This window comes from Archocentrus centrarchus, chromosome 11, assembly GCF_007364275.1.
Source record: "Archocentrus centrarchus isolate MPI-CPG fArcCen1 chromosome 11, fArcCen1, whole genome shotgun sequence".
NCBI classification, from domain to species: Eukaryota; Metazoa; Chordata; class Actinopteri; order Cichliformes; family Cichlidae; genus Archocentrus; species Archocentrus centrarchus.
This window is the reverse complement of record NC_044356.1, coordinates 24786622-25012676: the sequence shown is the minus strand read 5'-3', so window position 1 is coordinate 25012676 and position 226055 is coordinate 24786622. Positions and strand designations below refer to the sequence as shown.

At 40.8% G+C, this 226055-nt stretch overlaps 16 protein-coding genes and 2 pseudogenes across 21 annotated transcripts; 13 read left to right on the top strand and 5 right to left on the bottom strand.

The window, feature by feature from the left end:
• The first annotated feature begins 8378 nt into the window (after positions 1–8378).
• sync (syncoilin, intermediate filament protein) lies at positions 8379–12315 on the top strand. 2 transcript variants are annotated; one of them, XM_030741584.1, is made up of 6 exons: positions 8379–8558; positions 9535–11108; positions 11230–11444; positions 11587–11794; positions 11882–12006; positions 12078–12315. In XM_030741584.1, the coding sequence occupies exons 2-6, from the start codon at positions 9591–9593 to the stop codon at positions 12124–12126; spliced, it is 2115 nt and encodes a 704-aa protein (XP_030597444.1). In that variant the 5' UTR covers positions 8379–8558; positions 9535–9590; the 3' UTR covers positions 12127–12315. The 2 variants fall into 2 exon arrangements, with proteins under 2 accessions (XP_030597444.1, XP_030597446.1); XM_030741586.1 differs by having other exon boundaries at positions 9479–11108.
• A 1332-nt stretch (positions 12316–13647) lies between these two features.
• Positions 13648–19773, bottom strand: rbbp4 (retinoblastoma binding protein 4). Its single transcript, XM_030740873.1, has 12 exons — positions 19527–19773; positions 18762–18912; positions 18504–18649; positions 18234–18407; positions 17852–17967; positions 16832–16992; positions 16584–16710; positions 16314–16391; positions 14793–14869; positions 14542–14599; positions 14353–14463; positions 13648–14047 (listed from the first exon to the last, which is right to left on the bottom strand). The coding sequence occupies exons 1-12, from the start codon at positions 19540–19542 to the stop codon at positions 13985–13987; spliced, it is 1278 nt and encodes a 425-aa protein (XP_030596733.1). The 5' UTR covers positions 19543–19773; the 3' UTR covers positions 13648–13984.
• Positions 19774–20408: 635 nt separating this feature from the next.
• Positions 20409–38148, top strand: tert (telomerase reverse transcriptase). Of its 2 annotated transcripts, none has more exons than XM_030741267.1 (17): positions 20409–20458; positions 21849–23127; positions 23211–23400; positions 23531–23684; positions 23772–23939; positions 24102–24263; positions 26992–27093; positions 27189–27274; positions 27401–27517; positions 27626–27697; positions 28113–28301; positions 28553–28679; positions 29980–30041; positions 30378–30502; positions 35757–35894; positions 36989–37121; positions 37820–38148. In XM_030741267.1, exons 2-16 carry the CDS (start codon positions 22047–22049, stop codon positions 37090–37092), a joined length of 2877 nt encoding a protein of 958 aa, XP_030597127.1. In that variant the 5' UTR covers positions 20409–20458; positions 21849–22046; the 3' UTR covers positions 37093–37121; positions 37820–38148. The 2 variants fall into 2 exon arrangements, with proteins under 2 accessions (XP_030597127.1, XP_030597126.1); XM_030741266.1 differs by having other exon boundaries at positions 20418–20676.
• On the bottom strand, positions 37794–43885 carry slc6a18 (solute carrier family 6 member 18). The gene is made up of 12 exons (XM_030741269.1): positions 43552–43885; positions 42679–42819; positions 42181–42318; positions 41687–41868; positions 41396–41506; positions 41207–41319; positions 40996–41124; positions 40748–40904; positions 40452–40656; positions 40209–40368; positions 39956–40118; positions 37794–38059 (listed from the first exon to the last, which is right to left on the bottom strand). The coding sequence occupies exons 1-12, from the start codon at positions 43691–43693 to the stop codon at positions 37841–37843; spliced, it is 1860 nt and encodes a 619-aa protein (XP_030597129.1). The 5' UTR covers positions 43694–43885; the 3' UTR covers positions 37794–37840.
• A 3172-nt stretch (positions 43886–47057) lies between these two features.
• LOC115788059 (sodium-dependent neutral amino acid transporter B(0)AT1-like) lies at positions 47058–53492 on the bottom strand. Its single transcript, XM_030740942.1, has 12 exons — positions 53297–53492; positions 51733–51873; positions 51462–51599; positions 51193–51374; positions 50991–51101; positions 50794–50906; positions 50572–50700; positions 49915–50071; positions 49635–49839; positions 49374–49533; positions 48671–48833; positions 47058–47240 (listed from the first exon to the last, which is right to left on the bottom strand). The coding sequence occupies exons 1-12, from the start codon at positions 53490–53492 to the stop codon at positions 47058–47060; spliced, it is 1878 nt and encodes a 625-aa protein (XP_030596802.1).
• Positions 53493–67342: 13850 nt separating this feature from the next.
• Positions 67343–74934, bottom strand: LOC115787702 (sodium-dependent neutral amino acid transporter B(0)AT1-like; annotated as a pseudogene).
• Positions 74935–79511: 4577 nt separating this feature from the next.
• On the bottom strand, positions 79512–85193 carry LOC115787979 (sodium-dependent neutral amino acid transporter B(0)AT1-like). Its single transcript, XM_030740807.1, has 12 exons — positions 84856–85193; positions 83920–84060; positions 83302–83439; positions 83022–83203; positions 82821–82931; positions 81968–82080; positions 81758–81886; positions 81490–81646; positions 81170–81374; positions 80926–81085; positions 80139–80301; positions 79512–80010 (listed from the first exon to the last, which is right to left on the bottom strand). The coding sequence occupies exons 1-12, from the start codon at positions 85052–85054 to the stop codon at positions 79801–79803; spliced, it is 1908 nt and encodes a 635-aa protein (XP_030596667.1). The 5' UTR covers positions 85055–85193; the 3' UTR covers positions 79512–79800.
• A 12093-nt stretch (positions 85194–97286) lies between these two features.
• Positions 97287–154378, top strand: fhod3a (formin homology 2 domain containing 3a). 4 transcript variants are annotated; one of them, XM_030740466.1, is made up of 29 exons: positions 97287–97779; positions 103666–103775; positions 109351–109418; positions 129946–130013; positions 130754–130859; positions 132283–132377; positions 133841–133952; positions 134113–134207; positions 134515–134658; positions 134955–135190; positions 136572–136682; positions 136882–137307; positions 138309–138365; positions 138815–138949; positions 140084–140134; positions 142233–142453; positions 143666–143980; positions 144112–144806; positions 146830–146970; positions 147813–147971; positions 148083–148265; positions 149245–149364; positions 149451–149612; positions 150208–150398; positions 150603–150807; positions 151645–151668; positions 151896–152103; positions 152188–152352; positions 152616–154378. In XM_030740466.1, the coding sequence occupies exons 1-29, from the start codon at positions 97615–97617 to the stop codon at positions 152696–152698; spliced, it is 4851 nt and encodes a 1616-aa protein (XP_030596326.1). In that variant the 5' UTR covers positions 97287–97614; the 3' UTR covers positions 152699–154378. The 4 variants fall into 4 exon arrangements, with proteins under 4 accessions (XP_030596326.1, XP_030596329.1, XP_030596328.1 ...); XM_030740469.1 differs by lacking the exon at positions 136572–136682; XM_030740468.1 differs by lacking the exon at positions 151645–151668.
• A 217-nt stretch (positions 154379–154595) lies between these two features.
• Positions 154596–156464, top strand: LOC115787696 (glutathione S-transferase A-like). The gene is made up of 6 exons (XM_030740471.1): positions 154596–154769; positions 155452–155517; positions 155615–155720; positions 155826–155944; positions 156082–156167; positions 156246–156464. The coding sequence occupies exons 1-6, from the start codon at positions 154602–154604 to the stop codon at positions 156376–156378; spliced, it is 678 nt and encodes a 225-aa protein (XP_030596331.1). The 5' UTR covers positions 154596–154601; the 3' UTR covers positions 156379–156464.
• Positions 156465–158690: 2226 nt separating this feature from the next.
• LOC115788143 (glutathione S-transferase A-like) lies at positions 158691–162368 on the top strand. Its single transcript, XM_030741082.1, has 6 exons — positions 158691–158949; positions 160304–160369; positions 160459–160564; positions 161508–161626; positions 161715–161803; positions 161902–162368. Exons 1-6 carry the CDS (start codon positions 158782–158784, stop codon positions 162032–162034), a joined length of 681 nt encoding a protein of 226 aa, XP_030596942.1. The 5' UTR covers positions 158691–158781; the 3' UTR covers positions 162035–162368.
• A 1330-nt stretch (positions 162369–163698) lies between these two features.
• Positions 163699–167403, top strand: LOC115787791 (glutathione S-transferase A-like). Its single transcript, XM_030740507.1, has 6 exons — positions 163699–163977; positions 165335–165400; positions 165490–165595; positions 166543–166661; positions 166750–166838; positions 166937–167403. Exons 1-6 carry the CDS (start codon positions 163810–163812, stop codon positions 167067–167069), a joined length of 681 nt encoding a protein of 226 aa, XP_030596367.1. The 5' UTR covers positions 163699–163809; the 3' UTR covers positions 167070–167403.
• A 1942-nt stretch (positions 167404–169345) lies between these two features.
• On the top strand, positions 169346–172198 carry LOC115787792 (glutathione S-transferase A-like). The gene is made up of 6 exons (XM_030740508.1): positions 169346–169592; positions 170134–170199; positions 170296–170401; positions 171339–171457; positions 171545–171633; positions 171732–172198. Exons 1-6 carry the CDS (start codon positions 169425–169427, stop codon positions 171862–171864), a joined length of 681 nt encoding a protein of 226 aa, XP_030596368.1. The 5' UTR covers positions 169346–169424; the 3' UTR covers positions 171865–172198.
• Positions 172199–173538: 1340 nt separating this feature from the next.
• Positions 173539–176840, top strand: LOC115787866 (glutathione S-transferase A-like). The gene is made up of 6 exons (XM_030740624.1): positions 173539–173814; positions 174775–174840; positions 174930–175035; positions 175981–176099; positions 176187–176275; positions 176374–176840. Exons 1-6 carry the CDS (start codon positions 173647–173649, stop codon positions 176504–176506), a joined length of 681 nt encoding a protein of 226 aa, XP_030596484.1. The 5' UTR covers positions 173539–173646; the 3' UTR covers positions 176507–176840.
• Positions 176841–178772: 1932 nt separating this feature from the next.
• Positions 178773–182106, top strand: LOC115787963 (glutathione S-transferase A-like). Its single transcript, XM_030740780.1, has 6 exons — positions 178773–179029; positions 179571–179636; positions 179733–179838; positions 180943–181061; positions 181152–181240; positions 181363–182106. The coding sequence occupies exons 1-6, from the start codon at positions 178862–178864 to the stop codon at positions 181493–181495; spliced, it is 681 nt and encodes a 226-aa protein (XP_030596640.1). The 5' UTR covers positions 178773–178861; the 3' UTR covers positions 181496–182106.
• A 3953-nt stretch (positions 182107–186059) lies between these two features.
• Positions 186060–188042, top strand: LOC115787845 (glutathione S-transferase A-like). Its single transcript, XM_030740593.1, has 6 exons — positions 186060–186305; positions 186452–186517; positions 186648–186753; positions 187175–187299; positions 187565–187650; positions 187756–188042. The coding sequence occupies exons 1-6, from the start codon at positions 186138–186140 to the stop codon at positions 187883–187885; spliced, it is 681 nt and encodes a 226-aa protein (XP_030596453.1). The 5' UTR covers positions 186060–186137; the 3' UTR covers positions 187886–188042.
• Positions 188043–198068: 10026 nt separating this feature from the next.
• Positions 198069–200376, top strand: LOC115787846 (glutathione S-transferase A-like). Its single transcript, XM_030740594.1, has 6 exons — positions 198069–198332; positions 198480–198545; positions 198740–198845; positions 199378–199496; positions 199888–199973; positions 200079–200376. The coding sequence occupies exons 1-6, from the start codon at positions 198165–198167 to the stop codon at positions 200206–200208; spliced, it is 675 nt and encodes a 224-aa protein (XP_030596454.1). The 5' UTR covers positions 198069–198164; the 3' UTR covers positions 200209–200376.
• A 5904-nt stretch (positions 200377–206280) lies between these two features.
• Positions 206281–210928, top strand: LOC115788241 (coagulation factor XI-like). Its single transcript, XM_030741196.1, has 9 exons — positions 206281–206526; positions 206696–206852; positions 207347–207456; positions 207565–207727; positions 208583–208701; positions 208780–208912; positions 209089–209195; positions 210050–210209; positions 210402–210928. The coding sequence occupies exons 1-9, from the start codon at positions 206466–206468 to the stop codon at positions 210502–210504; spliced, it is 1113 nt and encodes a 370-aa protein (XP_030597056.1). The 5' UTR covers positions 206281–206465; the 3' UTR covers positions 210505–210928.
• Positions 210929–219174: 8246 nt separating this feature from the next.
• On the top strand, positions 219175–222769 carry LOC115788242 (plasma kallikrein-like; annotated as a pseudogene).
• The last annotated feature ends 3286 nt before the right edge of the window (positions 222770–226055 follow it).

The window sequence follows — 226055 nt, the reverse complement described above, 5'->3', positions numbered from 1 at the left end:
CACTAGCTGTTACTACCCCCCTCTTATGTAGGCAAGAAAAAGCCTAGGTTACATGGTTGTAGAAGCTGGAGGAAGCTGTCCATTTTATTGCCTTTAAATGAAAAAGGAAAGTACCAGAAATATCACTGTGTCATGTATGAGGGCTAAGATGAAGGGAACTGAAAAAAAAGGGTTGAACCTACTGAAAAAGGAAGCTGTGAGAGTTTATTGTGTCTCTGAGGAACATTTTTTTAGAGTTGCTTGATGGAGACAATCAGGTCAAAGAAGGGTCATTTCCAAAGCAGTGTAAATTTGGTTATACCCTGAAAGAAAGCAGTTTGTCAGTTCTACAGCACGGATATCTGTATTTTCACCTGTGGGTGACTGATCAAAGATCAGTGTTTAAAGGACTTGCTTCTGTCTGATGCCTTGTAGAAGGAGGTGAGAAGCTGGCTTGTTTAAGCTGACATCACTGTTCTTGAATACACATACATAGCCATGGGTTAAATGAATTCTAAATGAAATAAATGGTACAAATAATAAAACACGGCCTGTGCAAACATACAAAGCTCTGTCTGTCCTACATCAGGAATAATGCTGTTTTCACAGTGGACACTAAAGTATTTCTCAGAATCTGGGAGCAGTCGGAGCCAAAACACTGGCTGTGTGGAGCAATCTGGCCTGCAATTCATACATTACACACATACAGAAAAACAGACTTAAATGCAGAATTTACTCGAATAATAAGACCCAATTTTCTGCTTTTTGTTCTATTTTTGTTTCAGCTATCCTGCCCCCATGAGCATGCCACATTAACTGAGTAAATTAGAAAGCAATGCCCATGCATATTAACTTTATCATTCTCTTTATTTTCTTGTATAAATTATTTGTTGAAATATTTTACTGTTATTTTTGTCCTTTTTATTTTTTCTTGTGTTATACTGTTATATATTATTCAACAAATCCAAAACCACTTTATTGCATTTTGCATGTAGTATATAGTTCTATTAACCTCAGCACGAAGGCTTTTTAATTAAGAAATTTGTCAGGCTAATTGGTAAGAGTGAACTACTCCTTTAAAAAAAAACATTCCATGAAATATTTTTGCAGCAGGAATTCCTGAGAGGGTGTGGTCACTGCTGGGTTGTTTGGGGCTGGACAAAAACAGGCCACAGCTTTCCATCCACCTCGTTCTTTCGTCCTTTGACTCTCTCTCTCTCTTTCTTTCTTTCCTCAGTTGTCTTTCTTTCCCTATCTGCCATTTTGGAGTATCTCCTGGGGGTCGTTCAGATGAGGCGCCGACGTCACAAACAGGAAAACTGAGGTGACCTCGCTCAGTTCTCTATTAAAATAACAGGACTGCCTCTTGCACAACGAGAGCTGAAAACAGCAATCTCTCTCTCGCGCGCGCACGCTAGTAAAACCATTTCTGAAAATGGATAAATGATTTGTGCACTCCAACATTTTATTAACCTTTGAACTGTCATTTGCATCAACAATGCACCATTAAATACCTTAAAAAAGAAATAAAAACACACTATATCACACGGATGCATTGGACTGTATCAGCACGGCGCCAACTGTGACTTCAAATACAAGCTTTATATGTCTGGATACAGCCCATGGCTCAGTACCTTGTAGAACCACTTTTAGCAGCAATAACGTAAAGTTTTGACTTTATCAGTTTCTTTATCAGGAATTTTGGCCCACGCTTCTTTGCAGCATAGCTTCAGTTCTTTAAGGGTTAGAGTCTGAGATGGAGCTTTTGGGTTTGTTGCAGTTTCTCTGAGCACTGCATGGCCTAACCTCGGGGTGAATTTGCTGGTCCCGGCAACTGTCACTGCAGAATGATGAACTTCAGACAGTTTGGAAATGGCCTTCTAACCCTTCCCACATCAATGGGCAGAAAAAAATTCCTTCTCTAAGAGCAATGCCGATGTCTGTCCTCCTTGGCATTGTGCCAATAAACACCTGAATGCTCCAGACCAGCAAACTGCCATAACCTCTGTTTTTACAGAGGTGCTCACACTTGCTGATGCTCATTTAATCAAGTCCATTTGATTAGCAGCACCTGGCTGCTACCTACCCTCTTAATGCCAATGGAGGCAGTAAGGGTGCACTTCGTCTTTTCAAAATAAATAACATGGTGTAATATGTCATGCTTCATTTTTATTATGTCCTGATATGTAAAACCTTAGAATTTAAAGAGGTGGTACTTTCTTTTTACAGTGACTGTGGTTGTGAAAAAACATGGCACCACTAAGGCCAGTGGAGCCTCTTCTGAAGAGACAAGGTGACTAATATGCTGAGTAGTAGTTTGGTTGAGTTAGCACTAAAATCCAACTGCGGTCATGACACTTCATTCAAAGCTGAGGATGCTCTCCCCTAGATAACATCCTCACAAGTCGTTTGTGACATACGCTGATGTTGTCAGCTTCAGATGATTCACAGCTCCAACTGCAGGTCTTGCGATACCAACTCTATAGTCAGTGCATCCTTCCCCCACTGCCGATACAAATCAATTCAAAGAAACGGCTTCTTATCAGATGAATTCCTTTGCTGAGAGGAATCTCATGTACCTGACATGCAAGCTCATGCACACAAACAACTTCATGAACATGTAAAGTCTATTCAAAGTCTTTCTTTAAATCTTAAAACCACAGATCAGCACTCAGCATATCCTATCATTTTTTTTATTCATTCTGTGAAAAAGGTTTGTCACCTGTGACTGAACACCACAGCGTGATCCTGAGTGTACACAGCTCTTGTAGCTCATCTCATCGCTCCATATCAGCTGTATTCATCTGCAGTGTTTCTTCATGGGAACTGGTTGTGCCTGTGCAACAGCCTGCAAGGAATACACTGAACAGGACAGTCACAACAAGTTGATATTATACTGAAAAATATTTGCTTTTATTTTAAAGGGAAAGGGCTGTCTTTGAAGGGAGGTTGGGGTGAAATAAGTAAGGGAGTCAAACAAGCCGTAGCTGCTCTGTGTCTTTTTAAAGGTTGGCATGTTCATTGTCTTTAAACAGAGGAAACATGCTTAATCCAGAACAGTGGAAAAACACACTGAAAAAGGGCACGAGGCTGCCTACATCATATTAAGTGATCCTTTAAGACCATAAAAAGGCAACTGGTACAAACACTGGGTGACTGATGAAGGTAAAGAGATGGCAGATGACTATAAAGTAGCAGAAGCACTCTGTTCAGAGTAAACACAACATAAGGTTGTTGTCATTAAAACACTCAGCTGCAGTGAGACATGGCTGTACAACATGACAGATGGGCAGGAACAACAAAGCCTAACCTGAGGGAACAGGACTTGGAATATGAAAAAGTTTGCTTGTTAACAGATAGTCTTCACTTTGAATCTCCAGAACGGCTGTGAAAATGTGCCTGAAAGAGCAAATTTACACTGTAGTGCACAAAATGACAAATTATGCAACTTGATCTGGACAATAAGGGTAAGGCAAATTAGCAACTAGTGACTCATCATGTCATTATTGGCAGTTCCTCATAAACAGCTTCTGTACAAAAGTGTTAACCACATAATGCTCATAAATAAGTTCAGATTACCTCTTCCTAATTACGTGAACCTTTACCCTAACCCCTAACCCTTAGTTTGGGATTATTGTCCGAAAGTCTTGAGTCAAACCTCATTTCTTCATATTTTGCTAGAAAATAGGTGCAGTGATTTATTGAAACATACATGGAAAAACAGTATATAAGGCAGAAAACCCCCCAAAAAACTACTATAGTGCTTAAAGGTTAATATTTAGAAAGACCACCTTTGTTCTTCAACACAGCCTGAACTCTCTGAGGAAGCTTTCTTGTAATTTCTTTAAGTAGTCTTCAGGAATAGTTCTCCACATTTCTTGAAGGACATTCAAAGCTCTTCTTTGGATGTTTCTGCCTTTTGTTCTGTTCTCTGTCAAGATGATCCCACACTGCTTCAATGATGTTGAGGTTCTGGTTCTGGGGAGGCCAATCCATGACTGATAGTGTTCCACTGTATGTTTTTCTACACAGGTATGCTTTTACTGCACTGGCACTGTGTTTGGGATCATTATCATGCTGAAAAATGCCAGTCATGCTTTTTAGATGGTATTGCATGGTGGATAAAAATCTGATGGTACTTTTCTACATTCATAATTCCATTAATTTTGAGAAGATCTCCAGCATCACTGACTGAAATGCAGCCACAAACCATCACAGAGTCTCCCCCATGTTTTACAGATGGCTGTAGACGCTCAACGTTGCACCTCTCTGCTTACCTCCTCTGTAAATACTGATGATGATTTGAACTGAAAATTTTAAATTTGGATTAAACTTTCCATAAAACCTGTTGCCACTTATTTTCAGTCCAGTTCTTGTGTAATTTGGAATACCTCAGCCTTTTTTCCATGTTTCCCTTCCTTAAGAATGGCTTCTTGACAGCCGCCCTTCCACTGAGACTATTCCAGATGAGGCTTCAGTGAACAGTAGCTGGATCAGCTAAAGGGCCAGAATCATCATTCAGTTCCTGTGTCAGGTCTTTGCTGGATTTTTTCCCTGTTTTTAAGGTCATGGCTTTCAGATACTGTTTATCTGCTGTATATAGGTTTTTAGGCCTGCAACAAAAGTTTTCAGCTACTAGCTCTTTGGGAATCACCCTGTTGGTGCAAAAATATTTTATTCCTGTCAAACTGCATTATCTTTGACATTTTTCATAGATTCAACTAAAGAAATGGGAACAAATGATGTGCTTGTGCAACAGGCTGCCAGTAACAAGTGCCTTTTTTATGCTTGAATGATTCAAAGTTCGGTGATAAGTGGCTTAACCAAAAAAAAAAAAAAACTCAAGATATTGCTCAAGATAACTTTAAAAATAAAATTCCAAGAACATCTGGTTCCTTGGAAACAAAATAATAAGAAATAAGGGGAGGTTCAAGACTTTTGCACAGTAGTGTAGATTTATGTTATTTGAATGATCTACTGTTTATCATTGCTTATATGTAGCGCCAATTTCTCAATCTTAACTTTATTTCAACATAAACAAAGAACCCATAAGCGACACTGATATCTCTCTCTCTCTCTCTCTCTCTCTCTCTCTATATATATATATATATATATATATATATATAGGTTTTTCTTTTGTTTTTTTTTTAATTGTCAGACAACAGACAATGCCAACATTTTATTTATTTAGGTCTATTACAAAAAAGCGGTTGATATGTTCACCTGTGAGCACAGGAGTAAGAAAATCTAAATCTCGACTGTGTTTACGCTGCACAGGTGGCCCTCCGGGTCTTATTGCAAGCCAAAAGCTGAACCGCTGACTCCAAATGGCATCAGGGTTCAGAAAATTAAACAGCATGTACTTCAGAAACCCTGGAACCCTGTAATAAAGTTTCCTTTATAACAGAGATGTTTAAGAGGCTAGTTCAGCTTTCCGTTGCTAGAGACGCCTTGCTGCTGTTTGTGAGAAAAATTAAAGAGTGAAAGGAGAGGAGAAACAGAAGAAAGAGGAGGGCACACTGAGAGAATATTCTGGTGAGTTTGGACAGAACTGCAGTTTGGAGCAGACAAGTCCAGCATATGGCCTCTCTCAGTGGGACAGTGGGCTTCCAACCACCACACCCCCTTGAATATTTGGATTCCCCCTTTCCCTACTCTACACCCACGCACACACACACACACTCTCCATCTATACTTGAAGCATTTCTCAGGCAAGCAAAGCGAGGAAGCGACGGAGAGTCACTAAGCCTGTCTCCCGGTGGCTGCGTGGGTGTGCATCATCACAGTGTTAAACAATGTGTTGAAACAGATCAGCCTTGGACATAACGTCATGTAAATTACCACCTCTTTCCTTAAGCTGAGACTTGCCAAAACACTGAAGTTAGATAAACATTACATCTTGCCTTGAGCACAGGGGATGCAACTTTGCAATGGAAACGCTGAATCATGATCTCCAAGGAACGACTGTCACTGTTTTACAGGGTGTTAACGGCACATGAAGTATATTTAGTGGACAGGGTCGAGTAAATACACACCACAGTGGGATGTGCAGTTAATTCATCTTCAACAGTTTGAGTCTAGCTTTTTCTTCTGGCACTCTCTACCGAGTTCAGACACCACTCTATAATGCAGTGCTGGCTGCGACTGAATTTCTGCTGCTAAAGAAGCAAACCTAAAGAACTGCTGGGAGGCTGAAACTGTTTTTTAACCTTAAACATTTTCTATTATGCTCCCCATAGCATTGCAGGAATTAAAATTAAACTGTGACGCCATCTAGTGGTGTCTGGCTGTTATATGTATGCACTCTTTTATAAGTAGCGTGTAATAAAAGGTGTAAAATCTTAAGAAGGCCATAAAATGAATTTTAAATAAATTGTGAAGATGCTAATACAGGAAAGAAAGTCTCTCAAAATGAGTTTAAATAATAGTTTTTGGGGTAAAGACCATAAAACATCTTTGCTGCTTAGGTTACAGTGAAACCTGCTTTTTACTGTCTTTCTCTGCATTGCATCATCTCATTTCTTCTACATCTGCCTCATTTCTTCAGATCATCTGCACCCGCCTCATTCCCTCTCGGTCTGCAACTGCAAAGGAGGAGCAGCACCTGCCCACCAGTCGATTGTTGGGGGTCAGGAGTTTAGATGGAAACCAATCCTCCCCTGGGAAGCAGCCAGAAAAGTGCAGGCAGCTATTTAAAGACTTTTCGATAATGAGATGGCACGGGTGGAATCCTGGAGCCGTGTTCTTTCATCATAAACACATACCCACGCCTCTCAGCAGCCATAATGGAAGCCTCAAGTCTCCCTGATATTAAAGATGTAAAGACTGAGCTTCCTGAGTTTGATGCCCTTGTTTTTACTATACAGCAAAAGAAAATGAGAGCGAATATGACAAAATTATATTGAATAATTCAAGAAAATAAACAAAAATTAAAAGAAAAAACACCTCCAACTTTTAACAAGTGTAAAATGAGACCAAATGTAACTACTCTAGGTTTAGTGTCATTCTTAAAGAGCCACCTTGGCAAGCCCTTTAAGTCTTGTATGAGGTTCTGTTAGTGCCAAAATCATGTTCATATGTGCAGCTGTCCCACTGAGTATGTCTTTTTTTACTCTGAACAGTACTTTAGTTGACAAATAGACCATCTACTGTATGTTGATTACTCACATGATATGACAAAACCTTTGACAGTATAATGGTGGAACCATTGGGCCTGAAAAAAGAAGCCAGTGTGGAAGTGTTTTAAAGTTTCTCCATTATTTTTAAAGGTCACCAGGAGGTCATTTTTCATAGACATGGAAGTCTATGGAAAAATGACCTCTAATGTGAAACAAAGTGTAAACACTTTGCTGGTGAGTTTATGGTCTCAGTGGCTCATTTCAGGTGATACTAAATAAAACATTAGGTGCATTTTGTAAACTTCAGAAAGGAGGACTATCCAGGATATTAGCTACAGAGTGGCAGTTACCAGGGGTGAGGGCTGGGAGATAACACAGGCAGAAAACACTGCCTGTGTTGGGACACCTACCTATAATGTTTTTATGTACAAGGCTGTAAACATGTCTTTTAATGCTGTAAAAGCTGGGCACATTAAAAGTCCTATCATATTGGGAGAGTTAAGCGCTGTATATATCACATCATCCAATATCAGCAGATATAGGATGATGTGGCAGTATTGTCTGAAGGGTGACACCTATGGCCTGGCTCTGTAACACCAAGCATAAATGGATGTGGCATTGCTGGTGGCATGCAAAGTCACCAATGCGGCGTGTATACTGGCACCTTTAGATTGAACCGAACTCTGTACTACGTCGTTTTTTTGTGGCCACTCATGGTCTTTACATGTACTATACAGAGCCGTTCCCTGTCATTCTGCAATGCTATTGCTCACTCAAACATTCATTACACTGTGCCACAGTCAAACTTCAACTGCAGCATGCACGAGCGCTCCCGAGCCAGCACACTTGTGCTGCACTTTGCTCTATGCAGAGGGAAACTGTTATTGTGTGGGGAAAGCCACAGAAAAGAATGGGTTTCAGAGAGCAGCACAGCACATGCTGCTAGGTGAAAGGCCCTTACTGTAAGTCTCTGGCAGTTTTCTGCACTTCAGTGTTGATTTCATTTTACAGACAATTGTTTTGTCAGGTGTGTTTGTTAAAAGAGTTGTGTAACATCTGAAATACAGTCCAGAGTTCAAAGACAAAAGTTTTGTCACATTTTCAGTTGGCATAAAAAGTGCACATGTGAATTTTGCCACAAATGGAACCTCATACTCTTGGGTTGAAACAGCCAGCCTGCTGTGCCTCCTCTTTCTCCCTGCCCAGTGTTTATTAATAAACCTAAACAGACCCAAGGTAGTCATGGTCACGCATAGCAGCACAGTGACTGAGTGAGAGGAGGCTGGGTCAACTGTCTTACCCCCCCGCCTCTCTCAGTTCGTCTGCACTCACTGCTCCCACTCATTCTTTGACACTCGCTTTTCTCGTTTGAACCACAACTCATCGATTTTATTCTCGCTCAGTAGATTCATCATCAGGAAACAGCAGGAAGACAGAGAAAAAGGAATCATATGCTGAGAGGTAAGCTCAGTTATTGGTGATGTTGACATATGATGGTTTATGTTAATTATACATTCATGAACTTTCTGCTGTTGTTTATAATGCAGTTTTGTTTGTGTTTTTTACTCTTGCCGTTGTTTAACTGACAGGAAAAGTTTTGGTGTAAAATGGACATCAAATGCAGGCCAGTGTCTCCGGGTGTTGTGCCTTATGCCAACACCTGTCCTGCAAAAAGACAGCTGCCATATCTTCCGCAGAGCTTTGTTCTGTAAGCAGTCAAAGACGTCAATGAAAGAACAACATTTCTAGCTCCTGAATGTAAATCCACTCAGCATTTCAATTAACTGACCCAGTTCAATATAAACACAAGATTTGCATCTTGAATTTTACTTTTAGATGGTTCTAGCCAAGAAACTGCAACTATCACATGAACCTTGTCTTCGACGCCCTTTCTGGATTGTAACTCTCTGCCTGATGATACGATTGGGTCAATCTGATCAATTTACTCTTGGGGAGTATCTGGATAGTCTTGGCAAACACCTCAAAGGGTAAAATTACAGCTGCATTATTCGGCAGGGGGAGAGTCCAAATGCCTATCCATCGACAGGCACAATGACATGTTATGATAATCTGCTTGCTAATGTAATCTGTGTAATGCCATTTGCTGGAACTTCAGATGAAAGCTGTCTGTGTGTGTTTATATTAATACTGGTTTGGTGTTCATCGAATGCATGCTTGTCTGAGGTGTGTTTTGACCATGGCCAAGCACTGAATTGGTGCCCGTGGCACCTGGCCTAAGGGAACAGCTGTCGGTAGCATACCCTGCTAAACCATGCCTCCACATGCCCACATGTGCTAATGACATCAACATAGCTTACAAGTCTGGCCAAAACATTAACCCGGCCCCTATTGTATCTTGACATGTCATCATTTTAAGCCAGGCCTCATCTACAGCTATAAGCCAGAGATTGCCTAATGTATTCATCTGGCTTAACAGGCCTTTCTGAAGGAGACTTCTTCATCAAAACGGGCAACGAGAATTAAGCCGAACAGATGGATGACCTAGATGATAAGATTTCATCCTCTGGGTTCGAGCCACTCTTCATTAAGGAAGAGGAGGGGGAACCAGAGAGAGCCCTCATGGAACAAGGAGAGTGCAACACAGACCTACATGGCGTCACCTTCACAGGAACGCAGCTAAAGCAATCATCTTTAATAAAGCCATACCTACAGGAGATGGATGACTTACTGAAGAGCTGCGAGGAGCTCACCGGTATTTCCTTTGGTTCTCAATACACTGAAGCAAATCTGACCGAATCCAGTCATGGTCAGGGCAAAGAGGAAGTTACAGTGGAAAAGTACGGAGAAACATGGAAATGCCCCCAAGCTTATCTCTCAACTAGCTACATTGACACACACATAGATGGGACTGGTACAGAAGAAAAGCCTGTGCAAGGCCAGTTGCAAAACATGGGCACTCTATTCAACAGGTGTGGAGTGACATCAGAACGTTCTCACCAGACAGAAATGCCTCTGACCTCAGCAGGTAACAAACTGAGCAAGACCATGGTGGAATATGAAGGCCAGCTGTTAGGGATGCTAGCCATGCTGGAGAGCTGCATGGAAGAAGCTGGCATGGACTTTGAACCCCAAGACTGGGTTACAGATGAAAGCCAAGAATATGTACACATTAACAAGAACCCTCAGCTTTACAGAGGTACAACACTGGTGCCCATTCAGCAAGAGAGGCCATTAAAGATGGAGATCCAGCCAATGCAATTAGATTCCTGGGAAGAAGGTCAGGTTTCCAAGGACAACGGGAACAGAATGACAGCAGGTTCAACAACAAATCGCAGCCAGCAGAAAGATTTGTCTGGCTGTGTTATGATGGGTGGGTTCTCTGTGGAAAGATTAGAAAGGCCAGGTCATCTAAAAACAGATAAGGGGTTCGGATTTTCAGGAACACCAGCAGAAAAGGACCCAGTGTACTGTGAGGGGACAAAGCCTGGACATGTATTTGAAGAACGCATGGAAACAATGGAAGATGCAAGTGAGACTGATGTAAATGTCAGTGAACTACCATCTGAGGAGAGACGTGAACTCAAGACAGACACCTTAGATCTGGGATCTGGCATGAAAGAATTAGGGGCCTTGCAGACTCAGATGGAGGACTGCATAGAAGGGGTACAGCAATTACAGAAGAGGAGGATTGAGCTGCTGGTAGAGGTACTGCAACTGAGAGGGGAAAAGGGCCAAGAGGAGGCAAAAATGGCAAGTGAGGAGGAGGAGACAGAGGAGTGGATTGATAGCAAAGTGGCAGACCTGATGGATGTGCTCAAGAAAGAAGAAGAAGGAAGAAGGGAGGAGAGAAAGAGGGAGATAAAGAGCCTTAGGGAGGAGAGGGCAGAGGAGGAAAGAAGAATGTGGAAGGTGAACCTGGAGCGACAGGGGCTACAAGACGAGCTCAGAAAGCTGAAGAGGAGGCTCTTCGCAATGGCGAGGGACTGCGCCCACAGCCAGGCAGCTCTGAACAACCAGCGCCGTGAGGTGGAGCTGCTAAAGAGAGAAGAGGTAAGAACAAGATTCAAATATCCATCACATTTCTAATCCATCCATCCATCCATCCATCCATCCATCCATCCATCCATCCATCCATCCATCCATCTTCTTACTTTAAATTAATTTCTTCCAGGAGAAGCTGAACTCCCTGATGCTCCAGCTGACAGAAGAGGGCTACCAGCTCAGGTTGGCCCAACAACAACAGCTCTCAGACCTGATTGCAAAGCTTCAGGACCAGAGCTCCAGTCAGACTCCCAACACTGCAGAGGAGCTGACTGAATGTAGGAGGCATTCATGTGGGGACATACAGCAGTATCTGCAGGGTGGACTGAGAGCACTAGAGGACAGGTACAATGACTGTAACTGCTAAAACATGTGTTTATTCCTTCCTTTTGACACTTGAAGACCTTTGATAGTGCCATATTTTTAGCCATAAAAACCCAGTGATTGGCTATAAAATATTTAATATTTCTGTGGTTTGCTTTTCCAGGTATGAGCCAATTTTGCTTGCACTGCTGAAAAGAAGAGAAGCAACAGCTGGTGCACTGGTTAAAGCCAAAGAGCAAGCCCAGGAGCTGAGGGCCCAGCTGAGACCTCTGAGGGAGGAGATAGAAAAACTGAAGCTGCAGAGGGCGTGTTTGGAGGAGAAACTCAAACTAATCCACATGCAAAGAAGAGAAAATGTGGGACAGTACAAGGTAAGCAAGATGACTGAGAGAAGCAAAATAGGGGGAAAAAAGTAGGGTCGGATGACACTAAACACTGATGTTATCCCTGCCTTTCAGGAGACAGTGCACTTCCTGGAGGAGAGCAGCAGAGAGCTGAAGACTGAGTTAAAGATTCAGAAGAGAAAAACTAAAGAGATCAAGGAGTTGAGAGATAGCCTTGCTGAGCAGCTCCTGCTTTGCAGGTAATCCATTCATCAAGTCTGCACCATACTTTCAAACCGTTAAGCCTGTAACTAGGTTTTTTTCTTCACAGAGATGCTATTGAGGACCATAACAAGGGTGATGATGAGGAGAAAACATGACTGTTCTTCATTTAAAAAAAGAGCTTGTGTGGTTTATTAAGCAAACATAGTAAACTCCAAAGGTTTGACAAATGCACTTTATACAAACATGCTGTTACACGACAAAACTGAGATTGACCTTTGTTTTTTAATAGAAGAGTTTGTAAAGATAGACTGCAGCCTGTAGAATGGGTTTTGTTATGAATAAAGGCCTTCTGTTCTTTGTAATCTAAGTGCCACTGATAAGTTCATGTCTGCTGCTAAAGAGCAGAGTGGGTTTCTTGTACTTATAAGGCCAACACGTCTGAAGAACTAAACAGTGGGACACAGACAAGTAGGATGAGTAAGCTCCAGAGACAGGAAAGTACCAAACTGTCACAACACAAAAAGGTCTGAGCAAAGTGTGATGAAGTGTTACCGACTCTTTCACTAAACTGTGTTAAAACGCATGTGCACTTGGCAAGATGATGATCCTTGTGCATGGAAACACGGTTTGCACAGACTTATGGATCCAATGACTGGTTAAAGATGTTTTATTAAATTGAGAACGCTCTCTCTGTACAACTGCAAAACATTAAACACACACATGCTTGAAACTGGAGGTGGGACCACATAATTTAACTAAATACAGACTTACCAAATTTTTTTAGTTTAAAAGGAGGGTGTACTTTCCAGGCCTGAAAAGTAAAACCACCCTTTTTAACGGCCAGCACGGAGTGACACCTCTGATTCTAAAACTTCTGGCTGTATGTGTATGCAATGGCCCTCAACTATGGATACAGAAGCTCGTTTCCACAAGAGGAAAAAAAATGCCATCTGTAACTCAAAACTTTAAGTATCACAAGTTTTTGAGTCAATTAGTCAAAATTTAAAGCTAGCTCTACCAATCAGAACGATCTGTGAAGGTACGTCATTTCCTCGTTACCTGGAAGCAGCAGACGGAAGACATCAGCTGTCCAACAGTTCAACATGAACACATTGATTACCTTTTATGCAGTTAGTCACTAGAAGAGATTCAAAAGTCAAAATCCTGACAATTTGTTCATATTTGCTGTATGCTGGTAGCTCAGATACTACCGCCACCCTGATTTTGAGTGCGCATGTGTTTGCGTCTTCTGCTTCCAGGTAACTAGAAAATGACCTCCTTCACGGGGCTTACTGATTGGCCGAGCCAACTTGAAATTTTGAGTTATGGATAGCAAACAAACAACTACTACTTCTTTCAGGTCATACTGATTCAAAACATCAAGCTCATTATTGTCATTATAAGAGTAAGAAACGAGGAGTGCCCAGGGAATCTTCAGACTAACACCTGTCAATCACAGGCATGCTTCACCCCTGCTCATCACGCTCAGTTTAAATACTTAAGCCTTTCTTACATTATCTGTGGTCCAGAAGAATTAGGTAGACTGAAGCAATAAGATTTTAGTTACATGTTAGTCTTCAAAACAACCTCTGCAACAAAGTCACATTTCTGTGCACTGTGTTCAATGCTGGCTAGCATTTTACTTAAATAACATTGTTACCATGACTATAACCACCTTAGATTGTATAATAACACTTTATTGGGGGAAAAAAAAGCATTGTTTAAAATACAGCAATGTACACGGAAGAGACAGTCGGATTACAAAAATATAGATTATATATAAGTGCACTGGGAAAAAAAAAAAAAACCAAATAGGGTGAAATTCTTCAGGCAGCAAGTTACTAAAACGAGTCACTTTCAGTGTTCCAAAACAAAGCAGCTACACTCAAATACTCTCTTTCTAGTATTTAGTCATCTGCAGCACACAGTGTCCCCTCTGGAGGCAGAGCAGGATGGCAGAAGCAGCTGCATTTTGATGAGGCTGTACGTGAATGCACACAGCAGGGGGAGGTGTTACACGGTGGCTTCACTTTCCGTTGTATTCTCAGGTTCTTCATCATTGTAGATGTTCTCAGCCTAGAAGGAGAAATCAGTATCAGTCATTCAGCATCAGGCCATACTCTGTGACTTAAGACATATTTAAAAATCAGAAGCAACTCTTTAATATAACCAGAAAAAAACTGAACTGTGGGGCTAGCAGAGCCAACTGCTAGCTTTCCTGACACTTATTACAGTACAGTCTTACAGGAAGCGCACTACTAGCAGATGGAACACACACACACACCTCTAAAGGGAACAGTACCTGAAACCAGTCATTTCCCAAGGGGAAAAATTCCTTGTAGAACAATATGGTACAAGGTAGAGCTCCGCAGCTGCCTTACCATTTGCCACACTTGCATGATGTTGTCCTCAGACACAGAACAGATGACCCAAGGTTCATTGGGGTTCCAGGAGAAGTCAGAAATCTTGGCTGTATGTCCTCCATGGATAAACTAGTGGAGAGATGAGAAGCCACATTTTGGTAAACATCAATGAAAGATGGTGACATTTCCGCAGCATTCGAGTCTCACCAGTAGCTCAGGCGGGCCGTCCTCTGCATCTTCTGGAGACTGCTCCTCTCCAATTTTACTGCACAAGGAGACATGACAGTTAAACTTTGTACCAATGCTACAGTACACTGTGCCACATGTTTCAATGGTCAACCGAGCCTTCCAAGTCATCTGTTTTTAAGAAGGCATATTTCAAATTACTGTACTGACTGCACTATGGGTGTAATGGTACATTATTGCTACAGCGGGGGGGTGGGATGGGGTGGGTGTACCTGAGATCCCAGACGTTGAGGCGGCGGTCAGTTCCACTGGATGCTAATATGGTTTCATTATGAGGTGACCACTGAACCTTAAACAAAGAGAATTTAAAGCAGTTGAAGGTGAAAAGGAACGCACACATTCAACAGTAAAAGGCTGGTCATTAAGAATTTGTCATGAATGTGAATCTCTTGAGTTGCCGTTTCACTTCTTTGGAATTATGACAACTCTGACAAATCAGCAATATCGCCTGGCAATTTAAGCTGTCACAACTTCCTGTTGTCTTTAAATCCAAGCTGAATTTGTTCTAAAAACAGCTGCTGACACTTCTCGATGGCTGCAAAGCATTGGACACCGACTGAAGAGGCCGCCTGCCGCTACTATGACTAAAAGGGATGTACAGTAGGATTTTTTTAAGTACCTAATGGGTTGCATCTGTTTTTTGTTTTTTTTTTAAAACAGAATTTGCAATAATTATTACAACAGATTAAATGCCATTAGTGTGACTAACTTCTCATTTAATTGCCGTTACTGTAATTACACTCTGATTTACCATTTTGATTTAGGTGGAAGAAAACTGCCAACATCTGAATGATCACCCAGCAGATTAATAATAAGCAAAAAGGGAGAATTTTATTTCAAATGCCTCCTGAGGAACGCCCATTCGTAGAGTCCAAGGATGTTCACTTCAGGGCTGCAGTGATTCATCATGTAATTCAAATAACTAGATTACAAAAAAAATCCTTGATGCAAATTCTTTTGCTTCAATGCTTCGATTAATCCTCTGCTCTGCAGCGCTCAGTTAACACCATGTAAGCGCCAGTGTTTGACCCATATTTGTGACTAAAATTGCAATAGAAACATATTTTTAATTCACAGATTTGCTCCTAAAAGTTTTACAAGATTAAGGCCAAGCAGCCCCTGCTTTTCTCAACAAGACGACTGATAACACAGCAGCAAAGATGATGCTGTCATAGTTTAATGTGGACACAGTCAACAGCAAAGAAGTCGAGCCCTTACCAAGACGCTGCGCTAACGTTTTCTAGCATCCACAACAGCAGTGTTTCTTACTGTAATCAAGATTAAAACCTTTACAGCCAGCAGGAGTCCTTAATCAAACCACCTGTTTGTCCAACAAGCTCAAAGGTGAAGAAAAGCATCTTTTCAGTGGCTCCCGCCCACCACTGTTTATTTCGCAGAGCAAAAAAAAAACAAAAAAAAAAAAACTAAAATAAAGCTACAGAAGCTCAAATAAAGGATATGTATGCAGATAAACTGCTAACTTAGTTTGTTATTTAATTTTGGTAGCCAGCTGCAGGGTAAAGGCAGCAGTCCCATTTTCCCTTGCAGTGATACCTGCAGCCTGCAAGGGTGAGTCTAAAGAGAGCCATGAGGTGTACTACATTAGGTTTATTTCTTTAATATCATAATTTTGCAGATTCAGATTAATATAAAATAAACAAAATGAGACCACTGCACCACCGGCTACTTTCCTTATTTCAGTAAAATTTGATTCATGAAAATAAATGTCTTACCTGGAAGATCTCATCCTTGTGTGACTCGAAGGAATGCAGCTTTAGCTTCAGGTTTCTCAGGTCCCAGAGAGCCACAGTCTGTGGGCGGAAGACGTATTACAACATGCCTGCTAAATTTTCCTGATCTCTGTGATAACGCCACAGTAACAAAACTGTAACGATATCATCAGAATTATTCAGTCAACAGTTACAAAATGCACAGTTTCAGAGTTCAAAGCCCTGCTGTTAATTAAACAGTAACAGTTAAGACGCGGTGGAGTATTGTATCACCTTGTCTGCTGAGCCGGTGGCAAGGATGAATTCACTGTAAGGGTTAAATGACAAACAGTTGACCTCTGCTGTGTGGGCATCTACTGCATGGCTGGCTTTGGAGGTATTGTTTGAACGAGTGTCCCAGCTAAAGAGAAAAGAGGCAGGTTGATGGTCATCCTTTTGCACCATTTGAAAAACAACACATGGTGACGGTGTGTCTATTCTTCTTCTGGCCCTTGTATTTGACCAAGCACTCAGAGTCTTACATCATAAGCATCTGATCATCTGCTACAGAACCAAAGAGTGACTCGTGAAGCAGGTGCCAGGAGACGTCTTCCACCACAGCAGTATGACCAGTGAAGATTGTCTTTGCATCTACTATCTTGCCCTCTTTTGGCACGGCACTGATGTCCCAGAGACATATGGTCTAAGATACAGAAAACATGGGAGATACAAAAACCACGTTAACACACTGGACTTTGCTTCTCTCATTAGCTGGCAGCAGAAATGCTAGTTTGATAAACTAACTGTTGGGGCTGGGCTGAGTGACAGAGTGACAGTGCATCAATGAGAGAATCAGAATCAGAATACTTTATTGATCCCAAAGGGAAATTACTATTGTTACAGCTGCAACCGTTTCATTTAAACGAGTAAACCTAAAACACAATAACATACACTAAAGGCATAAAAGTATAAAGACTAAAGAGAGGTGGATGATGTGATGCATTTTTCATGCCTACCATACAAGCCTATGAGGGCATCTTTATATCTGGGGTTGCTTGTACAGGCTGAGGTTCAGCAATGTTATGTGCCCCAAAAATGATGTCAGCTGAGTATAGCGAGTATAAGCATTAATGTTCCAATAAGGCTCAAATTGTGAAAGAGTGGTTCAGGGGCCACGAGACATAATTTTCACACACAGATTGGCCACCGCAGAGCCCACTGACGTGTGCCGGAGAAGAGTTTACTCAGCGGTCTGACTCTCCCATCATTAATACAAGATCTTGATGAAAAATGTATTCAACTCTGGATGGAAATGTTGTGAGACTACATACACTTATCAAATGGATGCAACAGTGAATGCACGCCATCATCAAAGCTAAAGGTGGTCTGACAAAATATTATATTTTTTATTAGAGTATTGGAAATCATACTGTCAGGGTACCCTATTATCTCATAACATTCCACTAGAAATATTTGCCACTAAAAACGACTGATGTACTTTAACTCCCAAAAATACTGAAAAATATTTGTCATTTCCTAATGAAACAAGAACTTTCTCTTACATGATCATCTGACGCACTAAGGAGGCAGCCTGACAGGTTTGCATTCCAGGACAGACCGTAGCCTTCTTTCTGGTGGCCTCTGAGACGCAGATCAGGGCGACACTCTCCTGAAGCATCTGTGGACAGCATGATAAACTGACTGTCAATTCACAGACACCATAAGAGAGAAAGTTAGTTTTTCTTTTGACTAGTGATGCTTCAATATAATTGCCCAAATGAGTGAGCAGAGGTGTTATGGCCGCCAGGTGGTGGCACTTGCTCAATTTTGATCAGTTTTAATACCTGCCGGCATTTGAAAAAGCTACTAACCATAATCTATTTTTTCCCAATGTACTCAAAAACATGCTATCTTTAGCAGTGTATTGTACTTTGACTGATGTACCTGGCTTTGAGGGATGCTTGGTGTAATCAAACACAAGCACATCTGAGGTGGGGGTCTTAGTGGCAATGATGCACGGATTCTGGGGCATATAGCGGGCACGGTTCACTTCTCCTTCATGATTGATCTTGATCTCAATCTCGATCTTGCCGCTGACTGAGCCAAAGCCTCCAAACTCTTCAGGGAAATACAAAGAAATATGTTTGTATGCTACAGATATATACATTATTAAGTTAATGCATCATTATGCATTTTTTTTCAGTATTTCCCCACCTCCTTTTTCACTGTCATATTGTGAGGCGTCAAACTGGGCATCATCATTGGGCAGCTGCACACTAGCAATAACCAGGTGATTCTGCTCATCAGAAGTGTGAGTGCCCAAAACAAGGCGGTGAACACTGTAGTCCTTCCCCTCTGGCCTGGAAGGGGAAAAAAAAACAAAAAACGGTTTAATCATTAATGCCACTTTCCTGCATGTTCCCAAGAAGCAAAATGAGAAATACTACTGGCCAAATGTGTAAATCACTCCACCTTGAGACATCGGGTAGCCACTGAGCAGTGAGGCTGGGCCACTCTAAGGCATGGGTCATAACCAGGTCATATAAAAAGGGGGTGTTTTTCTTCCAGATCTTATACTCTTCATTGATGACCCTCTCCTCCACTGCATCGTCAAAAGCACCAGCTAGACGACAAAGTGGTGACAGAACCAGGGGTTATAATTGGACACACAGCAATACTGCACTTTTTATTTAGTTAAAAACACCCGTCAGGTACGTCTACAGCTTTCACCAGCTAAGGTTGTCAGGTTAATATTAGGGAAGCTACCAGTTTGGCGTCCATCCATCCACATCAACAACTTTTAAATGTTAGGGTTTGCAGACGACAAATTTCGCATTTATATTATTTGATTATTAACCTGACAGCCCTCAGTGTGTAGCGGGATGGATCAGTGTTTTGAGAATCTTCTCATTGTTCGTGCCCCTTGGTACAGCGTTAGCATAACCATAAAACAACCGAATTTCGGCGGAAGTCTCTTCTTCACCTCTGCCCTCGCTTGCTATTCGTACACAAAACAGAACCCCAGTGGGTGAGAAACAGTGCTTAAACAAGATCCGACCTTTGAATCCGGTGTATTACCCTTCACACACTTATATTTTACCCGCTTCTACTGACTGTTACAGAGTAACACAAGAGCCACAGGCAGCTTGCGTTAAGCTAACCAGGCAACAAGCTGAGACGCGTCAAATAGCTTCGTTTCTTATTGCGTACTGAGTAGATCTTAATAAAATACTCTACCTTCTTTGTCTGCCATTGTGTGGTTCTCACGTTGCTGACAGAATACTCAAACCTACGGTTTCTTCAAGCTGTAGAACCCAATGAGCCCCGTAGAAACTAGCCCTCCGGTGTGCCTGCAGAACCCACTACAGGCACAACGATAGGCTAACAACTAGCTAACTAGCAGCCGACTCTCACAGATATGGGTGCATTCGCGCGCTCAGTACGAGCGAGACGGGCGTCTTTTCACCAATCACAGCGCAGCACCTGTGCGCGTGGTGAGCGCAGACTGCGATGGTGACCAGCAGGGGGCAGCTGTAGCTAACGTGATCGCTCCCAACAGCGCCACAAATGTGCTATATCAATAACGGTCGGCTTATCTTTCACGTCCCAAACCATACACAATGGATAGGAATACTGAGAGAAAAAAAATTGTTTTCAGCGTTAGTGTAGCACATTGTTACAATTTGGAGGTTATGAAGGTAAAAAACACAGGTGCTTATTTTATCTCTTGGTGCATTTTGATTGTCAGAAGCACATCACTCCTTATTATGCTATATCAAGCTATAGGGAAAAATCTTAAAATCTGACCAATATTTGCTGTGTTTTATCGCTGCAAATGTTTAATTAAACTGTAATTAAAAGTAAAGTCTCAAAAATATGTAGTTCCAGCCCCTGTGGTCCCCATATACTGCCAATAATAAAATGAACGATCTCTGGTGATCACTTTAATTATATTTCTTTTTTGTTCAGGTAGCACATGAAACCGTCGTGTTCCACTACACTCACGCAAAAAGACAACAGTACATTCCATGTTTGTCATTGGTCAAGTGCGAACTTCCCTCTTTAGTATGAGACGGTTTGATTGGTCACCTGTAATAAACAGCTCTCCCATAGGGTAAGGATGACGCGGGCCCTTAAAATGTCATAGTGGCTAACCTCCGTTCAAGTCGGTATGTCTATGGCTGATATGTCCGGTGTGCTGGATACCCTCCGGTTACTTTACCGGCATACAAATACACTGGAGGAGTTTGCGGACAGCATCGTGTTCAGAGAGGGACAAAAAGCGGCCCTCACTGAGCAATTAGATACAAACCGTTTTAAATCGTTCGTTAGGAGTGTTTTTGTGTGCTTTGATAAGGAGCTACAGCAAGTACCGAGCTGCAAACAGGTAACATTTCGCTGGCTTAAAAAGCTCTGGGGACTCATGCTGTTATAATGTTAAAGCTAGGAAACCACGTTAGAGTGCTCTGCTTGCACATAAGATGTTGACTGCAATCTGCAATCTACTTGCATCTAGTGGTGAAAAATTTCACACTGTAACTTTAAAATAATCTTGTTTTCCTGTCATAACAAATTGTGGATTACTTCGTTAGGCTCTGCCTGACTCTAAGGGGTGCAGTATAAAGTGAAATTATTGACTTAGCTGGCTACATCGCGCAGAATTTTTTTGTATTAGGAAAACTTTTTTTTTTTGGTAACTTATGCTGAATGCATAACCCAGTCAGGACCAGGTTATGTTCAGTTTTGGTTTTCGCTGATTCTTTGATTTATTGCATGTTTTAAATGCAGTATAGATGCTTTGCTGGGCGAATCTGTTTAATATGTGCAAGTTGTTGCTAACATCATGAAAGAAGCCCAGCTGTAAAGTTACAGTGATGCAAACTGTGCATTGCATTGTCACTGGAATTTGCACATATTCAGTAATGATGCAGAAACTGTATAAATGTTGTATATGTGATTTTAACCTGCTGCTGTCTCTTTTACGCTGCTGGAATTGCAGCTACTAGAGCACAGAACAAACACCAAGAATACTTACTTTTATCTTGCAACAAGTGATGCCCACAACTCCTTTATTAGTGTTTAATGTTTAAATGTATCCAGTGATAGTGGCAAATAGCTAACATTGGCTGATATATTGGTCAGATTCTACACTGGGACATAAAAAGTGTAGTTTTTAAAAATAACATTTTAAAAAGCTAAGCCAAGTTATGCTTAGAAGATTTCATTTCTGGATCTTTTGAGTGTCATGACTCTTTAGTTTATTGGCTCTGCTTTTAGTCAGTGAAGGTAGCGTGAAGGAATGACTGAACTCATTTCAAATTAGATCAGTTTTAGTGTAAAATAAAATATAAAGAAAGACAAAAAACTCAATCAGGGCATTGTTTGTAACTGTCTCTGTGATAATTTAGCATAAAGTTCCAATTTTCTATAAATGAGACTCATCATATAGATGCACAAACAACTAAGCTGACTGGTTTATAAGAGTTTGTGGTTTTGTCTTTGTCAGGATTTCACGGGAGATTTCCTCTTCTCATTCAGATCTATTCATACTTTCCACAGATCTGCAGTCTGCCGGAACTTCTAGCTTTTGTTCTCAACACTCTAAAAAGAAAAAGAAAAAGAAATGTATTGGCACATGGCTATAATTTTCAGTCCCTGGCACAGGAGGATCGGGATGCAGACCTCTTCAAATTCCAAGGCGATGTAACACAAAGTGCTGCCTACATCCATGGTAGTGACCTATGGAAAAAAGTCACGATGCGCCTTGGGACAGACATCACGCGGTATCTTCTGGAGAGCTGCTCTGTGTTTGTGGCAGTTCCTCCTTCTTGTGTCTTCCAAGTGTGCGGTCCTCCAGTCTATGACAGGGTGTCCATGACCACTGGCTCTAGTGGGTTTTGTCTGCAGCCTCAAATCAGGAAACAAAATCATACTAAGTTTGGATGTCAAGGGTCAGTCAATTTGAAAAGGAGACACACAGTTGAGAATCCTGCTGTAAGCAAGAAGATGAAGAGAAGGGATAAAGGAGCGACAAAGGGGAAAAGAAAGAGGGAAGCTTGTCAAAGGGATGAGGAGGAGCTGGCAGTTTGTTCAAGAAAGAGGAGACGAGTAGTACCTGAAGAACATCAACAGGAGATCCAACAAGTTGGCTTTGAAAACGAAGGTCAGGCCATGCCTGTGGAATCAACACCATCTACAGGTTTCAAACAGCCTGCTGAGATGCTAACAACTGTACTTCCCTTGGAGGGTGGTCCCAGCTGGAGATCGGGGATCTTCCCCCCTCTACCACCCTCACAATGTTTTATTCGCACCCTGGGATTCCTGTATGGGGGCAGGGGCATGCGTGGGTTTCTTCTTAACAGGAGGAAGAAGACAGCTGATGGATGCAGACGGCTACAAGGACAAGATTTGGTAAGAATAGTCTTCTTTGAGGGACTAGCATATTTGAATGGAGTAGAGAGGAAGCCTAAAAAACTCCCCCGGCGGTTCTTTGGCATGGTCCCTCTGTTTAGGCAGCTGTTACAACAACACAGGAGATGTTCCTATAGCAGAATACTACAGAGGCTGTGCCCATGGGTGGAGGAGAGCAATACAGGACAGGGAGAACTAAACTCCCTCTTACCTCAGCACTGTGCACCTCACAGGGTCTACCTGTTTGTCCGAGAATGCCTCTCTGTGATCCCACAAGAGCTGTGGGGCTCGGATCAAAACCGCCTTCATTTCTTTGCCAGGGTCAGGAGCTTCTTGCAAAGTGGCAAGTTTGAGAGGCTCTCGCTGGCTGAACTGATGTGGAAGATGAAGGTGAATGATTGTGATTGGTTGAAGATCAGGAAGACAGGTGAGATTATCACTGATGGCCTTTTTTTCTTTTTGGTTGCTTCATGTTTCGTGGCTGACCTAACCAGCGTAACTCATTTGCAGGCCGTTTTCCACCCAGCGAGCTTGCATATCGGACACAGATCCTGGGTCAGTTCTTGGCTTGGCTTCTGGATGGATATGTTGCAGGTCTTGTGAGAGCCTGTTTCTATGCTACAGAGAGTGTTGGGCAGAAGAATGCCATCAGGTTCTACAGGCAGGAAGTCTGGGCCAAACTGCAAGACTTGGCCTTCAGGTACACACACACACACACACACACACACACACACACACACACACACACACCACTACTAAAGTGGCCACATTCATACAGATATGGGTCATAAAGTCCAAAAAAAGGTCAACAAAATATGTTTTTCATGTAGAGGTCACCTTTCCAAAGGCCAGATGGAGGAGCTGACTCCAGCTCAGGTGGCTTCCCTGCCCAAAGGCACTGTCATCTCCCGCCTTCGCTTCATTCCCAAGACCGATGGCATGAGGCCCATCACACGAGTCATAGGAGCAGATACAAAAACAAGGGTACTCACTGACAGTTACCACAGAGTTGTCTATTATTAAATCCTGTGTGCATGAGCAGGATTTTCAAAGCTTTTCTCCCTCCTACAGCTCTACCAAGGGCGTGTGAGGGACTTGCTGGATATGCTGCGGGCCTGTGTGCGTGCCACTCCATCCCTCCTGGGCTCCACAGTGTGGGGGATGACGGATATCCACAAGGTTTTGTGCTCTTTGGCGCCAGCCCAGAAGGACAAACCACAACTCCTCTACTTTGTTAAGGTGAATCGTCAGAGTTAATTGTTTTAGCAGAGAATTTTGCATACTGCGATCTTTTTATCTCATATTAATATTTAATGATAATACAGCAGTAAGTTTCAACACATTAATTTGGACATACAGTACCAGTAATGTCGATTATTCTGCTTTTTCTCTTTGTTTAAGGTGGATGTGAGTGGCGCATATGAGAGCTTACCACATGACAAACTCATAGAGGTGATTGGCCAGGCACTGTCACCTGTCCATGATGAACTCTTTACTCTTCGCCGCTATGCCAAGATCTGGACAGATTCCCACGAAGGCCTGAAAAAGGCTTTTGTCAGACAGGTACCAGTTTACCCACAAACATGGTATTAATGAGTCCACCCAACTTCATAATATAGTAGTAAAAATCATAGTTCTCTGTGTTTAATGTATTGTTGAAAGTCTAAAACATCTCTACATATTAATAAGTTATGGCACAAGGTGAAAAGTGCAACAATAATTTACAAGATGATCTGTCTCACATGTCACTTATGTTAATCACTTGTTTTTGGAACAGGTGGATGGTGCTTTGTTTTGAGTTGTGGGATGGCATTATCTCCTTTCTTTTAATAAACCAGTCAAGTACCTTTCTAAGCATTTAGAGAATTAGAGTAGCTCCTGTTGTGGCTGCCACACAGATACTTCTCGACCTTTTAGGGACCTTTCTAACAAAAAATGACATTTTTGGACTTTTTGCTAAAACAATGCTTGTCAAAAATGGCTTCTTCTTTTTTTTTTTTAAATCAGCATTTCAGCAAATGACAAGGAACAAATAAATAATATTTAAAGTAATATTAGTTAATATGCAGGTGACTGCAACAGTGTGTATTACTTAAACTAGTACTTTTATACCCATTTTGGTTCAAACTAAGTCACTCCAGCTTTACTAGACAGAGTTTTAATTCATTTGCAAGCCTGACTCTTAGTCTCGTCCACCCTAATTGGAAAACTCAAAAACCGGTTTTACTTGTTGGTATCGCTCCTCCACCTGACCCTTACTCAGAGTTTCTGTCTGATTTCTCAGACTTTTTAAAATCTGATTTAGTGCTCAGTTCAGATAAAACAATTATGGTGGGTGATTTTTAACATCCAAGCAGACGCTCAAAATGACAGCACTGCATTTAATTTATTATTAGACTCAGTTGGCTTCTGTCAAAATGTAAATGAGCCCACCCACCACTTTAATCACACTCTGGGTCTTGTTCTGACATATGGCATAGAAACTGAACATTTAATAGTATTCCCTGAAAAAACTCTCCTTTCTGATAATAACTTTTAAATTTACAATAATGGATTACATAGCAGTGGGGAATAAATTTAATTATAGTAGATGTCTTTCTGAAAGTGCTGTAACTAGGTTTAAAGACGTGATTCCTCCACTGTTATCTTCTTTAATACCATGTGCCAACACAATGCAGAGCAGCTACTAGGACCTTCCTCAGAGGTCGATTATTACATCGATTATTACATCCTCACTGCGTACAACTCTGGATACTGTGGCTCCTCTAAAAAAGAGAGCTTCAAATCAGAGGTGCTTGACTTCCTGATATAACTCACAAATGCCCAGCTTAAAGCAGATAATGTGTAAGAGGAAATGGTGTTTCCCTTTATTTAGACTCTTTCTTTGCTATGTAGATGATAACCAGCATTATCTATCAATAAAGCCAGATGACACACACCAATTAGTTAAACTGCAGGAATGTCTTAAAGACATAAAGGCTTGGATGACCTTTAATTTCCTGCTTCTAAATTCAGATAAAACTGAAGTTCTTGTACTCAGCCGCACAAAACTTAGAAACATGTCTCTAAGCAGATACTTGGCATTACTTTGGCCTCCAGTAACACTGTGACAAATCTTGGAGTCATTTTTGACCAGGATATGTCCTTCAATGCACATATTAAACAAACATGTAGGACTGCTTTCTTGCATTTGTTCAATATTTCTAAAATTAGAAACATCCTGTTTCAGAGTGATGCTGAAAAAATAGTTCACGCATTTATTATTTCTAGGCTGGACTGTTGTGATTCATTATTATCAGGCTATGCTAAAAACTCCCTGAAAAAGCCTTCAGCTGATCCAAAATGCTGCAGCTAGAGTACTGACAGGGCCTAGAAAGAGAGAGCAGATTTCTCCCATATTGGCTTCTCTTCATTGGCTCCCTGTTAAATCTAGAATTGGATTTAAAATCCTTCTTCTCACATACAAGGTCTTTAATAATCAGGCCCCATCTTATCTCAAAGACCTCATAGTACCGTATCACCCAAATAGAGCACTTCGCTCTTAGACTGCTGGCTTACTTGTGGTTTCTTGGATACTTAAGAGTAGAATGGGAGGCAGAGCCTTCAGCTTTCAGGCCCCTCTTCTGTGGAACCAGCTCCCAGTTTAGTATAAAGTTAAACTAAGTTTAAAAACATCTAAATAGCATAACAGATAAATACTACACGTGTTGCACTATAAGAAATGAGCTTGAGATGACACAATGAACTGCAAAATTCTGGCTTGAGCATGTGCTGAAAAGTGGTCTTTCCAACAACTGGACTCAGGTGAGAAGGCTGCTAATATTACATCAGGCAAAACACAAATGTTTTAGCAATTTATAAATGAATGTCAGCTTGTTAATAGCAGAAATTATCTGTGAAATCTTTCAGTTGAGTTACTATTGTTTAAAATGTTTAATATTTTCATTATGTTTCAGATTTTAATCATGTGTGGGGCATTTATTAAATGCGGGATGTATTAAGTTTAAAGTGGGCATTACAGTATGACATGAAGGCTAATGACTCAAAGTTATGACATCCCAGTCTCACTAAATATATCCACTGCTTTAGTGGATATATCATACTGAAAAAGACAAAGACTAAAGACACTTGCTGTATATTTCATGCGTCTGCTTTCCCTCACCTAGTTTTAGGTTTTAGTTCACTGGGCATTGGTGGGCCAAGTTTCGTAACCTTCCAAGACCACTATATACAAGCATAATTTGACCTTGTGAGTGTTTAGATACACGGTATTCTCATTTTGTTAACTCAGGCAGATTTCCTGGAGGGTAGCATGGGATCGACCAACATGAAGGGCTTTTTGACGTCACTGCAGAAAAAAGGCAAAGTTCATCACGCCATCCTGGTCGAGCAGGTGACTCTGGCTTCATGTGGTTTCTTGTAGCTGAGGGAAATGTCTACTTAAGTCCTGAATGCACATGAACAATTCTTTACTTTTCTTTGCTGCAGCACTTTTGCTCAGATCTTCATGGCAGAGATGCATTGCAGTTCTTTACTCAAATGCTAACTGGCAGCGTTGTTCAGTATGGGAAAAAGTAAGCTCTGCATTATATTACATTATTAAAATCTGTTTGAGCAGCTTATTGCACCCCATTCCTTTTTTTTTTTTTTTTTTAAATAACCAAGACAGTTATGTTGATTTTTGTCGCTCTGTGTTTCAGGAAATATCGTCAATACCGGGGAATTCCTCAGGGATCAGTTGTGTCCAGTCTTCTCTGCTGCCTTTGCTACGGTCACATGGAGAATCTCCTGTTCAAAGATATTACTGGAAACAAAGGGTACGTCAGACCTCGGTGTATATACTCATCAGGAGCAGAAGAGGGCACTCTTTCTGTACTGGAGCTCTTGATTTGGTTTATGTGTGTGTTATTTTGCTCTCACTTTAGGTGTTTGATGAGACTGGTGGATGACTTTCTTCTGATCACACCAGACCAACATGAAGCACAAGCTTTTCTCAAGTATGACACACACACACCAGGTTGTCAGAAATATTTCTGTCCATGAGACACCGTGGCCCTTAAAAAAATATTTATTCTTTACTTTCAGTTTTAAAACATTCTGTGTTACTGAAAACACACAGGATATTTAGAAGTAGAGCACTGGTATGTGATTTGGAGTTTTCTGCAGAACCCAAAATAAATGTATTCACATTTATATTTATACATATTTACTGTACATACCCTGAGGTCTGCATCTGTACAAGTAAATCTCTGTGAGTCAAATGCTCAGGCTTCAGACACCATTTGGTTACATGGTGCACCCAGTCAGAAGAAATTTTGCTTAAATGGTGCTCAAACAGTTTGTTTCAGATACGATTCATGGAAAACTACTTATTATAGTGTATTTATAATGGCTCTTGCACTTTGTGTGAAGGATCTTGCTGGCTGGAGTCCCACAGTATGGTCTGGTGGTCAACCCGCAGAAGGTGGTGGTCAACTTTCAGGTGTCGGGAAGTGTGGGCTCCTCTCCCGATATTCGTGTGCTGCCCCCTCGCTGCCTCTTCCCATGGTGTGGGCTGCTGCTGGACACCCACTCACTGGACATCTATAAAGACTATTCCAGGTGAAAGGCCCCACAAGCTGTAATTATACTGCAGAGTTATTTATTTATATTGTAGTGTGCTTCTTGAATGAGTCTTTGGGCCTGTTGTGAGGCTTTATGGTTTATGGCTGTACTTTGTACCTACTCATAAACATGAAGCATGTTGAATTGATCTTCTGGCATAAAGCACAGTAAACTCTGTGTAGAGACTTTATTTATACTAAATTCTCTTTTCAGTTCTGAATATTTCTTTTTTCTTGTTCCTTTCACAGCTATGCTGGGCTGTCTCTGCGCTACAGCCTTACTTTGGGTGTATCCCACTCAGCTGGACAGCAGATGAAAAGGAAACTGCTATCAATCCTCAGGCTCAAGTGCCATGCCCTGTTCTTCGACTTGAAGGTCGGGAACAAAAAGATTTTTAAGACATTTCAGAACGTTCTGTTAAACATTGACACTTTTTTTTTTTCCTCTTTTTTTTTTTTTTTTGCTCTGATGATAGCAGCTACAGGAAGGTACAAGTAGCAAAAAAAGCTCAGAAAACATGCTGCTAGAAGAAACTTGAAAGTATGTGGAGTGTCTGTCAGAAGTTAAAGTACAACTTACAAAGACAGCAATCAAAGTAAATGAGTCCTTGAATAAAATATGCAAGGTTACCTGCCTTGGTCACTGGAAATTTCCCTCAAACTGTAACAAAGTAGTAAGCACCAGTTGTAATCTTGTCAAGTTTGAGTTCCAGGATAATGAGTCATGATTTTGGCACATAATGGAGAAAAAAAAAAAAGACTGGCTGCGTATAACAAGTAGCCAGAATTTCTACACTTTTTTCTCATAAAATCTGTGAGAATTTATTCACAAACACAAGCTGCTTATTGTGTTTATCACAGTATAGTAATGTCAGTCAAATGGCTAAAATTTTCATGTCCTTGTTAGACACACTGGACAGGCTGGAATGGGTATGTGAGCCTCTCTGCTAATGCTGTTCTAAGGTGTTCAAATTAACAAGATGAGATTCAGAGTTTGGGTTGTAGAGCTGCATTTAACCATAAATAAAAACCTGGTTAGTCACAAAGCCTCACAAAGAAAGACTGTTAGTGAGAACTGTCCTTGATCTGGCAACTTTGATAGGATATTAGAAGAAGGTTTACAGACGCATGAAAGGGGTATAAAAGTTTTTTTTTTTTTTTTCAAGGCCTGGATGTTTAATAGGTCATATTAAGAAAAGATGTATATAAATGAAGGAAACTGCATATTAAACAGTGTCATTATTTATTCAACACAAGCTAAGTCAAAATACAGAAGTATGGAAAATATACATCATGGTTTAAGAGGTTGTAGAACCTCCTTTATCAGCAATAAATTAAAGTACTTGTAAGTGCAGGTTTTTCACATTTATCTCTGAAAATAACAAAAGGAGGATGAAGAAAAATAATAATGATTTATAATAATAACATAATGCTGATCAACATTGCTGGGCACTGTGTGGTTCTGAGAACTGAGACATGGGTGGAGCATAGGATTTATCCACAGAGTTGCTTTATCACAGCCTATTCCTCCATATAAATCTGAAATCTTTATATTTTGCTCAGAGGAAAATCAGACTTGAATAATCATTAAAGAAAAGTTAAACTACGTTTTTTTTTTTTTTTAATTTTCATTTTTATGCTTAACATTAAAGCAATCTATTCATTTTTCTTCTCAGACCAATTCTCTTGAGGCGGTCTACAAGAACATCTACAAGCTGGTGCTGCTGCATGCATGCAGGTGATGAGTGAATGATTTCTGCACAACTTCTTAATCGGCATTCTCACGTTTGTCCGTGTTGTCACTGTCAGATTGAATATTTTAGAGAGCGATTAGTGAATAATTTGTTGCAATTACCTACCTGTAGCATTAAAAATACACTGGCACAAAACAGGAACATGCCACGTGATTCGCTTCCAGTGTTTAATATCAACAGACGTTTTTATCAATCAGTACCTGCACCGAGCTGAAAAATCATTGTCCTGTCGTTTATCTCTGAAAGTAAATATCTAACTGTAACTTGTTCTCTGTTTTTTCTTTTTTTTTCCTTCTGTTTTTTTTTTTTTTTTTTTTCAGATTTCATGTGTGTGCCCAGCGTTTGCCCTTTGGTCAGATGGTTTCCAAGAATCCCGTCTTCTTCCTGCAGTTGATATGGGACATGGCGCAGTACTCCAGCAAACTCATCAGGAGTAGCAATAAAGGCAACATTTGCAATTCACAGCAGCACTTTATGTCACTGCTTGGTAATGACATGGTAATAGTGAACAGCAGTTTAATAGTAACGAGTTCAAATCAAGTAATACCATCTGGATTCTCTGTTAGTCGTGGTATTATGCTATTATTACTTTATTATTATCACAGCAATCACACTAGCTTGATTTTAGATGCACCTGGATCATCTAGTGTGAGTACACACTTGGCCCTAATGCACTGCTATGCAGTTTTTGCTTAACACACTTGAAGTGTGTTTGAACCAGAAATCAAAAAGAGACTGCATCCGGCTCCTGGCCAGCAGAGGGTGCCCTTTTAGAGTGATGTCACTTGCCAAGGCTCAATCTGCCTGTTTCCTAATACCCTGAGGTATCAGTGTTTACAGTTCAATGAGCAGATGTAAACAGAAGAGGAAACAAAAAAGTATTTCATGTTTCAATTAAACTCTGTCCTTCTCCAAATTCGATGTTGCCATAACGGTAGGGTTAAGTTAATGTGCTCGTCCTAGTTAATGTGTCTCGCAGGCAGACGCTGTCAGGGTTACATTTTGTCCTTTTTTAATTTTTTTAATTTCTACATATGGTTAACAGGGTTTAATGATCAGATCAGGCAGTGGTAATTCCAGTAACTGAATGGGCTGTCCTTAAATTACCTAAGTTAAAACTCCATTCCAATATTTTATATTAGGCTGATTAGAATTCAAATTGTGCAAAAGTCTTGAGCCACCTCTGCTCTATCTTTGTTTTTGGTAGTGTTTACATGTCATTCTGTTTGCAAACGTGATAGCTCAAACATTTGAATAAATTGAGATAAAAACCTTGTAGGGGTGTAGAGTGGGGGCATGTTTAACAATCCATTAAAATCCAGCTGACATCCACCAAGGTCTTCAAGGTCAACTTAATGATTTATTGGTCGAAAAATTGACAAAAAGCCTTATAACTTAGAAACTATGATTCTTACAAATGTGTTGTGTATTTTAAACATATAGAAAGTACTGTATAAAGATTTAAAATATCATGCCTTAAAATATCTCTGACCTCTTCTTTGAGGTCAGTACAGTGACCCCTCACATATTGCAGGGGTTACGTTCCAGAAACCCTCGCAATAGGTGAAAATCTGCGAAGCAGCTGCGTTATATTTATTTTATTATTTATATATATTTTAAAGCTTTATAAACCCTTCCCACTCTCTTACTACAACTTGAATGATGAAGATGATGAATTATGAAACTGTACAGTACTGATGGCGATGAAGGTGATGATGATGAGATGAATGTACAGTACTGCACAGCCAAGAAGAGCCTTGCAGCTCTTCTGAAGGCACCACTTCATCAGGCGGTGCAGTATCTTCGCTGTCAGCTGTAACTTCGATTTCCGCTAAAGGCGTAACTGATCTGTTTGTCCGAGTGATGAAAATAGTTATGCGGAGTTGTATAAATACCTATATACCACAGAATCCCACGATATAGCGGAATAATACTTTTTGACATTCAATAATCTTTTTTTTTTTTTTTTTTAAAAACCTGCGATACAGTGAATCCGAAATGCGTGAACCGTGATATAGCGCGGGATGACTGTAGCTTGATCTGAAAGTCGTAGTGATAAAAATGCTATTTAAAAAGGTTATTTGAAATTGTTTCTTACTGTCATTATTTGTATTGACAACATACAGGCATATAGGGAATCATATATGGGGATTCTAAATATGACTATGGACCTGTGACCTTTTCTTCAAGGTCAAATAAGGTCAGACTTTCATAAAATGTCTCATCTTTAAAACTGTACTTTAAAAAAAATCAGCTGCCTTTGTTTGTATTTGCAACATATAGGAAATGATACTGTTATATGTTGATTCTAAATATCACATTATAGTTTGCATCTAAATATCATTTGACCTCTGACATCACTTTTACATTTCACATCTGCCTTTTGTTTCAAATTGACCAAAAATGCGTTATATCTTCAAAGAAAGGATTGTCAAGAGAAAGAGAGTGCGCTGCCTTGCTAGTTAGACATATAATCTAGTAATATGTTATTTTATAGGCTCAAGTTATTCATCTTCAGTTATGTGCAAATCAATACTTGTTATCCATTACCTACTCTGACATAATGTTTGCGTAATTAAAGTTAACAGTAAATCTGTCCATCCATCCATTTTCTTCTGCTTATCCAATTACTGCACTACAAACTTCTTACAGTATGTTTAAAAAGAATTTTGTATTCAGCTCTCAATATTTTATCCACAGATTTTCAGTCCAGTTCTTGTGTAATTTGTCATTTGAGTTAGGTGCCCTTTTTATGCTTGAATTATTCAGAGGTCAGTGTTAAGTGGCTTAACAAACAAAAAACATTGCTATGAAAATGGTCAGGTACAAGGACTGAACTGAAAATGAGTGAAAAAGCAGCCAATGTCCAAAGAAAGCCTGAGAACTATTGATCAAGACCACTTCCAACAAAGTCTGGCTATGGGAGGTGGCCCAAGACTTTTGCACAGTACTGTATTTTGAGGTTTAGGACAGAAAAATCATAGAGTAATGTTTTAGTGTACTAGGAGGTAATTACTGTAAGTTAATATGGCATTTGTTCTGGATGTATGGTAATAATTTGTGTTTCTGTTTATAGCTCATTCTGTGTGTTTTATAGTATGATCAGGACAATTAGGCATTTATACTATCATTCAGCCTGGAAAATTAAACACTGGATTAAACTACATAATAAAGTCCTAGTGTACAGTGGTGTTGTGCATGGTAAATAACCCTAAATTCATGAAATATTACCATTAGATAAAATATAAACATAATTTACAGCACATAAATTATAGTTACTGATTTTGATCATTTTGAGTTTCAGTGAAAATAAACATTGTTATCAGGCTTTATTACCCCATATATATTCCTGTTTTTAATTAAAATATTGCATTGATGAAATCATTTTCTTTTTTTTTATTAGCAGGTTGCTATAGTGTTACCGGTGAATCCATTGTCCTACTCGGAGACTGTAACGCTCACATGGGTGATAACAGGGAGACCTGGAGGGGCGTGATTAGGAGGAACAGCCTCCCTGATCTGAATCCAAGTGATGTGTTATTGGACTTCAGTTCAAACCACAGTTTGTCCATGTTTGAACATAAGGATGTTCATGAGTGCATGTGGCACCAGGACACTGTAGGTCACAGGTTGATGATCAATTTTGTAATTGTATCATCAGATCTGTGTCCGTATGCTCTGGACACTCGGGTGAAGAGAGGATCTGAACTGTTAACTGATCACCAACTGACCGTGAGTTGGATCAGGTGGCAGGAGGAGGAAGCTCGACAGACCAGGTGAACCTAAACTAATAGTGAGGGTGTGCTGGAATGCCTGCAGAGGCCCCAGTCTGCCAGATCTTCAACTGCCACCTCTGACAGAACTTCAGGACCGTTCCGTGGGAGGCCACAACTCTATTGTTGAGGCCATCGCATGGAGCTGCAGCTGCAAGGTGGTTGGTGGCTCCCGTGGTGGTAATTCCCAAACTAGATTATGGACGCTAGCGCTGAGGGGAGCCATCAAGCTGAAGGAGTCCTGTCAGACTTGGTTAACGTATGGGACTTTAGAGCCAGCTAATGTGTACCAGCAGGACAAGCAGAACATAGCTTGGGCGGTGGCTGAAGCAAAAACTCTGATGTGGGAAGGGTTCATTGAGGCTGTGGAAAAAGACTTTCAGACTGCCTCGAAGCAATTCTGGCAAACCATCAAGCAACTCTGGAGGGGAAAGTGGTGCTCTACTCACACTGGGGATATAATCAGGTGGTGGAAGGAATACTTCAAGGACCTCCTAAATCTCACTGACACGTAGAGGAAGAAGAGTCTGGGGATGAGGTGGATGACTTGCCCATTACTGGGGGGTGAAGTAGTTAAACAACTCGTTGGTTCTGAAAGTTGTAGGGCTGTCTCGTTAGATGGGCGGCACCTCTGGATTAGCAGACTGGGGTGGTGTTTCCCATCTTCAAGAAGGGGGACAAGAGGGTGTGTTTCATCTACAGGGGATCACACTCCTCATCCTCCCCAGGAAGGTCTATGTCAGGGTGCTGGAAAGGAGAGTTCATCTGTTAATCAAATCCTGGTCGTGGAATGCTGCACCAGCTCTCTAGGATATTTGAGTGTCCATGGGAGTTTTCGCATCCAGTTTACATCTGTTTTGTGGACTTGGAGAAGGCATTTGACTACGTCCCTCGGGGTATCCTGTGGGGGGTGCTGCTGGAGTGTGGGGTCTCTGGCCCATTGTTATGGGCCATTCAGTCCCTGTACAACTTCACTGAGAGCTTGTTCCACATTGTCACCAAGAAGTTGGACTTGTTCCCATGGGTATTGGACTCTGTCATGGCTGCCCTTTGTGACCAATTCCGTTCATAGCTTTTATGGAAAAATTTTTTAAGCGTAGCCAAGTGGTGAAAGTCTTTTACCGTGATGGCCTCAGAATCTCATCTCTACTTTATGTGGATGATGTGGTCCTGTTGGCTTCATCAGGTGGTTACCTCCAGCTCACACTGAAGTGGTTTGCAGCCGAGTGTAAAGCAGCAGGTATGACAATTAGCAGCTCCAAGTCTGAGGCCATGGTTCTCAGCTAGAAAAGGGTGGCATGCCCACTCTGGGTCAGGGACGAGTTGGTGCCCCAAGTGGAGGAGTTTGTCTCTTGAGGTCTTATTCATTAGTGAGGGAAGAAGGGGCTGAGATGGATTGGGGCAGCGGCTGCAGTGATGCAGATGCTCCACTGGTCCGTTGTGGTGAAGAGAGACCTGAGTGTGAAAGCAAAGCTGTCGATTTACCGTTTGATCTATGGTCACAAACTTTGGGTAGTGACTGAAAGAACAACATCATAGACACAAGTGGTGGAGAAGTACTTTCTCTGAAGGTTGGCTGGCCTCTCTCTCAGAGGGTGAAGAATGCAGTCATCTGAAAGCAGCCAGTTGAAGTAGTGGATAAACACAACAAGATGGATGGATGGATAGTTTTAGTTCTTTGCTGTCTTTAATCATTGATTGCTACTTTGTTTTTGGCCCCTCATTACTTTGCCACATAATTTCAGTTTAATTTTACCAAGGTATACCCCTTGCTAATACCAGCCTGTTACCTGGACACTACTATACCCCACAATTACTGTGTTATTACTGGCTGAGATATAAAGTTAAACTCATTTCCTACAATAACCTGGATAAATGATCAAAAGCCTTAATTATTTTATTTCTTCTCTCTTTCTCTCTCTCTAGGACTGATTTTAGGTGATAAGGCCCAGACAGGCATTCTGCAATATGAAGCAGTGGAGCTGATTTTCTGTCTTTCCTTCTTGCTTGTGTTGTCACAACAGCGTCTTCTCTATAAAGATCTGCTCCCACACCTGCACAGACGTACGTACTCTCAAAAGTTATGTTGATGTGGCAGGTTGTTCAAAAAATTCCATTACAATAATTTGTACAGTACCGTGCAAAAATCTGAGCCCCTCCACTTTATATTTTATTAGGAAAATGGGTGCAGCAAGTTATTTAAATGTGCAACTATACATGGAAACACGGTATATAAGGCAAAAAATGTGCTAATGGCTGCGCCCACTTGTGACATTCTGATAACTAACAGTTGAAATTCTCAGCCCTGCATAACAGTACCTCAGCACCAGGTGATCAACCACTAACTAGAACCCTGCAACAGTGAAGAGTAGACAGGAAAGCAGGAGAAAGAGCAGGGAAACACGTGCAGGAAATGGCACGGGTTGGACTCAAATCCAGGCCGCTGACTTTTAGCCCTAAGGCATATGGCCACTTTGGTCTTCTTGTGGTGTCATCTTGTTGGGACGCCCACATTGAGGCTTGTCTCTAGCATCCCCTGTTAGATAGAACTTTGCCTTCAGTTTGGAGATAGTACTAGGGCTCGCTCCAAATAATGCTGCAACTTGGTTTTACAGAACACCAGCTTGAAGTTGCGCTATGGCACAGGTCCTATCCAGATCAGTCAAACGTAGCATGCTTGGAACAGACGCTGTAGCAGGGTCCATGCTCACAGGTGCTGCTAATCAGGGGCCAATCAAGGACCTGATTGTCAGCACCTGGGATACCAGGAGGTCAAAACAAGAGTGAAAAGCTGAATAAGCTGTTTGACACTGGGAGAGAAGATTTGGCAAATCTTTCATGGGCACAACCCACAGTTGCTGCTCAACCTACAATTGCATTTTCCTTACAAATGTGGCATCATTTAAGGGAAAATGCACAGGCTTTCCAACGGTTTAAGATTTATTGCCAAGAAGCATTGTTACAACAAAGAAATAATGGACCAAACACAAATTTCTTTACTTTTTTGCTTTTTATATGTGCTTTTTTTACCTTTTATATACATATATAATTTTACATGTATAATCTACAGTTTATTGACATGTATCATTTGATTTTAAAGTTTGTCACCAATCACGGATATTAGTGGGTCCCATCTTTGGTTTTCATTCGGTTTACAGGGAAGCGCAGTCTGGAGCGGCGTCTGGGGGACCTGAGGCTGGCCAGGGTGCGGCAGGCCTGTAACCCCAGGACTCCGGTTGACTTCTTGGCCATTCAGATGTGAACTACTACTCTCAAATACAGTTTCCAAAAGTATGTTAACATTGGTAATTTACATGTATCTGATCACTCAGTGTGACAAAGAAATTATATGACAATTATATGACAGACATGTTTCCCATCAGGAAACATGTCTGGGGCAAAAAACAGTCCTTTGCCATGTGTTATAAAACACTTAAGTGATAAACCTCAGTCGTAAACACACCCAATCAAACAACGACAACCAGTAAAGATGCGTAACTGAAAGTCTTGCAGCTTCTGTAGCAGAACAAGTCTCAACCCATAGCTGGGTGTCTTTGTGGACTTTGATTTATATTTTCTAGTAGTTTTCCACAAAGAAGACGTGACAGCATATGTCACAGAAGTCTTGTGAGCCATTACTGTATTTGTCAAAAGATTTTGTGTGCTACATTATGCATGTCCAGTTCTTTAGATAACAGTGATGATTTTTTTTACAAGTCGTTCAGAAATTAACAAACCTTAAGAGCTCTTTCAGTGATGTTTTGTAACATTTAAGTGTTAAAATGTTTTGTGGAATTGATCTGTGATATTGAATGTATTTACACAGTGTAAAAAAAACAGTAAATACGAATTTCACTGTTAAATAAATCATGTTTTTGTTTAGTTTTTTCATATGTCATGTAAACATGAGAATCAATTTGAAATTCTAGTGAATTTTGATGAAAAGCAGTAATAACATCAGGATTTTTTTTTTTTTTCTTTTTCACCAGCATTGTTACTCTTCACAATCCTTAAGACCTGCAAGTCGTCCTTTCCCGTGTTTCGATCTCGAAGGCGTCGTTGCTGTAGGGATTTAATTCCACCCTAGCAGAGGACCGTCTGGTTCTCCCACAAATCAGCTGGTAGAGAGCCACCAGAGGAATGGAAATCACCGGCACCACACACAGGAGGATGATTATGGCAAACACCCAGTTTGGATAAGGTTTAACTTCATTTTCAGGAAATTTTTCCTAGAAAGAAAGATAGATGTCTGTGATGTGGAAAAAATGAAGGATATTTTTAAATGAAGTTAATAAATATGTTTTTGAAATGCGGAAAATATTTTAATTTTTTTTAACCAGCTGGCAAGCAGACAATTAAATTAGCTTAACTTAATATTTTTTGAAAAATTTTTTACTCTTCTGTCTGTATTTATCAATCAGAGGAGATACAACATGTTTGTTAAAGATTAGGTTTTGGTGACATTTTTAAAGACCTTTCGAGCCCTGTTCCTACTGCAAGCTTAATGTTTAACAGACATTACAGATATTCACTTCTCAGGTCAGAGCGTGGGTGCTGGATTCATTTCAGAAGTGAGTGTGCTAAGAAAGCAAAATTAAAATAAATAAGGCACATGCTTAGGTTGAGACCTCAATTTCAATATTTTCCATAAAAAAAAATAGCACCAACAGATGTACTTTTTTCCCCCCAGTGTTATTAATGTAATGTCACCCCTTCACACAGGGGACAAAGAGCTGAAAATGCATTGAATTAACATGGGAGATATCCTTATGTAGGGTGCAGTGGTTTCAAATTCATGCTTTTGTAGTGGAGAATACCACAGTAATGCACTCAACAGCTAATAATGCAAAAATCTAAAATTACGGCAGCACGACAGCTGTCCTCATAAAGAATGTGAAGAAGGCTGAAAATGATGCACAAATTTTCAATTTGAATATTCTTACAGTTTCATGTTTGACGGCTTTCACTGTCTTTCAACTAGGTTAGTTACTTTAAAGGAAAAGGGAATTATTGAAATGGGATACAGTGATCTGTGACTTCGACAGAATGTGGGACCATCTCTTATACTGTCCATCTGTGGGGCAGAGGTGTAAAATGTGGGGGTGGCAGTGCTTGCACTTTGCTAACATGAGACATACTCATTGACCATTTCTTTAGTTACACCTGCTCAACTGCTCATTAACACAAATATCTAATCAGCCAATCACATGGCAACAACTCAGTGCATTTAGGCAGGTCAAGATGGCCTGCTGAAGTTCAAACTGAGCATCAGAATGGGTGAGAAAGGTGATTTAAGTGACTTTAAATGCGGCACGGTTGTTGGTGCCAGACCGGCTAGTCTGACTAGTTCCGAAATTTCTGATCTACTGGGATTTCTCCACACAACCATCTCTAGGGTTTAAAGAAAGTGGTCCCAAAAAAAAAAAAAAAAAAAGAATATCCAGTGAGCAGCAGTTCTCCCCTCCCTTGTTGATGCCAGAGGTCAGGGGGGAATGGCAAGACTGCTTTGAGCTGATAGGAAGGCAACATTAACTCAAATAAGCACTTGTAACAACCAAGGTATGCAGAAGAGCATCTCTGAATGCACAACATATCAAACCTTGAAGCAGATGGGCTACAGCACCAGAAGTCTGAGTGCCACCGTCAGCTAAGAACAAGAAACTGAGGCTGCAATTTGCACGAGCTTACCAAAATCGGACATCAGAAGATTGGAATAAATGTTGTAGTTTCTGTTTTCACATTCAGATGGTAGGGTCAGAATCTGATGAAAACAACATGAAAGCATCCATCCTGCTGGTGGTGTAATGGTGTGGGGATAATTGCTCGGCACTCTTTGGGAACCTTTGTACCAACTGAATATTGTTTAAACACCACAGCCTGCATGAGTATGTCCTTTTATGACCACAGTGTACCCATTCTCTGATGGGTGCTTCCAGCAGGATAACACACCATGCCATAAAGCTCAAATCATCTCAAACTGGTTTCTTGAACATAACAATGAGCTCACTGTCAGTGTATAAATGTATTCATCCTCAGTTTACTTTTAGTGCCTACAGTACTGTAATGTTATTTCATAGACTCATGACCAGATTCAGTGTTTTCCAAATACTTAAATGCTTGCTTACGTAATCTGGGTTCCACGCTGGATAGGTGGGGTGGGTCTGTGCCTGGACAACCACATAGGCAATGAACACCACCAGGAGCATTAAAGGACTGATCACCATCCAGCATGCCTTCCAAAAGATGTTGGGCTTCCTCCCAGTCATAAAATAGATGTCTTCACTGAAACTGGCAGAGAAGATGTGAAACGAGTTAGGAATTAGGATTTTTAATGAAGTCTACAGAGTTATGTTTAGGAAGAAGAAGCAAAAAAGATACGTTTTCATTCCACGGATGTAAATGACTCCAATAATCTCAAACAATGCAATGATGAGCAGAGGTACAGAGCCCACGTAACTGTTAAACACCTCCACCCAGTAGTTCCCTGAGTTCAGGGTGAAGATGAGTGCCACCAAGAAGGCTATCAAACAGACGATTGCTACAGAAGTGAAGAAAAAAAATAAGGGGCAATTCAAAGGAAATTGTTTTTATCTTAGTAAACATAAGCTAATGTGTAGGCACCTGTCAAGAGTTCCTTGGGCATCCACTTGGGCACCACTTTGAGGTCGTTGAGGGGTGAGAGGACACCCTCTATGTTGCCAAACATGGAGGAGAGACCCAAACTGAAAAGCATGACAAAGAACAATACGGCCCATACCTGCGAGCCTGGCATCGCTATCACTGCCTCGGTGAACACGATAAAAGCCAGGCCAGTACCTGAAACGCTCTGAAGGGAAAGGTTAAAAATTAAAGAAAGTAATGAGGGATGAAAATGAGTCTCACTATAAGATGGATTGGGTTTTTCAGAGTGACAATACCTGCTTAAGTAATTTTTGTAGATCACAAGTCTCCAGAGGCACACTGGAAAAGTCTTCTGGAAATGTCCGATTTAAATAGTTATACCAGTAATCGTAGTTCTCCAGTGTTATGTTCTGGTCTGAAAACTCAAAGTAGTTGGTCATAGCCAGGACGTTTCTGCAGATGAGATTTAAAGAGCAAGTTTTCAGGATCTTAAAGGCAAAGATCTAGTTGCAAAACCCCACCTAAAATAGACATGCTTACGTACTTCTCTTTACAAGCGTTTAAGGCGGTGTTGGCTTTAAATCCCAGGATGGAGAAAACTGGAATGGAGGCGTAGAGAGACGTGGCACTGTTTATTACTCCCACAAGAACGGCGTCCCTCTCACAGTTGTTTCTAACACACACAGAATGAGAAAAAGAGCTTACTAATCCCCCCCGTGTTCACCAGCGGGAGGTTAAGACGTGTCACTCCTTACCTTTCTTCATTATAACTAGAGAAAGATATGAGACCTCCAAACGCCACAGAAAGCGAGAAGAAGATCTGGGTGGCAGCATCCAACCACACCCGTGGGTTCTTCAGTGTTTCCCACTGTAACAAGCATAACATCTCATTAGAACATCAGCGGTTTATGGTACTGGAGATTAAAAACTTAACTTCAACTCACGTCAGGAGTGAAGAGGTACTCCAGTCCGTCAGTAGCTCCAGGCAGAGTGAGGGCACGGATCAGGAAAATGGTCAGCACCAGGTAAGGGAAGGTAGATGTCACATACACAGCCTGAAAAGATTAAAAAAAAAAAACATCAGTGACATCATGGTAGGATACAGTGTTACAGCCAAAACTCTAACCACACTCTGTGGTTTGGGGAAAACATAGAAACAAAGACTTGAGAGTATAGTTTTGGAAGACAAAAATCATATATGGTGATAGCATATGGTTACTGAGACCTGACCAAACCTTTCCCATGGAGTCGAGGCCTTTGATGAAGCAGATGTAGACTATACACCAGGCGCTCGCTAGACAGATCACCATCCCCCACTCTAGGGAGCCGCTGATCTCAATGTCAGGTGTGATGTTCAGGGTTTCACGATACCAGAAGTAGTTTACTGGAGTGCTTTTCGTACACTCCACGTCATAGCCTACAGGTACACACATGAGCAACAAACTATGATTTACAAAACTGCGTAATATACATAGCAAATACATTATGATTGCATTGCATTGATGTTACTGAAAACACATGATCCAGTCCATTCTCTTTACCTTCCACATGTCTCAGTGACACCTGCCTTTAAACAAGCACGCTCTTTCTTTCTTTTATGTTGTGGTGCAGTGTTCACTTTGTGTTATTAACTACTCAAACAATAGAGCAGCAGCAGAATCACGGCGCACGGCCATAAATGTATCAAGAAGCGTAGCGAGAATAACAGTGAGGCGAGCTTTTGTCTCACCTGTGCGGTTTTCACTTAGTGGACAGGTGCTCCACGGCAGGGGTTCTTGAAAAGAGTGAAAGAAGTACCACAGCACCCAGGCCAGAATGGTGTTGTAGAAAACACCCACCAGAAATGATACCAGCAAAGAGGCGATGCCTACATATGAGAAATATCAGGTTTAAGTAGATATTCAATACAAAAAGAACTTAAGAATTAGGAATCTTTGACCAGTGTCACATAAATGACTCTAAATCACTTTGAACAAAAGTTTGTTTTGTTTTTTTGGGGTTTTTTTTGTGATTCTACAATACTAAAAATTGAAACTAGTTAACTGAAAAAATAGTCTGTATAAAACACTGAAAACCAAGTGAAACAGTATCATGCACTAACAAATTAATATTCAACTAAAATTAAAACTAACAATGGTGATATCACTTTAAAATAAAGCCACACTGAACTTTTAGGATAATTTTAGGATATATCAAAACATTTCTTAATAATTTTTCGGTTACACACCTACTCCACCTATTAGTGGTGAGATGCTGTTCCAGACACCGACGCTGCCCATCCGGAGCCTCTGTCCTATAGCCAGCTCAAGGTAGAGCAGGGGGAGACCTTCAAACACCAGCGCTATCAGGTAAGGGATGAGGAATGCACCTGAAGACACGCAGTAAATATTTAGCTCATGGTTAGGCATTGTTAGGATTACAATGGAAGCTCTACTAATGGAAATGTTTTGGGTAGCTGGGAATCAGGCAGATTTTTTTTTTTTTTTTAAAGAAAAAGTCAAATGGATCTAAATCAGATTATTTAAATATATTTTAAAAAATTATTAACTTCTGTTATCACATATCTGCTTCACTGTATGTGTACAAAATAACACAAAGGGCAGAATAACAAAAGAAAATGTAGCTAAATTTAACAGACTGAGTCAAAGTCAAGCAGAGGCTCAGCAGATTCGAAACAGCCTTTTGGGAAGTGAATATGTGAAGTTGATAGAGCACATGCACGTTTTCAGGATAGGCTATTTATACAACCTAACCGTGAGCCAGGTCCTATAGAACTGTGTGGCTTGAGGACTCAGCATATCTGTCTGGGAAGTATGAGGAAGTAAGCATAGATTGGATGTCCAGTATTGTTCACAAACAGTATGTAATACTTTAAATGGTTTGTCAGGTATAGATTTGGTTAACCATTTCCAGACAGGTTCAGGAACTGTCCTGGTTTGTTCGTTAATAACTAATTAAACTGAAACAAAAACAAAATGTAAATGGATTAAAGCATCTCCAGACTGGATAGATTTACAGGGAGCTGTACGGATACTTGTACAGTAAGAGCAATGGCGTAAGGTGAGAAAAGAGAAAATATAATGTAAAGGTAGCATTTCACCTCCTCCGTAGATTTGGCACAAGTAGGGGAATCGCCATACATTTCCAATTCCCACAGCAAAGCCAATACATGTCAGCAGGTACTGAGCCTTGTTGTCCCATTTGGGTCTCTCCTCCACCCCAGAGTCTTTTCTTTCTCCCATCTTTAGCTGGAAAAAAGGTTCAGTGGAATCCCAGTTGCGTTATGAGGATACAACTCTTGCAATTTTAACATGCACGGTGATCAAACTGTGTATTTTGTATTCAGTCCAGAATTCCCGTCCTGATCTGCATGCCAGAATAATTACACTCTTCAGTGGTTTGGCTGCTGTGATGTTCAGCTCTCCGCTTTCATCCTCTGTGTGACTCTCCTGTCTTTGGCTCAGAGGTGCAGATTTTCTTTTTATGAGGACATCCAACCAGCAGAAAGGTGGTGAAAACACCAGCTGGAGTGATTTAGTGGTTTTACCTCCCTCCTTTAAAATGGGAGTGTGCTAAGACTTGAATTAATGGATAACCTAGTGATGCTTTTTCTGTGCTACACAGCAATCAGGTACAGGCTGTAATAGACAGTTGTGCCAACCATTTAATCAAATATTATTCTTACAGACAGGCTTGCAAATTTATGGAGATGCAAAATGAGTGAAAAAGTTATCGGCACTTTTCTTTGCTCTAGTTTTTAATACAACATTTGCAGATATGTAAAAACGTCAGTCATGAGGGGATTAAAATCAATTTAATTATGTTTTTGATAGATTGTACCTTTAATAACATTTTTTTTTTTTTTTTTGCACAAATCAGCATCAGTAATAATTCATGTCCACATTTCTTGACCATGACTGTGAACTCAGGTTGGTCTTTACATAAAATTTAAGTCCTCCTGCTTCAAATATGATTTTATGAAATGATTCTGTGTAAAGTTGCACACCAACATTCATTTCTTTTTTCTGGCCAGTGATCATTCCTGTCTTCATATTATGAATGCTCGTGTTGCTGATTTGTATTTGTGTCAGTGCTCTTAAATACAGACTGTCTCTAGTTCATACCTGCCATTTTTAACACTAATTTCTAATCTAGCACACCAAGGCTATCCCATTTCCTATATTACGGTCATATTAAGCAGCAGTGCCCACTTAAGCACTGAAAAAAAACCAACTCTACCAGCCATCCGTGTCTCAGGTATTCTATGTAAAGTTTCCTTTACTGCCTGAGTCTGCGCTGGTTTTCCTTCAGGTGTTCTAGTCAAAAGAAAAACAGGTATTACTAAACTGTCCCTTATCAGTGGTCTATGTATTCATGTGTCAGCCCTATTGTAGAAGCAGAATAGAGGATTCTGATACAACTTAACCTATTCCCAAGGTGCAAGGAGGACAGAATAAAGTCTGAAGAAGCAGCTGTAGCAGTGCTATAATAAACACACAGAAGAACTTTACTGCATGACAGGCATATTTCATCATGAGGCCTTCATCAGGGGTCATCATAAAAATATATTGCAGAGAACATTTTCAATAGGCTAGGCACAGAGTGGGAAAGTTAAGCAATCGATGCAAAGACAGAATAATGTGCTGGTGATGTGGCTTTGTCCGATACATAATATGTAGCACCATATTTAGACCATGAGCTGGAGGTGCATTTATGATGCAGGGGTTAAATTTTTAAGTACCTATTAAAAAGTTAAAAAAAAAAAATTATAATAATGTGCTTGATAACAGGCAGGTCATGCAGCTAAATTACCTGAATTATTATATATCCACCAATTTAACTGATGTTTAGGAACCATTGTAAAAACACTTTAAAGTCCTCACTTGTGGCTCTAAAATGAAAAATCCAAACTGCTTCTCTTTTTCCTGTGAGAACTGTCATCACGACCGCTTCTCTCCACATACTACAAGTGTTACGACTATGACTTCTTCAGCTCAGCTTCTGTCAGCCTGTGAATCTTGAATCTTTTTCAAGTGTTTGGGTACCGTTTTTTATTTCCTTGTCTTTGAATTGATACAGTTCCATGCAGCTGGTTTCTGCCACCTGCTGGTATGAATATGCTTGTACAGTACAATGCACTGGACATCCATCCATCCATCCATCCATCCATCCATCTATCCATCCATCCATCCATCCATCTATCCATCCATCCATCCATCCATCCATCCATCCATCCATCCATCCAAATGGGGTCATGGAAGGGCCATTTGGTCAAATAAAAACATACAGTTTTATTTGAGTTGTTTCTTATCCTGGCTCTGTATAATATCCTCCTAGGAACACATTATACTGTTTCTGGTTTGTTTAATCCACACACATCCCTGTATTACTTGTTGTGCACCATGTCTGCTTAGTGAGGTGCTTTTCTTTTTTAATTCTGGTGTACCTGACCAATCACTTTGTCAGATCCCCCACTTTTGCTGCTGTCCATCACCTACCTGTCTGAACAACTCGACTGGACAGTTAAAATCCAGGCACCTATTCCTCCAATAACACAACAATAATCAAATGGCAAAACTTACATAAATTTGCATTCATATACCAAGATAGGTTATTTTTTTTAGGGCAACCACAAAAACTGCACAAAACATGAGCAGAAATGTGAGTACCGTATTTTCCGGAGTATAAGTCGCACTTTTTTTCATAGTTTGGCTGGGGGTGCGACCTATACTCCGGAGCGACGTATATGTGACATTTATAACACATGAACCAAAATACTCCAGCCACTTGACATCTCCGTGAACTGCAGCTTTAAGGCAGTCTTGCGTAACCTGTGGGCGCAGTGGATGATGGACGGGGAGCACAGCTTAACGGCAACTGGGAGAATGCGCCACCCAACTTTCCTGGAAGTCATTGGATGGATCAAGAAAACATGGGCTTCAGTGACAAACCATCCTGTTGGGATTCAGAAAGGCTGGAATAATTGGAACTGCAGCTGACGACGAGTCTGACTAACGCGACACAGAAGAGGAAGCGGCGCTTCGTCTACGGAGTGTACGGAATTGTTTAGAAGTGACACCGAGGATGAAGAATTCAATGGATTGATGGTTTGGTTAACTTGTTAGTATGTTCTTTATGCTATGGTTATCTGAATAACTTAATGTTACGTTAACATACCGAACACGTGTTCGTTGTGCGTCATGTAGCTGAATGTGCTACGTTAGCATAACGTAGGCGTAACCGTGTTCGTCCTGTTCTTTAATCCATTATTATTTTAAATTGCCGTTCAAGATGGAATTTCTGCTCTGGGTCTCGGATTCTATCAACCCCCCCCCCCCCCAAAAAAAAGTGCGACTTATAGTCCAGTGCGACCTATATATGTTTTTTTCTTCTTTATTATGCATTTTTTGGCTGGTGCGACCTATACTCCGGAGCGACGTATAGTCCGAAAAATACGGTATTTTATCAAAGTGCATCTACAAGAGTGAAATGTTTTTTTCTGAAAAAGCTGTATATGAATATGAAAAGGCAAAACACTAGAATTTCAATAACTTTCTTACATTAAACAGATTAAATATATTTGCATTTTTCTGTATTCTCACTTGTTTAGGCAAATGCATTGATTTGATTAATGTCTTTCTTGGACTTTATCTTTTTCTTGCAGCACACAAAAACCAGCCTGCACAAGGCATAGACAGGCACTGTCAGACTGGGAATTCCTGCCAAAAGAAAGATGACCACGTTGATCCATGAAGGGTAAGGTACTGACGCCAGAGTTGGAAACTCCTCCTGTAAACCACAAAGCAGCACAATGAGCAAGCAGGCAGCACGTTTCCATTACAGTTTTAATGTTTACCATCAGATCAATGATGCGTCTGCTGTAAATGTATGAGTATAGATTGTATTTGGGTTATTACATGGTAAGTCAATGCATACCCCCATCTGGACCCTCAGAATCCCTTAGAATCAGCTGATTTTTTTTTTTTTAAAAAAGGGGTTAGGCCCTTGAGGTATATGAAATTTGGTGTCTTTTTTAATCACTTCTTTTTTTTTTGAGCTCTCATAACTTGTTAATTGCATGAATTAGCTACATTAAATGTTTAGGGCTGAAAAAGATTTTTTTTTCTATAAAAACTCTGAAACCAACTCAATTTTGCACCAATTCCAAGTGTTACGATCGAAAGCCAAATTCTTGTTTTCATTCTGAATAATTTTTCTATAACCAACTTTGAGCATCACTTTCGTGGGAAATATAATTTCCATGGCAAAATTTCACCAATATAATGTCTATGACGTGGGACGGGGGTGTCAAACATTCTGGGGCCAGAACAGGACCGCCAAAAGATCCAGGATCCACTGCATGGATGACTCTGTTAGTGCCAGCTGTCATAGGGCAAGAGGTGGGGTACACCCCGGGCAGGTTGGCAGTCTGTCACAAAGCCAACACAAAGAGACAAACAGCCATTCATTCTCACATTCACACCTACAATTAATTTAGAATCACCATTTATCCTAACATGCATGTCTTTGGACTGTGGGAGGAAGCTGGAGTATCAGGGAAGCCATGAAGGCGCAGGCAGAACATGCAAACTCCACCCTGAAAGGTCCCTGTGGATGGTGGTGATGACGGTGCTAACTGCTGCACCAGTGTGCTGCCTTGATAATCATGATATCGTGAAAAGAGGGTTTTCCCAACTGGTCATCTTGAGCATGTGAAGCTCAGCTGGTGCCATAATGTAGTCTAGATGGGAATATAATGTGCCAGAGTCAACACACAACCCAACACACCATGGATCAGGATACCTACAATTTGTGTTTTCACAAAGGATATGTGCCACAGAAATCAGCTAAATTTCGCTTAAGCTTATGTGATGGAACTGGATGAATGATTAAACAAGTTGCAGCCAGAGCCAGTTTGCAACAAACCAACACATCCTGACCCAATGGCAACTCTTTGAATGGTCTAGCTCACACATCTGTGGTATCACTCAGCTAGTGATGATGATGATGCCAACAGGGGGAAGCTGACAGAACATTTTGAACTCAGCAAGACAGTCGAAGGAACCCGCAACCATTATTCTATCAGACCAACTTGTAAATAGGCCTGTTGGACTATTTTGCAATATTACTGCAACAACACCAGTAGTGCTACAAGTTGAGACTGATCAGTATGTGGGGAAAAAAGATTGGGGGAGTCATTAGTGGGTTTGTGAGCTTACATAGTTGGGGTCCCAGACTAAATAGGTGAGTTCTCGTTGGGCTTGAGTCACCAGGTAGAAAACTAAAATGACCAGGAGGATGAGAGGGCTGGTGAATCTCCATGAAACCTGCCAGAAGATGCAAGGCTTCTTTCCAATCATGAACTCTATGTCTTCACTGAACCTGTGACACAAGAGGGTTTCAATTAAATTATGATGTATAACATTATTTTTAAAAAACCCCAAGTACCTTGCTGAGATTATTTGCTACACAGGAGTTTTCTGTCCAAAATGGTAGCAACACAAAGAAGACAGACCCGAAAGACTCACATTAAAGTAAAAACATAACGACATAAAGATCAATGAACAATCAAGTTGCAACCTGTAAAGCAAAGCTCATTTCAGACTGTGAGGGGTTGCAACACAGATGAATATAAGATAAGTAAGGATTGTATTTAACTGTGAATCATACAAAGCCACTCTATTAGAGTTCAAGCATAAAAAGGTGGAGCTGGAAATGAGCAGAACAGAGCCTCTTAAATATTTAGTTGTTGCTCAGTTGTGCTACATACATAAAGACTGATGACAGCCTGATGAAACACAGTCACAGGACTTTCTGTTCAAGAGTTCATAGATGTGTGGCTGCTTTATATGGTACTTTTGTAAAAGGCTGTACAGTATTCATACAATACTGTATAAAAATACATAAACTTTGCGCACTAACCTGTCGATGCCATAGATATAAACAACAGCTATCATCTCAGCCAGTCCAATGGTCAGCAGTGGGATGGATCCAGCAAAGTTATCAAAGAGAGTTACCCAATAAAATCCTGAATGCTGCGCAAACAGGAGGCAGATGATGAAGGCTACAAGACATGTTACTCCTGAAACACACATGCACAAAAACAAAGGCTCTAGAGAATCCATCCATTTATCTAGGGTTGCAGGCTGATGTGTTGATTGCTCTGTCTCCAAAACAGAATACCTGTCAGTGCTTCTTGGGGCCATTTTTTAGGAAAGACATTCAAATCTTTCAAGGGGACCACAACTCCTTCAATGTTGCCAATAAGGGTTGAGATACCCAGACAGAGAAGCATGACAAAAAACAGGACAGACCAGACTGGGGAACCCGGCATCTTGGTAATGGCCTCTGTGAAGACAATAAAGGCCAGACCTGTTCCCTCCACTCCCTGAACAAACACAAAGCAGAGTAGAATAAAAAATAATAACACAAGAATGTGAGAGATCTTCATTAAAATAGGCACCTCACTGAGAAGTTTCTGCATGTCACAGGTTTTAATGTTGAGTCCAAAAACAGTATCAGGATAGGAGCTATTCAGATGATGAAGGATTGCGTTGTAGTTGCTTGAAGTGATGGTGTCTTCAGGAAGTTCAAATGCATTCAGTAATGTCCTGATGTTTCTAGGAAGACATTATTTATGGATGAGATTAGTAATTATAGGAATCAGCTTTAGTTATCCAATTACCATTTTTACAGTTTGAGCTAAGGATGAAAAAGCATTTGCAGAAATGCAATTTAGGAATCTTGAATATTACTAATACTGACAAATCTTCTTGTTTAGCTAGTTGTTTAGCTTCTGTTTCAGAAAAATGAAGCCAGTGTGGAAATGCCTTAAAGCTGCATTCAATCTGAAGGCCACCAGATGGCGATAGCTGTGGCTGCAAAAAGACTTCCAGTCCTATACAAGTCTATGGGAAAATTACATAATAATAATAGAATTACTATCACTCATTGACTAATGGCTTGTCAATTACAAGTCTTTGGCTGATGAGCGAATGGTTTCATAGTCAGACCCGCCCTTCTTTGGCATATCTATTATTACTCCAATTGGCTGAGCAGAAAAGAATGGATAGATGGATAGAATACTGTCTAGGAAAACCAGTCTTTTGTGGCTACTCACTCACTGATACAGGTGTTGTATTTCTCAGTGGCTCTAAAGCCAATGACAGTGTAGGTGACTGTGGCAGCATAGATTGAGGTGAGGCCAGTCACAATAGTCAGGATCACAGCATCTTGCATGCAATTGTTGCTTGGAGAAAGAAAGGAAAAATTAAAGCGAGTCAAATCTTAGCATAACTGTCGTGTAGTTGTAAAAGGCATAAACCTTCAATGTGTGCCTTACTGGACAGGGTTGTAGCTTGAAAAGGAGATCAGGCCTCCCCATGCTAAACTAAAGGCGTAAAAGACCTGGGCACCTGCATCCAACCAAGTTGTTGGATTCATCAGCTCGTCCACCTGCAAAGGGGAGACATATAGTGTGATGTGACTTTGAATTAAATCACTATGCAATGTTTTTTATGATTGAAATGTGAAACACACATCTGGTGTGAAGAGATATTTTACTCCATTCATGGCTCCTTCAAGAGTGAGTCCTCGGATCAGGAAGATGGCCAACACTACATAAGGCAGGAGGGCTGTGACGTACACTGCCTGAAGTCATGAAAGAATATAAAAAATTATTAAATAGTCAGAGATGAAACTGATCAAGTAATGGTTGTCTTTGACTACAGGTTCAGTAAACCTTTCCTGAAGTACTGATCCCCCGTATGTAACAGATACAGATGACTGTCCAGGCAGTTAACAGACAGATCACTATGGGCCACTGGAGTCCTCCAGAGTCTGATATTGAGGTGGAAGTATTCAGAGTCACTCTGTAAAAGTAATAGTCCACGGTGGAGCTCTGTTGACACTCTGATACAAATTCTGAAAAAGAATAAAGTCAACACTTACGAGAGTTTGGATAACTAACATGATTTGAGCGTGTCTGTTTGTGTGTGTCTTTTCAACTACCTGTCCTATTTTCATTGAGAGGACACTGGGTCCAAGGCAGTGGGTCTTGAAAGGAATTAAAGAGATACCACATGATCCAGGCTATTAATGTGTTGTAGTACAATCCAATCAATAAAGACACCAGCATGGAGGCAATACCTGTAGGAAAGGATCGTGAACGAAAGTCACACTTTCACAGAACCAAGTTTCCATTAACAGCGTTGTATTCCTGCAGTATCAATAGTTCCTTTGCCCCTTCCATGGGCAAGTGGTTGCAGAGTCTGTTACTTACCAACACCAGTCAGATAGGGGTTGATGGCCCGCCACACTCCCACGCTGCCTTTCCTGAGACGCTGGCCAATGCCAAACTCCAGCAGCAGGAGGGGCAGTCCTTCTAGCACCAGCAGGATGATGTAGGGAATCAAAAAGGCACCTGGAACATGTGGATCAGCAACACAATTATAGAGTCCTTTTCAATATTATAAATCTGTAAATGCTTCAGTAGTGTAATAAAGTTTGGATGTTGAATGTAATTTAAAACAGTCCCTTCTGTGTGTGAATAGTTTGTAGGCAGAATTGGATGGGTTTGTTATGTTTACACCTACATTTATAATCTGTGTGCTCTCCCTTCCTGCACCCATCTTTGTCAAATTTCAAGATACCTGGTATCCTGCCTCCATTGTCTATTTGCCTTGCTGTTATTATGTTATTATTACAGCATCCATTGTGCACTAATCAGTTTTGAAGTTCCATTAAAATTTCTGTGCATGATTGATTTGTTTATACAGTTTTTTTCTCTGCGAATTGCCACCTTACTGTGATGTAGAGGTTTGCATGTCCCAGTGATCCCAGGGGCTATATTGTTGGGGGGATTTTGCACTCTGGCTGGGTCTCCCAAGGCAAATTTGTCCTGGGTGAAAGGCCAGACGAAGAGTGATTTAGACGACTCATACGAGAGGCAATTCAAGGGAATAGTTTACTCTGCCTGGGATGGGGTTACTGGGGCCCTACCCTGGAGCCAGGCCTGGGGAGGGTGCTCAAGGGAGAGTGCTTGGTAGCCGGACCTTCCCCCATGGGGCCTGGCTGAGCACAGCCCAAAGAGGAGACATGGGCCTGCCCTCCTGTAGGCCCACCACCCACAGGAGGTGCTAGGTCCAGTGTGTGTCGGGCTGCAATCGAGGGCAGAGGCCTTGGTGGATCGAGCCCTGGCTATCGAGGCTGGTGACTGGGACATGGAATGTCACATTTCTGGTGAGGAAGGATCTTGAGCTTCTTGTTACTTAATGTTGAAACAGCAACAGTATTATCACAGATAAAACTCTTGACTCCTGAGATGGCAATACCATTGCAAATACATGACACTGACAGCTCCACTAATAAATCTGTGCTTTTACTTGTGGGTTTTCAAGCCAAGACTGATGGACGTGGTGTGCGAAGCTGACATTTATTTCTGTTTTCCATGAGCAGGTTTTTTATTTATTTATTATTACTATTATTTATTTGAAAGAAATATGCACTCCTTAAAACAAAGCTCCTTTAAAAAAATGGCATGCAACTTTTTTGTATTGTATTTGGTACCATTTTAGTTTGAGGTACAAAAGTAGCTTTCATTTACCAAACAGTACGTTCGCCTTGTGTAGCTTTGCTGTGTTTCAGAATCTTCCACGTGTCAAATAATTGGTAGTTTGCAAAACGTCCATTCACAGCCTTTTTGTAATTTTTTAAAATCATGGCTAATTCTGCTCCTTCCAGGAAAACATTAAAATACCCAGGAACCTCCACCATGCTGTAATAAAAAATAATAATAACTGGAAATAGAGATAATGTGATGCTTTGCCATTTTCATCTGGGCTTACCTCCTCCATGGCTTTGACACAAGTAAGGGAATCGCCATACATTTCCAATCCCAACACAGAAGCCCACACACGTTAAGATGTACTGAACTTTGTTGTCCCACTTGGGCCTGTCTTCATCTTCCTTCTCCATCTTTTCCAGATCCGCATAGCTAGGGATCCTGAGATCCAGTCCTGGGTTAGAAAAAACCAGTCTCATGGTAACCCACTGAAACGGAGATGTTACTATCGTTCTGGAAAGTTGAAGTGAGGTCTAACTATAAGCACTTAGCTACGCTGAAACAAGTTTATGATCTTTTACTTTATCTGGTTCAATTCACTGATAAGCAAGTGTGCACTCTGTCAGTACTTTATAAGTCACAAAATGTAATCAAACATTAGACAGTGGCATGGTAGCTCTCAGTGTTTTAATCTGCTGACACTGGGTGTCCCTCCTAATCCCATTTTGCAACCCAGTCACTTATGGAGAAGTCTTATTGTTTCCTGGGGCTGATAAGGGGGTAAATGAACTTTGCAGGATACTTTGATGTGCAGTCTTGGATGGTGACAATGGCAAGTGAGGGCTCACAGTTGTTGCTCCAAGAATTCAAAAGGAGTCATGTGAGAGGTAGGAAGGTAGGAAGGTCCAGATTTTCAAGGAGGCAGTTCTTGATGTGTTGCATGACCAGTGGCTCAAAATATTTCATTACTATTGGTGTGAGAGCTACAGGGTGGTAGTCTTTTGGGACAGGAATGATCATGGTGGCTCTGTCATTACTATCATCCATCCATCCATCCATCCATCCATTAACCACTTTCACATGTTCAAAACTTCACCCTCAACTTCATATTTTATTATCTGTTTTCAACAACTTTGTAGTTAATATGAAATAGACGTGAGCACCCACCAGTGTTTTAAAACTGAGTTACAGCCCACATAGAGCATTGTGCTGGACTCACTCACTACATTTAGGGCCATGATCCTCAAATCCAGACCTCCTGGCCCGGTGAATCAAATGGCTGAATTACCTCCTCAGTATGCAGTCAAGTTCTCCAGAGTCCTGCTAATGACTTCTATATTTGACTCAGGTGTGTTGAAGCAGAGACACATCTAAAACAGGACACTGGGCCACAAGGCCTGGATTTGAGAACCACTGATTTAAGGTAATGTTAAAAATACATAAAATGGAACTTTTTCATTTGTAAAAGGTGAATTCACAAATGTTAATTATACTGTATGTTGCCCAACAGACAGGAATGTGATATTTTTCAAGTAAATGTATGAGTTTATCCTTTATTGTCCTTGATATGACAACATAAAAGAGCATAAATGTTTGTCCTTGCAAAACTTTTTATTGGATTGGCCATGATTGGATATGTGCGATCCTTTGTTACAGCATTCACATCTGTTTAAACTACAGGAAGTACGTCTTCTTTTCTTGGCTGCAATGCTTGCAGTTTTTCTTAGATTAAAATGGTTGGGTTTATATAAAAGAGGACCACATCAGGGCTCTATGACTCACTGATTTCTTTAAGTTACCAAACAAAGAGTACCGATGATTGGCCAGGTACTTCCCATGTACCTGAATACTCAACATTACACAGTTTATTATTCAAAGACAGCTGATGATAAATGGTTATCTGTTATTTTATGCATAGAAATCTTTGTTCAAACTGGAAATAGTATTATAAGTATAATGTTTCCCAAAAAGACAATGATTAATTTATTGTATTTTTAAAATGTTGTACAATGGTGCTGTTTTTAAAGTAGACCAAAGAGTTTTCTGCTTTCCTAAACCCTTAATCGTCCATTTATAGCAAAGTCTTTATTTAGATGTAGTGGTGTGCTCATACTACAGAGTGACCTTCTAATGACAGTTTGGGTTCAGTAATTATATAAGACAATCAGGTAAGTCAGATAGGGACAGTTAAGTCATGCGGAAATGTATCTTGCTTTTATCATTATTATTGTAAATCATTAAAGGACAGAGTTTGGCAATTACGAACCTAAAGCGCAAGAGACAAAGTTCAGTATGCAACATACTTCACATTATTCTAATATTTCTTGTTAGGTGGTTAGTTTTTGTTTCTTATGCTTTAGGAAATTCTCTTTTCATGCCAGCTATCGATAAATAAAACATGTACATAAACACTAGCTCAAACACAGACAAACACTAGTTTCTTGCATTTCCTCGCAAATCTTAAAATTAAACTGAACTTTAATCATACAAAAATTACACACATCTTCAGTATGTTTGATCTGAATATGATGAAAACGCATGTTGAGATTCATGTTGTCTCTGCTTTACTTTTAAGGAAATAATTGTAAAGATAATGAAGGACTACTGAATAACTGCTGACACTGATGCTTCACTTTTATGGGACACAGAAACAGTAGATAACAATAAAGTAATCCTGAAGCAATAATGAACGAGTGAATAACTACTAAGTATGACGTAGATGTTCTTGCTGTTCACACTCATATTCACTCTCTTGACACATCCATTCAAAGACATAGAGAGAGAGAGAGAAAATGGCAGAAAATGACACACACTGCAGTGCATGATTAAAGCCACAGTCATTAACTAGTGAGTGGGCAAAATACTGTGTGCAAAGAAAGGCCCCAACCACCCAGGAAGCTTGAACTCATACTGTTGTCAGTGGTGTAAAACGACTGTGCTAACCAGTGCTAACCAACACACCGCCCCAGTCATAGAGCAAATTCTACATCTTCTTGTTTCTTATTACTTTCTTCTTCTTCTGTCAGCTGCTCCCTTTAGGGGTCACCGCAGTGGATCATCTGTCTGCATCTCACCCTGTCCCTTCTGTCACACCAACCTTCTACATGTCCTCTTTCACTACATCCATGAATCTTCTCTGTGGTCTTCCTCTCTTCCTCCTGCAGCTCCATGTTTAGCATCCTTTGTCCAATAAGCCACTATCCCTCCACTGCACATATTCAAACCATCTGACTTTGTTTAAAACCTACTCAGCCTGAGCTGTCCCTCTGACATACTCATTTCTTATGACATGGGTGGGTAACCACACTAAAACTTTCTGATAAAACATTGCCTCCCTAGTGGACAGAATAAAAAAAAATCTTATTGATTGCAATAAGTACCTTTAAAGGTAAAACTGGAGCTAGATTATAACTCATGAAAGAACACTGTGACAACATTACTGCAGAAATATTCTGGTCACTTATGGAACTAAGGATGGACTCTACAAACAGTTACAGCTTTCTTCACAGCCTGAACTCTCTGAGACAGCTTTCTTGTCATTTCTTTAAACAGACTTCAGGAATAGTTCTCAAGGCTTCTTGAAGGACATTCAAAGTTCTTCTTTGGATGTTGGCTGACGTTTGATCTGTTCTCTGTCAAGATGATCCCACACTGCTTCAATAATGTTGAGGTCCATCTATCGGAGAGACAGCAAAAACCTTTAGGAAAGTCAAACTAGCAATCAGGTGCATTCTTAAAAACAGAAAAAGCAATGGCCATCTCAGCAACACCAAAAGGTCTGAAAGCCCACAGAAGACAACTAAAAGTGCATGATGACAGAATTATTTCCATGGTGAAGACGACATCTAACCAAATCAAGAATACTCTCGAGGAGGCAGGAGTATCACTGTCTGAGTCTACAATCAAGACATACATTGTTCTACAACAAGGTGTAAAACACTGGTTACGTTCAAGAACAAGAAAGCCAGGAAATATCTAAATGAGCCTAAATGGATAAATGAGAGCAAGATCAACTGCTACCAGAATGAGGGGAAGAGAAAAGTATAGAGAGAAAGAGAATCAGCTCCGAAGCATACTACATCATCTTTCAAGCATGGTGGAGGCAATGTATGGCTGCCATTTGAACCGATTCACTAACGTTCATTAATGATGTGACTGCTGATAGAAGTAGCAGGATGAATTGTGAAGTGTGATGGGCTATACTCTCTGCTCAAAGTCAACTAAATGCTACAAAAATCAAAACAGTCAAATTATGGACCAAACTGTATGGAGTACAAAAAGAACCCCGCGTACCAGCATGAACACATAATTCAAAAAGTAAAGTCAGTAGCTGACCAGAAGCAGTTCTTTTAAGAAGAACATCGTGTTTGCCTAATTCACAAGTAACTGAAACACTTGTTTGAAGTCCACAAAGATGTGATTGATTATAATTGTTTATGCTTAGCCAAAACACAAGACTGTGTTTGTCTATATGTGGATGATCACATCACATTTGATCTGTACTTGATTTTACAACCACTGTGTTCTCTCATTATGAGGTCTCCCTCTGCTGGACAATTTCATGCACTGCATCTTCTAATTAATATTTTTACTTTAGAGAAAGGCTAGCTTTTAAAACTGATAAATCTGTTAAAGGACTCTCGTGACATTAATGTAATCAGTCAGTTTCATTTTTTTTTCTCTGTTTAGCTTTTTTTCCTTGCAAGACACAGACCAGTCCACATAATGCATACATGGGCACTACCAGACAGGGAACTCCTGTTAAAAGACAACTGCATTGATCTGGGTATAGTTCTGATGTTATAGCTGGGAACACCTCCTATAAAACTTTATACTTATCAAACTTTGATGAACTAGGATTAAAAATGGCTGAGTCACCAGGTAGAAAACTAAAATGACCAGGAGGTTAGAGGACTGAAATCTGCGAGAAGATGGACAGCTCATACCCAATTATGAACTTTATGTACTCATTACCTAGAATACTTTAGTATACAGAGGAGTCCATGGTTAAAAGAATGACTGCAAGATGTCCAGGTTCTGTAGCTGCAAAACAAGCCAAAATCATCACTCCTCCACCATCATGCTTGTCACCTGGTACGAGGTGTTTGTGCTGATATCCTGTGTTTGGTTTTCTCCAAACCTGGTGCTGTTCATTATGTCCAAACATCTCCACTTTGGCCTCATCTGTCCAAAGGACATTCTTCCAGAAGTCCTTTGGTTTGTTAAGGCGCAACTCTGCAAACCTAAACTGTACAGCGATGTTCTCTTAGAGCAGTGGTTCTCAAATCCAGGCCTCGTGGTCCAGTGTCCTGCAGGTTTTAGATGTGTCCCTGATCCAACACAACTAAATCAAATGGCTGAATTACCAGTATGCACCTCAGTATGCAGTCAAGTTCTCCAGAGTCCTGCTAATGACTTCGATATTTGACTCAGGTGTGTTGAAGCAGAGACACATCTAAAACCTGCAGGACACCGGACCTCGAGGCCTGGATTTGAGAACCACTGTCTTAGAGAGAAGAGGCTTTCTCCTGGCAACTCTTCTAAAAAAACCATACTTTTTCAGTCTTTTTCTAATTGTATTGTCATGAACTTTAACATTTAACACACTGTGGGCTGTAGAGTCTGACATGCAGCTCTTGGGCGCTTTGCAATTTTTTCTGAGCATTGCATGGTCTGACCTTGGGGTGTATTTGCTGCAATGTCCACTCATGAAGATTGTGGCATTGTGTTAAAACACACCTGGACGCTCCAGACCTGCAAACTGCCAAAATGTCTGCTTTTATAGAGGTAGTCACAGTTGCTGCTGACCAGCTATTCAAGTGCATTTGATGAGCAGCATCTGGCTGCTATTTACAAGCTTAATTCCTATGGAAGCAGTGAGGGTGCATGTACACTGTGATGTAGCTTTGATCTGTGACATTTAACTTTTCCCATCAAGATCTGGAACATATATCTGGTGGGAAGAGGAACTTTTATCTGCTCACGGCACCTGTGAGACTCATTCCTCAGATCAGGATTATAGTCAGGCTACATCATACAGGTGGGGTGTGATGTAGACTGTCTGAGATGATGACAAACAAACAAATAAATGCTGGTGGAATAATTGGTAAGGGTAGTGATAGTGGAAGTGTTTAAAATTTGTAATCCATTCTTTAATGATGCCGTATGATGATAAGTTGTCCATCTATATGAGTAACAACATCTTGTTAGAATGAAAGGGCAGTAACCTTTATGGTCAAAACACCCCTTCTTACTATCAATAAAACAAACCAATTAGCTTTATGCAGAAATATAATAATATGTTTTCCTTATCTCCGTGAATAATAAACTTGTAAGGAAGGTGACTTTGCACCTTTGAGATACAGCTTTAATCTTTATAAGCAAAATATTGTATAATATTATGTATGATATGCATTAAATGTATATTTTGAGGACCATTAGAGATCAGATCAGATGAAACCCTTTTAAATAAATCAAGACAGTGTAGGAGTCGGTGGAAGGAGACACGAGCAGGTATGTAGTCTCAGCTTTATTCGTAAAACACACAACAACTAGAACTCCAAATATAACTCCTCAAAAGGAGGAGTCAAGCCCTTTTATCCCAGGCCCCTCTCTCCCGCCTTTTCCCGATCTATTCCGGTCTCTCTCTCCGCAATAAGAGCTTGGGGCATTCTGGTGTGAAATGTGCATATATGTGGCCACCACACAGGCCCCCCCTGAACACACAGAATGGCAAACAATACAATAATAAAAACAGCAACCATTTTCAAGTCAACATAGCAAAAATAAAATACCACATCAAGAGTATCTCCTAGGGGGTTTAACAAGGCGGCCGCCACGGCTGTGCTTGGCGACCACAGGTGGTGAAAACGAGGGAGGGGCATAGCCCCGACTACGGCGAGACTGCCCCCTCGCAGGGGAAAAAAACAGCAGCTGGGGGCAGGTCCTCCGAGTGAGGCATAGAAACGGGAGGACGACCGCGGCGCGGAGGTTGGGCCAACTCAATAGGACCATCCGGAAACATGTGAGCAGGCTTAAGGCGATCCACCGAAACCCGCTCCTGACGACCTCCCAGCTCAACCAAAAAATCCTTAGGTCCCACCTCTAGCACACGGAATGGACCATCATAAGGAGGTCGAAGTGGAGAACGGTGCGCGTCATGGCGGATAAAAATGTACTTGGCAGACATCAGGTCCTTTGGCACATATGACTGTGGAAGGCAGTGATGCGCCGCTACTGGGGCCAAAAACCTATCATTCCCCGGGAAAACCGGCCCGCTCCTTTTGTCGGCCCCCGAAGCAGATGCACCAGGAAGGAATTCCCCTGGAACCCTCAAAGGCTGGCCCAGGACCAGCTCGGCTGAAGAAGACTGCAGGTCCTCCTTAGGTGTCGCACGCAGGCCCAGCAGGACCCAAGGAAGGCGGTCAACCCAGCTGCTGTCCACCAGCGCAGCCCGTAAGGCAGCCTTCATGGTACGGTGGAACCTCTTGCAAAGGCCATTGGCCTGCGGGTGGTACGCGGTAGTGCGATGGAGTCTGACGCCAAGGTTCTCCGCCACAGCAGTCCACAGCTCAGACGTGAACTGAGGACCCCTGTCAGATGTCAAGTCAAGCGGTACGCCAAACCGAGATACCCAGGAGGAGACGAACGCACGCGCAACATCTGCTGAGGTGGTTGACGCCAAAGGAACTGCTTCAGGCCACCGAGTCGTCCTGTCCACCATTGTCAGGAGATGGGTGAAACCCCGGGAAGGGGGAAATGGACCTACCAGGTCTACATGGACATGTTCGAACCTTCTCTGGGGTATGGGAAAGTGCTCCAGAGGGGATTTGGTGTGTCGTTGCACTTTGGCGCGCTGACAAGCAACACATGAGGAAGCCCACGCCCTGACCTCTTTCCGGAGGCCGGGCCACACAAACTTGGCCCCTACCAACTTAACTGAGGCTTTAACTCCTGGGTGCGAAAGAGAATGAACTGCCTCAAAAACCCGCCGACGCCAGCAAGCAGGAACCAAGGGGCGAGGCCTGCCCAATGAGACGTCGCAAAGTAGGGTTACGCCACTATCCTGAAATGAGACATCTTCCAAACGCAAACTGGACTCGGCCGCCTTAAAAGCCTGAATCTCCGTATCCGTAAGTTGGTCGGCAGCCATGGCAGAGTAGTCCACTCCCAAATGCACAGAACTAACCTGCGCCCTGGACAGACAGTCAGCCACCCGATTACACTTGCCGGCGACGTGCTGAATGTCAGTGGTAAACTCTGAAATAGCAGAAAGCTGCCGTTGCTGCCGTGCAGTCCATGGTTCTGAAACCTTTGCCATGGCAAATGTGAGAGGTTTGTGGTCTACAAAAGCGGTAAAGTCACGGCCCTCAAGCAGGAACCGGAAATGACGCGTCGCGAGAAAAAGGGCAAGGAGCTCCCTGTCAAACGTACTGTACTTTCTCTCCGCATCCCGAAGCTTCCTGCTAAAAAAGGCGAGGGGCTGCCAAGCACCACCCACCCATTGTTCGCACACGGCCCCGACTGCAAAATCGGAGGCATCGGTAGTAAGGGCAACAGGCGCCTCGGGAGACGGGTGGGCCAGCAGGGCAGCGTTGGCAAGAGCAGCTTTGGCACTGTCAAATGCCTGCACCCGCTCAGGTGTCCACTCTATCTCTTGGTTGCCTTTCTTGCCCTTAAGTGCATTGTACAGAGGGTGCATGAGGTGAGCAGCCCGGGGGATGAAACGGTTATAAAAGTTCACCATCCCCAAAAACTCCTGCAGGGGCTTCACTGAGGAAGGGCGCGGAAAAGCAGAAACCGCCTCCACCTTAGCGGGCAGGGGAAACGCCCCTTGGGGCGAAACGAGGTGTCCCAAAAACTCTATGGCCGGCAGACCGAACTGGCATTTAGCTGGATTCACAATCAAACCGTGCTCACTGAGACGCTCAAACAACTGGCGGAGGTGCACTGAATGCTCCGCGGCGGAAGGGCTGGCAACCAGTATGTCATCCAGATAGACGAACAAAAATGGCATACCACGCAAAACGGAGTCCATGAGGCGCTGAAACGTCTGTGCCGCGCCCTTCAGACCGAAGGGCATTCGCAAAAACTCGAAAAGGCCAAAAGGAGTGATAACCGCGGTCTTGGGCACATCACGCGGATGGACAGGAACCTGATGGTATCCCCTCACCAAATCCACCTTTGAAAAAATAGTTGCCCCCGCAAGATGAACCGAAAAATCTTGAATGTGGGGAACCGGGTACCTGTCATTAGTCGTCGCATTATTAAGGCGCCAAAAATCCCCACAAGGGCGCCACCCACCGTCAGCTTTAGGGACCATGTGCAACGGGGACGCCCACGGGCTGTTTGAGCGGCGCACAATACCAAGGCGCTCCATGTTTGCAAACTCCTCCCTGGCTATCGCTAACTTCGCGGCATCGAGACGGCGTGCACGCGCAAAAACCGGCGGACCCACAGTGGTAATGTAATGCTCCACACCATGTTTAGCTACGGCTGCAGAGAAGGTGGGAACCGTGAGGGTGGGAAACTCGGCAAGCAAACGCTGGTACTCATCACCTGTGGCAAGCATGTTAGCGAGGGGCAGGGGGCCAGGACTACCAAGTGTACAGGGGTAGGTATCAAAAGACACAGCATCTATCAAGCACCTATTAGCTACATCGACCAACAACCTGAAAGCACACAAGAAATCAGCGCCGAGTATAGGTACTGACACAGACGCTATCACAAAGTCCCAGTTAAACTGACGTCCCTTGAAACACACAGTCACCAACCTCATTCCATATGTGCGAATGGGGGTACCGTTCGCCGCGTCCAGCAGGGGTCCGTGACATTGTCCCAAGGCGTCCGCAGCTGAAGCCGGCATGATGCTACGCTGAGCACCCGAGTCCACAAGCAGACGGCGTCCCGAAGCAGTGTCCTCAATGAAGAGCAGCTTGTCCGAGCTGCCAGCGCACACAGCTGCTAGTGAGCACCGGCCCTCTCGTTTCCCTGGTGCTGGAAGGTACACGGCGGAATGCAGCGCTTCGCCTTCACTCCGAACCGGCGATGATAGAAGCAGAGCACGCTCTCCTTCCTCCGGCGCTCTGCGACGGCGGCCACAGCACCAGCTTCTCTCGTCTCCGCCCCTTGTAGAGCCGCACTCGGTAAAAGTGCATGCACACCGGAATGCCTGGATGCCAGCAAAATCTTGTCTGCCTCTTCAGCTAGCCCGCGGTAATCCTTGGCCCGTATCAGAGCGGAGCGGGCTAGCGCGGTGCGCACGGGAGGGGGGAGCTGGCGCAGGAACAGATGCATAAAGAGAAACGAAGCGTCGCCCGGGCCGAGCAGAGCCAGCATGTGCTCCATCAGCTCGGAGGGTTTACCATCTCCCAAGCCATTCAGGGACAACAGGCGATCAGCCCGCTCTTCGTCTGAAAGCTGATAAATCCGCAGCAGGTTCTCCTTCAGCGCTCCATACTTGTTAGCAGGCGGCGGGTCCCGGAGCAGTCCCATCAGCCGGCGGGTAGAAGCAGAGTCCAGCGCCGCGACGACATGGTAATACTTGGTGTCGTCTGAGGTGATCCCGCGGAGGTGAAACTGGGCCTCCACATGCTGGAACCAAGGCTCTGGATCGTGCTGCCAGAACTCCGGGAGCTTGACCGTGGCCGCAAAAATAGCGGGAGAAACGGCGGCGGCTGGTGAGGAAACGGCGGCGGCTGGTGAGGAAACAGCGGCCGCGGCCGTTGAGCTGTTGTCAGCAGACATGTTCTTTAGTCGGGGTCACCAATGTAGGAGTCAGTGGAAGGAGACACGAGCAGGTATGTAGTCTCAGCTTTATTCGTAAAACACACAACAACTAGAACTCCAAATATAACTCCTCAAAAGGAGGAGTCAAGCCCTTTTATCCCAGGCCTCTCTCTCCCGCCTTTTCCCGATCTATTCCGGTCTCTCTCTCCGCAATAAGAGCTTGGGGCATTCTGGTGTGAAATGTGCATATATGTGGCCACCACAACAGTGCAATTAGAAAACTACTGAATGAGTATGGCTTGTTTGGAAGAGTTACCAGGAGAAAACCTTTCACTGAACTCTATGCAGTCCTGTGAAAACGTTCTTTTTCACATAACAGTATACTTATATACAGATGGGAAAGAGCCCAAAGGGAAAAAAACAAGCTGTCTTAGTGTTGGACCTTCAGAACAGCTTCAGTGCATGCTGGCATCACTTCTATAAATCTCTTGAACTCTACAAGGAGAATTCAACACCATTCCTCAAGAAGATATTTCTGTCATGTACCGTTGTGTGGCAGACAGGATGAGGACCCCAACGCAGGATACAGAGCACAGATGTAAACTCATAAAAACAGCTTTATTGCTGGAAATCAGGACGGAGCTGGATGGGGCCAGCAGAACAAAACTAGGAAACTTCTTTCACAGGAATGCAGACTGACAGAGGGACACACAGCAGGCAGGAAAACTATGATGAGGACGCAAGTGAGAACTGAGGGCAACGCAGATGATAAATACACAGGGAATGACAATGGACAACAGGAAACAGCTGGAGAGAACAGGTGGACAGAATCATACTAATGAAAACACAGGAAGTGAAACTCAACACAACACAGGGAACAGGAGGCTAGGAAAATGAAACAGGATGTGCAACCTAAACATGGCCAAAATACAGAGGACTTGACAAGAGGGAGGCACACACACTGAGGGAGAAATAAACAGGCACTGGAGCACAGGGATGCAGGGAACAAGGAGAGCAAAGGAAGCAGGAATACTAACAATAACTAAGAACAGGACTCAAAGCAATGAACTGTAACGCAAAAGCCATAGGGAACTCAGGATCAGTGATTACAAAACCTAAGAATCAAAACACAAAACACTGGGCAAAGCCCAGGACCATGACAATTTCATCATTTGGTGTTTTGATGATGATGGTGGAGAGCACTGTCTAATTAGCCAGTTTATCACACTACATGTTCTACTTGTCAAATATTTGGACTGTAAAGTGCAACAGGCACCAAACAAACCTGTCAGTTCTCACTAAATAAACTTAAGAGCCATGTGCAAAACATGTATGAGTGCAATGCAAAGATATGACTAAAGTTCATAATTAAGACAAAAGAATCCATGCGTACATGTAAAGACACAACATGAGGTAAAAATAATTATCTTTAATCAATAAATATCCAGTTAATTTACCCTTAGTTAACAGTTAATTACAAATTTGTGAATAATTGGTTTGTAAACCATCTATGAAACAGTCTGTAAAGTTGGAATACTTGTTTCTTACTGTAAATCATCCGTTTTGTGGCTGTGGCATAAATCAAAACATGGTAAACCTGCAGACTGCAGTTTGTGTTCGGTTTTATTCACAGTGTAGTTTGTTTTCACTTGTTTCCCTGACACAAACTAGCCAAATGCCTATTGTCTTGGTATAGTAGTTGTTTAATTTAATTTGGTTTTAGATTAAAATGTGACAAGTGAGTACAGTCACAACTATTGTCACAACATGTGCATCATAAGCATGGATGGATTATCATGATCCCAGGCCCTGGACACAAACTAGCCACTGGACTAGCTACCTACTCAAACAAACAGTGCAATGTGTACACTCTATGTGTTCTTTCTAAGCATACAGACTTTTGTCAGACTGTAATGCAAGGCAGCTTAAAACTACACCATTTCTTTGAACCTATATTTTTTATTTTAACATTTTATTTTTTAAGTTTTTCACATACCATGTGCAGAATAATTTAAACACTAAGGCAATGGTTCCCAAAGTGTGGGCCGCGAAGGTACTACATTGTGTTTTTTAAACGTTTATTTTACCAGGTAAAATGTTTGAGAACCAGTTCTCATTTGCAAACATGAAATTACTCACAAGTATGCATAGTTACATATTTACATAAATGTATTTATTTATATGAAAAGTGAATTAAAATGGGTAATAGGAGGTGTTTCCCAGTGGCAAGTGGGTCACAAATTGGCATTAACACTTTACATATGACTGGGCAGTATTAGCAATTTATAGCCAACAACTTGTGTCGTTTATGTTTTTTTAAATCAAATTTTCAAGAAAATACATCACTTGCTCTTGTATTTTGATGAGATTGAAGACGGGCTTCTAGCTAGGAGAATTTCACAGGCCAGCGCTAACGGACGATGGGTGGTGGTGGGGTCGGTGTAAAGGATTTTTAAGGGGGCCACAGCACTCTTGATTTTGGGAACCACTGCCCTAAGGAATCAAAATCTTGTTAAAACCTCAGTAAAAAAATGTCCTACCTAAAATGCCGGCTTACTTCTGACATTCTTTGGAGAAAAGTCCTTTGTTCAAAAGTCCAGTTCTCATGCGGTTCTGATTTAATGGCCACAAGTGACAGGGTGTTCAGGTGTCTGTGTGTTATCATTAGTTCATTTCTAATTTTGAACATTTACAAAAAGGACAAATTTCCTTGCAAAGTGTCATCAGGAGGCATTAAATTGCCTTAGGTCTCAGTCACACAGGCCTACAGACTGGATAGTAACCATCTGTCAATCACTGGTAGTGAGGGAAAAATGTGTATACCTCAACCGATTCCAACTAGTTTCCAGTAGTTGCTGGTAGTTTCTGTGAAATCGATTGCTGAAGCCCCAGTCAAACAGACACAGAGACCCTGGCAACTGCTGGTTGCAAGCGCTAGTGTGAAATCGGCTGCAAAGAGGTATACAGTACTACACCAAAAACCTCCTTGCGACTGATTTGTCCACTAGCCGGTTTCCACTGCTGACACTAGTTTGGTTGGAAGATGCCGACTTGTCTGTAAACACTTGTAAACTACTCGCTAAGCAGTAGTGAAAGTGTAAAAAGTGTGACACAAACCAGAAATAGAGACAGTTCACCTTCAAAGGTGGTTTGTGTTGCACTTTTTGAAGTTTTCATTAGCAGAAAGTATAAAGAGAGTAAAATGGTGAGTGTTTGCAGACGCTCAGGTTGTTAACCAGAATGAAGTAGAATGGCCTTGCAGCACCTGCAGTTAATGAGTAGCTAAATCTGACCGGCAGTTTAATACATAATAATAATAATCAAGTTTATTTTTCGTGTGCTCCAGCCTGATGTTGCTTCCAGGTGATGCCATGGAGATACTTGCTCAACAAATTAGAAAGCAATGTCACCCCATGGTACAGCTTACACCCTCCACACATCCTTTTCATTGTTTGTTTACAGCAAAACATATATTTACTAAACTTTAATTCACTATATCTATATTTGTTAGCCATTATTATTGCTAATAAAAATGGACCAAACACTTATTACACTAAATAATAGGACAACTTGTTAAATAATCTCACATTCGACTTTGTTATCAAATATGGGACTTTAAAACAGTTTGTGCAGCGCATTTATTCTCTGGATGACATTTTTTTCTTGCAGCAAAGACCAGCCGACATAATGCATACACAGGGACAACCAGACTGGGGACTCCTGCTAAAAGGAAGATGACCGCATAGATCCACGAAGGGTACGGCACTGATGCCAGAGCAGGAAATGCTTCCTATAAACCATAAAATATTAATATTAGTGAAATTTGTATGCAATGACTTTTCAAAGTTTTATAAAATATGTGAGTACTGCCAAGTTGCTAATTATATTCTGCCCCACAAATACATATTTTTCATCACAGCTGAATACTTTTCTTCTGGCATGCCATATAATTCTATATTGTAATCAGGTAACAGAGTAAAAAGCTAAATAAATAGGGGGCGATTAGTGTTAATGGCGAGCTTACGGAATTTAGGTCCCAGACTAGATAGGTGAGCTGCTTTTGGGCTTGAGTCACCAGGTAGAAAACCAAAATAACCAGAACAATTAGAGGACTGACGAACCGCCACGTAATCTGCCAGAAAATGGAGGGCTTACGCCTGACCATGAATTTTATGTCCTCGTTGAATCTGCCAAGAAAAGACAATTTCAATTAGTTTCACATCATGTTACACAAAAACTGCCATTTTGTTGTTAGTGCTATAAAAAAATACACAAAGACTTATTGTTTCAGTTGAGGTATTTCCCTTAGCATACTTTTATCTGTGTACTACACACTAAACTATGTAATTCTGACAAGGTAGTTTTGGTTCAGCTCAAACAACACCACTTGTGCACTTAATGGAAATGATGATTACAGTTTTTTACTGCTGTGCTAGTTTCTGTATTTTGCATTTCAACATTTTAGTCAATTTAACCCCTGATCATACATCATACAGTATCTTCCACATTGAAGATGCTGAGTCAAAATGCACAACAACACATACATCCCCACCGGTACTGACAGTATATTGTGCATAAACACAGCAAAGATCCAAGAATAATATTTACTGTACTTAAGAAGTAAGTTGACTTACTTCACTTGAGAGGTCCAAATGTGTTGATGAAATAACTGGATTGATCACTAACCTGTCAATGCCATAGATGTAAACTACAGCTATCATCTCAAACAATCCAATGGTCAGCAGTGGGACAGATCCAGCAAAGTTATCAAAGAGAGTTACCCAATAGATTCCTGAGTGCTGTGCAAACAGGAGGCAGATGATGAAGGCTACAAGACATGTCACTCCTGAAACACAATGAAAAAAAAAAGCAAGGACCTTAAAAATGAATCCAGAGACAAACTCTATGGGGAACCCACAGAAGGTAGATTTTAACAAGAGAACAAATTACCAGTCAGCATTTCATGGGGCCAGTTTTTTGGAAATGCATTCAAATCTTTCAAGGGGACCACAACTCCCTCAATGTTGCCGAAGAGGGTTGAGAGACCCAGGCAGAGAAGCATGACAAAAAACAGGACAGACCAGACTGGGGAACCCGGCATCTTGGTAATGGCAGACCTGTTCCCTCCACTCCCTGAACAAACACAAAGCAGATTAGAATAAAAAAATAATAACACAAGAATGTGAGAGATCTTCATTAAAATGGGCACCTCACTGAGAAGTTTCTGCATGTCACAGGTTTTAATGTCAAGTCCAAAAACAGTATCAGGATAGGAGCTATTCAGATGATGAAGGGTTGTGTTGTAGTTGCTTGAAGTGATGCTGTCCTCAGGAAGTTCAAATGCATTCAGTAATGTCCTGATGTTTCTAATGAGAAAATATGTCAATTCGTAATTCTGGATGAATATTATCTAGAAGGATATGTTTAGATTTTGTGAGTTAACTCTTCATAATGGCAGTCCTCAAATGCAGATGGTCATCAGTCATCATGTTTACTATGTATACTATTCAGTTCAGCATATTAGTATTTGCGAGTCACATTAAATACAAATTCTATCCTAGTTTGATGTGAATGTAAGAGTTCAGTCCTGACCAAAGTGGTGCTCTGACTAACAAACCAGCCAGTCGCTGTCATGTCTACAGGCACCCTGCCTGGAACGATGAAGATCTCATAAGACAGACATGAAAACATTCATACCTATAACTGAACCCTGTGACGCCTAATGAGTCATCCCTAATGATGATGAGAATTAACTCTATTTTTGGAAATAGTTTTTGATGTGTTGAAACTAGAATGTTTTCTTTTATTATTGTTGTTGTTGTTTTGTTTATTTATTTATTTTTACAAGACTTGGGAGACTAATTTTTCAAAAGCCCAAAATCACATATAACATGGCGTTAGGGGTAGATTTGGGTTAGGGGTACTTAAACGTCACAGTCCTGCTCAGTCAGTTTAGTGCCATATACCAAAAGTGAGGTACTAACCTTTATCAAAGCCTTAAAACAAACAGTACTCACTCACTGATACAGGTGTCATATTTCTCAGTGGCCCTGAAGCCAATGATGGAGTAGGTCACTGTGGCTGCATAGACTGAGGTGAGGCCAGTTATGACAGACAGGATCACAGAATCTTGCATGCAGTTGTTGCTTTGGGAAACGAAATGTGCAAAATAGAATAAGGAAACAACCTGACTTTGGCTCTTAGAACATTTTTCCTTACTATTTTTTTTTTAAAGAAATTAAAGTGAACAAAATGGTAGCAAAAATTACAGTTTCTTACTGAACAGGGTTATAGCTTGAGAAGGAAATTAGCCCTCCCCATGCTAAACCAAAGGCATAAAAGACCTGGGCACCTGCATCCAACCAAGTGGTTGGATTTATCAGCTCATCCACCTGCAAGAGGGAGACATGCACTCAGACATAGCTCTCAACTTTGAGATGTGACTATTTTTTAAATCAAGATTTGAAACATACATCTGGTGTGAAGAGGAATTTTAGTCCGCTCAGCGCGCCCTTAAGAGTCAGTCCTCGGATCAGGAATATGGCCAGTACCACATAAGGCAGGATGGCTGTGACGTAGACTGCCTGAGGACATTAAATAACAATGGAATAATTGGTAATGGATGTGGGATGCAAATGTACTTGTAAGTATCAGTGTACACAGCAAAACAATATCAGTACTTTTTCTTTTTTCCATGGAAACCTGTGCAGGTACCAGTACAGATGCTGACTTTTCACCTTACAGATACAGCTTCAGCCAGGTTTTAAGCATAATGTTACGAATGCAGAACATTAAATGTATTTTTACATTTCCTTATTTACAGAAGTCTTTTTTTTTTTTACAGCCACTGACCTTTTGGCTTCTTTCTGAAAGAGAGCTGCTCTCCTGCTCGCTCTCTGCTCTGGGTGTTTCCTGCCTGACTGCCACAGCTGAACAGTGTTGTGATCGTTTGAGAGACTGCACATATGGCTCCAGCAGCAAGCCCTCTCTGCCCTTTGGCTCATATGTGTGTGGTTGCTGGGTCAGGGCTGTTCTTGCATAAAGTTTTGAAGTGATTAGAAGTGGCAAAAATGTGTAGGTTTTGTTGGTTCTGCTGGGTTTTGATAAAGTTCATCTTATTAGTGGAGTCCTGATAGGGGTTTTCTGACATTTTTGCTTGTGCACCCTTTTCTCCCTTCACCATTTTTACACAAATCTCTGTACTTCCTACTCCTTACATTTTCAAAACAGACTCATTACTTTAGGTTCAGCACATCTGAGAGAAGTTTTTATTGCCGGTCACTGCGCCGTCAAGCATCAAATGATCTGAGCCTAAATGGAGGAACAATAGCACAAAAGCCAATCCTACTGAAGTAGCCTCCATCTCCGGGGCTTATCGCATGTATGAGATGATAAAAACATACAATTTATGCATAATTTATAACACTGTGCTCAGGGGTTACAGAGTACAGATGTCCGTAAGTTGTGGTCACAGTACTTCAGCATCTAGCTAGTGCTACTGAAGAGGTCATATTTAAAGGTAAAGATTGCTTAGTGACATCTGATAAACTAGAAATTTAAAGCCAATGTCCTCATTTTTTTTTTTTTTTTTTAATCTGATCTTGGATCATACAGTAAAGCTGTGTTGGTGCACAGCAGCTGTTTTATTACATCAAGTGTAGCAGAGATTATTTTAAATTGAAGCTGATTACGCTTAGTGTCAGTGTAGGGGATGGAAATCAGTCACTTGTGAAATACTGGGTTAAATCTTGTTGAATCCACTTCATCCACCTAGAGCAGTAAACCAGAGCAGCAGCAGCACAGGTCAGCTGTGTATGCAAAGAAAATCTATTGGAGCTCTCATTAGAAATTATTGTGATTCTTTTCCCCAGGCAGAGCCACTACAACCAATCTTAGATTCCCCCCACCTGCTGAATCCCACTGTAACTCCTGACTGTACTGATATTTGTTTTTATGTGTGTAGGCAGAGTCACCTTCTACAGTGTAGGTAACAGATTCAAGCTGAGTCCATTCATTAGAATTTAGTTTGGAATAATGTTTGTATTATTGTATGTAATACCATTTTATTATATTAATATAGGAGGTTCAGTTTGCTTTACACAAAATAAAGCTGGTAGAAATGCCCTTCAAAGAGCTACTTTTACTTTCTTACTTTGAGTACATTTCAGAGCCTGTAATTTTTCACTTTTACTTGAGTAAAGTTGATTTAGTACTTCAACTTTTTTTTTTTTTTTAACACAAGTATCTGTACTTCTAAGTACACAATGTCTGTACTTTTGCCACCTCTGCAGGTACAGTAGGGAGCTGTAAGACTTTTTTTTTTTTTTAGGTCAGAACATGTATTTCCAACCAGCCAATCAAGTTAATGAGTTAAACAGGAACCTTGACATGTAAAATTGGAAAGGTCAATGAATTTAAGGTTCCACAAACCTTGCCTGAAGTGCTGATACCTCGTATGCAGCAGATACACACGACTGTCCAGGCAGTGAACAGACAGACCACTATGGGCCACTGGAGCCCTCCAGAGTCTGATATTGAGGTGGAAGTATTCAGAGTGACTCTGTAAAAGTAATAGTCCATAGTGGAGCTCCATTGACATTCTGGTATAAAACCTAAAGTGGGAACAAATAGACATAAACAATGATTCAGTGTGTGTGTGTGTGTGTGTGTGTGTGTGTGTGTGTGTGTGTGTGTGTGTGTGTGTGTGTGTGTGTCTGTGTGTGTGTGTGTGTGTGTAGACTGAAATTGTGTATAAATACCTGTCCTGTTTTCACTGAGAGGACACTGGGTCCATGGCAGCGGGTCTTGAAAGGAATTGAAGAGATACCACAAGATCCAAGCTATTAAGGTGTTGTAGTACAGTGCAACCAAAAAGGACACCAGCATGGAGGCAATACCTGACGGACAGTATCATTATCTGTGTAATCACACTCACTAAAGTCTGTACACTTACTTTTTATTGACAGTGACTTACCAACACCTGTCAGATAAGGGCTGATGGTCCGCCACACTCCCACACTGCCTTTTCTAAGTCGTTGGCCAATGGCGAACTCGAGCAGCAAGAGAGGCATTCCTTCTAGCACCAGCAAAATTAGGTAGGGAATCAAAAAGGCACCTGCAAATGTGAGTAAGCAGGTGAGAGAGTTTTTTTTAATTAGTCACTACAGATGGGTGGTCTGCCATGTTGCACTGTTGTCTAAGTGTTAATAGATAATGAGAAGTAACCCTAAACCCAAAGCTAACACAGCATCATAGTAAATGTTCTTTGGACTGATGAGACCAAGTTGGAGATGTTTGGTCCTAGTACTCAGCACCGTGTTTGGGAAAAAACAAAAATAGCATGTCAGAAAAACATCTCATACCAGCTGTCAGCACGGTGGTAGAGGGCTAATGATTTGGGCTTATTTTGCAGCCACAGGACCTGGACACCTTGCAGTTATTGATTTCACCTTGACCTCTGTCCGACAGCTAAAGCTTCACCCAAAGTGGGTACCAATGATCCCAAGCACAGAAGTAAATTTACAACAGACTGGCTGAAAAAAAAAGAATCAAGGTGTTGTAATGGCCCAGTCAAAGTCCAGGGATTAACCCAATTGAAATGCTGTGTCAGGACCTTGAGAGAGCTGTGCACAAACAAAAGCCTGCAAATCTCAATGAACTGAGGCAACAACATAAAGAGTGGCCTAAATGTGACAGACTGATAAAGTTATAAAGAAAACAATTACTTCAAGGTAATGGTGGTTGCGCAAGCTATTCCTTCTATCCATCCATCCATCCATCCATCCATCCATCAATCGTTCTTTCCCTCCTTCGATCCATCCATCCATCCATCCATCCATCCATCCATCCATTTTCTGTAAAATAATTTATTTTTTAATTTTTTTTTTTTTGTCTTCTTTTTGACAAGACTTGGGAAAATAATTTTCCAGAGCCAAAAATCTCCCATTCTGTTCAGACCTCCCAGGAATAAGATAGTTAAGTTGTCCCGTTTGCTTTGGCATTGTGGAAATTCCAGTTGCTGGGTTGTTCAGCTCCCCACTTTGCTGCAAACTGAAGTTTGCTCAACAGTTCGTGGATAGAATGTCTTCAGTTTTGTGCAAACAGTCATTTGAAGATTAAATTTGTCCTGCAAAATGAATGATTTTCTGCACGTGACCATGTGGTTCAGATCAGAATGTGCAAGTGTATTATTCATTTATTTTTTAAGAGGCATTGAGTCTGTTAAATTAAGTACTTTCTGTAACAGTCTAGAGTTTAATGGTCACCATGCAGTCTGTAGGAACTCATGTTCAAAATTTGATGTTTATGATGGTTTAAAAAAAGAATCTGTTCTGATAAAAGTTATTAATAGCAGTTTGGCATTAACAGCAATGTGGCCATAAAAGTTAGATTTGTTCTCACATCTGAGTAACATTTATGATCACGGTTAGTCATAAATATCTTTGATATATTTAACATCTTTTTTTAAAATAATAAAAATAAGATACAATTTCATATCAGAGCAGGCTGAAATGTAACACTGCTGTATAGAACTGTTCCTCTTACACAGAAAGGACACATATTGCTGCAGCTGATCATACTGTACTCTCGTTAACAGATAAGAAAAAATTAATAAATTACACTTTCACAATACACGCACATTTTAAAATGTTCCATTTTCTGTAGCTCAGTGTGCAACGATCTAAGAGGATCTAAGATTCCTTTAGTTTAAGCAGCTAGACTCAGGGGAAGTTGGTCTGTAGAATCATTAAAATGGCATAACTCTCTTGTATTCATAATTGGGTGCCTGTTGAACTCCTTTTAGCTGTCGGTACAAAAGACCAGTGTTTTATTTTTGCAGGTAAATGTTTCATTCCTTAGAGAAAAACATATATCAAAAACACTTTGAGATGCCATAAAATTAACAATAATTCCTGTGTACCACAACAACACATATATTTTTAATCAATAAATCAGGTGACATATGTTTTCTTGCCCTTTCTGTCTTGGCTTACCTCCTCCATGGCTCTGACACAAGTAAGGGAATCGCCACACATTGCCAAGACCAATACAAAACCCCACGCAGGTAAGTATGTATTGGGCTTTGTTGTCCCATTTGAGTCTGTCTGCATCCTGCTCTTTTTCCAACCTTTCCAGATCTTCATGCTTGGGGATCCGGAGGTCCAGTCCTGGGTTAGGAACTACCAGTCTCATGGTGTCCACTAGCGTACTGAAACACAGAAGCTGTGTCTTCTACTGGTGAAAGATAGTGGGGCATGAATGTGTCTGTGTATGTATCCGTAGGCTCATTTGGCAATCATGGAACACGTTTATGATTTTTACTTTATCTGCATTGTGCCACAGATTAACCAGGGAACACTCATTACTTTTGTCTTTCTCTCATAGTCATTCAGTTTCTCAGTCTACAAAAACTTTTAAAAGAACAACAATAGGAGCAAGAAGCAGCTGCACTTGTTAATATGGTAGAAACTTTGTGTTTTATTTTAAGCATCAGGAATATTTAATTATATTTTTCATTATTTTTGTAGCACATATTTCTTTAGAGTGTAACCACTAAGCATTTGGTCCTAATACTGAACTGAACTGAAGATTATCAACAGAGCATAACGGTTGTTGTGTTGTAATTTACAGTTGAATGGAAAAAACATTTGAACTACTGGAACTTTTGCAATGATACCTTAAAAAATGCGGTGTGGTCTTTATCTAAGTCGTAATTATGTGCAAACACAGTCTAATTAAATAATAAGACACACATAGCTGTACTTTTCATATTTGCGCTGAACAGGGAGTTAATCACGTGCAGTCCAGGCTGCAAAAACTGTTGATTTCAGTAACTTCCAGAATCTTCTGTATCAGATGTTTTATTTTGCTGCTTTTGAGACTTGCATAACAAAGTGAATGTGAACCTGTGTGCTAACAAAGGCTCCAAAACCTCTTTGGAATAAGATGTTCTCCTCAGGAAAGACTGGTGTCAGCAATGCCTTGATTGCAACAACTGTTGCAAGATCTCAGAAGAAGCACAGAGAAGGTTGAAGCATTTCTGAAGACCTCTGTGTTCATCACGCCACATTATTAAATGGGAGGGCACCTGGTAAAACTCACACCAAAAGTATAACATGCAATCCTGTGAGATTTGGAGAAATCTATAGAAACCCTGAAATCCCACATGGTGATTTTTTTTTTTTTTTTTAAATCTAGCGTGCACAACTTACTATTTAGTAGGATGAAGATAATTATCTAGTGTCCAGGACATAATTATCATTTGGGAACAAGCTATTATGCTGTGTCCCCAAGATGATTAAATTGGGAAAACAGTTAATTATCTAGAGCATACAGAACTCCATGTGAAAATATGGTTTTCTAATGATAAAGAAATACAGAGCCTTCTCATAATATGCATAACTATGCTAATTAAGTTTTATTTTCACTTTAAGTTATATACTATAACTTCTATGGGTGTGTCCAAATTCAGGGACTGCATGCTTCGAAGGCAGATCACAAATTCAAATTCACAAATTCAGAGTCCTACAAGTGTGTCCTTCTTTTGACCAGATTTGAAAGACATGTTGGGTGGATCCTTGGATGATGACCAAGATTCAGTCATTTCATTGCTTCTTTTACAAATTGTGGTAGAGGCAGAAGCGGAGAGGAATACACTTTTAAATGTAAGTATATCTATAAATCTAGCAGTGCAAAAGTTAAAAGCTTAAAGTGCTTTTATGGTTTGGCTTTTGGCATTTGCAGAGAAATATGTTAAAATATATATTTTTTAATATTTTTTATATTTTTAGGTAGCTCGTATGTTGGATCCCGGTTTCTTAAAAAGTTCACGTTTATTGCTGCGTGCAAATGAACCTGATTGTCAGGAACAAGACAGAGACTGCAGAGAGAAGCTGAAGAGAGGAGAGCAAGAAGACGATGGACAGATTATTCTCCATACTAGAAGGATTAGTTCCAAAATAAGATGTGTTCTACAGATGCATTGATTTAAATTTAGTTTAAAAAGTTACGTTAGGTATGTTATTTATTTTTACATCTATAAACAAAAAACTAATTTAAAACAGTTTAAATTGCTGATTAATGAATGAGAGTAAAATGAAAAGATAACAAGAAAACAAGAACATTTATAACAAAACAAGAATAATTATAAGAAATCAAAAATATTTACAGAGATTCAAAGAGTGGGTTAAAGAGTAGGTACTGGTCTACTCTTTGACTCCCACCACCCACTGGAACACAAACTTGGGGTGATCAGGACCCTGCAACACCGGGCAGAAATCGCTCCCTCTAAGGCAGAAGGGAAACAAAAGGAACAGACACACATAAAGGAAGCTCTTAAAACATGGTTATCCCAACTGGGCTTTCATCAAATTAGGAAAAATGCAGAAGAAAGAACATCAGACACAAACTAGGGAGAAAGAGAGTGACTAATGAAAGAACATTGTCTTCCCTTACGTGGCAGGTTTGTCAGAGAAACTCAGGAGAATTTTCTCCAATCATGACGTCCTAGTATACTTCAGACCCACCCACACTCCAAGACAAAAACTGGTTCATCCCAATGGATACAACTCCCAAACACAAGATAAGGAACACAGTGTATGCTGTGCAGTGCGGTGAGGAGTGCTTGGACCTCTACACTGGAGAAACCAAACAGCCTCTTCACAGAGGAGTAAAAGAAGCCATCTATGTCCACTGTGAACGACCAACACTGAACAGAGGAGGTGGCTCACAACATCAGCTGTCAGCCACCTCTAATGCAGTCTTTCCAGGTGCCTCAACCCTCACATCTTATTTCAGGTGCCCTAAATAGGTCACATGATAGGGTGGGGCAAGGTCTCACAGTGGTTTTACTCAAAACTCCTGGTGGAAATCACCCACTTTTTTCACACCTTGGCTCATGTAATGACACACATGTGAGTAGTTCAATAACCCCCCCCCCCCCTCCCACTAGGGTTTAAATACCTGGAACTCCCCACCTTTTGGTTTTAGAACTAAAGAAGCTTCTTGGATAAGAGGTGAAATGTGAAATGTGAAAGCTCTTGAGACAATCCTGACCTGGATGACTCAGAATCTACAGACACTGCCCTACACCACCCTGTAGGATGCTCCAGTCGCCAACCAGAAAAGTGATCAAAGCATTATTAAGATTGTTACACTTAAGTAAAACACTGTGAAAGCAGTCCAGTGTTGTATACTATGTAAATCAGGTTTTTGTGAACTCAAACAAAAAAAGAGCCTGTTTTCAGCTTTGTGACATTTTTCCAGCCAATCTATGCACACAGACCAGATCAAATGAATATTAGGAAATATTCTACTTCATTCTAAATTTGAAAGTTATCTTGTTTATATAACTATAATAAATCTGTCCATATTACATAATGTGTACATATAATTGCCAGTATTCAGTCGCTGAAATTATCCATAAAGTAACTAGTTAATCTTAGCATGTAATCCCTAAAAGCTTACAGATTAATCAAAATTATTTGACCTGAATGTGATTATCTCTCTGCCTCCATAGTAATGGGACTGCTAATCAAATGCACTTAATTAATTGATAAACACAAAAACATGTGAGGTACGATGGAGGTTGCTTCTTGGTTTGGGATTGCTTTGGCCTGGATACAGTAAGTCATCCATTACTGATGCAGTCATCAGTAATGGATTTGTGACCTGAAGCTAATGTTGGGTGCTATAATAAGACAATAGAACACAGCGAAAAAGAAGAGAACTCGTGTTTTGTTGTGATTTTAATAGAACCAATAAACTGTGGCATGACATGAAGAGGGTTGTTCAAAACGTCCCAGAATTACTGGTGAACTGAAACACACTGAATAAAATTCCTCCTTCTCATTGTACAAATCTCATGAGCAGCTCCTGAAAACATCTCATGGACACTTTTCCCATTGAAGAGTTACTTAATTCAGTAGATCACTTAATTATTATTATTTTCTTTTTGCAGTCTTGCCAGTGAGTGATCAGTGTGTTCAAAGAATGACATACAAACTCAGTTGTTTGTACGAGTTCAGTCAGATTGTTTCTCGATATTTGTGACTCATGTAAAGACCAGTGCAGAAATCCTGATCATTCCAAAGGTTTCGCAAACCTTGTCTTGGAACAGTACATCAAAAGTAAGAAGTTTACAACAGTCTGCCATTAAGGACCAAAAACACAAAAGAGGGCTAAAAAACCCAGAGGCCCATACTCTTTTTTTAGCTTAAAAAAAAACAAGATATTGTTACAGTGTGTAAAAAGCTTACTTAAGCCAAGGATTATTTACAAAATATTAAATTAAAACCTTATTTATATAGAGACACTTGGCAAGTTAAAGGAAAATGCAACATAAAGTATCTTAGTAATATGTTGGGTTGCTCTGTGGCACCAAAACGACTTTGGTGCGCCTTTGCATTGATTGTAAGTTTTTGAAACTCCACTGAAGGAATGAAAACCATTCTTCTTAAAGATTTACTGACTGCAAAACAAAGCTGTCACTCCAGGGATCAATGGTCAGGAATTTTCCCTTAATTAGTCCATCGTCTGTATTAGACATGTACGTGCAGTAGCCTTACAATATCGAAAGAATAGTTAGATATTCAGAAACAGGCTCATCTTTTTCTTATAAAGAACAAAAGGAATGATATATATATATATATAATATATCATTATAATAATATATAATATATATACTTTCATATCTCTGAGCTATATGAAGCTACAACCACTGCTCAACATTACTACTACTGCGGAAAAAGTGTCAGACAGGCTCGGCCATGTTTTGTTTCTTTGTGCACTCCAGACAAAGGAAATCTGAGAACATGTTAATTATTGAGCTTTAGACACGTGTAAGCATATTTTATGAACATTTCCCTCTGCCAAGCTGTCCGGTGTACTGTGGCCCTATAATGAATAATCTCCTAAAGTGCACACAGACAGAAACTAACAACTTATAAATTTAACTCTGTTTTTCAAAGATAATAGTCAGCAGTCACAAAGTTGTGCATAGTACAGAGTAATAAAAGATAGTACTTATCAGTCACATTACACAATCAAGGCAAGATCTATCTAAAACATTGCTTTGCCATTCATTTTTATTTTGGCAGAGATAGAGTCCACTGAGTCTTCTTTGTAGCTCTTCCGTTTGCAGCATTTCCTCTGGAAAAATTTGTAGATGGCAAAAATGGGGATGGACAAACTGGGAATTCCAGCTAGGATAAAGATGATGACGTAGATCCAGGAGGGATACTGACGCGGGTCGAGGACGGGAAAGTTCGGCTGTAATCAGAGTCAGTGAAAATGTTGCAATTGTCTTAAACACGGAACATCATATTACATCTTTGTAACCTGCAGTTACTGTATGCAAAAATGTGTTTCTTGAAAACTACTGTGAAGACCACACTTACCGCCTCCTGGTCCCATGCCAGAAAGGTGAACTTCTTGGTGACTTGGGTAACAAAGTAGAAAATTAGGATGAAGACCATAATGAGTGGGCTAATCACTCTCCACGTTGCCTGCCAGAAAATGTTGGGCTTGTGGCCAATCATAAACTCGATATCCTTGTTGAACCTGTTCAGAAGTAATAAGAGGGAGACATAATGTAACTGAGCACGTGTAAGGAAAAAAAAAACATCAATAAAAGGCGACCTTGTGCATTTTATTAGTTAGAGTAAATAAAGCATCGTGTCGCTGTTTGCCTGGCAGGCTGATACCAAAGCAGACTCTAGTCTGTTACTGTTCTCTAAGCTAACTTTGTGTCCAAATTTAAAACATTAAAAATATATAATACCACCTTTTTCACATTTTCTATATTTTATAAATTAGAATTATAAATTACTTCTACTCATTTCATAATTGTTATAAATAATTAGACTTTTTAGTACATTTTCCACATTCCTCACCATAGGGTTGCTGCATTACAAGACACTTCTTATCTCTCCTGTTATGAATGTGTTACATTATCTCTGCTCCAAGGTCACTTTGGTTGAACTCTAGCAAGAATTATTGTTTGCCTCATTGAATATCTGATACCAACACTGAGTGGTTCTGATTAATATGACAATAACAGGAAAGTAAATGTCACTATAATTACAAACATGAACATGTTTAGCTGGTCTGATGTTTGCTAAAGTTGCTAGAAAGCCATTACTTTGAAAACTGACTCAATGATCAGCTCATGATGGACAGACTTACCGATCAACTCCATAGATGTATATAACAGCAAACATTTCACAGAATCCGATGACTAGGAGAGGGATTGAGCCTGCAAAGTTGTCAAAAAGAGCTACCCAGTAGTTCCCAGAGCGCAGGGCGAATATGAGCCCAAGAAGGAGGGATATTAAGCAAGTCAGACCTGAAGAAGAACACAAGCAGGTGGTTACAATCAGAATCAGTTTCTCAGGTGAGTGTAAAAATGTTCTCCATATGAGAAACTTACCACAGAAAACTTCTTTGGGCCAAGATTGGGGAAGAACTTTAAGGTCTTGCAGAGGAGCCACCACTCCCTCAATGTTCCCAAACATAGTCGAAAGGCCGAGACAGAAGAGCATGGCGAAGAAAAGCACTGACCAGAGAGGCGAAACGGGCATCTTGATGATGGCCTCTGTGAACACAATGAAGGCCAAACCTGTTCCCTCTACACCCTGAAGACGTAGAGACCATATAAGTCAAGTTCTGAACCCATGTTGAATTATTTTTGTGACACTTAAACTAGAAAAAATTATCATCAAAGTAACAGGTTATTGCACTTCTACTCACCTGACTGAGGAGACTCTGCATGTCACAGGTCACTAAACTCAATTCTTGGATGATGTCTGGATTTGTCTGATTGAGGTGGGTCAGGACTTCATCATAGTTGCTTGTTGTGATGGAGTTTTCAGGGTAGTCAAAGGCATTTATGAGCGTCAGGATGTTACTGCAAAAATTAACAACAACAAAAAAAACTCATATAAGTCCACTCCGATGCAAATAAATCTCAATCTATTTGTTTCATTGTAGAATCTTATTTGGGAAAAATGGGACTCACTTTCCCTGGCATTCATCAAATTTCTGTGTTGCCCTGAAACCGATGATGGAGTAGATAACCGTTGCAGAATACACTGAAGTGCAGCCATTGATGATGGAGATGAGAACGGCATCTTGCTCACAGTTGTTGCTACAAGGATATTTTGAAGGAATGTGGTGTGAGGAGGACAATGCGTTCCTTTATGACTGTGCAATCAAAACATTCACTCACTGAACAGAGTTGTAACTGGAGAAAGAGATGAGGCCTCCAAAAGCCAGGGAGAAGGAGTAGAAAACCTGAGCTCCAGCATCCAACCAAGTCTGTGGTTTTATTAACTCATTCACCTACGGAGAATCCAAAGATACATATCCTTAATGAGATTTAAAACTGACACTTGCCTCAGTGACTATTGTTATTACACACCAGGGCACACAATGCAACAAGGTCGAGGGGTGTTCTAAAGTACCTATCTGCATCCCTTATATATCAGAATTTGCTTTACTGACTACGCTGTGTTTCAACTTTCAGTATCAGCTTTTATCAGTCCTGTGATAAAGCTTTATTGTACTCATGTTTCTGGGCTGGGTGACTTAAAACAGCAAATGTAATGGCTTAAAGAAATAGCTTTGTGGTTGTGGAAATACACTTTCTAAGAGTTATATAGCCAAATATTACTTGTGCAGTAAATATCAGGTTGCAGCCATCTCGCTCATTGTTGCCTAATCAGCGACATTGTCGCTAGATTTAACAATTTTTTTCCTCACTTTTTGTCTCTCCAAAGATGTTATTCCTCTCTCTTACAGCATCTATTACAACTACATGCAAATGACCAATCATGCAAATTGGGTAATGATGTAATATAGCGACTTCTAGCGACTTTTAGGACAGCCAATAGCTACTTTCCTTACTGAGGAGTTGGCAACAGTGATCTAGCTAAGTGAAGCGTAAAGAGTGGAACCATGAAGAACCAGCAGGTTCTTTCTCTGAAGTTAAAGAACAATTTTCACCAGAAGATTTAAAACTATGTTCATGCGATAATCTTATCCCTTCTCATTCTTCAACATGTGAATCACTGAATTCTTACATCTGGAATAAAGAGGAACTTGATTCCCTCTGTAGAGCCTTTGAGAGTCAGTCCTCTGACGAGGAAGATTGTGAGGACAAAATATGGGAGAGTGGAAGTGATGTAGACAGCCTGAAAAATGAAGGAATGAGACAAGTATATTTTAGCAAACCTACATGTGAAGGTCACTCCCTTTTCTTAGACACAATGTAACTTTCAGACCTTGCCAGTAGTCTCGATGCCCCGAATGCAGCACACATACACCAGAGTCCAGGCAGCTACCAGGGCTAGCACGATCCACCACTGCAAGCCTCCAGCATCATCGATAGATTCTGAAGTGTTCAGAGTCTCCCTGTACCAGAAGTAGTCAACAGTGGTGCTCCGTGCACACTCCTCCACTAAACCTGCAATCAACAGGTAAACAAAACAACTCGATGGCAGCAGTCCCACACGCAATGCACTGCATAATGATCCTTAGTACTCTTGCTAAATGAAGGCACACCTGTCCTGTTAGCATTGAGGGGGCATTGGCTCCAAGGCAGAGGATCTTGAAAGGAGTTGAACAGATACCACATGATCCAGGCCATGATGGTGTTGTAATACAAACCCACCAAAAATGAGACAAGTAACGATGCAATACCTGTAAAAGAGTGGGGGGAAAAAAAAGTAGAAACACAATGACAACAACCATCCTCTCCAAATGTTTGCCATGTTCACTATTTTAGTTTATTATGACAGCATGGTAAAAATTAGCCATCGTAGTGCCAAACACAAAGTGTGGCTGAAACACATGTCGTACATGTTGGCAGGTTTCCAGCGTAAATTTATGTGATCCCCAAAGTGACTGCATTTGTTTCTAAATGAGTGAGAATGATTCTATATTTTGCACTAAAGTCTATAGCACTCGATTCGGTAACTGTTGCTGCAAAAGTGAACCCCACGGAGGATCACCAGAACCATCCGGTTTCATCCCCAAATGTCAGCAAATAATTTCATGTTAATATATCACATATTCAGCCATTATCAGAGTGCCAACTTATTTGCTGTCTGTGGAGCCATTTTGCTAACATAGACAAACACGTGCACACACACACACACGTGCATGCTTTTTTGTACACACCAACTCCGGTCAGGTAAGGATTGATTGCTCTCCACACTCCCACGCTGCCTTTTCTCAGACGCTGACCGATGGCAAACTCTAAGTGCAGCAGCGGGATTCCCTCCAGAACCAGCAGGATAAGAAACGGGATCATAAACGCACCTAAAAAGACACCATTCATATTTATAATAATCTAGCAATGTGGTGTGATTCACTTTTTCAGACACTTTTTGACAACGGAAACTAAACATTGAGGGTTTGACATAATTCACACAAGTGTTGTCATAAAGACACTCATGTCACCTGTGAAAAGCTGTTTTATTACCTACACTAGCACCTATATAAACACACATTTGCTTTTCCATAATCTGAACAATGAATATCAAAGATTTTTAGTTTCACCAAATAGAAATGTGCCTGGTTATTAACACTGGGCAAAGGTCTAGGCAGTATGTACATATCCAACAATAAATTAAGTCTCAGGTTAAATAAAATGGCCATTTCCATAAATCATAAACTACCAATAAATTGCTACTGTCGGTCTCTCTGTGTTGACACAAAGTGCAGTGCTTAAGAAATGTATTAGACCACCAACCAGTGTAAGGTTTATGCCACAACTGCCCTAAATTAACAGCACTAGTAATTGTTATGCATAAATTTTCAAATTTAGCAGAAAAAAATAATAAAGATGATGATAACCTTTTGATTAAGATGCCAGACCACAGTTGTCTAATAAATTTGTCAAGCATTGTATCTGCACACTTCTTATAATCTCATGGTTGTACCTTTCCCCAGAAGCATTCCCTAAACAGGGATAATTTATGTGTATCCACTAAAATCCAGAGTGTTAGTATTTTGTTAGTAGAAACTAAGTAGATACACTGATCTTTCCTTTTGCGACACCTAGTCTATAGTCCCATATCTTTCACATCTACAGCCCCAGACGTCCCTGCATACCTCCTCCGTGGCTTTGACACAGGTACGGAAACCTCCAGACATTACCAAGCCCCACACAGAAGCCCACGCAGGTGAGGAGATACTGGGCTTTGTTGTCCCATTTGGGCCTGTCCCCAGCCTCCTCAGTTTCTATTCTTTCCAAATCTTCATGGGATGGGATTCGGTCATCCAGTCCTGGGTTTGGTAACTTCAGCTTCATGGCTGCTTGTTGTAAACTTCCCTGGTCTAAAAAAAATTGGAAATTGTAGCTTCTGAGTCGATCTTTGATAAGACGTTTTTACTTCAGCTACTTTTGTAAACCTTTAAGCAGCGGAGGGCTTTCAGAAATTAACCTCCTCTGTGCAGTTAGTTCCTGAGTCTCTGTGGACTGTCTCTCTCCCTCCCTCTTTCTCTGAGTCCTTGAGCCCTACTGTGTGTCCAGGTGAGGGATACTGAGGTATTTACTGTGACCTGTTGCACCTAACCCGTGGTTATCAGTTGCTCATCTCAGCCCGTGTCGTATTATGTGATATCAGCAACTATAAGTGGAAAAAGGTGCAACCTTGTTCTTAGTGGTTAATCCATTACATGAGATGTTGCCACCAAACAGGCTGAGTTTTTGTATTAATCAGTTTGTGAATTCTTATCAAGGAAATAATGAAATACAAATAGTATATCTCTACTATCTTCTACTGCTTTTTTATGGTCCTTGACAGATCCTTTGGCTTATTTTTTTTCTACTATTATTTGTTCGAGAAAGGCACATTTGCTCCATGTTTTTAAATTGATCATCATTAAAGTATTTATAAAAATGTCACAGAGTTGAGGAAGTGATTTTTTTTTTAAAGTTTATGGTATGTTTCCCTCACAGTGTTCCTGTCAGGTCATTGAGAGTTCCTTTAAACCTTATCAGTGTTCCTTTCTAATGCAATAATTAACCAATTAAAGACTTGCATCAACCTTTACAGAGTGGCGCATTTCTAGTATGAATCTCTGGCAGTCATGGCCATGAGGGCAGTGACTCTAACCAGTATAAAGCCAGTAGAAAGGTGAGGTTTGGAAAGTGTAACTGAAGAACATTATCAGCTTAAATTCATTACTTCTTCTTGTGACTTATTTGGAAGCATTAACTTTAATTTCAGGTGTCAACAGGATATGAAAACTGGATGTACAAAATATCCCGTCAAATCTGATTAAAAAGATTTAAAAGTCTGATGACTCTTCCCACAAATAAGGTTTTAAAGCTTTTCCCCCTGGAAGTTATACTTCTGTCATAATTTTTGCTGCTGCAAAATTCTCCCATAAATCTCAACTCAGATTTTTTTCAGTGGCTTGTGTCAACCCTAATAATGACCATGCACACCACAGTCCATCACTGTAAACTGTACAACAATACAATGGTCCCAGATTAGCCTGCACTTGTGTCCATTAACTAACTTTTGAATAACATGAAATTATTATCATGTAATTTATTTTAAAAGACATTCCACAGTATGAAATAACCAGATAACTTAAGCAACACATCTTGTACAGATCCACTGTCTGATTAATAAAATATAGCATGGGTTAAGGTATTACATGCAAGTGCTGAATGTCCACTTTATAAAATGTCACTTGCTCAGCAGTTCTTACCTTAGAACAAAACCTCTTGACTTCTCTGTCTTACGTCTTTCTCCATCTCTGAGAGTGAATTTATCACACTTTTTTTTCTACTTGGAAACTGCAACTACAGCAACTGTGGCTAGCCTAGTTTGTGTGCCAGACTGTAAGGCAACAGTGTGTGTCTTGCTAACATTTGCTGACCTGTTTGAAATGCCTCACTTGAAATTACCTGCCACTTCCAAAAAGTTACTCCTTTTATGCTCACTCCCCTTCTGTAGCAGTAGCTACGAAATTCATTTAATGTTATTTTATAATCAAACTGCCTATCAGATTGAATAATCCAAGCTTATTATCTAAAAGTACATGTGAAATCAACATGTTACCCTTACTAGTGTAAAATGCTTTTACTGTTCGTACTGGGTATCCTTGTGGAGGTACAATAAGTTTATATTTGGAAGAAGTCACACTTGGATAAGTGTAATAGGAGCTTATCCTGATTCTTCCACCCTTTGCATCTTGGGGACCTTTTTAATAATATTATATTTTACTAAAATCGCAATTTTTCTTCCTGAATAGATACCTCCTTCCAGGGTTCAGTGCCTTTTCAGTGCTCAATTTCAAAATTAAGGACTTATATATACTTTTTAAGGTTTGCGGTTATATGACCACATATGACATAAGCGGTGGCTGTGGCTTAGGCGGTAGAGCAAGTCATCATGAGCCAGGTTGTCATGAACCAGTTCATAAAGTTTGAAACACATGACGTTGCTCAACATGTTCAATGTACAATTTTCAAATAGTTAGAAAATGTCGGTCAGAACTGCCGCCTGACCGCCAATGCCTGAGGCATCCTCTCTACACCACTGCACTATTGTGGTCTGCCACCGGTCTGGCAGATTAATTCAAAGGCCTCATTGAATTCTCTAAAATAGGCCATCATTGATTCACAGAAATACTCTACTGACAATATTAGACAGGAACAAGCTGCGAGTGCGGCGCAGCAGCTGTGGAAAGCAACCAAAGCTGCCGGACACATGCACATTAATCCTATATGTTCCTGGTGTATTTTCGTCTATGCTGGCCTGCACATTTGTGCGTAATCTGGTGATTGGTGGCCGGTCTTGTGCCAAAAAGTGATTGTCGGCTGATTTTATTTGCCCAAAAAAATTATTGTTGGTATTTATATTGTTGTAAATGACTTTTTGACCTATAATCTGTCAAGCATATGTCAAACATTATCTCTAATGAATTATATTAATTCATTTTGAGTCATAAAGAACATTCCTGTCACTGCAATCAGTTTTTGGCAACTCCGGCGGCCAGTGTTGCCAACTTAGTGACTTTGTCGCTAGGCCTTTTCAGACCCACCAGTGGCTTTTTTTCCAAAAAGCATCTAGCAACAAATCTAGCAACTTTTTCCAGTGACATCAGCGACTTTTCCCGCTATTCAGATGACAAATCGCTCCACTACAGTGTGTACAGTGTGGCAGCATGTGCATTTTGCATACATGCAGTGCATTACACATTTACATTCAAATTCAAATCACTTTATTGCACCCTATAAATTCTAACATATAGGTATATATTAGAAATATTAGTGTTTATTACAGGGTGTACTCTGCCTCTTGTCCAATGACAGCTGGGATAGGCTCCAGGATAAGCGGAAGAGGATGGATGGATTTTTATTAGTGCAATAATACAATGTTTTAATAGATAGGAAAGAGTGTATTTGATACTAAGATTTCCAGAATTTTTCAACAACAGGATGTATTTTTAATTCTTCCTATTACATTAAAATACCAAAGAACCAGGTGAAATTAAATGTCATGAAAAAAAGAAACATTTTCTTTGTACACTTTTGGGGAAGGGGGAGTGGGTTCTGAAAAAGAGTACTCTTTGTACACTTTGGAAAATGTTGATAATTGTGAATGACCCCTTACATGAAAATCATTAACATTAAAAGTAATCAAGAAGACACTTCATGAAAATTATTTGATTTCTTAATGTTTTTAAAATCTATTTTGTAGAGTGACAAAAACTCTAATGTTTAATTCATTGTTGAGGTTATTTCTAAAAATAAATAAATAAATAAAGATGTGAAAATTTACCATCCAGCCATCCATTTTCTGCCACTTACCCTTTTCAGGGTCGCGGGGGCGGCTGGAACCTATCCCAGCTATCATAGGGTGAGGGGCGGGGTACACCCTGTACAGGTCGCCAGTGTGTTGTATGGCCAACACAGAGAAACAGACAACCATTCACACTCACATTTACACCTATGGGCAATTTAGAATCACCAATTAATCTAACCCCAGTAACTGTATGTCTTTGGACTGTGGGAGGAAACCGGAGTACCCGGAGAAAACCCACTCAAACACGGGGAGAACATGCAAACTCCACCCAGATAGGCCCAGGCCAAGGTGGATTTGACCCCAGACCTTCTCGCTGTGATGCCACCATGCCACCATGCTGCCATATGAAAAATAATTATACACATATTTCTAATATATGTACTTTTTAAATGTGGAGCAGAGAAGACAGGAAGAAAAGTTCAGATTTGGATCGGCATGTGGGAGAAAAAGGAACAAGCAGCAGGGCTACTTTCTTCATCTTGTCACAAAAGACACAATAATAGGATTTGGAGAACCAGAAGACAAATGAATGGATGGAATATTAGTATTAATATTCCTCAAAAGAGTTTGGCAATTATCCTTTAAAAATTCTCTTTGAGGAAAACTGCACATTTTTCAAGTAGGAACAGGATGCTCTGCAGTGTTCTTGTTCATGTGGATTTTTGGCACAAACAGTGTTGAGCTCACTGCAGCATATTTGGAATAGTTTCAATAAGACAAAATACTTAGCGGTGTCTCATTGGAGCTACAGTGAATTGCCCGCTTATCTAACCCTTCAGGACACTCAGGTAATCATCTTACAGAAAGCAATAAGTGATAGCGCCTATGGTGCTGTCTGACAATGCTAACCAATGAGCACCAGATAGCAGGCCAAAGATAAGCAGGATCAAAGATGACAGGCATTGATCTTCTAAACACCTAAACAAACCCACATCTCCAACACAGAAACAATGTACACACTGGCACATTGTCACATATATCTATAAGACAGTATAAGTAACTCTTCTTATGGAAATGAAGGGATCTGGGGTCTTACAGACACTTCCAAACATCAATAAGAGTCCAGGATAAAACTTTATGGCCTCTGTTCCCTCCACACTCTATAAAACAATAACTTGCAGTACTTCACCAACCTATTTACAGGACAAGCTCTAAAAGAATAAATAAATAAAATAATAACAGCACTAAAAATGATGTTATGCCCACAGTTTTTAAACAATAGAAATATATTTTCAAGAAAATGTTATTTTTTTAAGGCTATTTACAGAGTTCAAAGCAATCTATATATATCTTATACTTGGGTTAAGTCTGGTTCCTCCACTGTCTGGGACACGTTGTTTTAGCTCCTCTCTGCTTGAGCCAGCTTTGTTTGAACAGCAGGTGGGTGGGGCGTTTGTGGTCACAGCTAGACCTGGGCACCTTGGATGCCCATATTAATATTATCCCCTCTCAGTGACATCATACAGACCCAAAAGTTGACAAAAAAAAAAAAATAACTGTCTGAAAAGGAGTGCTTAGAGCAGTTTCAGCTTTTGGCTCACAGGGATGACTTGTACATATGCTGACCTCATATTTGTAAACTGTAAAGAATCGGCAGCAACAGAGCCCGTCAAAGTTGATCTGATGAGAAAGATAATGGTCACCAAGTAGAGCAGAGTGGAGCTGATGTGCACAAATTGAAGAGGAAAGTGAGACTGTATTATTATTTTTGCCTGTACATAACTGTACGTTACATGAATCCACATATAAATGAAGCTGGAACCGTTTCCCCAGCAGACATTTAGAGACAGCACAGCAACATTAATCATCACCACATCTGACACTTCCAGGGCCTTTTACTGTTGAGCTCAGTGAAACTGAAGCTGCGCTCTTTTAGTAATGAAAAGCATAATGCTTGCTGTAAAAATGGGGATATTACTTCCAACAAATGCAAATATGTTAGGTGTTATAAACAAACAGCATAAAAAACCCATACAACTGTAGAGAATGAAATACACACTGTAGAGGACCAGCTTTAAAAGCTGTTATATTTAAAAGCTATTAAAGCTGTTATGTTTAGACAGAGTAGTCACATGGCACTGAGAATCTGCGCTGCATTGGTCTTGTTTGTTGTCCCAGTCCATCTAATGCATCAAACATACTTCACACAGTCCTATCACTGTCCATCACAAGAGACCTCGAGCCTTGTCAGTAGTGTCTGATAAAGGGAGTCAAAGAAGCTCCCTGATATCAAAATCCCAGGAAAGGTCCACAGTAAGAAAAGGGTAAACTTAGGTAACTTAAAGGATACAAGAGTTGTTTACATTGGCTTAGACAAACGCCTTCTTTAGTGTAACCACTGAAATATTAGATGTTTTCACACCATGCTGCAAACTGAAAAAATCTGTAATTTCTAAATTACAGAATGTTGTATACGACCTTCATTACTGCCTCTATAATTCCTTCATGTCAAGTAATTTAATGTCCCAACAATTCATTCTGTGTGATTTTCAATTATATACTTTCAAAACTTGTCATGTAAGACTTCCAGAAACAATTATGCACGCAAAGTGAGAAAATGGCGCAATCAGAGTTTTTATTGTTTTCATTATCAAGCGTGACGATGCAGGCTGAGTGGGGTCAGGGCTGAAAGGTCGCTTCTTTGTCAAACCTTTTTTCAGATAGCAGCGATTTCTGTCAGCTGATATGGAAAAGCGGTATGACACAACAGATTTTGATCCTTCATTCCTGACATGTTTTGGCCTCTAGAGAAAGGTGGCTTCTGGTTGTTAGTTATGTCTGCTCTGATAGTAATCATTTTATACTGTATGCACCAATCAGCTACAACACTCCTGCCCTGTACTGTATGGGTCTCAAAACAGCTCTGACCCATCGACGGTGGTCTCCCGTGGTGTCAACCACTGGGGTGATCTTTTGGGAATTGTGTGTTGAGGGGTGGCAATCAGGCTTGCTCAGAAAACTTACTCTCTGTTAATTAGCATTTGCTAACACACTAAACCAGACGTGAGCATGTTAGTACAGTTTACAGGCTTCCTGCTCCTCTCGATGATTTCTGCCAACTGACAAAAAGACCATTTTTACATGTTTACATGTGCTGATGCCATCCTGTCACCGCACAGTGTGACTAAAACCACTGTCCTTGTAGCAAAACAAAATAAACTCCAAGGTTTTATGTACAGTGCATTAATGCATCAGTAGGTCCATGCTTTTAAATGGATGGCTCAACTTTATGAAGCTTTTTCCATCCACTTCTAAGTTAATGTTTAACATAAATCACTTTAAGCCTGGATATTAACCTCACAATGACGCTTCAGACTTTTATTATGTTTCTAGCATTTTAGATTATGCACGCTCAATTTTTTATCTCCAGGATTTATATTCTCTCATCAGATTTTCTTACTTATTGAAATATAATTACAACTGTCCAGTAAGGTTGAGATAAATCATTGACGGTGATTCCAGAACAGTAGCTTGCACTTCCCTGCATTTTGCATAAAATATACAAGTGAAATATAATCAATTCTTAAGTCATGCAAACCCTTATACTGCATGAAATCACCTGATAAAATCTGAGTCGATGCGTTTTATTTTATGCCGACATACCTGAGTATGTATAATTTGACATAGGGATGGATCAGTGCCACTTTTAATATCTGATATCTCAAACTTTTTGGATCTTGCCACATGATTCCAATCTGAGACCACACATTGCTATTTATGGTATGCTGCTCAAGGTTCAGTTTGCTTTTATGTGATAATTTAGGGTAAAAGATTATATTGGATTTAGCTTATTTTGAAAAGTCGAATTCAGTATATTTCACAATCATTTTTCATTCAAAGACATCCAACAATTAATCAATGAGCAACTTTATTTCCTTTTTATATTTTTATTTTTGTTTCCATTCTTTAGGCTACACAATAGCCCCGGAGAGTGAAACCTAGAGCTCAGGGTCACAGGGAGGCTGAAGCTTATGTCAGTTGTCACTGGGAGCGAGGAGGGGTACACTCTGGGTGGGTAAACAACCAATCATGCACACCTTCAATGTACAGTCACCAATCTAACAACTAACAAGCATGTCTTTAGACTTCAGGTGGAAGCTGGAGTACCCGGAGAGAACCCATGAAGGCACACAGAAAGGCCCTGGTGAATTCAAACCTAGGACATTCTTGCTGTGAGGCAACCACTGGTCCACTGTGCCACTGTTCTTCTTCTTTATAGGCAACTGCAAAAGTCCCAGCACTGCTAGACTGGCAGTCAGTGAGCACAAGCTTGTTTGTGTAGTTTGCACACACTCCATCTCATACACCATCTCCAAGGGACAGGAAAAAAAAGTTACCATTTCAGGTAATACACCTCTGTTCTTCAGAGCTTCAGAGCTCAGAGCTCGGTGAGTAACCGCATATGTGTGCCTGCAGACAGCAGATCAGAAGTAAACCAGTTTTCACCCTCAATCATTTTTATTTTTATGGAAAACTAAAATGTCCCTGAGTAGTAGGTGATTCCTGAGCTTTGTCCCTCAGTCTACTGCAGCTGTACAGAATCAAACGTGATCATGTAATGAAAGTGCTTACACACCCAAACTGTCAAATTGTCACATCTATTTATGTAACAATCCTGACATGTGGGGACACTTCAAAGAAACAAATGCAGCCACAGAGCAACGTGCACTGCCAGAAAGACATGATCATTTTCAGAGAAAGATTCAATGGACCTGAAAAAATTCCACAATGCCTACTCAAGTGATGCATCCAAAGGTCACTAAATCTGTTAGGCAGCACAAATCTGTAAATCCTGAGCAGATTTTTTACAGCTGGGTGAAGATAGTGATTGTCAGTTACTGAGCTGTCTTAAATTTGGCATGGGTCATTTCATTTATTGTGTTTCCTGAGCTGAAAAAAAAAATCCACTCTGTACATGACATCATTTTCTGTTTGTTCATCCTGTTGATGTATTTGATATACCGGTATCCAGTGTGCATGTACATATGCCTATACAGATGTATATACAGTACTCATGTGCAGGCCCATAGGCAACTGTTTGCATACTGTATATGAATAGCTAGAACCTTCAGCTGGGTTGTACTCTAAATGAAATTATAAATATCCATCCATCCATCCATCCATCCATGTTCACATTTATGGGCAATTTAGAATCACCAATTAACCTAACCCCACAAACTGCATATATATATATATATATATATATATATATATATATATATCAGTGACGTGCAGTCAGGGGAGGCAGGTGAGGCACGGCCTCACCTGTCATCGTGGAAATATAAAATTAAAAAATAAATTAAATGGTTATATTCATTCAGTGATTTGTATTTTAAAGTTCTTTTCCATTTAACTACACCATTTTTAGATTAGTTTTTTCAAAATCGCTGAATTTTCGCATTTGCCGGTCAAATACTAAGAGACGAACGGTGAGGCACCAGCCCGGCGAGCCGCACCACGGATTGCGCAATCCGTGGTGCGGCTCAGTATAGTCATTGCCAATGACTACTAACTGTGCTGGCATGCTATGCAGTGAGACCGGATTACTTTCCCTTTGCATGTGGCTATTAAAATGTTCTAACACTTTTACTATATGAACTAAATTTCTATATTTTAGCTGGTGTATATAATGCACAGTTTTTTTTTTTGTTTTTTTCATTAACAACTGTATGTGTGTGTAATGCATTCTTGTGTTGAGCGATCATGAAACTGCTGCGAAGAGACACTAGGTGAGGCACGCAGTTCTCGTGCCTCATGGTAGGGGGCGCTGGTGATCCCAGGGACTCTACGACTCCTCGGCGGCAAGCTACCATAAACAGTTAGCAAGGCCAGTTAGTTTTTCCTGTTGCTTGGCCTTATGTTCAACATGGAAGATTACATAACTCAACTGAAAGAATTTTCTAAACTGGACTTTCAATCGAAGCAGAAGATAATAATTAAAGGAAGACCAACACCGGAGCTAAAAGGTTTGCTTCAGACTATGTTAATGTTAAACAAAACAACTGTTGCCAATCAAATGGTGAATAAGCTATATGTTTGTAAATCTGATGTGATGACGTCAGTGCCTCACCAGTCACGACCCTCACCGCACGTCACTGATATATATATATATATATATATATATATATATATATATATATATATATATATATATATATATATATATATATATATATCCAGTGTCTAAGGTGCAACAAATGATCTTAGTCATAGTGTAAAGGTGATGTTTCCTAATGCTGATGTAGCAAGAATATAGATAAGATAATAGGCATAAATTTATGGTTCTCAGGGTGTGTGGGAACCTCTTTAAGCCTTTTATGCTTTATTTACAACCAGTAATCAACATGAGATGCATGCTGTGTAGATTCTTGTCTCCATTGAGGAAACTCTCTTTCTGAGTGCCATTTGTTTATTTGGTAAAGAGGTGGAGCACAGGCAGAGAAAAACCTAGTAAAGTTTAGTGTAAGTCCTTCGAGCGCTGTAGCGCCATCAGTGTGTGGCAGTTGGATGTGTGTATTTGCTTGTAACTTTTAAATCATATGCCTGATTGCTACAATTGGGTTTTTAGTTAGATTCCATCTATTTTCTTCCACTTATCATTTTCAGGGTTTTTGAAAAGGACTTTTGAAAACTTTTGAAAAACTTTTGTTTTTCAAAAGTTTGTCTGCCAAAAACAGTCAAATTCAGTGACAGACTGGAGATCACAGCTCTGTATGGTCCAGTACATGGAGGCAGTGAGAGCAGTCCTCTACTGTGATTGGTGGTTAAGTTTAGCTTAGCTTGGGTCAGAGAGTAGAGCAGTTCCAATCTATGACCAACTTTGATCATGGCCTGTGGACCCTATTTTGAGGAAGCACAAGTGACATGGCTTTATTTGACCACTTGGGGTCGCTGCCATAACGTAATAGTGTGTTTTGCAAAATTGTTCTTTGAGGTTATTTCCTTTATGTCTACTTAGTGGTGTTTTGGCTGCGAGTAGTCCTGCATATTACAGAATAGTGGAACTGGATTTGGGCCTCTGCTCTCTGAATGTCCTTCTACTTTTTCACTGTTTCATTTGTAGTTTAAAAAAAAAAAAAAGATTGGCCATTATATAATTTCATAATGTGCCTTGATGTGACATCAGGGCAGTCTGAAACCTCAGCTTTTGGCTCACATGGATTACTTACACAGACATCAGTATTTGAAAGCTTTGAAAATCTGAAACTAATACATGGGGAAAAAAAGGAAAACATTGGTAGGTCATCTTTAAAGCCCCAGTCACACCAGAAGAAAAATAGGTTGGCAACATCTGTGAGACCACAAAACAAACAAACACAAAAAAATACAGTGGTTGGTGATTGACTGCACTGAATTTTTTGCTCTCTGAGACCAATTGCAAGTAGTTGCAGTGACCAACTGGTCACCCAGAGGTTGAACTTGCAGCACCTTCAGCCTCTGGGCAACCAATTTTCATTGCAAGGCTCACATGGTGGTAGTAATTTTAGTTTGTCTCCAGCCACTGTTTTCCCTAGTGTGACTGTAGCCTAAAGCACTTGCCTGATCATCTAGGCAAGAGTGCTCCATTGTCCTGCCTACACTTAGAGATGAGAACAAAACCAGCTGGGGATCAAACTGGAAACCCTGTAAATAGCAGATGAATTTCTCTGCCAGGATTTAGCCTATCACAAAAAAGCATTTACTGTAAATGCACTTGTGTGTTTCATTTTTCAGACATTATCCACACATACAGAAGTATGTGGAGTCCTGAAGTATGCTTACTTTTGTTCTGACTTATCTACCCTATCTTCAGCTCAACAGAAATGTTTCTTGAGAGGCTGATTACTATTTAAAGGGATCACGTACCCTAGAAAGTCTACATAGGAGTAAATAATGCAGCTATGCTATCAAATTGTTAATACAATGAAAAAAGCAGAGTTGCTGGGGTTTTATAGATATATGGAAACTGTCAGGAATTCCATCCATTCATCCATTTTCTTAACCGCTTATTCAGTTTAGGGTCATGAGGTGCTAGTGCTAGTGCCGGCCCTGCGACAGATTGGCAACCTGTCCAGGGTGTACTCTGCCTCTCACCCTGTGACAGCTGGGATATGCTCCAGCCCACCCCTGGAAAAAAATGACTGGATGGATGTGCTGGAACCTATTCCACCATGGAAACGCGGAAAGGTCTGTTGCAGGTGTCAGGACTTCATTTGCAATTCTGTGTTTGGACACTTTGGCCACAAGAGGTCATAATTGGTCTAGATTTCCTTCTACCCTCCAACCCATCAAATACTCATTCCATTACACTCCTGTATAGAGTTAAGATTTATATCAAGCCATCTGCTATATTATTCTATAAGAATATTTAATACCGGTCATAATATTCAAATAAAGTAATATCCTCGCATTAAGGCAGTATTGGGAATTTACTTTTCCACTTTCATTTCTTTATACATGTATCTCACTATATTCAGCTGCTTGTTTTCCTATTTTGGAATTTTACTAAGTCCATGGGTCATGGTTTATATTTATTAAATATTTGTATTCGTCTACATAAATGTATCAGGGGATTAGTGCCGTTCCTTTTCAGATAGAAAGCCACAGCTAAGTCGGAGACAGTGATCTGAACGGAGGGGGAGGAGGGCGAGATGAGGCTGAGGGGAAAATAGATACGGGGGGGGGGGGGGGTGTGTTGGATTTACTGAGACTCAGACAGACAGCAGACCGGCTGTCCCAAGCTGCGCTGATCCTTTACTCTCCGCACCAAGTCCTTCTGCAGCCTCCCCTTTATCACTGGCCACCTGCCTCTCCGAGAGTAACAGCGGCATCAGGAAAATAGCTCAGAGAGCAAAACCAAAGCAAGGAGACGAGAGAAAACCCTGAGCGGTGTGTTGTGCCATCCACTCCGTCACCTCTCCTGCTGGAGGACAGGCTACAGCGCGTTTGGAGACCGCGGTTTGTTGTCGTTACCAGGAGAGGAGCGCTCAGCGAGCACAGCGAAAGCTGCTCCACTTCTCATTAAGCCGGGCTGCCCGCTCAGAGGAGCCACTTGCATGGATGCACCATGGCCACGTTTGTCTGCAGGGTTCAGTTTTTAGATGATACCGATCCTTTCAACAGCACCAACTTTCCAGAGCCGACTAGACCCCCGCTGTACTCCTTCAGAGAGGATATCCCCCTCATCAACCAGCTCGCGGGCGTCCACCGGCTGCTCAAAGCTCCGCACAAGGTAGGATTAACAGTGTAGTAAACAACTCATACTGTACACAGAGGGTACAGATTCACTGGCAAGCTGTAAGATCACTTGGAACTTAAGGTCAACTAACAATACTATTAAAAAAATATTAGATTATTAATGAGATATTTATTAATGGTTTGACTCAAACGCACCCTCTAATAGATTCATACAAGTGTGATTAGAACATGAGGTTTAAGCCCGCTGTTTTTCACTTCAAGCCTCCTGTAAGTAAACTTCCAGAACCACCATCCATCACAGGATATTTAAAGAACACATGGAAGCACAGCTCTCTGGTTTTCCAGCCTGGGGAATGTAATAAGGTATTCGTCTTGAAACCCAGAGCAGCATGAAGCAGGGACTTCGCTTGTTTAATGTTAAGTGATTGGCAGGGGCGTTTCCACGATTTTTTATAATTGGGGTGGCAATTGTACCAAGAACAACAGGAAAACATTGGGCACTTTTGGTAAAATAAATAAATAAATAAATATTTGTACTGTTTACTTAAGTAAAGTCACAAAATTACTTAATAGTAAAAAAAAAAAAAAAAAAATACATTCATCTAAGTGTATATCCCTTTAAGGCTGCATTAATGCTGATTATATTAATTATATATTGCTGAATAGATACAAGTACATTAAAACTTGTATATTTATTGGGTTTTTTGCACTCCTTTGTGTTTATCATTTCCTCCCTATCCCCTTGCTACCCGTGTTCCCCCACCTAGCCTCACATTTGCCACTGTTAATTATTTTCTGTTTTACTTTGAAGGTTAGTTTTCTGTGGATTTTTACTTCCTGCCTTTTATTTCTCTCCCTCATTTATGGATTGTCTGCCTTGCATAACTGTTCCTACCTGTGTCTCGTTTCCCAGTCAGCCCTCTGGGCATATCTAGTCTTCACTCTTCTGTGTTTCCTGCCTGTATTGAGCAGCATCTTTAGTGCAGTTGTAAGTTTCAGGGAGTGTACTTTTCCAAGTTATCCCTGCCTTCGTTCTGTTGGGTTCCTCTTTTTTTGAAACTGCAAAATCTGAGAAAAACTGTGCTTCAGCAAAGTACAAGAGTAAATGTACTAAGTTACATTCCATCACTGGGCCTATTATGGCATACCACCTCATGCTGTAAAAGTCTCTGATGACTAGGAAATCTGGGCACTTTGACACTGAAATGCCACAGGGGAAGATGTTGGATCTCCACCAGCTTAACTTCTCTACTGAGAAGCCTACATACAAATGGTCCCCTGAAGTGCTATACACACTGAATAAACTCTTCCTGCTGTATTTCTGCTCTCTGCTTTGCGCGCTGCAGTGACAGGTGGCCGCAGAGGCATTAGCACAGCTAGATTTATCCTGAGGTGCCTCATTCACCTACATGTGATGAGACATGGTGGGTGTGATGGAGAAGAAGAGATACCATTTTCAGTCAATTTCAGTGTTTTCAGTGTTTAAGCATCCCAGAAAGGGGGGGGGGGGGGGGGGGGGGGGGGGATAGCAACACATTCCTTACTGACAAGGTTGTCTCAGACACACAAACGCACCCACAGAGGCTATACAAGTAGAGCAGATGTGACCTTATTTTTTTATTTTTTTTTTATGATTTATGTGGATGCTACACAGTTAAAGCTGAAAGTGTAGATTAAACAGAGTTGAAAATATCAAAACAAAAACCTGACAGTCTGGAAAAAAAAAGGAGGGGGGGGGGTGACTGCTGGCACACAGGTCTGAAAGCAAACCAGCGTTCAACAGCAGGAGCGGTTTTCCGAACCAGCCGATCTTTAGCTGCCACATCTTTAAAAACCACAAAACAAATGAAAAATGGCCCACAGCACAGAAAAGCTTATGATTACAACCTATGCACGGACAGATGGCACAGGCTGCATTTGTGTTTGCAATTTTGCTCCCATCATGAGGAAGACTTTGCGCAATGGCAAATGGATATTGCACTTAGATTATAGGGATGAATTTGAGTGGTTGCAAATTTGCCCGCCAGGCTGTCCAGATCTAAAATTTGGTGCTTATAATGCTCAAGTGTTATTATATAATTGGAAAATGTCAGAAGTGCTCAGTTTTTTTGACAATTCTTTTAGCTTTCTGAGTTCATCTTTCTTTGTTTAAACAGCCTTTCCCTGATTTTGTTTTAACCTCCTGTGCTCTGTGCAGAGAAAAAGCCTGCTGTATTATTATGCCTTGATGATGGTAGAGCTCTGTGTATGGCTGGCCGGGCTGCATGTAAAGTATAGGTCACTTGTCCCAGAATTCCTGTGGTCGGGGCCTGGATCCCTGTGACACTTTGTTCTCCTCACTTTGGGTGCCGCGGTTTTCCTGACCTCTTCCTCCATCTCTTCCTCCACCTCTCCGACCGTGCACCAGTTAGTACTCTCAAACACAAGAAGGCATAAACACACACACGGGGTTAGGATGGCTTGCCAAGGCTAAATCAGTGTGTTGCTGGTTTGTGTGCATGGGATGTGTCATTTTGTCCCAGCTGCTAAACAAAGAAGTTTCCTTTGGATTCTCGCAGCAGAGATCATCACTGTCCTCTTCTTGCTTTAAAGAAATAAAGTTAGGTGGATCGGCAAAGTTAATCTAGGCTAAACTGCGGAGATCCACTACTTAATTTAGGCAATAAGATAAAAATAATATATCAGATGTTCAGTTCGCTATCAGTCAGACAGCTACAACTTTTGCCATGAAAAGCTCCCATTCCTTTGACAGAAACACCGCCCACACTTCACAGCTCAACTTTTATTTCATTACCAAAAGGTTCCCATTAAAGCAACATCGGGAGATTTAATGGCCGCACTGAACACGCCCTCCCTCCCCTCATGCTCTTCAAAGAGCCACTGCGGCTCTCATTTTGGTGCAAGGAAAAAGTTTTTAGAAATTTGTCTTCTAAGTTATGTAAGACTATCGTTAAATGTGATCACCAGCAGGCTCGGTGTTGTTTTAACATGGAAGTAATTACACCCTCCCCACCCTCCGTCCCCCTCCTCCATCTACTCCCCTCTTTTTTCTTTGCTTTACTCTTCAGGGAGAATTTGATTAAATGAGCGCAAAGTATATACAAGCCAGTAAGTGTTCCTCTAGTGCGTCCCGGAGCCTTAAGTTGTGAAGAACTTGCGGTTGCTCTATGGAGCCACTGCTGCCCCAGCCTCATGCAGCATGATGTGTTGTGTTATTACTCCTAATACCCAAACCACGTGTTTCAGAAAAAGAGACATCCGTTGGAGGCCGAACTGCTGTAACATATGATGTTGCAAAATGGTTCACTTCTTGCTCTTTAAGCACTATTAGTATGTTTGTGCGTAGATAAAGGAGAGCAGTGGGGAGGTGGTGGTGATGACACTGTCTTGGGGGTATGTGTTGGACAGAATGGGTGGACTTTAGAGGTGTAAGTTAAATTGGAATATTAGTGAAAACAAATGCTGAATAATGCCAGCAGATTAGACCCAAGAAATGTTTTTGTTTTATTCCTTCCATGAAAAACCAGGGCACTGGGACAGAGCGTGATTACCCCCCTCGCCCCACTGTCTCCACCCCCTCTGTTTCACTGCGAGATTTATCAAATCTCACACGCATGAGAAGTGTGAACAACAATAGCATTGCACTTGGCTTTAACAGATGGTGAAACTATTTATGGAGCGCAAAGATTACTTTCAAAGTGTTTGCACTAGGATGCTCGTGTCATTTCCTTTTCAGACGGTTAACATTTTAAGCCACGATGGCAGCCTCACAGGTTTTAGGGATTGCAGTGTGGTCTGGTGTGTTTGCTTCAAAGACAATGACTCCCTTTGAGTCTTCTGATCCTCTGACTTTTCTTCTAGCGCCATTGTGAGGATGACATCTGTGGTTTTCAGTGAAATGTCTTAACAGCTTCAGGATGAATTGCAATAAAATAGGGTATGCGAAAATTATGCCCATCTTGGGATGAACTGAAATGACTTTGTTGATCCTCTGACTTTTCGCCATCATCAGGTCACATCTTCAGTACTATGGTTAAACCCTGTGAAAGTCATGCTGTCTGCATCTTAATTGTTTGCTAATTAGCGACTGTCACCATGCCCACATGTTAATAGATTGTCAGTAGACTGTGCTAGAGTTGTCATTTTTTTAACTTTTGCAATGCTGCTATCTTGTTTTTCATGTCCACGCTAAAATAGTTATAACAACATTGTAACTAACTGAAACAACTTGAATTGCAATCAGAGATATATTTGCTCTTTACTGGATTGGCTCATTGGCACCAAATACTTTATCTAAAAGATTGCTGTAGCCACCATGACATCATTCACAGGTTTTGGACTCTGCATTTTGAAACAACGTTTGTGCTGGTTTCTGCCATGTTGTCTTTTAAAAACCAGAAGCTCTGGAACCATCACTGTGGCCGTGCCCCTAACTCAGTTATCCAAAAAAATTCACCTCCTCAAAGGTGTAATGGGGGGTGGGGGTGGGGGAGTCTATCCATAGAAGCTAAAGGTGTGTTTTGTACCAGTGCCTATAAACATAGGAGTCTACTTGCTTTTGGAGGCAGCCTCAAATGGTCATTAGAGGAACTGCAACTATTGGAACGTCCACATAGGCTTCATCCTTCAGCCCTGAAAGTTATCACCTTTTTGGCACAGACGGATTTCTTTTGTCCTTATTAATTGTTATGCTTCTGGGATTACCTAAATAATGCTTCACTGTTAACACGGAGCTTCTTAGATTCCCCTTTCTAATACTTCAGCTTGGGCAGTGCTCCCTGCCCCTGTGGACACACCCACCCTTGAGCTCCAGTGTGCATGCTGCCTCAGAGGAGAGTAAATATAGCAAGGTTATATTTATGCTGTGAGTCCATGCGACAGTCCGTCTCTCTGTTTGCGACTGAAAGGGAGGAATGGACAGGGAGCAACAGCAGGTCTTGTGATCTGTGGTCAGAAATTGTCATCACACAGCCTGAATGGATTGCCGGTGGTGTGTGTGTGTGTGTGTGTGTGTGGTGGTGGTGGGTGGGTGGGTGGGTGGGGGGGCATTTGGTAGCACACCAATCTAAGTTAAACCCACCGATGCCACTGGGCTGCTACATGCCAGTGGATGACTCTGATCTCATTCACCTTCATACGTCAGCTGCAGCTTCAAAAAGTAGTTGCAAAACTCAGAGCTGATTGTTGCAACCTAATGATGTAAGCTACTTTTTAAGAGTTGTCTCTGGGATGGATGCTTGCACCTGCTATCAACTCATGGCTGTACTCATAAACATCAATGCCAGTGGTGGATAGATATATTACTGTGCACCTGGTCTCAAACTCAGCTAGATTTCCCCTTACACAGCATAGTGGGCCAATTCTGACACAGGCCGCTCTGCAGCGTTACCTTAAATCATGCAAATGCATGAAGGAAAGATTAATGAGAAGTGAGAAACAGAAAGACAGCAATCTGTGGTGTGAATACTTGGACACGTGTAAAGCTATGCGAGAAAGATTGTGCTCTCTCAACAAACATATCAAGCCTATTTGAGTGGTATATTTTTCACAGCTAGTATTTAAAGCAATAAAATCTGCCGTTCTCGCTCCGTGTTCCACTCTGGTTTTGGTTTCATGTTGTTTATTACAAGTTAACTCCCTTAACAGCTTTGTAATGCAGAAAGCAGAGCCACACTGCAAATGGTTCTCACCCCTTTACAGACCACTGAATGCACTTGTGTTCAAACCCCTGCCCCATAAACTAGCTTTATTTTACATGCTCAAATTATTTAAAAAAAAAGGGTGTGAATCATAGATCCACAGGGTAAAGGGACATTAGACAAAAGGGAACCCATGGGGTCATCCCAATGCACAAGTGACGCTTTTGCTTTATTATTTCCTTAATTCTTTAACTTTATATTTTGTTTCTCCCATGCCGTAGCTTGATGACTGTGCACTTCAGCTCTCCCACAATGGAACCTATCTGGATCTGGAGTCCTCGCTGGCTGAGCAAAGGGACGAGCTGGAGGGCTTTCAACAGGATGACACAGGGTGAGACTGACTCACATACCCTTTATACCAAACAGACGTATACACACTCACTCTTCACCAATCAAAATACCTAAAGCAGTGAGCCCCCCTGCACCCCCTCTCCCTCATACACGTACACATATTTTCTGAGTTTCTTCATTCGTATAAAATGGGGAGAATCACAAGCTGTTGGATATGGATTTCTTGGAAGCGCAAGTTCATGGAAAGTATGAAGCACTCTGGAAAGCAGGACACATGTGCCCTCCCTTCCACAGCAACAGCTATTCTCCCATTGTATGATAAATATTCAAGTCTTCTTTGTGACAGTATTTCAGTTTACAGCATAATCACTTTGTAAAAGGACTGAGAAACCTCTCTCAAATCTCCTGGCCGTGTTGATGTCTCTCTTGAGGACAACAGTAAATCTCCTACCAAGGATTAGGATTACCCTAAAAAAAAAAATTTAATATTTAATATGTTAATCACCCTAGATCTTGTCCTTTGGCCATTGTTCAAAACTCATGAACATTTATGTGGCTCATAATTGCTGACAGGCATATGATTTCCATTAAATTTGAATGTTACTTTAGCCTCTGCTGATATATAGCTGTTGTCCAACCTGATTTTTTTTTTTTATTCCTTAAACTCAGCGTGTCACTTAGGCTACAGCAAACTTATCCTAGATCTGCTGTAAATCCCATAACATGCAATTTTCCTGGCAACACTAGCACCTCTCCGACTTTCCTCTGAATGGTTTTAGGTCATGTAAGTGTGCTAATTTTTATATTGCAAATGGAAACAGTTTTCTTCTCTGATAGGTGGCCAATAGCTGCAATTAAAGACTGTGAGAAAACCTCAGCCCGAGGCTAGCATATTAGCACCAGCAACCAAGATTCAATGTGGGATGAATTTGTGTAAGATTCAAGTTACAACCAAAGCTAAAATTGATTCCAAGATTATTGTAAGTGTAGCATACAGTAACTATACAATAATTCTCTCATTGTGGCTGCTACACCAGTTCCAGCTACACTCACTGGCCACTTTGTAAGGTTCAGTCGCTTGTTGACACAAATATCAATTCAGACAATCACAGTAGACAGTAGACATGGTCAAGCTGACCTGCTGAAGTTCAAACAGGGCATCAGAATGGGGGGAGAAAGGTGATTCAAGTGACTTTGATCGTGGCAAGGATGTTGGTGCAAGCTGGGCTGGTCTGAGTGTTTCAAAAACTGCTGAGCTACTGGAATTTTCCCACAGAGCCATCTCTAGGGTTTACAGAGAATGATCCAAAAAGAGAAAATATCCAGTGAGTGGCAGTTCTCTGGGTGAAAATGTCTTTTTATTTTTTATGGCAGAGGTCAGAGGAGAATGACCAGAGTGCTTTCAAATCATAGCAAGGCAACAGTAACTCAAATCACCACTCATTACAACCAAGCTATGCAGACGAGCCTGTCTGAATGTATATTACATTCAACCTTGAAGCAGATGGCCTACAGCAGCAGAAGACAGCATCGACCGTCACTCCTGTTGTACAGTTCACACAGGCTCACCAAAATTGGACAGCAGAGGATTGGGAAAATGTTGCCTGGTCTGATGAGTCTCGATTTCTGCTGCATTTGAATGGTAGGATCAGAATTTGAAAGAGTGGATCCATACTGCCGTGTATCACCAGTTGAGGATGGTTGTGGTGGTAGAACAGGAGATTCATATCATGGATTTGCAGTCGGCAAATCTGCAGCAACAGCGTGATGCTATCGTGTCACTGTGGACCAAAATCTCTGAGGAATGTTTCAAGCACCTTCTTGAATCTATGCCACAAAGAATTAAGGCAGTTCTGAAAGCAGTGCTACCAAGGTCTACCTGTATAGTTAGCTTAGTTAGCCATAACAGCTTTTTTTGTCTTTCCAGTAATATTAAATAACAAAGCTGTATAAATTGGGAAATTAAAATTAGTAATGTTATCTAACAAATGGCTTTACTATATCCATATTTGCTGGAGGTGTTTCCAGGTGTCTGTTGTGTTCAGATTTCCTTACTCTCTCACTTATGGAAGTGATTACGTGGAAGTTTTTAACGTCAATCTGTTGCCAGTTAAGCTCTAAATTGGTTTAGAAAGGGCTAGCAAAGAGAACACAATGTTTCAAGAACTGATACATATGTACTTGCTCTTCTAGCTGTTGAGTTTGGTAGGACAAAGTTATCTGTGGCATGCAAAAAGGTGCAGAACAAGACAAAATGGGACCACCACTGATGAAGTTCCTGTTACATCAGTGTTGGGGATTCATCAGGACATATTAGCATTTGTGCTACACAGGATATGTGGTCAAAGGCTCACCAGACCACCTCGGGAAGTGGTTTGAGTGATCAAAATGTGTCTTGGTGGTCGTTTATACTTGCCTTTAGCGCTGTCCATTTGGGATCTGATTGCCCAAGATGCATTTTAAAGTCGAGTATAAACAGTTACTTAGTTGATCAGGTCTTGTAACTTTAGCTAATTAGCTGTAAAACAAACGGGCAAACATTGGCTCCAAGCCGTTTATACACAAAGCAGAGCTCTGACCGCTACACAGAGAAGGCAGTTGTTAAGCAGCAGCACATGTGTGTGACAGTGTATGTTTGTGTAGGTATGTCAGTCTGTTTAGGATTGGGGGCAGCTGCCTGATAAGTGATGGCAGACCCACAGAGCCTTGTTGGTCTCAGTGTTTATTATATGTGGTTGTTTCCATGTGCACATCTATTTGTTTGTTTCCAAGTGTGTGTGTGTCTTTCTTGTGCGCTCGGTAAGCCATATGACAGATGACAGGCAGGTGAAGAAAGGCCAGTGTGTGTTTCTGAACTTGCCGTGTTGTTGAGGAACTGGTTGGATTGGATGCTCCTGTCAGTCATTATATCAAACTGTGGCTTTAACCAAGGTCATAATGAACTGACAGGAGGAGATGAATCATCCGTTTTTGGTTTGGGTTTGACTTCATCTTGGCAAAATGCCACAAAGGGTGAGGGTGAATTCTTTCTTTCTAAATTTCAATTGATTAAAACTGTTTATATGGCGTTATAAAAGACTTAATGAATCCCAGCTCAATATCTCAACCTCACAGCACACCTTTATTTTGGGCTTTAAGTTCAGGCAGCTGTTTGTAGCTGCCATAACATCTTAAATAGGACCTATCGTGCTTTACCTCATTTTTCTGTAATGTACAGTAGATTCCCGAGTTTGAAATAATGAGGTCAGCGCATGCGCGATTGATCTCTGTCAGCAAAAAAGCTCAGGCTTCAGACAGCTCTAAGCAATTGGTTTTGTGAGGGGCAGCCAATCAGAAGAAAGCTGGCTTAAAAGAAAGCGGAAGGGCCCATTTCAGAACTCAAGAATAAAAATATAGAATTGTAAGCATAATGTGATTATAATAGGTCGCCTTTAACAGCATCTGGGAAATAAAAGCATTAAGTAGTGACTAGCTGTATCCGTTCATCAGCTGCCGCAGTATTGCACTCTATTTATATAGTTGTTAACCACATATTCACCTCTATAATCCCACAATTACAGTTTTACTTTATAAATAACCATTAAATCTGCTGGTCACATATGGTATAGGCATATATTTTTATAGATTAAAGAGAAAAGTTGTTTTGTTTTTTTTTTCTACTTTTTACTGAAAATCTGATCCAGAAAGCTGGAGCTTCCCTATCACTAAAAATATCCACAGGTTTATAAAGAGCACATTGGTGTTAACTGAATTTATGCTTCCACACATCAAAGATGCGTTGTGATTGCAGCTGTGACAGGATCGTGCTCACCACAGCTGACAGTAAACAAAGCCTTTGGGTGATAATAATAGCTCTGCTTCTACTGGGAGAAAGTGAAAAGAAAACAGGAAGAAAATGGCTGTTGATGAGATGCAGAGCAATCTCCTTTTGAACCCTTTACACCTGCTCGCAATGTTTCATATTTAAGTTATGTATGGGCACAGACTGTGTCTTAAAAAAACGGATGTACAATAAGGTCCAAAATTTTTTGGACAAAGACACAATTTTTGTAGTTGTTCCTCTGACCTACTGAACAGTGAAGTCCCTTAAATCCACATTCTTTCTTACAGCCAGAAAGGAGCGGCTTCTCTGGCTGCAAACATAGACAGTATAAAAAGTTCACACAGCTATCATGACATCACCCATTAGTCTGTGGAGTCTCTTTCCGAAGCCTCAACTTGAACGTATGACCTGAAATGAACTCATCAGGAAAGTGTTTACAGAGGTTAAGTCCAAGCACCATTATCACCAACTGATGGCCATTAAGAAGGATGCAGGTTTAAGGCACAAATGGCAGATGCCCTAAAGTGGCTCATGGTGCTGTGATGTCCCTAAAAACTTACAGAAGGGTGTTTTACTGTAACAAAATCTAAAAAATGGAACTCTATCTATCGTCTCGACCCCCTATGATGAAAATAGTATGATGTGTTAAACAGTTATAAAATTAAAGTATGATGATCATAATCTATGAATTGTTTGTGTTTCTCACCTCGTTATGTGTTCTTAATTTATTAGGCGATTTGATCTTTGTTTTGATGAAATATAGTTATAAAATGTTGCCATTTAAATTTAGATGTGCAATATCTAAATCTAAATGACACTTTTTTAACTCAATTCCTTACTGTCGGTTATAAAAAAAAAGGAGCTCCATTCAGTCCGGACTGTCTCACAACTGGAAGTCCAGAAAGTGGAAGTTCCCGATTTAAGGAAAAGTTCTTTGCCTCAGCTCCCTGGATCTGTGACTTCAAGAAACTGAATTTACAGTCTTGGTTGTGAGTTTCAAGTCTTGTTGATGGCAACTTGATGTTGAAGATGAATAAATGTAATAAATCACGGTGCTCATTAGAGTCCAAGAAGGGGATAAAGATGGGAATGCTTTAGTGTGGGCCTACCTCTATCACTACTAGTAATACTAGTAATTAATACTAGTTCCAGCCATATTTTCCAACCACAGTCGAGTTGCTTTGACTTCTTACACAGTCGAAGTTTGTTTGTTTGCATCTCAATAGATTGTGTTAACATTTTGCTCTATTTCCCGGCAAAGCTGATAACGGCGTAATGGAAGGATAAGAGGCCAGGTGCTTTCTTGTTTGAGTGTGTTTTCCTTAGAGTATATTATGCATAATTCCAGCAGTGAATGCTATCAGAGCCAAACTTTCCCTGAGTGGGCTCGATCGTATCAGTATGTTAGTGATTGAAGTCGCTGATTAGTTCCTAGAGATTGGAGGCAAACAGGTAAGGCTATAACTGATAGCTTAAAATGATATCCTACTTTATCTTAACATTTGTGTGCTTTCCCACTGGAAACGTGGTTTGTATGAATGTTTGCTCATGGGAACGATGCCATGTGGAGGGGTGTACATGTGTGTTATGTCTTCTGCAGTTCTGCTGTCTGTCCTCAAGGATCAGATGTGTATCAGTATGGGGGTATAAACTTAATGCAGGCCCATGTTTGTGTGCATCAGTCTCATCATATGAACGGTTTTGCACTCTTAAAGAAGAGACAAAACACCTCAACAACTTAGTTTTGACTCAAAAATAATTCCCTCTTTTTTCTCACTCCACCGTCTCTTAGGTTCAGAGGGAAGAAGCACAGTGTTATTTTACGGACCCAGCTGACAGTCCGTGTCCACGCCTGCATTGGTGAGTGCTGTGTGACATGTTTATGTAGCATGTTTCTCCCTGGAAACACACACGCACATGCTGTCAGACACACCAGCAAGCCTAAGAACACATTGCACCGCACTTTCAAATGGCTGCTTAGGGTTTTACACGTGGTATGCTTGAAACCAGAGACCTCCCACTTAGAATCAGGATTGCTTGCTGTGTGTGAAGCTTCTCTAAATTTAACATAGTAATTTCATATTTTTTTCACATCTTTGACACGCTGAGAAAAAAAAAAAAAAAATTTGCTATGAAGGGATTTAAGTATGTGAGTGTTTTCACAGAGAAGCTTCTGATTTCTGGTTAAGGTCATCACAGTGTGATGCCCCTGAATCATCTCTATAGAGGGGGGGAAAAAAACATGAGGGTGAGAGGGGTGAGTTTCACTTAATGTGAGAGGGTGGCAAAAAAAGATAACAGCAGAAAAATCCAAAACATTTAGTGATAAGAGTGAAGAGAAAATACTGAATGTGAGATTACAAGCGAAGGAGGGCATGAGAGGTGATGAAGCTGAGGGGCAACTTGGTGGCAGAGCCAACTGAGATGGGTGTAAAAATAAAACAAAGAGTTTTAGATGATGGCACTGCACTCCAGTAGCGTTGGACTGCTGTGTGCCGCCTCAGACAAACCTTATCTGGTCCAGTGAGCTTGTTGTGCTTTCCCTTTGCAATCAGACCTGTGTTGCTGACAAAGAATGTACACATCATTTATTTTAGATCTCGAGAGATCCTAATCCCTTCGTATACAATACAGTGTTGCATAGATTACATTTTATTTGATTTTTACTGCTAATTTAACCTCTTGACACTCAACCATTCATGTCCATAGGAAACCTGTCTACTAGAGATGGCAGTGTCTGTCTGTCAGTCGGACAGCTTTATTTACTTATTTATTTATTTTTAGAGATATTTTAGTCTCAATGCGATGAATCTGATTCTTTGTGTTGTCTGCTACTGTCACCGGGTTATTATTTAAATCTCTTGAGAACTATTGGATGGATTTCAGCATAATTTGCTTTAAACTTTAAGGGTCTCAAACAGAAGGACGCAGCTCTTTGACAGTATAACAGCATTTCACTTTCTGCTTAGTCAAGCATGTGTAGACAGGTATGGGTGTAGCCACTCGCCTGCTAACTAAGCTACTATAGAGTTACACCTGAAAGAATTGTCCAGGTCATTTTTCTGGCCTATGTTTTTTTTCTGCAGGTTTTTTACACCCTCCCAGGGATTTGCGTCTCCTCCCGGTCTCAAACCACGGCTCTTTTGCACGTTACGCGAATGTGTTAACCACTGGTCTATATAGCACTCACATGCATCTGCATAATTCTTGGCTGTTTGACTGTTTCTGGAAGGGATTTTCTCCCTGGTTTGTTTTCGCAGTACAGAGGTGTCCTCTCTGGGGGCAAAACACATTACAGAAGCCTTCACAAACTCCTGCACATGATTCATATCTGACAAGTGTGAAATGTGGGCTACTTTCTTTTGGTGGATACATATCATCACCCTCTTAAAATAATGGCCTTTTTCAGGTTTTTCAGAAAAGACAAAAAAACTGAACCAAAAAAATGAAATTATGATGATGATTTAGGCAAAAATAAACCTTCCAATAAAAAATGCCTTAGGCCATTATTTTAAGAGGGTGACGATATTGAAAGGCTGTTGGCTGGTAAATTTTGAGATCAGCACTTCTTGAGTTGCATTCAGGCTTGAATTTATTTGATTCAGGTTTGCTATAGACTTGTCTTTGTCTCTCAATTCAACATAATACATGATGATGATTATTATTGTTATTATATAATGGAATGTATTCAAATGAAAATGACACAAAATGACAGCTTATTGTTATTTTTGGCCAGTAAAAAATGATGGCCACTGGATTTCTCAATTAATTAGTCCCGTTGGCTAGTGAAGCAAAAGGTTACCTTGGACACTGGCTTGACCAGCAGACTTTTTATACTTTTTCCAAAGCCATATTTGTATTCTTGGACTCTACTAGAGTAGCTTTGCAAAATGACACAGTGCAAAATAATCCTTATTTATCTTATACCGAGCCTTGCTGCAGCTGTTCAGTTCACCCACTGTCTTTTTTTGTGCCTTTCCTCCTCCCATTAATTCCACTTTGTTCTGATTGGCTGCCCCTCACAAGCAAAAAAAGTGGGCGGCATGGAGGTGGTGCTTCTATGCTCACAGGCAGAGCTGTGTGCCTAAAATATCTATAATAAGGATATCCACTCTGATGGACATCATACAGAGTGAAGAAGCTGAGTGTTTAGAGCTTTCGGGCTCATAGGCATTACTTTTACACACACTGATTTCACTGCTTGAAACTTTAATATGAGCATCCACTTAATATATATGAGAGAACATAAGGAAAATTATAATAGGTCTCCTTTAGGCTATAAGCAATCCATAAGGCAACAAGACTGTAAAGAGATGAATAACATGCACTTTCCTAGTCAGTAGTTAGTACCCTATCAGTATCCTCTCTGTCCACAGCAGTAGTGAATTCTCAGGATTTTTTTTTTCCATTCATTTGGCCTAGGCACTACACTGAAAAACTTTGGCGCTGTGGTTAAGTTTTGCTAGGGAAAACCCTACATTAAAATCATCCCACTCTTTCGTACTTTCTTTCCCCGGGTGTGTGCTTCTCACTCATTTCCTCCGTGACTTTTCTACTTGGTCAACATTCTTCATGCCAGTGATAGCAGAGCTAATTTTGGATCCTAGAATCATAACCGGCTGAGATGTTAATGAGGTGAAAGGCCAGTCTAAGTGGTGGACGTATGAAAAAAATGATTACAATTAAAAAGTGTTATAACCATTTAGAGTAAATCAATAATTAGATTAAGTTTATTTTTGGAAAATGCAGTTTTCATTCTCATCTCCTTGCACCAGGTTCCCTGACACTGCTTCCTATTCCCTACTTTTTAGAAGATTATGCTGGGTTTATTGCTACTGTCCTCTCAGGAATCACAGTTCTGGGCTCGAGGGGTGTTTGAAACACAGAGGCTTACTCTGAACAGGAATGAGGACTGACCCGGATCTGCAGCCATCTGCTGCAAACATATAAACTGTTTGCTTACACATGTAAACCTGCTACAGTTTTGTCTTCATGCTCTGATGGGCCTAAATCTTTCTCTCACACCCATGACCATGTAATACACACACCCACACATTCAGTCATTATGAGAGATCTTCCCATGGTTTGAAGAAAACCAGCCCTGGGATATATTTGTTTTTCCCCTTTATGCATAAAATGAAAAACAGCTTCTTATTAGAAAAGAGAGGGGAAAAAGTCGCATCATTATCATCATCATCATCATCATCATCATCATCACAGATACATTTTCTTTTGAAGGGCATCAGTGACTTTTGTCCAGTGCCAACGCGTGATGATAGCTTGTTTACTATATTGACCGCAATCCAGATTTCAGTTAGCACGGCACAGATGCAGGGCAACTACTAAATCTGGATGGGACTTGATATTTTGAAGTGGCAGTGTGTAATTCCGCCGCATTAAACAGACATACAAGCAGATAGCTTAAGCGTGTCAGAGCAGTCAATTCACTTTAAAGATCTGCTGTCCATCCCCCTCTCAGTGTCGCTTCAGCTGTCCACTCATCCACCCGTTTAACGTTCTCTAATCTTTCTAGGCCTTGACCTTCAAATCCTCTGAGTAGTGGACAGCACACTGTCCGCTAAATGAAAAGTGCACTGCATTCAAGGATGCACACTGCTTCCAAAATGAAATGTTTGTGACTACCAAGTTGTGTGTTGCATTTTTGATATAAGTGTATTGATTGATGGTCCTTTTTTTGTTACGATTACAATGCAGGCAAGTATCAATTCATTGCAGATTTCCCTAATCTCACCGGCCTCATAAGCTTCCAGGTTCGATCAGCAAAGATCCGGACTTCATTGTATTGAGGCCAAATGTTAGATATATCTCCTTCAGTCATCCACTGATCTTCTTTGAAGGCCGGAAGGATGAGAAAGGTTTGCATGACTAAGAGAAACGCAACATTCTTGGGCATTTCTTGGCTTTTTTGCAGAAAGATTGAGTTACATGCAGGCGTGGCACGTGGGATTAAAGCAGCTCCATGGTGGGAGCTTGTGTGGTCAGAGTGTGATCATGTTTGTGAGTTAATGAATTTTTTCACTTGTACATGAACAGGAAGACACACTGACATAGTCAGCAAGGCCGTGACTCTGACTGCTGGTGTAAGCACTGTGTCTGCACTCGAGAGGCCCTTGTGGGATTTTAATGATCCAGGACTTCTAAACATTCCCAGCATGAACCCCACTGGGAAATCAGGGTGTTTGATTTATATTTTATGTTTTGTGGGTGTCCTGATTGTCCTCAGCTTCAAGTTAAGAAGGTGTGGACCTAACCTCATTATTTATACTTTTAACTGCTTCTCTGTCTCAGTTGTTCTTTTAACTTTCAACGTCTGCTTGTGAGGACTTCCACCTATACTCAGCCCTTTTCACGGTCGATCACGTGGCCTGCCCAGAACCCCTTGTTTAAGGGTTAATTTTAGCTGCCTCTGTTGCAGAGTCGTTGTGGATCACGGTTGATGAGTGCAGAGAGGCGGTTCTGGGGTGGGGGTGAAGTTAAGGTGTTATCTTTAGAAAGTGTTGACAGCACAGAAACATGTGAGGAAGGCAGCACAGTGGAGCCTCTTTGCACTAAATGTGAGTTAAAGGAAGCAAGGGGACGTAAAGGGTTTGATTGGCAGAGATCAGGGAGACCTGGTGGAATATAAAAGTTTAGAGGTGGAAAGGGAGAGGATGATGTGGAGTTTACATCTAGTTGTACTGCAGATGGAATTTTCTTACTACAGGAAGCAGGAGTTTTACATATGGAGTTAGTGGCACCCAAAGGTGGCATTGCTCATTACATCCCATAGTATCAAAGTGCCAAAATAATTATTATAATTGTCTGATGTGAATTTGTTCCTGTTATTATGTGGCCATGTTATATGTGCTTGGGTACAATAGTGAGAGGAACAGTGGAGCAAAGTTACAAAATTGCTCTGTACAGTTGTTATGAAGGAGGAAATTAGCTATAGAGAGATTTTAAAAAATGTACCAGGCTGTAAACCTGTTTATTTCTGCTGTAAAGTTGTGCATTTTAACATTGGACTGTATGGAGATTTACTTGCTTTCTGAACTAGCCATTACAGCCATTCAAGGAACTGCAGCTTTTGGCACTTTCCCATTTACTGTGCAGAACCATAGACAGTAAGACGGATGTAGCTATCGTGATGTAACCCATCGGTTTGTCATGTTCTGTCAAGAAGCCTCGTGATGAGCACTTTCACCATTGTCATTTTCCCTTTTTACAAACAGATATGATGAATGAAGAATGGATCTGATTGTGAAACCACATGACCATTGGCTACAGACTTGTTGATCACAAGCTAGTGAGCATACCTTGGATAATACCCCCTTTTATACTCTTAGAATGACTGAAATTCAAAAAATGTATTTAATGTTCTACTCTGTATGACATGAAACAAGTGATGGAGTCATGCAAGTGTTGACTGAATGCAGGCTTAAGGTAGTTCTACATTGGTGGCTTCACCAGACCTGGAAGCCACAGCCATCTTTTATAGTCTATGAGCAGAACCCTCCAACACCCAGGGCTCTGGACCTGAGCTTGAGGACCTGAATGGTTTTAGATTCCCAAAGCTTTTGTTTCCCATGCGGCCTCATTTCCCAGCCTCTCCTGAAGTCAAAGGATATGCAGTAATTTGAGTGATCAAATACAGCAAGGGTATGCTCTCTGACAGGTAAAGCTCCCTGTAATGAGTGGTACAGCAGGTGAAACAAAAGAGTCGGAGTGCAGAACAAAAGACCTTGCATGTGTTTTGGAGCCTGTTCAATCCCTTAGCACTGAGCTCTGGAATTTAGCCGTTTTTTTAAAAAAAAAAAGAAAAAAAAAAGAGTTCGGCTTGGATTTCTGCGCACCAATTATCTGTCTCTAATCACCCCCCGTAGTATTGTTAAGGAGAGGTGGAGGCCAGAGGTTAGGATGGAGGTCAGTTTACCGTCTCTGGTTCTACTGTTACATAACAAATTAGCAACTTGTTGAAAACCGTGAAGATCACATTTGTTTATGTCTTGTCTTTGGTTCACTACAAGATTCACAGTTTGCACCTCTTATCGGAATACTGATTTCAGTTTCAGTTTTATAATTTCATCCTGCTTTTGCTGGATAAAAAAAAAAATACATAAAAGGGCTCTATGCAAAAACAAGGATTAACTGTAGACATTTAAACTGTAGAGTTACAGAAATGAAAATCTTTTTGAGCTTACCAACAGGGTGGTCTTGAGTGATAAATGAGTAGTCGCTACTCAGGGTAGATTTACTGACCCAGCCACTCTGGCTTTAAGATGCTACAAAAAGAGAGGACTACAGCTGGTTCTGACATGCAGCAAATCTGACGTGATTTACTGCATTGGTGTCCCCCTGCTGTGCGAGATAAGGCCTGGTAATGGCGTGGTGTGGCAGGGATATAATGTTTGGTAGTGGGTAAGCTGGGAGGGGGGCATTGCTGTAGGACATCTGTGACTGAGCAGTCAGGTTGTTGGCTTTGTGCCCTCTAATAACTGTGCTACCCTACTTTTTAATCCAACATCCATTTGTGCCCGTTAATGTTTCCCAGCATGTTTTAAATTGTATTATTCAAACAGCCCCCACTGCAGTTGTTTAACCCCAACATTTCTTCCTTTTCCTGCCCTGCATCCTCCCTGCATAATCTTCGTACTTCATTGTTCTGATAGACACCTGTGGCTTTGGCTCAAGAGCTTGTGCATGATCCTCCCGTTAACTTCTGAGTCAACAAAGATACTTTGCTATGCTTATGAACTGTGTGCATAGTGTTAGACAAGTTTAGTCCTGCCACTCTCTCAAGTCTGCATAGCCAGGGTGCCTTCTGTGAAAATCTATATTTATGTGTCCATGTTTTATTTTTATTGCACCACCACCACCTAAAACCAGCACTTCTACATCCCAAATACAAAACACTGTGCTCCTATTTAATGTGTGTTTCACAGAGAGAAGGAAGGAATGAAAAAAAAAATCACTCATATAGTTTCCCCTCTACCCTCACCAGTAGCTGAGACCCTGAGGAGAGCCCACATGAGTCATGCCTTAGTTAGCGCTGTTAGAGATGGAGAGATCTGCCGATGGGGTATTAGTGACGGAGGTGCCGCGGTGAAAAACTTTCCAGCAGTTGCTGCTGTAGAAAAGCCACCAGCGTTTATCTGTTCTGTAGCCCATCTCTTCCCTGCTGCACTAATGCTGTTTGACTTTATTTACACTTCAGTAGTAGATTGCGTCGCATCTATTTCTAAAATTGGAGCCTTTAGAAAAGCACATGTGCAGACAATGAAGGAGAATCCAGTTTGAGGGGATTAAACGTTTATAGATGCATCAGGGCCAGATTTTGCAGTTGCAGTGCACTAATTGAAATGTTTGAATTTGTGATAATGAAAAAAACCATGCTAGCTCCCCTGCTTTTCAGTCTACAGAAAGAGAAGGTGCAAGTTTAAGGACAAATAGACTGACATTGATTGTTCTTGTGGTTAATGTTGGCTCCTGGAAAAGATTACAGAGCCCTATCTTGAAGATTTTTCAAACTTTCAAGAGATTTTGTCTAGCCTACACAGTCCTAGAGACCAGTCGGCGACCATCTGGCAGCGACAGGTCACTGGGGGAAACTTTGCATTCCCCAACAGAGTCAGCAAGTGGCTGGGAATAGAGTGGTTGGGGATGAGTGGTTGGGGATGGGTCTCTAGGCCAGTCAAGCAGGCTTAGAGACTGGGTGGTTGCAGGAAGTTGCTGATAGACTCCAGGTGAAACTGGTTGTGAAGAGCTGTGATAGCAGGTTGCTGCTTAGTAAGTAGTGGGGAGTGTTTGCAGGCAGGTCCATGTTTTCTATGCAAACTACGGGTGACCGCTGCTGCAATTTGCTAGCAACCAAAGCAGCAACAAGGAGATTTTTAGTGTTGCACCCTCTTTATGACTGCTTTGACAAGGCATCAACTTCCAACAAAAACTCTCCAACTGGTCAGGGAACACATATTTTTCCCTAGTGACTGGATAGGTCACCAATAGGTCTCTAGGCCTGTTTGACAACAGTTATAATGCTGTTTTTTTTTTTTAATTAGAAGATGGCTGTGGCTCGAGCAGGTTGTTTTCCAATCAGAAGACCAGTCCGAAGGTCAAACTTTTGACTGGTACTGTAAGTACCAGTCCATTTACCATTTATTAGGCAACGTTTGGATACAGTTTCATTTGATCTTACTGTTCAGTTTGAACTGACACCAGAGGGTACTCTCAGTTTCAGTGTGCATTTCCATTACAGTTTGGTCTTAAATTTATTTTGCAGAGGCACTGAAAAGTTCTTAAAGTGTTAGGTTTTACTTGCTTATTGCTTCTCTGTAGCTTTAAGCCATTCGCTGAACATACAGAAAAGCTAAGTATGGCTTTTATGGTTTTTCTGTGTAATCTGGTCTTACTTTCCAGCTGTGTGTCTCTTTATTGATCCGCTGCTGTGGTGTGGTGTGTGTGTTATAGCACTGTGTTTTCAGTGGATGTGGCAGGGTTTTCCCTGCGCTCTAGTCATGCTGATAAACATGAGAAGCCCAACTGCTGTGCTGTGGCACAACATACTGCTGTTTGGGGTTAGCTCTCCAAAACCTCTGTGGGCTTACTGGAAGAAAGTAAGAAATATATATCTACATATCTGTGTATGTGGCTGTACGCTCCTTTGAGTGTTATGTCTGGGCTTGTTCGTATATGCACCCAAGTGTGCCTGCAAAAAAGCTCTCGCTGGTCTGTTTTAATAATTTGAAGCTATTACATAATGCAATAAAACATTACAATTACCCCGAGCTAAACATCCAGAATCAGGAGAATCTGTGGGGTTGGGATCTCATCCAGCCGTAGGGTTACAGAGATGATGGGTTTAGGGGATGTGTGGAAAGAGACGGGGAGAGGGATGATTTCCAGAGAAACGGTAAAGCACTTAGGGAAAGAAACACAAGGGAAAAACAAAGCAAGGAGGAAATGCACCTGCCAGACAGAGCTAAAGCAGCAGGCCAGGAGCTCTGAACGTCACAGCTTGCTGGTTCGCTGACTTACAGGTGAAGAAAAGTAATGCCAATATGGCACAGTTCTACTGTTTTCTAGATTTAGTATATCACGTTTATGTTCAATAATGTACACCTATTTTGGAGTTCACAAAAGCCTGGGATTTTTTGGCAACTTGGTACTATGCAACTTTATTTTCGATGTATTAGAACTTTTTATTCCCAATGTCTGAACAGATTGTAATGTAAATTTAAAAATTAACCTTCCCCAACTGACTTGGTTGCTTGACAGCCTGTAAAATGATTTCTAAGTGTCTAAGTGAAATCCAAATGCTGCTTGCTTCCAAGTGCCTCTCCTGAAAACCTCTCTTCTGTTCCCAGGATTAACCATAGACAGTATAAAAGATGGACGTTGCCCATTGGTCCCAAGTCCAATTTTGAAGCCTCCAGATGAGTGTTCACACTTGCTGTCTTGGTGTCTTGAAACTGCATGTCAAAATAAGGGGCAGGACTGAATGTGCATCTTCCTTTTTAGAGCACAGTATAATCAATATTTACAAAATAGACTTCATTTTTTATTCAATTTCACTATAAAAGAGTGACTGAGCCTATAAACTCAGCATGAACGTGTTCAGAGGTCAAGTCAGTTTTCCCATGCTTTTTGTAACCACACACATCACCCCCAAAGCTGCTTTTCCTTGGGGTTGCCACAGCAAATATCTCTGCATGTTTGATTTGGCAGATTTTGTTATAACAGATACTTTTCCGGATATAACCCTAAAGGGATTTGTGTCCTCCTGTGATCAAACCAGGGATCCTTTGCTTGTTAGGCAAATATATAAGCCCACTGTACTGTGGAGCCACACATTATTAAAAAGAATGCAGGTTTAAGGCACTTACACGTTGGCTTCACTTTTCAAAACCACAGTCTACGTTGATCTTTTATCTTTTATATGTCCATTGAATTAGCACTGAGCAACACTTGCTAATGGTAGCTTAGAAATGGAAATCAATATGTCAGCAAATAGCCAGTCCCCATCAGGGTTATTATAGTTAACGAAAACGAACGAAATAACGAAAACTGAAATTGAAAAAACATTGTCGTTAACTGAAATAAATAAAAACTATAATTAAAAGGAAAAAACGATAACTAACTAAAACTGAATTGTGAGTTTACAAAACTAACTAAAACTAACTGAAATTATCGATAAGCTGACTTTCATTTACTTGTTTTTTTTTTAAGCCTTGTGGATTGATATGAAATCATTGTTTCCGCTCTCCGAGTTTAAGCTGGGAGCGCCACAGGACATCTGTGTGAGTGCGCATGTGCGTGCGCTCACCGCGCTGGTCCGCAAAGTAATGGCTGCGGTCTGCAGAGAAAGCGGCAGAGTCCCGTATGGAGGTTCTTTGAGTACAAACACCTGCACACGACCACAAGGTAATTAACACTCACAATCCAGCTACACAAGCATAAATGTGGACATGAGGTCGGCAAGTTCCGTAGGTTGTGTACAGAGGCCGCAAAGACCCTGCAGGTTTAATTAGCGAGCATCTAACCAAGCTAGCTCCAAAACAGAAGCAGCTTCAGGTGGTGAGAACATCAGGATGCAGATGGATTTGAGCTTTGACTCCTTCAAAGAGTTTGTTTTTGTCAAACACCACATGTAGGTGTTCTTAATCTACTGCACTGATGCTGAACTTTATTGTGGAGTTTATTGTAGAATTTATTGAGTTTGGGAGTTCATGTTTTTCTTTGTTTCTCCCTGTTGATGTTCATGTGTGTCCTTAATATTACACACATTTAGCATGTCTTGTGAACAGTTGGTTGTTGAATATATTTCTTTAAACTGTATCTTTTGTCAAGTTTTCATTACACAATAGTCACTTTTGCGCCTTGAATCTTGCACCTGATTAGGTATGAAAATACTAAAACTAATACTGAAACTAACTGAAACTAAGCATGAAACCAAAAATAAAAACTAATAAAAACGAGAAAATCCACTCTGAAAACTAATTAAAACTAACTGAATTAAAGAAAAAAAAGTAAAAACTAACTAAAACTAAACTATAATGTAAAATCCAAAACTATTATAACCCTGGTCCCCATCATTGCATAGACTTCCACACAAACTCTACATCAGGACCCTAAAAAAAAATAAAATAAAATAATGTGGCTGCAGAAAGTATTTTGCTAGCAACCACCCCGACTGGTTGTTGGATGGTTGCAGGAGGTTGCTGGCGGTTACAAGGTTGCAAAGAGCTGCTATAGCAGCTTGCTGCAATCTAAGGTTAGCCAGTTAGCTGCTACTTTGGGTATCAAGTAATTTATGAGTTTTAGCATATGAGCCAAGGTTAGCTATTCATTCAAACAGCTTAGCTGGCCATTTTCAAATTGCTATTGTGGTTATATGGAAGTTATACTGAGTTCCTATAAGGCCAACACAGTATTTTCCTTTTTTTTTCCTGCTTCAGGTACACAAACTCACACGATTACACACACACACACACACACACACACACACACACACACACACACACACACACACACACACACACACACACAGGCATACACCCTCAGGAGCCATTAGTACCCATACAGGAGGTCATGAGAACAACAGAGGAAATGAAATAGTTTCAGGAAGATCTGATACAGCTTATACATCACTTTGGCATCTCTATTAAGGACACACACAAAAAAACACACACAACATGAGCACACACATAGGGGAGGAGTAATAACAGGCGAGAGAGTGATGAGTCAGAACAAGATTTCAACCAGCAAATCCACTCAGCAAGCAACACATATCCTCCAATATGCTCTCTGTTTACTTGCCCTGACTGCTGTTAGTCTTGTGCTGAGTTCACCCTCTGTTTGCCTTTCTCACTCTCTCTGCATCCATTTCCCCCTTTTTCTTTGATGTCTGCTGTTCCTTTTTTATATATTTAATCCACACATTTTACTTTTACGACCATTTCCAAGAACATTGTTTGAGAAGTAAAATTTCAAAGCCAATAAAAAGGAGTTTTGTAGATATTTAAACAACCTTTAAAGAATCATTTGGCTTTTTAACAATATCACTTGGCAGTGTATGAACCTCAGTCCTCACTGTTTAGTAACACCCAAATTGTAGATTTACAAAAATCTCCTTTCATTTAATTTCTGTTTCTTTCTTTTTGCCAGTCTTTCTCCTGACACACATTGTCATTGCACATGCCCAGTGAATCCAATCACTCACAATGACAGCGTCATTGAGCGTGAGAATGCGTAAGTGAGACACAAAGGGTGGGGGAAGTGCAAGGGAAAACACTGGGCACTTGTTTCACGTGCGCACATTTGCATGTGGGTTTGGACACCACAGTATTTCCCACAATCAGCTGTTGTATCTGGCTGCACACTGGAGAAAACCCTTCTCCCAAAACAAAAAATGGATTACACTTCATAAAAAGCACTATTACAGAACAATGCAGCTACAAAGCAACTCAGTATTAAAAATTGCAACAGCTGAGCAAAAGTTGATTCAACAGTTAAACAGCAATGGTGTCTGAAAGAAAAAGAATTTGGAGTTTTTTGGTGCAGAAGAAGTCTGCTACAACAGCACTATGACAAGAATGTTGTAATGATCTCACAAACTGTATATAAAAGGTGGACCTAGCTTGTGAAGCAGAACCAGTGCAGAAGTGCCTTAAATCAGCTTCCTTTCCCTTGGTGAGGAGGTCACTCCTCTAGTTGCAAAAAGGAAACAGATAGTAGAATTCTACTGGAAAATGACTCTACTTTTCTACCTAGTGGAAGAAAATCCATCCATTTTTTTCCACTTATCCTTTTCAGGGTTCTGGGGGGCTGGACCCTATCCCAGCTGTGGCTAGGGCGAGAGGCAGGGTACACCCTGGACAGGTCACCAGCCTGTTGCAGGGCCTACTTTTGACTTTATCAATTAATTCTTTTTTATACAATGTGTTTATGAGCTCATTTGCTACTTTCAGACTACTTTGTCTCGTTAGAGACAAAAAGGATAATCAGGTAGGGTACACACCCCTCACTTGTCACATCCAGTTTCAAAACATTACAATAAATTGCTCAACTCTTCACTAACCAACAGACATCACGGTGACTACATCCATCTTTTATATATATACAGTCTGCCAGTTACTGCTCTGGTGACACACAGTGCCTGTGTGAAAGGCTGGCTATATTTGTGTTTGTGTTGTGAGGGGCTATTTATGTGTGAGTGTTTGGGCTAATTCAGAGGTGCCAGGAGCATGTGAAGGGCAAAGGGCACATTGTGGCCTTGCAGTGTGTGGAGACGGAGTGCTTTTGTCAGTGTCCATATTTTCATGTGTTCCGATGTGTTTATGTGGTCGTAAGTTCCCTTCCTGAAGACATCTGCTTTTGAACTTCTTTCACAGCTGATATCTTTCATCACGGTTCAAGGTTGTAGTCTGTAGCTCTTTTACAGTACATGCACAGGATTGTGGCTATCTAAGCACGTCCTTTACGAGGAAGTTCTGTGTTTGCTGTTGTATAATGTCTGTTGGTTTCTTTGGGGAAGAAATTATGGGAATTTATATTAAACTGCATGTGCTGTTTATATGTGTTTCCCTTTCATTCTGTTTCACACACAAACTCACACACAGCATATGAGTCCTCTATCTGTACCATCAGCAGCCTCCAGTGCTTCTACTGTAGGCCAAGACTAACAGACAAAATATAGACAGTCGCAAAATAACCGAGTTGTCCTCAGCAGTCTGACCTTTTCTGTCTGCCAACTTTTCCTTTTCACTTCACTTGACATGAGACTGAAATCATGCATTATTGTCCAAATATGAGTTTATGGTAAATCGATGAAGTATTTATTCGTTTATGCATGGAAGAACAACCACCCACACATGCATTTGCACACGTGTGTTAGCCAAAACTGCTGAATACCTGCCATAAACAAAATCAGTGTTATGGTTATGCAATTGCTCATTTTCACAACTGGCTTTAATCTTAGTCTTCATTTACACCACATTTACTTGAAATATCAATAACTGAATTAAGTTAGTAAATATAATAATTCTTTAATTTATTTCTTTAACTTGATTTTTTTTTTTAATCTAATTTCACTTGGTTTGAAGAAATGACTGACACAAGTGAACCTGAACTGGAGCTGAAAAAATCTCGTCTAGTTGATTATTTTTTCCTTGGCTGAATGTAAAGTGTTACAGGGCAGCGCGCACAGAGCACTGCATGACCTGAACAAAGCCTGAACCTAGTATCCAGGGCTGTTACAGTATGCTTGATACCCTGCCCTCCTATATTTAGCGTGACACCAGCACAGAGAGGGAAAGACTTCCTGGGATTAAATCAAGCTCTCCAGCATGCCATTACACTTCATTCCCTTTGCACTTCTTTATTTTAGATCCCACTGAAGACCTAGTTTAAAGCCAGCTGACTGATCGGCCCAGACAGCCGCATGGGGGCTTTTTTTTAGGGGTGCAATGAAATCCACCAGAAACACAAGTCAGCGGTTATAACTGAGATTAAATGTAGGGCTACCAGCTGTGACCCACCCCTCTCTTGGCTGGCCAATAGACAGTTGTACCATGCAGCAAAATATTACCCTTGGTTGACCTCAGTGCATAGTTATTTATAAATATCCCAAAGCCTAATAATGATGTGTCACTCTGAAACAATCTCCCCTGCTCAAAGAACATACAGTAGAATAAATAGTGTATGTGTGCACTTTATATGTGCATACTTTGGGTGGAGAGGTTGCATTTATTTATTTTGGTGTATTAGGGATTATAATGGGGTTCCCCCTTTGCCTGCATGTATTTACTTTGTAGGCATGCTTCCTTTTTATTTTTCAATGAATGGCTGTAATTGAATCTTTGTTGTGCTTAATTATGTTCAGTATTTAAGCTACAGAATGACTGGAAAAGGATCAGAAAAGGGAAGCAGAAGGATCACAAAGGCAGCATCTGTGACACTGGGGTTTACATTCAGCACTATGTCAGTCTTTCAGAGCCAACAGGATTTATCCTGGGAGGGCTGAGGTTGGTATTCAGCCACATATTCAGTTTCTGAAAATTTCTAGAGAGAAGTTGAGAGAAGTTTCAAACTGAGCTTGGAGTAGTTGTGCACCTAGTAGTTGTGAAAGGAGTGGCAGATTTGGATACTACTAATGTGGCTTTAACGAGGTTCTTTAATAATTTTGTGATGATTTAATACGCATATTTTTGTCTCATTTGCAGATTTGGTTAATGCTAATTTGTAGCTTATTTTTATTTTTGGAAGCCACTAAGGTGGCTTTTCATGATTCACAGTTTGAAAAAAATTATCTCATATAGGTAGGTACCTGAGATAACCATATAAGGAATATCCACTTTCTATGACATCATAAAGATAGAAAAGTCTAAAAAAAACTACCTGAAACTGAGTGTTCAGAGCAGTATAAAGCCTGGACTTTGGGATAATGGGGGTTATAGTACTTACACACATGCTGACCCTACTGTTTGACACTTTGGCCATGTTAATGATAACATTCACCAGTGTAACAGTATATACAGTGCCAGTCAAAAGTTTGGACACAGCTTCTAATTCAGGGTTTTTTTTTATTATTTAAAAATTATTTGAATTGTAGATTAATCTTGGCATTTTCTCAGTCGGCTTTATGACTTTATGATTGAATTGCTGCAAAGAAGCCACTTCTAATGAAGAACAACAAGAGGAAGAGGGCTTAGGCCAAGCAACACAAGGAATGGACATTTGACCAGTGGAAACCTGTCCTTTGATCTGATGAGTCCAAATTTGAGATTATTAGGTGCTTTGCTGGTGACACTGTTGGCGATTTAACCAGCATGGCTGCCACAGCATTCTCCGGAGATATACCATCCCATCTGGTTTGCTCTTAGTGGGGCCATCATTTGTTTTTCAACAGAACAATGATCCCAAACACACCTCCAGGCTTTGTAAGGGCTATTTGACCAGGAAAGAGGGTGATGGAGTGTTGCGCCAGATGGCCTGGGCTGACCTCCACAATCACCTGATCTAAACCCTATTGAGATGGTTTGGGATGAGTTGGACCGTAGGGTGAAGGCAAAGCAGCCAACAAGTGCTCAGCACCTCTGGGAACTCCTTCAAGACTGTTAGAAAACCATTTCAGGTGATTACCTCATGAAGCTGATTGAGAGAATGCCAAGAGTGTGCAAAGCCGTAATCAAAGCAAAAGGTGCCGACTTTGAAGAATCTAAAATCTGAAACATATTTTGATTTGTTTAACACTTGTTTAGTAGCTGATCAGGCTAGTTAGCATAAAATTGTTAGTATGTCTGCTTTCAGTTCTGTTAACAACTCATGAGAACATCAGTGAGCTCCCACATGCTCTACTATGCTCACTAACTAGTCACTGACTTTGTCTATTCCCTGAGTATTTTGACATGCTCATACCGTTAATACCAAACTGATTCCTATAATTGTCTTTCTGTCTTGCATAATGTCATCTTCATACCACTGTTTTTTAAAAAAAAAGTTGTTGTTAATTTCCTTCAGTAAGGCAATTAAGCAGAATTAGACGATGGTTACTTTGTGCAACAAGTGCCACAAAATACCATGCGGTCCGGAGTGTAACTGCAGTGGATCAGGCCTAGTGTAGCCTGAGCTGGCCTGTGTGTTTTTCTGTTTGGAGATGTGTAGATGGTGCAGGAAATGTTGAGGGATTAGTCAAAGCTAAAAGGTCACAGCACTAATCTCATTATGGCAGGAATAGAAGGAGCGATCTGACCACTCCTGAACAACCCAACGGGCAGACTGGGCACCAGGGGAATCCCTGTTTCCCTGCTGACAACACGGACACGTGCGAATGTTCTTGTGTTTACCACCACTGAGTTTACCAGTGAGAGCTTCTATTTGTCCTGATTTGTGGTGTTTAGGAAGTTTAAACTGAACTCCAACATTAGCAGTCAGTGAACACACTGGGAGAGGGTCTTATTAAGTTATGGACTCTGGACTTGGTGGAGGATTTTTACATGTTGTTTAACCTAATTAAAGGGGACCAATGCTCATTTTCAGTTCAGTATTTTACTTTCCTTTATTTGAGTAGCTTTGAATGATTCAAATGATCCTTGGTGTAGTCCCTCAGTTCTGAAATAAGCCATTTTAGCTCCTCTGCCTTAAAGGCTACCCTCCCTTTAAATCAGCTTTCTTTGGATTGGATACCCCTTGCAAACAAGATTTCAAGCTAGTGGGCTTTCTGTGCATCTGAGGTGACCATATTAAGGATATCAGCACTCTAGGACATCATAAGATAAGAGAGTAAAAAAGCCTAAGGTTTTGCCATGTTTAAAATGAGCCTCCACCAGTGGAACAGTGAAGAGCAAAGAGTCATTTTAAATTGAAACAGAAAGTCATAAATGGGGCGACTACTTCAGGAACAATTGGAAATAATTCATTCTTTCCAGTTACTTTAAGAAAATTAAGATTTTAAGATGGAGAATTGGCGCTAAATGGTCTGACATATTGCAGTGCATGTGAGGTCATGGTGAAATAGTGTGGACGAGAACTGCAAGTCCTCCAAAACAAAGCAGTAAAACTCCGAGCGGACCTATAAATGAAATGTGCCTTTCTGTCTTTGCTTCATCTGTCTGTCTTCACTCAGCAAACACAGGCATGGGCATGGCTTACACATGGGCGCACACACTCACATACACACTGCACAAGCCACAATGGACACATCCCAATGAGTGTTTCAGCTTTTTCTTGTGACAATAATAAAACCCAGTGCCAGGAAAAAGGAGAATGACCAGTAAAAGAGACTTAGAAATCATCATTTCTCTTACCTTCCTAAGTTTCCTTGCATTGGGGCACGTGCCTTTTGGACAAACGGAATTTAGCTCATTCTTCCATTAAAACCAAACAGGCACTGAAGCCATGTTGTTTGATTAAGGTAGGTAAAAGTAAGAGAGATGAATTATTTGAATTATTTTCAGCTTTTCAGCTGTGTTAAGACAGCTGGAGGCGTTTTTCAGAAAACGGTCTATTTATATTTAGCATGTCAAACTCTATTTACTCTGGAGTAGAGGGGTAATTACAGTGACAAGACTTTGTTAGCAAAAAATCAGGTGATTGCTGTAACTACATCAGTGATGTAATAGGTTTGTAGGCTGAGGCTGTTGTTTCACCTGTGCACAGCTGAGAATTAACTGCTGCTTCTCAAATCGTGCACTTCCTTACTTACACTTGCTATTTTGATTGCATAAATGCATTCATGATTACATACTCACATCTACCTTTATTTTTGACTGTATCATTTGCAAAATACCAGAATAAATAAAGCCAAATCCAGGCCTTATCAGTGTATCTGACATGCTCCTGATGCACGGTAGACATTCGGTAAAGGTTAACCTGACAGACCCACTTGTGGCCTGATGACAAAAATTACACGTGATTGTCTGAATGAACCGTGACACTCAAGGGTCAGACATACTTACATCAAGTGGCCACTTGACTTCCAGGGAAACCTAAAGAAAGGAGAACCAGGAAGTCAGCTGAAACTGGCTGATTGTACTCACTTTTCCCCGCATGCTTTTATTGTTGTATGCTGGCTGCCTCTTAGCACTAATCATCGGATGATTTGATGACCTTCCATGTATTTCTGCTGTAGACTCTCACAGACATACAGTATTTCATGAATGCCACTGCTGATCTCACAGAAAAGAGACAGACAGGCCTGTAATTCTTCGCCTGTGTGCGGAATGATAATGATTCTGACCCTGGCCTTGGGTTAGCCTTGCCTAGCTTAGCAACGGTTACCACTGAGCTGCAGACAGCGGGGCAGACTGGACGGCTCCGGAGCCAGGCTAGCCCACATGTGGTCCTACAACAGTGGGTGTGCACCCTGTCTTTCCCTGCCCTTACATCTAGACCCTTTAACCCTCCCCCCCCACCACCCCCACCCCCACAAAAAAAATAGGGAATTTAAGGATTTGTCATCAACACACAAATGCGTGCACACACAGAGGTTTCCAAACCCCCTGCTGACATACAGTGGAATGCACAACTGTTTATGCACACAAATGGACACTATGGACACCCAGCTAAACAGATGTTGGGCTTAATGCAGAGCACTTAGGAAAATTATTTCTGTGGTCATAAGATGTGGACAATCAAGAATGACATAAATGCTACTCTTGATTGTCGAAAACAAGAGCTTAAAATACAGTCTTAAAATGATCATAGAGAGAAATCTGCATCTTTATGATTTTTAAAGAACTATAATTTTGTACTGATTATTGTGAAGCCCTTTATTAACCTTTTAAATTGATGGTTAATAAAGTTCAATTATTTCACTGTTAAGAAATAATGAAATGACAACAATGTTTACTAATCATTATTAATGTTATAAAACTATTAATTGGTTCTTATATAGTGCTTTTCTACTCTACTTGAGCACTCAAAGCACTTTATACAGCATGCCTCCTTCACCCATTCATACAAGCACTTTTTTCTATGCCTAAGTGCTTTCTCTCTAACATTCACACTCCAATGAGAGTGACTTGGGGTTCAGTATCTTGCCCAAGGATACTTTGGCATGCAGACCGGAGCAGTCAGGGATCAATCCATCAGCCTTCTGATTAGCAGGTGACCTCCTCTACCTCCTGCTCTACAAATAATTAACTATCAGTATGTATATAATGTATATATTCTTGACTAGAGTAGCTAATATCTAATCATTTATAAACAATGGTTACTGTAGACTGTTGGCATTTTAAGGCCTTTTAGTATTACTGTAGAAGTACACTGATAATCTCTTTGTGTTCATGGATAGAAATAACAATAATATCAGCATCACGATATATGAGCCTTTGGTTCTGAGTGGTTTCCGTGTCGTGACCTGAATACCTCAGCGATGAAGCCCAGCCAGCAGCTCATTAACATTCCAATACAGCTCTAATCACCACTGCAACTGAGTGTGTGTGTGTGTGTGTGTGTGTGTGTGTGTGTGTGTGTGTGTGTGTGTGTGTGTGTGCGCGCGAGAGAGAGAGAGAGAGAGAGAGGGAAAAGAGAGATCATGCACATGTTGCTCCGCGAGTGAGGACACGGTGAAAGTGTTTGATGAAGTGCCTGCCTCAGGTGATTACAGCTATGTGGGGTGATAGGTTCCATCAAATCGCATCGCTCCTCTCACATCTCGGGCTGTTGCACAACTTTTGCACAGCTGAGGCTCGTTTTGCTAACGAGTTTTACTGATTGACTCATCGGAATGAGAGCTATGAAGACTGGTGAGAGATGAAAGGTGTGTAGGGAAGCATAAAGGCATCAAAAATGTGTCCAAAAGCTTTAAGGTGATTATGCATATGTTGCCTTGTTTGTTCAGTTATCTGCAAATAACCATCTCTGTGTCTGTCTGTCTGTCTCCCTGCAGAAAGACTGTATAACTCCAATGGACGTGACTTGAGAAGGGCACTGTTCTCTCTAAAGCAAATTTTTCAGGTAACACGCACGCACGCACACACACACACACACGCACACACACACATACATATTTGAGTGCAATTATTGTTAGTAGGTTGTTGCAGAATACAGTTGGTTATCGTGGCTACTGTGTGCTTCCGTGATGACAGGTTCGCCATCAACGTGGCATTTCTCTCCCTGTCTTTGTTTGTGTGTGTGTGTGTGTGGGGGGGTGCATGCAAGTGTGGGTGTTTGCATTCATATTTGTGTGTGAATCTTTTATTTTAAGATGAGAAAAGTTAGCCAATTAAAAAAAACAAAAAAGCAAAAGCTTTACTCTGCAGCACAAACTGAAGTTTAAAAAGACAATGCTTCAGCAGGCAAAGTATCACTGTGAGACTGTTCAAACAAGTGCAGCATTCAAGCAATTCCCCATTTTTACAGAATAAATAAACTACAGCTACTGTACAAACCAAATGGGTTTCCCCCCAGGCTCCATGCTTATTTGGTACTACTTTCCTCTCAGAAGATGCCTGAACCCAGAGCTTTAACAGTGCGCATGAAGGTGCAAGAAATAATATGTTAAAAGGAGCAAACTGCAAAACACATGTCTGCTGACAAGTGTGAGTGTGGATACCAGCTGGTCTGATCCCTGGGGAGGGTTTTAAGGTTTGTGTAGTGTCAACTAAAAACCTCCACATTACTGACATCAAGTGGTAACACAAGAAACTGCATTAAATCCATCCGTGAAATTAGAAGCTTTCCTTGTTTTCCTTCAGGATGACAAAGACCTGGTCCATGAGTTTGTGATGGCTGAAGGTCTGACGTGTCTCATCAAGGTGGGAGCAGAAGCTGACCAAAACTACCAGAACTACATATTAAGAGGTATAATCTCTCCCATGCTGCATAATTGCATACTATACTCACATTTTATTCACCTGCTTTAATTTAACAGGAAATTAATCTCCTATTAAGTCTTTTTAAATGCATTGTGGTTCACATAAAGCCCTCAACCAGTCCAGTTTTTAATCCTTCGTAACATTTAAAAAAAAAATAGGATATTTGACCAATCGGTTTACCTGAGCCACAGATCATAACCTCCCACAATGAAACTGGCTGCACATAAAAATAAATTTTGCCCATAGAGCTCAGTCGACAGATTGGCCTCAAAGAAATTTACCGTGTGTCTCTGTAGTTCAGTGACTTTTTAAGGCAAATGCTCCCTGTTTATGGCTCCATATCTCTGCTGGTGCGTGGACTGAAACATCCAAGTGAAGACACTAATTACGTTCCATGAATTGTCTTGAGGGGAAAAGGACACATAGGCTCTTTCAGTCTTCCTGTCAAGATGTGGGCTACCCAGACTCCCACTTCTCTTGAAATAGTCTCCCTTCAACATCAACATCTGTTTTAGCCTGGCATGTACTGTGGGGGGGCATGTCACAACTGATTTTGACATGTTATTTAGATGATATTCAAGAGGGAAAAAAAATAAAAGTAAAAATGTTTTTTAAAAAATGCAAAAGCAGATGTGACTGCAAAAGCAGATGTTTCACTTCTTATTACTTTCTGCTAAAATATTATATAAGTTGGCAACACAAAAATAACAATGTAACAAACTTTAGTCATGTTTGTCACTCAGAGGTTTTCTATGCAGCTGTTGCCATCATCAGTGCCATCGTTTATGATAACAATGTCAATCAGTCATGACAATCAGCATTGCTGCTGTCATTGTAACTGATATTGTTGTCAGGGGGAGTAGAGCTCTCCACTATATCTTTCTTTTCCACATAAGATTTTTTTCTGTGGCAACAAAAGTAGTCTGACTTTAGTCAAATCTCTGTTTACGGTTGGTTTGATTTTACAGGGTTACTTTGTAGATTGTTTTTCCCCATCGTCTGGGCTTACTCATCTCTTTCAGCAGCATTTATATCCACGGTTAAATAGACTACATATGTACTTCTATCTACTGCTTTCCCCAGTTTGTTTTACCTAATGATGTTCCTTTATGAACTGACAGGAAGTGGAGTTTCTTTCCTTTTCTTGCTCATGTCATATGTATATGAAGTATATGAACTGTTCACACAAAACTTAGAATCAGCATGTGGTGAAATAAATTATGAGGTTCACTTTCACTTTGACTCTTAGCTGAGGTATAATCAGCTCAGCTTTGATGTACAGCAAAAGATAAAAAGTGCAGTGCTCTGCACACAGTTGCCAATGGGTACTTTTTACTTATTGCTTTTTATAGTTTTTGATCATCTTTCTGTATACTTTCTGTCACTCTGACGTTCTCTTTCTCTCTCAGCTCTGGGGCAGATCATGCTGTATGTGGATGGGATGAATGGTGTCATTGGCCATCCTGAGACAATTCAGTGGCTCTACGCTCTTGTTGGCTCGAAGGTATAGTCAAGCATACACCCTAAAAAACTTAGCGAGCACACCAAAAGCACCCCGCCATTGGTTAACCAGCCATTGTTTGGAGAACATTATTTTTAGCTTTTATCCAAAGAAACACACACAGGCACATACCCTACTGATTCTATTCTGTGTTTCCAACTGTGGGTGGTGTCTTTTGTTGGCTTTGTGGTGTCCTGGTGCACCAAGACACTCTCATGCTGGGACTTTTTTTTTTTTTTTTTTTTTTTTTTTTTTTTCAGACCAGGCTGGTCACCCCCCCACTGCAACCACCCCCACCCCCGGGTTTCGCTGTTGTTGCCAGCATGAGTGATTGTGTGTGTGTGTGTGTATATATAGCAATAAAATCTCCAGAGGTGGCGCCTTCTGTATCATATCGTCTGAAATTGTGCTGGGGATAAAAGTGCTCAAAGCCCCTTCTCCAACTTGAAGGAAAAAATTCTTCTAGTTCACTGCAGTCAACCAGATGGTTATACTGTAGGTGTAGCCATCTTGCACACTGCCTCTTACCCAGGGCAGGTCTAGAGTGGAATTTAGCCTGCAATTATTGCCGCCAAAACAATGCACTAGACCTTTATTGCTCCTCCTGCAGACTGTGGGCACACAGGAGGATGGCCCCACATAGCTCATTCAAGCTAAGCCCTCCTAGGGCCCCATGAGTAAAGGCAAGACCACCAGTTGCTTAACAACAAGACTCTGACACGAGGACTATCAGTATCTCAGGCGAGGTCAATTGTGGCCTAATCTTCTTTTCATAGGGGGTCATACTTAGTCTGGCCCTTTACCCAGTACCAAAGGTGATTCATGGAGAATATGCTCTTGTGCATCTATCCTTTCACAGTGCAGTATGTTGCTTAGCATTTATTTCCTTGAGATTTTTGGTAGTGCTGTATTTTTATCATAGATGAGTATATGAGGGTCCACTACGCCTGGGTCATGTGAGTATTATATGCTATACAACTACAGTTCTGCAGCATCTGCAGCTGTCTCTGTTAACAAGGCAATGAAATCCCTTCCTTACCCCTAACCAAAACCATAATTCCTAGTTTCCTGATGATAACCCTTACAATAAAATTAACCAAAACCTTGTATTGCCTAAAATTTCAACCAAGTCTTGTAAAATTTAATTTATATTATGAAGCTTCCCAAGAATGTGATCCCAATAATGGAGGCTCTCCAGCAATATAACTGTATAAATAGATTATGTCCCCATAACATGATTATTACAAGCAAAAACACACATAATCACCCAAAAAATAATCAAATAGCATCCCTGTGTATGTCTTGGTTGTCGCTACTGCTAAATTTGTGTATTCCAAATGTCTAGAGTAGATGTGCTGAATAAACAAAGCCAAAATGGACACAGAGCTATAATAGATCTCTAAATTATGGTAATAGAAACAAACTTGTCCATACTTCACATAACTTTGTTTATATTTCCACCCTAGTTCCGTCTGGTGGTGAAAACGGCTTTGAAGCTGTTGCTGGTGTTTGTGGAGTACTCAGAGTCCAACGCTCCACTGCTGATCCAAGCCATCGCCTCTGTGGACACAAAGAGAGGTACTAAAAGCTTAATACACCCCCATGTGCTGAGGGGCTGAGTGGACTTTGTTTGCGTCATTAATTGTTTAATTTATTTTTGGTTGAAAGTACAGACGTACCGTAGTTTTTCTACTGATATTTTTTTTTAAGTTATGGAATTTAACCGACTGATTTCCAGGCAGCAAGCCGTGGTCCAGTGCTATGGAGATCTTGCACGAGAAGGATGGGGTGGACACAGAGCTGCTTGTCTATGCAATGACCCTCATCAATAAGGTATGCAAAGCTATAGTTTCTAGCTTTACTAAATGCTTATATACTTGTATGAATAAAGAAAAAAAATCCCTTTCATTGCTATGGGTACTTGATAACACATCTTGGCTTTCTCCAGTAAGTGATCAGTTGATTGATTGATTTTGTGTTTTATTATTTTATATGCAGACATGATCTGTACTTGTAGCTTCAGAGGCCAAAATGAAATGAATGATTATGAACCCTGCAGTGTTTTAGCCATCAGAGTCTCAGACAGCAAAGGATTTTAAACCTTGGTTACATTTTGATGATGTCTCATTTGCTTTTGCAGACTCTTGCAGCGCTGCCTGACCAGGATTCCTTCTATGATATGGTGGATGGTCTGGAGGAGCAGGGCATGGAGACAGTTTCTCAAAGACACCTTGGACGGAAAGGAACTGATCTTGACTTGGTTGAACAGCTCAACATCTATGAGGTCACTCACAAACAAAATGTTAAAAGCAGTTGAAAATGGCTTTTAAATACTGATCCCGTTTTGGCTTATAAACGCTGTCCTAAAGCCCCATATGCTGCTCATAAATCCTCAATATATCACCTTGGTGCCTTCACAGTCGAGCAAGTTACCATTCATGAATTGGAGTGCTGCCGACTGATTTCCAAAATGAAATTTTGATTGGTCAGGCCACGGGACAGTGTTCCACTCCATTTAACCACTAAAATTCTTCTTTTCAAAGCACTGCTCACTTTACAACTTGTCACTTCTTCCCCCAGACAACCCTACGACACGAAGACGGTGACGATGACAGCCAGCCTCCACCTATGGTACGCCGGGACCGCAGGCGAGCCAGCCTTGGGGGTGGGGACAAAAGACCTGGCCTGGAGAGGAGGCGGAGCCGCAGGGCCTCTCTCGGGCGATCTGGTCACGCCTCTCCCTGCAGCCCTGCATCCCCACAGAGAGCCGGCTTCCTGCCTTTCAGTGGAAACAGATCTGAGGATGTGAGCGAGAGGTGAGCTTGATGGAAGATTGAGCAGTTAGTTATCACTTATTCAATTACAGGTACAAGGTCATTCAAAATAAAGCCAGGCGCTAAATATTCTGTCACCCTTTTTGAGATGCACATGTCAGAGAAGTTCTGACTGTTTTACCACTTTCTGCTCCAGAGCACTGTCAGGTTACCTTCAATCCATGTAAGTTCAAACATCCCTCAGCCTCTGCTCCTCACAGACCTGCTGTAACAACTGCTCACGTGTCCTCCCCCACTCAGTGTGGGTTTTCCGTCTGCAGCAAAACACCACCGCAGACTTCTGCTAGAATAAAACTGGAATAAAAATAATTGTTTTCAGCAGCGGCACACACCTTCAGGGTTTGCTTGGAATTCTAACACAGGCAAACACGATATTAAACAAGCACAGTTTTCTTTTTCTCAACGCTGTGTGTATATGCACAAGAAAAGGGAATCGGGATCGGACTGTAGCTGTTTACCAAAGGTAAATCTTTCATCTATTTGTCCTCTCCTCCTCTTTAGATTTTAATAATAGATGAAGAACAGGATATGAGCTGCTTTGGTCACATTAGTAGGCATATTATCAGGTGAAAGGGCTAAAGTGTGCATACCGGAACACCTGTGAATCTGGAAGAACAAGTTTAAATGTGGCCAACTGTAAAAGATTATGTTTGCCTATGATTTCTTTTTGAATCAATCGAGTCAATGGGTAAATGTTGTTTATATCCTGGACTACACCCTGCTTCATATTATCCGTGCACACCGGAAAAGCAAACACGAGTTTTATTGACCATCCCATTCGTCACACACACGTGGCTCTGGTCTTATGGAACAACACCTGGCAGCGCAGATGGACTTGACTGCAACAGGGCTCATCTGGTTTCACTAGACCCAATAGCCCAACAGTTTGGTGACACTGATCCCCAGCCAGTTTTTCAGCTGTGGCCTATTCTCTTCTCAGCATTCCTTTCCCTCTTTCCTTGTTATCATGTTCTGTGTTCACGTGCATGTAAAACTACCTAACTGGAGGCATGAAGTGTGTAATCAGAAACATTCATCTACCATTTCTCCCCGTTTCATTTTTTTTGTGTTTTCTCTTGTCTTTTGTCTTTAGTTTTCATATCTAGCTCAGACTGATGTATGCCATGTCTTTGTCTGTGGTCTTTGAGTGTCAAAAATGTGACTTTTTAATGTAGATGTAAACATCTTTCCCAGATGGCCCTCCATCTTTTCCATCCCTTTGTTCCGACACTCTCTTTATTTCTGTGGAGATTTCTATTTGCATGCTTTTCTTATGTATCACTTCATCTCTCCCCCGTCCTTCCCTCAAATGTTCCACCCTTCTGTATATTCATGTATACCACCACCACCACCACCTTCATAGAGTGGAGGAATGTGAGGAGGATGGCATAGAGGAGGAGAAGGAGGAAGAGGAGAGTCCTGTGACTGAGTCTGATTCAGATGAGCAGGAGGGGGCTAATGAGACCACCTCCAGGTATTTTAGGAAATAGTGGTAGAAATGAAATAATAGTATCATAAAGGTCCCAAATGTCTCTTTAGTCCCTGTTTGTGATGCCTATCCAGCTGATTTGTTCTGGTGGACTATGTATGTGGAAGATCTGCCTGTCAGTCTTTCATCTGCCCAATTATGCTTTGATCCATTTATTCCTCTCGATCCATTCCTGTGTTCGTAGCCCTGCTAGACATCTTCCATCCACCGTTCAAAGAACAACCCTTCAGTCCATCACCATCACTTCCAGAAAGGAGTCTATAGAGGAGAATGAGCAGAGGAATTGGACAGAACCAAGCCCAGCAACAACCACCACCATCTCCTCCCTTTCTACCCCTACCTCTTCTGCCACTGTCTCCTGCACTCCCAGCCCCCCAGCCCAACCCTCCCTCCTGGCCACGCTGCTGGCCAGAAAAAGGTCTATTGTCACTGTGCCAGCCACCAAGGAGGTGAGCCCGCCATTGCGTGGCAGCTCACGCCCTTCCCCCGACCGCCTGCCTTACCTCCCCCACTCGCCCTTCCACCTCTTCTCGTACGATCTCGATGAGGAGCCGTCGCCCCCGGCTCAGACTAAGCTGAATGAGGAGCCACTCAAACCAACGTCTCCCAGGTCAGATGGACAGCAAAGCACAGCAAGAAGGTTTCCCGCTCTTCCGATGTCCCGCTTTTACTGTTTCAGTTTCCGCTTCTGGCTTTTTTTTTTTTTTTTTTTTTTTTGCATTGGCACCAGCTTGGAGCCCCTTTGCATCTCTTTTATGATTCATCACTTCCCTTTTCACCTCTTGTTTTCACTTCTTTCATCTCACAGCTTCTCACCTTGAGTTTGTTGACTCTTATTGTCACTTTTCGTTCCTTCACATCTTTTCTTAGTTCTTCCACGACCTCGATGAACCACTACTTTTTTTTTTTTTTTTTTTTTTTTTTTTTTTTTTGCAGTCCCCACTTGGCTTCCCACTAGCATTTCCTTTCCCCTTTTTTCAAGAACAGCACAACTACTATTTGCCTTTTTTTAACATTTCCCCAGCTTATCTTTGTAGCCGTTCTTTGCTTCTTAGCTTGATAATTTTACTGAAACTTTGCATTTTCCTATCCTTACATTCTCCACTCTCCACTTGCTGTCAGATCTTTGTGGATCCACACTTAATCTGTGCCTAAATTGTGAAGAGAATGCTGCATGAATAATCATGTATCTTTGCCCATACCCAAGTAATCAGAAATTGAAATCTTTGCATCAAGTTACATGTATAGATGACAAGAATCAGATGACTTTTGCTTTGTATTGTACACATGGCACCAGAATCTTAAATAGTATATCATTAGTTTAAAAAAGAAAACTCTTTTCTGCTCTGGCTAAACAGCTTGTCAAGGCCAAAGGTCTTTTCAGCGAACTCTTAGTGAGGACAGACACCTTGCCTGAAATTTCCCAGCAACATAATAAAATAAACACGACAGCAGTTAGTAATTAGGGTCACTAAAGTGTTGTACCAACAACATTCCTGTTGTGAAACAAGGTGTCACATTCATTTCTGGGCACATGTTTTGTGCTCATCAGTTATTCCGTGTGGTGTTATGCAACCGTGAGAGGTCGCTCACCCTGTTTTTCTCCCCCAGGAATGGAGGGCTCATGTCCTACTCCTCCAGCACACCAAGTACACCAACCAGCTCAAGGTGAGAGGACACTGCAATAACATGTGCCTCCACACATGCATGGAAACATCCTTAAAATACACAGTGCTGTGCTGTAAACAGGTTCACATACAGGAACAGATTCAGATGTGTTTTCAGGGTCACATGTGTAAAAAGCAGCCCCACCATGCTTTCATAGCAATAACATACTACAGTGAATGAAATCTAAGCTAATTGGTTCCAGATTTACTAAACTTTTTTTTTCTGGAAAATACTGTCACTAAAACATATGTGTGAAGCTGTTCTTCTGCAGGGGGAATATGCTGTTATGTTATGGCTGTTTTAGCAGTTTATCGTGGGAGCACAGTAGATTAAAACCAAGTGGATGGAGCAAGGGTGCAGAGAAATTGTTGAGAATGACAAGATAATTAAAGAAAAATGAGGAAATGAAAGAAACCTCTTTTTCCTCACTCTCCTGTCTGCTCCTTCAGACCTGCTTTGGGAGGTCTTCTGTCCTCTTCCTACCGACAACACCAAGAATCTTTGGCTGCTGAGCGAGAGCGCCGCCGTGTGGAGAGAGAAGAGAGGCTGCAGAAGATCGAAAGAGAGGAGAGGAACAAGCACAGGTTAGGCATCTTTGGGTTTTGGGTGGGGTTTTGCTTGTTTGTTTTTAAAAGTCCTAATAATTTGCAGGGGGGAAAAAAACCCTGATCAAAATTAAAACAAACATGGCTGGCTTTTAGTTTCTAGACTGGGTAATTAGGTTTCCAAAAATTGAACCTCAAAATCATAAGACCAAAAAAAATCCTGAGAGAATCATGGGCCTATAAAATGCAACGTCTCTCTGATGTCACCAAAGTATTTAAAAATGCCTCCAAAGCAACAGAAGACATTATACTTTTATTGATCTAAATTTATTTACGTCATAAACTAACAGCACCTCATTTTGCTGTAGATTGGCTATTGGAAGTGGCAGTAACGAACTGAAAGCAAGCACAAGTAGACCATAAAAGGTTGACAGAGTAAAAGTTTTGCAACTGAAAAGGTGGTACTGCTATTTTGTAGCTGTTTGCTGACATATATTGGTATGAACATTTATAAATGAAAATGTAAAAAGTGAAGAAGAGACAGGAGAAACACCCTTCAGTGAGTTCACTGAGGGAATCTGTTTAGCATGAAATATGTAGAACAAGTCAAAAGTGTGTTCTACAAAAGTTCCCGTACAACTTACAGATGCTGAGCAGTCATTGGTGCTGAGATAATATCCACTCAACCACTTAGCTTTTTTTTTTCTCATTTCCCACCACCTGGTGGTGCTACAGCTACCAAATTTGACCATGTGCATTCTTGTAGGAGGAATACATTTTGACATATTCAGTTTGTTTTAGCACTTCACAAAACTTTGAAGCCATTTTAGTATCTGCAGATGGGGGGGAGTTAAAAGGCAACAATACCAATTAATAACAATGTTAATAACTATAAGTTATAAAAGAGACACATAATCACAGAATATATAGTGAATCAGAATCAGAATCTTTATTGTCATTGTACACAGAAGTTGCACAACGAAATTGTGGTAAATAAGTGAGAGAGTATGAATCAAAATGTCTTCATTTAATAAATTAAACAGTCTGATAAAAATAAATTTTACTGCACTGGGTTTTAGTGGCATGTCTGATGTGCCGATATGTCAGATCTACAGAGCACAGTGTGTGTGGTATGATTATGACCTTTTAAGTCTGTTTGTGTGCCTCTTACAGCCGCAGCTATGTGGATAAAATGGAAGAGGCCAGGCTTGCGCGGGAGGAGAGGTGAGTGTGTGTACACTGAATCAAAACAACCCAGAACAGCTGAACCTGTTGGGATTATGTTTGAGCCGATGGTTTGGGAAGCTTGGTAAAAGTGTAATTGTTCACAGGTTAAAAAGGTGCCCATTGCTGCCAGAGGCTCGGGGGGGGGGGGGGGGCTGATTTTCTTTGCTCCGTCTGCCTGTTTTCTCTTTCCTTTAAGGAGCTGTATTTTAACTGCGGCGCTCTGCCAAAGGCCTGATTGTTTTGGCTTTGTGCTGTGAGAAAATCAGGTTCCCGAATTTGTCAAGCTTTTCACACTGAATGGATGTGCACATACACAGCCACACTTTCTAACTCAACCGTGTGTACGCATGCTAACATGCACACAGCAGGAGAATTTTCATGAGGCTAATAAATCAGAGTTTTTGTGCAGACGGGAATCACAGGAAGCAAGAGATTTACTCCAAAGGGTATAAGAGGTCACGATCCCCTTACTGATCATATCTGTCAGTAAGGACTGATGACATAATAAATAAATGCGAATAAATGCCAAATCCACCACACACATCATCATTATATTTGCTCCTCCTTACTGTTCTTCTTCACCTTCTTCACTTTCTGAGAGTCTGTGCCAAGCGCTGTGGCTTTTCTGTTTACCTCAGGCTTGATTCACCTTCATTTTTAAAGCTTGTTTAATGCAATAACACACAGTGTCAATAAGACAAAAAGAAGTTTGGATTCAGCTATGAACAGAAGAAATAAGGCAGAGATGGACAGAAGCCTGAGGTGGAGATGAGCTGCTGGGTGAGCATGTGGGAGATTTATTCACTGCATCACTCTGATTTATTGATGGAGTATTTTGGTGTCATGGTTATCACCGTGTTTCACTGCTGTTAAGTCTTCCAATTGTGAGGGGCAGCCAATCAGTAGAAAGCTGGCTCAAAGAGAGGGGGGGGAGCTTCAACAGCTTTTTTCCAGACAGAGGATAAACTGAGGGGCTTCAGCATGGCTCAGTATAAGATAAGGATTATTTTGAGCTGTGAGTCATGCGAATCTGCTCCAATAAAGTCCCAGAATAAAAATATGGAGTTGGAAGTGAGCATAACAGGTCCCCTTTAAAGACACGTACAGTGAACAGCTTATTTCAAAGTGAGCTGGAGGTTTGAACAGGCTTTCGCTCACTGCTTTTCATTTCTTAGTGTGTAAGGACATACAGTCTGTTGGAAGGTTTAGGCCATGTTCAGGCACCTTGTGTACATTCAGCTCACTCACTCCAGCATGCACATACACACCAACACATGTTAGTATCTTGTTTCTTCAGACCTCTGAAGTGGACTGATGCTAATGAACTCTGAACAGAAGCTCCACACATTCATGGTTTGGTGGGAAAGAGGTGGGGTTACAAAGAGAAAGAGAGAGGGAGCGAGAAGTTTGAATCAATGCCCTGAATCCCCTTTCTGGCTGACTGGATGAATGGTAACACTTGGTAGAAGGAGAAAGGGAGGAAGAGAAGAAGACAGAGAGGGGAAACAGACTTGAGAGCAGAGCCGATGGAGGCACATCTTGAACAGGTTTACTCTGATTCACTTCTGATGTTTAGCCTTTAGAGCAGCCAAACTAACATTAACTTCTCCCCATCTCTCCCATTCTTCTCTCCTGTCCTTCTACTTGCCCTCCCCCTCCTCTTCTTTAAACTCCCTGTTGTTGCATGTTTGAACTGCTGCTGAAAGCTGAGCATTTGGCTAGACAAGTGAGAAGGACAGAGGGGAGCAAGACAGTGAACCCGTTTACTGCAGTAAATGAGTGATGAACGCACTGAAGGCTTTGTGAACAATTAATGGGGCGAGGAGGAGGAGTGAGGTGGGATTATGTTCTGAAGAGGTAAAGTGGCATGGCAGCTGTAGAGGGGGAGATGGGGAGAATTTTAAAAGGCCGGGTTGGGAGTTTTTAATGAATTCAGGTGTTTTGGCAAAGAGCAGTGACAAGCGGTTTAGTTTTCGGCAATTTGGCAAAGACTAACACGGAGGACCGCACTGCTGCGAGAGGCGAGACAGGCAGACCATTGTCTCTGGCTCTGTTATTTTTCTACATCCATCCTCTCTCTCCCTCTCTCTTTCAGGTATAAGAACGTGGAACGTCTGGCGGCGGAAGAGTACGAGAGGGAGCGCGTCAGAGTGTCAAGGAATCCCCCTGACCTCGATCTGAACTTTGACCCCTCAGAAGCCTGGCCCCCGTCATCATCGCGCAGCAGCACACCATCCTCGTTCGCCTCCCAGGAGGACACGGAGGCTGATCTGGAAGCGGAGACTCCCACCGTTCCATACACGCCCTCCGAGACTGGTAGGATTGCTGAGAACAATGTCTGATGCATCGTTCTGTTGGGCGGACACAGTGGGAATGTCGATTATCAACAAATTTTAAATATTGTTTAGATGACAGGAGACATAATCGCCTCTCATTATAAAACTATAACCAGTTGGCACCCATACAGTATGTAGTCTAAAATATTTAGCATACAGCATTACTCTGCCACTGGTGCACATCATACAATTGGAAACTATTTATGTAGATTTATTTTAATGTTCATAACATTTTCATTGTTACAAGTAACTGTGTTTCAATTTAGTTATCCAGTGTGTGGCCCTTCCCTCACATCATCTACATCAGCATGTTCCCTCTGGAAAAATAGTCTTGCCGTAGACTGTGTATGCAGACGGTTGTGATGGTGTGTGAAAGGTCTCTTAGTTCAGGTGATCAGTACCACGTTCAATTCTGCTAGTAAATACTTTGAAAAATTATAATTAAAACCAGAGGGTCTTCTGTTCAACTCCCAACAGAGCGGCCCGCAGCAATTATTCTCAGCCTTAAATGGTTTCGCTTTGCAGCCTGCCATTTAAATTAACATATAGAGATTGGGGGGGAAAGGAGGGGGACACTGGGGGGTTAAAATAGCAATAAGAAAAAAAAAAGTGAGAGGATATGGGTGAAGGTGTCAAATGGGTTTTTGAAAGACGTTTTTGAAAGCGTGGTGCCAGAACAGCTCGTGCAAGAAAACAGCCTTGTTTCGGGCTTCATGCAAAGCCACAAGCTGAGGTTCTGTCACTCACACAGGCCAGTGTTTGAGGCCTCGCGGTGTTGTTATTCTAACCCTGCCACATCACTGCATGGACTGTGCTGCTGAGTTACGTGTGTGTACCGAGTAAATGTGTGTTTTGATGTAAACAGGAACTTAATTCTTCATTTCCTGTCCATATCCTGGTGCGGCCACAACCTCACTTTGTGTATGTGATATATTAGACTGAGGGTGTGTGTGTGTTTTTGTTTTTCCTGTCACTGTGTGTGTGTGTGTGTGTGTGTGTGTGTGTGTTTATACAGGGCTGTCACACAAGCGGCCTAAGCAGAGATGCTTTTAAAACACATCTTTCAAGCTGTATTTCATCACAGATATGTCATATGTGGTATCATACAGTGCGTTTCTGTGTGAGTATTTGAACTCCAATGCAAGCTGTAAAAGCGAGAGGACGAAAGTAACGCTGATGGTTTTTGTGACAGGAGACGTCGACGACTCCAGTACCAGTGTAGCAACAGAGGAGAAAGAGGCAGAAGCCACTGCTGAGGAGGAAGAGGAAGAACGGAAAGAAGTGGAAGTACAGGAGGAAGTGGCAGCAGAAAAGGAGGAGGAAGAAGAAGTTGAGGAACGTGCAGTGGAACCAGAGGAGAGAGAGGAGGCGGAGGAGGACAGCGGCATCCTGAGCGACAAGGAACGGCAGAATGAGGAAGTGAACGAGAAGGACAACTGCTCAGCCTCCAGCATCTCCTCTGCCAGCAGCACTCTGGAAAGAGAGGAGAGGGGAACCAATGAGAGTGGTGGGTTTTCAAGACCCTGTGTTTCATTAATTGATTTCCGTTCTAATGATACTGTAAAGTTATTAGGTGTAGAGCTGCGGTGTGCATTTGTTTTCACTTCCTTTTTTTTAACTACACCACCCTCTTTCCAGGCTTTAAGGAGGCAGAGGTGAATGAGAAGTGCAATAAGCTCCTCAACAGCAAACTCTTTATGCTAGACATGCTCTACTCCCAGAACAAGAAACCCAGTGATGAGGAGGAAGAAGAAGATGTGGAAAAGGAGAAAGAGGAAGGGGAGGGGGAGGACAAAGAGACACAGCTGGATGCTGACAGGCAACCTGGTGATGACCAAGAGAAGAACAGCAGGGATGACAAGTCAGAGCATCGCGGCAGCATCCGCCCGATTGCTGAGCGGTTCGGAGACTTGATCAAAGACATCGGTGTGCCTCACCCTCACTTGGACAACCCGGCCAATGAGCCCCCTCCTCCCCCACCCAAAAAGGAATCAGACACGATCTGGGACCAGCTGCTGGCCAGCCCTCGAGAGCTGCGCATCAGGGACATCAACTTCACTGACCTGACAGAGGAAGATGACAAGGACATTCTGGATGCTGTTTTAATGGGAGGATGCGGCGAGCTCCCGCCACCGCCCCCACCTCCTCCCTGCATTCCCCGCTTCCCTCCACCCCCACCCATGTTAGGCAGCTGCCCTCCACCTCCTCCCTTAATTGGCAGTATGAGGCCTCCACCGCCTCCTTTATTTAGTGCTCCAATTCCAGTGCCTCCTCCCCCAGAGCCACCTCTCTTCAACAAAAAGAAGAAGACTATCAGACTCTTTTGGAGTGAGGTGAGGAAACACACAGACACACACACACGCACACATTAATATTGAATTGCTGTATTGATACAGCTTTACCGCTACATTTAGAGCCCCAATTCCAAAAAGTTGGGCTGCTGTGTAAAATGTGCAAAAAAGTGCTGTGTAAAAATCTTGAGCCACTTTTTCCTCATGTTTTCCCTCCAAGGAGTCAGACTTTCGTGTAATTGTTTTTTTTTAAAGTGGTCTTGAGCAATAGCTCTCCAGGCTTTCTGGAAGTCTGAAAAGTTTTTCTTTAGACACTGGCTGCTTTATCACTCATTTGCAGTCTGGTCCTTGTACCTGTGGTGTAATGGTTAACACATTTGCTTGGCGAGCAAAAGGGCACTGGTTTAGTTCCAGCTGGAGACACAAATCACCTTTGGGGGTTGCTTCAGGAAGGGCATCCGGTGTAAAACTGTGCCAAATCAAACACGCAGAGCTGCCTGCTGTGACGTTCCCTTGTGACAAGGAGCAGCTGAACGTAGCTTCTGTTAAGCTACTTAACACTGACCCATGAATCATCCAAACATAAAAAATGGCACTAAACTAAACTTTTGCAGCAACAAGATGATTCCTAAAGAGCTATTTGACAAAAAGGTGCCACATCTTGGCATGTGTGCAGTGTTCACTTAAAAAGATGTATAAAAACTGGACAAGTAGAGGACTAAATAAGATGTAGCAGGCCTAAAACACTAGCTACAGTAGATGAACAGTATCTGAAAGTCATGTTCTTAAGAAGTAGGAAAAAAGTTTCTATGTCAGCAGAGACTTTTGCTTCAGATCTTCATCAGTATGGTCAGAGAAGGTCAGGACCAAAACATTATTGAAGCAGTGTGGGATCATCTTGACAGAGAATGGAACAAAAGGCAGAAACATCCAAAGAAGAACTTTAATGTCCTTCAAGAACCCTGAAGAACGATCCCTGAAGACTACTTAAAGAAATGACAAGAAAGCTGCCAAAGACAGTTCAGGCTGTGTTGAAGAATAAAGGCCAAATACTGACCTTCAAGTTCATGAGAATTGTACAGATTCTATTTTTGCCTTATATTTCCATGTATTTTTGCACACGTTTCAATAAATCCCTGCAGCTATTTTCCTTTCCCCCACCAAAATATAAAGAAATGAAGGCTGTGTGAAGACTTTTGCACAGTACTATAGTATGCAGCGATTTGCAAATCACTTAAATCCCTTATTCAATTGATAATAGTACACAGCAATATATCAAACACTGAGCCAGAAACATGTGATTGTATTTTGAAAAGTATCTTCAGATTTTCAATTTAACACCAGCAAATCGTTCCCAAAACTTTGGGACATGTGAATGTTTATCCACTGTGTTGCAGTGTTACCTCATCATCCATGAGGTGTGCACTAAGGCATCACCATATCATCACAGATGCCGGCTTTTAAACTGTGTGCTGATAATGAGCTGGATGCTCCCTGTCCTCTTTAGCCAGGAAGACTGTCAGAATTCCAGATGTTGCTTAATGAGACAGCAGGACCTTTCTCCAGTTTACCTCAGTACATTTTAAATAAATTCAGACCCAGAGAAAGTGTTAATGCTTCTAGATGTTTTTATTGTTTTTGTTTTTTTTTTGGTTTTTTTTGCACTGTACAGTTTTAACTTGGATTTGCGGATGCAGCACTGAACTATATTCGCTCACAGTGGTTTTTAGGGTTGTTTCTCACTCCATGCAGTGATTTCCATTATTCCCCGACGGTCTCAAGAACACAAGCTTTTAATATCTGGTTGACTTACCGTCTATATTCTCAGGTACAGAAGATCCTGCAGGCCAAGATGAGTTGTTTTTTTTTTTTTTTTTTTTTTTTTCTAACTGCATGTTTCCATTAGCCAGTTAAAGTCAGTTAGTAGAAACAATGACTCACTCAACATGTTCCTTTGGCTGCTGCTATTTGTGGTTCGTTGAGTTCAGAGTCTCTCATTTACCTCTTATGCTGTAGGAAGTGTGAGTCTGACACACATCTGATTTCTTGTTTCATCGGTGATCAGGTACGTCCGTCAGACTCTCAGTACAGGGACTACAAGAGGAGCGGAGACTTACTCTGGTCCAAACTGGAACCGGTGAAGTTGGACACAGCCAAACTGGAGCACCTCTTTGAGTCAAAGTCAAAGGAAATACCGGTTACAAAGGTAAACAGCCAGTTCTTCAGAGACGTTTGTACATTTCACTGTATGATGCTGACTCCATAAATCAGTTCTAGTAGTATCCAAGAGAGGTGCTGTTAGGTCATCCATTTAAAAACATTAATCAGAAGTAGTTTAAACTTCATGGTCCTCAGACCTAACATCATTTTTCAGCTCTAAGTCAGCACTGTTTGAAGGTGATGCAACCATGCAAAAAAAAATAAAATGCATTTTTGTCGCAACTGACCACCATGCTCCACAACATATCAACAAATTTGTATTCTGCACTTGAATTCAGATGCATGATATTAACTTTTTCCTTCATTTTGGCCTCCCTGGCTGCTGCTGCTGGCTCAATGCCTCGTGTGTCTTAACAGCTTCGATTTGTTGAAGTTTGACTGGCAGCGTCACCAAAGCTCCAGGCTGCATGCTGCACTAAAACTTTGCTTGCAAAGCTTTGAAAATGGGAGGTTTCAGAGGGCAGCACAGCGTCCCACAGCTCTACAGGCCAGTTTCGGCTTTGCAAGTGACACTAACAAAGTCTTCCCACTTACTCTGTTACACTGTTAACTGTTGACACGTTATGACTTCCTTCCTTTAATAGCTTATGATGGCAGTGAGGTTGATACTCCTACAGTGGCACTCACATAAACAAGCACGCATACACACACAGTATATATCTAATCTGCCACTGTATTTCCTGCTTCTACTACCCATATAGTTCCCACAGCTGCAGTCGATGTAACCTGAGTGATGGCCCCTCTAATCCTTACAAGCCCATAAAACAGACCACACTGAAAAAAGAGACCAGATTTAGCAGTGACCCCGTCTGTATTTTTATGCTCCAGAAAACAGCGGCTGACGGCAAACGCCAAGAGATCATCGTTTTGGATTCAAAGAGGAGTAATGCCATCAATATCGGCCTGACGGTTCTGCCTCCACCTCGCACCATCAAGACAGCCATCCTTAACTTTGATGAGTACGCGCTCAACAAGGAGGGCATAGAGGTGAGAAATTCAAAGAGTGAATCCCTGAGAAGAAAGAAAGGTGTGGTCTGTTTATCACTATCACCCATATGTTGCTGTCTTCTCTAATCCCATTCCGGCTTTCCCTCACAGAAAATACTGACGATGATTCCCACAGAGGAGGAGAAGCAGAAGATCCAGGAGGCTCAGCTGGCTAACCCTGATGTCCCGCTGGGCTCTGCAGAGCAGTTTCTCCTCACTCTGTCCTCCATCAGTGAGCTTTCTGCTAGACTCCAGCTCTGGGCCTTCAAGATGGACTACGAGGCAACAGAGAAGGTGCAATAGCAAAAGCATTAAGAGTGTTGATACTTTCCATAACAATGTGGGTGGGTGGGGGGTGGGGGGGCTAAACCAGAGGCCTTACTGCATCCACATTTGAAAAAATAGTTAGCAAGTGAAAGTGGTTTCATTAAAGCAGAAACAGACCTCGGAGGTTTGAGCAAATGTGCTCAGCATGTGTGCTTTTGTGTGTGTGTGTGTGTGTGTGTGTGTGTGTTTTATATCCGCGTCAGTAAGTATCAACATCCTTTTAGTACAAAGAACATCCGCAAAACATCAACACAGTTACATCATGACAAACTATGCACGCTTATTAGCGGCACCTCGTCTTCTTCTGGCACAGCGTGTTTTATTCAAGGAAAGAATGCATCCAGGAGGAGAAGTTCAAAGTCAAAGCCCAGAGAATGAGAAACATACCGCCCTGTAAATTTTACAGCATCCAACGGGATGTTGTTGTCTTTAATCTCCGTGTAAGGCACGATTCTTCAACCGTGTGTTCGGCAGAGCCGTGCTCACAGCTCCACTGATAGTGGAAGGTTTAATGGAGGGTAGCATAGCATGCAGGCACACAAACACATGCGCTCGAGCGAACCAGCTGCACAGAAACAAAAGGTCGACTTAATCAGAAACATGTCTGATACTGAGGGTTGACCGAAGCAGCAACCTCTGTGGCAACCTCTCATGACCTTAAGCAAGAGCAGATGATTTTAGGTGGTAGACAAGATGCACCTGTTCACTGTTTATTTAATGGCAGGCTAATGAAACATGTTTTTAGGAGTCTTAATTAACTCTTATAATGATGCAATTTGTATACTTGTATATTGTCTTATAGTTTTTATACTTATTTGTTTTTTTCTGTAAGCACGAAGTACCGCAGCAATTTCCTAATGCTGTGAACCTGTTCACCCATATGGCAATAAAAACCTTCTGATTCTGATTCTGATGTGTGTGTGTCTGTGTGTTTTTCTCCTCCCAGGAAGTAGCAGAGCCACTGCAGGATCTAAAGGAGGGTATGGATCAGCTGGAAAAGAACAAAACGCTTCGCTACATCCTCTCTACGCTGCTCTCAATTGGAAACTTCCTCAACAGCACCAATGTGAGTCACGGCTATTACGTCATATTACTGGGACACAAGCAAAGAGAATCTGATTTATTTCTTAAACATCGTGTTCCTGTTCCCAGGCTAAAGGCTTCGAGCTGACGTACTTGGAGAAGGTTCCAGAAGTGAAGGACACGGTCCATAAGCAGTCACTGCTCCATCATGTCTGCTCTGTTGTCGTGGAAAACTTCCCTCAGAGCACCGATCTCTACTCTGAGATAGGAGCCGTCACACGTTCTGCAAAAGTATGCTCTGTGCTCACTACTGGAAAACATTCACTCAAACTATTCTGCATCTCTACACTGTAAAATATGAAGAGAGAAATATGTTCAAAAGCCTAAGAAGACGTCGTTTGTTTTTTTTCCCCTGACTGAACAGTTCCTGGAATCGTGCCATGCCACAATCAAATCATCAAGTTGCACCCAGTGATTCTTTCAATTTCCGTGTATAAGGGGAAAGAGACTTACCCATTAAACATGCAAACAAAGCCATATAGCCTATTGCCTATACTAGGAAATGTGTAACCCTTGCTCATTTTTGTCTGACAACTGCTCATGCTAATAACCTCAAGTTCAGCACTTACTCAGATCGCCAGCAATACACCTTCCAAGCGTGAAGAAAATCCAATATATAGTTGTGAAAATAGGCAAAGAACATAAAGGGAAGGATGACCAGACATATAGAAATTTCTTAAATTGTTAGTAACATTTTACAGAAATCTTTTAAATACAAGCGCAAAATGGAGATTAAGAAAACGTCCTGTGTTTTAGTTTAATTGCAATTTGAATAAAGTACTCATCCATTTGGGTCATTTGATTGTATCAATGCATTTCCCAACAGGTGGATTTCGACCAGTTGCAGGAGAACCTGTGTCAGATGGAGCGGCGCTGCAAAGCCTCGTGGGACCACCTGAAGGTGATTGCCAAGCATGAGATGAAGCCCCAGCTGAAGCAGAAAATGTCTGACTTCCTCAAAGACTGTGCAGAGAGAATCATCATCCTCAAGATAGTTCACCGACGGATCATTAACAGGTTTTGGTCCTATGTTTGAATAACTTTTTACTGACTTTTATTACTAAAGAGTAAGTAAACCTGATTAAGTCAAGTTAAACCCAGATTGTCCTGTTTAAAGGAGAAAAATTAAACACTTCTATCAGTATGTTTTTGCCTGGTAGTTTTAAAGTAGTGTTGTGAGGTGGAGAAATGTTGCCTTCATCCTTGTCTTTTTCCTTTCAGGTTCCACTCCTTCCTGTTGTTCCTTGGTCACCCGGCCTACAGTGTAAGAGACATCAGCGTCCACAGGTTCAGCAAAATCCTCAGTGAGTTTGCACTGGAGTACCGAACCACCCGAGAGCGTGTGCTGCAGCAGAAACAGAAACGGGCCGACCATCGCGAGCGCAACAAGACCCGAGGAAAGATGATCATGGACGTAAACTCTCCTGTGAGCATTACACACGTGCAGACATATGCACACACTATATTGCCAAAAGTATTCTCACTGTGGTATCGTTATAGGATGCCACCAGTGCAACAAGTCTAGTCGTGAAATTTCCTCAATACTAAATATGCCACGGTCAGCTGTTAGTGGTATTATAACAAAGTGGAAGCGGTTGGGAATGACAGAAGCTCAGCCACAAAGTGGTAGGCCATGTAAAATCACAGAGAGGAGTCAGTGGATGCTGAGGTGCACAGAGGTCACCAACTCTTCGTGGAATGGGTTTCCATTGCCGGGCAGTTGCATTCAAGCCTTACATCACCAAAGCGTCAGATGGCCCCTTCCTGTTCCAACATGACTGCACACCAGTGCACAAAGCAAGATCCATAAAGACATGGATGAGTGAGCTTGGTGTGAAAGAACTTGACTGGCCTGCACAGAGTCCTGACCTCAACCTGATAGAACACCTTTAAGATGAATTAGAGCAGAGTCTCAGAGCCAGGCCTTCTCATCCAACATCAGTGTCTGACCTCACAAATGCACTTATGGAAGAGAGGTCAAACATTCCCATAAATACACTCCTAAACCTTGTGGAAAGCCTTCCCAGAAGAGTTGAAGCTGTTACAGGTGCAAAGGGTGGGCCAGCATCATAACAAACTCTATGGATTAAGAGGATGTTACTCAAGTTCATATGTGTGTGAAAACAGACAAGCGAATACTTTTGGCAATATAGTGTATACAATTTCTTGCTTTCTTCTTCAAACTTTATTGCTGCCTTTTCATCACTTTCACTTAACTTTCTTTGTACTGTTCTTTGACTTGCACTCTTTATTTCTCCTGTAGTCTGATGATGAAGAGGAGCGTGAGGTATCAACATTTGTGTCAGCCTGTCTGCGTGCGTGTGTGCGTGCATGAATCCACTAACCGCATCTAAATGACTTTAACATCTGAGTGATTTTAATCAACAAAATACAGCAGGCACTGTAATCTGTACAGTTGGATGTTTTTCTTGGTGCTTCAACGTTGCCGTGTTTAAGTCCAAAACATTCAGCTGCTAAATTCTGATCCACTTTGATTCTCTCTCTCTCCAACAGTGTGGTCGGAATAGCTCAGGGAGCAATTACAGCGCCCCCAGTGGCAGTCAGGACATTGAGCAGCCTCAAGGCTTGGACCACGCTGAGGATGCTGCAGAGCATGAGCACATGAAAGCAGTGCTGAGAACCAGCCTCAGCAGCAGTGACAAGGAGGGCAGCGGGGTGCCGGGCCTGCGAACACGGACCAGATCACGACCTGGAAGAGGAGGTGGGGCAGGCAGGAAGTTGATTTCTGGAATTGGGACACTCCAAAGGATTTCTTTGCTGAAGCTTTTCTCACGTTTTTATGCAGGCCGCAGCATGCAGGCATGGACTCCATCTGTGGAGGACACTCAGATCTGTGGAGATGACGCCGCAGACGAAATCATGGAGCGTATAGTGAGGTCGGCCACTCAGGGTCCAGGAACCAGAACCCAGCCCAGAGAGAGGAGGAGGTCCCGGGCCAACCGCAAATCATGTACGACCTCACATCTGTCCCAAGTCCACACTTCATACTAAGCTTCAAACTGAAAGCATGACCATAAAAATTCTAAGAAAAAAAAATGTTTTGAGCTGTATTGGTGATGTGTTTAGAATCTGACCACATAGTGAATGATGGTTGTAATATAACCTAATGTAAATTACAGTATATTCTAAATCAGTTAGTATGCAGTGCAGAACGGGAGCACATGAAACACAGCACATGACCATTTGGTAACTTTCATGTTTTCCACTTCACAGTGAGGCGGACTCTAAAAAACGGCCTGACACCAGAAGAAGCTCTCGCTTTAGGCCTGACTGATTCCCCAGAGGCACAAATGTGATCATCCACCCCTCACCTGTCCTCACCGCCGTGGAAACACAGCCACAAACGTTTGTGTGAAATCTCAGTCAGCCTTTGCCGCAGCCCCTTTAGGTTTTTCCCAGTGGAGTGAAGAGGCTGCAGCCATTATGTCGTTTTCATCTTCCAGAAGAAACAGTGGAGGTAGAGAAAGAATGCTTCTCATAAGGGCTGATTGCATTCAGTTAGACAAGGAAAATATATTTCAGTGACGCTGCCTCTACACTGAATTATTTATTTAAAACTATTTGAATGCTGGGATAGGTTTTGCTTGTGAGCTTCTGCAGTTGTGACGTCACCGTTTTTCATTCATTTAAGCTGTGAATTTTGGTTGTAAAGTTTACCGGGCCGATGATGAATCTCAATTTGTTCTCATATCATTTCAAAGTAACCCAAGAGACAAACAAAGATGCTCAGTAAGAATTCTTCAGCTACGTATTTGAAATGTAACGAGCGTGTCTGTGCTTTGTAGGAACGTGAACGGTTTTCAAACTGATGAGTGCCTTTTTTTTTTTTTTAAAGGGGCAATGCTGTACCTTTTTACTGTCTCTCTCTTCATTAGCGTATTCTCGTCTAAAATTTCACTTCCTGAGGCATGGTTCTGTTGAGTAGTACTGTTGAATACTTGTTTTTTTTCAGTATTTATTTGCAAAGCTCTGACGTCTTGCACCTTATATAACATTAAAGTGGACCCATTGTGCTTATTTCCTGCTCCATATTTTTATTTTTTCACCTTGATAGAATAATTCTGAGTTTAAAATAATCCTTTTTAATCTTGCAGCCCCTCAGCTAATCTACTATTTGGAACAAGCTGTTTTATCGCCCTCCCTCTGCCTTTAAGCCACCAATTTGCCGACTGGCTTACTCTTGCAAACAAAAGATTTGACCATATTAGGAATATCCACTCTCGTTGACATCATACAGAGCCAAGAATAGGAAAAACAGTTCAGTCTGAAGCCTAAATTTTTGCTTCACAGGGTTACTTGCATAAATGTGCTGACCCAGTTACTTGAAACTTTGGCCATCTTTTATATTGACATATGTGACTGTCGCAGTGTAGATTTACCAGAAAATGAGGAAAAGCATAATATGTCCACTTTAATAGTGTCTCATGCTGAAATGAACGACTGATTGAAAACACAGAAAAAGTTTTTTTTGTTTTGTTTTTTATCTCAGAGGAACTGTTTATAAAGTGTAAAAAGAAAAAAAAAACATATGGACTTAAAAAAAAAATTAATAATCTATTTTGAAGGACATGCAGACAGTTCTGCATATGTGTAAATGCCCTTGTCAGCTGCCAGGTCCTAAATACTGTAAACTCTACAGTGTGCATGTTTAGTACAGTTCACGTTATGTATTATTTTTGTAATTGCTGTAGAAACTTGTATTATAGTCAGAGACGAAGGATCAAATGAGGCTCTTTTTCTGTGAATTGTAATTGAAGAGAAAATTTGTTGCTCCTTGCTGAGAGTGGAGCAGTATTTGGACCTTTGATTTGAACTCTGTGGTCACACTCCATTCTTCGTATGAACTTGAACAGTCCAGATTTAAACACAGCAGGAAACATCGCTGCATGAATGACATGTAGTGAGATGAACATTGTTCTAAACACTTTCACTTGAAATGCCGTGTATACACATTCTGCAATAAAACAAAACCATAGAGTGCAAAAATGGATTCATGTGTCATTCTTTTCCACAGCATTCACCTCCGATTCAGTGAATGTGAGGCACGTGGTGTTGTTCTACAGGCTAACCTTTGGAATAATTAGGTGCCGTAAAATGCACTGCCGCTGCTCACTTTACGGTATTTGTGCAGTTCAGCCCTGCATTCGTTCACGTTTTTGTTAATCAGTGCTCAGCACTGCGTCTGTAGTGCCTGTGTCCATGGCAAAGTTAATGACTCTGCTATGGGGGGCTGGATCACCTCCCTGCTGGCGTGTTATGATCACTCTGGAAGAGAAGAAGTTGCAGGGTTACAAACACAAACTGCTATCCTTTGAGAAAGGAGAGCACAAATCTCAAGAGGTCTTGGAAATCAACCCAAGAGGACAGGTAAGTGCACTGTGCCCAGTATGGTCACAGTAATGTGGTACAGCCATGACGATAATGAACTCACATCACAAATCAGTTACTGAAATAGCCTGTGGGTGGCCTCTGGATAGAAGGTCAGTCTCTTACTGACAGAGATGTGGGTAAAATAGAGTGACAACCAACCCTCTGCTTGCTATAGCCATAGACTGTATATCAAAGATGGCTTTCTAAATAAACTGATTTTTATTTTACACCTCTACACTGTAAATTTGGCTTTGTTTACAGTGATGGAGGATGCTGCCTGCAGAGAAAGTACATAAGATTAAAGTTTGCATATTAAAAATGGACTGTATTATCTGTATTGTTGGAGGTAGGAATGTGCAGCTAATATGCTCATTACCACTTTCAGATCTAGTGTATGTGCTTTAATAGATAAGCACAGTGCATACTTTTGGTCATTTACTGTGTCTGCTTCTGCCGCATCTGGGACATCACAGACGTAGGACGCTGCTGGTTGGCACTTTTCTCTTTGTGCAGTGCAAATCTTTCTCTAGTTTTCTGAAATGAACAAAAGTGTAAAAACAAACAAAAAAAAAATGGTCTACAGACCATGCTGTGGATGTAATGATGCTTGGGCTACAAACTGCACTATACAGTGATGAGCCTCAAAGCTTGACTTCTCCTGCCAATTTCCTTCTGTCAGCTCCCTGCGTTCAAGCATGGAAACATCATACTGAACGAGTCCTTGGCAACATGTTTATACCTCGAGGTAAACAGCAAAAAAAAAAAATGTATACATTTTGAATTTTTTTATTTTGTTGTTCAGCTTTAAAATATCAGTCTGATTTTTCTCTGTGCTGAGACAGAATCAATTCAAGTCTCAGGGCATCCAGCTGATTCCTGACAGTCCTGAGGACCATGCAGTGATGTACCAACGCATGATGGAGGGCCTCACCCTCACTGATAAACTCAGTAAGTTACACTTGCATAAATCTATGCAAAGACTAACAGAGGAGACAGAAACCATGAAAAAATTGGCACATTAGAGTAGCATTCATACTGGGTGTTCTGCCTTAGATTCAGTTATCTACTATGACCAGTCTGTCCCTGAAGAAGAGATACACGACTCTGCTGTGAAGAGAAACAAAGAGGCTCTGACCACTGAGCTCAAACTCTGGGAGGGTTACCTGCACAATGTATGTGTAAGAACAGCACACACACACACACACACACACACACACACACACACACACACACACACACACACACACACACACACACACACACACACACACAGTGTTGACATCGCTGCATCTTTTGCTTCTGCATGAAGGTGGCTGCTGGCTCATACCTGGCAGGGTCCTTCTCCTTAGCCGACGTGATCGTCTTTCCAAACGTTGCTTATGCGTTTCGTTTCGGGTAGGTGGCTAAGCACGTTAGTTGTGAGAAGATGCAGTTCAGTCGACTCGTTAAAGTAACGTGATGTCTTCTGTTTAGGCTGTCTGTCGGATGCTACCCTAAACTGGCCAAATATTACAGCCTGCTGAAGAACAGACCCAGCATTAAAGCCACATGGCCCCCACACTGGGTGGCCAGCCGAAATGGTTACGACATCCTGAAGGACCTCTGAAACACACAAAATCCTCCCTTTGTCATCTCAGATAGTGCATGTACGTTTATTAAACAGGAAATAAAAATTGAATTTTTTTTACACAGCTTGCTTGTTAAATTCTTCATTTAAATTTTCACGATTTTCTTGGACCACAGGAGCAATTAATCATTCTATTTTTTTTTCCCAGCTTTTGGCTTTTATATGAGGTAAAGCTATGAAAAAAGGTTGGAGGTTCTTCTCCCATCTAGAAGGCCTTTTGTTATAGTCTGAGAAGGCCGTAAATTGTAGAGGGATCATCACCCTCCCTGGAGGAGAAAAAAACAAAATGTAATTTGTGCATCATAGCACAGAATCACAAATTCTAAAAGTTTTTTATATTCTTTTATTAATTACAGACTCAGGGGATTCTGCCATTTAGACGCAGAGATGGATTCAATTAGGTGGATCATAGTATCAGGTTGGATGTTGGATTTTATTTTACAGATGCTTCTGGCTGCACCAAGAAGCAAATTAAAGCACAGAGGAGATGGAGCCATTGCTGTAGCTGCCCCTAAACTTTGGAAGAGCCTGCCTCTTCACATCAGGACCTCACCAATATCTTAAAAACTCTTTTTTATTCAGTGGCATTTAATCCCCTGATTTTCAGTATTGTGATTTTATTCCATTTACTGGTGCACACTTTTAGTAGTACAGCTTGTTGCTTGTAAATGTACTTAATTTATTTGACATGAACATAGCTTGACATTTTAGTAAGTGTATAAGGCATATAAACTGTAATATTATAAATTTAAGGTGTTGACCACTGTTGTATTAATCGTGTCTTTAGCTCCTAAGCACACTTAACTGACTTTAGTCTCATTCATGATGATCATTAGTTGTCTTCTGACATTCATAGATTTATATGATCTGTTTTATTGTGTCTAACAAGCTTCATACAATCATAAACAACAACAGTCAGTACAGGATGAAAAACAAACATCATCTCTCTTAATAAAAATATTATACATGTATACACAGCTCATGCTGCTGAACAAACAAACAGGTCAGATTTAAAAATAATTCTAGAAGAGTCCCAACACTTACAATAGAGAGCTGGTGTTTAGAATAAAGTTGAATAAATATTAAAAAACATAATTTGATCATTTCTGGAGCAGGACATCAGTCTTCAGGATCAACATGCTGCTTCAGATGTTTCTGCTCCCAGTGAAAAAGCCCTTGCGTAAAAAAAAAAAAAAAGGTTGCTGACGCGGGGTTTACCTGTCCGCGCCTCTGATGTTTGTGAGCGCCAGTTCGCGTCCTCAGCGCTGCAGCGAGCAGAGCTTAGCGTCTCTGAGGGTCAGAGAAAGAGGCTGAGGGCTGATCACTGATTGGTGTTTAGATCAGGGATTCTCAAATCCAGGCCTCGAGGTCTGGAGTCCTGCAGGTTTTAGATTTGTCCCTGATCCAACACACCTGAGTCAGATATAGAAGTCGTTAGCAGGACTCTGAAGAACTTGATTGTATACTGAGGAGGTAATGCAGCCACTTGAATCAGGTGTGTTGGAAGTTAGCGGTATATGCGATGGCCTCGCGGGAGTGCCCCTGGAGTCCCAGGACGAACGTCGCGAGTTCGACCGCGCTCTTAGGACGCTCACACGTACACGAGTGTCGGGTGGGGGTGGAACAGAAAGAGAGATACACTGGAATAGTTAGGCTTTGGCTGGAACCTGCTTTCTTATATTTTGGTGCACAGCCTGCGCCCATTGTGTTTGACGTTTACTGGCCCTGTGTTGTCTCCCGAGACCAGATTTGTGTGTATTTCAGTGGATTCTGGAAACAGGCAGCTAGCGGATCAAGGGGGGATGCCTATGACGCTGAAACCATGCAGGAAGTCATATTGCACCTTTAATAAGATCTTTGCACACTCCCGGCATTCTCTGTCAGCTTCCTGACAGAGCCACCTCAAATTATTTTCCCCAGGTCCAATTTGGGAAAAATCATGGTATATGTGCCACGCCCACACAGTGCAGCCAGGAAGGTTATCTTCCATCCCCACGGAAATCCATAACATAGCCAGCCGGGTATGTAGTCGGGCCAGAGGAAAGAGGGTTCTCCTTCTCCCAATCTCCTCGTGATGAGAATTTGATCATCTGTAGTGTTGAGAGACCAGCTGACCAGATCCATAAATTCCAGTTCGGGGATGTGTAAAGGGACGCTCTAAGCAGCGAAGCAGCAAAAACAGGGGTAGGTGCCTATGAAAAAGGCAAAATTACAGGTCCCAGTTGTAGTTTCGTCTTCCAGGCAGTAGGTGGCAACACACGCTCTTGTTAAAGCTTTACAACCCTATAAGAAACGCCACAACAAAAGTAACAGTACCTTGTTCTTGCACGCTGTTGCGTCCCGCTTATTGATCGTCTAAGCTGCGAATGTGAAGTTAAAACAATGGCCAAGGATATGACTCTGCTGTGGTGCTCCGGCTCTGTACCCTGCTGGAGGGTGATGATCGCTCTGGAGGAGAAGAACCTGCAGGGCTACAACCAAAAACTGCTCTCCTTTGAGAAAATGGAGCACAAGTCGAAGGAAGTGTTAGATATAAATCCCAGGGGACAGGTAGGGAGGAGCCTTCAGCCAACAGCCCCCTAACTAACACCACATATCCTGACTTTGCTCCTACGTTGCATAATAACCGCAACAGTGTCACCTTCATCAGCCCGGATATTTGCGCTGTTGCTCTGCAAGACGGTTAGTGGTACATTTGCAAAGTATTTTATTTGGCTCATATTCCGTTACTGAAGGAGAAACTTTGCTTCAGGAGCCGGCCTGCTGCGGCTCGTTTGTAAATATCCTACATGAAGGAAACAGTTAACGGAAATGTTTGAAAGAATTTGAGGCAGGCAAAAAAAAAATAATACGCTGTCAGAAATCCACCGTAGCTGCTGAATCTGTCTTCATTTTTTTAAAATCAAAGTTTAAAAGTCTCAATTTTAATTTTATTTTTTTACGGCTGCGGACATTCGCACAGCCTACAGAAAGCAGTTTGAATTGGACTCAATCAAATGGCTGGAATGACTGTTGCCACACATTTTTAAGCAGTGTTAAATAAAACATACAAATGAGGGGTTTTCTCATTGAATATGTGCTACTAAAAATGTTGCAAAATAATTAACTTACATGTTTCTTTACACTTCAAATCTAAAACTGGAAATATTTGGAATTTTACTGTTAAAATGCAAAGGAGACACTGCCCAGAGTTATTCTTAACCCCAATAAAGTTTTGTTAAAATAATCAATAAAATCATTTTACAGTCAATTTTTGTTCTTAAAGATTCCTGTTTGATAAAGCACAAGATAAGATAATGTTCATTTGTCACATGCACAGTTATACACAGTGCACAGTGAAATGTACCTTATGTACCTTCAACCAATAAGAAGTAGAAAAAAATATATATATAAATAAGAAGAATATAAAGTAATTCACACTATGCACTATATACATTATACATAGAATAATAGAATAATATAATCATTTACATTGTACATGATTGTCCAGTTTAGGGCTCAGAGTTGAGCAGACAGATGGCTTAGTCCTCAGGCAGCGGTAACGCCAGCCTGATGGGAGCAGAGAGACTGTCCGGGGTGGCTGGGCTGTTTAAGGATCTTCGTAGCCCTTAACCTGCACTGCTTGGTGTAAAGGTCCTGCAGGTTGGGGAGGTTGGTTCTGATGGTCCGTTCAGTTGAACGAACCACCCTTTTAAGGGCCATGAAGTCCTGTTTCGTTCAGTTTCACATTCAGCTGGTGATGCTTCCAGGCATGATGCTCTCAGTGGTGCAGGTGTAAAAAGCACTCAAGATGACCAAATTAGCACCAAGAGCCTGATATGCAGTAACTAATTGCAGTTTTCTCGCTTACAATATATATAATATATATGTATATATAATTTACTATATTTATTTTTCCTTTCAGCTTCCCACTTTCAAACATGGAGACATCATTGTCAATGAATCCTATGCAGCCTGTTTTTACCTGGAGGTGAGAACACAAATTTCCACTTAAACTACACACAACATCACAAAATGTGCCACGTTTAAATGTGTGTGTCTTTTCTTTATAACTGGCAGAGTCAGTTTAAATCCCAGGGAACCAAACTGATCCCAGACAGCCAAACAGAGCAAGCTCTGATGTACCAGCGCATGTTTGAGGGACTCACATTCTATGAGAAACTCAGTAAGTGTTACCTGTTTTTTCAAATCCTGATATCTACAATCCTGATCATTATTACATTCGGGGCAAGACTTTTTATCCTCCCACACAAAATAAAGTGGGAGGATTTGGCATCACACTCTCATCACACACAAGACTTCTCTGGTTTATATGAGCCATGAAATTTGGCATACGTGTTCTTTACCCTTTATAGTGTCAGAGTCTAACAATGTTACGTCCACTCTAAAGAAAGTTTTGCCGGCTAACAGAGGCTAACAGCGGCTACAGCAGTAAAAACAGGAGTGCCTTTTGACAGAAACGTTGAAGAAATCCTCAGCGGCTCACCTCAGTATTGATGTCATTGAACAGAAGTGAGCTTCTCTGACTCAACTCGTATTGGACTCCTTTCACAAAGTTTTACAGCCTCCTCCAGAGTAAATAGATGTGGATGCTCCACACTCAGCATATTGACAGCTGAGGTAAACAGCAGACCGACAGCCTCCCACGATAGCAGAAGACTCTGGAGCTGCTCTGATTCAGAGTCCTTCATATCTGGGTACACTCACTGACCAGCAGCTAGAGTTTTTGAGGTTAATCAGCAGTAAAAATGTAAAATACTGTGAAATATTTTTTATTTCTGTTTTATTGCTAAGTGATGATATTATTCAAATATGTTAAAATATTATGTGAACAAAAGTGTTTTTTTTACACATAAACAGTAGCAGAAACCCTCCGGCCTGACACGGCCGTTATGGGTTACAGTCTAAATTTCATGTTTTTGATCTCTTGGCTGACTAAAACATGTTTGTCCTACTGTAGCTATGATTATGCACTTGAATTCAGAGGCTAAGAAAACAACTCAGTTGACTGCAGTCTGCAATCTGCTGCCATCTAGTGGTGAGATTTTACACACTGAAACTTTAATGTTTTATGTTTAATGTTTTTGTTTGTTTGTTTGTTTTTTCAGGTGCAGTTATCTACTATGAGTGGTATGTCCCCGAAGAAGAGAGACATGATTCGGCTCTGAAGCGAAACAAAGAAGCTCTGATCACTGAGCTCAAACTCTGGGAGGGTTACCTGCAGAAAGTATGTCAATGAACAGCACACACACAAGTTCAAACTGACTTACTGATTGATTTATGTATTTTTTTTTTTATATATATATTTTTCTAAGCTGGGCTCAGGCTCTCACCTGGCAGGACCGTCCTTCACACTAGCAGACGTGGTGGTTTTTCCAACAGTTGCCACTCTCTTCATATTTGGGTAAAAATGCTGAGGCTGTTTGCATTTCCATGTCAGTAAAATAAAAGAGGAGCTATAGACAGTGGACTTGAAATGCTTTCTATGTTTCTGATCCGTAGGTTGTCTGCAGAGCGTTACCCTAAACTGGGAGAGTATTACAATCTGCTGAAGGAGAGACCAAGTGTCAAAGCCAGCTGGCCTCCTTATTGGCCGGAGAACCCCCAGGGACAAGACACACTGAAAGACATCTGATATTCACACACAGTTGTATGTAATGCTGCATAATGTCAGAGCGCCTTTTCTTGCCAATATACATTGTGCATATCTCTAACAACAGTTCCTGTTAAGTTAGCTGTTCAGGTTTGACTAACAGCAGTTTAAGGCCACCTCAGAAATCATATATATCCCCCTCAGTCACACTACAGCAAAGGTGTGAACTATGTGACTAGAAGTAATTTTCTCCGCCCAAAGGTAGCTCAAATGCTGTGTGTTTTCATGACTTTGCATAGAATATTTAGGTCAGTATTGCATCCTTTGCACGACTTTGCATTTTTTCTGTTCTGTCAATAAAAAGAAGTGCATTAGCTTTGTGGAGATTTTTTTTTCTCATAAAAAAAGGTTCAGTGATGATGCCATGCATTCAAGCATGTGCAATATGTTTATATCTTGAGGCAAACGGCAAACAGTAGAATACTGAAAAGGTTGAATATTTCTTACCTCGAAGTCTGAGAAAAAAGCACTAATGTACCAATAATGGAAGGATTCACACCTACTGAGAAACACAGTGTGTGTGTGTGTGTAGCATTCATACTGAGTGTTCTGCCTTGAGCTCGGACTTTAAATTAGCAAAACATCGTCAAACGGCGGCGATTGGTCCCAAAATTTTTAACCGAAACGGCACTGATTGGCTCTAAATATGAAGCGTTGGAACAGAGGAGAATGCAAGCCGAGAGCAGGTGTTGCTATGGTATGGTAAATCTGTCTAAGCAACAAGTCTAGGGGCAAATTGGGCCCCACTTTCTCCTTCATATCTGGTCTGTTTAAGTGTGGGCAGTTGTAAATCCTTCTCCAGGAGTACCATAGGATGGCCACAAGACGGTTGTTTTTGACATTTATTGTGATGAATTTTGCCTACTGTCTTGTTGATGTATTGAAGATGCTCTGGGATGTTTGTGCCTTTTCAGATAATGTCAGTAGAATTACTGACAGTTTCTAATGTATGCTTACAAAGTGCAGACTCAGCACAAATCTTAGACAAAGAAAAGGAAAGAGTATAAATACCACGGTTAGAAGAGGAGAAAGGAGAGAAGAGAAGATGTAGCGACTGTCTTTGTCCGTGTTGTCCGTTTTTTCCAGCAGCTACTAAGGCACAACCTCCCGGGAGGGCTTCTTGCTTTTACTTTTTGCTTTTGTCCTCTGTTTTTTGTGTCTGTGTATTTCTAAGTACTAGTAACTTTTTGCAACAGAGCTTGCTCATTGCCATGGATCATTTGGACAGTCTGATTTTATTTGGACTCATACTTAATCTCAGCACGGGCTCTCCTTGGTCGGAGGGTGTGATGAGGAAGCCGGGGCATGATCAACAGGTTCGTTCTTCTTTCCTGTTACTCTGTGTGTGTAACTCAGTCTTCACTATGCTACTGTCTGTGTCTTTTTAACTATTTGTGTGCTACTAAGATGTCTAATAAACAGCCTGCATCGGAACCTGCTCAACCCTGTGATTTGTTGGTAAATATGGTTTTAATTGGGTTTTAATTTGCAGTCAAAAAGGGAATATGGAGACCCCTAAAATGTAACCTACAAGTGCTGCTTCTCAACGGTATGATTTGAAACTACAGTATGAAAAAGGCAAAATTACAGGTCCCAGTTGTAGTTTCGTCTTCCAGGCAGTAGGTGGCAACACACGCTCTCGTTAAAGCTTTACAACCCTATAAGAAACGCCACAACAAAAGTAACAGTACCTTGTTCTTGCACGCTGTTGCGTCCCGCTTATTGATCGTCTAAGCTGCGAATGTGAAGTTAAAACAATGGCCAAGGATATGACTCTGCTGTGGGGCTCCGGCTCTCCACCCTGCTGGAGGGTGATGATCGCTCTGGAGGAGAAGAACCTGCAGGGCTACAACCAAAAACTGCTCTCCTTTGAGAAAATGGAGCACAAGTCGAAGGAAGTGTTAGATATAAATCCCAGGGGACAGGTAGGGAGGAGCCTTCAGCCAACAGCCCCCTAACTAACACCACATATCCTGACTTTGCTCCTACGTTGCATAATAACCGCAACAGTGTCACCTTCATCAGCCCGGATATTTGCGCTGTTGCTCTGCAAGACGGTTAGTGGTACATTTGCAAAGTATTTTATTTGGCTCATATTCCGTTACTGAAGGAGAAATTTTGCTTCAGGAGCCGGCCTGCTGCGGCTCGTTTGTAAATATCCTACATGAAGGAAACAGTTAACGGAAATGTTTGAAAGAATTTGAGGCAGGCAAAAAAAAAAAAAAAATACGCTGTCAGAAATCCACCGTAGCTGCTGAATCTGTCTTCATTTTTTTAAAATCAAAGTTTAAAAGTCTCAATTTTAATTTTATTTTTTACGGCTGCGGACATTCGCACAGCCTACAGAAAGCAGTTTGAATTGGACTCAATCAAATGGCTGGAATGACTGTTGCCACACATTTTTAAGCAGTGTTAAATAAAACATACAAATGAGGGGTTTTCTCATTGAATATGTGCTACTAAAAATGTTGCAAAATAATTAACTTACATGTTTCTTTACACTTCAAATCTAAAACTGGAAATATTTGGAATTTTACTGTTAAAATGCAAAGGAGACACTGCCCAGAGTTATTCTTAACCCCAATAAAGTTTTGTTAAAATAATCAATAAAATCATTTTACAGTCAATATTTGTTCTTAAAGATTCCTGTTTGATAAAGCACAAGATAAGATAATGTTCATTTGTCACATGCACAGTTATACACAGTGCACAGTGAAATGTACCTTATGTACCTTCAACCAGTAATAAGTAGAAAAAAAATATATATATAAATAAGAAGAATATAAAGTAATTCACACTATGCACTATATACATTATACATAGAATAATAGAATAATATAATCATTTACATTGTACATGATTGTCCAGTTTAGGGCTCAGAGTTGAGCAGACAGATGGCTTAGTCCTCAGGCAGCGGTAACGCCAGCCTGATGGGAGCAGAGAGACTGTCCGGGGTGGCTGGGCTGTTTAAGGATCTTCGTAGCCCTTAACCTGCACTGCTTGGTGTAAATGTCCTGCAGGTTGGGGAGGTTGGTTCTGATGGTCCGTTCAGTTGAACGAACCACCCTTTTAAGGGCCATGAAGTCCTGTTTCGTTCAGTTTCACATTCAGCTGGTGATGCTTCCAGGCATGATGCTCTCAGTGGTGCAGGTGTAAAAAGCACTCAAGATGACCAAATTAGCACCAAGAGCCTGATATGCAGTAACTAATGGCAGCTTTTTCGCTTACAATATATATAATATATATGTATATATAATTTACTATATTTATTTTTCCTTTCAGCTTCCCACTTTCAAACATGGAGACATCATTGTCAATGAATCCTATGCAGCCTGTTTTTACCTGGAGGTGAGAACACAAATTTCCACTTAAACTACACACAACATCACAAAATGTGCCACGTTTAAATGTGTGTGTCTTTTCTTTATAACTGGCAGAGCCAGTTTAAATCCCAGGGAACCAAACTGATCCCAGACAGCCAAACAGAGCAAGCTCTGATGTACCAGCGCATGTTTGAGGGACTCACATTCTATGAGAAACTCAGTAAGTGTTACCTGTTTTTTCAAATCCTGATATCTACAATCCTGATCATTATTACATTTGGGGCAAGACTTTTTATCCTCCCACACAAAATAAAGTGGGAGGATTTGGCATCACACTCTCATCACACACCAGACTTCTCTGGTTTATATGAGCCATGAAATTTGGCATACGTGTTCTTTACCCTTTATAGCGTCAGAGTCTAACAATGTTACGTCCACTCTAAAGAAAGTTTTGCCGGCTAACAGAGGCTAACAGCGGCTACAGCAGTAAAAACAGGAGTGCCTTCTGACAGAAACGTTGAAGAAATCCTCAGCGGCTCACCTCAGTATTGATGTCATTGAACAGAAGTGAGCTTCTCTGACTCAACTCGTATTGGACTCCTTTCACAAAGTTTTACAGCCTCCTCCAGAGTAAATAGATGTGGATGCTCCACACTCAGCATATTGACAGCTGAGGTAAACAGCAGACCGACAGCCTCCCACGATAGCAGAAGACTCTGGAGCTGCTCTGATTCAGAGTCCTTCATATCTGGGTACACTCACTGACCAGCGGCTAGAGTTTTTGAGGTTAATCAGCAGTAAAAATGTAAAATACTGTGAAATATTTTTTATTTCTGTTTTATTGCTAAGTGATGATATTATTCAAATATGTTAAAATATTATGTGAACAAAAGTGGTTTTTTTTACACATAAACAGTAGCAGAAACCCTCCGGCCTGACACGGCCGTTATGGGTTACAGTCTAAATTTCATGTTTTTGATCTCTTGGCTGACTAAAACATGTTTGTCCTACTGTAGCTATGATTATGCACTTGAATTCAGAGGCTAAGAAAACAACTCAGTTGACTGCAGTCTGCAATCTGCTGCCATCTAGTGGTGAGATTTTACACACTGAAACTTTAATGTTTTATGTTTAATGTTTTTTTTTTTTGTTTGTTTGTTTTTTCAGATGCGGTTATCTACTACGAGTGGTATGTCCCCGAAGAAGAGAGACATGATTCGGCTCTGAAGCGAAACAAAGAAGCTCTGATCACTGAGCTCAAACTCTGGGAGGGTTACCTGCAGAAAGTATGTCAATGAACAGCACACACACAAGTTCAAACTGACTTACTGACTGATTTATTCAAGCTTGATGTATTTTTTTTTTTTTTTTAAGCTTGGCTCAGGCTCTCAGCTGGCAGGACCGTCCTTCACACTAGCAGACGTGGTGGTTTTTCCAACAGTTGCCACTCTCTTCAGATTTGGGTAAAAATGCTGAGGCTGTTTGCATTTCCGTGTCAGTAAAATAAAAGAGGAGCTATAGACAGTGGACTTGAAATGCTTTCTATGTTTCTGATCCGTAGGTTGTCTGCAGAGCGTTACCCTAAACTGGGAGAGTATTACAATCTGCTGAGGGAGAGACCAAGTGTCAAAGCCAGCTGGCCTCCTCATTGGCTGGAGAACCCCCAGGGACAAGACACACTGAAAGACATCTGATATTCACACACAGTTGTATGTAATGCTGCATAATGTCAGAGCGCCTTTTCTTGCCAATATACATTGTGCATATCTCTAACAACAGTTCCTGTTAAGTTAGCTGTTCAGGTTTGACTAACAGCAGTTTAAGGCCACCTCAGAAATCATATATATCCCCCTCAGTCACACTACAGCAAAGGTGTGAACTATGTGACTAGAAGTAATTTTCTCCGCCCAAAGGTAGCTCAAATGCTGTGTGTTTTCATGACTTTGCATAGAATATTTAGGTCAGTATTGCATCCTTTGCACGACTTTGCATTTTTTCTGTTCTGTCAATAAAAAGAAGTGCATTAGCTTTGTGGAGATTTTTTTTTCTCATAAAAAAAGGTTCAGTGATGATGCAATGCATTCAAGCATGTGCAATATGTTTATATCTTGAGGCAAACGGCAAACAGTAGAATACTGAAAAGGTTGAATATTTCTTACCTCGAAGTCTGAGAAAAAAGCACTAATGTACCAATAATGGAAGGATTCACACCTACTGAGAAACACAGTATGACAGCCTTGCACAAATGCAAGCACAGAGTAACAGAGAAGCCATGAAGACAATCACACATTAGTTTAAGATTCATAAAGGGCGTTCTGTCATAGTGTCTTTACACTCAATGTAATAGCAAAGCTGCTTTTGTTACCCTAATATTTTGTCTGCATGTCTGTCACCAATCTCTGATTTACAGCAGTATATTAATGGATTTTATCTGCACCTTAGAAGCCATTCTGATATCCAGTCTCATCCCCTCAGACACAGCATAGCAAAAGAATGCTCTGGGAGCTACGTGAATAGAACCAGTTTTCCCTGCTCAAAGGTTGCTCCAGTGCTGCGTTATCATGACTTTGCTTAAACCAGATAGATCAGTGTTTCAACTTTTGCATGATTTTGCATTTTGTTCAGGTTCCACTAAGAGCAGTTTAACTTTAGTTGTCCTACAGATATCCAGTCTCATCCCCTCAGTCACACAATAATGGAATTCTGTGTGAAATACATGAGTAGAACTAGTTTCCTCTGCTCAGAGGTAGGTGAAATGCAATATGTTATCATGACTTTGCATAAATCAGGTAGTTCTGTATTTGCACAAGTTTGCATTTTGGTCCAATGGGAAAAAAACCCCCCAAAAAACGGGTGCACTAATTTTGTGGAGGTGTTTGTTTTTAAAGCACTGGCCTCCTCACACTAACCGATAAACCAGCTCAATGCAAGAACCTCAAGACTCTGCTGTTCACTGTGATCAAGTAATTCTTAACTGTCACTGGAAAATCAGTTTTTGCACAATTGCCAGAGCAGTTGGAGGTCTTTTTTATCAACAGTAAAGACATGTAATTCATGCTATGAGCCGACCTGCAAATGGGAAAAAAAAAATTAAAATATGGCTTTTCTTTAAAAACAGCAGACCTGAAAAAATAAAAACATACTGCTCTGTTCACTTCTGCACTTCAGCCTCTTCCACCTACATTTTGTGCTCTGCATTCATACGTTCATGCAACCTTTGTTTATAAAAGGCAATGCACCATTTTTATGGATATCTGCGTTCACAAGCCAAAGAAAATTTAAGCTGCCAAGAAAAGGTAAAGGCTTAGTCTGTTGAGAAACTATTTTGTCAAACTCCTTAAAAACATAAAATTTTACTTGGTATCAGTGTGTTCGTATTCAGCAAAACCGTGTGTTTTTTTTGTGATTTTGTAGCATTTCTTTTCTGAAAGCCACAGAAGACCCGGAATAGCAGAAACTGATTGCAAACTTCCTTTTGATATGCTGCACTGATACTAGAATTACTCAACTGGACACTTGCTCAAAGTTTTCTGAGGAAGTGTCACAAAGAAACCGATTATACATTGACATAAGAAATATCAGATATATTCAGCAGAAATTTTTCAAATATGTGACATGCTGAGTCACCGTGACTTTCCACTTAAGGGTTCACCATGAGTTTTGAATGTTATCAGCTTACTGTATTGCCTTTATCAGTTTGTAATCACTCCCAGAGATCTCGCCAGTGGATGTGCACCACGGAAACAGCAGGTTACTGCAGGAACATGTTAAAATGTAAACCATGATCAAAGACTATTTTGGCTGGTTTCAGTGGCTTCAAATGCAGCTGGAGGCATTGTCCACACAGATGTGGTTAATAATCAGCTGTGCTGTTACTGAAATGTTGAGACTTTAAAGGCGGAGTGTGTGAACTATCTTGCCTTAAGTGACCCTGATGGGATGGGCTGGTCCTGCTATAAATCCAGAGGTCTGTGATACTCTAGCCTCTGTCTTCATTTTGTCACCCCTCTATAACTTCACTCTCACTTGGAACAGTTCACTCTGAAACCATGGCTAAGACAATGACTCTGCTGTGGGGAGCTGGCTCTCCTCCCTGCTGGAGGGTGATGATCGCTCTAGAGGAAAAGAACCTGCAAGGCTACAACCAAAAACTGCTCTCCTTTGACAAAATGGAGCACAAATCCAAAGAAGTGTTAGATCTAAATCCCAGGGGACAGGTAGGGCCTAAATAAAATTACATCTTAACCAATGTACCATAGACTATTATCCTTCAATAACCTCAACAACACGCTCATCAACCTGATACATGCATGTATGTAGTGTTTTTCTGCAAGGTAGCTTCAGCCTGCACCTCCTCTGAGATTTTTATTTTTTATTTTTTTCAGGTTTTAGAAAGCCAGCCACAAAAGTTGACCTTTGACCAAATGTGATCCGAGTCCCAAGGGCAGCTATTTTTAAAGAGGAACACAAACAATCTCGTTTTCAGAGCTCTTCTCTCAAACAGTTGTTGCTGTATTACAAAATATTTTTTAATGTAGATCTGAGCATGCTCACGTGGTGTCAGACTTAGTGATCCAAAAGCTGAACTATTTTCACCTGAGAACTCTTTGAGTGTAGAGAAGGTGTAGAAAAGGTGTTTTAGCACCAACAACTTTGAGTGTTGTCAAAGAATTTATATTCAAATAATATCCAAATAATTCATGTGGCGCTTCACCCTTTGATAATTTGTCTTGCTCACATTATATTTATCTTTTTCAGCTTCCCACTTTCAAACATGGAAACGTTATTGTGAATGACTCCTATGCGGTCTGTTTTTACTTGGAGGTGAGGATAGCAATTCACCAAGAGGTTCTGCAGACCCTGCAGCTAAATGAAACATCACAAACAGTGAGAAGTTCCTGTGATTTTTTTCATTGGCAGAACCAGTTTAAGTCCCAAGGAAACAAACTAATCCCAGATGGCCAAGAAGAACAAGCTGTGATGTACCAGCGCATGTTTGAGGGTCTCACATTCTATGACAAACTCAGTAAGTGTTACCTGTTTTTTCAAATTCTGACATCTACAATCCTGATCATTATTACATTCGGGGCAAGACTTTTTATCCTCCCACACAAAATAAAGTGGGAGGATTTGGCATCACACTCTCATCACACACCAGACTTCTCTGGTTTATATGAGCCATGAAATTTGGCATACGTGTTCTTTACCCTTTATAGCGTCAGAGTCTAACAATGTTACGTCCACTCTAAAGAAAGTTTTGCCGGCTAACAGAGGCTAACAGCGGCTACAGCAGTAAAAACAGGAGTGCCTTTTGACAGAAACGTTGAAGAAATCCTCAGCGGTTCACCTCAGTATTGATGTCATTGAACAGAAGTGAGCTTCTCTGACTCAACTCGTATTGGACTCCTTTCACAAAGTTTTACAGCCTCCTCCAGAGTAAATAGATGTGGATGCTCCACACTCAGCATATTGACAGCTGAGGTAAACAGCAGACCGACAGCCTCCCACGATAGCAGAAGACTCTGGAGCTGCTCTGATTCAGAGTCCTTCATATCTGGGTACACTCACTGACCAGCGGCTAGACTTTTTGAGGTTAATCAGCAGTAAAAATGTAAAATACTGTGAAATATTTTTTATTTGTTTTATTGCTAAGTGATGATATTATTCAAATATGTTAAAATATTTTGTGAACAAAAGTGTTTTTTTTACACATAAACAGTAGCAGAAACCCTCCGGCCTGACACGGCCGTTATGGGTTACAGTCTAAATTTCATGTTTTTGATCTCTTGGCTGACTAAAACATGTTTGTCCTACTGTAGCTATGATTATGCACTTGAATTCAGAGGCTAAGAAAACAACTCAGTTGACTGCAGTCTGCAATCTGCTGCCATCTAGTGGTGAGATTTTACACACTGAAACTTTAATGTTTTATGTTTAATGTTTTTGTTTGTTTGTTTGTTCAGGTGCAGTTATCTACTACGAGTGGTATGTCCCCGAAGAAGAGAGACATGATTCGGCTCTGAAGCGAAACAGAGAAGCTCTGATCACTGAGCTCAAACTCTGGGAGGGTTACCTGCAGAAAGTATGTCAATGAACAGCACACACACAAGTTCAAACTGACTTACTGATTGATTTATGTATTTTTTTTTTATATATATATTTTTCTAAGCTGAGCTCAGGCTCTCACCTGGCAGGACCGTCCTTCACACTAGCAGACGTGGTGGTTTTTCCAACAGTTGCCACTCTCTTCATATTTGGGTAAAAATGCTGAGGCTGTTTGCATTTCCATGTCAGTAAAATAAAAGAGGAGCTATAGACAGTGGACTTGAAATGCTTTCTATGTTTCTGATCCGTAGGTTGTCTGCAGAGCGTTACCCTAAACTGGGAGAGTATTACAATCTGCTGAGGGAGAGACCAAGTGTCAAAGCCAGCTGGCCTCCTTATTGGCCGGAGAACCCCCAGGGACAAGACACACTGAAAGACATCTGATATTCACACACAGTTGTATGTAATGCTGCATAATGTCAGAGCGCCTTTTCTTGCCAATATACATTGTGCATATCTCTAACAACAGTTCCTGTTAAGTTAGCTGTTCAGGTTTGACTAACAGCAGTTTAAGGCCACCTCAGAAATCATATATATCCCCCTCAGTCACACTACAGCAAAGGTGTGAACTATGTGACTAGAAGTAATTTTCTCCGCCCAAAGGTAGCTCAAATGCTGTGTGTTTTCATGACTTTGCATAGAATATTTAGGTCAGTATTGCATCCTTTGCACGACTTTGCATTTTTTCTGTTCTGTCAATAAAAAGAAGTGCATTAGCTTTGTGGAGATTTTTTTTCTCATAAAAAAAGGTTCAGTGATGATGCCATGCATTCAAGCATGTGCAATATGTTTATATCTTGAGGCAAACGGCAAACAGTAGAATACTGAAAAGGTTGAATATTTCTTACCTCGAAGTCTGAGAAAAAAGCACTAATGTACCAATAATGGAAGGATTCACACCTACTGAGAAACACAGTGTGTGTGTGTGTGTGTGTAGCATTCATACTGAGTGTTCTGCCTTGAGCTCGGACTTTAAATTAGCAAAACATCGTCAAACGGCGGCGATTGGTCCCAAAATTTTTAACCGAAACGGCACTGATTGGCTCTAAATATGAAGCGTTGGAACAGAGGAGAATGCAAGCCGAGAGCGGGTGTTGCTATGGTATGGTAAATCTGTCTAAGCAACAAGTCTAGGGGCAAATTGGGCCCCACTTTCTCCTTCATATCTGGTCTGTTTAAGTGTGGGCAGTTGTAAATCCTTCACCAGGAGTACCATAGGATGGCCACAAGACGGTTGTTTTTGACATTTATTGTGATGAATTTTGCCTACTGTCTTGTTGATGTATTGAAGATGCTCTGGGATGTTTGTGCCTTTTCAGATAATGTCAGTAGAATTACTGACAGTTTCTAATGTATGCTTACAAAGTGCAGACTCAGCACAAATCTTAGACAAAGAAAAGGAAAGAGTATAAATACCACGGTTAGAAGAGGAGAAAGGAGAGAAGAGAAGAGAAGATGTAGCGACTGTCTTTGTCCGTGTTGTCCGTTTTTCCAGCTGCTACTAAGGCACAACCTCCCGGGAGGGCTTCTTGCTTTTACTTTTTGCTTTTGTCCTCTGTTTTTTGTGTCTGTGTATTTCTAAGTACTAGTAACTTTTTGCAACAGAGCTTGCTCATTGCCATGGATCATTTGGACAGTCTGATTTTATTTGGACTCATACTTAATCTCAGCACGGGCTCTCCTTGGTCGGAGGGTGTGATGAGGAAGCCGGGGCATGATCAACAGGTTCGTTCTTCTTTCCTGTTACTCTGTGTGTGTAACTCAGTCTTCACTATGCTACTGTCTGTGTCTTTTTAACTATTTGTGTGCTACTAAGATGTCTAATAAACAGCCTGCATCGGAACCTGCTCAACCCTGTGATTTGTTGGTAAATATGGTTTTAATTGGGTTTTAATTTGCAGTCAAAAAGGGAATATGGAGACCCCTAAAATGTAACCTACAAGTGCTGCTTCTCAACGGTATGATTTGAAACTACAGTATGAAAAAGGCAAAATTACAGGTCCCAGTTGTAGTTTCGTCTTCCAGGCAGTAGGTGGCAACACACGCTCTCGTTAAAGCTTTACAACCCTATAAGAAACGCCACAACAAAAGTAACAGTACCTTTTTCTTGCACGCTGTTGCGTCCCGCTTATTGATCGTCTAAGCTGCGAATGTGAAGTTAAAACAATGGCCAAGGATATGACTCTGCTGTGGTGCTCCGGCTCTGTACCCTGCTGGAGGGTGATGATCGCTCTGGAGGAGAAGAACCTGCAGGGCTACAACCAAAAACTGCTCTCCTTTGAGAAAATGGAGCACAAGTCGAAGGAAGTGTTAGATATAAATCCCAGGGGACAGGTAGGGAGGAGCCTTCAGCCAACAGCCCCCTAACTAACACCACATATCCTGACTTTGCTCCTACGTTGCATAATAACCGCAACAGTGTCACCTTCATCAGCCCGGATATTTGCGCTGTTGCTCTGCAAGACGGTTAGTGGTACATTTGCAAAGTATTTTATTTGGCTCATATTCCGTTACTGAAGGAGAAATTTTGCTTCAGGAGCCGGCCTGCTGCGGCTCGTTTGTAAATATCCTACATGAAGGAAACAGTTAACGGAAATGTTTGAAAGAATTTGAGGCAGGCAAAAAAAAAATAATACGCTGTCAGAAATCCACCGTAGCTGCTGAATCTGTCTTCATTTTTTTAAAATCAAAGTTTAAAAGTCTCAATTTTAATTTTATTTTTTTACGGCTGCGGACATTCGCACAGCCTACAGAAAGCAGTTTGAATTGGACTCAATCAAATGGCTGGAATGACTGTTGCCACACATTTTTAAGCAGTGTTAAATAAAACATACAAATGAGGGGTTTTCTCATTGAATATGTGCTACTAAAAATGTTGCAAAATAATTAACTTACATGTTTCTTTACACTTCAAATCTAAAACTGGAAATATTTGGAATTTTACTGTTAAAATGCAAAGGAGACACTGCCCAGAGTTATTCTTAACCCCAATAAAGTTTTGTTAAAATAATCAATAAAATCATTTTACAGTCAATATTTGTTCTTAAAGATTCCTGTTTGATAAAGCACAACAAGATAAGATAATGTTCATTTGTCACATGCACAGTTATACACAGTGCACAGTGAAATGTACCTTATGTACCTTCAACCAATAATAAGTAGTAAAAAAAAAATATATATATATAAATAAGAAGAATATAAATAAGTAATTCACACTATGCACTATATACATTATACATAGAATAATAATAATAAAAATAAATAAAAATGTATCATATTTATTTTTCTTTTCAGCTTCCCACTTTCAAACATGGAGACATCATTGTCAATGAATCCTATGCAGCCTGTTTTTACCTGGAGGTGAGAACACAAATTTCCACTTAAACTACACACAACATCACAAAATGTGCCACGTTTAAATGTGTGTGTCTTTTCTTTATAACTGGCAGAGTCAGTTTAGATCCCAGGGAACCAAACTGATCCCAGACAGCCAAACAGAGCAAGCTCTGATGTACCAGCGCATGTTTGAGGGACTCACATTCTATGAGAAACTCAGTAAGTGTTACCTGTTTTTTCAAATCCTGATATCTACAATCCTGATCATTATTACATTTGGGGCAAGACTTTTTATCCTCCCACACAAAATAAAGTGGGAGGATTTGGCATCACACTCTCATCACACACCAGACTTCTCTGGTTTATATGAGCCATGAAATTTGGCATACGTGTTCTTTACCCTTTATAGCGTCAGAGTCTAACAATGTTACGTCCACTCTAAAGAAAGTTTTGCCGGCTAACAGAGGCTAACAGCGGCTACAGCAGTAAAAACAGGAGTGCCTTCTGACAGAAACGTTGAAGAAATCCTCAGCGGTTCACCTCAGTATTGATGTCATTGAACAGAAGTGAGCTTCTCTGACTCAACTCGTTTTGGATTCCTTTCACAAAGTTTTACAGCCTCCTCCAGAGTAAATAGATGTGGATGCTCCACACTCAGCATATTGACAGCTGAGGTAAACAGCAGACCGACAGCCTCCCACGATAGCAGAAGACTCTGGAGCTGCTCTGATTCAGAGTCCTTCATATCTGGGTACACTCACTGACCAGCAGCTAGAGTTTTTGAGGTTAATCAGCAGTAAAAATTTAAAATACTGTGAAATATTTTTTATTTCTGTTTTATTGCTAAGTGATGATATTATTCAAATATGTTAAAATATTATGTGAACAAAAGTGTTTTTTTTACACATAAACAGTAGCAGAAACCCTCCGGCCTGACACGGCCGTTATGGGTTACAGTCTAAATTTCATGTTTTTGATCTCTTGGCTGACTAAAACATGTTTGTCCTACTGTAGCTATGATTATGCACTTGAATTCAGAGGCTAAGAAAACAACTCAGTTGACTGCAGTCTGCAATCTGCTGCCATCTAGTGGTGAGATTTTACACACTGAAACTTTAATGTTTTATGTTTAATGTTTTTTTTTTTGTTTGTTTGTTTTTTCAGATGCGGTTATCTACTACGAGTGGTATGTCCCCGAAGAAGAGAGACATGATTCGGCTCTGAAGCGAAACAGAGAAGCTCTGATCACTGAGCTCAAACTCTGGGAGGGTTACCTGCAGAAAGTATGTCAATGAACAGCACACACACAAGTTCAAACTGACTTACTGACTGATTTATTCAAGCTTGATGTATTTTTTTTTTTTTTTAAGCTTGGCTCAGGCTCTCAGCTGGCAGGACCGTCCTTCACACTAGCAGACGTGGTGGTTTTTCCAACAGTTGCCACTCTCTTCAGATTTGGGTAAAAATGCTGAGGCTGTTTGCATTTCCGTGTCAGTAAAATAAAAGAGGAGCTATAGACAGTGGACTTGAAATGCTTTCTATGTTTCTGATCCGTAGGTTGTCTGCAGAGCGTTACCCTAAACTGGGAGAGTATTACAATCTGCTGAGGGAGAGACCAAGTGTCAAAGCCAGCTGGCCTCCTCATTGGCTGGAGAACCCCCAGGGACAAGACACACTGAAAGACATCTGATATTCACACACAGTTGTATGTAATGCTGCATAATGTCAGAGCGCCTTTTCTTGCCAATATACATTGTGCATATCTCTAACAACAGTTCCTGTTAAGTTAGCTGTTCAGGTTTGACTAACAGCAGTTTAAGGCCACCTCAGAAATCATATATATCCCCCTCAGTCACACTACAGCAAAGGTGTGAACTATGTGACTAGAAGTAATTTTCTCCGCCCAAAGGTAGCTCAAATGCTGTGTGTTTTCATGACTTTGCATAGAATATTTAGGTCAGTATTGCATCCTTTGCACGACTTTGCATTTTTTCTGTTCTGTCAATAAAAAGAAGTGCATTAGCTTTGTGGAGATTTTTTTTTCTCATAAAAAAAGGTTCAGTGATGATGCAATGCATTCAAGCATGTGCAATATGTTTATATCTTGAGGCAAACGGCAAACAGTAGAATACTGAAAAGGTTGAATATTTCTTACCTCGAAGTCTGAGAAAAAAGCACTAATGTACCAATAATGGAAGGATTCACACCTACTGAGAAACACAGTATGACAGCCTTGCACAAATGCAAGCACAGAGTAACAGAGAAGCCATGAAGACAATCACACATTAGTTTAAGATTCATAAAGGGCGTTCTGTCATAGTGTCTTTACACTCAATGTAATAGCAAAGCTGCTTTTGTTACCCTAATATTTTGTCTGCATGTCTGTCACCAATCTCTGATTTACAGCAGTATATTAATGGATTTTATCTGCACCTTAGAAGCCATTCTGATATCCAGTCTCATCCCCTCAGACACAGCATAGCAAAAGAATGCTCTGGGAGCTACGTGAGTAGAACCAGTTTTCCCTGCTCAAAGGTTGCTCCAGTGCTGCGTTATCATGACTTTGCTTAAACCAGATAGATCAGTGTTTCAACTTTTGCATGATTTTGCATTTTGTTCAGGTTCCACTAAGAGCAGTTTAACTTTAGTTGTCCTACAGATATCCAGTCTCATCCCCTCAGTCACACAATAATGGAATTCTGTGTGAAATACATGAGTAGAACTAGTTTCCTCTGCTCAGAGGTAGGTGAAATGCAATATGTTATCATGACTTTGCATAAATCAGGTAGTTCTGTATATGCACAAGTTTGCATTTTGGTCCAATGGGAAAAAAACCCCCCAAAAAACGGGTGCACTAATTTTGTGGAGGTGTTTGTTTTTAAAGCACTGGCCTCCTCACACTAACCGATAAACCAGCTCAATGCAAGAACCTCAAGACTCTGCTGTTCACTGTGATCAAGTAATTCTTAACTGTCACTGGAAAATCAGTTTTTGCACAATTGCCAGAGCAGTTGGAGGTCTTTTTTATCAACAGTAAAGACATGTAATTCATGCTATGAGCCGACCTGCAAATGGGAAAAAAAAAATTAAAATATGGCTTTTCTTTAAAAACAGCAGACCTGAAAAAATAAAAACATACTGCTCTGTTCACTTCTGCACTTCAGCCTCTTCCACCTACATTTTGTGCTCTGCATTCATACGTTCATGCAACCTTTGTTTATAAAAGGCAATGCACCATTTTTATGGATATCTGTGTTCACAAGCCAAAGAAAATTTAAGCTGCCAAGACAAGGTAAAGGCTTAGTCTGTTGAGAAACTATTTTGTCAAACTCCTTAAAAACATAACATTTTACTTGGTATCAGTGTGTTCGTATTCAGCAAAACCGTGTGTTTTTTTTGTGATTTTGTAGCATTTCTTTTCTGAAAGCCACAGAAGACCCAGAATAGCAGAAACTGATTGCAAACTTCCTTTTGATATGCTGCACTGATACTAGAATTACTCAACTGGACACTTGCGCAACGTTTTCTGAGGAAGTGTCACAAAGAAACCGATTATACATTGACATAAGAAATATCAGATATATTCAGCAGAAATTTTTCAAATATGTGACATGCTGAGTCACCGTGACTTTCCACTTAAGGGTTCACCATGAGTTTTGAATGTTATCAGCTTACTGTATTGCCTTTATCAGTTTGTAATCACTCCCAGAGATCTCGCCAGTGGATGTGCACCACGGAAACAGCAGGTTACTGCAGGAACATGTTAAAATGTAAACCATGATCAAAGACTATTTTGGCTGGTTTCAGTGGCTTCAAATGCAGCTGGAGGCATTGTCCACACAGATGTGGTTAATAATCAGCTGTGCTGTTACTGAAATGTTGAGACTTTAAAGGCGGAGTGTGTGAACTATCTTGCCTTAAGTGACCCTGATGGGATGGGCTGGTCCTGCTATAAATCCAGAGGTCTGTGATACTCTAGCCTCTGTCTTCATTTTGTCACCCCTCTATAACTTCACTCTCACTTGGAACAGTTCACTCTGAAACCATGGCTAAGACAATGACTCTGCTGTGGGGAGCTGGCTCTCCTCCCTGCTGGAGGGTGATGATCGCTCTAGAGGAAAAGAACCTGCAAGGCTACAACCAAAAACTGCTCTCCTTTGACAAAATGGAGCACAAATCCAAAGAAGTGTTAGATCTAAATCCCAGGGGACAGGTAGGGCCTAAATAAAATTACATCTTAACCAATGTACCATAGACTATTATCCTTCAATAACCTCAACAACACGCTCATCAACCTGATACATGCATGTATGTAGTGTTTTTCTGCAAGGTAGCTTCAGCCTGCACCTCCTCTGAGATTTTTATTTTTTATTTTTTTCAGGTTTTAGAAAGCCAGCCACAAAAGTTGACCTTTGACCAAATGTGATCCGAGTCCCAAGGGCAGCTATTTTTAAAGAGGAACACAAACAATCTCGTTTTCAGAGCTCTTCTCTCAAACAGTTGTTGCTGTATTACAAAATCTTTTTTAATGTAGATCTGAGCATGCTCACGTGGTGTCAGACTTAGTGATCCAAAAGCTGAACTATTTTCACCTGAGAACTCTTTGAGTGTAGAGAAGGTGTAGAAAAGGTGTTTTAGCACCAACAACTTTGAGTGTTGTCAAAGAATTTATATTCAAATAATATCCAAATAATTCATGTGGCGCTTCACCCTTTGATAATTTGTCTTGCTCACATTATATTTATCTTTTTCAGCTTCCCACTTTCAAACATGGAAACGTTATTGTGAATGACTCCTATGCGGTCTGTTTTTACTTGGAGGTGAGGATAGCAATTCACCAAGAGGTTCTGCAGACCCTGCAGCTAAATGAAACATCACAAACAGTGAGAAGTTCCTGTGATTTTTTTCATTGGCAGAACCAGTTTAAGTCCCAAGGAAACAAACTAATCCCAGATGGCCAAGAAGAACAAGCTGTGATGTACCAGCGCATGTTTGAGGGTCTCACATTCTATGACAAACTCAGTAAGGCTACTTTTTTTTTTACCAATAACAATTACTAGGATCATTTAAAACCTCAGTATGTATTACATTAGTGTCTCCTTCATGGTAGGGCATACATGACATTAAATACATAATGTTCTGACTGTTTTGGCTGAGTCTTCACGCAGTCTTCTGCAGAGAACTGTTGTGGCAGTGGTGCAGTGGGTAGGAGCTTGCCTTGCAGCTGGAAGGTTGCTGTTCCTGCACTGCTTTGTGTCCCTGGGCAAGACACTTAAACTACATTGCCTAACAGCAGTGCCTGTCTCTGGCTGCATGACCACAGATGCTTGTCTCTAGATGAGTGATCTGGAATGATCGTTTCGTTGTGTGCACAGTGACAATGAGTTGAATCTAACACCTAATGGGTGTCCATTTCTCACTTTTTATCAGGAAAACATGTGCAAACACACGGCAGCATCAAACACATTAACTTTGCACCATGCTGACATTAAAGATGTGAGGAGTGCATGGCATCTTGATGCTGTTTCCGCCAGCAGCAGAACAGTTGGTATTATATTCATTCACTTAGCAGTAGCTGCTTGAGGAAATAATGGTGGATTTCTGGAAGGGTGGTGCTTTGTTTGAGAGCCTGCTAAACTAGCTACTAGACTGGCTTCATGCCATCACGTTATGTAATGATGTAGATAAGTAACGGACTCAAAAGAAAGAATTTTAGACAGTTTAGGAGAAGTGCATTTTGTGTGTTCTTGCTCTCACACACACACACACACACACACACACACACACACACACACACACACACACACACACACACACACAGAAAAACAGTAAAAACAACTACCAAAAAGCTATATAATTTAGTAAAGAATGGGAAACTCAAAAACAGGATCTTCAGTTTCATCCCAGCTACAATGTATTTCTTTTTGTCAATATAGACAAAGAGGAGACTGTCGTCTTTTTTTTTTTTTTATATTTTCTATAAGAACAGGAAGTGTCAAAATAGTGCTGGTATACCCTGGAAAAATGAGAGTTTATCAGTTTTGAAGAGCAAAACTTCTAGCATGATGTTCCTGCAGCAGGTGAACTTACTATCTGTTGGATGTGTAATGTTTTGCTCATTTTTAGATGCAGTTATCTACTATGACTGGTTTGTTCCTGAAGGAGAGAGACATGATTCAGCTCTGAAGAGAAACAAAGAAGCTCTGACAACTGAGCTCAAACTCTGGGAGGGTTACCTGCAGAAGGTATGTGTATAAAAAAAGACAAACACAAACTGATACAGCTTGCTTTGATTTATTCAAACTTGCTGTATTTTTGCACTTCTTTTTCTCAAGTTGGGCTCAGGCTCTCACCTGGCAGGACCCTCCTTTACACTAGCAGATGTGGTCATTTTCCCTACGGTTGCTTACCTTTTCAGATTTGGGTAAGTGTGGCAGAGATGGAAATAAAAGTGCTGTGTGCTTCTCCTTGATGTTTCATCAGTATAATAAGTGATGAGCTGTAGTCACTGCACTTTATAAATGCTTTCTACCTTCTGATCCGTAGGTTGTCTGCAAAGCATTACCCTAAACTGGGAGAGTATTACAATCTGCTGAAGGAGAGACCAAGTGTCAAAGCCAGCTGGCCTCCTCATTGGCTGGAGAACCCCAAGGGACAAGACACACTGAAAGACATCTGATATTCACGGACACTTGAATGAATGTCACATAATGACATTGCAGCTTTTGTTGTGGTTAATCATATACACTGTGTGCAAATCCAACAACAATATCTCTTGGCTTGTACATGTTTAGGTTTTGTTAACAGCAGTTTTTTTTTTGTTTTTTTTGTTTGGTGTCAGACGATCTAACATCTCAAATCTCCCAAATTTTTATGAATGCATTTTTCATCTTTTTCGCTTTAATAGATTTATATTAGTGAGAATTTTTAGTACACATGGTATTGTAAATACAGATTATTGAACATATAATATTAGAGCGAAAACACAACCCCCTGTGAGCAAGCACTTAGTTACAGTGGGGAGGAAAAATACAACCAGGCTCATGGAGGGGCAGCCATGTGCCCTGATCGGTTGGGGGTGAAGGGAAAGAAAATACAGAAGTGATTGAAAAAATAAAAACAAATGTGTTCTAAAGATGTCCATTCTCATATCCTTAATGATACATGAAATTCTTGTACTCGGCCCCACAAATCTTAGAAACATGGTGTCTAACCAGATACTTACTCTGGATGGCATCACTTTGGCCTCCAGTAACACTGTGAGAAATCTTGGAGTCACTTTTGACCAGGATTTGTCCTTCAATGCACATATTAAACAAATATGTAGGACCGCTTTTTTGCATTTGCGCAATATTTCTAAAATTAGAAACATCCTTTCTCAGAGTGATGGTGAAAAGCTAATTCATGCATTTATTACTTCTAGGCTGGACTATTGTAATTCATTATTATCAGGCTGTCCTAAAAGCCTTCAGCTGATCCAAAATGCTGCAGCTAGAGTGCTGACAGGGACTAGAAAGAGAGAGCATATTTCTCCCATATTGGCTTCTCTTCATTGGCTCCCTGTTAAATCTAGAATAGAATTTAAAATCCTTCTCCTCACATGCAAGGTCTTGAATAATCAGGCCCCATCTTATCTCAAAGACCTCATAGTACCATATCACCCCAATAGAGCACTTCACTCTCAGACTGCTGGCCTACTTGTGGTTCCTAGGATACTTAAGAGTAGAATGGGAGGCAGAGCCTTCAGCTTTCAGGCCCCTCTTCTGTGGAACCAGCTTCCAGCTTGGATTCGGGAGACAGACACCCTCTCTATTTTTAAGATTAGGCTTAAAACTTTCCTTTATGATAAAGCTTATAGTTAGGGCTGGATCAGGTGACCCTGAACCATCCCTTAGTTATGCTGCTATAGGCCTAGGCTGCAGGGGGGTTCCCATAATGCACTGTTTCTCATTCACCTTATTTACTTTGTTTATACTCCACTCTGCATTTAATCATTAATTGTTATTAATCTCTGGCTCTCTTCCACAGCATGTCTTTTTTCTCTCCCCTCAGCCCAACCGGTTGTGGCAGATGACTGCCCCTCCCTGAGCCTGGTTCTGCTGGAGGTTTCTTCCTGTTAAAGGGAGTTTTTCCTTCCCACTGTTGCCAAGTGCTGCTCATAGGGGGTCGTTTTGACTGTTGGGTTTTCTCTGTATTATTGTAGGGTCTTTACCCACAATGCAAAGCGCCTTGAGGCGACTGTTTGTTGTGATTTCGCGCTATATAAATAAAATTGAATTGAATTGAATTGAATACAATAACAGAGATATTCAGTCTTCATTATTTAAAATGACTGGGACAGAACTAGATTTGTCTACACAAAGGTAACTCAAATGCCATATGTATGTTATCAAGTGTTTCATTTTGATATCATTTGGATGATTTTCCATTGCTATATTAAATGGACAGCATCCTTCATACCCACTAAGCGTACTCTATTTTAGCCATTGTCACTTTGATTAAAAATAAACTTGATTCCATCAACGTTGTTGTTGTGTTTTATTTCTGTCTGAACATGAATTTGTGCACAGCAGCACTAAAAGTCTTTTTCAAATAGGCCACCTGGTCCTTGGCTTGGCACTTATATACACTGTAATGCCAAAAGTATTCACTCACCCATCAAAAGTGAATTTAGGTGTTCCAATCACTTCAATGGCCAGAGGTGTATAAAACCAAGCACCTGGGCATGCAGATTGCCTCTACAAACATTTTTGCAAGAATGGGTTGCTCTTAGTGAATTCCAGTGTGGTACCGGGATGGGATGCCACCTGTCTAACAAGTCCAGTTGTGAAATTTCCTTGCTGCTAAATATTCCACAGTCAACTGTTAGTGGGATTATAACGAAGTGGAAGCAATTGAGAACAACAGGAACTCAGCCATGAAGTGGTAGGCTATGTAAAATGACAAGCAGGGTCAGCGGTGCACATAGCGCACAAAGGTCACCAGCTTTCTGAAGTCAGCCACTACAGACCTCCAAATTTTATGTGACCTTCAGATTGGCTCAAGAACAGTGCATAGAGAGCTTCATGGAATGGGTTTCCACGGCTGAGCAGCTGCATCCAAGCCTTACATCACCAAGTGCAATGCAAAGTGCTGAATTCAGTGGTGTAAAGCATGCCACCACTGGAATCTAGAGCAGTGGAGACATGCTGTCTGGAGTGACAAATCACACTTCTTCATCTGGCAATCCGATGGATGAGTCTGGGTTTGGTGGTTATCAGGAGAACAGTACTTCTCTGACTGCATTGTGCCAGGTGTAAAGTTTGGTGGAGGGGGGGGGGTTTGGTTTTCAGGAGTTGTGCTCTGCCCCTTATTTCCAGTGAAGGGAACTCTTAATGTTTCAGCAAACTAAGACGTTTATGACCAACTTTATGCTCCAAAATTTTGGATCAGTTTGCAGATGGCCCCTTTCTGTTCCAACATGACTGCGCACCAGTGACCAAAGTAAGGTCCAGCCAGTTTGTTGTGGAAGAACTTGGCCAACCTGCACAGAGACCTGACCTTTGATTCTGCTTTTATGCTTGACACTCGTGTTAAATCTTTGACACACTCTTGTTTCTTCCATTTTAGGAATATTGCTAAGCTTACCTCCATCGTCTCTCATTCAGAACTTGAGATGGTTATTCATGCATTTATATCCTCACGTCTGGACTATTGTAATGCATTGTTTATCTGTCTTAGCAAACATTCCCTTGAGCGTCTACAGGCTGTTCAGAATGCTGCTGCTAGGCTTCTGACTAAATCTTCCAAATATTCTCACATTACCCTGATTCTGATCCAGTTACACTGGCTGCCTGTGAAATTTAGAATACAGTTCAAGATTTTAGTCCTTACTTTTAGAGCTCTTCACGAGCAAGCCCCATTTTATATTAGTGAACTCCTTCACATATATACCCCATCTAGATCACTGCGATCATGTGATCAGGGTCTATTGGCTGTACATTCTACAACACTGAAAACGAAAGGAGACAGAGCTTTTGCCTCAGTGGCTCCCTGTCTCTAGAATTCTCTCCCTGTCCATCTTAGAGCGGCGGAGTCACTGATGTGTTTTAAAGGTCTTTTAAAAACTCATCTTTTTAGCTAGGCATTTGTTTAATTTTTTTTAAATTATTTTCTGTCCTGTTGTGAAGCACTTTGTGACACCTGTCTTGAGAGGTGCTATATAAATAAAGTTTTACTTACTTACTCCACCCATTGAAAAAAATTGAAAATTTGGATTCTTTGCTGTATAAGACATGTTGCTGCTAATTTTCAGCCCAGTTCTTGTGTAATTTGGCATATATATATATATATATATATATATATATATATATATATGACAAGAAGAAAGGCACACTTGACAGAATCTGCTCCATTTTTGTCCTGACTTGAACTATTTTTCCTGTGATTCAATTATTCCCTCAAGAAGCTGTCCATGGAAACACACCCCAAAACAGCAGAGGCAGCAATTGCAACATATGTGCAGCTTGTGTTACTTCACTGCTGTGTTGATATTGGCAACTGCTCGAGTACACATTGCTGGAAAAAAATAAGAAAAAACTGGGAGAGGGGATAGTGATTGTTTCAGTGCAACTAGAAATGTGGATGTCAAATGAAAGCATGCATTAAAATAAGTGCTATAAGCTATAAAAAATGCAGCATAGATATGTAATAACTTCATATGAATGCCAGAGCCAGAATTGCGCAAGTGCCTGCGTGCGAAGATGCATGTGAATGCAAAGTGCTGAGTCACTGTGAGTTTCAAAACAACAGCAAAATTACTGAGGAAATTGTGAATCTATAAACCACAAATGAGCTTGACAGTTTTTAACATATGCATATTGGTTGGAGATTTTAGTAGTGACTGTTGACATGCAACAGTAATAATAAAGCCAACAGGAATAAAGTGGAGAAATTACTTAGTGCCAGTGAGCCACACCCGAGCACCACCAAATAAACATTTTTAATAATTACAGTTCTGTGTTTTGGTGCAGTTTTGCAATATCTGTGAATCCAAGCAGCTTTAGGCATAAGTCATACAAAATCATTTAAGAAATTAAACTGTGCTGCTACAAAAATGTTCATGCTTTCAGTTTCACATCATGCAACATTCACTCCCCCTATCTGTGAGAGATCTCTTGTCAGAATGACAAAATGGGATGGGACTTAAATTGACCAATCCGCATATGGAAGGCTGGAGTTTTCCTATAAAACAGGGCTGTTTCACCCACTCTAGCTTCAGTCTTCTCATTTGTAACCTTCCTGAGCTTCAGCTTGCAGGTTCAGCAGTTCACTCTGTAACCATGGCCAAGGACATTACTCTGTTTTGGGTCTCCGGCTCTCCCCCCTGCTGGAGGGTGATGATCGCTTTGGAGGAGAAGAACCTGCAGGGCTACAACCAAAAACTGCTCTCCTTTGAGAAAGGAGAGCACAAGTCGAAGGAAGTCATGGACATTAACCCCAGGGGTCAGGTAGGTTCATATCACACTGTGCAAGTCCTCTTCATACTGTCAGTCTGCATCAATTTTTTTCTTTTGAAATAGTTTATAGTCACTGTGCATTACAAATAAGAATGCTTGAACTTTAAGTACTTATAATTTCCCACTTTGCTTTAAAGGTTCCTACCTTCAAATATGGGGATAAAATCATCAATGAGTCCTATGGGGCATGCTTCTTCCTGGAGGTATGGCAGCTGTTACTTATGATTGCATGTTTAACATGTAAAAATACACATCCCACACCACAGGGGAAGAGAAACCGGAGCTTCATGATGTTCTTCATAACAATTGCTGTTTTAATGTCTTGGCCAATAGTGTGAGGGCAGGACCCAGGGAACCAAGCTGATCCCTGAGAACTCCAATGAGAAGGCACAAGTGCTCCAGCGTGCATTTGAGGGCAACACACTTCACCAAAAAATGAGTATGTTAACTGTGTCATGCACTGCTGAATCATGCACACATCTGTAACCTTTAAACCGCTGAGACTTCATGTCTTCAGTAAAGCTCCCTAGAGGGTGTTTGACATCAACTGCCTGCCTCCTCCTGAGGTCAAAACACATGCCACACACTAATGAGCTGTGCATTCATGTAGGCTGTTCTCCGGAGAGCAACCATTATAACAGGATGCTAAGCTTTCAGATTATCAAAAATAAACAGTAAGCAGCTGCTTTAAACTTATTTTGGATCCCTTTTTCTGATGTTAATGTATAGACTGATCCAATATGCAAAATATGGGAGTGGATGCTGTCAAGTTTGTGGGTACATTTTAATCACATATCTCATAAGCTTGAAACCTGAGAGATTGGCTTTCTCGTCTAAAAGTATGTTCTAATATTTTGCAGTTGATGTTATCACCTACAACTGGAGGGTCCCGGAAAATGAGAGACACGACTCTGCCTTTAAGAGACACAAGGAGGCGCTGACTGCCGAGCTGAAGCTGTGGGAGGGATACTTGCAGAAGCAGAAGGTATGTGAATGATCCGCACACACTCAAACTGTACGGCCAAAAAAACACGCCAGAATACAAAAGCTGCAAAAACAGACTGCATTCCTGTACCAATGTGTAACCCCTGCTTCTTCAGGAGAACTTTGTAACCTTTTTCTCTCAGTCTTGAAAGGGTCTTAAAATAGCTTGTAAGCGATATGATGTTCCTTTTGTATTCTAGGATGCCCCCCCCCACCCCCGACCCCTGCCCCTTCCCCAGCTAATGTTTTCTTTTTTTTTCTTTTAGGGATCAAGCAGTTTCCTGGCAGGAAAGAACTTCTCGATGGCTGATGTGATTGTTTTTCCAAGCGTTGCGTTTCTCTTCCGCATGGGGTAAGCAAGATCACAGAGACTGACTTTTAGCTGCTTGGTAATGAATGACTGGATGGAATAAAATAAACAGCAATGAACTCACACCAACTTTCATCTTTCCTGTAGGCTGTGTGAGGAGAGTTACCCAAACCTGGCAGAATACTATAAAGGTCTGAAGGACAGACCCAGCATCAAAGCCACCTGGCCTCCTACTTGGAAGGAGACACCTGGACAGCAACTTTTCAAAGACATCTGAAATTCAGAAACTAAACAACTGACAAGCTAACCTTCCCTGATGTGTTCTTGATATGTTACAAGTCCTTGCACTGCTTCATAGTGAATGTTTAACATTTGTGACCAAACATCTCTTCTTATTTTTACTGTGCTGTTAATAAAAACAATAAAAAAAACAACAGAGTCCCAATTTTGTTTGCTTCTTTAATTTCAAACAAATTGCAAATTAGAAATTTTGAAGCTGCTTTCAATGAGCGAGCCAAGTCGAGACATTCCCGTCACAGTCACCCTGCACCTGTGCATTCTTGACAGGAGAGGTCACTGAATGAAAACTTAAAATGAAACCTTGTTTTTTTTTTTTTTTGCAGTGACTCTGCTCTTTAAATCTGGAGTTTTCTCGTCAGTCTCTAAATTTCAACACGTGTGAATCCACTGCATCAGCACTGGATCGTCTCCTAAAGAATTTAAAGTGACACTAAATGAGATGGAGACTCTTAACATTTACTTATGCAGGCATGAAAAGAATTACACTACAAGGACTCATGTAATAACCGTTTATGCCATCCACTGATCAAAAGAAAACTGAAACAATTGTCAAAGTGATTGCTAATAAAAGCGAAAGATAATTTAAATGGTGATGGGCTTTGAAAATGTACCCATGTGGCAACATAACTTTGAACTTTATAATAATGTTCACAGGACTAATACTGTGCTATGTTGTTGGATGGTCACAGAAAAGGTCAAAACCTGTCTGCTATAAATGTCCAGTTCCATATCTCCTCAATCATACAATAAGAAAGACACTCCTTTCAAAGGTGCGGTTAGTTGGATGTGGTGCAACCTGTTTTCTCTGCACAAAGGTAGCTCAAAAGCTCAGTGCTTTCATGGCGTCGCATAAATCAAGTGCTTTGCTAAATGCTAAAGGCACGGCCTCTTTAAGGCTTGTCTTTTAATTCAACCTTTGTTTATACAGGTGGTGGACCAAGCAGTCACTCCCTCATCAATGAATGTCCAGAGTGGAAGGGAGAATAAATCTCCACACTGACACTGAAGGATGACTGAGTCCTGTAGAGCAGGTTATAATTCAACACAAGAAAATGAGCAGCAGTAAAAGTATCACTGTATTTTTTTTTTTTTTTGATTCTCTGCATTGTGCATCTGAATATAAACTCAAAAGATTGGTCCAAAGAAAATGAGTCTGTCATGCTGTGTAAGCAAAATGGAAATGCTGAAATGAAACAGAAAGCACACTTTCAAATTAAATTCTCTGGCATTTTTGTTTTAGATTTGAAAAAAAGTCTATTACTGCTAAAACTTTAACTTGTAATGATACAGGACTGCATCTGTGTGTGTTACATGGACAAAGGGACTTAAAAAAAAACCTGTTTCCCATGTGATTCCTCTGGCAATCATTTACTCACTAAACTGTCCACTGAAGGAGGCACAGAACAGCAGAGACAGTGATTTCAAAATGCGCAGTTTGTGTCCACTCACAGTTTACTTCACTGCTATGTTGATAGTAACAACTGCCCAAGTGCACTTGAGAAGAATCAGAGAAAGAAGCACAATGAAACTAATAGTGGGGATAAGTTTACTGCAACAAGAAATGTAGACATCAAATGTAAGGGCACGTTAAATACTGTGAGTGCATGCGTGTGAAGGGGTGAAAATCAAAGTGCTGAGTAACTTTGCTTCAATACATCAGCAACATTACTTGTTAATAAAGAATGAACAGGCACCTTGACAGTTTTTAACATATGCATATTAGAACACCAAAATGGAATGGGATTTAAGACCATCAATCCAGATGTGGAGGGCTGGAGTTTTGCTATAAAACAAGGCTGTTTCACCTGCTCTAACTTCAGCCTTCTCGTCTTTAACCTTCTGTAATTTCAGCTGTCAGGTGAAACTGATGTATATGCTTGAACTTGTACTTATTTATCATTTTTTTCACTTTCCTGCCGTCAAATATGGAGATAAAATCATCAGTGAGTCCTACGGTGCGTCCTTCTTTCTGGAGGTGAGAACCTGGAAGAGGTCTTGAAACTGGCACTACTTAAAAGTGTAAGTTGCCAAGGAGTTAAGTTGTTGAAGGTCAAGTTGAAGGGCTACTTGAGCTACTATGATTGCATTACAATGCATTGTAAAAACAGACACTGTACAGAGGAGAGGAAAAGAGAGATCTTTATGCTTCTCCTCATACGTCTCTGCCATAGACCCTGGGTGTTGGGTAGTTCTCTCGTGCCTGGAGCCCTAGGGCTAGGGTTCTCTGAGGCTCTTGCCCCTCAGCTTGCGGAGCTCTGACTGGGGCCTCCCTCTCCCTTCTGCTGGGGTGGGCATGTCATTGTTATTTAAATGTGTGGCCATGGGTCTTCACTTCTCGATAGTCTTTTCTCTATCTGGCTCTGGCTTCAAGGGGACGTTGCTGCCACTTTCCAGCAGTCCAGCAGTCCTCATGAAGTACATTTTGTGACAGAGACACAGACATTCATACTCTCTTACTCACTCACGTAAACAAACAAACACCACAACACAACAAGATTGTTGGCATGTGCAGCCATGTGGGGTTTTATTGACGTATTTTTTTTCCAGGCACTGTTCGTTTTTTGTATGTTTTCTTCTTTTTTTTGCAAGTGCAGCAGTTGGTGAACCATTGTGGTTTTCTACTTGTTGTCTGTCCTCTCTGCCATCTTATCTTATATTCTCTTCCTTTTTTTTCTTTCTTGCTTTTTCCACCCTGCTGTCAACTTCAGCATTGCTATAATACATATGCATTTATATGAAAAAAATAAAGAAAAGAAAAACCATAACAAAAGGAACCTACTGGGAATCTATAGAGTTCATCTTGGAAGAGCAAATTTGTGTGGTACAACAGTTCATTCAGATCATAATTCTGCATGCAAAGCCTGTCAGACAAGACAGGCTTAATAAAGAAAAGAAAAGAAATGACTCTATGCAGTTATTGTTGCCATTCAGAGACTTTTGGGATCATAAACTGTGCCTGACAACATCACACGCAAAACTGTCACCTTTAAACCGCTGACACTTCACATCTTCATTAAACCTCCTCAGAAGCAGTTTTATAACTTTCCTGTTCCTCCTCAGGCTTGTAACCTAATGAGCTGTGCATTCACATAGTTAGGCTGTGACATAACATAGCAAAACATCATAACAGGCTGTTAATCTTTCAGATTATCAAAACTGTTCAGTACTTTGCTGTTTGGGTAGACCTTAACTGACTTTAATGAAAATAAACACATGCCTAACATAAACAGTAATTTATGAGCAAAGCTTTAAAACCTCAGAAAGTGGCCTTTTTGACTGAATGTCTGCTCTGATATTCTGCACTGCATGTTTTCCTCTACCACCACAAGGTCCCAGAGAAAAGACAGGACTCTGCTATCAAGAGACACTGACTGCTGAGGTCAAGCTTTGGGAGGGATACATGCAGAAGCAGAAGGTATGTGAATGACCCATACACACTGAAACTCTACCGCTAAACAAACAGCCAGAATACAAAAGTTGCAAAGCTGCAGAAACAGACTGTGAGTCTGGTCAGAAATTATAAGATGGAGGATGTAAAGAGCGCTACTGTGAAAACTCTTAGTTCTTCAGGAGTCGACCATTGCAACTATTTTCTAGTTTCTAGTTTCTAGTTATATATAAAGTGATACTGTGGAATATTTAGTATATGCGTTCTGTAGTGGTTTCTCTCGCAGCTCCTTTTTTCTGTTTTCTTTTGGGGATCATTCGGTTTCCTGGCAGGAAAGAACTGTGATGGTTGATGTGATTGTTTATCCACGCATGGCTTTTCTCTTCCGCATGGGGTAATTAAGCTAAATTACTGAGACTGACTTTTAGCTGCTTGGAAATGAATGACTGGATGGAATAAAATAAAAAGCAATGAACTGAGACCAACTTTCATTTTTCCTGTAGGCTGTGTGAGGAGAGTTACCCAAACCTGGCAGAATACTATAAAGGTCTGAAGGACCCAGCATCAAAGCCACCTGGCCTCCTACTTGGAAGGACAGGAGACATCTGAGAAGACATCTGAGATTCAGAAACTCAACAGCGGACAAGCTAACTTCCCTGTTTGTTACCACAGTATGCATTTTAGTGCACCGATGAGTCAAATCATTTGCAACTGCACATGTCTGATTTGTATTTTGTTCTTAACAAACCCAGTATAAAGTTCTGATTTTATCTGCTTCATTCATTTCAAATTGTCACCCAGTTGGGAGGAAAAAGACAAAGAAGAAAAAGAAGGAGAGAAGAGGGAGACAGGAAAAAACACAGAGTAAGGGAGAGAGGACAAAATGTGACAAGCTGCTGTGGTATATAAACATATGGGGAGTGAAAAGAGGATCTGACACTACTCGTCAGTACTTTCACATCCTCACTGCGTACACCTCTGGATACTGTGACTCCTCTGAAAAAGAAAGCTTCAAATCAGAAGTGCCTGACTCTGTGGGATAATTGACAAATGTGCAGCTTAAAGCAGATAACCCGTAAGCTGGAGAGAAAATTGCATCTCACTAATTTATAAGATCTTCACTTAGCCTTGAAAAAGAGTTTGTTGCACTTTTAAAAAAAGCTCTCCGTAAAGCTAGGACATCTTACTATTCATTGCTGATTGAAGAAAAAAAGCACAACTCCAGGTTTCGTTTCAGTGCTGTAGTCAGGCTGGCAAAGAGTCAGAGCTCTGCTGAGCCGAGTATTCCTTTCACTTTAACTAGTAATGACTTCATGACTTTCTTCACAAATAAATTTTAACCATTCAAGAAAAATGTATTCATGACCATCTCACAGATGTTTGCATACATCTACTTTCAGTACTGCTGTTATTTATTTAGACCCCTTCGCGTCAATTGATCTTTGAGTTAACTTCACTAGTTACTTCCTCCAAACCATCAACATGTCTATTAGATCCCATTTCTACTAGACTGCTCAAAGAAGTCATTTCATTAATTATTGCTTCAATATTAAATATGTCTTTATTCAATCTGTCTTTATTAGTTGGCTATGTACCACAGGTCTTCAAGGTGGCTACTTTAAAAGCCATCACTTGACCCAGCTGTCTCAGTTAATTATACGCCAATCTCCAACCTTCCTTTTCTCTCAAAAATTCTAGAAAAAAAAAGTAAAGAAAAACTAACTGATCATCTGCAGAGGAACGGTTTGTTTGAAGAGTTTCAGTCAGGTTTCAAATTCATCAGAGTACAGAAACAGCATCAGTGAAGGTTACAAATGATGTCATTACAGCCTCTGACAGTGGACTCATCTCTGTGCTTGTCCTCAGTGCAGCTTTTGATACTGTTGACCATAACATTTTATTACAGAGATTAGAGCATGCACTGTAGTGATTCAAATCATATTTATCTAATAGACTCCAGTTTGTTCATGTAAATGTATTATGGAACTCCACAGGGTTCTGTGCTAGGGCCAATACTTTTTGCACTATACATGCTTCCTTTAGGCAGTATTACTTGAAAGCATTTCGTACATGTTCATTGTTATGCAAATTATACCCAGCTTTATCTATCCATGAAGCCAGAGAACAAAAACCAAGTAGTTAAACTGCAGGAACTTCTTAAAGACCTGGATGACCTCTAATTTCCTGCTTCTAAATTCAGATAAAAATAAAGTTCTTATACTCTGCCCCACAAATCTTAGAAACATGGTGTCTAACCAGATACTCTCATGGTACCTGCGCCTCAGACCCAGGAATGTTGTGTTATTTTGGGGTTATTTGGGAGGGGGGGATTAAATTAATTTCCCTCTTCCTTTTCTTGCTCCCTCATTCTCATTTGCATATTTCAGCTTACCTGTTCACCCCGGCTGTGTCCACTTTCCCCTCATTACCTTCTGTGTTCTACCTCCTGTTGCATGGATTCCTGGCAGAAAGATTCTTTTGTTATCTTTGGCTGATGCTCCTCCCTTCCATGTAGTCTGTTTTGGTATTCTCCAGCAATAAAACCTGTTTTGAGTGTCTTACAGTTTATCAAGTCCCGCATTGGTGTCCTATTTTTGCCTACCATAAAGCGGTGTCTTGATACTTACTTGCTCTGGATGGCATCACTTTGGCCTCCAGTAACACTGTGAGAAATCTTGGAGTCACTTTTGACCAGGATATGTCCTTCAATGCACATATTAAACAAATATGTAGGACCGCTTTCTTGCATTTGTGCAATATTTCTAAAATTAGAAACATCCTTTCTCAGAGTGATGCTGAAAAGCTAATTCATGCATTTATTACTTCTAGGCTGGACTATTGTAATTCATTATTATCAGGCTGTCCTAAAAGCTCCCTGAAAAGCCTTCAGCTGATCCAAAATGCTGCAGCTAGAGTACTGACAGGGACTAGAAAGAGAGAGCAGATTTCTCCCATATTGGCTTCTCTTCATTGGCTCCCTGTTAAATCTAGAATAGAATTTAAAATCCTTCTCCTCACATACAAGGTCTTGAATAATCAGGCACCATCTTATCTCAAAGACCTTATAGTCCTATATCACCCCAACAGAGCACTTCGCTTTTTGATCAAGCTTATAGTTAGGGCTGGATCAGGTGACCCTGAACCATCCCTTAGTTATGCTGCTATAGGCCTAGGCTGCTGGGGGGGTTCCCATAATGCACTGTTTCTTTTCATTCACCTTATTTACTTTGTTTGTACTCCACTCTGCATTTAATCATTAATTGTTATTGATCTCTGGCTCTCTTACACAGGATGACTTTTGTCCTGTCTCTGTCCCCTCAGCCCCAACTGGTCGCGGCACATGACTGCCCCTCCCTGAGCCTGGTTCTGCTGGAGGTTTCTTCCTGTTAACGTGAGTTTTTCCTTCCCACTGTCACCAAGTGTTTGCTCATAGGGGGTCGTTTTGACTGTTGGGTTTTCTCTGTATTATTGTAGGGTCTTTACCCACAATACAAAGCGCCTTGAGGCGACTGTTTGTTGTGATTTGGCGCTATATAAATAAAATTGAATTGAACAGAAAACAATGAGCATAAATCACTTTTTAAAAGCAAAAACAAATCACAAACCCACAAAACTCTAAATCCCGAGTCCAAGACCCAGGGACCATGACAGAAGTGCTAAAACAAAAAGTGAAATAAGGAAACAAACTATTTGATTGGTAAAGCTAAGAATGATCCATTCTGCTGTGTGATGTTTGCTACAGTGATAATTTGTAAGTTAAATTACTGGGCCTTTTTAAATAAAATAAAATTACAAGGGAAAATAAATCGGATCTTTTTGCTTGTCTTTCTTATATAAAGAAATACAATGTTTTCCTTTTATTTATATGAGCAAAAGAAAGAAAAGAAAGGTGTAGAATGATGCTGATCTATCCCTATATGGGCAGAAGTACTGGGCCATTGCACCTACAGGAGCTACTCGGCCATGAAGCTCACCATGCACAGCTTTAGGTTGTTTCCTTGTGTCGTGCCTTTTACGCACCATGCGCCTCAGTAATCAGCCCAAGCACACTTTGCAGTAATACCACCCACAGCCCATTGTGGAATATCTAGGAAACAAATTTCACAAATGAACTCGTTGCTATGGTGGCATCATATTACAGTACCACGTGTGATATCAGTGAGCTCTATAGAACAACCTGCTGTACTCCTTTGCAAATGTTTGTAAAGGTTGGGTAGGTGCTATGCTTTATACACCTGTGGCAATGGGACTGAAAACACCTGAGTTTAAAGATTAATACTTTTCTTCATATAGTGTACTAAAGAAAAATCTAACTTTTTTTTCTGCAATTGTTAACTATGTGTATATACAACAAAAACACAACTTCAAACTTGTTAAACCTGTTGGGATGTTTGTTTTTACTTCTAACCTGTTAACTTCTGACTGACCGAGTGACAGTCGACAACCTTGCCGACTGTCACTTGGCATGGTTGTCGTTCTCAACAGCATTCCAGCAGTTTACCTTTTCATATTTGAGTAAGCACATGGATAATGTTGACATCTGCTCACACTCTCATAAGAATTATACATGATGATAGACAATACACTTTATAATACCTTCTATATACCTTCTAATCTGTCTGCAAAGCGTTACCTTAAACTGGGAGGGTATTACAGTCAGCTGAAGGGGAGCTGCAGCGTCAATGCCAGCTGGCATATGAAGCGACAAGACACACCGAAAGACATCTGTTCTTCACCCACGGTTGAATGAATGTCACATGATGACATAGCAGTTTTTGTCGCCTTCATACATTGTGTATATCGGTGCTGACTTACATTTAGGTTACACCACTGTTAGGTACTTGGTATCAGAAGGCTGTTTATATAAAGAACATTCCTTATAAAAGTCTCTTTTAACACACACTGCAGAATATTATTGCCACAGTTATGGCCAAATAAAACTGAAATTTCAGTGCTGAAGGAAAGCACAAAGAGTTAGAGGTGGAGTAAAATTTGGACCTAACAGGTGCTGCTGTATGCGGTTGGAAAACAGTATAAAAGAATGTTTTCTATAGATGTATACCCTCTCATATACCCTCCATATCCATATAATAACAAAAGATATTCGGTTTTTATTTTGAATGGGCGTGCTGCAGCCAGTCTTCTCTATATAAAGGTAACTCAGAAGCATTGTGTCATCATGACTGTGCATTAATCAAGCACTTTGTTTAAATCCTTTTTGTGTCATTTGCCTGAATTTGCATTTCTAGCTTAAATGCGCCGCCTCTTTAAAGCCCACTGAATGTAATGTATTATGGCAACTTCAGACAAAAATGAACTTGCATTCATCAACTTTGCAGGCATTTTCTGATCCTACATATAGTTAAGAAGCACTAAAAATCCTGTGCAAAGTGATTCCCTCTGGCTCGGCCCTCTGGAACTCATTTTGGACTTGTTGCTTCTCCTGTTTTGCCAAATCAACCCAGTTAGGGAAACATCTGCAAGCCTCATAATCCCATTTGCTCGATATTCCAAAACAAAAGCCAAATAATGGAAAAAGTTGAATGAAGGAAAATGAACGTCCACACAGACACTAAGGGATGATTAATGCACGCAAAACAGGTTCTAATTCAACAGGACAAAAACAACAGTAATAAAAACAGCCGCCAGTGTGTATTTGTCATTCTGCATGTTCTGTTTGAATATACACTCGCTCAACAGAAAATGGGCATGTCATGCAAAGTAAGCAAAATGAACATATTGAAAGTAATGAAATAATGAAACTTTGACAGTCCAGAAAGCACACCTTCAAATTAAGTTCTTGGAATGTGGAAAAATTCTTGATAATACAGGACTGCAATTGTGTGTTACTTGGAGGACAGGACGTCACCAAAACCCATGTTGTCCTTGTGATTACTGTAGCAATTATGCACTCAGCGAACTGCCCTTTGAAAAAGACCCAAAATAGATAGCAACTGCAGCAATTTGCAGTTTATGTCCACACACAGTTTGATTCACCGGCATTGTGACATTCACAGCTGCTCAGGGGCCCATTGCAAATAATTCAAACAAGCTGGAAACAAAACAGCCTATTGTGCAAACACTTTAAACAGCCCGTGGATCTATTTGCATTCTCAAGTTGCTATCAGGTCCATCCATCCATCCATTCCCTTCTATCCCAGCTGCAAGTAGAAATGTGATTGAATGACTGCATGTGTGTGCATGCTTGAATACAAAGTGCTGAGTCACTGTGACTTTCACTTCTCAGGAGGTTGTTGAGAAGGAACAGCAAAACAAGAATTTATGAAGCACAATGAAGGCTCATTTTACTGGTTTCAGTCTTCTTAATAATTATTGCTGCTATGCAACAGTCATCATAAAGTGTTAAAGTATTAATTGCAGCAACTGACAAGATCCCTACTCACAAGGGAGCACAGCAGCAATACTCTTACTTCCACTATACTTTATACACTGTTTTCCCTGGCTTTTGTTTTACAAAAGTTTTTTCCCTCTTAATGTTAAGTGTTTAATGTTTAGTTGTGACCGCTGCAGTGTTCGTGACTCCCTGTTGCTCACTTTTTTTTTCTTTTTTTTTTTTTTTAATCGGCCCTGGGATCGTTTGTCTGCCCTCGGATCAAAGAGTTTCAACAACAACCAAGAGAAGTCCCCTCTCCTCCACAGGTCTCTGCGAGTCTTGTGAATACAGCACGTGTTAAAACTTCAGCGGGTGGGATCTATCTCTGCTCTTTGACAAGAACCCAGAAGTGGGAGGTACCGTTCCACCAATCCTGATGTAGATAGCTATAAAGTAAGGAATCACGTCCTCTCTGGCTCCAGTCTCAAACCTTAATCGAACCAGTTGTCAAGTTAAGCAGTTAATTCTGAAACCATGGCCAAGGACATGACTCTGCTGTGGGGCTCTGGCTCTCCCCCCTGCTGGAGGGTGATGATTACTCTGGAGGAGAAAAACCTGCAGGGCTACAACCAAAAACAGCTCTCCTTCGAGAAAGGAGAGCACAAGTCGAAGGAAGTCATGGAGTTAAACCCCAGGGGTCAGGTAGGTTCATATCACACCGTGCAAATACTCTCATATCTTCAGTCTGCATTTATTTTCCTGATATAGAGTATTCATTAGCTATTAAAAAATAAGAACACTTGAATAGGAAGTAAATATTTATAATTTTCCTTGCATTGTGCCTTAAAGCTTCCTGCCTTCAAATGTGGGGACAAAATCATCAACGAGTCTTGCGGTGCATGCTTCTTCCTGGAGGTGAGAACTCAGGCAAATTCCTGAATCTGGTCCTATTTAAAATGTTATACTGCCATCTAGGTAGCAGAACGGCTCATGATTCTGTGTTTATGCATTGTAAAAAAACAGACGCCCTTCACGGCAGAGGGAAAACTAAAACAGAGCTTCATGCTGCACTTTAAAAACGATTGCTGTGTTCATGTCTCCTCCAACAGAGCCAGTACAAGTCGCAGGGAAACAAGCTGATCCCCGACTGCCCAAAAGAGCAAGCAGTGATGTTCCAGCGTGTGTTTGAGGTCAACACACTCGGCGACAAAATGGGTACTTTAAATCTGACATAGATGAAATCTCCCTGTTTTGTTTTGCCATGCAGTGCGGCTGAATCTCTTTCTGTATGACTTGGCAGATGTTGCCATTCGGCAGTCTGTGTTTTGGGATTTTAAACGGTGGCACTTGGCAACCTCACAAACATAATTGTCGTCAGTTTTCAGCAGCTGAAACTCCCCGGGTTCATCTCCCCTTGAGGCATTTAGTTGTTCAAAACACATGCCGCACACTAATGAGCTGTGCATTCACATCATTAAGCCATGAGACGATGCATTAGTCTATTTCTCTAGTGAGCAATGCTCACAACAGGCAGTGATGTTAAGAGGTCATATGTTAATCCCACCAATGACTACATACTCAGGCCAGCTTTGCATGTAAAGTCATATGTTTGTCATGAGACTGGGGGCTTTAGCACCTGGAATTCCTTGCTGGTGTCTGGCCAGACTTTCTTTATATTTTATTGCCCCAAATCCTCAGAGTGGCTTTAATCATTTTTTTCTTTTCTTTTTTTTTAATACACTTGCAGCAAATGTTATCTACTACAACTGGAGGGTCCCAGAGGGAGAGAGGCACGACTCTGCCATTAAGAGAAACAAAGAGGTTCTGGTTGCCGAGCTCAAGATGTGGGAGGGATACCTGCAGAAGGTATACGAATGACGTGTATACACACACTCTACTACTAAACTGAAACCCAAATCTTCAGTTTTTTAAATAAGTTAATTTGAAAAATGAGGTGAAATAAAACATTTTTGATATGGTGTGCAGGAATAGTACTCAACCCAGTGATTTCCTGGTCAGTAAGTTATAAAAACACAACTTGTCCATTCAGACTTTGGCCCTGATTGGTGTTACATAAAAATTTGACCTTTTAATTATTCATGTTTAGGCATGCTGGTTGTTATACTTGGACAAAGCCAGTTTCCGCTGTTGTTAGTGTAGCACTAAAGTTCATGCAGAAAAGAACAAACCTTATTTCTCAGTCAGTACTGCCATACACACACAGACACACACAACTATTTTCTTTCTTTTCTCTTAGGCATCAGGAGGTTTCCTGGCAGGAAAGAACTTTTCATTGGCCGATGTGATTATTTTCCCAACCTTTGCTTATCTCTACCGCTTTGGGTAAGTGGACTAAATGACCAGAAACATCTCTTAGCTGCCTGGATAGATGAATGGATGGAATAACAAACAGCAATGAATTCACACTTACTCTTATCTTTCCTGTAGGCTGTGTGAGGAGCGTTACCCAAAACTGACAGAATACTATAAAAGTCTGATGAACAGACCCAGCATCAAAGCCACCTGGCCTCCTACTTGGAAGGAGACACCAGGACAGGATCTCCTGAAAGACCTCTGAGAACCAGAAACCCATCAGCTGACAAGCTAACCGCTGTGATTTTCATTTGTTACCACTCTCATGCTGCACTAGTGATTCATATTTTTTTTTTTTAACTTGATTTGAGTCTAAAGATGTCATTTCTTATTGTATAATGAACAAAAGCAATAAAAATTGACTTTCAGTTTATCTACTTAATAAATTTCATATCATTGTTCACAAAAGGCTTCCTAGAGTTCATTTTAGGTTTCCACACAGGCCACTGCAAGTTTGGCATTTGGTGCTGTTGAGAGTCTATATTACATCCTTCCTGCAACTTTGCAGTTTTGACAGCAGAGGCTGCTAGACTCCGCAAAAATGTGTCTGTGTGGGAATATGTTCCAACTGAATATAAACCAGAATACTATAATAAATAATATAAACCTCTGTTGCTGGATTCATTTGGTTCTCCGTGCGGATGACTTAGAAAATACTCACTGTGACATCATTAAAACCTTTTCTTTGGGACAAGAAATTTTCAACAAATCCAAACTTTGGGTATGAAGTATCAGTTCTGACCTGTAAGAGTAATTTTTTTTTTAGTTTCTCATGAGCCAGCCAGAAACAAGCCAGGTGCTGAGAACATGCCATGATAAATCAGGTTATTTGGGTTTCCATTACATTCTGAAGTGTTCTTCTAGATTTGCACGTGACCACTAAGAGATCTGCTCTTCTACTCATTACAGCGATTGCTGAGCCTTTGCCACTTGCTCAGGAACTTGTCTAACTGAACACCAGGATCTCACAGGTGGAAAATGCATCCACCTGTGCTGATCATAGAAACTGTGGAAAGGCCTTCATACACTTGTCTGTTTGTCTTTGAGGTTGGAGCAGTTTCACCGGTGACTTTCTGTTGGGCCAGGCCCAGAAGAACAATATTCCTGTGTTTGGTGGGGTGTTGCCATCATGGATTTCTTGAGATCCTTTCATCTGTGATTGCTAACCACATTGACTGAAAGCGATATGGGGGCAAAGTTGGTTCAACAATGTTGCCCAAACCACAGATTCATGCATCAAGAAAACATTGTGTCCTGTGCTTTGTTGAAAGCATGTTAGTTCTTCTGTTTTAGACAAGAGAATTTCTCAGATGAGAAAGGCAGATAAATTTTGATTACAATAGTCTACATATGGATAATAGAGTGCTCAGCAAAGACTTTTTAAAGGGATCTCCAGTATATGTGTGTGTGTGTATATATATATATATATATATATATATATATATATATATATATATATATATATATATATATTAGACTTTACATTTCCCAAAATTCAGTTTGATGGAGTCTTGTCATGTCTATGTTTGCTTCGTATTAAAAATTTACTGCCTCCGGTGTTGAGCAGATCATGATATCACTGTGACATCATCAAGTATATCTTCTCAGTCTTGACAAAGCTCCTTCGGGTTGATTGGTACTCATCATCCCTGGTGACCTGAGAGAATCTGTCTGGGAGGGCAGAGTTAACTCTGGTAGCATCAGTGATATAAAACCATAAAATAATATAATTTCTTGTTTGATTTAAGTTCTAAGTGTCACCTTAAATTCAGTTGGAATGTACCAAGGACTGCTATTGTAGCATGCTACCAGCATGTGTGTGTCAGGTTGATTATAAAAAGTACCACAAATCAGTCCTCAGTGAACAATAACTGAGCAACAGTCACTGAACTTTGTTTTCGTGAACAGTAACTGAATGACAAGTTTTACAACTGAAGAATGTTTGAGAAATTTTTGTGAACTGTAGCGCCACCTCTTGGTGTTTAGAAACACCACTTGGAAACTATGTGTTATGTATTTTTAGGAGCTATATTTTAAACAGTATTAGAGAGACAGTTAGTTAGTTAGTTAGTTTTAGTTTTAGTAAAAATTGAGCCTACCTGAGTGTTATTGGGTTGTGGTGAAACAGGAAATCTGGGTCACAGATGCCAACAAATCTGCTGCAACTTCACCAATATGGACCAAAATCTCTGAGGAATGTTTCCAGTACCTTATTGAATCTATGTCACAAAGAGTGAAAGTAGATCTGAAGGCAAAAGGAGGTCCAACCCAGTACTGGCAAGTTATATATCATAAAAAGTTTAATTAGGGTATATATGCCAACTAATAGTAAAACCGTTATACATTTGCAGTAACATTAACAAAGGTCATCTTTGACAGTACTAATCACTTATTCCAGACAAAACGGCAAACCAGCACTTTGCCATTTTCTTCTAATATAATGTGGATTTATATCAGAGACAAACTTCTTTTATTTGGTTTTGGCCATTTTGAAATGTAACGGTGCTGTAGTGACTTTCATCATATGAACAAATATTTTACCTATCATCTACATTGCTGTGAAAAAGTTTTCACCTCCTTCCAGATTTCTGACTTTTTGCATATTTGTCACATATTTGAGAAATTAATTGCTCTCTAAACCTAATAACTGGTTGCGCCACCTCTGGCAGCAAGAACTACAACCAAGAGTTTGTGATATCTGGCTGTGAGTCCTGTGAGTCCTGTGTTGAAATGGAGGAATTTTTGGCCAACTTTTCTTTGCAGAATTATTCAACTTCAGCCACTCTGGGATTTTTTTGAGCACTGTGTACTGTCTGTGTTCTCCCTTTGTAGAGTTTAACTTTTTGTGTCTCTGCTGACAGACAGGGCTAAGGAACCTCAAGAAGGAATGCATTTCAGAAGTTCTGGCATTTGCAATGTGCAGATAAATGATGTAAAAAAGAGTCAGAAGACATGTAAAGAAGAACCTTACTGTCATGTCCTGGGCCGTTTGCCCAGCGTTTTGTGTTTGGTTTCATATTTCCTGAGTTTTTGTCCCCAGTATGTTCTGATTCTTGTTCCCTTTGTCCCTGTCTCCCCCTGTATCTATGGTCTTGTGTCTGTTTTGTCAGCTTGTCTGTCCTCTGACCCCCGGTGTTTCTTATGGTGTCTTATTCCTAGTGTTGTGACTAGTCTGCGTCTCTGCCCTGAGTCTGTATGCCAGTTTCCCATGTTGAGTGTGTACATACCTTGGTTAGTCACTTCTTATTTTATTTTAACAGTCTGGTTCCCTGTGCTTTGTGTTTAATTTTGCTTCCCCTGTGTTATTAGTTTCATTTGCCTCACCTGCTGTGCCCTGCTGTTTTACTCTTGCCCTGATTACCCATTGTGTATTTAAGCCCTCAGTTTCCATTTGTTCTTTGTCACGTCGTTGATGTTATTGTGCCAGTGTGTTCCTGTGCTTCCCCTTCGCCTACCCTCAGAAGGATTTTTGTATTCATCCCCCAACCTTAATAAACACCTTTTTAAGTAATGTCTGTCTCTGGAGTCCTGCTTTTGGGTCCACCCTTGCCCGTCACATCACTGGCCGTGACACTTACCACCAGCTCTACATCTCCTGCAATAAAATCATGATTGCAGTTTTATTCCAAAGGCTTACATTCACGCTGGCTTAAATCCAAACATTGTTCATTTTTAAAAGAAAACTAGTAATTCAGATTATACCCAGAAATCATGCCACATTTATTAAATCTGTTATAGCCAGACTTTTGTAATTTGATCACAACTGTATTTTTGATGATGATGATGATGATGATACTTTATTGATCCCACAATGGGGAAATTACAGTTAATAGAACACCCATCCAAGAAGACAAACAAACAAACATGAGGAGAACTGTGGCCATGTTGCCCCATTTCTGGAGGCGCTGCCGTTAAAAGACAGAAACCATAGTGAAAAAACATATAGGGATGAGTGAGGAAAAAAATTATGTCATACTTTGTATACATACATACACATACACAGTTTCTGCGATAGTGCAGAAACATAAAGCATGGGAGCACTAGGTTGGGGAGGGCAGGGGTGGAAGGCAGACAGCGGAGGGGAGAGGGGGTGTTCGGGCTACTGTGTGGCTGACTCAAACTCCCCTCTTCAGCTAACAATTCTGATAAGATGTACAGTTCATCAGCAGCTAGGTCAAGGGAGATCAGTCCAGCACAGATCAGAAGAAGACAGGACAGTTCCTTCGCCGTGCAGAACAGATACGTTTCCAAGATCTAATCCTCCACAATCAGCTCCAGATATACTGAGTCTGTCTTTGAGATTGTACCTTACTGCATGCCTGTCATAAAGAGCTTTACCAAGGCCCAGACAGCTGCCCAGACTTCCTGAATTGTAACGACAAGCCAGATATCTCCAGGTCCAATTCAAAGAAATGCTAGTGTCAGTAAGCCAAATGTGTGTCCTCCATTGTCAATACGGCCAGGCACGTCATCTTCCACACCACAAAGGAATCCATAACGTAGCTAGCTAGAATGTCAAGTAATAAGAGGTAAAAGGGTTCTTCTTCCCCCAATCTCCTCATGGTGAAAATTTGATCAAAAACAATGGCGTTGAGAGACCAGCTGACCAGATCCATAATTATAAATTCCAGTTCGGAAGTTGTGTGAAGAGAGTCTCCAAAGCAGCAAAGCAGGGTAAAAAGGAAGGTTTGGGGAGAGAAGAAAAGTGCATCTGTCTCCTCTGAGAGCTGAAGAGAAAGTTATTTAGTGTCTAATATAAAATGCTGTTGATTTTGTGTTACTTACTGTCCCAAAATGACCAAAGCCCTGATGTTGTGTTGAGTTTCTCAGTTAAAAACTGCTTTTAGAGGACTTGTGTACATTTATGAATTGAGTCACAGCCAGTGCGGGCTATCTGCCATCCATGAATGCCATCCTTCACTCTCTCACATCATATACCAAACACACCCTCCCGATGTCTCCAACTGATATGCCACTGCTGGTGCTGTGTCTCTGTGAGTTAATATCCTCTATATAAACAGATCAGCTGTGAGGTCACATTGATAACTCCCTTTGTTTCAGTTAATGCATTACATACCACAGCATCACAAAAAAAAAAAAAAGCCACCTAAGCAACTACTCCTTTGCATTCATGAGCTGTTTTACTTATTCCAGATGTGCAGCTCATTGATCTAACACCCTGCCCTTCACTGATTGTGTGTGTGGGTAATAACAATGGAATAATATCTTGTCACAATGAGCCATGTTGCAAATGTAATGAAATGTAGCCCAGGATATCAAAGAAAAATCAAAGCTCCCTGTTACATGTGACAGCAACAGCACTACATGGCAGTGGTTGGACTTTAACAAAACAATTCATGATGCAGCTGTTCCACACATCACATTTTATTGATATTTTATCCACCCCTCACTCCTTGTGACCATTCCCGGCCTTCATTCACAAGGACAAGGCAAAGAGATACAGTAAATTAAAATCTCCAAACTGAGAAGTAGGAAAAGGGGTCAGACTGTGGTGCTTTGTGTGCTAGGTCAAGACCACTTTGTAAAGTGGGAAACCTGGGGCTCTACTGAGTCAAACCTGCTTCACATTCATTTTCATGCTTTATTGTTTAGTTTGTTGTAACCTTGAATGTCTCCTGAAAGTGTTTCCTTTCTGATGCTGTTATCAAGTTGGTATTCATTTATGCAAATATCCTGCCTCTCACCCTGCGGAAGCTGGGATAGGCCCCACCAGCCCCCATCCTCAAAAGGATAAGGGGAAGAAAATGTGTTTAAGGTCACACTAAAACAGAACATAAAATACCCGGGTCTCTCCACCTGTTGGTTTGAAAACTGAAGAAGCATTTTGGATGAGAGGTCATATGTCTTCAAGAAACAAAAAGAAGTCTAGTCGCCCTTTTTCCAAGCTACAGAGGGAACATAAAATGGCACCATTACATAATGATAACAATACATCATCACTGTCCTCTGCAGCTGAGTTTGCTACTGTGAACAACTGATAAATATTGGGGTGTGTGGGACATGAAGTTTTCTTTTTCTTTTAAAGTGAGGCATAATGGAAACATTTTGAAAACTTCTGATATAAACAGAAGTTTATCATATCACGTGTTCTTTGTTTGCTTGTTTTTCAACTGATTGCATTTGAGTTTATCTTGTTTGTACCTCACACTTGGAATGTCCAAAAGTAAGTAAGTTGTTTATTCTACTGGCCCTGTCCAGTTCTGTCTGTCCTGTGTTCTAGCAATAAAAGATAAATAACGTTCTATCAGGAGTCCTGCTTTGGGGACCTCACCCTGCCTGCCACAGTGATTCATGATAGTGTCAACAATCAGCTGTTCAAGGATGAGATTGCAAAATTGTACTTTGGATCAAAGGGAATTTTTTTTTTTGCAGAGCTTCTTATTTAAATGTAGCTGTGCTTCATGAGCCTCATTTCCTCTGCAGAGAAACAAGCTGTAGAAGATGGTAACACGTTTGATTTTGGTGGGTCTGCTCTCCCTCTGCAGCCCATCTTCAAGTCAAGGTATGATACTATGCAGTATGATTGGGCTTAATGTATGCAGCTCGCCGTGTATGTATGACCATATATGCTTGTTTTATTTCACTACTTCTGTGTGGTTAAATGTTTCTAACATTTGGGAATTTGTTTTGTACGCGTACATTTTTCTCTGTCTTGTTTTTCTGTTCTTCAGAATGTAATCGAGCGCTTGTGGAGAACATGGATTTCCCAGGATCAGACATAACATTTCTCTACTCTCCTGATGTGAAGCACTGTCAGCTCCTGTGCACTCAGCACCCCTCCTGCTCCTTCTTTACCTTTGTTCGTCCTGATTGGACCAGAGATGACCGGTATGAAAGGCATAGATAAGTTGTTCTTGTTTATAAAATAAAAAAGTGATCTACAGTATTTAAATTGCCGAGCACTGAAAGTAAATTTATCACATTGCCAGACTTGAAGGTTTAACATCATATTTAATTTTTTTTCTCATATGTAATCATTTCTAGTTTTGTCATTAGTCATCAGAATACAAAACTTTGGCCCTGTTTTTTTTTTTTTTTTTTTTTGGCATGGCAAATCATCCGAGCTCATCAAAACTGCTGAAAAATATTGGGATTGCAGTGAAATTCAGGTTATCGTGTAAAGCAAACACTTCAACTAGATTCAGTGATGGTGATAAAGTTGGGCAAACTCTCAGCAATCTCATTCACATTTCCTTGAACGTTTGCAGTGCCATCTTCTGGCCGCCACCAATGTCTAAACTGGTGGCTAAAACTGGGTGCAAATGCACATATTATGGCTCCTTCTACTTGGATAAATGACAAACATTTGTCGATCTCTGTAGGCACTTCCACTGCTACCTCAAATCCACTCCCTCTGGACAGCCCAATACTCAGACTCCAATACAGGGTGCCACATCTGGCTTTTCTCTAAAAGCCTGCACTCGGGACCAAAGTAGGCTTACAACTATTAAACTACTAAAAAAAAATTTATTAAAAAAAGTAATTCATAGTGTATGTTCACTTTGTGTTCAACTTTGCACGCTTGTGTTTTCTCTACCAGAGCCTTGTCTGTCTGAGGTGTATCAAAACGTGGACTTTCCAGGGGCAGACTACAGGTTCTTGTTCACAGCTGACTCTAAGGAGTGTCAGAGAGTCTGCACTCAGGATCCTGCATGCCAGTTCTTCACTTTTGCACAAGAGAATTTCTCCAACAAGAAAACCAGGTAAATTTGGATTAGGATAGCATAGATATGGATAAAATAGTGCTCAGTAAAGACTTTTTTAAAAGGCTTTCCAGAAATTTGTATCACAAAAGTGAGTACACCCCTCACATGTCTGCATTTATTTAAGTATATCTTTTCATGGGACAACACTGACAAAATGACACTTTGACACAATGAAAAGTAGTCTGTGTGCAGCTTATGTAAATTTATTCTTCCCTCAAAATAACTCAATATACAGCCATTAATGTCTAAAATAGCGGCAACAGAACTGAGTACACCCCTAATAGACTACACTCGTGAATGTCCAAATTGAGCACTGCTTGTCATTTCCCCTCCAAAATGTCATGTGATTCGTTAGTGTTACTAGGTCTCAGGTGTGCATAGGGAGCAGCTGTGTTCAGTTTTGTAGTACAACTCTCACACTCTCTCATCCTGGTCACTTAAAGTTCCAACATGGCACCTCATGGCAAAGAACTCTCTGAGGATCTTAAAAGACAAATTGTTGCGCTACATGATGACTGTTATATAAGCTGCACACAGACTACTTTTCATTGTGTCAAAGTGTCATTTTGTCAGTGTTGTTCCATGAAAACATATACTTAAATATCTGCAGAAATGTAAGGGGTGTACTCACTTTTGTGATCCACTGTAGTTTTCTTTCCATCCATCCATAATTCACAAGAGACTGACTTTAACAAGGAAGAAAAAAAAAATAGCCAAGCTGCAACATTTCTGGACCATACATTTCCCAACATTCAGCTTGATGAAGCCTGTTTGCTGTCCATGGATGTTTCACATTAAAAATTGTAGTTTTCATGCTGTTATTAAATAATACAATTTCTTATTCTGTTTAAGGTATAAGTGTCACCTTAAATTCAGTTGGAATGTAGCACGGACTCCTATTATTGTAAGAAAGGCTGGTGCAACATCTGGATTCTCCCACAAAGTACACCAAACTGAGTACTTTGACAAAGGTACGCATACAGCCAGCGCTTTCTCCCCACCTCCTGTCTGTGCATGTTTTCCTAATGTATTTCCTCTGTTATATACAGAATGTCAGAGAAAGCTTTTCCCAAGCACTGACATCCCAGGAAATGACTTCCTGTCACTGCCTGCTGTCTCTCCTGAACACTGTCAGATTCTGTGCTCGGCTCATCCACGCTGCACCTACTTCACTCATAACAGGTGTGTGTATCTGAGACGATGTCTCATCTCAGAGTGAAACAATTTTTTTCCTCATGTGTCTAACAGGCAGGCAGTTCAATAAAACTATAATCAGGTGCAGAATAATAGTTCTATATCTGTAAAATGTCAACATTTTACAGACCCTATTTATTTTTGCTTTCATGTATTTTTTTTAGGTATAGCTTCATTTGTTATTTGAAGAACAACCCAGATGAAATGGTCACCAGTGCAACAGAAGCAGGTACTTCAGGACTGCCACACCGTTCCTGTCAGCTTGATGGCAGTAAGTACCACAAATCAACCCTCAGTGTTGTGCATAAACATGTTGCAGTTCTTTTGTCAGTGAACGATAACTGAATACAAGTATGAATGAACAAGGTGGCGAAACTGTTGCTAGCCATAACATTTATTTACTATCGCTCTGTTCATGATGTGTGTATGATGCACTGTAAATAATACAGCCTGGCAGTAATGCAAGCGCACAGGTGGTTCACCAGCAATACTGCTGAAGCCTGTCCATGTACACATAAGGAGGAGGAGGAGGAGGAGGGTTTTATAAGAAAATCAGCCAAGTTTGCTGGCTGAGAAACTCTTAATTCAACCAAGCTGTGCCTGCTGGGACTGAAAAAACAACTTGCTAACAAGTCACACTGAGCCGATGCATGCAGGGATTGATGCTAACAAAAACAATGCATGGTGTTTTTTCACTACATTTAAAATAATATTGTACAGTACATTAATATACAATGAATTGTGATTGGGGTGCATGAATGTGTGGAATTCTGAACACAAAAAGAAGAGAAGGCAAACCTTTGTGTGAACTAAGCTAAAACTGCATGAAAGGACATCTGACCTGAAGTCTCACCTTTCTGTGTTCTGCATACTCCCACCTGCAGCCTGGCTGAATAGATTTAAACATCAGTTTGTCACTTGGTCTTGTGGTCAAGTCTTTTCATCCATCCAGTGGAAATGTCTCAGTACATGCTAGATGGTTTGAAGAAGATTCTCTACAGATTTATATATGCTGACTAATAGCAGAACAATTATACATCAACAAATGTCAGTCACTGTAATCACATACAGATACTTTATGTATCCATCACTTCAGTATAATGTCAGTGTATGTGTTTCTAACAGACTGGGCTACAGTGGCTCACGAAGGAATAGATTTCAATGGTTCTGACATTCGCTATGAGGTGGTGGATAATGCAGAAGCATGTCAGAGGAAATGTACTGAGGATCCTCACTGCCAGTTCTACACCTACGCTGATGAAAACGTCTCTGACCGCAATTATTGGTAAAGCATTTCGAAGGCTTATGTGCAGACTTAATTAAATCCAAATATTTTCAATTTTAAAAGAAAATTAGCAATTTGGGTTATAGCCAGAAATTATGTCACATTTATTAATCTGTTGTAGATACACTTTTTGTAATTTGACCACGGCTGTATTTCTAGCGTCTAATTTAAAATGTTGACTTTGTGTTGTAGGCATCGCTGCTATCTGAAGCGTGTCATCACCATGCCTGCGCCTCCCAAAGTTACCAAAGTCACCAATGCTTCATCGGGTTTCTCCCTTAAAAACTGTTTTTAGGGGGAGACATATATGTGAACATGTGTGAAATGAGGTTCAGACTCCACAACTGTCAGCCTGCCATATAAAAACTCAAATCAAGCTGCCTAGACATCAAACTCTAACTGTATTCTGCTGCTCTAATCATTTCAAACATGACTGAGGTGTTTATTAAAACATTTACTAGACTTCTAACAAAGGCAGGAAAAAAAGAACCACTCACTGATGGAGCTCGGAGTATTCTGCCTGTGAGTGGAATCCAACAAACCAAAACACAATCATTAGTGGTTGTTGAAGCTGTATCATCAGAACTGCCATGTTTCTCATTTCCATTGCCCTGCTTGTGCTAATGCAAATGTATGTTGACGTGTGTATTAATTCTTTAAATGTGGACAATGTCTAAATGTGAAGTCTGCCAATAAAATGTTTTGGGTGTGTGAGTAAATACGTTTGTTTGCATTCATTTCTGCACAGCTCTCAATGTTAGAGTGTAAAATTTTCACCCCTAGATGTCAGCAGATTGCAGACTGCAGTCAACTGAGCTCTTTTTTATTATCGCTCCCCAGGTGTAGGACAAACATGTTGTAGTCAACCAAGACAGCTCAAAAACATTAATTTAGACTGTACCCCGTAACGGCCCACGTGTTTCTACTACTGTTTGGACCAGATCCACCCTGGAGTTTTTCCCTATCTGTGGAAGGCTGTCAGTCAGACCAAAGCTGTCAATGCAAGATGAAGTGTCCATCAGTGAAGCTCACTTCTGACTGACAGCCATACTGAGGTGAGCTGTTGGAGATACCCTGAACTCTTCTGTCAGTAAACTCTCCTGCCAGCTTGTCAGTTGTCCAGAGATGGGGGTCGCATGTCTCATCTGCTGACAAGTATTTGCAACAATATTGAGAATGAATAAGCATGTTTATGCACGTTTTTGTGTGTTAGAGCCCTGATTTCAGTTCAGGAGCTGAGACGTGGGTTGAAGTGGATGACATTTTATTAAGATGCCATTGGTTCCTTTCCTTTACATTTTTGCTTCTTTAGTGAAGGGGGCCTCTTCTCCAACAATAAAACATAGACATGATCCTTCATATCTTGAGTCTGAAAGTACAGACATGAATTTAAATATTCCATCAGGCAAGCAGACTCCTGCGAGTTTGATTTTACCTAATCGTAGGACTGTGTGTTATGTCCAAACATCTCCATGTTGCTCTCCTCTGTCTAAAGGACATTGTTCCAGAAGTCTTGTGGTTTTGTCAGATGCAACGTTGCAAACCTCAGCCGTGATGCCATGTTCTGTTTAGAGAGAAGAGGCTTGCTTCTGGCAACTCTTCCAAACAAGTCACGCCTGTTCAGTCATGAATTTTAACATTTAACATGTTAACTGAGGTCTGTAGATCCTGAGGTGTAGCTTTTTTGTTAGTTTTTTTTTGCTTTTTTTTTTCTCTTTGAGTATTGCGTGGTCTGAGTTTGAGGGTGAATTTGCTGGAATGTCGACTCCTGGGAAGTTTGTGGTATTGCATTAACACGCCTGAATGCACCATTACCCTCTTAATTCCTAGTAAGGGTGTACTTAGTTTTTCACAGGACTGCATGGAGTCACATGACTGTAGATGGGGGAATGTTCACTTATTGTGCAGTTACAGTATTCATTCATTCATTTATTCATAGAACTTTACACAAGCTGAAGACATCGAAAAGTAAAGTTAAAAAGGCCGGAGAAAAGGCATTACACTCATCAAGACTGCAAGACATAAATGCATGAATTACACGAATCACAATAATAAAAAAATAATGCTGTTAAATCACAGTCTCATGTGTTATGTTACTGTTGATATCTGACAAGAAGGGAAAAACAAAAATCACTCACCTTTTTTTTTGATCAGCTTTTCAGAGCCTTCAGCGTTAACAGTTGAATCCTCAGAGAAATGCACATTTTGTTTTTAATTTAGAGACTTTCTTCTGAACATCAGGAGCTTGTACCTCTTTACCAGTAACACTGTTGACTGACAAGGCTACAGCACTACGTTCATTCAGAATCAGCAAAAAAGTTTACAGTCTATACAGCAAAATCAATGTCCTGAATCCTGAAGAAACCTCGATGTAAACAGAGAATATAATTGCCAGGCAGAAATTCTGGATTAACCATTTCTTGTGAATTTTAACCATTTACAAGTATCTTTGAATTATTGGTCTATATTTATGTGAGTTAGCCATTTATGCATTTTTACTATCTTTATGCTTCAGTTCATCTTTTCTTACATTTTGGTTTAAGGACAGGGATCTTTGCCCCTACATCTTCTTCCTTGATTTCTGCATCTTTGTAGTTTTAACAGCAGAGGGCACTAAATTATTTGGATAAACCGCTGCTGCTCATACAGTGCTCAGTCTATTCTTACTAGGACGTTTAGTTTTCAGTGGAAATGCTGTGGGGAGGGGGTGGGGGTCAGGGTCTTTTATGTGTATTTAGTCACTAATCGTGATGCATAAAGCAAAAGCTACTAATAGCTACTACTTCCTTTCTTATCTCTGCAGCCAGAATAATAATAATATTAAAAAAAAAAAAAATCTATTGACTTTGTCCACAATTAAATGCGAGTGCTTGTCTTTTTTTATGTCTTATATTTTTGGCTAAATACATACCTGAGTGTGGCCTGTACAGAATCATTCCAGATGTGGAAAAGCAAAAAGGAAGCAGACTCATGTTGGGCCAGAAGAGTTTTAACCAAACATTTTCCCGCAAATGTTTTGTACAAATATCCATTTTAAAGTTCCAAGTTAAATTAAATAAATTGGTGCTACTATTGCCTTATAAGTACAACTGCCACATACAACTGCAGAGTCTGAATGCTGCTTTTGAAAAAAAAAAAAAAAAGTTAAAGAAGTGCCTGAGAAATCATATTTCTTACATAAAATCATGGTTGTAAGATTATTCAAAAAGCTGAACATGCATCATCAAGGGTTACAGCAGCCTGGAACCGAGTCTGTATACAAAAGATGGACAACGCCATTATGACGTTACCGGCTGGTTTGCATTTCAAAGTGCTTAGGAAGAACGAACAGGGTGTGAAACTGAAATATATGGAAAAATAATTATATTCATCTCTAAAACTACATGCTGTATATTTGCTTTTGGGAGGCAACATAAAATGAGACTCAACTGTATGAGCTGCATCTGTGCATCCAGGACTGCATGTGATCCCACAGACAGTGTTTAGAAACACCACTTGGAAACTATGTGAATGTATTTTGAGCAACTATATTTTAGTTAGTTAGTTAGTTTTAGTAAAAATTGAGCCTACCTGAGCATTATTGGGTTGTGGTGAAACAGGAAATCTGGGTCACAAATGCCAACAAATCTGCAGCAACTTCACCAATATGGACCAAAATCTCTGAGGAATGTTTCCAGTACCTTATTGAATCTATGTCACAAAGAGTGAAAGTAGATCTGAAGGCAAAAGGAGGTCCAACCCAGGCCCGGTTCTAGCCCACTGTAGCTGGGTGGGCAGACTGAAAATGTAGGTGACTGTATTAATCAGTTATTCCAGACACAACGGCAAACCAGCACTTTGCCATTTTCTTCTAATATAATGTGGATTTATATCAGAGACAAACTTCTTTTATTTGGTTTTGGCCATTTTGAAATGTAACAGTGCTGCAGTGACTTTCATCATATGAACAAATATTTTACCTATCATCTACATTGCTGTGAAAAAGTTTTCACCTCCTTCCAGATTTCTGACTTTTTGCATATTTGTCACATATTTGAGAAATTAATTGCCCTCTAAACCTAATAACTGGTTGCGCCACCTCTGGCAGCAAGAACTACAACCAAGAGTTTGTGATATCTGGCTGTGAGTCCTGTGAGTCCTGTGCTTTGAGATGGAGGAATTTTTGGCCAACTTTTCTTTGCAGAATTATTCAACTTCAGCCGCTCTTGGATTTTTTTTTTTGAGCACTGTGTACTGTCTGTGTTCTCCCTTTGTAGAGTTTAACTTTTTGTGTCTCTGCTGACAGACAGGGCTAAGGAACCTCAAGAAGGAATGCATTTCAGAAGTTCTGGCGTTTGCAATGTGCAGATAAATGATGTAAAAAAGAGTCAGGAGACATGTAAAGAAGAACCTTACCACCAGCTCTACACCTACTGCAATAAAATCATGATTTCAGTTTTATTCCAAAGGCTTACATTCACGCTGGCTTAAATCCAAACATTGTTCATTTTTAAAAGAAAACTAGTAATTCAGATTATACCCAGAAATCATGCCACATTTATTAAATCTGTTATAGCCAGACTTTGTAATTTGATCACAACTGTATTTTTGATGATGAGGATACTTTATTGATCCCACAATGGGGAAAGTACAGCTAACAGAACAACCTTGAAGAAAAACAAACACACAATCATGAGGAGATAGGTGAACTGTGGCCATGTTGCCCCCCTTCTGGAGGTGCTGCCATTAAAAAGACAGAAACAATAGCAAAAAAACATATAGGGATGAGTGAGGAAAAAAAAATCATCTCATACTTTGTATACATACATACACATACACAGTTTCTGCGATAGTGCAGAAACATAAAGCATGGGAGCACTAGGTTGGGGAGGGCAGGGATGGAAGGGAGCCAGCGGAGGCAAGAGGGGGTGTTCGGGCTACTGTGTGGCTGACTCAAACTCCCCTCCTCTGCTAACAGTTCCGATAAGATGTAGAGTTCATCAGCAGCTAGGTCAATACGGCCAGGCACGTCATCTTCCACACCAAGCAGGAATCCATAACGTAGCTAGCTGGAATGTCAATTAATAAGAGGGAATAGTGTTCTCCTTCCCCTAATCTCCTCATGGTGAAAATCTGATCAAAAACAATGGCGTTGAGAGACCAGCTGACCAGATCCATAATTATAAATTCCAGTTCGGAAATTGTGTGAAGAGAATCTCCAAAGCAGCAAAGCAGGGTAAAAAGGAAGGTTTGGGGAGAGAAGAAAAGTGCATCTGTCTCCTCTGAGAGCTGAAGAGAAAGTTATTTAGTGTCTAATATAAAATGCTGTTGATTTTGTGTTACTTACTGTCCCAAAATGACCAAAGCCCTGATGTTGTGTTGAGTTTCTCTGTTAAAAACTGCTTTTAGAGGACTTGTGTACATTTATGAATTGAGTCACAGCCAGTGCGGGCTATCTGCCATCCATGAATGCCATCCTTCACTCTCTCACATCATATACCAAACACACCCTCCCGATGTCTCCAACTGATATGCCACTGCTGGTGCTGTGTCTCTGTGAGTTAATATCCTCTATATAAACAGGTTAGCTGTGAGATCACATTGTTTCAGTTAATGCATTACATACCACAGCATCACAAAAAAAAAAAAAAAGCCACCTAAGCAACTACTCCTTTGCATTCATGAGCTGTTTTACTTATTCCAGATATGCAGCTCATTGATCTAACACCCTGCCCTTCACTGATTGTGTGTGTGGGTAATAACAATGGAATAATATCTTGTCACAATGAGCCATCTTGCAAATGTAATGAAATGTAGCCCAGGATATCAAAGAAAAATCAAAGCTCCCTGTTACATGTGACAGCAGCAGCACTACACGGCAGTGGTTGAACTTTAACAAAACAATTCATGATGCTGGCACGGTTAGGTACTGAGGACTGGAGCAGACGCAGAGTGGCGGGTTTAGTGCAAGGTTTATTTACAGTGACTCAAGAGCACAGAGCAGGTAGGAGAGGCACGGGGAGGGGGGAGAATGGGACTCCGGTGACCAAGGTAGAGAGAGGAGCTTCGGGTGCGGTGCGGCCGACCCGCAGAGAGGCGGACCACGGAGGAGAGGGATCTGGTTGTGAGCTTCCCAAGGAGATCTCCGCTCGTCGGGCGATATTGTTTCACAGTCAACGATCCAGCGACGAATGACAGTCTACTGCCAGCTTAAGTAATGCAGGAGGATGAGCTGATCGGCAACAGGTGTGGAGATTGCTGCTCTGAAAACCAGCCCACGAGGGAGGAGACCTCTCTACCACTCCAGAGGGACGCGCCCACCAAAACACACACCAGAAAGAAAGAGGAAAAAAACAGAAAACACACCCACTAGCCCGGGACCGTGACAGATGCAGCTGTTCCACATACACATTTTATTGACATTTTATCCACCCCTCACTCCTTGTGACCATTCCCGGCCTTCATTCACAAGGACAAGGCAACGAGATACAGTAAATTAAAATCTCCAAACTGAGAAGTAGGAAAGGGGGTCAGACTGTGGTGCTTTGTGTGCTAGGTCAAGACCACTTTGTAAAGTGGGAAACCTGGGGCTCTACTGAGTCAAACTTGCTTCACATCCATTTTCATGCTTTATTGTTTAGTTTGTTGTAATCTTGTATGTCTCCTGAAAGTGTTTCCTTTCTGATGTTATCAAGTTGGTATTCATTTATGCAAATATCTTGCCTCTCACCCTGCGGAAGCTGGGATAGGCTCCAGCCCCCACCAGCCCCGATCCTGAAAAGGATAAGGGGAAGAAAATGTGTTTAAGGTCACACTAAACAGAACATAAAATACCCGGGTCTCTCCACCTGTTGGTTTGAAAACTGAAGAAGCATTTTGGATGAGAGGTCATATGTCTTCAAGAAACAAAAAGAAGTCTAGTCGCCCTTTTTCCAAGCTACAGAGGGAACATAAAATGGCACCATTACATAATGATAACAATATGTCTGTGTAGATTCTCAGTTATCCAGGTCATAGTAGTCTCTGGAGCTTGAAAAAGGCGACTGGACTTCTTTTTGTTTCTTGAAGACGTTTCACCTCTCATCCGAAAGGCTTCTTCAGTTCTCAACCAAATGGTGGAGAGACCCAGGTATTTAAACCCCTGTGGGCGTAGTCCCCTGGAGGTGGTTATGACCCTCTATTGATCATGTGCTTGAACACATGTGCCCAGGTGTGAAGGGGGCGTGGGTCATATTTAATCAGTGGTTTCAGTTGAAACCAACTTAGGACTCCGCTCCATTGTTTCCTGTGGCCTATTGAGGTCACTGGAACAAAGGTGTGAATGGGGGTTGAGACGTCTGGGAAGGGAGCTCAGGACAGCACTGTAAGCGGGGGAAAGTTGGTGACGTAATCCACCTCCTCTGTTCAATGATGGTTGTTCACAGATGGTTTGAAAGAGGAGTGAAAGAAGCCATCTATGTCCACTGTGAACAACCATCATTTTCTTTCACTCCTCTTTGGTTTGAAAGAGGAGTGAAAGAAGCCATCTATGTCCACTGTGAACAACCATCATTGAACAGAGGAGGTGGATTACGTCACCAACTTTCCCCCGCTTACAGTGCTGTCCTGAGCTCCCTTCCCAGACGTCTCAACCCCCATTCACACCTTTGTTCCAGTGACCTCAATAGGCCACAGGAAACAATGGAGCGGAGTCCTAAGTTGGTTTCAACTGAAACCACTGATTAAATATGACCCACGCCCCCTTCACACCTGGGCACATGTGTTCAAGCACATGATCAATAGAGGGTCATAACCACCTCCAGGGGACTACGCCCACAGGGGTTTAAATACCTGGGTCTCTCCACCATTTGGTTGAGAACTGAAGAAGCCTTTCGGATGAGAGGTGAAACGTCTTCAAGAAACAAAAAGAAGTCCAGTCGCCTTTTTCAAGCTCCAGAGACAATGATAACAATACATCATCACTGCCCTCTGCAGCTGGATTCACTACTGTGAACAACTGATAAATATTGGGGTGTGTGGGACATGAAGTTTTCTTTTTCTTTTAAAGTGAGGCATGATGGAAACATTTTGAAAACTTCTGATATAAACGGTTTTTACCTTTCAAAGTTTAATATATCACGTGTTTTTTGTTTGTTGTTTTTCAGCTGATTGCATTTGAGTTTGTATCTTGTTTGTACCTTGCACTGTGAATGTCCAAAAGTAAAAAGGACTGAACACAGCAGAGCAAAAGTAAAGAGAAGACGGGTCATTGGTCTGGTGCCACCACATTCAAACTATTTTTTTCTATGTGAACCCTAAATCAGCTGGTAAACATGGGAGGTCATTTAAGTAATATGGCAACAGTCAAAGTTCTGTTTAATCTGTTTCATGGCGTATTGAGTTTTTGCACTTTGAGTTCCTAGTTGGCCTTGTTGTTTATATCTTCAGCCCTTCTTAGGTGGATATCTGAGTTCTGTTCTTGGTTGGTTATTTGCATTTGAACTCTGTTTCCCTGTGATTCCATATTCAGTCCTACTCTGTCATGTTTAGTCATTTCCTGTTTGGCTTTATCTTTAGTCTTGCCTGCTCTTATTCAAGTTTGCTTCAGTCTATCTTCTTAGTGTGATTCTGTTCAGCTGTGTTCCTGACTGTGTCCCATTTCCCTTATTGCCCTTGATGTGTACATATTGTCTGCATTTCCCATAGTTCTCTGGTGTGTCCTTGTCATTGGTTTTCCTCCTGTTATTCTTGTGCTTCCACTTAAAAACAAGTTTCCTAATTTATTCTACTGGCCCTGTCCAGTTCTGTCTGTCCTGAGTTCCAGCAATAAAAGATAAATAAAGTTTTGTCAGGAGTCCTGCTTTGGGGTCCTCACCCTGCCTGCCACAGTGGTTCATGATAGTGTCAACAATCAGCTGTTCAGGGATCAGATTGCAAAATTTTACTTTGGATCAAAGGGTATTTTTTTTATTTGCAGAGCCTCTTCTTTAAATGTAGTTGTGCTTCAGGGGGTCATTTCCTCTGCAGAGAAACAAGCTGTAGAAGATGGTAACACGTTTGATTTTGGTGGGTCTGCTCTCCCTCTGCAGCCCATCTTCAAGTCAAGGTATGATACTATGCAGTATGATTGAGCTTAATGTATGCAGCTAGCTATGTATGTATGACCGTATATGCTTGTTTTATTTCACTACTTCTGTGTGGTTAAATGTTTCTAATATGTGAGAATTTGTTTCGTACACGTACATTTTTCTCAGTCTTGTTTTTCTGTTCTTCAGAATGTAATCGAGCGCTTGTGGAGAACATGGATTTCCCAGGATCAGACATAATATCTCTCTACTCTCCTGATGTGAAGCACTGTCAGCTCCTGTGCACTCAGCACCCCTCCTGCTCCTTCTTTACCTTTGTTTGTGATTGGACCACAGATGCGTGGTATGACAGGGAAAGATAACTTGTTCTTGTTTATAAAATAAAAAAGTGATCTACAGTATTTAAATTGCTGAGCACTGAAAGTAAATTTATCACGTTGCCAAACTTGAAGGTTTAACATCATATGTATTTTTTTTTTCACATGTAATCCTTTCAATTTTTGTCTTTAGTCATCAGAATACAGTTTACAGAGTTTTTTTTGTTTTGGTTTTTTTTTGGCATGGTAAATCATCTTAGCTCCAAAATATCGAGATTATGGTGAAATTCAGGTTATCATGTAAAGCAAACAGTTCAACTAGATTCAGTGATGGTGATAAAGTTGGGCAAACTCTCAGCAATCTCATTGACATTTCCTTGAACGTTTGCAGTGCCATCTTCTGGCCGCCACCAATGTCTAAACTGGTGGCTAAAGTCCGGTGCAAATGCACATATTATGGCTCCTTCTACTTGGATAAATGACAAACATTTGTCGATCTCTGTAGGCACTTCTACTGCTACCTCAAATCCACTCCCTCTGGACAGCCCAATACTCAGACTCCAATGCAGGGTGCCACATCTGGCTTTTCTCTAAAAGCCTGCAATCTGGACCAAAGTAGGCTTACAACTATTAAACTACTAAAAACATTTAATTAAAAAATAAGTAATTCATAGTGTATGCTCACTTTGTGTTCAGCTTTGCACGCTTGTGTTTTCTTTACCAGAGCCTTGTCTGTCTGAGGTGTATCAAAACGTGGACTTTCCAGGGGCAGACTACAGGTGCTTGTTCACAGCTGACTCTGAGGAGTGTCAGAGAGTCTGCACTCAGGATCCTGCATGCCAGTTCTTCACTTTTGCACAAGAGAATTTCTCAGACAAGAAAATCAGGTAAATTTGGATTAGGATAGCATAGATATGGATAAAATAGTGCTCAGTAAAGACCTTTTTAAAAATTTAAATGTGCTTTTCTTTCCTTCCATCCATCCATAATTCACAAGAGACTGACTTTAAAAAGGAAGAAAAAATTAGCCAAGCTGCAACATTTCTGGACCATACATTTCCCAACATTCAGCTTGATGAAGTCTGGTCACTGTCCATGGATGTTTCACATTAAAAATTGTAGTTTTCATGCTGTTATTAAATAATACAATTTCTTATTCTGTTTAAGGTATAAGTGTCACCTTAAATTCAGTTGGAATGTAGCACGGACTCCTATTATTGTAAGAAAGGCTGGTGCAACATCTGGATTCTCCCACAAAGTACACCAAACTGAGTACTTTGACAAAGGTACGCATACAGCCAGCGCTTTCTCCCCACCTCCTGTCTGTGCATGTTTTCCTAATGTATTCCTCTGTTATATACAGAATGTCAGAGAAAGCTTTCCCAAGCACTGACATCCCAGGAAATGACTTCCTGTCGCTGCCTGCTGTCTCTCCTGAACACTGTCAGATTCTGTGCTCGGCTCATCCACGCTGCACCTACTTCACTCATAACAGGTGTGTGTATCTGAGACGATGTCTCATCTCAGAGTGAAACTATTTTTTTTCTCATGTGTCTAACAGGCAGGCAGTGCAATAAAACTATAATCAGGTGCAGAATTATAGTTCTATATCTTTAAAATGTCAACATTTTGACCCTTTTATTTATTTTTGCTTTCAATGTATTTTTTTTAGGAATAGCTTCAGTTGTTATTTGAAGAACAACCCAGATGAAATGGTCACCAGAGCAACAGAAGCAAGTACTTCAGGAATGCCACACCGTTCCTGTCAGCTTGATGGCAGTAAGTACCACAAATCAACCCTCAGTGTTGTGCATAAACATGTTGCAGTTCTTTTGTCAGTGAACGATAACTGAATACAAGTATGAATGAACAAGGCAGCGAAACTGTTGCTAGCCATAACATTTATTTTACCACCCCTCCGTTCATGATTGTATGATGCACTGCAAATAATACAGCCTGGCAGTAATGCAAACGCACAGGTGGTTCACCAGCATACTGCTGAAGCCTGTCCATGTACACATAGGGAGGGAGGAGGAGGAGGAGGAGGGTTTTATAAGAAAATCAGCCAAGTTTGCTGGCTGAGAAACTCTTAATTCAACCAAGCTGTGCCTGCTGGGACTGAAAAAACAACTTGCTAACAAGTCACACTGAGCCGATGCATGCAGGGATTGATGCTAACAAAAAAAATGCATGGTGTTTTTTCACTACGTTTAAAATAATATTGTACAGTACATTAATATACAATGAATTGTGATTGGGGTGCATGAATGTGTGGAATTCTGAACACAAAAAGAAGAGAAGGCAAACCTTTGTGTGAACTAAGCTAAAACTGCATGAAAGGACATCTGACCTGAAGTCTCACCTTTCCGTGTTCTGCATACTCCCACCTGCAGCCTGGCTGAATAGATTTAAACATCAGTTTGTCACTTGGTCTTGTGGTCAATTCTTTTCATCCATCCAGTGGAAATGTCTCAGTACATGCTAGATGGTTGAAGAAATTCTCTACAGATTTATATATGCTGACTAATAGCAGAACCATTATACATCAACAAATGTCAGTCACTGTAATCATATACAGATATTTTATGTATCCATCACTTCAGTATAATGTCAGTGTGTCTGTGTTTCTAACAGACTGGGCTACAGTGGCTCACGAAGGAATAGATTTCAAAGGTTCTGACATTCGTGATGAGGCGGCGGATAATGCAGAAGCATGTCAGAGGAAATGTACTGAGGATCCTCACTGCCAGTTCTACACCTACGTTACCTCTTGGTAAAGCATTTCGAAGGCTTATGTGCAGACTTAATTAAATCCAAATATTTCAATTTAAAAAGAAAATTAGCAATTTAGGTTATAGCCAGAAACTATGTTGTATTTATTAATCTGTTGTAGATACACTTTTTGTAATTTGACCACGGCTGTATTTCCAGCGTCTAATTTAAATGTTGACTTTGTGTTGTAGGCATCGCTGCTTTCTGAAGCGTGTCATCACCATGCCTGCTCCTCCCAAAGTTACCAAAGTCACCAATGCTTCATCGGGTTTCTCCCTTAAAAACTGTTTTTAGGAGGAGACATATATGTGAACATGTGTGAAATGAGGTTCAGACTCCACAACTGTCAGCCTGCCATATAAAAACTCAAATCAAGCTGCCTAGACATCAAACTCTAACTGTATTCTGCTGCTCTAATCATTTCAAACATGGACTGAGGTGTTTATTAAAACATTTACTAGACTTCTAACAAAGGCAGGAAAAAAAGAACCACTCACTGATGGAGCTCGGAGTATTCTGCCTGTGAGTGGAATCCAACAAACCAAAACACAATCATTAGTGGTTGTTGAAGCTGTATCATCAGAACTGCCTGTTTCTCATTTCCATTGCCCTGCTTGTGCTTAATGCAAATGTGTGTTGACTTGTGTGAAATCATATCTAAATGTGAAGTCTGCCAATAAAAGTTTGGGTGTGAGCAATACGTTTGTTTGCATTCATTTCTGCACAGCTCTCCATGTTGGAGTGTAAATTTTCACCCCTAGATGTCAGCAGATTGCAGACTGCAGTCAACTGAGCTCTGTTTTATTATCGCTCCCCAGGTGTAGGACAAACATGTTTTAATCAACCAAGAGAGCTCAAAACATTAATTTAGACTGCAATGGCCCATGTGTTTCTACTACTGTTGGACCAGATCCACCCTGGAGTTTTTCCCTATCTGTGGAAGGCTGTCAGTCAGACCAAAGCTGTCAATGCAAGATGAAGTGTCCATCAGTGAAGCTCACTTCTGACTGACAGCCATACTGAGGTGAGCTGTTGGAGATACCCTGAACTCTTCTGTCAGTAAACTCTCCTGCCAGCTTGTCAGTTGTCCAGAGATGGGGGTCGCATGTCTCATCTGCTGACAAGTATTTGCAACAATATTGAGAATGAATAAGCATGTTTATGCACGTTTTTGTGTGTTAGAGCCCTGATTTCAGTTCAGGAGCTGAGACGTGGGTTGAAGTGGGATGACATTTTATTAAGATGCCATTGGTTCCTTTCCTTTCCATTTTCACTTCTTTAGTGAAGGGGGCCTCTTCTCCAACAATAAAACATAGACATGATCCTTCATATCTTGAGTCTGAAAGTACAGACATGAATTTAAATATTCCATCAGGCAAGCAGACTCCTGCGAGTTTGATTTTACCTAATCGTAGGACTGTGTGTTATGTCCAAACATCTCCATGTTGCTCTCCTCTGTCTAGCTATGTAGCTATGCTTGCTTCTGGCAACTCTTCCAAACAAGTCACGCTGTTCAGTCATGCATTTTCACATTTAACATGTTAACTGAGGTCTGTAGAGCCTGAGATGTAGCTTTTTTGTTTGTTTGTTTTTTGCTTTTTTTTTTCTCTTTGAGTATTGCGTGGTCTGAGTTTGGGGGTGAATTTGCTGGAATGTCGACTCCTGGGAAGTTTGTGGTATTGCATTAACACACCTAAATGCACCATTACCCTCTTAATTCCTATGGCAGCAGTAAGGGTGTACTTAGTTTTTCACAGGACTGCATGGAGTCACATGACTGTTCACTTATTGTGCAGTTACAGTATTCATTCATTCATTTATTCATAGAACTTTACACAAGCTGAAGACATCGAAAGTAAAGTTAAAAAGGCCGAAGAAAAGGCATTACACTCATCAAGAGTGCAAGACATAAATGCATGAATTACACAAATCACAATAATAAAAAAATAATGCTGTTAAATCACAGTCTCATGTGTTATGTTACTGTTGGTATCTGACAAGAATGGAAAAAAAAAATCACACCCTTTTTTTTGATCAGCTTTTCAGAGCCTTCAGCGTTAACAGTTGAATCCTCAGAGAAATGCACATTTCATTTTTAATTAGAGACTTTCTTCTGAACATCAGGAGCTTGTACCTCTTTACCAGTAACACTGTTGACTGACAAGGCTACAGCACTATGTTCATTCAGAATCAGCAAAAAAGTTTACAGTCTATACAGTAAAATCAATGTCCTGAATCCTGAAGAAACCTCGATGTAAACAGAGAATATAATTGCCAGGCAGAAATTCTGGATTAACCATTTCTTGTGAATTTTAACCATTTACAAGTATCTTTGAATATTGATCTATACTTATGTGAGTTAGCCATTTATGCATTTTTACTATCTTTATGCTTCAGTTCATCTTTTCTTACATTGTGGTTTAAGGACAGGGATCTTTGCCCCTACATCTTCTTCCTTGATTTCTGCATCTTTGTAGTTTTAACAGCAGAGGGCACTAAATTATTTGGATAAACCGCTGCTGCTCATACAGTGCTCAGTCTATTCTTACTAGGACGTTTAGTTTTCAGTGGAAATGCTGTGGGGAGGGGGTGGGGGTCAGGGTCTTTTATGTGTATTTAGTCACTAATCGTGATGCTTAAAGCAAAAGCTACTAATAGCTACTACTTCCTTTCTTATCTCTGCAGCCAGAATAATAATAATACTAAAAAAAAAAAAGCTATTGACTTTGTCCACAATTAAATGCAAGTGCTTGTCTTTTTTTATGTCTTATATTTTTGGCTAAATACATACCTGAGTGTGGCCTGTACAGAATCATTCCAGATGTGGAAAAGCAAAACGGAAGCAGACTCATGTTGGGCCAGAAGAGTTTTAACCAAACATTTTCCCGCAAATGTTTTGTACAAATATCCATTTTTAAAGTTCCAAGTTAAATTAAACAAATTGGTGCTACTATTGCCTTATAAGTACAACTGCCACATTCAACTGCAGAGTCTGAATGCTGCTTTTGAAAAAAAAAAAAGTTAAAGAAGTGCCTGAGAAATCTTATTCTTACATAAAAACATGGTTGTAAGATTATTCAAAAAGCTGAACATGCATCATCAAGGGTTACAGCAGCCTGGAACCGAGTCTGTATACAAAAGATGGACAACGCCATTATGACGTTACCGGCTGGTTTGCATTTCAAAGTGCTTAGGAAGAACGAACAGGGTGTGAAACTGAAATATATGGAAAAATAATTATATTCATCTCTAAACTACATGCTGTATATTTGCTTTTGGGAGGCAACATTAAAATGAGACTCAACTGTATGAGCTGCATCTGTGCATCCAGGACTGCATGTGATCCCACAGACAGTGTTTAGAAACACCACTTGGAAACTATGTGAATGATTTTGAGCAACTATTTTAGTTAGTTAGTTAGTTTTAGTAAAAATTGAGCCTACCTGAGCATTATTGGGTTGTGGTGAAACAGGAAATCTGGGTCACAAATGCCAACAAATCTGCAGCAACTTCACCAATATGGACCAAAATCTCTGAGGAATGTTTCCAGTACCTTATTGAATCTATGTCACAAAGAGTGAAAGTAGATCTGAAGGCAAAAGGAGGTCCAACCCAGGCCCGGTTCTAGCCCACTGTAGCTGGGTGGGCAGACTGAAAATGTAGGTGACTGTATTAATCAGTTATTCCAGACACAACGGCAAACCAGCACTTTG

Excerpts from the sequence above, each read along its gene's own strand:
- sync (XM_030741584.1), top strand. The coding sequence starts at position 9,591 with ATGGATGACCTAGATGATAAGATTTCATCCTCTGGGTTCGAGCCACTC. Across the intron at positions 11,109-11,229 it reads AGCTGCTAAAGAGAGAAGAG|GAGAAGCTGAACTCCCTGAT; the intron begins GTAAGAACAAGA and ends AATTTCTTCCAG. Across the intron at positions 11,795-11,881 it reads AAAATGTGGGACAGTACAAG|GAGACAGTGCACTTCCTGGA; the intron begins GTAAGCAAGATG and ends CCTGCCTTTCAG.
- rbbp4 (XM_030740873.1), bottom strand. Across the intron at positions 18,650-18,761 it reads TGGCTACCCGATGTCTCAAG|GCCAGAGGGGAAGGACTACA; the intron begins GTGGAGTGATTT and ends TTCCCCTTCCAG. Across the intron at positions 14,600-14,792 it reads CTCAACGTCTGGGATCTCAG|TAAAATTGGAGAGGAGCAGT; the intron begins GTACACCCACCC and ends CTCCTTGTGCAG.
- tert (XM_030741266.1), top strand. The coding sequence starts at position 20,461 with ATGTCTATGGCTGATATGTCCGGTGTGCTGGATACCCTCCGGTTACTT. Across the intron at positions 23,401-23,530 it reads CTGCAAGACTTGGCCTTCAG|AGGTCACCTTTCCAAAGGCC; the intron begins GTACACACACAC and ends TTTTTCATGTAG. Across the intron at positions 30,503-35,756 it reads CATCAGGAGTAGCAATAAAG|GACTGATTTTAGGTGATAAG; the intron begins GCAACATTTGCA and ends CTCTCTCTCTAG.
- slc6a18 (XM_030741269.1), bottom strand. The coding sequence starts at position 43,693 with ATGGGAGAAAGAAAAGACTCTGGGGTGGAGGAGAGACCCAAATGGGAC. Across the intron at positions 41,869-42,180 it reads ACTAAGTGAAAACCGCACAG|GCTATGACGTGGAGTGTACG; the intron begins GTGAGACAAAAG and ends GTGTACCTGTAG. Across the intron at positions 41,507-41,686 it reads GCCTCGACTCCATGGGAAAG|GCTGTGTATGTGACATCTAC; the intron begins GTTTGGTCAGGT and ends TAATCTTTTCAG.
- LOC115788059 (XM_030740942.1), bottom strand. The coding sequence starts at position 53,492 with ATGAGACTGGTTTTTTCTAACCCAGGACTGGATCTCAGGATCCCTAGC. Across the intron at positions 51,874-53,296 it reads GTGTCAAAGCCATGGAGGAG|GTGCCTTTTTGATTCCCTAC; the intron begins GTAAGCCCAGAT and ends CACATGTTCCAG. Across the intron at positions 48,834-49,373 it reads TATATCTATGGCATCGACAG|GTTCAGTGAAGACATAGAGT; the intron begins GTTAGTGCGCAA and ends CTTGTGTCACAG.
- LOC115787979 (XM_030740807.1), bottom strand. The coding sequence starts at position 85,054 with ATGAAGCTGAAGTTACCAAACCCAGGACTGGATGACCGAATCCCATCC. Across the intron at positions 83,204-83,301 it reads CCTCAATGCTAACAGGACAG|GTTTAGTGGAGGAGTGTGCA; the intron begins GTGTGCCTTCAT and ends TGTTGATTGCAG. Across the intron at positions 81,375-81,489 it reads TGCAGAGTCTCCTCAGTCAG|GGTGTAGAGGGAACAGGTTT; the intron begins GTGAGTAGAAGT and ends CTACGTCTTCAG.
- fhod3a (XM_030740466.1), top strand. The coding sequence starts at position 97,615 with ATGGCCACGTTTGTCTGCAGGGTTCAGTTTTTAGATGATACCGATCCT. Across the intron at positions 148,266-149,244 it reads ACTACGAGGCAACAGAGAAG|GAAGTAGCAGAGCCACTGCA; the intron begins GTGCAATAGCAA and ends TTCTCCTCCCAG. Across the intron at positions 152,353-152,615 it reads CCGGGCCAACCGCAAATCAT|TGAGGCGGACTCTAAAAAAC; the intron begins GTACGACCTCAC and ends TCCACTTCACAG.
- LOC115787696 (XM_030740471.1), top strand. The coding sequence starts at position 154,602 with ATGGCAAAGTTAATGACTCTGCTATGGGGGGCTGGATCACCTCCCTGC. Across the intron at positions 154,770-155,451 it reads AAATCAACCCAAGAGGACAG|CTCCCTGCGTTCAAGCATGG; the intron begins GTAAGTGCACTG and ends TCCTTCTGTCAG. Across the intron at positions 155,518-155,614 it reads CAACATGTTTATACCTCGAG|AATCAATTCAAGTCTCAGGG; the intron begins GTAAACAGCAAA and ends GTGCTGAGACAG.
- LOC115788143 (XM_030741082.1), top strand. The coding sequence starts at position 158,782 with ATGGCCAAGGATATGACTCTGCTGTGGTGCTCCGGCTCTGTACCCTGC. Across the intron at positions 158,950-160,303 it reads ATATAAATCCCAGGGGACAG|CTTCCCACTTTCAAACATGG; the intron begins GTAGGGAGGAGC and ends TTTTCCTTTCAG. Across the intron at positions 160,370-160,458 it reads CAGCCTGTTTTTACCTGGAG|AGTCAGTTTAAATCCCAGGG; the intron begins GTGAGAACACAA and ends TATAACTGGCAG.
- LOC115787791 (XM_030740507.1), top strand. The coding sequence starts at position 163,810 with ATGGCCAAGGATATGACTCTGCTGTGGGGCTCCGGCTCTCCACCCTGC. Across the intron at positions 165,596-166,542 it reads CACATTCTATGAGAAACTCA|ATGCGGTTATCTACTACGAG; the intron begins GTAAGTGTTACC and ends TTGTTTTTTCAG. Across the intron at positions 166,839-166,936 it reads GCCACTCTCTTCAGATTTGG|GTTGTCTGCAGAGCGTTACC; the intron begins GTAAAAATGCTG and ends TCTGATCCGTAG.
- LOC115787792 (XM_030740508.1), top strand. The coding sequence starts at position 169,425 with ATGGCTAAGACAATGACTCTGCTGTGGGGAGCTGGCTCTCCTCCCTGC. Across the intron at positions 170,200-170,295 it reads CGGTCTGTTTTTACTTGGAG|AACCAGTTTAAGTCCCAAGG; the intron begins GTGAGGATAGCA and ends TTTCATTGGCAG. Across the intron at positions 171,458-171,544 it reads GGGAGGGTTACCTGCAGAAA|CTGAGCTCAGGCTCTCACCT; the intron begins GTATGTCAATGA and ends TATTTTTCTAAG.
- LOC115787866 (XM_030740624.1), top strand. The coding sequence starts at position 173,647 with ATGGCCAAGGATATGACTCTGCTGTGGTGCTCCGGCTCTGTACCCTGC. Across the intron at positions 173,815-174,774 it reads ATATAAATCCCAGGGGACAG|CTTCCCACTTTCAAACATGG; the intron begins GTAGGGAGGAGC and ends TTTTCTTTTCAG. Across the intron at positions 174,841-174,929 it reads CAGCCTGTTTTTACCTGGAG|AGTCAGTTTAGATCCCAGGG; the intron begins GTGAGAACACAA and ends TATAACTGGCAG.
- LOC115787963 (XM_030740780.1), top strand. The coding sequence starts at position 178,862 with ATGGCTAAGACAATGACTCTGCTGTGGGGAGCTGGCTCTCCTCCCTGC. Across the intron at positions 181,062-181,151 it reads GGGAGGGTTACCTGCAGAAG|TTGGGCTCAGGCTCTCACCT; the intron begins GTATGTGTATAA and ends CTTTTTCTCAAG. Across the intron at positions 181,241-181,362 it reads GCTTACCTTTTCAGATTTGG|GTTGTCTGCAAAGCATTACC; the intron begins GTAAGTGTGGCA and ends TCTGATCCGTAG.
- LOC115787845 (XM_030740593.1), top strand. The coding sequence starts at position 186,138 with ATGGCCAAGGACATTACTCTGTTTTGGGTCTCCGGCTCTCCCCCCTGC. Across the intron at positions 186,306-186,451 it reads ACATTAACCCCAGGGGTCAG|GTTCCTACCTTCAAATATGG; the intron begins GTAGGTTCATAT and ends TTTGCTTTAAAG. Across the intron at positions 187,300-187,564 it reads GATACTTGCAGAAGCAGAAG|GGATCAAGCAGTTTCCTGGC; the intron begins GTATGTGAATGA and ends TTTTTCTTTTAG.
- LOC115787846 (XM_030740594.1), top strand. The coding sequence starts at position 198,165 with ATGGCCAAGGACATGACTCTGCTGTGGGGCTCTGGCTCTCCCCCCTGC. Across the intron at positions 198,333-198,479 it reads AGTTAAACCCCAGGGGTCAG|CTTCCTGCCTTCAAATGTGG; the intron begins GTAGGTTCATAT and ends TGTGCCTTAAAG. Across the intron at positions 199,497-199,887 it reads GGGAGGGATACCTGCAGAAG|GCATCAGGAGGTTTCCTGGC; the intron begins GTATACGAATGA and ends CTTTTCTCTTAG.
- LOC115788241 (XM_030741196.1), top strand. The coding sequence starts at position 206,466 with ATGGTAACACGTTTGATTTTGGTGGGTCTGCTCTCCCTCTGCAGCCCA. Across the intron at positions 206,527-206,695 it reads CAGCCCATCTTCAAGTCAAG|AATGTAATCGAGCGCTTGTG; the intron begins GTATGATACTAT and ends TCTGTTCTTCAG. Across the intron at positions 208,702-208,779 it reads AACTGAGTACTTTGACAAAG|AATGTCAGAGAAAGCTTTTC; the intron begins GTACGCATACAG and ends TGTTATATACAG.